This window comes from Melozone crissalis, unplaced genomic scaffold (genome assembly GCF_028551555.1).
Source record: "Melozone crissalis strain CALT ecotype California unplaced genomic scaffold, PUWL_Pcris_2 ptg000034l_1, whole genome shotgun sequence".
Taxonomy (NCBI): domain Eukaryota; kingdom Metazoa; phylum Chordata; class Aves; order Passeriformes; family Passerellidae; genus Melozone; species Melozone crissalis.
In genome coordinates, this window is record NW_026535812.1 from 24,599,982 (window position 1) to 24,886,980 (window position 286,999).

Sequence of the window (286,999 nt, forward strand, 5' to 3'; positions counted from 1 at the left end):
GACCCCTTGTTTGGTGTTTTAGGGGAACCCAAGACCCCAATCCCTGATCCCTCACCCTCTGCTCAGGGGAACACAGGACCCCAATCCCTGACTCCAATCCCTGTGCTCAGTGCTTTAGGGAACACCTGGGATCCCAATCTCTGTGCTCAGTGTTTTAGGGGAAACCCAGGACCCCAATCCCTAATTCTTCCCTCCAGAGGGACCCTGACCCTCAGCTTGGGGCTTTAGGGGAGATCCAGGACCCCAATCCCTGACCCCAATCCCTGTGCTCAGTGCTTTAAGGGAAACCTGAGACCCCAGTCCATGACTTCTCTTTGGGACCACCCTCACCCTCTGCTTGGTGCTTTAGGGAGCACCCAGGACCCCAATCTCTAATCCCTCACCCTCTGCTTGGGGGGAACCCAGGACCCCAGTCCCTAATCCCTCTCTCCAGAGAGACCCTGACCCTCAGCTCAGTTCTTCAGGGCAAACCCAGGACCCCAATCCCTGACCCCAATCCCCGCAGCCACCCCTGCCATAGGACATCTCACAGGACAGGTGAGAGCCCAGGAAAACCCCAAAAATCCCTCTGTCCCTCTCTCCTCCACCTTCTCCTCCTGCAGGTGTTTCCTGCTGCTGCTGCTTTGGGGTTTTTGTTCCACTTTAACCCAAACCCCACAGCCCCCCAGACATCCCGCTGTTCCCACAGCTGCGCCCAATGGGGAATGGCCCAAAGGGGGGAAAAGGTTTTGGGATTGTTACTGGGATGGTTTTCCTTGGCTGCTGCTCATTTTCCTCATGATATGCACCCTAGTAAAGAGCTGCTATTCCTTGTCCCATATTTCTGCCTGAAAACCCCATAATTTCGAAGTTACTGCCGCAGAGCAGGGGATTTTCCTGGGATTTCCCATTCCTGCCCTCCTGGCAGAGTGCTGTGCTCCAAACCAGGACAAAGATTCACCCCAGAGGCTGGGGAGGAGGAGGAGGTTCCGTGAGGAACAAGGAAACCTGGCTGGTGCTGCCACTGTGAGTGCTGCATTTAAATAGGGCTGGAAAAATCCCAAACCCGTCCCCGTTTTTTCTCCCCCATTTTTTCCCACCCCCCCTTTTCCTCCCCTTCCTCCTGCTTTTTCTTTCTCCCCCCTTTTCCCCCCATTTTTGCCCTAAATTTCCCCCTATTTTTACCCCCCTTTTTGTCCCCTTTTCCCCCCCTTTCCTCCATTTTCCCCACAGTTTTTCCCCATTTCTGTCCATTTTCCCCCTTGTTTTTCCCCATTATTTTCCCCGTTATTTTTCCCATTATTTTTCCCCCGTTATTTTCCCCATTATTTTTTCCCATTATTTCCTCCCATTATTTTTTCCCCATTATTTTTTCCCCATTATTTTCCCCCATTATTTTTCCCGGTTTTTTTTCCCCTGTTATTTTCCCCATTATTTTTCCCCATTATTTCCTCCCATTATTATTTCCTCCCATTATTATTTCCCCATTATTTTTTCCCCATTATTTTTCCCCATTAATTTTCCCATTATTTTTTCCCCTGTTATTTTCCCCATTATTTTTTCCCCCATTATTTTCCCCCCTTATTTTCCTTCCTTATTTTCTCCCCTCATTTTCCCCCTTTATTATTCCCCCCCCTTATTTTCCCCCATTATTTCCCCCCCATTATTTTTCCCCATTATTTTCCCCTCATTATTTTCCCCTCATTATTTTCCCCCATTATTTTTCCCCGTTATTTTCCCCCCATTATTCTTCCCCTATTATTTTTTCCCCATTATTTTTCCCCATTATTCCCCCCCTTATTTTCCTCCCTTATTATTTTCCTCCCTTATTATTTTCCCCCCATTATTTTCTCCCCATTATTTTTCCCCATTATTTTCTCCCCATTATTTTCTCCCCATTATTTTTCCCCATTAGACTTTCCCCATTATATTTCCCCCATTATTTTTCCCCCTTTATTTTTCCCCATTATTTTTCCCCATTATTTTTCCCCCCATTATTTCCCCCCCTTATTTTCCTTCCTTATTTTCTCCCCCCATTATTTTCCCCTGTTATTTCCCCCCCGTTATTTTCCCCCTGTTATTTTTCCCATTATTTTTTCCCTATTATTTTTTCCCCATTATATTTCCCCCAGTATTTTCCCCCATTATTTCCCCCCTTATTTCCCCCCCATTATTTTTCCCCAATATTTTCCCCATTTATTTTCCCCATTAATTTTTCCCCATTAATTTTTCCCATTATTTCCCCCCATTATTTCCCTGTTATTTCCCCCCCCTTATTTTCCCCCCGTTATTTTTTCCCATTAATTTTTCCCATTAATTTTTCCCTGTTATTTTTTCCCTGTTATTTTTTCCCCGTTATTTCCCCCCCATTATTTTTTCCCCATTATTTTCCCCTCATTATATTTCCCATTTTTTTCCCACTTTATTTTCCCCCCATTATTTTCCCCATTATTTTCCCCCTTATTTCCCCCCTGTTTATTTTCCCTGTGCATCCCCTGGGCTGTGAAGGTTTCCAGGCAGCCCCACCCCAATTCCTGCACCCGCACTGCTGGCAGAATAAAAACTGAAAATCAACACCAAAGTCAAACTCTGAGCCCTGCATCAATTATTAGGGACGAGAATGACATCGAGTGACCCCAAAATGACCACAAAATGACCCCAAATGTCCTTGAATGACCCCAATGACCTGAAGTAACCCCAGTCAGGAACTCAAAAATCTCAAAATCTAAAAATGACCTCAAATTACCCCAATGACCTCAAGTAACCCCAGAATGACCTTGAATGACCTTCAAATGACCCCAATGACCTCGAGTAACCCCAGAATGACCCCAAAATTACCCCAAAATGACCTAAAGTAACCCCAGCCAGGAACTCAAAAATCTCAAAAACCAAAATTGACCTCAAATAACCCCAATGACCTATAGTAACCCCAAAATGACCTTGAATGACCTTCAAATGACCCCAATGACCTGAAGTAACCCCAGAATGACCCCAAAAATGACCTAAAGTAACCCCAGTCAGGAACTCAAAAATCTCAAAAACCAAAATTGACCTCAAATAACCCCAATGACCTATAGTAACCCCAAAATGACCTTGAATGACCTTCAAATGACCCCAATGACCTGAAGTAACCCCAGAATGACCCCAAAAATGACCTAAAGTAACCCCAGTCAGGAACTCAAAAATCTCAAAAACCAAAATTGACCTCAAATAACCCCAATGACCTATAGTAACCCCAAAATGACCTTGAATGACCTTCAAATGACCCCAATGACCTGAAGTAACCCCAGAATGACCCCAAAAATGACCTAAAGTAACCCCAGTCAGGAACTCAAAAATCTCAAAAACCAAAATTGACCTCAAATAACCCCAATGACCTATAGTAACCCCAAAATGACCTTGAATGACCTTCAAATGACCCCAATGACCTGAAGTAACCCCAGAATGACCCCAAAAATGACCTAAAGTAACCCCAGTCAGGAACTCAAAAATCTCAAAAACCAAAATTGACCTCAAATAACCCCAATGACCTATAGTAACCCCAAAATGACCTTGAATGACCTTCAAATGACCCCAATGACCTGAAGTAACCCCAGAATGACCCCAAAAATGACCTAAAGTAACCCCAGTCAGGAACTCAAAAATCTCAAAAACCAAAATTGACCTCAAATAACCCCAATGACCTATAGTAACCCCAAAATGACCTTGAATGACCTTCAAATGACCCCAATGACCTGAAGTAACCCCAGAATGACCCCCAAAATGACCTAAAGTAACCCCAGTCAGGAACTCAAAAATCTCAAAAACCAAAATTGACCTCAAGTGACCCCAATGACCTAGAGTAACCCCAAAATGACCTTGAATGACCTTGAGTGACCTTGATATGACCCCCAATGACGTCGAGTAACCCCAGAATGCTCCTGAGAGTTATCGGTAAAATTGGCAATTCTTGATCAGTTATTGATTATGGAATGCAGAGCCATGGGTTAGTCATGGACTCAAACACAGATCACCAATTCCTTATCCCTATTAATAATCATAAATAAAAAATTCCAAGAATTATAGTCTAGAATTGGGAGGGAGATAAATTACAGAATTCTAAAATTGTGTGGGTTTATTTATATATATGTACATATATACATACATACATACATATATATATATATACACACACACATATATATATGTATATATATATATGTATGTATATATATATGTATATATGTGTATATATATGTATATATATGTATATGCGTATGTATATATATGTGTGTATACATATATAATTTAAATATATACATAGATATTATATTTATATCATATATATTATAATTTATATCATATATATTATATATAATTATATATAAATATATTTATAATTATAATATATAATTATATATATCTATAATCATATTAATATATTAATATATAAATTATATCATAAGATATAATAATATGTTATATATTATGTTATATGTAAATATATAATACATATATATGTTTATTTTATATTTCTATTATATATTTTTATATAAATATATAAATATTTTTAATTTTTTTTCCCCTAGAATTGCTATGCAAGAACTCTCAAATCCTGCAGAATATTCCCATGGACTCCCTTGGATTCCCTTCCTGGGTGGCACCTCCGTGTCCTTCTCATTCCTGCTGGGTCAGAGCCTTTATTCCGTGATTCTCTCAGAATATTTTTCATTACTTTCAACCTTTCCCTGACAGCACCCACACTGTGAACTGGAATTTAACAGAAAATTGCCAAAACATTTCTAAACCAGCCCCAAAATCAGTCTGCAAAGGATGCAGGAGCCTGAAATCCTGAAATATTTTTTTCCCAGGAGTCACAGAAGCACCACAGCACACGGAGCCTGAGTGATCCAACAAAGGAAATTTTATTTCAGCAATAAAACTTTGGTTTGGTTCCTTTCTTACTGACACGGGGATGGAGCTCCAAACAGAGAAACTCCTGGTGGGCAGCACACGAGACTGGAAACAAATAATAAATAATAATAATTGTATTAATATCAGCATTTTAAATTTCATTAAATTCATTAATTGAAGTTATATGTTTTATAATTATATTAATTATTAATTTTATTAATGTTAATAATATTATTAATAGAACCTCTGAACATTATTGATGCATCTGCAAACAAAACGAGCACTTGAACCTTAGAGGTCAGCTGCTCCCTGGGAGAACATTTCTCTCCTGGTTTTCCTTCTTCTTTAAAATCTGGAAAGATCAAACACAGCTGTTACAACTGTACATTAATGTCACTGCTATATTTTTGTTTAAAAAAAATAAGTTTGTTGAAAATCTCCACATTTCACCAGTGATATTTTCCAAACTGGGGTATGAAGGAGCAGGAGAAGCTTAGCTTCAAACCCTGTTGCATAAACTGCTACATGGAAATAAAAATACAATTAAAAACTTTGTAAAACACAGTTCAAGCCTTGCTATTAAAGTTAACCTGTTCCGTTCCCATTAAAAAATTTATAAGGATAAGAATCAGTTTACACAACAATCTGTTCTTGTGAAAAACCAGCTCAGACCTACAAAGAAAATCCCACCTGTGTAAAACCCTCACTCCCCAAGAGACAAAAAATGTAAATGATCTAAAAGAGAAAAATGTGATAAACACATGCATTGGTCATTACCAGGCAATTAGCTGAGTTTCACTAATTTACTGATTAATTAAAGTCACACGCAATACCTTCTAATACTGTATAAAAATCAACTCTATAAATAAAAATTCATCCATTCTACACCAAAAAATCACATCTTTGTCTAATATGACACCCAACCAGGCTAATTAACTAATTAATTACCGAGATTAATCAGGAGGGTGACACAGGAGAGCAGAGACCTGCAGGGTGCAACCCCAGCCCAGCCCAGGGTCCCATCCCAGACTGGTTTGGACTGGGAGGGACCTTGGGGGGACCTCGGGGGGACCCTGGGGCTCCTCCAGCCCTGCAGGGACAATTCCAGCCTGGCCTTGGGCACTGCTGGGACCAGGGACAGCTTTGGGAACCCCATCCCAGCCAGGAATGCCCTCCCCAAATCCCCAAACCCCATCCCAGCCAGGAATCCCCTCCCCAAATCCCCAAACCCCATCCCAGCCAGGAATCCCCTCCCAAATCCCACAGAACCCCATCCCAGCCAGGAATCCCCTCCCCAAATCCCCAAACCCCATCCCAGCCAGGAATGCCCTCCCCAAATCCCCAAACCCCATCCCAGCCAGGAATCCCCTCCCCAAATCCCCAAACCCCATCCCAGCCAGGAATCCCCTCCCCAAATCCCCAAACCCCATCCCAGCCAGGAATCCCCTCCCAAATCCCACAGAACCCCATCCCAGCCAGGAATCCCCTCCCAAATCCCCAAACCCCATCCCAGCCAGGAATGCCCTCCCCAAATCCCCAAACCCCATCCCAGCCAGGAATGCCCTCCCCAAATCCCCAAACCCCATCCCAGCCAGGAATCCCCTCCCCAAATCCCCAAACCCCATCCCAGCCAGGAATCCCCTCCCCAAATCCCCAAACCCCATCCCAGCCAGGAATCCCCTCCCAAATCCCACAGAACCCCATCCCAGCCAGGAATGCCCTCCCCAAATCCCCAAACCCCATCCCAGCCAGGAATCCCCTCCCCAAATCCCCAAACCCCATCCCAGCCAGGAATCCCCTCCCCAAATCCCCAAACCCCATCCCAGCCAGGAATGCCCTCCCCAAATCCCCAAACCCCATCCCAGCCAGGAATCCCCTCCCCAAATCCCCAAACCCCATCCCATGGACCAGAGCTGCCCCACAGCCCCAGCCCTGCTGGGGGAATGGGAACGGTGATGGGAACAGGGATGGGCATGGGAAAGAGAAAGAGAAAAAAGGAAAAGAAGGGAAAGAAGGGAAGGAAAGAAGGGAAAGAAAGAAGGGAAAGAAGGGAAAGAAGGGAAAGAAGGGAAAGAAGGGAAAGAAGGGAAAGAAGGGAAAGAAGGGAAGAAAAGGGAAAGAAGGGAAAAGGAATGGGGATGGAAATGGGGATCGGGAATGGGGATAGGGAAAGGAAGGAAAAGGGAAAGGGAATGAAATGGGAAAGGGAATAGCAAAGGAAGGGAATGGCTGCCAGCCCTGCTCTGCCCTTGGAGTGCCTGGCACAGAGTGGGTGAGAGCCAAGCCCAGGGATCAGGGCACTGGAAAAGCACAAATCCAGCCCTGGGGCTGCCTCCCCCCGTTCCCCAGCTCAGGAATGTTTCCCCTGGGATTTCTGGGCAGCAGCAGAGCCCTGGGTCTCAGCCCCACGGATGAGGAGCTGCCCAGCCCCAGCTGTGCTCCATCCTTTATCCATGGGGAATCCCAGCTCAGGGAATGAGGACAGAGCCCACCCTGAGCCCCACCCAGGGATGGAGCAGCACATTCCCATTGCTCAGGGGTGCTGGGAACGTTCCCCTGGCTCTGCCCCATCCCTGGGCTGAATTCCCCCTTCCTCCTCCTGCTCCCAGATTGATTTCTGCAGCAGTTTATGAGCAGTAATTAATATCCAGGCAGGATGGAGGAGAGCAGGGTTCCCACTGCTTGGAGATGTTTATTATTTATTCCTCTTTAAGCCTTGTTAGATTAATCCATTTTAAATTACCACATGCTGCCAGGCACAATTATTGTAATTTATTGGGATCATCCTGGTGTTTTATTTCCCTCGGATGTGAGCTGGGGGCTGCAGGAGCAGCATTCCCTTCCCACAGGGAGCATTCCCAGCCCAGGCTCCAGGCCACAATAATTCCCTTTTTGTGTTTTTGCAGCAGAGAGGAATCATGGAATGGTTTGGGATCTCAGAGCCCATCCCACGCCCTGAGCAGGGACACCTTCCCCATCCAGCCTTGGGCACTTCCAGGGGTTTGGCAGCCACAGCTGCTCTGGGCAAGGGCAGAATTCCTGCCCTGACCCTCTCCTGCCTCATTCCCCAGGTGGGAATGGCTCCTCCTCACACATTCCTCAGATTTTCCAGGGAATAAAAATCCTCCAGCTCTGCCCTGTGTCAAACACTTCACCTCATTTCTTCAGGAAAACCCCACATTTCTGTTAAAAGCTGCAGCTGCCATTTTCCATTTAACACCACAAGGGGCTGGGAGTCCATCAACAGCTACTGTAAATGACAGCACCTTAAATAATATCATTAAATAACAGTACCTTAAATAATATCACTAAATAAAATCACCTTAAATAATATCATTAAATAATATCACCTTAAATAATATCACTAAATAACAGCACCTTAAATGATATCACTAAATAACCTTAATGATATCACTAAAATGATATCACAAATGATATCACTAAATCACCTTAAATAATATCACTAAATAACAGCACCTTAAATAATATCACTTTAAATAACACCACTTTAAGTAACTGCCCTTTAAATAACACCACTTTAAATAAAATCACTTTAAATAACGCCACTTTAAAGAAAAACACTTTAAATAATGCCACTTTAAATATTAACACCTCAAAAAATATCACCTTAAATATTACCACCTCAATTGATATCACTTTCAATAATATCCCCTTAAATAACATCACTCCAAAAAAATGTCACTCCAAAAAGTCACTCCAAAAAAAAATGTCACTCCAAAAAAACCCCACCTTAAATAATATCATCCTAAATATCACTTCAAAAAGCATCACCCTAAGTAACAGCACCTTAAATGACATCCCTTTCAATAATATCATTTTTAAATACCACTTTCAATAACGCTGCTCTGACCCCAAAGCCTCCCTCCCAGACCCCTGCACTGAAGGGTTTCACCAGAACTCCCAGGGAAATGCAGTCATGAGGACAAAAAGAGGAATTTTTTAATGGAGGAGGGCAAAGGGGCTGTTTGGGGTGAAACAAATGATCCTGGAACAGAGGGTGGGACAGGGACACAGGGGAGCTCCTGATGCCACAGCCCTGAATTGAGCACTGAGCTGAATTCAGAGCTCAGCTCCAACCCCAATTACAAATCTCCCTCAGCAAGGCAGGAAATGGAATTTATTCTCCTCTAAGAGCAGCCCCAATTCCAGCCTTTCTCTGTGAGCTCCCAGCTCTGGAGCTTGGGAGCAATCCAACGGAATCACCTCAGGGATCAGATCTGTTGTGTGAATTTTGTGCTTTTGAATTCCAGGCCGTGCCCTGCCAGCTGTGAGCAAACAACACCAGAATATTCCCTTTTCTTTGCCATTTAGAACTCTCCATATCACCAGGATATTCCATTTTTCTGCCATTTACAGAACTCTCCATATCACCAGGATATTCCCTTTTCTCTGTCATGTACAGAACTCTCCATATCACCAGGATATTCCCTTTTCCTGCATTTACAGAACTCTCCATTTCACCAGGATATTCCCTTTTCCTGCATTTACAGAACTCTCCATATCACCAGGATACTCCTTTTTCTGCCATTTAGAACTCTCCACATCACCAGGATATTTTCTTTTCTCTGCCATGTACAGAACTCTCCATATCACCAGGATATTCCCTTTTCCTCCATGTACAGAACTCTCCATATCACCAGGATTTCCCTTTTTCTGCCATTTAGAACTCTCCATATCACCAGGATATTCCCTTTTCCTCCACTTACAGAACTCTCCATTCCCTCTCCTTTCATGAGCAGAGGGGTAACTCTGGAGTCACCAGGGCAGTTTCCCAACAGGGAATAAACAACTTTTAAATGTTATTTAAGCTGTCCCAATGAGCTCCTCCAAGCTCTGGTTGTGCTGCTGAGGTCCCTCCAGGACCCCTGGGAATGGGAACATTTCATTTCCATGGATTGGAGACATTTCATTTCCATGGATTGGAGACATTTCATTTCCATGGATAACCAGGCCAGCCAGCACAGCCCAGCATTCAGGCACACCCCACAACATCTACACTTTGGTGAAATACCCAAAAACCAGGAGAAACCAGAACTGCAGCAGGGCAGAGCCACAGGATGGATCCCTGACACTCCCCAAGCCCTCAGACTGCCCTGGAAATCCAAATTTCTGCTCTCAGCTCCTGCTTTTCCCCCCTAGAACATCTCACCACAACCCACACCCAGTATTTCTGACACTGAACACTGCTGAGGCCTCATGAAATGACCAAAAACCAGAAGGAACCAAAATCCAGCAGTGTAGAACCACAGGATAATTCCCTCGCGCTCCCCAAGCCCTCAGACTTCCCTGGAAATCCAAATTCCTGCTTTCAGCTCCTGCTTTTCCCCCCTGAAATGTTTCACCACAACCCACACCCAATATTTCTGACACTGGAAACACTGAGGCCTCGTGCTTGCACTGAAATGACCAAAAACCAGAAAGAAACAAAATCCAGCAGTGTAGAACCACAGGATGGATCCCTCACACTCCCCAAGCCCTCACAGACTTCCCTGGAAATCCAAATTTCTATTTTCAGCTCCTGCTTTTTCCCTCTGGGACATCTGACCCAGCAAATACAAACCCTACCCAGCATTTCTGACACCCAGCATGTCGAGGCCTTGTAATGACCAAAAACCAGAAGGAACCAAAATCCAGCAGGGCAGAACCACAGGATGGATCCCTCACGCTCCCCAAGCCCTCAGACTGCCCTGGAAATCCAAATTTCTGCTCTCAGCTCCTGCTTTTCCCCCTGGGCTGTTTGACCCAGCCCTCCTGGCACTGTGGTTATTTTAAACACACTTTCAATAAACTGCCCAAGCTGATGCAGTTGGAGCCTGCAAATAAACGAGCTCATTAAACACCCCTGGCACTTAGCAGCATCTCTGGTGGCCAATCCCAGCTCGGGCAGGGCTGTAATTTATAACTTTGATGCCCATTTAATCTGCCCATAACCATCAATCTCTGATTTTTATGGCCCCGTTCTGCAGCCTGAGCAGAAAAGCTGCTCCAATTAGGCCCCCCCAAAGCGACTCTGACAAATAAATACCGGCTTTAATGTCCCACAGCACAACTCCCTGGGATCCATTTCTTATTCAGGAATAAAAGAGCTGGGGAAGAGGTTGGTGATGGCAAAAGCAGCCCCAAAAGGGCAGCCCAGAGGGCACCAGGAGGTTTTGGGGTGTGAGATCCCATAACTGACCCTTCAGAGGGATGGGAGATCCCACAGAGCTGCAGCTGGGCCCAGGTTCAGCCCCAGCAGGGAAATGGGAATGTTGGGAATGATGCTGGGAGCAGGGGAGGCTGCCAGGAAAATAAACCAGAGGGAGCCCATTTATACCCAAGGCTGCCATTGATTCATCCCAGCCCAAAGAACTGGAATTGTGATTTCCCTCTGGATACCAGCCTGGCTCAGAGTAATCTGCACCCTCGGGAGCAGCAGATCCCTCCTGCAAGGCTCTCCTGGGGAAGAGCATTTCCCACTGAGGGTGGAAATCCAGCTTTGGTCCCAGCCAGGAAAACAAATGGAAGCACCTGAACCGCTGCCCCTGATTCCTGCAGAGCTCCTGATTCATTCCTGCAGCCCTGAAAATGCCCCTGAGCTCCTGATTCCTGGGAATGCCCCTGAGCTCCTGATTCCTGGGAATGCTCTGAGCTCCTGATTCATTCCTGCAGCCCCTCAAGGGGAGCCGCACTGGGCAATCTCTGCTGTGTCCATAAAAACCTCGGGCAGGGATCACAGCAGCAGCTCTGGAGGTGCTGCATGGAATCCAAGCTGGGTTTTCTACCTCAAAAGCACAGACCGATCCCCCAGAAAAGCTCCAGTTTGGGGATGTGAACCTTGCTGGCAGCGCTGGGCAGGGGGGATGTGCTCCTGAATCCCTTTGGTTCACCGGGAGGCCAATTGCTAACTGTGTCAGGCAGTGCTCCAGTGATGGATTCCAAAAGGATGTGCAGGGCAATCAGGCTCTGCTCCTGAGGGCACTAATTGGGTTAAGCTCATCAACAAACCCTGGAGAGCAGCAGCCTGGCAAAGGGAGAGCAGGAAGGGCAGGAAAGGGGAAGGGAAAAAAATTATTCCGTGCAAAGGGGAGAATGTGAGTCTGTGGATGGTGCCCTTCATGTGACACCCTTAAAGTGATCAGTGGGAACAGAAATGGCACAAAAAGGGATGGGTGGGGCACTATGGGAGTGCCAGAATGCTGGAATGGTTTGGAGGGACCTCAAAGCCCATCCAGGGCCATGGCAGGGACCCTCCACTGTCCCAGTGTCCAACCTGGCCTGGGCACTGCCAGGGGACAGGGGAATCCTTGGGGAATCCCATCCCAGCCCTGCCAGGGAGGATTCCTGCCCAGCATCCACCCAGCCCAGCCCCTGGCACTGCTCCAAGCCAATTCCAGGACACTCCGGGCCAGGAGGGGCTCCCTGCACCCAAATATCCCAAACAATTCCAGGCCAGGAGGAGCTCCCTGTGCCCAAATATCCCAAACAATTCCAGGCCAGGAGGAGCTCCCTGTGCCCAAATATCCCAAACAATTCCAGGCCAGGAGGGGCTCCCTGTGCCCAAATATCCCAAACAATTCCAGGACAGGAGGAGCTCCCTGTGCCCCAAATATCCCAAACAATTCCCAAACAATTCCAGGCCAGGAGGAGTTCCCTGTGCCCAAATATCCCAAACAATTCCAGGACATAAGGAGTTCCCTCTGCAGCCTCCCTGTGCCCCGAATATCCCAAACAATTCCATGGCCTGCCCCAGCAGCCACCTCTGCTCTCACTCCCCATTTAGAGCCATTCCAAAAGGAAAGGGCTGGATTGGCTTCCCCTGCAGCAGAACAAAGCCCAGAATTCCAAACTCCAGCAGCACCAGTGAGAGATTTTCCCTGGGTTCAGCTCTGAAATAACACTGGCATTACAGCCAGCCCATCATCTGTCACTGAATTCGTGTCAGAGTCCCAGGCAGGGAAATCCATGCATGGAAATGAGGAGCTGCTGCATTTCCATGGAGCCTGGAGTGCCACCTGTCCCCTCCAGCTCTCCCTGTGTCCATCCCTCATTCCTGACACCTGTCCTGAGCTGGGATGGTGGACAAAAGTCTCACCTCCACTCTCACTGCAAACGGCTTGCAGGGATTTCTTTAATCTAAATCCTGGGAAATTTGCTTTAGGCAGCTCTTCTAAGCAATGCATTTTCTGGTAGATGGGAAGTCAAGGTTTGCTCTGGATTTCATCTTCATGGGGGTCTGGAACGCAGGGTGGGCAATGAGGGACACCCAAAAACCTCCTCTGGCCCAACAAATCCAAGCTGATTTGTTGCTACTGCTACACTGTAAAATAAACCCCAAAATCCATACACAAAAATATCAAGTAATATTATAAATCCATGTGATGCTTACCTGCAGACATTCTGGAATAAAGTTGGGTTTTTAACGAAATCCTGGAGTCTGGAGTTGAAGGAAATTCCCATCAGGATTGAGGGGACAGCTGAGATGTCCCTCTGGGTTTGCCCCAGCCCCAAATGAGCATTTCCCCCCAGCTGCCAGGAGGCTGCTCCATCCCTGACCTTTATTTGACAGATTATATCAAATATAGATGATTATCATATATTCCATCCCATTCCAGCTGCCAGCAGGGGCGTGGGGTGTGCCAGCTCCACCAGGGCTCAATCCCTGCCCTTCCCAGCTGCGCCCACACACACAGAGCTTTATAAACTCGTTAACAACTCCATTAATTAAGGGCTAACATTGATTGGGATCACTTGAGGAGCAGCCCCGTGTTCACAGAGCCACAGCTGCAAAATCCAGACCCCAGGAGGAGCAGCTTGGGCTGGGGGGACAGAGCAGGAATTTTTTCCCTGCTGTTCCCTGCAGGCCCCACCTTTGGCTTGGAGAACAGAGAAGTTCCAGCCCCAAATCCCAAAGAAATGAGGAAGTTTCCTTCCAAAGGTCAGGCCCAGCTGGATCAGGCAAAGCTCATCCACCAGAAGCTCCCCAAGCCCACTCAGGAACAGGAGGAGTAACCACAGAATCCCGGGAGCCCTGAGCTGGAAAAGCCCTCCCAGAGCATGGAGTGCAAGCTGTGCCTGATCCCCAGGAGCTCTGGGGACACCCCCAGGGATGGGTGTCCAACCCTCCCTGCCGAGCCCTGAGCTCCCTCTCCATGGGGAAATTCCTGCTGGTGTCCACCTGAACTTCCCTGGCAAAACCCAGCAGGGAACACCAAGATTCACCCACCTGGAGATAAACTCAGTCCAAGAGAGGTGAGGGATTGAGGGGCTTTTCCCAAAGGCTGGACTCTATCCCATGGAATCCCAGACTGGTTTGGGCTGGAAGGATCCTAAACCCACGCAGCCATGGGCAGGGACCCCTTGCACCACCTCAGGGAGCTCCAAGCCCTGTCCAGGGGCAGGACCGAGCCGTGCCAGGACCGGGCCGTGCCAATCAGGCACAGAACAAACCCAGCCCCAGCCCGGAAGGTTTGGATCCCAATTTCCCCATTCCCGACATCCCGAGGCAGCGCGGGCCGGTGCTGACCTCTAGTGAGGGATGCCTGGAAAAGGGAGAATTCCTGGGATAAACCTCCCGTCCCACCGTGCCCCATCCCTGCCCCTCCTGCCAAAGGCTCCTCGGGCACCGGCACAGAGCAGGTTCTGAGAAAATGGCACAAGAAATCCCCGGTTTTGAGATATTTTCAATAAATGTGTCCCCATGAGGATCAAAGCCCTTTCCACTGCAGCTCACAGGGGAATTTGTCCCCCAGGACAGGGACAGGACCCTGAAGGGTGCAGAGAATTCAGCAGTGAAACTCAAACAGGAACTGCAGGGTTGGAAATGCAGCCTGGAGGAACAGCAGAGCAGCTCCTCCTCCCACCAGAACGTGTCAGAGTTCAAGAGAAGCAGGAGAGCAAAATTCAATTTAATTCTCTGCCTCCCAGCAGTGGGGGCAGCTTTGCCTTTGGATCCTCCAAGAGAAACTTGCCACAAACTCTCCACCCTTCTCAGGGAATAAAATATCCCAACAACCCCCAAAGGCAGCAACAGAACCCCCAACAAGCAAAAACCACAGGGGCCAGTGTCCAGTGGAAGGTTTTATTTAAAAACACCCAAAATTCACAATTCTGCAGGGAAACCAGCCAGCCAAGCCTCAGGGCTGGCTCTGAGGAGCCAGCAAGCACCAGTAAAACCAGCACAGCTCAGGGCAGGGAGCCCCAAGCTGCTGCTCTGCTTTTGTCCTTCAGAATCCACAACTTTCACCCAAAAGGTCCTTCAGGAAAATGAGAGTTTTCCAGGGACATCAAAGAAATCTCCACTGAAAAGTCTGTTTTAAAACCAACTTTAAGACTGTGAGCTCTGCTTAAATTAAAAAGATTAAATTAAGAATATTCTACATCAAATGCAGCATTTTTATCCTAACAGACTCCTCCATCTGCAGCCAAACACAGGCAAAGGCTCCTGAGCTTTTTGTGGCACACAGAATTCCCTGGAGCCATCCCAGGAACATTCCCCATTCCTGGGGCTCCACAAACCTCCTGTACAGTAAGATCTGCTCTCTTCTCAGGGGTAATTGATCCAATTACCTCGAGGAGTAATTAAACCAAAGCAAAGTGCACTCTGCAGGAGCTCTGGGAACTGAATGAAATTAAATTCCCACTGAAACGATGGGAAAATGACAACTTCCAGCATGGAATTCAAGGCTTTTCCCTCTGGAAGCAAAACTCAGTTCTTGCTTTAACTCTTTTTATAGTTTTTAGTCATTAACTCTTAAAAAGAAATCAGTTTTCACATTATTCAGGCTTGGAGAGGTTATTGCTGTTCCTGCCCTGGGACAAGTTCCAAGGTGAACACTTTTTGTCCTTCTGGAATTGGGGATTCCTCTGCAATACTCACTTGGGAGCTCTTCCTCACCTTCTTCTCTCAGAAAAACAAATCAGAGCAATGAAGGGGTCCAAGAGAGGCTGGGAATCCCCACCTCCATCCAGGCTCACCCCAATTCAGTGATTGAATTTTCCCATTTCACAGCCAGAGATCAAATCCTGGCCCTGGCCCAGCTACTCACGGAGTACGTGGGACAGGAGGCTGGAGCAGCTACTCAGAGGTTCCAGCAGAGCCACAGTTCCCACCAGCATCTCTGCACTGCCCAGGCAGGAGGAGTTTGAGGCAATATTTCAAATCTAGGATCTAGGCTGGCAGCAAAGCTCGGAGCATCTGCTGGTGCTGGGCTCTGTGGCCCAGGAAATTCAGATATTCCTGCTTCTCCGAGGGCCAAGCTGCTATTTCAGCACACTTCTGTGGGCCAGGGTTGAGAAACAGGAGGAGTAATGAGCTGGGAGCTGCAAAAAAATAAAATTAAGACATTCCTCAGCTTCTGAGGTGGGCCAGCCTTTGATCCCTTTCCTTCATTCCATTTTTAATTATTGGGAGATTTCCTTCTGAGACCAAATCCCAGGAATTTCGCTCAGAGGTGCAGCTGCTGGCTGTTATAACCAGCCAAATTCTTTAAATAAATTTATCTTTAAATAAACCCTGATGATTCTGGTTTTGGATTGTCTGTGACCCCCTGTTAGTGATACCTGAGCTCCAAGCCTGGACAGGTATTTATTCCTTAAACTAAAGGCATCAGCTTTTGGCAGCAATTTTGCCAAATCATCTTCGTTCTGCCTTCTGAGCCTCTTGTGCTCTTCTGCTCTGCAAAAGAAAAGTGGCAGAAAGGTGTTTGCCCTGAGGGAAAACCTGCCCAGCAGGGAATTGTTGGAATATTATTTAATATTGTTATTTTAATAGCTAGGAAATGTTCTGGGGTATCAGGTGAATGAGCCTGAGATGTGCAGGGATCAATAATTCAGTGTAAATAAAGAGAGAGGCTGATTTCTGCAGGTTCCTTTTATTTCACTCCAAGATTTCAGTAGAAAGAGAAACCTTTTGGTTTTTCCCAGATTACAACGTGCTCAGGGAGTTCTGCAACATTTTTTCTATCTATTAAACAAACTTTCATCCTTAAAATAAACATTACAATACAAAGAGAATCCAGAAGGCAATAAAAGACTGCTCAGCAGTCTCAGAGTTCAGAAATCTACAAAAAAACAAAAGTCCCTTTGAGCATCTGTGGCTCTTTTTGCATTGTGTTGAAAGGACACAAGCCCAAAGCTGGAAATACATTTAAAAAGTGGATTTTGCATTTAGACAGTGACAGAAGCAGCAGCAGTGAGCTGTGGGAGCTCTGGGTGAGAACACAAAAATGCTTTTTGCTCAAAGCTCCACCTGTGAGCACAGGGGGTCTGAGCCTCCCTCCAGGTGCCTGTGGGCAGCAGAGCTCAGCCCAGCAGGAAAAGGAATTTTGGCATTGCTGAAACACAGCAGGGGCTGAGGCAGGGCTGGAACCCCAGGGCTGAGAGATCTTCCAGAGAGCTCCAGAGCAGCCCCAGCCCTGCTGCTGGAGCTCCCACCTGCCAGGGCTTTGCTACTCAACTTTCCTTTCTGAAAGAAACGGGGGACAACAATTACTGCAAACCCTGGCCTGGGGGACCAGAACCCACAGAATCCCTGAATTGTTACATAGGGGTGACAAACACTGAGATGGGGCAGCCCAGACCCCACAGAATCCCTGAATTGTTACACAAGGGTGACACACACTGAGATGGGGCAGCCCAAACCCCACAGAATCCTCGGATTGTTACACAAGGGTGAAAACACTGGGCTGGCACATCCCAAACCCCACAGAATCCCTGGGATTGTTACACAAGGGTGACAAACACTGAGATGGGGCAGCCCAAACCCCACAAAATCCCTGGAATTGTTACAAAAGGGTGACAAGCCCTGAGATGGGACATCCCAAACCCCACAGAACCCCTGGAATTGTTACACAGGAGTGACAAACACTGAGATGGGACAGCCCAGACCCCACAGAATCCCTGGAATCATTGAATTGTTACACAGGGGTGACAAACACTGAGATGGGACAGCCCAGACCCCATCAGTGCTGTGATTTAGGCTCAAACCACCACATTTTGTATCACATTTCAGTTGTGAGGCCACTGAAATAAAGGAAAGCAAAGAGGAACAGGGCCAGGAAAGGACACCTGGATAATGCTGCCTCAAATATTGACTCACAGGAGGCAGGATATGAAATCCTGAAACAGACTAAAGAAAATAAATCCACCAGAAATCAGACTGCAGAAATGATCTCCTTAATCCCTCCAGGACAAACCCTTCCCAAGGCCAGTGACATTTGCTGGCTCTGTACTTACTCAGAAGCAGCTGCCTTTTGCAGTTTCGCCCTTTTCTTTGCAGACCAGTTGAGATCCCCACCTGTAAGAGCAGCAATGGGCACTGAGACCTTTAAAACTGCCCCAGGAGCTCTCAGGGCACTGGGAAAGCAGAAGAATGGTTTCACAGAGGTACAAACTGAGTAAAGAACAGCTGCAGACTCACCTGTGAGGTGATTCACAAAGTACAGCATGACCACAGCTAGCAGTGACACTGCAAAGGCAAAGGGACAGCTTTAGCTGACAATAAATGAACAGGTTTAACCCAAGATCTTCATGGTGGCTCTGACTCTGAGGAGTTTCTGCTTTTGTAAATCTCCCTGTGCTCACAGCACATGGTAATTCAGAAAGGATTTTAATTTTAAACTTATAATTTACACTTTAAAAGGATTATTTGTCCACTTTCACTCCATTTTTTAAACACTGAAACTCTCCACGCTTCAAGGAAGCCCCAAGCGCTTCACTGGCTGTGAGCTCATCCCAACACTGCCCCAGCTGGCACCTCTAGAACAGGAATGGTTTCTGTTTTCCAGGGAAATGAACCAAAGAGCCCCTTGAAGCTCCCTGAGCCCCCTCCCAGCGCGTTCCACACTCACAGCAAACACAGGCACTGAAGAAGACCTCCAGGAACAGGTACCCCCTGGTGTCCAGGATCATGCCAGCTGCTATGGCAATCACTGCCAGGCCCAGGTTCTGGATGGACTGCATGCTGGGACAGAGCAGAACAGCAGGGATTGCTTTTCTCAGCAAAATGGATTTTCATTTGCTCAGTGGCACTGAGCCCATGGGAGCTGCACAGCCCCCATTTGCTGGGACATGGGGAAGCTCCTGTGCCTCCCCAGCCCCAGGCTCTGTCCCAAACCCCATCCCAGAGCAGCCAGGAACCCCTGGAACAGCCTGGAGGGGCTGGAACCAGGAGTGGGTTGGATCTGCTGAGATCCAGTGGTTCCAGAGTGCCAGGGACCAGGGGGTGGTGTGGGATGGAAGGACCTGAAAGCTCCCCCAGTGCCATGGGCAGGGACAGCTCCCACTGCCCCAGGGTCAGCCTGGCCTTGGGCACTGCCAGGGATCCAGGCTCTGGGAATCCCAGCCCAGCCCCTCCTCAGCCTCCCAGGGAGGAATTCCTTCCCAGTGTCCCATCTCAATCTCTCCTCCTTGAGGTTAAACCATTCCCCTTTGTCCTGGCACTGCAGCTCCTGGTCCAAGGTCCCTCCCCAGCTCTCCTGCAGGTTCCTTTCCCTGGAATTCCCAGTTCCCAAATCCCACCCATCCCTGCCCTCTGGCGGTGGGAGCCATTCCCTGGGTCCTGTCCCCAGTCCCTCCCCAGCTCTCCTGCAGGCTCCTTTCCCTGGAATTCCCAATTCCCAATCTCCCATCCATCCCTGCCCTGTCCCTTGTCCCTCCATCCCTTGTCCCCAGTCCCTCTCCTGCAGGCTTCCTTCACTGGAATCCCCAATTCCCAATCTCCCATCCATCCCTGCCCTGTGTCCTGTCCCTCCATCCCTTGTCCCCAGTCCCTCTCCTGCAGGCTCCTTTCCCTGGAATCCCCAATTCCCAATCTCCCATCCATCCCTGCCCTGTGTCCTGTCCCTCCATCCCTTGTCCCCAGTCCCTCCCCAGCTCTCCTGCAGGCTCCCTCCACTGGAATTCCCAATTCCCAATCTCCCATCCGTGTCCCTGTGTCCTGTCCCTCCATCCCTTGTCCCCAGTCCCTCCCCAGCTCTCCTGCAGGCTCCTTTCCCTGGAATTCCCAATTCCCAATCTCCCATCCATCCCTGCCCTGTCCCCTGTCCCTCCATCCCTTGTCCCCAGTCCCTCCCCAGCTCTCCTGCAGGCTCCTTTCCCTGGAATCCCCAATTCCCCATCTCCCACCATCCCTGTGCCCTGCCCCAGCCCCTCCCCAGGTGACCCCACAGCCTCTCCTGCCCTGCAGGGTGCTCAATCCCAGGCCATGCCATACTCACAATCCATAGGCAGTTCCCAGCTGGTGCTCGGGGACCACAAAGGCCACCATGGGCCACAGGGCACAGGCCAGCAGGGAATAGGCCACGCCCAGCAGGCACTGGGGACACAGGGACACGGGGACAGGTCACAGCAGGGCCCCCACAAACCCACACGTCCCCTCCCTTCCTCCCACAAGGAGCTCAAGAAACGCTCTGTGCAGTAAAATTGTAAATAAATATCCACACCTGGAGCTTCTTCCAGGAATGAGCCCTAAAATTAACTCTGTTAATTTAAATTAATGAATGAATGAGCACCCAGAGCTGCACCTCACTGGAAAAATGCTTGAAAAGCAAAGTTTTTAATCCCTGCCCCAGTGGTGAGCACCATCATCCTCAGCTCCAAACAAACATGTCAGGAAATCTGCCCTCAATAATGCAGATTCTTACTGAGGTTCCAACCAGCACATCACAGGCAGTTTGAGTAACAGTAATAAGCTTCAGAAATAAAATAAAAGAACAGTTTTTAGGAGAAAAGTGAGCAGTTTGGATAATAGTAATAAATTTCAGAAATAAATTAAAATAACAGTTTCTAGGAGAAAAGTGAGCAGTTTGAGTAATAGTAATAACCTTCAGAAATAAACTAAAAGAACAATTCTTAGGAGAAAAGTGTGCACCTGGCACAGGAATTTAGTAACACAGTGAGGAACCTTTTCCACCTCACAATATATACAATAATTCAGTGCCAACCCCATTGCTTATTTTATATTTATGAAAAAAATAGTTGATATTTTATTTCTATTTAGGTCTAAATCCCAGAAATAAATATTTGCTATTCTATATCAATTTAGGTTTAAATCCCAGAAATAAATATTTGATTTTTTTTTTCTATTTAAGGCTAAATCCCATTATAAATATTTGGTATTTTACTTCCATTTAGGGCTGAATTCCAGAAATAAATATTTGATATATTATTTCTATTTAGGGCTAAATCCCAGAATTCAATATTTAATATTTTATTTCCATTTAGGACTGAGTTACCATGGCTATGCAGGGGTTCCAGAAGGTGAAGGCCAGCATGATGTGTGAGAAATAAATATTTGCTATTCTATATCTATTTACGTGTAAAACCCAGAAATAAATATTTGATATTTTTTTTTCTATTTAAGGCTAAATCCCATTATAAATATTTGGTATTTTATTTCCATTTAGGGCTGAATCCCAGAAATAAATACTTGCTATTTTATTTCTATTTAGGTTTAAATCCCAGAAATTAATATTTGATATTTATATCTATTTAGGTCTAAATCCCAGAATAAATATTTGCTATTTTATTTCTATTTAGGGCTAAATCCCATGATAAATATTTGGTATTTTCTGTTTAGTTCTGAGTTACCATGGCTATCCAGGGGTTCCAGAAGGTGAAGGCCAGCATGATGTGTGAGGCCAGCGTGGTGACCACGGCACACAGCACCCAGATGATGTTCTTGCCAACTTTATCCACCAGCAGGCCAAACACTGGGGACATGGGGGCTGAGATGATGTACACGATGCTGCAGGAGAGGGAAACTCAGCACTTAACACCCCCAGGGCCCTTTGTTCATTCCAAAGCCAGGAGAAAAAAACACCCCCCAAAAAATCCCAGTAATTTCAAATTCCCAAAGGGTCTGAGAACATGAAGTTCTCAGCATCCAACAGTGACAGACTCAGGGCCCAGCCAGTGTTTCCTTGTGGGGTTTTACTGCTTTGGGCTTTGGCCATGTCACAAATTCACCCTCAAACTGCCCAAACTGAGTTCCTTTAGTGCTGTTATTAAACTGCTTTTATCACTCAGAAAAGAAGCACTCAATACTAAAATAAAACCCTCCAGAGCTTTTTCTTTCCAGTGTGAACATGTGTTTTTAATAAAAACCACATCCACATTTCCCACTTATTCCTTGGGTTGTGTGAAATTATTTCTCCACTTAAATGCAGCTCAGAGGAGATCCCAAATCTCTTCCCACCAGCCCAGAGTCCAAAAATCCACCCTAAACCCTGGCAGTGGTCCTTATTAAATCAAGCACAATGTACCTGTTGATTGCACTGGCTTCTTGAGGGGAAAATCGGAATTTTTCAATAAAGAAAACCCTGAGGGAAGGAAAAAATTATTTAGGAAAATGCAGACTTGAAGGATGTGAAATCAAAATTAAGTTAGATAAAGACAGGGGAATCTCATGTACAAAAATATTAAATTGAGCTTTGACATAAATATCCCAGATTTTAATCTATAATTAATTTAGGAGCTTGCTGTCAAACTCCACAGATTTTAATTTAAGGATCATTCAAATTATATTTTGGGGAACACATGAAAAGTCCATAACCAACATTTAACCCAAATAATGAAGTACTGGATTGTAAATATGGAAGGAATCCTACAGGACCCCAAATTCCACCCCATATTTTAAACCTGCATCCAGTTTTCATCAGGAAATCAAACATTCCTCATGCCCCTGAGTTCATAATTCCCAAAGAATGTGAAGTTTTTAAGCATTTTGGCTACAAGCCTGGCCAAATTCCCAGGGAATGGCTGGAAAGGTGAGTGGCACTTACTTCCCCAGGCCAATGAAAGGGAACACTGCAGCGTAGTAACAGACACAGATGACAAAGATGAGCCACAAGGACAGGGAGAAATCCTTCACATCTGTCAGCTTGATCACCTCTCCTGCAGGGGGGAGACACAGCATGGCAGCAGTCAGGATGGACACAGCTGGGAGAACACCCAGTGATCCCAAACCCCTCCTGCACCACAGCCCTGGCTGCAGGTTAAAGGTCCCTTCCCTCCAAACCAGTCTGGGATTCCACTGGAGCTCAAGTTTAGTTTATTTTTCATTTCCCTGAGTTGTCCCACATGGAAAACCCAACCCAGCACACACTGACAGGAAGGAGCTCCGTGGTTCTGCACCCCTGCTAAAGGAAATCAAGGAAACACAGAACCAGTGGCACAAATTGGTGCAAACTTTTGGTTTTACAAATAAAGCAGCTGGCAGAGCATCTGCCCGCTGAGCTGGTGTTCAAAACTAGAACTCCATGTAAAAATGAGCTAAATTAGGATTAGAAATGAGCCAGAGTAAAGCAGCAGGCACTGAATGACCTGGAATGCAAACCTGGTGCAGGCTGGGAGGGTCAGCCCCAGCACTCACCTGTTTTCCCCTGCTCCTTACAAAGCAGCCTCTCTGCCCTCCTGTCCAGGTAAGCCAGGATCAGAGCACAGCTCAGTGAGAACACACAGGTGACCCCACCTGGGGAAGGCAACACCACATGGTCAGCTCACAACTCCAGCAGTGATTTGGGTTTGCAGCCCAATCAGAGCAGTTTTTGTTTGGTATTTATAAAATTGGACACGTCAGGTGCACCAAGTTTAGCACCAGCTCCAAGGCTCAAGAGTTCCACAGCTCAGAGGTTCAGGTGTAAAACAGAACCCTGACATGTGGCACAGACATGCACATGGATTTATTTTATTTCAATCATCACCATCACTCCCCCTCAGCTCCTCATCTGCCCCTGGCAGGAACAGAAACAAACCTGGCCTCATTCCCAACACCAAATCTCCATGCCCATGGCTCTGAGGGAAGGGAACACAGCCCAAAATTGTTCAAATTCCCTTTTACAATCAGATAACCACAGGCAAGCTTTGACACTCCTCAGAAAAGTTTCCAAGCCTGTCCTTTGCTCAGAGGATGTGAAATATTTCATCTGCACAAGACACAAACTTGAATTTGGCAACCCCAAAAATGCCACAGCATTTCAGAAGCTGCAATAACCTGAGAGAAAATGAGAATATGATACAAAAGGTGCTGGAATTGCTCCTCCTAAGCTCAAACAGAGTTGAGCTGCTTTTAAGGGGTCAATAATTGCTTTTAAGTGATTAATAAATGCTTTTCAGAGATTAATAAATCAGTAACACCCACAGAACATCACTGACCTATGAGCAGAGCCAGGCCGAGGGTGCTGGGACCAGCATAGCCCAGGAGATCCTGCACTCTGGAGTAGATCCATCCCATAATGTTCATGTTCACCGTGCTCCCCTAGGCACAACAGAGCCCCGTGAAGAGCCCAGCACCTCCCAGCCCCAGGGATTCACCAGGAGTGTTTATTATCAAAATGCCACCCAGGGGACAGCAGGGAAAAGCATCCAAGGGATTCCCTGCTGGGCTGGTAACAAATCCATCGTTGCAACAAGGATAAAACATCACCAACTGGAGTTTGTACAGGTCTGGAGGAGTTTTCACTGATGAGAAGTGCATAAATCCACGAGCTCATAAACTGAGCAGAATTTAACAGATTTGATCAAACAGGATTCCCAGCTGCCAGGAGCAGGGAAAATCCCCTTTTGTCCCCAGGGAGGATCCATGGCTGCCATCACTGGTGAACACCCCCAGCCCCAGCAGGGTTAACCTGCAGTGGTCAAACCCCCCAAAAGGAGCCCCAAAGGAGGACCCAGCCCTTGTGGCCATGCCCACTCACAATCCTGGCCATGCTGAGCTGCAATCCAAACACCAGGTTGAGCTCCTTGCCCTTGAACCAGCTGACAGCATAGGTGTTCTGAGCCACAGCCAGGGACTCGCCCCCAATCCTGCAAAAGCAAACACAGCACTGCAAAAAGGGCCTGGGGAGGGCAGGATCCAGGGAAACCCTGTGCACAGGCTGATGGTGCTGATCTGTGTACACAGAAACAAAATGGAAGTGCAGGGATTGCAGAACAATCCCAGAGGTTTTGATTCAGCAACTCCTGGGTTTGGTTTTCTAAGTTACACAATGGAAAGAACTGGAGATCCTGCACTCCCCAGCTCCAGAGGGCTCAGAATGCTCCAGGTTTGGCTCCAAGTGGCAGCACTTTTCCAGGAGAGCTTTCCAGGGTTGGTTTTTGTATTTTCCCAGATGGCCTTACCTCAAAGAGCACAAATGTGCCCTTCCAGACTCACCCAAATATGAACCTGCCCACTTCCATCAGCCAGAAGGTGTTGAACAGTGCTCCCAGAGCAAACACCACCTGCACAGCAGCAAAGGAAAATGGTGAGTGTGCATTCCAGGCATGGGACAAGGCAGAACTGGCTGAAAACAGGAACAAAAATGATTTTCCCCTCCCACATCCATTTCCTGCTCATTTTGGTTTTTGCTCCCTCTGCTGTTCAACATCTTCAGCCTGACCCACCTGGGACTGGGTCATCCCCAGCCAATTTCACATCCAACACACAAAAACCTGGATCCTTCCCACAATTTCAGCCACATCCCAAGGTGAAATGTGGATCCTTCCCACAATTCCAGCCACATCCCAAGGTGAAATGTGGATCCTTCCCACAATTCCAGCCACATCCCAAGGTGAAATGTGGATCCTTCCCACAATTCCAGCCACATTCCAAGGTGAAATGTGGATCCTTCCCACAATTCCAGCCACATCCCAAGGTGAAATGGGGATCCTTCCCACAATTCCAGCCACATCCCAAGGTGAAATGTGGATCCTTCCCACAATTTCAGCCACATCCCAAGGCTCCCCTTCCCACCAGAGCCCAGGTTTCTCCCATTCCAGCTCTCTAAAATGAAACCCAACCTGCAGGCCCAGCCCACGCTCTGCTCCCTCCCCTGCACTCACCTGCCCAGCACACACAAAGATGCTGAATATTACAGTGCCCAGCCTGCAAAGAGAATAAAATCACCTCATGCACAACCACAATCCTTTCTTTTCCTTACAAAACTCTATTTTAGACCTGCAGCAGGGAAACAAGGGGAGGTGGATGGGCAGTTAAAGGGTCTGTGTCATAAATTGTGCAGCTCAATGATTCCCATAAAGAACAGGTAGTACAAAGTGCTGGGTTTGAAACAAATTAATTTAAGTTATAAAGGAAAGGAGGCTTATCCATATTGTTAAAAAATCTTAAGTTGAGTGGGAAAAAATATTGAAGAGGTTGATTATAACCTTGAAAAGCTTTAGAATATAAAGTCCAAACCTCCCCTGCAGTTTTAGCCCAGGGTTCCCTGCACAGGAGAGGCACCAAGGCTGCACTCACCGGATCCCAAACACTCTGTCTATGAGGAAGCCCCCAAAGAAGCACAGCACCACGTTGGGCCACGAGTACCAGGCATAGAGTGCCATGAACTGGGCTGTGTTCACCTTCATGTCCTGCACAGCACAGGGGTAGGGGGAAAAAACGTTATTGCAGAGTAAGCATGCAGGAGGAGCCAAGCAGGAACAGCATTTCCTGTGATCCACACAATTCCTGATGGGCTGGGTGGAAAGGAATGATTTATAAAACCCAGGGACACCTTCCACAATCACGGGGTGCTCCAAATAGCCTTGGGCATTGCCAGGGATGTGGGGCAGCCACAGCTGCTCTGGGCACTGCCATGGATCCGGGGCAGCCACAGCTGCTCTGGGCACCCCGTGCCAGGGCCTGCCCACTCTCCCAGGGAACAATTCCTTCCCCAATCCCAAATCCCAGCTCCCATCTCCCTCTGCCCCAGAATCCCTTCCCCGCTGCCCCGTTAGCCCATGCCCACACAGAATCTCACTCTCCGTGTTTCTCAAAGCGCCCTGAGAGGGACTCACCCGCTGAACCTGGGTCTGCAGAGCGGCGGGGTTATCGTAGCAGAAGTAGCTGCCTGCGGGGAGAAGGGGACACCTCAGGGCTCGGTCCCGACCCTCACACCCCAACCCCCCTCCCACACCCACACGCAGCCCCCGGGCCCGTCCCGCACCGAATCCCAGGAAGCACATGAGGGCCAGGACGAGCAGGCGGTGCGGGAGGCGACGGGGGTCACAGGCGGCGGGCAGGGCGCGGGGCGGGCCGGGGGAGCCGCCGCCGCCATCGCCGCCCTCAGCGCCCAGCAGCGCCCGCTGCTCCTCCGCCATCGCGCCCGCTCACGTGAGCGCCCGCCACGTGACACCGCCCGCCACGTGACACTCACACCCCACGTGACCCCGTTGCCATGGCAGCGCCGGGCCGGGGCCTGCGAGGGAGGCCCAGGGAAAAGGGAACGTGAAACGTGAAATAAATATAAAAAATGGAAATGGAAACTGTGAAAAACGAAGTTCCGTTTTTTACGTTTAGTACACTTTTTAAACTTTTACGAGGCAAAATTTTAAAAGTTTACTAAATGTAATAAACGAGGTTCCGTTTTTTACATTTAGTAAGCTTCTTAAATTTTTAAGAGGTAAAATTTTAAAAGTTTACTAAAAAGCCAGTAGGAGACAGCAGTAAAGCAAAGGGTTAAAAACAGCCGGGTGCCTGGCCCTCAGCCAAGAGCACACCTGCTATTCTGCACACACCCTTTAGTTACCATTTCTGTTACATCAGCCTGCTACACAGCCACAGACCCCCCTGTCACCGTGAGATTTTATGAAAAATCCCTTCACCAGAATTTATTCTCCTGGGAAGCTGGGAAGCTTCAGCTTCTCCATGTTTTGCTCCTCTGGAATGTGATTTGGAGAACTGTTCATCCAGCATGTGAATTATTTTTAATTAATGGCAAATCACAGCCAGCTGTGTCTGATCTGTCACAGGTTTTTATTCTTCATTCTTGTTCTAGACTTCTGGCTCCTTTCTCTTTTTTAGTATATTCTTAATATAATATCATAAAATAATCGACCTTCTGCAAACCTGGAGTCAATTCTCATCTCTCACCTCATCCTGGGGATCCTCACAACATCCTCCTCATGCATAGTAAACTTTTCCCCAAACTCCTTTACATGTTCTTAATGAGGCACAACCACTTGTGATTTAAGCCAAAGGATTTATTTACCTTTCCAAGGTAATAATAATTTATTTACCTTTTTGAGGTGTAGAAAGCAAAGGGCTGAGTTTTACCTGAGATGCTGAAGAACACATTCACCTCCCAGCCACCCTGTCATGAATTTGGTAAGCAACCATGGAAGAAAGTCAAAACAACCTCTCCAAACATGCAGGTATCATGTTGTGAATCAGTGCAGACTCCTCTGGGACATAAATCACTTTATTTCACTTGGTACATGCCTGTTCAGAGACCTGCCAAAAGAGAAATGTGCTATTAAATGAATCATGTTCAACTGCTCCAAACTCCTTCAGATTCCTTGAAATCTGAGCATCTCAGTTTACCACAGTGGCTATGAAAAACATGGTCTGAAATTACAAGGCTTCCTTGGAAAAGCAGTTGTGCAACAAATTGGAGAGTTTCAGTGACAAACTCGAGGATTTCAGTGACAAACTCAAGGGGTTTTGTAAAAAATTAGAGAGTTTTAGTGACAAACTTAAGGAGTTTTGTAAAAAATTAGAGCGTTTTAGTGACAAACTCAAGGGTTTTTGTAAAAAACTCAAGGGTTTCTGTGACAAACTCGAGGATTCCAGTGACAAACTCGAGGGTTTTTGTAAAACCTTGAGGGTTCCAGTGACAGACCCCAAAGTTTCACTGCCACTTGAGGGAGCTCAAAGATAATTGTCCCTGCAGAGCCCCCTGGAGTTTCCTGATTCCAGGGAGACTATTTCTATCCACAGAACAAACAGATAACTTTGGGGAGCAAAGCTAAATCGAGCCTGGGGTTGTGTTTATCTCGTTGTGTGTAACATCAGGCTCTTTGTCAGAGAGTGAGAAATTACAGCCATGCATCCAGAATATTTAACAGGAGCAAAAGACAGTTTTCTATTTGTAAATTCCCAGTATTTGCCTTTCCCCCATCACCTCCACCTTGCCCTTGGCTGGCTGTGATGTTCCTGTGAGCTCAGCCCTGATTCTCACATGCGTTGCAGTGAGTGTTTACATCCCAAATAAATACAGTGGCCTGCTCTTAAACTCAGGCTTTAGAATGTTGGTTACAGATGCAGTTGCTGCCTCCCCATAAATCAGAGCACTTAAAGTGCCATATGATGCCAAATGCTGTGGTTAGCAGCAGCAGATGGAGGAAATGCTGTGCACAGAACTTTATGGGGGCCATAAAACCCTCATGACCTCCCCTCCTTGCACAGATCAGGTGCAGGGAGCACTCAGGACAGCAAACACTCCCAGGAAACAAGGAAGAATTTCAGGGTTCAGCTGCTCAGAGACATTGCTGCCTTTGGGGAGATGTTTCAAACTGCAGTGAAGCAGGAGCTGTGTTCCACATGATTAAATTGACTCCACCATCATTGCCCCATTATCCATTTCCTGAAGGAAAACTCTCATACTTCCCCCCAAAGGATGAGGGATCTGTCATACACAGGCATGCAAACAGTTTTTAACCCCTCCATGTGAGGAATGGGTTGTTACAAACCTCTGTGTCTCACTCAGACATTACTGGGTGTTTGTGCACCATCCCAAGACAAGTCTTGGGATTGTTCAGAGTGCTGGGAAGAGGCTGAGGAAGCTTTTCTGCCCTCTCTGAGAGCAAAGATCCTGGCCTGAGGCAGCTCCTGTGCCTGGGAGGGATCCAGTGCCACACAAACAGCTCCTGCCTCTGCTGAGTGCCACGAGCACGGGTGGGGTGGGTTTGTGGCTCCTGGTGTTAATAGTGTTCAATATTGTTCTGATCCTCCCTGAAATTCACAGCTCCTCCCGAGGGCAGGTGCTGCCAGGCTCCTTCTCCAAAGCCAGCTCAGGTAATGGAGTGAAAAGCCCCCCAGGAGCACCATTAATGATGTGCAGCTGGCAAGGCAGGACTTCCAGGAGATTGTTCTGATGTTCCAGGCCAGGCTGGACAGGGCTTGGAGCAGCCTGGTCCAGTGGCAGGTGTGGGATGAGATGATTTTAAGGTCCCTTCCCACCCAAACCAGTCTGGGATTCTGTGATTCTGGGAATTCAGAGGGCTGTGGGGACTGTACCTGAATTTCTGGGTAACACTTGAACTTGGCTCTGTGCACAACTTTCCTCTGTGCCTGTTTCCCTCAGGATGCACAAATTCCTGGTGGACCTTAACAGTGCTAAGTTCTAAAAATCCCCAGGTTATTTGGTGGAAATACTGAACAACAACAGTTCCTGAGAGCCACTGAGCATTTCCTGGATAGTTCATCTCTGAAATGATGCCTTCTCAAAACATCTACACTTCTTAAAACTCTCCTGCTTCTTCCAGCAGGATGGACATGAAGGATTCCAGGACGTGAAAGGTTCCAGGACGTGAAAGGTTCCAGGACGTGAAGGGTTCCAGGACGTGAAGGGTTCCAGGACATGAAGGGTTTCAGGACATGAAGGGTTTCAGGACATGAAGGGTTCCAGGACATGAAGGATTCCAGGACATGAAGGGTTTCAGGACATGAAGGGTTCCAGGACATGAAGGATTCCAGGACATGAAGGGTTTCAGGACATGAAGGGTTCCAGGACATGAAGGGTTCCAGGACATGAAGGGTTCCAGGACATGAAGGGTTTCAGGACATGAAGGGTTCCAGGAGGTGAAGGATTCCAGGACATGAAGGATTCCAGGACATGAAGGGTTCCAGGACATGAAGGGTTCCAGGACATGAAGGATTCCAGGACATGAAGGGTTCCATAGCTCAGCCCTGGAATTTCAGGAGGAAGCTCTGATCCTGACTCAGATGCTGCAGGGTGGTGCCACCCAGGCTCAGTGTCCTGGGAATGAAGGAAGTTCCCACCCTGGCCAAGGGCTCAGCTCCCCTGCCCTGGCTGAAGGCCAAGGAGAGCTCACTGTCCCAGGGCTCCTCATCCTCTGCAGAAGGCAGTGCTGGAAATGGGTACCAGAGGGAGCTGCTCCCTGGCAGTGCCCCCTGGCATCCCTGTAAGCACAGGAACCCTCCTGTTCCCACAGCCAAGGATCCAGCTCCTCTCCCCAGGCTCCTGCAGGCCCCTCTCAGCTCTGTTCTCCCCCTCAGTTCCTTCATTCCCAGGCACATCTCCTGCCAGGCTCCTGCCCTTGTCCTGCCCAAGGCTGAGCATTTCTGCACATCCAGCAGCTCCTCCTCAGGCATTTCCTCTGCCCTGAACTCTGCTGGAGCCTTTCCAAGACCTGCCTGAGGTGGGCTGGAATTCTTCCCTTCTCTCTGCTGCAGCCTGGAGAACTTTCCAAGCAAACAACTTTGATTCTGGTCCTGTTGTTCCCTGAGCTTGAATTCCTTTGCTGATACACCTGATCCCTCACTTTCAATTCATTCCTCCCCTCAGTGGAATTCCTTCTCAGCAGCTCTCCCAGGCCTTGGAGCTGAGGAAATTTAAGTCAATTCCATCCCTGTAGTTGACATGGCTATGTTAAATATTCTCATTGGGTTGAGATGGTTTAAAATAAAACCAAAAATGAAAAATCACAATTATTCCAATAATCCTGAGTCATCTCCATATATCCAGCTTTATCTCTGAGTATGAGGCTTTGCTTCATAACCCAAGAAAGTGATACCACAGGGAAAAAAATACAGAAAGCTCTAATTTTGAGGAAAAGAGAAAAGGTGGGAAAGGGGGAGCATAATCATTTCCTTATAGGCAAAGAATTGGAAACAAGCTGGAGAGGGGAGGAAAAAACCATTTCACAAACTGATAATTCAAATGAGAGGACAAGAAATTCTGCCTAAGTATTTGTTAAAGTAAGGGGCTGGAGAGGGAGGTGAAATGCAATTTTCTTTTTAATTTCCTTCAAAGAGTGAATGAGAAATTATTCTGCACAGCAAGAAAAAAAATCCCTCGTGATCTAATTCTGAAAATATATTGTTTCCTTTAGAAGCATCTTGCTCAACACTTGATTTCACAGTTTCACTGACAGATTACAATTCTTTGCATTTTTATATCCCTGACCTCCCCACCTTGTGGTTTCCAAGTGCAAACAATTTCCTCAATATTATTCATGGCCTGGCAGAAGGAAACGAGAGTTGTTCCCCATAACTGACAAGTGAATAAATCCAAGTGCTCCAGGTGAGTAACTGGAATATTCCCCTCACCTTTCCTGGCACCACAGCCAGCTCATCCCACTCAGGAAATGTGAAGGGAGTTATTCCTAGCCCAGAGTGTCAAGGAAAGGCCATTCCAGCTTCCCTGGCTTGGAAAATTTGTCATTTCTTAGGGAGCTCCAGGACTCACCTTCCTCCCTCAAGGCAGGGAAAGGGTGCTGTGCTTTCACCACCTGGGTCTGAGCTGCTCCTGGGCTCCACATGTCCTTGAAAAGGAGGAGAAGAACAGAATTCCTTGAAAATAACCTGGTTTGAGCAGAAGGAAATGGGTAAAGCAAGTTCTAGATGGTTTTAGTGGAGATTGTGCTGTGCTTGGAGCACCTTTCCCTCACAGCTTGATTTATTTCTGTATTTACCTTTTCCATTTAGGCAAATCCTGAATTCCACCCACCCCTTACCAGCAGCACAAGGAACTGATCCCAGAGATGTGGGGGCCACATGGGATTTCACCTCTCCCTGCTTCCAGTGGGAACAACATTCCCATTGATATTAATATTTAAATGACTGAATTGCACATATAAACCAAATTCTCCTTGCATGGGGGAGGAAATCCCACTATGCTGACCTGGCCATGGACAGCTCCTGTGGAATCTGCTTTGGTTACACTCAGAGGAGCTGGAACCCTTTTGAACCACAAGTTCTTTGTCCTTTTAGAATCATCCCAGAATCCCTAAGGTTGGAAAAGGCCTCCAGGACCATCAGTCCAGCTGTTAACCCAGCACTAAACCACATCCTCAGGATTTTTAAACACTTCAGGCAGGGGTGGGGACTCCACCACTCCCTGCATGGCAACCAGGAGATGAAGTCAGATTAGAAGAAATTGGAGAGAAAAGAAATGAAGTTTTCTTTTTCTCTCTTATCTGGAAGGCAAATACAGCTTTTGGGTTGGTTTTTTCTCCCCCTGGAAATGTGAGATCCACAACCACAAAGCATTCATAGAAAATCAGCTCCAAGTTCAAATATCTGACATCTGACAACAAGTGCCAAGGGCAAGGCTCTGGAAAGCGATAGGGAATGGAAAATGGGGAGGGGAAACTGAACTCAGGAAAGGGAACAGATAAAAATCCTGCTTTAGAGAGCCAGGCCAAGTAAGGACATCCCATCCTGCAGCTGGAGTGTTTGCTTCCTTGTGTGAGCTTGCTGGCAAAGCCTGAACTCACACTTCTTATGTTGCACCCCAACAATGAGAGCTTTGGGGCAGCCTTGGCTCCAGCACCCCCAGCTGAACTCCCTGGGTGCAGCTGACACGGAGCCCTCTGGGAAAGGAGCTCATTCCCTGGGGATGGATTGCACCCCTGGGCTCTGCCCAAGCCTGGTAACCACTGGGGGTTTTCCTTGGCTCCCCTGAGTTTACATCCCCACCAAACGAGGAGAAACAACTGCTGAGGGCTTTTATAGCTGCTTAAAATCTGATTACTGCAGGGAATGAGAGCCAGCAGATGCACTGGAGATAAGGGCTGGGAGGAGCACGTCTGAGCCCTGCTCTGGTGCTGCTGGGGAGGGGGGATGGCACCACCCCAAAACTCAGCTCTGACAGCCAGGGGTCCAAATCTGCACCCCCATGAATCCAAACCCCTCTTTTCCAAAGTCACTTCACCAAAGTCACTCTGCAAATTGCTCATCATTCATCAGCTTTGTATAATTTTTTTGTCTAGAATTCACATGTTAAGTTTTCCTTTTAAGGCTGCCTGTTCCTTCCCTGCTGAGCATTCCTGCCTCCAGCCCGAGCTGTCCCAACATCATTTCAGCTTCTACTCCTCAAATTCCCAGCCCATTTTGCTGCACTTTCTGCTCACCAAGCACAACTGGAGCTTTTCATAAGCCTCTTACACTGACACCTGAAAGAGCAGTGCTGCTGTCAGCACATTCCCAGCCTTTCCTCCCTGGGAATATTTCCCAGAGCCAGCCTCACACCCTGTGTGCCCCAGAGGAAAAGTGATTTCCCCACCAGGCTGGAGGACTGGGATTCTCAGGGAGTTCCACCCTGCAGAAAATGCCTGAGAGTGGCTGTGGATGGTGTCCAGCAGCTCCTCCTGTGGATGGTGTCCAACAGCTCCTCCCTTGTGGCCCAGCAACCTTCCCCAAACACCGAGTGCTTCCAGGAAATGGGAAACAAACACAAATCCCTCGGGATTGGGAAGAGGGCTGGATGAGTCACTGCTCTCCACAGACTTCTTCAAGGAAATGAGGAAAAAAAAATGAGTTCCAAACAGCACAACGGGCTCCCTGCGGCCTTGGCTGGGGTCTGTCCTACACCCACAGCATCCCAATCCCCATGGATGCAGTGCCTGGCCCAGTCCCACTTTGGGGCTGGAAGAAAAGCACCAGCAAACAGCTCTGCTGACACAGCAGCTTGCGGTGGATCTGCAAGGAAACCTTTGTGCTGCTGCAATGCCCTCCTGGTTGCTTTGTGCACTCTGCAAACAGATTTGGCAAGCAGGCATCGTTACCCTGGGATCCTCCTGCAGGGTTTATTCGGGGTGTTTAATACCTGCCACAGCCATCCTGCATTTCTCTGAGCTGGCTCTAAATGCTGGCCCTGAAGTGACAATTTATTGTTGGTTCTGTTGGCTCAGGATAAGCCTCAAAGCCAATAATGGGTATTAAAGTGCCACTCCCAAAGTGTCCCATTCCCAAAGTGTCCCATTCCCTAAGTGTCCCATTCCCTAAGTGTCCCATTCCCTAAGTTTCCCACTCCCAAAGTGTCCCATTCCCAAAGTGTCCCATTCCCAAAGTGTCCCACTCCCAAAGTGTCACCACTCCCAAAGTGTCCCACTCCCAAAGCGTCCCCACTCCCAAAGTGTCCCATTCCCAAAGTGCCCCACTCCCAAAGTGTCCCATTCCCAAAGTGTCCCACTCCCAAAGTGTCCCACTCCCAAAGTGTCCCATTCCCTAAGTGTCCCACTCCCAAAGTGTCCCACTCCCAAAGTGTCCCCACTCCCAAAGTGTCCCACTCCCAAAGTGTCCCATTCCCAAAGTGTCCCATTCCCAAAGTGCCCCACTCCCAAAGTGTCCCACTCCCAAAGTGTCCCACTCCCAAAGTGTCACCACTCCCAAAGTGTCCCACTCCCAAAGTGTCCCACTCCCAAAGTGCCCCACTCCCAAAGTGCCCCACTCCCAAAGTGTCACCACTCCCAAAGTGCCCCATTCCCAAAGTGTCCCATTCCCAAAGTGTCACCACTCCCAAAGTGTCCCATTCCCAAAGTGTCCCACTCCCAAAGTGTCCCATTCCCAAAGTGTCCCATTCCCAAAGTGTCCCACTCCCAAAGTGTCCCACTCCCAAAGTGTCCCATTCCCAAAGTGTCCCATTCCCAAAGTGCCCCACTCCCAAAGTGTCCCACTCCCAAAGTGTCCCACTCCCAAAGTGTCACCACTCCCAAAGTGTCCCACTCCCAAAGTGTCCCACTCCCAAAGTGCCCCACTCCCAAAGTGCCCCACTCCCAAAGTGTCACCACTCCCAAAGTGCCCCATTCCCAAAGTGTCCCATTCCCAAAGTGTCACCACTCCCAAAGTGTCCCATTCCCAAAGTGTCCCACTCCCAAAGTGTCCCATTCCCAAAGTGTCCCATTCCCAAAGTGTCCCACTCCCAAAGTGTCCCATTCCCAAAGTGTCCCATTCCCAAAGTGTCCCACTCCCAAAGTGTCCCACTCCCAAAGTGTCCCATTCCCAAAGTGTCACCACTCCCAAAGTGTCCTATTCCCAAAGTGTCCCATTCCCAAAGTGTCCCATTCCCAAAGTGCCCCACTCCCAAAGTGTCCCACTCCCAAAGTGTCACCACTCCCAAAGTGTCCCACTCCCAAAGTGTCCCATTCCCAAAGTGTCCCATTCCCAAAGTGTCCCACTCCCAAAGTGTCCCACTCCCAAAGTGTCCCCCCCCAGGGCTTGGGGATGCTCCTGTGGTTGTTCCCATCACCTCTCAGCTAAGGGATAAGGCAGCAAAAACAGATAAAATGTCTGCAATTCCTGTTCTGATCAACAGCTGGGAAGGTGCCTTAGCCCCCAGACACTGCTGGCTCCATAACCAGGCTCTCTTTGGGTGGGAATCATGGAATGGTTTGGGATGGAAGGGCCTTAAAGCTCCTCCAGCCCCACCCTGCCATGGGTGTCCCACTGTCCCAGTGTCCAGCCTGGCCTTGGGCACTGCCAGGGATCCAGGGGCAGCCACAGCTGCTCTGGGTATCCCAGCCCAGCCCCTGGCACCCTCAGAGGGAGGAATCCCTTCCCAAGATCCCATCTAATTCTCTCCTCCTTTGTTTAAAGCCATTCCCCCTTGTCCTGGCACTCCAGGTCCCTGTCCAAGGTCCCTCTCCAGCTCTTTCAGGCTCCCTTTAGGTCCTGGAGCCCCCAATTAAATCCCCAATTAAATCTCCCCAGATCTTTCTCTTCTCCAGGCTGGACACCCCCAACCTTCAGGCAATAGTCTGAGAAAAGTCTCCTGCAGCCAACTGCAGAAAAATGCACAACTATCCAACAGCTTCTCAAATTCTGCATTTTTAGTTAATTATATAAATTGATCAGGGAAACCCAAACTGCTTTATGAGCAAGACTGACCTGAACCAGACTCTCCTAAACTCCTGCCCCTACTTTGCTTTAGAAAGGAAACACAGCTAATGGAAAGATGGAAACACAGCAAAAATAAAATAAGGAAAAATTCCTTCTTTTTGGTTTGATTTTGGTATTGATCTTCTACCCCCTGACATTTCTTTTAACACACAGCCTATTTCTGTTACCTCCTCCAGCTCACTGAAACCTTCTCAGACTGCAGTGATGGCACCTCCTGAGCCAGGTGTCTCTTGCTCTGTGTCAGAATTGTTTTCTGTTCCACTCACAATGAGCAATTAGATCATTCCTGCCAAAACTCTGGGTGAGTTCAGCACAGGTGCTGTGACTCTTCCCCTGGGACTGCCAGGCATTTCCTCTCCAGCCATGTGAAATATTAACATCACTCCCCTCCCTTTGAAGAGTCTGGCTAAGAAATGGCAAATCAAACCTGAATCAAATTGAGGTATAAATGAGGTACCTCTGAAACCCTGCCATCACTACAAATATGGAAAGCTGATCATTAGAGTTAAGAAGGCTGGAAAAACAATTCATTAACAATAAATCTCTGACCTTTGGAGCTGTTAGAGTCAGTGTAAGTCCCCCAGCAGCACCTTGTGAATGCAGCAGGAAAGGATCCTGAGGTTCCCTGTGCCTCCCAACGGTGCCACTGCAATCCAGGAGTTTTCCATGGTCACCAATCCCCTGGGACAGAGGCTCTGGAGCCAGAGGATCCACCAGGGCAGGGAGAAGGGCTCTGTGCTGATGGAGCATTTCCCATCATTGTGCTGGAAATACCCTCAGCACTCACTCCCCTCCATTGTTCTCCTCTGGAACCGAGGGCAGCCAGGATGAGGGAAAAAAGGAAACCAAAATGTCAACTCAGGTTGGAGCTTTCTGCAGGGAAACTCTGCAAAGGCTTGCACAGAAAAAAGGGAAAGTTCTCCCTTTTTCCTTTATGTAAGAATTTCCCTTAAACTTTCTCTATTTGTTTGGACAATTAAACACTCCATTAAAAATCCTTTCAGGGGGAAAGGTGGATGATATCAGGGATTCAGGCACAATATCACATCAATCATGGGTTACACCTCTCTCATTAAATACATATATATATTGATTTATAATTTATATAGATGTGGTGTTTGTCAACACATCACCAATTTGAAGAGATCTATATTTAATAAAAAATTATAGCACCAGGCTCTTAACTGGCAGCAAATTATTTAATCTGGGATAATTTCATCAATTTCATCCATACAAATAGTTCAGCACACTCTGTAACACCAATACCTGGGAGAATAAAATTCCACAACTCTGAAGGCATTTTTCTTTGAAAAAAAAAATTAGCTAACTCATCCTGGACATGGTTTTATAACCCAAATCCCTCCCTGGGAGGGTGGGGAGGGGCTGGGCTGGGATTCCCAGAGCAGCTGTGGCTGCCCTGGACCCCTGGCAGTGCCAAGGCCAGGCTGGAGCATCTGGGACAGAAGGAGGTGTCCCTGCCATGGCAGGGGCTGGGAATGAGAGATTTAAGGCCCCTTCCAACCCACCCAGTCTGGAATTCCATGATTCTGTGAACATTTGATGGTACCAAAGACCCATTTTCCAAGCCAGAACCACCTTTTAGACATTAAATAGACATTGAGACATGAACTGTTCCAAATTTCATTTGCTGTCTCTCCTGCAAACTCTCACTCTGTAGCAAAACCAGCAAACCTGAGTGCCCCTGGCAGCATTTCTGGTGCATCCCTCAGTGGAGCAGAGGGCATGGTGAGCACAGGGCATGGTGAGCACAGGGCATGGTGAGCTCAGCCCTGTCACTCCTCTCTGGGATGGGGCTGTTGCTGGGCTGGGGGAGCTCTGCCAGACCACCCCAACTCCCTCGTTTTCTTTCCCAGGGATCAAAGGGGAAGAGCTTTCTCCTTGGAGTGCCTCCAAGGGCAATGGAGCTGCTGGGAATGGCTGTGCCCCTCTGCTGCTCTCCACAAGCTGCTCCTGGAGCCTGGCATGTCTGGAAGTCCCTTGGGCAGCTGCTGGATGGATCAAACCACGCTGAGCTCACAGCTCTCAGCCTTCCCTTGGAGCTTGTACAGGATCAACACTGGCCAGGCTCTCCACACTCATGAAAAGCACCACACTGCCCACACTGAGCTTTGGAAAAGCTGAGATTTCACCAGATTTTTACATCCAAATGTTCAGCTGGGCTCCCCCATCCTCCTGCTGGTTAAGGCTGTGGAGAAATAAACACAGTGGTGCTGATACATTTCTTGAGGAAACAAGGCCATGTTTGTCCAAACACCGTGACTAATCCAGGGAAAAAGATCCTTTTCTCAGAAGTTCTGGGAACACACAGTGATGCAGAACAGAACAAAGGAGGAGTTATTGCTAATCACAACCAAGAAAACGAGATTATTGTGAGGTAATTCACTGACCAACGTGAGATGAGAGAAACCAAACCACGCATTGGTATGGAAATGAGATTTTGTATACATTAATTACTTAAAGAACTGGACACTGCTGCTCTGTTTAATTCCACGTTCATCTAATACGCAGACTAAAATGCAATCCTGGTTGATTTTTAAGTCCCAGGAGTGGTGCCTACAATAACCAAATATGAACTCTGCAATACAGACAAGTCACAATGTGGATTTTGATTTGTTCTGTGAAATAATTGTAGGGGTTCCTGAAGACTAACCTGCCTTTCCTGCTGTCAGGGTGCTCAATCTGCTTCAATCACCTGGTTACTGGAAATCCTGCAGAAGAGTAAAATTAAAAACCTGCAAACTGTCACCACACACTTTATAGGGTGAGCTGAAAATTGGGTAATAGAATCCTAGAATCATTAAGGCTGGAAAAGATCTCCAACATCATCAAGTTCAATGAATAATTCCATGAGTAATGTAGCTACTGACTTAAATACAGGCTTAAGTGTTTAACTTTGAGCAAACCTTTAAAAAACCTAAGTACAAAATTTGTATGTGAAGACAAAACACCTCATTTAAGTTAATTAATCTCCCTGCAACATAAATTCTTCTTAAAACACAATTAACAATAAATTCTACCTGTTTTCCACTCTAAATAACATCCCCAGCTCCTCAAGGAAGGTCTCAATGAGGAAATTTTTGTGCTTTATTTTGTCTAAGAGATGTTAACAATTATGAAATCAATAATGTTGGGATCACCTTTGGGGTGTGCCCAGAGCAGTGGCAGTGCAGGGCTGTCCCCACAGGGGTTTCTGTCCCTTCTGGGTTTTGATGAAAGGAACCTCAGAGCTCAGCATCCCCAGCTCCTGGAAAGGGGCACAGGGAGGGGACCATGAGCAGGACATGGAAAATTCCTTCCTCTCTGAGGGGCCACTGCCACCTTGCAGAGAGGGGTGGCTGCTGAGACAGTGCTGGGGAATTTTGGTGAGAATCCCTCTGCTGTCCTCACCTTGTTCCAAACATCCCTGAGGCATCACCCCCTTGTTGTGCAAATATTGAATGCCTTCTCCAAACATTGTGCAACCAAACACCTCCCAAGTTATTGTGCTGTTGCAACCCTTTCACAGGGACGTGCACTGAATCTTTACAGAATCAGTGTCACAAAGTCAGCATTACAAGGGGATTTTTGTTGCTATCAGGTAAGTAAATGTTAGCCTCAAACAAATTAAAGTTTTGTGGGGTGAGGGGTTGTGCCTCCACATCCATCATCTGTCAGGAATTCCACCTGGGCAGTGCTGTAGAGGCTGCATTGCACATTCCCATCTTTTAGGGATCTGCCCAAACATCTCTGGAGAGGCAGAAGTGCTGCAAGAGCTGTCCAACAACCAAACATCCCAGCTGAGCTCCCCTGTGACAGCCAGCAAGCACTCCAACAAGCAAATATTCCCCTCAGCAGCTCAGCTCCAAAGGGCTGCTTTAATTATGTTTGTTTTTAAAAAGGCCTGAGCATGATCCCACACGCTTTTGTTACAGTTTCACAAGGCAACGCGGTGATTTCAGGTTATTAACAGGGATTATTTACTGCCCATGTTTATTCCTGGCTCTGGGTGATGGCAGCTCACTGGGCATGGAAGGGATTTGTTTGTCTGGAAAGGTTTCTCTGTTCCAGAACAGCTCCAGGATTCAAAGGCAATTATCCCAGAGAGGTTTGCCAATGTTGTGTGTCTCTCCAACGTCAGTATCACGGTGATCATCTGCAATGATTGACTCCCTGTCTATAATCCACGTCCTCTCACTTTCCTGGGTAAGGTCATGGCAGATTCATTCCAACTTCCTTGCAAAACAACTTTTGGGGAAGTGCAGTAAAAGGGGATCCTGTAAATGCTGACGTGCTTGGAGTTTCTGTGCTTCTCTGTTTCACTGGGTTCACCAGGGGATTTTTCTGTGTGGGAATGTCTGACACTGCAGAAGCATTGGTCTGAGACAGTAAAAACACCAAACTGAATGAAATGGGGCACTAAAGGTGACTTCACACCATGAACCTTCAGGCTGGAGGGGCCTCCAAGCAACAGCAGCAGAAGTGCTGATGGATAATTCACTGGGAAAGTGGGAACAGCAGCTAAGAGAGCTCAGAAACTTCCTGGTGCCATTTCAGATATGCAGGACCTTGGCACACCTTTTAAACCCAACATAAAAATACACAAAATAATGCAAACAGCATCAATGAGCTTGGTTTTGACCAGAAGGTGTTACCAGACCTTCCTGGCTGACTTAAATATTGTCCCTTAAAAGTCAAGAGCTGGGGTCACCTAATTGTGGCCTTCCAGTACCTGAAAAGAGCTACAGGAAAGATAATCAGAGACAGTTTGCAAGGGCCTGGAGTGACAGAACTGCTGCTGACACAAAATACAAATATTTCTTTAACAAAAAATCCTATTTGTGATTTAAAAATAATCAGAAGCCTTCAAACCCAAATTTTCCTGGAAAAATGAGCTTCAGTAAATCAATACACATATTTTATTCCTATAGGTAAGGTCAGTCCAGCAATGCATTAAAAGGTGACCAATTCATGGTTTAGCCAGCAAAATATTTGGAGAGTCATTAAAAACAAATTCTTGGGATTAATTATTGACACTAAATCCCAAATCAGTTAAAATCAAGTAACAGAACTTGTTCATAACTACAACAAGATGGTGAAGTTAAAACTGGAAAAGTTGCACAACCAAATAAAGTGAGTTTTGTCCAAATTCACTGTATTAAATTACAGACAGCTGGTAATGATTGTGAGCCAGTGAGGTCTGGTGTATACAGGGGATATAGAAATCGCCTCCAAATATGAAACTAATTAGGAATAATTGGCACTAAACAAGCACTTGATGTATGAAAAAGGAAAATGCAAACCTCAGAATGCTTTTCAGAGCCACTGCCTGCACCAAGCCTCGCTTCCAGCTCCAGAGGGTCCAAGTCAGCTGTGGCAGAAGTGTGATGCAAACCTTGGGAGCTTCCCAGAATGTCCTGGGTCCTGCAGGGGGTGGAGAAGGGGACAGGGAGAGACATCTGTGAGATGGAGCTGGCACCAGCTCTGCCCTCCTTGGACTGCAGCAAAGGATGCGGGATGAGAGGGGAAAATACTGCCAAGGACAAACCCCCCTGCACCACAGTCTAATTAACCAGAATACACACAATCATGGAATCATGGAATGGTGTGGGTTGGAAGGACCTTAAAGCCCATCCAGCCCCACCCCTGCCATGGCAGGGACACCTCACAGGTGCTCCAAGCTCCAGTGTCCAGTCTGGCCCTGGGCACTGCCAGAGATCCAGGGGCAGCTGGACCTGGGCACCCTGTGCCAGGGCCTGCCCACCCTGCCAGCCAGGAATTCCCAATTCCCAGTCTCCCACCCACCCCTGCCCTCTGGCAGTGGGAGCCATTCCCTGTGTCCTGTCCCTCCATCCCTTGGAAATAATCCCACTCCATCCCTCTTGTAGCCCCTTCAGAGGAGGCCTCAGTGAGGTCACCCCAAAGCTCCTCCAGGCTGAGCAATCCCAACGCTCCAGCCTTTCCTCCCAGCAGAGCTGCTCCATCCCTCTGATCATCCTCAGGACTCACTCCAGCAGTGGATGCATCCCCCCAGGGCAGGCAGTTCACCTCAGCTCCTCTGGTTCAGCTCTGACACACGGCACAGCTTCATTTCACCAAAGAGCCTGAAGCAACCTTGGCTCTTGGAGGATGCACTTCCAGCTTGTAAGGGTCCAAAACCCTCAGAACTTAAAGGAAACACATTTCCTAAATGTTGTGGAGGCACAAAACCTTGTGCTTGTACACATTTACAAACATGCCCCAGCCTTGACCTGGACCTGTTCAGCACATGAACTTTTGTTTTTCCCAAGTCAAACTGTTTTGTAAATTCAGATGAAGAGCAGGTTACGGCAGCACGATCTCTGCGGCACGGTAGGAAACTGCGCTGGGATTGTCCCTGCTGTGTCACAGGGCTCAGTGTCCTTGTCACTCTGGGTTACTCACAGTCCCCGGGCTGCCCTCGGGAGGAAGGGAACTGCCCTGTCACTGGGACAGCAGGAAAAGGAGGAGAGGGCGAGGGGGAAGGAAGCGCAGCCAGAGTCAGCGATGGGGGCCCAGGGCTCGGCTCTGAGCCTGGCAGGCTCCTTGTGACAAACCTTAGAGGCTTTTACCCCTGTTTATCCAACTCCCCCCCATGGAAGGCACCGAGGCTGTGAGTGTGAAACCCCCGCGCTGGGTGGGTTTATCTCCTTCCCTGGGCAGCGGGAGCAGGAGCAGCCGCTCCCACCGCACCCCACCCCACCCTGCCGACATCCTGCACCAAAGGTTCCTCACGGGCCATCCCCGCTCGCCGTTCCCTGATCGGCGCTTCCTGCGCTCCCACGGGAGCCTCGGCGCCCGCCCCACGCCCAGCGCGCTGCAGGAAGGGCAGGACGGGGACAGCGGGACGCGAATGGCACTGCCCCACCCCTCCCAGTGCCAGGAGGGCAGGCAGCCTCGGGATTCCAGCCTGAACGGGGCATCAGCGCTGCCACCTCTGCGGGGATAAACGAGAAAATGTTGGTTGGTCCAGAAAAATACTTTCCCAGTAAGGAAAAAATCATCCTTCAGCTGGCCTTGGCACCAGCAGGGACACCTTCCACTAGTCCAGGTTGTTCCAAGCCCCCTCCGGCCTGGCACGAAAAGATACAAACTGTTAATTACAGAATCTGTTTCAGCAGGGAAAATAATAATCAACAAATTCAGGAAAGTTAGCTGGATGCTATAAAAAACTGTAATAAGGAATGATATTATACCTTTACTGTAATCTCTTGCCCTCACTTAGGAAAGCCTCAGAAACACTAAACTTCCAGTTCTGTGAAAAGGCATTCCAGTAATAAAAAGAGACTTTAAGCTCCACAGGAGACAGTTTGAGTACTTAAGCAGAGTTTTGATTTAGTTTTGATTTACTTCTCTGAGGTCCCAACCCTGAAACCTGCCTCAATACTCATGCAGAGCACAAAAATAGATTCCCAGCTGCACATACAAACCCCTGTCTGCTGGGATGGTAATAGAGCAGGTCATTAAAAAGCAGCTTTTTTAACACAGGAAGTGCTGCAGCCTTTTACATTTGACCACATTCACTCTCTCCAAAGGAGATGCTTCCAGGAGGAGCAAGGCAACAAGCCCACTTGTATCCCAAACATCATTTTAAGGGAATCTGGCTGCTCTCTCTGTTGATTTTCTTCACGTTACCAAGACATGACTGTACTGGTTCCAAAAACTTCACTAAGTGAGATTTATCCCAGAGATGAATGCTTCTTGTGCATTGTATTTGGAATATTTCAGCTGTGTCCCAGGCAAAGCGTGCCATGGTCTGAGTAAGGCTCTGGACTTTTGGGAGGTGTTGAGTTGTGGTAACACTGAGAAGGAGCTAAGTGTGTTTTTGCAACCATTACCTGTGTGTGCTCTGATCTGTGTCAGGATTGCACATCTGACTCCAGCTGCAGGCTCCCTTCAGACAAATCCTGTGACTGTCAGTGCCCCTGGCTCCCCTCAGAACCCCTGGTCCTGCTCCAGTTCCAGCATCTTTCAGGTCCCCCTGGCTCCCAGCCCTCCTCGAGTGCCCCCTGTCCCCCCTCACCTCCTCTCAGATCCCCTGAGTCCTCTTGGCTTCCATTAGGGCCCCTCAAATCCCTCCAACCTCCCAGAACCCCTGATCCCCCTCAAGCTTCTCTGGCTCCCCTCAATACCCTTTGGCTCCCCTTAAAACCCCTGGTCCCCCTGGCTGCCCTCCAAGTCCTCAGTCCCCCTCAAATCCTCCTGGTTCCTCTCAGAACCCCTGGTCCCCATCAAGTGCCCCAGGCTCCCCTCAGTACTGACACCCCTTAAATTCCTCCAACTCCCTTCAGAAGTCTCAGACCCCCTCAAACCCCCCTGGCTCCCCTCAATACTCCGGTCCCTCTCAAGTCCCCCCAGCATCTTCAACCCTCCTGGTCCCCAGAACGTCCCAGTTCCCCTCAGCCCCCGGTTCCCCCCAGCCCGCGGGGCTCCGGGGTGGGAGGGCTGAGGGAAGGGGAGTCGCCGCCGGGCCGGGCCCTCCGGCGGGCGCTGGCAGCGGGCGGAGGGCGGGCGGGAGCAGCGGGCCGGGCCCCGCTATTTGTACGGGAGCGGGGCCGAGCCCGCCCCAGTGCCCGCCGCTGCCCGCACCATGCCGGGGCTCCGCGCCCTGCCGGGGCTCCGTGCCTCCCCGCCCGCCTTGCTGCTGCTCCTGGCGCTCGCCTTGCCCCGGGGCAGCCTCGCCGTGCAGCAGCTGGAGCCCGGCAGCCGCTCGGCCGCGGCGGCGGCGCGGGTGGCCCTGCAGTACCGCAACTTCCAGGCGGGATCCCTCGGCGGGCTCCGGGCGCTCGGGCAGGTCCGCAAGGCTACGCTAAAGGTAAGCGGGGAGCCGGCGGGGTGCAAAGGGGCGCTGGGGAAGTGTAATTAACATTGTGTAATTAATTATTACATTAGTACTGGTATATGTAACTGAGATTAGCGCGTTCCCACGCAGGGCACCGGGCGCCTTCCCGCGTCCCTCAGGAGCCGCTGCCTCATCCTCGGACACAGCCGGGTCCCCGCAGGGACCGCTGTCCATCTCCCCTTCCTCAGGGATCCCTGGCTCTCCTCAGGGACCGCTGTCCATCTCCCCTTCCTCAGGGATCCCTGGCTCTCCTCAGGGATCGCTGTCCCCTCTCCCTTTCCTCAGGGACCGCTGTCCCACAGCCTCGTCCCTCAGGGACCCCTGGCTCTCCTCAGGAGCTGCTGTCCCGCAGTCCCTCCCTCATACCACGAGCTTCATCTAAAGGCGGTGCAGTTCCCACCATAAAATAAACCTTAATCTTCCAGAAATCTCATGGAATTGAGGTGGCAGAACGGGACAGGAGTCCCAGAGAAGAGTAGCTACGGGGACAGAGCCTTCCCGTCATGGGGAGCTTACCGGGGATGCTCGAGGTGGTACTGGGATGCAGCCCTTCTCCTCCAGGTCTGGGGCTTTTTTACAGCTTATTCACTTTCTGAAAGTACAGGATCAGGCAAAAACTTCTGGGGAATGTTCGTCCCGGGCTGTAGATCCTGGAAGGAATGCATCCCCTTCCTGGAGAGCCGAGGGATGGGATTTAAATCCAGCCCTGTGCTCCTGCTGCTGGGCAGCTCCTGAGAGCAAAGGCTGCTTGTTCTGGGTTCCCAAATCAACAAATTTGGGATCCTGGATTCTGCTGGGCAGCTCCTGAGAGCAAGGGCTGCTTGTTCTGGGTTCCCAGAACAACAAATTCTGCATCCTAGGGCAGCTCCTGAGAGCAAGGGCTGCTTGTTCTGGGTTCCCAGTGTCAGGTGCCAAAGGCAGCACTGGATTCCACTGGATCCTTTCCAGGATCTGGAGATCTTCCACCACTTGTCCTGTGCAGCTCCTAAAACCGAGTAAGAGGGTGTAGTGTTAACTCTCCCCTTTCCAAAAAGATTTTCCAAACCAACCAGGAATATCTGGGATGCATTAATTAATGCAGCCCTTGTGTTATTAGAGATTATTGGGTGCTGAGCATGGAGGTGCTCCTGGGATATTGAAGTTCTTCTGTGAAATTGCTACAAACACCTATGACAGGAATTCTCTGTTATTTTATACTCTCCAGAAGTATCCATGCTCCTTCTGTATTTCCTGGGCACTTTGCATATGTCTACGTGTAAATATTTCCTTATATAAACACCTGTGCCTGGCTGAAGAATAAGTGAATATTTGTGGGGAGGGAAAGGGGTTTTTCCCCCTCTATCAGCCACCTGTCTCCTCATACAGGAAGGAAAATAACTGCCTCATTATAGAGAAGTGAAATTGCTCCTTATTTCCTCAGTGCTGGCTGCTGTAGGAGCTCCCTGGAACCACTCTCTGCAGTTTATTTCCTCCCCTCCCTTTTTTTTGCATACTCTGTGAAAACAAGAGGAGAAATGCACGAAAAGTGGGCACTTCCTTCTTTCCTGTCCTCCCCTGGAAAAAAATGAAAAGCATTTCCTGCAAGGAATTGGCTGTATTACATGAAGGCAAGGGGCAAAAATATTGGGATTTGGGTATTTTTTAGGTTTGTCTGGTATTTAATTATTTTTGGAAGTGGGCTAATTTCCTATTGGTTACTCTATTACTGGATCTCATAAAATCAGGATAATTTTAATGGAATTTAATAACGAGCACAGTAATTTAATACTAACCTTATTAGCCCCCGAGCTGGTGAAACTGGTAATTGGAAACAGGACTGGGAACTCTCTTAGATGGGAAAGATCTTTCAAGTTCAGGTAAAATGAGACTTTGTTTCCTGGCAACAAAATGCAAAACCTGGAATAATCCTTACCTTGCTGTTGGATGCAGATGGTTTTTGTTGTCCCTTCTTTTCTCTTAAGTGAGGATCTTCTGGAAAACAGCAGCTCCTGGAGTTGTCCTGCACTTTAAAATGGACTTTTGATAATGAAGCATTAGTTTGTGCCAGATAAAGATCTCAGAATTTAAAGGGAAGCTTCTGGGAGCAGTGCCCTGTCCCAGTCTGCCCTGGAAATCCTAATTCAGGAGTAGGGAGGTGAAGAGGAAAGGGAAAAGCCAGGTGACCTCGTGCAACATTTGCTTAAATTGGGCTAGAAAATCCGGTTTTCAAATACCCAGGTGGACATTTCACAGCCTCAGCTGGACACAACAGCAGCACCACAGCTCTGCTCCCCGATACCAGCAATCAGTTAGAAATGTTCTATCACCACAGCTCTGCTCCCCGATACCAGCAATCCATTAGAAATGTTCTATCACCACAGCTCTGCTCCCCGATACCAGCAATCCATTAGAAATGTTCTATCACCACAGCTCTGCTCCCCGATACCAGCAATCAGTTAGAAATGTTCTATCACCACAGCTCTGCTCCCCGATACCAGCAATCAGTTAGAAATGTTCTATCACCACAGCTCTGCTCCCCAATACCAGCAATCCATTAGAAATGTTCTATCACCACAGCTCTGCTCCCCGATACCAGCAATCCATTAGAAATGTTCTATCACCACAGCTCTGCTCCCCGATACCAGCAATCCATTAGAAATGTTCTATCACCACAGCTCTGCTCCCTGATACCAGCAATCAGTTAGAAATGTTCTATCACCACAGCTCTGCTCCCCGATACCAGCAATCCATTAGAAATGTTCTATCACCACAGCTCTGCTCCCCGATACCAGCAATCCATTAGAAATGTTCTATCACCACAGCTCTGCTCCCCGATACCAGCAATCCATTAGAAATGTTCTATCACCACAGCTCTGCTCCCTGATACTAGCAATCCATTAGAAATGTTCTATCACCACAGCTCTGCTCCCTGATACCAGCAATCCATTAGAAATGTTCTATCACCACAGCTCTGCTCCCCGATACCAGCAATCCATTAGAAATGTTCTATCACCACAGCTCTGCTCCCCGATATCAGCAATCAGTTAGAAATGTTCTATCACCACAGCTCTGCTCCCCGATACCAGCAATCCATTAGAAATGTTCTATCACCACAGCTCTGCTCCCCGATACCAGCAATCCATTAGAAATGTTCTATCACCACAGCTCTGCTCCCCGATACCAGCAATCCATTAGAAATGTTCTATCACCACAGCTCTGCTCCCCGATATCAGCAATCAGTTAGAAATGTTCTATCACCACAGCTCTGCTCCCCGATACCAGCAATCCATTAGAAATGTTCTATCACCACAGCTCTGCTCCCCGATACCAGCAATCCATTAGAAATGTTCTATCACCACAGCTCTGCTCCCCGATACCAGCAATCCATTAGAAATGTTCTATCAATGTGCAGCAGCCAGAGCCCCAGGGTGAGTGGGAAAGGCAGAATCCAAGCAGGGGCAGCTCTGACTCCTTCTCCCTGCTCAGTGATCCAGGCAAAAACTGATCCCAGGGGAAAATCCTGCTGGGGAAACAGAGCGGGACAGATAGAAGTGCAAACTGATGGAAACTGATTGAAACTGATTGGAAACCGATTGCAAACTGATTGGAAACTGATTGGAAATTGATTGGAAACCGATTGGAAACCGATTCCTCAGGGACCTGCCGTGAAGCTGCTCTGAAATTGCTGTTTTGGCCTTCCCAGGACTAAAAATCTGTCAGTTTTGAAAGTCGCAGTAATTTGGAGGCCAGAAGTAAAAGAATCCCGTGACCCAGATATTGAGTGGAAAAATGAATTACTCACTTGTTTTCTTCTCTTTTTGGACACTTTTATCTTTGGCTGCTTCCCTGGGGGTTGCCAGACATCCCCGAGCTCTGCTCAGCCCACACTCTGGGATTGGGTAACAGCATTTGGGATGAGAGTGGGGAAAATAGTGGAAATAAAAGTTTTCCTTCTGGACTACAAACACTTTTGTACAATTATTTTGTACCAAATGGAGCTTCTCTCTTCTCCCCGGTGAGCTCAGGAAGCCTCAGGTGTTCACACCAGATTAAATATTTGTTTTAGCTGTGTGGCATCATTTGCAAGCTGTCCAGGCAGCAGTAGTAGGGTGGTAGTAGCCACTAGCAGTACTGGGGGGAAGCTGTTGCAAATCAGGAGGGAATCTCTGCTTCAAAACCCCCAGAAACACAGAATTCTGCGCTCTTTTAAAAGTCCTGCTGAGTATTGCAGCTTCTCTCTCCTGCAGGACTGATGATACACAGGAGCAATCCTGGGTCACTGTAAAAATCCCCAAGGTTTAATCAGGTTAGGGGTGTTGTAAACCATAGCAATAATAGCTCTTGGGTGGCTTTACAGCAGTTGGAATCTTAGACTTAAACGTGGTTATTGCATGAGGTGAGACCCTTCCAAACCTAATTCCACTGCAGTCACTCCTTTGGTGATCCTGCATTGCAGAAAGTCACTGTCACTACCCTGCCCATGTCCCACTGTCACTTGGAGGACAATGTTTGAGGCAATACACAAAAAGGGCAAAGGGGAGAAGGAGGATGCAGAGAAGAAAGAAATTATCAGAAAGTCTGAGCTCATCCTCTCTGTTTCCTGCACCTCCTTCATGGTGAGATTTGGCTCCACACTGGACTTGCCTCATCCTAAAGCTGCAGGAGGGGATTTTTAATAAAAACACAGTGACTGAAGCAATTGTTTACCTGCATTTCCCAGCTCTCTGCAGGTGCCACAGGCAGGTGTGAGCTGAGGATCTGCTGTGGGTGTGAAACCCCACTCACCTTGTACCATTAAACATTTCCTGGGAAAAGTGTGCTGGGAACAGGAAGGCTCAGGGTTAGATAAATAACACACAAAGGTTTGCTTTGGGTCCTGCAAACAGCCAGAATTGTACTTAAACACCAAGAAGGACTAAAACTCAGTGATGCTGCACTCAAAACCAGGGAATCCAGAAGGACCCTCCCTCCTCAGAGCTCCTTGCAGCACACAAGGCTTTAATCCCACTGCTGGCTCCATCTTCTCTCTTCCAGAACATCCCAGAGTCTGGCCACAAGTATTACCTGCAGTTCAGCACTGAGGACTACAGGACTGGGGTGAGTTCCTGCTCCTCCTCCTCACCCCGGCCATCAAATCCACTGCAGCAGCTCCCAAACAGGGACATGTGTGTCCCAAATGGATCTGCCACCATGGAAGGACCTTGCTGCTCCTCCCTGCCTGGCTTTGCTCCAGGGCTCACCTGAGGGATCCCCAGGCCTCAATCCCAAAGGGAATTCTTGCTCAAGTCATGGAGGCCACCAAAGGCCTGAGTGGAACTGTGCAGTGGCCCAGGCTGGGTGACAGTGTGGGCCCTGTTCCCTTTCTGTGCTCCCCATTCCCCCTCAGGTCCCCGTTTTCCTGCTGTCCACACCCCAGAATGGGAATCAGGAGCTGGCAGCTCCATGGTGTTTCCAATTCCACCCCTCCATTCACTCTGCCCCAGCTGTCAGCAGCGTTTTACTGCCCTCTTCCTTCACACACACTTTGTGGAATTCAAATGATTTTCAGAACTTACTGTGAAGCCTTAGATTATTTTTGTTTCAAGGCTGGCACAATGAAAGTCCCTGTTATCAATTAATGTTGTTTTTTGAGCTCTCACAAACATATTTCCAAGATGACTTAGAGCATTGTCATGCCCTGAAAGCAGGACAAGCATTAATTAAAACCTTCTGTTAAATCCCTTTAGCCTTGTGGTTTTAACCTCGTTCCTGGAAAAAAGACAAATAAAATCCTCCTTGACACTTTCCTAATCCCTGAACAGCTCCATACAAAGAGTGAGTTGCTGGTAGATAAAATCTTGATTAAAAGAACAGTTTTAAACTCTCCCTTGACAGGAAGATGCTGGGAACTGCCTGGCCACAGTGCTCTTTCCAAAGAAAAAGTCTCGTCCTGTTGTCAGCATCAAGTGCTCCCCCACCAAAGACCAGAAGGAAATCCAGGAGGAGGACAACAAATTTTACCAAAGGATCAGGCACCAAAGCAAGCCAATAACTGCAAACAACATTCCAGGTATATTCCTCCAAATATTCACCTGTATTTCACTTTATCTCAAAGGGCATGAAGGACACCAGCGTTTGAAAAGGAGACACGTTACTGACAGCAGCACTGTCAGAGCAGTCCCACCTCCCCAGGGATCCTGGGGAGAACAGAGCCCCTCTGGATTTACCACTGGCACTCAGCCCCCTCCTGTGAGGGTGCTTTGGGTTTAAAAGCAGCTCCACACCATTTCTGAGTCCAATCAATGCAGATTGTCCTCCAGGAATAACAAGTGCCCAAACCCACACACCTCCCCAGCCGTGGTTGGAAACTCACTGAGGATGACCAATCCTGGAAAAATCCCATCTTTTCTCCCAGCTGGGTAAGGACTCCCATTACTATGGGTTTTTGGGTTTCTCACCTCTTCATGGGGATCCCTCTCTTGGCAGTGTCAGCTGTGCCACTCTTTATACTCCCCTGGGTCTGCAGGTTCAGCATCATCCCCCTCCCTGTGACACGGCAGAGGGAGGAGCCCATGCAGGAACGGTGCTGTGCCAGGCAAAGCTGCTCTGAGGTTCATCATTCTGCTGCTGCCCAGCCAGAATTAATATTATTTTCTCTTTCTCCTTGCCTTGCAGACAGCTATGGCAACATCGAGCCTGCCCTGGAGCCAGTGTGGGCTCTGGCTGTGGCTGGCAGCAGCTCCATCATGTGGGAAAAGTCCACGGAGACCTTGGGATACTTCCTGGCCCAAGTGAAGTCCGTGAGGCAGTGGGTGAGTGGGGCAGGAGGGACAGGGGCAGCACAGAGCCCCCTCTGAGGGGATTCCCCAGATCCAGGGGCTGCTCCTCGCCAGCAGCTCCAGCTCTGCACGAGCACTTTGCCAGGTTTTGCTGGGAAGATTGTCCTGACCTGGATCTGCAGTTCCTGAGCCCCTGGGCAGAGCCCCCTGCTCACACCTGACACCAGCCCAGCTGGGCAGCAGCTCCAAGGCTGCAGCACATCCAGCAGCACTCCCAGAGCCCTCAGCCAGCTGGGATCCACGGGCAGCATCCAGCTTTGGCTCCTCAGCTATTCAGCATCTCTCTGAAGGAGAGGTTCATGCAAGTCTCAGATGTAATTCAGGGTTAAATTCAATTAATTAGCACCTGGTTTCAGTGCAGACAGGCTGCAGGGCCACACAGCTCTTGGTGTCCTCAAACATTCCATGCAGGAAGGGCTCCTAATTCCATCTTTCCACAATCAAAACCCATCTCACTGCAGCCAGCAACCACAGCCACAAGGCCCTGCTCATCTCCTTCCCCGAGCTCCAATAAATCACAGCAGACATTCAATTGTAACAATATAAACCTGTGTTCTGATCATTCTCCCCTTTGTTTACACCTGCCCAGATGAGGAAAGACGATTTTGTTGAGTTTGACTACACGGTGCTCCTGCATGAAATGCCAACCCAGGTAAGGAAGTGCCATGAACAAGCCCTCGTGCAGCAGGGGCTGGGCTGCAGCAGGGTGATAGAGCTGTGTTTAATTCAGCAGGGCTGGGCTGCAGCAGGGTGATAGAGCTGTGTTTAATTCAGCAGGGTGATCAGAGCTGTGTTGAATTCAGCAGGGTGATCAGAGCTGTGTTTAATTCAGCAGGGTGATCAGAGCTGTGTTGAATTCAGCAGGGCTGGGCTGCAGCAGGGTGATAGAGCTGTGTTGAATTCAGCAGGGTGATCAGAGCTGTGTTGAATTCAGCAGGGTGATCAGAGCTGTGTTGAATTCAGCAGGGTGATAGAGCTGTGTTTAATTCAGCAGGGTGATCAGAGCTGTGTTGAATTCAGCAGGGTGATCAGAGCTGTGTTTAATTCAGCAGGGTGATCAGAGCTGTGTTGAATTCAGCAGGGCTGGGCTGCAGCAGGGTGATAGAGCTGTGTTTAATTCAGCAGGGTGATCAGAGCTGTGTTGAATTCAGCAGGGTGATAGAGCTGTGTTTAATTCAGCAGGGTGATCAGAGCTGTGTTGAATTCAGCAGGGTGATCAGAGCTGTGTTTAATTCCCTTCTCCAGGAAATCATCTCCTGCCACATGCGCCTGGCGTGGCTGCCCAGGCAGCCCCTGAAGGTGAAACATTTCTGTGCTCCCGAGGGCCACGGGGCAGAGCAGGGATCCGGGGCAGAGTCAGGATCAGCTGCTGGGCCTTCAGCTGAGAAGGGAGGCAGCTTTTGAGTGAAATCCTCACCTTTGTGGAGATGGATCCTCAGCAAATCCTTGTGCTACAGACCTGGAGCTGGGATCGTCCTTCCATGCAAGTCAGTGCTTGGGAGTGGTTTCACTGATTGTTGTGTGCCAAAATCAATTCCTGTCACTTCTTCAACAGCGAGATTCAAGTTCTGCAGCTCTGCCTGAACCCTCTGCTACTCCATATATACACAGATGAACATACAGCAGTTGATTTGATGTCACTCATTAACTGTTACTTAAGAGTTTGTAAACAAAATTAATATATTTGGATAAAAATCATGAGCAAAGCATTAATCTGTCACTAAGAGAGATTTGCCTGCTAATTTTTTGCCATGTTTTGGGCTAGAATCATGCTGATTTTTAACTCACAGCTCCAATAAACCAAATGCCATCACTCAGGGTTGAGGCTGGGGGTTTTCTTTCTGCTGCTGTTGGAGCCCAAATTTCCAGCTCGAATCAAACCAGACCTGCAGAGCCAGGGAGGCTCCTTGGGGATGAATCCCCATGGTTGGGAACAGCTCCTGTGTCATTCCTGTCCCACCACAAAGTCATGGCTTTGTCCTGTGCCACCAAATTCTCCAGCTGGGTTCCCAGCAGATCCATCCCTGTCCCACCTCTGCTCAGTGCAATGTGCCAGACTGTCCCAAAGTCACCTTCCTCCCCATCAGCCAGGTTTGTGGCAGGATAAATGAAATCCTTCCCAGGAACAGCACGTTCCTGAGGAACAGAGGCTCTGGGGTGGCTGTTCTGTTTAACCTGGGGTGATTTTCACAGTCCTGGAGCTGTAATTGGGAACAACAATTCAAGGATTTCACACAACAGCTTTCCCTGGATGTTTTCAGGCTGGGTGATGTCAGCTTCACAAATTCCAGCATTTTACACAAATAAATCTGATTTCCTGACTGAAGCTTTTCCCCTCAGCACCCAATAAATTCGGGGAAGCAGCATTCCACACCCTCCTGGAGTTTTCTTTCCTGCTGGGAGAGAACATTTCTCATCATCATATGTGTGAAATCAGGGAGTGAAATTCCAAAATTCCTTAAAGAAGCTGGTGGTTAAATTTTTTTTTTTTTTTTGTAATTAAGTCAAGAAAATAGGATGGATTTGGGACTTTGGGGCTCTGCTTTTGTCTCCTTACCTTGTTTGTGCCTCAGCTCTGCAGGGCTGGAATAGAGCACCAGGCACTTCCCAGGCACCAGGCTGGAGGAACTGGCTGCTCACAAACTCACAGCAGTTCAGCAGCTCCCCAGGAGCTTCTGGATAAGCAGCAAAGCTGTGGAATTCTAAGGCAAAATCTCCCCAGCTGCTTTTAGGCCAAGGTTTCAGCCTAAAACCTCAAATCATACAGCAAAGTTCTTGGGGTTTGTTTCTTTCCTGGGTCTGTGGAGAACCAGCACATCTGGCAGAACTCATCAGCCAGGAATTCACATCACAACTGGTCTAAACAAAATATAAACCCCATAAATAGAAATATAAATCACATCAATAGAAATAAACCTCACAAACACAAATATAAACCCCAGAGACACAAATAACATCATACCCACCCTGTTTCCTGTCCTGTGTTGACACTGCTTTTATCAGACATCTCCAAATTTTGAGGAAAGCGCTACATTTGCTTGTTTTAGAAAACTTCCAAATGTCCGAGAACCTGCAGGGCTTTTCTGGGAATGAATTCCAGCTGAGCATTCCCAAAACCAAAGCCACGGATGTGCAGGAATTGGGGATTTGTCCCAAGGCAGCACCACGTGGACACCCCACATCTTGCCTGGGGCCCATCAGCAGCTCCAGGCCCTGGCAAATCCTTTCCCAAGGTTTCCATAAATCATTTTCCAGCCCTTCCAGAGGAGAAGCAGCCTGGCTGCTCCACTTGTTTCTGTCTGGGAAACAGCAACGCCAGCGCTGTGCCAGGAATGTCGCTGGGTTTGAACTGGAACTTCACTCCCTGTTTACTGGAGTCTGCAAAAACACTTTTCAGCTGAGCAGGGCAGGAAGGATAAAGAAAACTCAACGTGGACATTCTGGGAATAATTACAAATACAGAATGATGGGAATATCTTCTCACCTAACACCCTGGAGTCAGCAAAGTCAAATGATTCCTGAGCTGAACATCAGCTGCAACTCAGCCTCTGGATTGTGAGGTTCTGGGAAAAGGGATCTTGGATTTGGATTTCTAATTCCCTCTGGATTGTGAGATTCTGGGAAAAGGGATCTTTGGTTTGGATTTCTAATTCCCTCTGGATTGTGAGGTTCTGGGAAAAGGGATCTTGGGTCTGGATTTCTAACCAGCAGCCAAAAGCCAAGCCCATACATGACTCCACACCCCAATCCCATTAAATCCACATCTCCAAGCCACGCAGTAATTCCATCTTGTTCCCAGCTCTGGGAAGAGGCAGCTCCTCCCAACATCCTTGGCAACTCAGCTCCATCCTGTGCACCAGTGAAAGTGGATTTGGTGACAAGCACTGACTGATGGCTTTGCCCAGTGGCTTGAGACTTTGGAGGCTCCTGTGCCATTTCCAAAGGATTGGGAGGGGAAAATTCCATCTGTTCCCTGGAGGGAAGCTGGAGCACCATGTTCTAAGTGATGTCCCACTCCCTGTACCTGTCCAGCAGCTCTTACCTCAGTTTAACATTTCCAAATAAAGATGTATCAAGTAAAAAATAAAATTATTTTAATAGATCTTGATTAAGACAAATCATCAGCCGTGTTTTAACATCTATTTGTTCCAAGAGCATTTACACAGAGCAATCCCGTGGTGATTCCCCTGGTGCTGCTGACACCAGCCCAGAGGAAAGGTTCCATGATAAAATTCCAAGTCCAAATCCCACTGGAGCCCACCTCACCCAGCCAGCCTGGGCTGCTCCATGGCTTGGAAAAGCGAGTTGGAGAAGGCTGGGACAGACTGTCAGTGGGCTCCAGAGGAACCCCATCAGCTCTTGGCTTTGCCCTTTTTGGCAGGAAGTCTCCCCGTTGCTTCCAGGTATTTGTTGATGATTTCCTCCTGGGTGCTGGCTGAGCAGGGGTGGTATTTGGAGTATTCCATGGTGTATTCTCCTTTTCCCTGCAGAGTTGGGGAAAGAAAGAGAGGATGGGCCATGTGCAACCCTGCTGGGCACACAGCTCCTGTCTGTGAAGGGATCCCAGGGATCCTCCACAATCCCACCCAAACAAACTCCTCAGTACAGGAGAATTGTTTGGCCAGGAATTCCACAGCTCTGATCTGATCTGATCTCATTCCCTGCTGCAGCTGCCAGGGACAGGATGATCCAATGAGCCCAAATTTACAGATCAAACATGTTTTAGGAAAAAAGGACCAGGAGGACTCACCTCTGTGCAAGACCTCAGCTCTGTGGCATATCCAAACATATCATTCAGTGGCACCTAAAATCCAAACACATTTGCTCAAAATGAGGATTTTTCCCTCACTTTAGGGCTATCAGCTAATTAATCCCAATTATGACATAAAGAGTCAGTGCTGCCTGTAAACAGCTCTGATTTAATGGTCTGCTGTTGTAAAGTATCTGTTATTTTAATTAATTTATATTTGCAGTGTGTTTTCAGCAGAAAAATCTGAGCGTTTGAGTGCACCAGGAACTGGAATATCCTAAATTCAGTGATGAGTCAACCAGCAAGGTTTGAGGTATCTGCAGACATTCCTCCAAGGACAATTTGGGAAGCAGAAGGGCCACAGGGCGTGGCTGTCCTGAGCCCCTCACCCAGCAGGAAAAACACCCAGTGATCCTCCCCACTCATTTTTAAGAGGGAAATAAAAGGAGGAACATTAAAATCAAGTCACCCTACTGTCGCAGACATTTTTTCACAGAAATCCTTTCTTTCAGATTTCTGTGTCTTCTGGGAGGCAGAGGCCCCAGAAGAGAATGTAAACAATTGTTATCAGCTGCTGTGGAATGCAATAGGATGCACCTGTGATTGGTTCATGTTCCCATGTTTATAATTAAGGGCCAATCACAGGAGCAAGCTGGGGACAGAGTCCCTGGACACAACTTTGATATAGATTCTTTCTTTCTATTCTTAGCTTAGCTAGCATCTGCAACTTCTCTCTTTATTCTATTTAGTATAGTAATAATGTATTATATATCATATATCAATAAATCCAGCCTTCTGATCAAGAAACAAGATTCTCGTCTTTCTCTCACCCCAGCGACCACCTCAGGACGCTGTAATACCCTACAACTGTATCCATTTAAACTGAGAACAACAATGGAATCCAACACGGGGAAGGGGAGGTGAGGAGCAGTGAGCACTGACCTCAGCATAGAGGGTGAAGTAGCCCTCGGAGCCGTCCTGGCCCGTGATGACGCCGTGGCGCCGGTTGATCCCGGCTATCACTGCCCCCTGGAACTCCACCGGAGCCACCACCTCCACGGCCATGATGGGCTCCAGGAGGCGCACGGCAGCGTTCTCCATGGCTGGGGAGGGATGGGAACAGGAGCGCAGCGTCAGAGGGGAGCCTGGTGCAAGGCACGCTGCTCCCGTGCACAGCAGCAGGTGGTTCGTGGGTAATGTCGGGGAAAAACCACGAGCGACACATGGAATTCCAGCTCCTGGCCTTTCATTCCTGGAGCCACAATCACAGAATCATCAAGGCTGGAAAAGACCCCCAGGATCATCGAGACCAACCTTTGGCTGAGAGCACTGTGATCCCTAAACCCTACAGAGAAATGCCACATCCACACATTGTCCAAGCACCTCCAGGGACTGTCACCCCAGCACTCCCAAGGCAGCCCCTCCCAGTGTCCAACCTCTCCTTCAGTGAAGGAATGTTCCCTAAAAAAGGCCACTTTGGCAAAATGTTCTCTTCCTACCCCGTAAGGATGAAACCAGTGGCGTTGCTATACTGAATTCTAGAAAAACAGGATTTCCTTTGGACAGCCACAGGAATTATTGTGCCCCTCTCAGGAATTGTATAAACTCTTGTGCATGTTCTGCTCCATAAAACTGGGCAAGCTTTGGGGGGAGGGAGGGAGGGAGGGAGGGATCAGGGGATGGGATGGATGGATAGATGGAAGGAAAGGAGGAGGGATGTACAGAATAGGCAAATGGATGGATGGATGGATGGATGGATGGATGGATGGATGGATGGATGGAAGTGATAGGTGGGTGGGTAGGTAGGTGGATGGATGGATGGATGGATGGATGGATGGATGGATGGATGGATGGATGGAAGTGATAGGTGGGTGGGTAGGTAGGTGGATGGATGGATGGATGGATGGATGGATGGATGGATGGATGGATCCCAGCCAGCAGGAGGCTGTACCTTGTTTGAGGGCTCCCTCTCCTGCCCTGATGAAGGAGATCTCGTTGGAATCCACCATGTGGTGGGCGCCGTCCTCCAGCACGAAGCGCACGCCGGAGATGCGGTGTCCCGAGAGCAGACCCTTCTCACAGGCATCTCTGAACCCCTGGGAATGAACAACACCTCCTGTCACCAGCAGGGACTGCAGCCTCTGCACCGCCAGCCTCTGCCACCTCAGCTGGATTGTACAAACAAAACCCACACAACCAGGGGAAACGGCCTCAGGGTTTGCCTTTGTAACAGAACCCAGGGCCAAACCCCAAAGGAATGCTCAGTGTGGAAAGAGCTTTTGCCCGGAGAACAAGATTCCTTTAAGACTATCATTTTTTCAGGATCTGGCAAAAATCTTAAAGTGTTACAGCATGGAAAAATGAAGGAATAATTGTAGGTTATTACAGGAATTCCAAGATGTTGGTAGGTTAATTAAAGCTCTGTGTAATAAATTATATAGTGAGGCAGTCACAGAGGAGATAAAGAAAGAGAATTTGGGAACTGAGGCAGGAAATGCAGCTTAATTACAGTTTCCTCTATAACTGGCCTCAGAGAAGTCACAGAAGAATTGGGGTTGGGAGGAGAATTGTGAAGCCACAACCAGAAGCAGAACAGGCCAGGAAAAAGCAGCTTGAGCAGGAGGCTCTCACAAGAGCCAGCACACATCACCAAAAACAACAGCAGCTCCTGAATTAGCTGGAAACCCCAGGAATGCAAGACATGGAGTAAAACCACACAGCTGTGATCCTGCTGCCACTGGAGCAACGGGAAAAGCCTCCTTTCCTGGTAAGGCAGGCACAGCAAACGTGGGTGGTACTGCAGGAACACAAGAGCAATCAGGATTTTCTGTGTCACAGAGAGAGCTCTGTACCTTTTCCACAGCGGGCACAAACTGCTTGGGAATATTTGTGCCAATGGTTCTGTCCTCAAACTCCAGTTTGGTGAAGTCCTCTGGCTCCAGGGGCTCCAGCACTCCGATCACTTTGCCGTACTGGCCAGCTCCTCCCGACTGCTTCTTGTGGGTGAACTCAAACCTAAAGCCAACAACACCCCAAACACCAGGTCACTCGTGAAACCACCCACAGCTTTCTGTGGAAAACATTCCCATTCTGCATTTCAGACAATCACAGACTGGTTTGGGCTGGAAAGGAATTTAAATTCAAAATTCCATGGGCAGGGACACTTTATGCTGTCCAAGGTTGTTCCAAGCCCCGTCCAACCCGGACACTTTCAGGGAGCAGCCACAAACTCCCTGGAACACCTGTGCTAGGGCCTGCCCGCCCTCCCGGGAAGGATTCCCTGCCGATATCCCATGTCAGGCTGTGTGACTCGCCATCTATCCCAGCGCAGGGATGCTCTGCCCCGCAGCGCCCGGCCCGGAGCCCGCCCCGCCCGCCGCGGCCCCGCCCGGCGCTTCCTGCGGGAGGAGGAAGCGGCTCCGGGCCCTCCATGGAGCTCCATCCCGGCCGCTTCCCGGCCGCCCGCGCCGCCGCCGTGGCCGTGGGGTACCTGCGGTACCTGCGGGGCGGCCCCGGCACCGGGCTGCGGCTGCGGGAGCTGCGCCGGGCACGGCGCCAGGTGAGCGGCAGGGACCGGGAACGGGAACCGGGAACGGGAACCGGGAACGGCAGCTGGCACCAGGAACCGGGAGCCAGCACGGGAACCGGCACCGGGAACGGGAACCGGCACCGGGAACGGGGAACGGCAGCTGGCACCAGGAACCGGGAGCCAGAAGCCAACACGGGAGCCGGCACTGGCACCGGGAACCGGGACCGGCACGGGCTTTCCCCACGGAGCGGGCACAGCACGGGCACAGCCGCAGGGAGGTGTGCAGGTCCCGCTCCGGGGACATCCCAAACCCGCCGGGCGCGCCCCGGTGGCACCGCTCAGGTGACCCTGCCCTGTGCCATGTCCTTCCCGGCCGCAGCTCCGGGCTGGTGGCACTGTCACCGCGGGGTGACACCGCCTGGGTCTGTCTGGGCTCCCGGCAGGAGCTCGGTGTCACCGCGGGCGGGGCAGCGCTGGGCACACAGCCCGTGTGTGTCACCTGTGGGGACAGCGCCGCCCAGAGAGCCCGGCCCTGGGCACGGCACCGGCACCGGGCCAGCAGCAACCTCCGGGGAGGAGGAGGAGGGTGCTGGGTGCTCCTGTGCGTGCTGGGACACGGAACAGCCCTGCCCTGGCTCTGCAGGGACAGCTGGCACAGCAAAGCTGGCACTGCAGGGACACCTGACACAGCAAACCCCTCCCAAAGCAAGGGCACAGCAAACCCCACCTGCTCCCTTCTTTATAGCCAGAAAAATACAGGGCATGATCCAACTCATAGTAACCTGCAAAATGGAATTAATAGAGGGAAGCACTGAAGGCTTTTAGGGGAGTATTTAACTAAGCAGCAAATTCTTGGGTAGCATCACACAGGAGCCCAAAATTGGTAATTCAGGGTGTTCAAGGATAGAAGTGAGGGTGGAGAGGCCCTGGCACAGAGTGCCCATCCCTGGCAGTGCCCAAGGCCAGGCTGGATGGGACCTGGAGCAACCTGGGACAGTGGAAGGTGTGCCATGGTAGGGGTGGCACTGGATGGGATTTAAGGTCCCTTCCAACCCAGATCATCCTGGGATGCTCTGATTTTGTCCAGGATGCAGCCACTCAGCATTTGCCAAAATAAATGTTATTAATATTTTCCCTTTTTTAGGACATTGATGATGTGGGGCACAAGTACTACCTGGACCTGGAGCTGGAGGATGTCCTGGACAAAGTGAGTCACGCTGGTTTCATTACACAGCAATTAATACTTTGAATCATGCTCCTGATTTTTCTGTGCTGCCAATCAGGCCCCAAAAAGGCTGAATTTTAACCAAAAGGAACCCACTGACCACATGGTACCTTCCACTACACCACCAGGCAATGCTGCAGGGAGGACAAGGACATTTCAGTGTCACCCAGCTCCACCTGAACAGCACAAGGGACATTCTGCACCCCAACACTGCCCTTCCATCACTGCAGAAAGCAAATCCCACCCAAGGGACATTCTGCACCCCAACACTGCCCTTCCATCACTGCAGAAAGCAAATCCCCCCCTCAAACATTCACAGAAATGCCAGGAATTTAACCTTGTCTTAAATAATCACAAACCTCTGGGGACCAGACTCAGAGAAAGCAGCAACTACATACAAATGACATTTTCAGAAGTGCAAATGACCCTGGTTATACACACTCTACCAGCTAATAATGCACATCATTAACTCTGCCACAGGACAGGACTGTGAACTGCACTGCTGAGGTTCTGTATCACCTGGGCAGCAAAACCTGTGCTCCAGATGTGCAGCTGACAGTGCAGGGAGAGCTCAGGAGCACAGAGGAGGCAGACAAGGAGTTCTACCATCGGATCAGGAGCCTGGAGAAGGAGCTTGTGGCTGAGAACATCCCAGGTACAGCCCAGGGCTGGGATGGGGCTCAGGCCTTCACCTTTCTCTTTTTGGGGGGTCTGCAGTCACAGCCAGTGCATTTATTCCTGATCCTGAGAGTTCTGGAAAAGCAGCTGGCACTGGCACTGTCACCCGCCCCTGCTCCCTCTGAGGGTGTCCTGGCACAAGTGCACAACGAGGGGCTGCTCTCACCCCAGAGCCAGCCCTGCCCTCGAGCCCTGGGATTTCTGTTCAGAGCAAAAAGTGGAGCAGAACACCCTGGAGGTGCCCCAGGCCAGGCTGGATGGGGCTGGAGCAGCCTGGGACAGTGGGAGGTGTCCCTGCCGTGGCAGGGGTGGCACTGGGTGGGATTGAAGGGCCCTTCCCACCCAAACCATTCAGGGTTGTGTGAAGTGGGAGGAGAACCCTGAGGTGATGGAGCAGCTGTTCCCAAGCTGGGGAAGGCAGGGTGACAGGATTGGAGCAGCCAGCCCTGTGTGAGGTGACAATGCTCTCTGAAGGGCTCTCTTTCACACCCAGCGTTTGTTTTGCTTGCAGACAGCCACGGGAACGTTCCCCCAGAGCTGGAGCCCATCCACCTGCTGGCCTGGGCGGCCTCTGGCTACGTGATCTGGCAGAATTCCACTGAAAACACCAACTTCAACCTTGCCCAAGTGAAACACGTGAAGCAAGTGGTGAGTTACCAGCAGGGACAGAATCCCACACTGGGCTGGGATGGAGGGACCCTAAAGCTCATCCCATTCCCCCCAGCATGGGCAGGGACACCTTGCACAGCCCCAACCCATCCAGCCTGGCCTTGGCTTTCCCTGGAAAGTACTCATGAGCTAAGCAGTTGTGGCAAAGACAATAAATTAAATTAACAGAATTCCACAGATCCTCCCAGTTCTGCTGTGTTCTGTTAGAGAAAATCGATTCTGAGTTAAGAATAACCCTAAAGTGATGATCAGCTTTAAATTCAAGGCAATTTTCCACAGGAGCCAGGAAAAAGCAGCAGGATTTGGTGTTTAGAAAACCAAAAGCTCCAGAAGTTTTGTCCCTCTGAACAGACAGTGAATTCCCAGGAAGTTCTGGGTCTGAAGCAAAGACAGGAATTCCTTGTGGGAGGAGGATCTGTGAATGTTTTGCTCCCTCTGATGGAATTTTAGAGAATTCACAGCTGCTGCAGGGCTGTGCACCAGCAAGAGTTTAAAGATTCTCTCTAACAAACTTAAGGATAAAGGAGAGAAATAACTATTAACTAACCCAGATTAACTGTCATCTCTCTAGCTTTGTCCTTTTTTGCCTGAAAACACAGGAAAAGAATCTATTCCAAAGGCCAGGGATTATTTTGTCACTCAGAACCCCTGGCTGTCACTCACTGTAAGGCCTCTGGAGTGTCCTTATCCTCCTGACAATTTAATTTGGGATTGTTTGGGTTAAACTGACACCTGCTACAATGAGGTGTTCCCATCCCAAAGAATTCCTGACAGGTCTGGTCTCTGCAAGGCAGGAATTAGCAGTTTAAAGTTTTACATTCACTGTCTCCAGTGCAGCTTTGGAGTGCACAGAAATTCAAACCAGGAGCTTTTAGTTTTTTTACAATGCCTGGGCTCCAGCTGCTTCGTTTGTGATCAGGAGCTGCCAATTTTACCTGAAATCCATCAGGGAATTTTTGTGATAACCACAGAGAACTGAAACACTTTTTCTGAGGTGGGAGAATCCCCAAATTCAGCCCTTTTCATCCTGTCTTTCCAGAAAAGAAATGATGATGATCTTCAGTTTGACTTTGTGGTTCTACTCCACGAAATGGTGTCCCAGGTAAATAATTTTACTCCTAAAAAGCGTTTTTTGGGTGTTTTAGGACTGCAGCTGTGTGAGCTCCAGCTCAGACACAGATCTGATGCTGCAGGGTGAGCTCAGGTCCCCATCCCTGCCTGTCTCAGCATTCCAGGAACAACAGCAGCAATTCCCAGCTGCTCTGGGGCTTTGCTGGGAATGGCTGAGGCTCAAATCTGGTCCCTCACAGCTCTCCTTGGGAGATCCCAGTGCCACAGTGGGCAGGGATAAAGGGGAGGGGCAGCTGGAGCATCCTGGATGCTGAATTCCAGCTGGGCTGTGGATCCTCCATGGCCTGGGACAATCCCAGTAACCCCCAGCAGAAACCCTCCCAGAACAGCATTTACATCTGTGCTATCTCCAGCAAAACTCTGGCATCTGAGCAGGTGTTTTGTAGGAAAACCACAGAAAATTGGGAAGGGAAGCTCCTGACTGTAACAACCCAGGGATCTCCCTCCCAGCTCCAGCTCTGCTGCTCCTGACCCCCTGCGCTCCCATTCCCTTGGGTTTCATTCCCAAGTTTCCCATCAGGAAGCTCCTGGCTGGATGGGGGGCAGCAGGGGCTGCTGACAGAGCTGTGTGTGCCCACAGGAGGTGCTGCCCTGGGAGGTGACCCTGCTGTGGCACCCCCAGCGCGGGGCCCGAGTGCCCCAGAGCCGCGCCGCGGGGGCACCGAGATCCTGAGGGCGACTGGGAGCGACTGGGAATACCCCTGGGAACAACTGGGAACAACTGGGAGCGACTGGGAGCGACTGGGAACGACTGGGAGCGACTGCGAGCGACTGGGAACACCCCTGGGAACAACTGGGAGCAACTGGGAGCGACTGCGAGCGACTGGGAACACCCCTGGGAACAACTGGGAGCTCCTGAGAACAACTGGGAGCAACTGGGAGCTCCTGAGAGCAACTGGGAAAAACTGGGAGCAACTGGGAAAAACTGGGAACAACTGGGAATACCCCTGGAAGCAACTAGGAGCTCCTGAGCACCTCTGGGAGCAACTGGGAGCAACTGGGAATACCCCTGGGAACAACTGGGAGCTCCTGAGAGCAACTGGGAGCAACTGGGAACACCACTGGGAACGACTGAGCACCCCTGTGAGGAACTGGGAACAACTGGGAACTCCTGAGAACACCTGGGAACACCCCTGGGAACAACTGGGAGCTCCTGAGCACCCCTGAGAACAACTGGGAACAACTGGGAGCTCCTGAGCACCTCTGGGAACACCACTGGGAGCTCCTGGGAACACCTGGGAACCCCTGAGAACTCCTGAGCACCTCTGGGAACACCCCTGGGAGCTCCTGGGAACAACTGGGAGCTCCTGAGCACCTCTGGAAACTCCTGAGCACCCCTGGGAAGAACTGGCAACTCCTGAGAACACCGGAGCACCACTCCTGGGAGCTCCTGAGCACCCCTGGGAACACTCCTGGGAGCTCCCACAGCTGGAAGGAGCAGGTGATGGAGTGGGGACCAAGCACAGCACCAGACATGAAATGAAACCTTCCTGGGCGTTTCTGATCCCAGAATTCCAGAGGGGCTTCCCCTCCCTCCCAGGGATGAAGGCAGCAATTCCCAGCAGGAGTACTCACGGCACAGGGGCACAGATGTTCTCCCTGAAGGACACTTTGGGCTTCCCCATGGTGCAAGGACAGCCATATTCCCTCTCCATCCTCTGCAGGAGGAAACCCACAGGGATTAGGGTTAGTCTTTGGGAATTATTTAGTAACTTCATCAGGACTAATCACTTTTTTGGTTGGGGGTTGGGTTGATTTTTGGGGCTTTTTGTTTTTTTTTTAATTAACAAATTATTCCCCATCAACTTCTTTAAGACATGCATCTTCAGATGCAGGAAAAGGAAACAAAATTAATTATGTTATTAAAATTCAAGTTTTTCAAGGCAAAAATCGCTTTTTCTTCATTCTGTCAATATTTAAGGTACATCTTTATGTGTTAAGATTAAAATATAGACATCAGCTGGAATGACACAAATCCCTCTAACTACTCCTTTCTCCCTGCACCAGCTTTTATTAGGGAATGATACACTTAAAACCACAGAAAAAGAGGATTTTTCTGTAGAAATTAATTATAATTAAGTAGTATTAATTATTATAAGCAAAGGCTACTAGAGCAAAGTGTAGTGTTTAATACATTTTTTTATGGATTGTACCAAATCCTAAAAATATTCCAGGCAAATTTTCCTTTTAGAAACCTTCAGAACAGAACCACTGGAAAGAAAGAACCTTCAGAAGTTGAGTTAAAAGTTCAACTTTTCCCTGAGCAGTTGGAAGGAACAGAGAGGAGGAGGAGGAGATGGGAAAAGAGGCAGAGGCAGAGTCCATGGGATGTGCTCCCCCAGTTACCTGGGCGTAGATCTCCAGGTGCAGCTCCCCCATGCCAGACACAATGGTCTCCTTGCTCTCCTCATCAAAGTGCACCCTGAAGGTGGGATCTTCCCTGGTGAAGCGGCCCAGGCCTTTGGAGAATTTATCCAGGTCATTCTGAAACACGAGCCAAGATTTACTCAACACCCATCAGTCGTTCCAAGGAAAAAGCCCCAAGTTTTCCCATCCATGCTGAGCATTTCTGCTCTTTGGGTTATTTTATGGGAGATTTCTAACTCTTGATTAAAGTGTTAATTATTTACTTCAAGGTCATGTTTCTGGCTGAGTGACAGCATCCAGCTCTGGGTTATCCAATGGATAAAATCATGGATATTTGGGATAAAACACTTTCCAACAGTGCTTAGACTGTTCCATGGAATCACAAAGCAGCAAAGGGAGGGAATTCAGGGAGAAGAGGTTGGTCCAGAGGCTCCTACCTTGTTGGAAGGCTTCATAGCCACGGAAATGACAGGATCAGGGACGTGGATGGATTCCTGTGTGGCCAAGGAAAAGGGGATTATAAATTCCAGCAAAATCCTGGTAACTGGCAGTGCCTGAGGCAGGCAGGGCCAGGGGGGCTCACCATGGAGATGTCAGTGCTGGTTTTATCCGTGAACGTGTCCCCGCTGGCACAGTCGATCCCAAACAGGGCACAGATGTCCCCAGCATAAACTTCATTGACATCCTGAGGGAAGGAAAACTCCTCTGCAGACAGCACTGGGATCAGAGCAGCTGGGGCTGCCCCTGGATCCTGCAGGTGTCCAGGGCCAGGCTGGACAGGGCTGGGATCACCCTGGGATCATGGAAGGTGTCCCTGCCCTTGTGGCTGGAGGATCCTTAAGGTCCCTTCCATCCCACACCACCAATTACAGGATTGATTCTGTCTTTCCTTCACACCCAAACTCCACCTGGATTACAGAAGATCCATAAACACTGTGTTGTAAGGCTTGACCCTGAGCTCCTTAAAAACTCCCAGCTTGGATAAAAAGCCCTGTAAATCTCCCTCTTTATTCAAAGGCCAAAAGGGAGGGCTCAGCTTGGATTAATTCAGGATCAAACGAAACAAAGACCATCCTGTGCTTCAGGATCATCACCCAGGGTGGCCCAGGGGCTCAGCAGTGCTGACCCACCCAGGGTGGCCCAGGGGCTGGCAGCCCATCCCTGGGCAGGGACCCACTCACCTCCATGGTGTCCGAGTGCATCCGGACCAGTCTCTGCACCCTGACCTTCTTGCCCGTGCGGGTGTTGTAGATGTAATCTGACTTCTTCAGCATCCCCTGGTACACCCTGACGTAGGTTAACTGCCCAAACTTGCCAGCCTGCAAGCACAACCCACCAAATCTGGTCATTCTGGGAACCACTGATGCCTCAGGTTTTAGTTTTTCTATGTTTCACATTCTGTGCTGCTTTAGTGTGTGGGTCTGAGCTCCATATTATGGGATGGTGAGCTGTGTGCACAGAGCAGGGAGACAAAACAATTCCTGCTCCAGCTGGGCACCAAGGACAAATGATCCCAATCTCAGCCCAGGAGCACAAACCCCGTGGGCTGGAGAGAGAAAAACAAGCAGGGTGGGACTGCCTGGGCTAAAGCTGGAATGGGACAATGAACTGCAAGGTGCAAATGGAGCAGAACTGATCCCAGGGAGAGACCCCGGGAGCACTCGTGCATTTTGGGGCCATTTTGGTTCATCTTGGGTGCAGCCCTGGCTGGGCTCTGGTGCTGCCCAAGGTGGGTCCATGGAGGAGATGCTTTGGATAAATCCCTGCTTGATTCTTTAATCCCATCTAGTCTCTGTTCTAGGGCAGCCTGCATCAATTCCAAGCACCAGCTGCACTGACTGAATGTGGTGTGAGTTTCCACACTACTAATGGAAATGAAAGATTCTCTGCAATGGAATTTGGCAATTTTCTGGACCAATTTTTCACTCCCAAACCTTCCCAAGACACACATGTTACCATGGAAAGTGGCCAGCCATTTTCCATATTCCATAGGAATCCTGAAGTGCTGCTCTCTAAGTAGCAAACAACTTATTTGCCTTTATTACTGCACTTTTTCCTCTCTGACTCTCTCATGTCCCATTGTTTCCAAGGGCAGGGTTTTCCCCTGAAAATATTTCAGTTAAGCCAACAACCCCCAAGATGTTCAAGTTTTAACTAAGAAAACCAGGAAATACTTGAGGTCCAGAGCCCACCCTGAAGTTCCAAACTGGCAGAGTTTATGGATTTCATGGCTGAAGCCTTTTCTTTAAAAAGAAGTTAAATTTCAATTGAAGTCAAATATAAACTGCTTTTCAGTATAAAGTGGTTTAAAAGTCTGCTGTAGGTGAGTTTTGGTAGCACCACCTGGGCTCTCCATGACTGTGGAAGGAGCAGAGTGGGACTCACCTCCAGCTTGAAGGCAAGGCCGATAAAAGGCTGGGAATCGTCACGAGCAGAGTTCAACAGGAACTTGGTTTGGTCCTGAGAATCCCTGAGAAACAGGGAGGAGAGGGAGGAGAGGTTAGGAACCAACACAGGAGTTTTCCCTAAACATTTACAGGCTCTGCTGTTGGGGTTCACAGGTCTGGGTGGGCTCTGCTCCAGGGAACAGGGACAGGAGGAGAGGGAACGGCCTCAGGCTGGGCCAGGGCAGCTCAGGGTGGAATCAGCAGGAATCTCCCCATGGAAGGGGTGGTGAGGCCTTGGCAGGGGCTGCCCAGGGAGCTTTGGAATGTCCATCCCTGGAGGTGTCCCAGGAATTCCTGGAGGTGACACTCAGTGCTCTGGGTTGGGTGACAAAGGGAGGACTGGGCACAGCTTGGACTCCATAATCCTGAAGCTTTTTTCCAGTCTCAGGGATTCTGGGATTCATGTCCATAAGAATAAAACACTATTTACAATTTGGGATGTGCTCCCTCCCCTAGGCAGGCCATGCTTGAAGGGCTGCCATCAATTCTAAAGAATTATCTGAAGAATTATTAATTCTAAAGAATTACCTTTCCATTGTCCAAATGCAAAACTGAATGTGGTAAAACCCCAGCACAGAGTAACCCTTGAATGAGAGAGGAGCTTTGGGACTTTGTGCCCAATGCTGGTGGCACTGTTTGACACCAATGGTAAAGGATTGTGGATCCTGTTAGGAATGTTTCCTGCTTTGAAACTATTCCATGGAATCCCAGACTGGTCTGGGTGGGAAGGGTCCCTAAAGGCCATCCAGTGCCATGGGCAGGGACACTCCAGAGCCCTGCCCCTGGACACCCCTGCTGCTGCTGGATGCACTCACCCCTGGTTGAGGAGAGCGTAGTTCTCCACCTCAGCAGGGTTGGGAAGGTATTCCAGGACAGCATCCAGCAGGGGCTGCACCCCTTTGTTCTTCAGAGCACTTCCCACGAGGACAGGGGTGAAGGATTTCTGCAGCGTTGCCCTCCGGATTGCCAGCTGAAAAACATCCCTGTGAACTCCTCCTGCAGCACAGCCCAACTCCCTGGCTTTCCTGGGCCTCTCCTGGAGCAAAGAGCTGCTCCCACAGTCCCCTGGACACCCCCAACACAAGGGCTCCCCATAACACCTGCTCTCCAGAATTCTCCAACAGACTGGGAACGGGCCCTACCTGGGGGGGAACGGAGTTCAGCTGCGGTGACACAACTCCAGCGAACAGAATTCCTGACACATTGACTGAGGGATGAGGGAACAGGCAGCCCAAGGAAGGTACCTTTAACTGTGCAGCTGTGGGAATCTTCTCCTCCAGGAACAGCTCCCCCAGGAGCTCGTCAGCATCGGCCACGCACTCGATGAGCTCCCGGCGCCGCTCGGCCGCCTCTGCCCGCAGCTCCGCCGGGATCTCCTCCACCCTCACGGTCTGCCTGCACACACAGGGCACAGGGACCCCCAGGATGGCACAGGGACCCCCAGGAATGCCACAGGGGGCACAGGGACTGCCAGGATTGCACAGGGACCCCCAGGATTGCACAGGGAGCACAGGGACCCCCAGGAAACACACAGGGAGCACAGGGACCCCCAGGAAACACACAGGGACCCTCAGGAATGCCACAGGGAGCACAGGGACCCCCAGGAAACACACAGGGAGCACAGGGACCACCAGGAAACACACAGGAACCCTCAGGAATGCCACAGGGAGCACAGGGATCCCCAGGATTGCACAGGGACCCCCAGGAATGCCACAGGGAGCACAGGGACCCCCAGGAAACACACAGGGACCCTCAGGAATGCCACAGGGAGCACAGGGACCCCCAGGATTGCACAGGGACCCCCAGGATTGCACAGGGAGCACAGGGACCACCAGGAAACACACAGGGAGCACAGGGACCGCCAGGAAACACACAGGGACCCTCAGGAATGCCACAGGGGGCACAGGGACCCCCAGGATTGCACAGGGACCCCCAGGAATGCCACAGGGAGCACAGGGACCCCCAGGATTGCACAGGGACCCCCAGGAATCTCCAGCAATTCCATAGGAATCAATCAGCCCGCCCATCCCTGGCGTGACCAGCCTGCCTGAGAACGATCCACCCTGGGAAGAAATCCCCTGTGAAGATCAGCGTGTTATCTCTGGTGTGGGAGGGTCCTTCCCACTGCTGGCAGGGATCGGGGAAACCTCCCAGCAGCTCAGCCACAGCTGATCTCCATCCCAGGGAGCCACACACGCTGCAGGATCCCTGCACAGAGCACTCTCCTGCTTCTCCAGGTGGCAAGTGTGGCCACCACCCCTTCACAGCAGCCAGGTCCTGCTGCAGCCACCCCCACCCAGAGCTCCCTGCAGGCCCCAGGCACAAGCCCTTCCCAAATTTCCAGAGATGGGTTTCATCTCTGAAGAGAAACTGCAGGAATTCCTCCCAGCTCCAGCTAGAAAAGAAGCGATTTCCAGGACTTACCCAAGTGCCCCATCAAAATAGATTGCTTTTTCTTCAATGAGATCTATGATTCCTTTAAAGTTTCCTTCCAGCCCAATTGGAATCTGAACAAAAGCTGCGTTGTGTTTCAACTTGGATCTGAAAAAGGGGAAAACAGGAATTATTGAATAAAAAAGTCATTTCTATGTGTGTGCTCCAGGTGGTCTTTGAGCAACATCCCCCTCCCACAAAATCCGTGTTTTGTCCTTTGGACAGTGCCCAATTCTGCCAATATGGATAAAAGCCACCCAGTTGTGGTTTAGAGCTTTGTGTCCCCCCTTCTGTATCCCAACAGGCCCAGGGAGAATTCCCATGGGAAAGGCAGCAGGGGAAACCAGTTTGAGATTGATTGCTTGATTAAAGGAGTTGCCTGCCCCTTAATGAGTATTGATGAGATTATCTCATGGATCAAATTAGGCAGGGAAAGGTTGGGAGTAAGCAGGACTTCCAGGAATCCAAAGCACCCTGTGTCACCTCCCTGCTGGAATTTCAGCAGCATCCAGGGAAAACTAAGAGGCTGCTCTCAAAGTGGGTCCTGATACAGTTCCACCAACAAAATAAACATCAAACCCCAGCCCTTGGGCACTGCAGGTCCTGGCTGGCACCAATATTTGGGGGGTTTTGGAACAATGGAGATTTGTCCTGGCTCAGATCAGGATTTAACCCCGAGTCAGGAATTCTCCAAACTGCAGCTCCCAAGAGAAGCCTTTCCAATATTGATCCTAATGAGCTGCCATGGGGATGGAATTTCAGGAATCACTGTAAATGCCAAAACCTGAGCTGCTGCACTGCTCTGGCCGGGTTGGAGCCCATCCTGTCCAGTTTGTTGATGAAGGTAAGGAAGGGGACGTTGTAACGCTTCATCTGCCTGTTGACAGTGATGGTCTGGCACTGCACACCTCCCACGGCACAGAGAACCAGGATGGCTCCATCCAGCACCCTCAGAGACCTCTCCACTTCAATGGTGAAGTCCACATGGCCTGGATAACAAACACACATAAAATGATAAATGCACTGAAGTGATGGAGCACAGAGCCATGGAATGGTTTGGGTGGGAAGGGACTTTAAACCCCATTCCAGCCCTGCCATGGCAGAGACACCTCTCACTGTCCCAGGCTGCTCCAAGCCCCATCCAGCCTGGCCCTGGGCACTGCCAGGGATCCACGGGCAGCCCCAGCTGCTCTGGGCACCCTGTGCCAGGGCCTGCCCACCCTGCCCGGGAACAATTCCTGCCCAATACCCCATCCATCCCTGTGTCAGTTTGAACCCACCACTCCATGTTCTATCACAACCAGGGACACAAAGATGCAGCACATGCCCTGTATCCATGAGGAACTGCAATCCCCAGGTGCTGCCAGCTGCCCGTACCTGGCGTGTCGATGATGTTGATGTTGGTGTCCTTCCACATGGTGTAAGTGGCTGCAGACTGGATGGTGATGCCCCGCTGCCGCTCCAGCTCCATGGAGTCCATGACAGCTCCAACTCCATCCTTACCTTTCACCTTAGGAGAAATTAAAAAATTAGCTCAAGGAGTTTGCTAAGAATTCATATCCTATCCCTGCAAGTGTCCAAGGCCAGGCTGGCCAGGCTGGTTGCTTGGAGCAACCTGATCTGTGGAAGGTGTCCCTGCCCAGGGCAGGGGGTGGGATGGATGAGCTTTAAGCTCTCTTCCCACCCAAACCATTCCATGACACTGTGAATCCATGTGCAGGAGTGATGCTGCATGGACTGAGCATCCTCCCTCATGCACAAAAACACAGCGTGGAGGTGAGTCCCAGGAAGATCCCAATGGGAGCTCAGCCCGACCTCGTGCATCTGCGCGATCCTGCCCGTGTAGAACAGGATCCGCTCCGTCAGCGTGGTCTTGCCGGAGTCGATGTGAGCGGAGATGCCGATGTTCCTGATCCTCTCGTTGGGAAGGACCCCCGAGGAGCAGGGCCGGCACGAGGTCAGCAGGAGCTGCAAGGCAACACGAGGGCACCGGCTCAGCCAGGGGTGATCCAACACAGCTCACAGGACACCAGCAATGGGACCAGGGGAAACGGCCTCAGGCTGGGCCAGGGGAGGCTCAGGGTGTACACCAAGAGGAATTTCTCTATGGAAAGTGTGGTCAGGCTTTGGCAGGGGCTGCCCAGGGAGGTTTGGAGTGCCCATCCCTGGAGGTGTCCCAGGAATACCTGGAGGTGGCACTTGGTGCTCTGGGCTGGGGACAAGGTGAGCATCGGGCACAGCTGGGACTCGATGGTCTTGGAGGGTTGTTCCAAGGTAATTTATCCTGGGATTCACTGTGCCCATGGGTAAACTGCCAAACCCTTCCCCACGGTTTCCTGCCAATCTATGGCGAACCGGTCACCTCAAACCGAGTGGCCTTTCCAGGGTCACCTCGGAGCTGTCACCGCACCGCGCACCCCGCCCCGCTGCCCATTCCCGGTTCCCCGGTCCCCATCCATGTGACCGGGGGCTGCTCGTTCCCCGCAGCTGCTGCGGCCCGTCCGGGCTCTCCCTCCGCCCTCCATCCCTTCTGCTCCCGGCCCCCTCCCTTCCCAGGGGCAAGGGGCGGTCCCGCCGCCGGTACCTGGATGTGCTGCGGGCGGCCGGGGGCCAGCCCGGCCCGTAACACCCTGAGCATGGCCCCGGCTGTGGCTGCGGCCCCGCTCCCGGCTCCAATCCCGGCTCCAATCCCGGCTGCAGCCCCGGGTCGCTCCCGCCTCTTCCGGGGCCTCGCGCAGGCGCCGCGGTCCCGTCCCGTCCCTCACGGGCTCCTCCGGTGGCGGCGGGAGGCCCAGGGGCGGCATGGACAGGGGGGTCTCAGCGCCTCTCCGGCCCCTTAGGGAGCGGCACCATGAGGAAGCCCCAGGGGCGGCATGGAGAGGGGAGGCTCTCACTGCCCGGCCCCTCACGGGCTCCTCTGGCTGCGGCGGGAGCCCCGAGGGGGGAATGGAGAGGGAAGGTTCTCATCTCGCCCCAGCCCCTCAGGGAGCGGTGGCACCGGGAGGGGAGGCTCTCACTGCCCGGCCCATCACGCGCCCCTCAGGGAGCGGCACCGGGCGGGAGCCCCGAGGTGGGGAATGGAGAAGGGAGGCTCGCACCGAGCCCATCCCGGAGCGCCCTCGGGCTGGTCCCCTCCCGGCAGCGATCTGAACCAGCCGGGGAGTCCCGGTGTGCGGAATTCTCCGAGTACGGCCTGAAAGGGGCGGATTTCAGCCGAACCATGGAGCGGGACGGAGCCGCCATCGGCGGCGGGGTCACAGCCCGGGAGTTTGGGAATTAGCAGGAATTAAAAACACCGGGAGAGCGGCGCTCCCTGGCCCCGGGGGCTGAAGTGCCGGGAATGGGGAACACAAGGCTGGGATGGGGCACAGGGACCCGTTTGGAACACGCTGTTAAAATTTACTCTTGATACAAGATTATTCCCCGGGAGCTGCTTTTCATACCTGCAAAGGCTCCAGGAGCGGCTCTGAAACAGAGAAAGAGGCCCTCTCCGTACTCTGGTTCCATCAAGCTTTTATTTTTGTGGAAAACGCATGATCACCTCTGGAAACAGGGATTTCCAGAGAATCCGGGACTGGTTCTGCTAAATCCCATCCCATTCCACCCCTCCATGGGCAGGGACACCGCCCAGAGACCAGCTTTCCTTCACTGAACTGTTTCAAAGCAGCCCAAACTAAATAATGCACAAATCCCTCTGCAGTGTGGAATAAACCAACAAACCTCATAAATAATAAATAACTTTATTAAAGAGTTGCATTTTCAGATGATTTTACAGAGCACAACTTGTGCCTTACATTGGAGAACAGTTTTGGTGTAGCAAAGGGATCTGGAGGGAACATTCACCTCTTCCCGCTGTCACTTCAAACCCAGGATGTGCTTGTTTTATTTCACACAAAAATCCGAGTTATCAGGTGAATTTTCAATTTAACAGCAGCAGCTCTCCAAGACTGTTGCTGTTAATTACTGAGATTATCTCATAAATTAATTGCAGAATCCACATTGTCTCCAGTGGATGGAAAACGAGTCCCTGGGTTGAGCTCTGACTTTAAGGGGTGTCCAACCCCCCCCCAATCCCCACTGCTCATTAAAGGGTTCAATTATTGCCATTAATATTGATCAACTTATTGCCACTGATACTTCTCTAATTCACGAAGAGACCACAAGCAAATAATTGTCCTTCCCTTCTCAGAGTTCAACAGAAGTGCTGCTGATTGGGTTTGCACATTAATAAACATTAATTAATTAAAATTAAATAACATTAAGCAGGAAGATGAAATATGATTTAGAGGCTTTTTGGCCAAAAAAATATTACTCTTAACTTACTAAACTCTAGTTTATCATACAAACAGTACTTTTAAAGGCTACATTATAATGGAGCCTTGAATTTATATAAAGCTTTAGTGTTATTAATTTATATTATTTAATTTACAGAAATTCTTTCTGCTACGCCACAGGGATAATTCTGCATGGTAGAACAGTACAGGGACTGGACACCTGGAAACCCAGGATTTTCCTGCTCTCAGGCACTGCTGGCTCTTCTAAACTCCTATCAAATGTAGATTTAGGGTCATTCTACCCTCAGTAAAAGACAAAGAACACAGAAAGGAGAGGGGTTCCTGTATCCAGGGCTCTTCACAACACAAGAAATGGTGAAATCATTCTAGTTAAACTCATTTCTCCCACGTATTTTTCCCATGAGTAATTCCTAGTTGCAGCTGATGTCAGGACACTGATATTACTACAGTATAATTAAAGTAATTAAATACTACAGACAATCCTCAAAATGGAAAATGATGGGCTAACTCCACAGAAACAAAGGATCAGGAATATAAAGTTGACAGTTCAGGCACAGGAAATTAGGTGCAAGCACAGCTTATTAACATAAAAACTCTGATAAATGTAAAGTATTGTCATATGTCAGTATTTCCTCTCATTTTATGTTACACCACAGTGAGTGTGGGGGTTCTGTAACAATTTATCACATGATTTTAAAGTAGTGCTTTACAGTGTATTCAAGTTCTATTAATTAACCTAGGAAATCGGCAATTATTTCAGCCACCTAAAAGAAAGGAAATTTGCTTTCTGTGCAACTCAGAGTGGGAAGGAGGAGCTGCAGTTCCAGGCTTAGTAAAGCCTGAGATTGGTGCAGCTGGAGCAGAAGAGCTCTGCAAATCCAAGCTGGTTTTACCAGGCTTAGAGATGTTCCATAAAGTGCTTTTAGGCAGAAAGTTGCTGGGCTGGAATTCACTGCGGTCTGAGGACACTGAGAAGCAGGAGGAGCAAAGGCACAACACAGAGCAGAGATTGGTCACAAATCCAGGTGTATTTTTATGGATGCGAGCACTGAGCACCATTCATCTGCGCCAGGGACCCTCTGTCCCCAGGGAATGGGGACAGTTAATTCCTGGAGCCCTTCAGGGGGGCAGGAGTTCCTTTCACACTGAGAGCCTCCAGGGAATCCCTGGGCACCCTGGATCCCGGAGCTCCCAGGGGCTTCTCTCTGCAAAAAGAACAACAATGGTCACAATCTCCATGAGAACAGGAGGAATAACACCTGCAGTTCCCCTTGGAACACTGCTCCAGAACTGCATTTTCCTGCTGCTGCTGGAACCCCCTGATCCTGCAGGACAGCAGGGAACAGTTTTTACCTTCTGGAGCCCCCTTCCCTGGGGCTGTAATGGGCACTCCTGGATCTCGAGCCTTGCACAGCTGCTCTGCTTCGGCAAGGCCTGAACTTCATGATCTCCCTCTGCCACTCCTCATCAAAGGTGCCAGCCTCGGCTGCAAAACAGACACATTCATTTGAAATGTTAATAGAGGGGAAAAAACATTTAGTGAGTACCAGGGGTTTGGGTAGCGATTTTAAACTTTGTAGCCCACAATTCTCCACATGGCCTGCAACTATTTTTGGGGATATGCAAAAGAGAATTTGGATTTAAAGGTGCCTTTTAGGATATCTCAAGCTGGAACTTCCAAATCAGAGTGTGAAACACTGTAAAGCTCATTAACTGCCTAAAAAGACCTACATTCATCCAGGTTGATGAATTCTTGGTTCATCTCCTCATCCCCAGTCCTGGTGTTCTTGGATCTTCTGATGACATGAGCCCGGTCGTGGATGTGGTGACCAACAGAGATTTTCTCCAGGCCACTTTCAGAATCCTTCAGTGCTTTTCTTGTTTCTTTAACCTGTTAAAAAAAAAAAAAAAAAAAAAGGGGGAACTGAGTGTCCTTCCAACTAAAAATTAGGTAAAAGAGCTTACAGAATCCCAGGATGGTTTGGGTTGGAAGGGACCTTAAAGCCCACCCAGTGCCACCCCTGCCATGGCAGGGACACCTCCCACTGTCCCCAGTGTCCAGCCTGGCCTTGGACACTGCCAGGGATGCAGGGGCAGCCACAGCTTCCCTGGAAGAATTCCCTTCCAATACCCCATCCAACCCTGCTCTCTGCAGCGGGAAGTCATTCCCACTTGTCCTGCCACTCCAGGCCCAGGCAAAGGGTTAAATCCTTTAAATCCTCCCCCAATAATTTGTTATCTTTCCTTTACAAAAGTCAAGTTTTCCAGGCTTTTCCAGTTCTCTCATTTCCCGTGTTGGCTGTGAACACACCAACAAAACAAATCAAGCCTCTTTTCCTTCAGCCACCAGAGAGGAAGATGAAACAACACCTCAAGTTTTTTAACTGGGTATTAATTATTGGGGAAAACCCCTGAGTTTAAAAATGCTACAGAGCCAAGGTTCCAACGTTCTCCTTGGCAACACAAGAGCAACACCTGATGCCAAAATTACCAGCATGAGGAACAAGCAGTTACTGGGCTGTGGTGCTGGCTGGCCTGGAGGGCAGGCTGGCCCTTATCAGTGTGCTGGGCTATTATTAGCAGCCTTGTGATAAGGGCTGTGCTGGAGCTGGGACATTCCCAGCCAATCCTGCCCACGGCCTTTAGGGATCCTGTCTAGGCTTTCACAGCCCGGGCCAGGTTCACATTCCCACCCCCAGTTCCCAGCAGGATGAGACACAACAGCTGCAAGGGAGCTGCAGCCCAGGGTTATGTAAGTGTCTGCCCAAATGGGTGCTTGCAAGGCAGGGCTTGCATAAATCAATGCCTCTCTTGGAGTTTAGGTGGACAGGAAAAGGATTCATTACAGCAAAGAGAGGGGCATTGGAAAATTGCTGCTCTGTGCTCTGTTTTCCCAGCCTTGGATGGGTCTGTAATTTATTTTGGGGTGTACTTAAAGCACAAAATTACAGGAAAGAAAACAGGCCTTTAATACAGAGCAGGGTTGGAGAGCCCTGTGTTTTCCTCAATCCCTAAATCTTCTTTGTGCAGTCAAGGGGGGTCAGGCTCTGTTCAGGGAACAGGGACAGGAGGGGAGGGAACAGCCCCAGGCTGGGCCAGGGCAGGCTCAGGGTGGACACCAGCAGGAATTTCCCCATGGAAAGGATGAATAAACACTGCAAGGGGCTCCCAGGGAGGTTTGGGGTGCCCATCCCTGCAGGTGGCACTCAGTGACCAGGTGGGGAGCGGGCACAGGCTGGGCCCAAGCCAAGCTCAGTGATGGCAGGGTTGTGTAAAGCCCAGCAGTAACTGTGTGCAGGGAGCTCAGTGATGGCAGGGTTGTGTAAAGCCCAGCAGTAACTGTGTGCAGGGAGCTCAGTGATGGCAGGGTTGTGTAAAGCCCAGCAGTAACTGTGTGCAGGGAGCTCAGTGACGGCAGGGTTGTGTAAACCCCAGCAGTAACTGTGTGCAGGGAGCTCAGTGATGGCAGGGTGGGGTAAAGCCCAGCAGTAACTGTGTGCAGGGAGCTCAGTGATGGCAGGGTGGGGTAAAGCCCAGCAGTGACTGTGTGCAGGGAGCTCAGTGATGGCAGGGTTGTGTAAAGCCCAGCAGTAACTGTGTGCAGGGAGCTCAGTGACGGCAGGGTTGTGTAAAGCCCAGCAGTAACTGTGTGCAGGGAGCTCAGTGACGGCAGGGTTGTGTAAAGCCCAGCAGTGACTGTGTGCAGGGAGCTCAGTGATGGCAGGGTTGTGTAAAGCCCAGCAGTGACTGTGTGCAGGGAGCTCAGTGATGGCAGGGTTGTGTAAAGCCCAGCAGTGACTGTGTGCAGGGAGCTCAGTGATGGCAGGGTTGTGTAAAGCCCAGCAGTGACTGTGTGCAGGGAGCTCAGTGATGGCAGGGTGGGGTAAAGCCCAGCAGTGACTGTGTGCAGGGAGCTCAGTGATGGCAGGGTGGGGTAAAGCCCAGCAGTAACTGTGTGCAGGGAGCTCAGTGATGGCAGGGTTGTGTAAAGCCCAGCAGTAACTGTGTGCAGGGAGCTCAGTGATGGCAGGGTGGGGTAAAGCCCAGCAGTAACTGTGTGCAGGGAGCTCAGTGATGGCAGGGTTGTGTAAAGCCCAGCAGTAACTGTGTGCAGGGAGCTCAGTGATGGCAGGGTTGTGTAAAGCCCAGCAGTGACTGTGTGCAGGGAGCTCAGTGATGGCAGGGTTGTGTAAAGCCCAGCAGTAACTGTGTGCAGGGAGCTCAGTGATGGCAGGGTTGTGTAAAGCCCAGCAGTAACTGTGTGCAGGGAGCTCAGTGATGGCAGGGTGGGGTAAAGCCCAGCAGTAACTGTGTGCAGGGAGCTCAGTGATGGCAGGGTTGTGTAAAGCCCAGCAGTAACTGTGTGCAGGGAGCTCAGTGATGGCAGGGTTGTGTAAAGCCCAGCAGTGACTGTGTGCAGGGAGCTCAGTGATGGCAGGGTTGTGTAAAGCCCAGCAGTGACTGTGTGCAGGGAGCTCAGTGATGGCAGGGTTGTGTAAAGCCCAGCAGTGACTGTGTGCAGGGAGCTCAGTGATGGCAGGGTTGTGTAAAGCCCAGCAGTAACTGTGTGCAGGGAGCTCAGTGATGGCAGGGTGGGGTAAAGCCCAGCAGTAACTGTGTGCAGGGCAAGCAGCTGCAGGCCCTGCTGTGCTTGGTGCACTGAGCCTGGGCAGTGCCCAGCTCTGCAGCACTCACCCCTCCCGGAGCCGTGCGGGTCTGGCTCGTGGCCTGGAACACCTTGGGAGGTTCATCCCCCACTCTGGAATAGGTCATCATGGAGGAGGAGCTGAAGCTGTGTCCCTCGGGCTGGATGGACAGGTCATCCTACAAAGCAAGGCAGGCTCACTGCTAGAGCTTAAACTTGTGGGTAAGAGTTATTCCTTATTATTTTATTATGGAAAATATCCCTGCACAAAATTAACCCTCCTAACACCACATTAAACTTCAGTTTTATCTGCAAAGAATAAAGAAAAACTATAAACACAATATAATCTGGGCAAAAACCCCTTCAATTCTTACTATCTCCTTGAGAGTAACCCCATTTTCCTCGGCATTATTTTCTGAGGAATATTTGCAGTAACTGACACTTTCCAGTGCAATAAATTCCAGAATGATTTTCAAAAGAACTCACGAATTTCCTGTGCATTTCCAGCATGTTGTTCCTCATGTTTGACATCATCCTGTCCATTGCAGAAAATGGATCCATAAAATCTGCATCCCACTAAAAAAAGGGGGAAAAAAAAGACTCCAGTTAACACAGTCTCAACTCTCCCAGTCCTGGAGCTGCTTTTCACATGCATTTGAACTCAAAAAGCTTTTCAGACTGCACTTCACACACAGACAAGCCAAAATGCACCTTTTCAAAAGGAAATTGAGGGATTTGGATTAAGATGGGAATATTGGGAAGATGAAAGTGGAAGATTTGTTACTCAGATGTCAGACTGGCCCCAAAATGAGTTTATTTAACAAAAATGTTCATTGGATATTCAAGTATCCAATTATTTCACAAATGTGTTCATAAACCTCACCAGCTTCTGCTCTGAAAGTCCTGCATGACTCTTCAGGGTTTAAATTTCAATAAATTCATTTCCAGAGTTATGTACTTCAATGTTGCAAAATGAAAGCTGCATTTAAGCCCAAAATGAAGTAAAATTAAAGGACAGAAAATCCTTAACTCATTTTTTGAGCACAAGAAATTGGAATAATCCTCTGGGCAGGTGATGGATATTGAACAGGACACTCCAGACCCCAAAGCACAGCTGGAAAACCCCAAGCCCACCTGCAGGGGCTGTCCTGCCCTGCTGGGAGCAGTGGTTTGTGCCACCCCACAAAGGCTGCTCCGGCAGCACTCAGGTTTGCAGCTTCCCCAGGGGTTATCCCATCCAAATCCACAGCTCAGTGCCCCAGCAAGGATTTATTGCCCTGGATTTTCTTATTCCCAAACTGCAAACAGCACCAAAAGCAGGATGCAAGCACAGAGCTCAGCCTCTGCCATGCTTTGGTTACACACAGCTTACACAGGAGCTACTCCAGGGATACTAACCCCTCTCCCAAAACCTGCAAAGGGCATGAGGGAGAAGCTGGTGGCCTGGAAAAAAAGGAGCAACATCTGGAATTATTATCAGGAACAGCAGAAATGACTTTTATATGCAGCAGATTACATGAAACATTTCACATCTAATCAAAATCACTCAGGAGGGCCTTGGTAATTAATTAATCCCTGGGTATGTGGAAATAAGATATTTATACTGATGATATTATAAAATGATAACTGCAACCACAACTAATAAATATTGAAAAGCACTCAGAGGTTGGCAAATATCTGAACCCCACAAGAACTTCTGTGCTGATTCCACACTTCAGGCCCCACCCTGCAACGCTCCATTCCAGTCAGGCAGCACTGAAAGCTGATTCAAATCAGCAAATCAACAAATTATCCCACAGATATTGAGGACTCCTGCATGGCAGGGCAGTGAGATCCTGGGAAGCTCAGGGGTGTTTGCAGGAACAGACTGGAGAGTCAGACAAGGGCTGCAGACACTCGGGGGGCCAGAAGGACCCAACCCCTGGCAGGAACTTTAATGGAAAAGAAGGAATTCTCCAGCTCTGGAATAGCTTTAGGAACTCTTCAGGTTTCTGTCAGATTAGGCAGAGCTGTAAATAATATTTTTTTTCTCTCTATATCAAGTCCTCACCAGTAAAAGTTATTAGGCGTACAAAGCTTATAAACTCTGTTTTATAACAGAGCCACTAAAAGCTGTTAAACATTTGCCTTATATACAGGATAACCAGACCTCCCAAAAACCCAATTAACAGCATCTCTTAATATGTTTTAGCTCATTCCTCCTTCCCTAAAAACTGAGCCTGCCGGAGAAAGGAAAAGCAGTTTTAAATTAGAATCCTACAGTGGCACTCCTTGAGTTGTCCCAGCTGAATTGGTTCTTTTTGAAGCAGTTTTAGGCCTGCTGCAATTTAATTAAACACAGAATTACAACTCTACTAATTAGTGTCAGTAATTTGAATGAAGTGTATTTTGACATGGCAGCAAAGCTGCACCTTTTCCTACATAAAAATGCAATTTTAAAAGTCTCAGTCCTTGGTGGAGCAGCAGTTTGAGATCTCAAGGCAAAGCAATCCGTGCAGAGTGTGGTGTGACATCAGACAGCTCTTCAGTGAACAGCAGGAACATCAGAGGGGCTGGGAAGGGTTGGGCAGCTCAGGAATTCTTTCACCACAGAGCTCCTGGAGCTGTCACCGTGCTGCAGGCACAGACAAAGGGTTTGGGGCTCACCTGTGCCCCTCACTGCACAACAGGGACACAACCCTGAGCTCTGACAGGTTCTGTCTCCAAAGGAAAAGCTCTGATCTGGCTTTGGGCACCCCTGATCCAAGGCTCAGGATCAGCAGAGGGAGGAGGATGATGCCCTAATGAGATGCAGTTTCTATATTTGCCAGGAACTGGATGAGCAGGGGAAGGAATGTGCCAGCCCCTCTGGGGCTGCAGGTGACAGGCTCAGCTCCAGCTCTGGCCTGGCCTCCAGCCCCTGTCACCTGCCTTTCCTCAACAGCCTCTGCAAATCCAGGGGGAAGCAGGAAAGGAACAGGGAGGCAGCTGCTGAGAATCTGCAGGGACAGGAACCAGCTCCCAACGCCCATCCTCTATAAATACAGCTCTAGATAAGGGCTAGATATGGTGGTCCTGCATGGCCAGAGCTGAAAAAACACTTCAATTAAACACACACCATCAGTTTCACTTGGTAACACACAGAAATACTGAATTCCACACCAATTTCCCCGAGCTTTAATTCTTACAAGTTTATGAGAGAATATTAACAACTAGCCCAAATTCAGAGCGTGAAGTGTTTATTCCCAGTTGCAAAGCTGAAACAGGGTTTAAAATGCATGGGTGGATATTCCTGAGGTGGTGAAACCCAGGCTTGTGGAAATCAAACCGAACCAGCTGCACACAAGGGACTGAAATGCACAAATGTATCATGGAATTATGGAATGGGCTGGGCTGGACCTGGGAACAACCTGGCCTTGAACACTTCCAGGGATAGGGCAGCCACAACCAGGCACCTTTTTAAGTTAACATGGAAAGGAAATACATGCAGAGAACATGTGGGACACTTTCAGTGCCTCTCTCTAACAGAAACATTTAATGTATTGTGTTTATGAAAGCAAGCACTGGGTAAGTGATCAGTTTGTCCATTAAATGTCTGTTCAGTGATCAGTCAGCCCAGACAGATGTTCAGCACAGATAAGGGATGTGCCATGAGGGAAGCACCAGAGGAACCCTTCCATTTCCTGAGGAAGAGCTGAAGGAGGCACCAGGGGCAGTGCCAGGGCTGTTTCCCAGGCAATGCCCGTTCAGGAACAGTGCCAGGGCTGTTCCCCAGGCAATGCCTGTTCCAGGGGCAGTGCCAGGGCTGTTTCCAGGCAATGCCCGTTCCAGCGCACAGCCAGGGTTGTTTCCAGGCAATGCCCGTTCCAGGGCACAGCCAGGGCTGTTTCCCAGGCAATGCCCGTTCCAGGGCACAGCCAGGGCTGTTTCCCAGGCAGTGCCCGTTCCAGGGCAGTGCCAGGGCTGTTTCCCAGGCAGTGCCCGTCCCGGAGCAGCCCACCAGCCCAGGACAGCACTTACCCTGCGGGGGCCCCTGGTGGCCACCTGCGAGTCCTGCTGGGCTCTGCCGCCCGCTCTCCTCCCCGCCGGTCTCTCCACTCCCTCCGGGAGGCTCAGGGGCGGATCCCGCCCAAAAGGCTCGGAGAAGTTCCTCATCGCCCGCCTCATGTGCTCGTGGTGGGCAGCAAAGGGATCCCTGCACGCCAGAGAGCGCCGCGTTATTCCAGCTCATGGACAATGGCTCGGGATAGTTCAAACTCTGCTTTTTAATATTCCATAAGATTCTTTATCCAATTTTTTTTTTTACTTTAATAGGACTCAACTGGGCAATCTCCCATTCCTGATAAACTTTGGTTTCATCTTCCATTCCCATCTCTCAGGTCAGGTGTTTGAGATCTATTTCCTCTCAGCTGCCCTCACTGCCCTCCTGGCTGTCCCTATTCCTCTTCCTCATCTTCTCCAGAAATATCCATCCTTGCACCTTTCACTCCAGCCCGTGTTTAATACCTGCCAGAACCATAAACTGGCAGGTATTATTATATAAATAAACCATATTTCCAGTTCCCAACTTTTCCTTCTCCCCGTCCCACATGCTTAAAAATACTCATTTATCCCCTAAATTCAGGCCAGTTCCATGCCTACAGTCACCCACTGCTGCACCTGTGCCTTCCCTCTCCACAAATCCTGCTCCCACATCCCTTTCCTGTGCCTAGGAAGATTCTCACTGGCTTTTTGTTTTCCTCTTATTTTCCCCTCCTTCACCGGTGCAGAACTCCACCAGTATTCCCAAGGCTTGGCTTGCAAGCAAAACCTTGCTCAACTTCCTCAACTTTCCAGGCTGGACAAGCCCTGCTATTCCTAATTAAGGCCAAAAGAGGAGCAAAGGAGGAATTTTTCAGAAGTGCAGGGTATGGGCAGTGCTGCTGCCTGAGGGCCAGGCTGCAAATGAACAATTCCCACACAAATGGACACAATTCCCACACAAATGGACACAATTCCCACACACAAATGGACACAATTCCCACAAAAATGGACACAATTCCCACACACAAATGGACACAATTCCCACACACAAATGGACACTTGCCCCACACACGACCCTGCTTCCCTTCCTCCTTCCATCTCACCTTCCTCCTTGCTACCCCACTGGAAACCCTTTATTACCATGAACAGCCATTCCCAGGTGTGGTTATTCAGGTTTAACACAGCTCACCCTCCCTCCCCTCAATTCCTGCACTCCCCACACCCCCAGGACAGCAGAGCAGAGGGAAAGGCTCCAGGCTGCTCCTGACTTATCTCCTGCCCAGCCTTGCTGCTCCCACCCTTATCTCCAGCCCCACATCACGTGGCTGCTTTGATCCTGTGCCAAAGTCACACGTTATGTTTATTCTTTTCCCTTTCAAGTGAAAAAGACAAGTGTGAGGTTGGATTAATTTTGAAATAAGATTTTTTTTAGCACAAAAATATCCCTTTAAGCTATACCACTCAGCCCAGAAAGTTTTAGTGATGCCATGGAGCAGCCCCTGCTCTGCTCTCAGCCCTGGCTGATAAGGAGCTCACCCAGCCCAGGATGAAGAACAGATGGAAAAAGCTCTGGCATGAGCCAAGGGCAGGAACCACACCAGCAGCACCTCGGGATGTGCACCATTCCAGCAGATCCCAAAGCCCAGAGAGGCTGGGTTATCACACACAGAGAGCTCCTTGGTACCAGGGACAGGGAAATCAGACACAAAATCAGGAATGGCAGGCTCAGGAACACGAGGAAAGGCCCCCAGTTCCCAATTTTAATTTCCCCAGTCATTAATAAAAAGAATTAATGCTGTCGAGTCTCAAAAGAAACACCACAATTTTGGAATGATCTGGACTAGGGTAAAAGCAATGGAAAGGGAACAGAAAATCCATGTGGAAGACAAAGTTTCCAAGGAATTAAACCTTGGTGGTTCCAATGCTGGTTCCAAAGTTTCCAAGGAATTAAACCCTGGTGGTTCCCATGACTGAAACTCAAGCCAGAATTGCAAGAGGAGCAGCTCACCCTGACAGACACAGATGCACTGAACAAGGCACAGTCTCTGCAGGGACCTGCAGGAATTGAAGATCCTTGCTCCAAACACAGATTACATGGGATGGCAGCAGGTGTAGGACACTCTAATTTAACAATTATTCACTTAAATATGACCCTTTTTTAGGAGGGAAGATACCTTTGATGAGAAGGCCGAGATTTTTGTTATAGCATAGAAGTGATGAGGAGAAACTGAGGGGCTCACAGGGCTTTGCAGAGCACATCTGTGCCTTTCACATGTTGAACACTAAATTACTTTTAAAATTAAATTCTGCACAGAGACAAACAATTTACACATTTATTGCTCCAGCACTCTGCAGTAACAGAATTTTGTCTAATATGTATTAACCTGACCCTCACCTGACATTAAACATGAAGGGTAACGTTAATGCTTACTTCAGTGCATGCAAAATCACTCCTAGAACAATAAACCCCACTTAGTACTTTTGTAAACTGTACTTGGTATTAGATGTGTTTCTTTTTATTAGCTATTAGATGGAAATATTAGATTTTTCCCCCAAGTTATGTAAGGCTGCAGCTGCAGATTCCCTCTGCACAGAACACCCGGCACAACAAACTAAAGAGAATGAAATGCAGAGTGTGCAGCTGGCAGGGCAAACACAAACCCTGCACGTGGGCAGGGAGTCAGGGATGAGCCCAGCCTGGCCCTGCACCTGTGGGTGGGTGAGTGAGTGACTGCTGCTTCCCCGGGACAGCTGCTGCACAGGGGCTCCAGCCCAGGCACTATTTCCAGTCCAGCACCAAATCTCTCCTTATGAGGCAGCTGGAGCCCATTATGACTCTATTTTGGAGCTAATCTTATCTGAGGTAATCAGCTCATTTCCTCCACTCTATGCAAAGCAGACTGACAGAACAGTGCTGAGAAAATGAAGTCTCAATTTCCAGCTCGTCTTTCACACACACTCCCTGCCTCCACCTCCTGCAACCCTTGTGGCTACAACAACAAGGAATAAATTCATAAATAAGCGATTGTTATTTCAAACAGGACATAATTTCTATTATAACTTTAATTTCATGCAAAGGATTGCATAGGGAAGTTTCCTGCACAGAGCTCACGAGTTGTTATAACAGCAGGAATATTCCTAGAAACCAAGAGTGCCAATGTGTGTGGCACAGCTTTGGGAATTCTCCTGGAATGTGCTGCAGCTCAGCAGGAGATTCTCCTTTAAGCAGCCCCAGCCAGAGCTGCCAGTAACCAGGAGATGCAGACAACAAACCACATCACAGGGCCTGCTGCTCCTTCCTCACCCACCCCTTATCCTGGCTGCTAATTGAATTCCTGAGAGTTTTTTCAAAGATTTAAAATAATTATTGAGGCTCCTCAGCGTGCTCTGATCCAATTTCCATCCACTACAAATCACAGTTTCTGACCAAAGACATGAAACGGGGCCAGGTAATTCAGCAGCTCTGGCTGAGGGGAGAAGCACCTGCATCACTCACTATTTATATTTAGATTCCAGTGGCAAAAGAAGATTCCCACAGGGAATAAACCGGGCTCAGACTTGAGTTCACAGACAGGAGCCACCACTGTGCTCACGGTATGGAACCAGAACCACAGAAAGGTTTGGGTTGGAAAGGACCTCAAAGATGGTCCTGTCCCACCTCCTGCATGGGCAGGGACCCCTTGCAGCACCCCAGGCTGCTCCAAAGCCACCCAACCTTGGACAACTCCAGGGATGTGGCACCACGGCACCTCCGAACTGCCTGTGCCTCACAGGGGATAAGAACAAAACCGAAATCTGCTGGGGTAAAGCAGCACCGTGCCCTCGGGAAACGAGCACAAGAAGACAATTTCCATCAGTGCTCTCACACACGCGTCGGCAAAGTTTTAATTGAAGGACAGCCGGTGCTCTAAGCAGGGCTGGCACTGAGAGGAGTTCAGAGGCCGCCTGTGGCTGAGCCATTAATTAAACACGCACATAAAGCCGGATGAGCTGCACCGCTCGCAACCTGTACTTGGGAACCTGAAGAGCAAACAAACTCCAGGATCTCCAGCAAGGAGGTGAAGATCTCCTCTGTGAGAAATGTGGATTAAACCCTTCCCTGATGAGAGGGGAGGCAAACCCAACTCTCCTCTATGGAAGCTCGCTGAGAACGTTTAACCCCCGCTTGGCTCTGGGGGGCACGGGCGGTACCGGCCGGGACACACGGGCGGTCAAACGGCCCCGACAGCGGCATTAACCCCTTTAACCCGCCCTGGTCGCGATACCTGCCCCGGACCCTTTAACCCATCCCGATCCCGGTCCTTCCACCAGCACTGACCCCTTTAATCCGCCCCGCTCCTGACACCTGCACCGATCTCTCTAATGTGCCCCGGTCCCGGTCCTTCCACCTGCCCCGACCCCTTTAATCAGCACCGACCCCCGGAGCTGCCTCAGCCCACGATCAGTCCCACACACCGACCCCGACAGCCCCGGACCGGCCCGCCGGAGCCCACCGCCGCCTCAGCCCGCTCTCCTCCCGCCTCACCGCCGTGCCCGCAGCCGCCCGCCCCTCACCTGAAGAAGGGATCATCCTCGAAGCACCTCCCGAGCCCCCCGAACATGGCGGCGGCCGCTGTGCTCTGCGCGCCCCCGGCCCCGCGCGGCCCCTCCTCACCGCGCCGCGCGCCGCTCCGCCCCGCCCCTTCCGTGCGCGTGACCTCCCCCGACCACTTCCATTGGCCAGCGGGCCGCGAGGGGCGGGGCTCCGCCGCGCGCCCCCGTTGCCATGGCGACCGCGAGGCCGCCGCTCCAGAGGGGGCCCGGGAATGGGGAAAGTTCCGGAATTCCCAAAATTCGGGAAATGCGGGAATCGCGGAAATTGCGGGAAATGCGGGAATCGCGGGAAATGCGGGAATCGCGGGGATCACAGCCCCTCCCGCAGCCCCGCTCTGACACCGGCTGCCCCGCTCCCGGGGAGTGCCAAGCGGGGACAGGCCCGGCCCCAGCGCGGCTGCGGCGCGCCCCGCTCCTCGGCGATTTGAGAAAAAATTCCTTTTTTTCCAGTAGATGGCAGTAAAATAAAGCTGCGAGTTCCTCCTGACGGCTGGAAACTGCGGGACGTGGGACCGAGCGAGAGGCTGCGGTGAGGGACCAGGAGCAGCTACTCCAGGATCCAGCGTGAGGAGGGTGGGATGCCCTGATAATCAGAATATTGACAAGTAATTAATAAATGACCACTGTAAATGATTTAATCACTATGTTAAAGACGCTGCTTGTGGCATTTTTAGTGTGAATAAACTTCACCTTCAGAGCAGTTTTAAATAATCTTTGAGTAACTGCAGTGCAGAGGTGGAGGTTACTAAAATATTTGTAATATTCTGTGTTGGCTTCAAACAAACTTTGTTTCAAGAGTTCTGTGTGTAAGAATAAAACCCATCCCAGCTGGCAGGAGATGCGGTCCTGAGAAGCCCAGCAGAGGCAGAGCTGCTCCCTGGGCTGGTTTATTTGCTGCTGAGCTGGGTTATTTGCTGCTGAGCTGGTTTATTTGCTGCTGAGCTGGGTTATTTGCTGCTCTCTCATCCCCAGAGCTCACCGGGGCTTGATGCCCTCAGAGGCCACCGGGAACTGAGGCTGGAAACGATAAAGGAATAAAGCTGGGATTTATTGAAAGGCCTTTACAGGACACACCCTGGGCAGTGCAAGAGCCTGGGCAGGGCTACACACAAGATGGACCCCAAGTCACAAGTTCTCACACTTTTATAAGTTTTGTTCCATTTCCACGTTGGGTTCATTGTCCAATTCCATCTCCAGGGTGTGCAGTCCCACCCTCCCAGTTTCCCCCCTCCATCCCGTGCTGTTTGCACTGTTTGGGCTGAAGCTGCAGCCTCGGTGTCCTTGGTTCTGGGCAGGACAGGGATTGTTCTGTGTGCCTGAGCTGTGAGGGGAGCTGCTGGCACTGTGTGTGCGGTTCAGAGTTATGCACTGTGAGAATGCAGGGCAGAAAATGGGAAATATAAAAGCTGAAGGCATCAGGGTGACCCTGTCCCTGCAGCATTCCCTGCCACCAGTCACTCCCCAGCCTGGAGTGAATCCCAGACCCCGGGATCTGAGGGAATTCCAGCAGGATCACCTGGTTGCTGTGATCTGCAGCAGGGCTGCAGCCTCAGTTCGTTCCCCTCTGATGTCCCTGCATGGATGGATCCCGATGGAACGAGGATCTGCTCTCCTGACAGCACGGAAACACTCCAGGCCCTCCTAATCCCAATGGTCATCCCAGACACGTTTCCTGTAGGGAATCTGAGGAGGGACAGGACACAGGGAATGAATTCCCACTGCCAGGGGCAGGCTTGGGTGGGATTTTGGGCAGGAATTGTTCCCTGGAGGGTGGGCAGGGCTGGGATGGGATTCCAGAGCAGCTGTGGCTGCCCCTGGATCCAAGGCCAGGCTGGACACTGGGGCTGGAGCACCTGGGACAGGGGAAGGTGTCCCTGCCCAACCCAACCCAACCCAACCCAACCCATTCCACGACTCCCTCAACTCAGCCATGAAAAAAGAAGTGATTTCTACCCCTGGGACAGGGATGTGGAACTTTCCCACAGCTGTCCCAGCCCTCCACATCCCCCACACTCCCCAGGTTCATCTTGTGCCCACTCTGACTCCCAGGGATGGAATTTCCCAGCCAGAGCAGCTCCAGCCCTGGATCCTGTGCAGGAGCCCAGAGATGAAACTGCAGAGGTTGATACTTTCCCATTTTCCAGGATCCTGTGCAGGAATCCCAGGATGAGGCTGCAGAGGTTATTAATTCCTCATTTTCCAGGATCCTATGCAGGATTTGGGGGATGAGGATGCAGGGGTTGTTAACTCCTCATTTCCCAGGATCCTATGCAGGATTTGGGGGATGAGGATGCCGGGGTTGTTAACTCCTCATTTTCCAGGATCCTGTGCAGGATTTGGGGGATGAGGATGCAGGGGTTGTTAACTCCTCATTTTCCAGGATCCTGTGCAGGATTTGGGGGATGAGGATGCAGGGGTTGTTAACTCCTCATTTCCCAGGATCCTGTGCAGGATTTGGGGGATGAGGATGCAGGGGTTGTTAACTCCTCATTTCCCAGGATCCTGTGCAGGATTTGGGGGATGAGGATGCAGGGGTTGTTAACTCCTCATTTTCCAGGATCCTGTGCAGGATTTGGGGGATGAGGCTGCAGAGTTGATCCCTTTGCAGCTGTAGGAAGGAGCTCATTACGGGGTGCTGTGTTTGCACAGGGATCTCTTTAATTGCCCAGCCCTTCTCCAGCTCTGGGGCCGCTGCAGCTGCAGCTCCTTTGTGCAGATTAAAAGAGTTCTGTGAGGAGCTGCTCGTGCTGCAGCTCTGCCAGGCTGGAGGGCATCTCCAATGAGATTAATGATGTCTGCCCTAATAGAAGAAAACTTTGCATAAATGAGATTATGGTTTCTGCTGAAACCTGCCAACTCTTATTCATTTGCAGTAAATATTATCTTTAATTAAAAGTTTTAAGGTATCTTGTTCCTGAGCTAATGAGATCTACAGTGATTTCCCTTAGGAATTAATTTACCTTCTTAATTCTTATTCATTTTGGCGATAGGACTATTTAAATCTGCTCCAGACTTCAGAGCTTCCTTGAGCACTTTCAGCCAGAACAAAAGGTCATTTTGCCATATTGATGTTTGTTGGTATTTGTAATTCCCTTGTTCTCTCTCCATTCCAAAGATCCCTGTTTAGCTCCTGCCCCAAACATTTCCTTCCAAGCCCTGAGTTCCCCTTCACTCCTCATGCTGAGAGGTTTCCCTCCCACCAGTTTGGGTTTGTGTTTTCTGTTCCCTCCAGAGTAAAAATCAGTTCTGGTGATGCCCAAAAAGACTCTGATTGTGATCAACTTTTTATATAAAACACACTAAAATCTGTGGGAAACACTTGGTGCAACTGCTGAAAACTGGGAATATTTCTGCCTTTCTGGGAAATCATCCACTCTAACTCCTCTAATAATCCAAAGGATTATTTTGAAGCAGGTTTGACACTTGGAGGTGAAAATTGCATTCCTGCAGATGTGTTTGAGTGGGAAAAGTGCCAGACTGGGAGAGCTGGAGCCAGAGCCCTCCCTGAGGCTGCACACACACTGCTGGCCACACTGGAATTCATTCTGTATTAGAACTAATAGACAAGGTTCCCTTCTTTAAAACAGAAATATAGATGCAAATTACCCAGCAAATTTCAAAGGAAATACCTGGTTTGTACACATGAAGAAGAAACCAAGAGGAAAGAAAGAATTAATTCTCCTTAGCTCATTATCAGCTGATTTTTCTGCTGAAATCCAATATGAATCCTGTGAATCTCCTCCAAAGATGCTGGGTCTGACAAGGTTTAAAAGCTGGGTAATTAATTACCCTAATGAGGGAAATGGAGCAATCAGAGCCAAGTGTTGACCAGGGGCGGTTTTGTTCTGATGAAATTTAAAATACCTGTTCAGGACAATGCTGTCAGCCTTACCTGGATAAGTTGAACCCTATTTTATAGAAGATGCAAGCCAGGGAAAGACAATTCCTCCTTTCTACAGAAAAATAATTCAATTTCTTTTACTATTATTCCAATCTTTTCCATTCCCCACCCAACAACTTGTGACAGAAAACCTCCCCATGTCCTCTCTTTGTGCATAATTAGGAAATATCCCTAAAAAACTGCCCTTGTGTGTCTGCAGCTGATAAAAGGAGTCACTCCTGCCTGCAGGAACTCCTAACCCTGAACTTGCAGCACCAAAAAAGGGGAAGAAACACATTTTGGGGCCCGGGTTGGGTTATAAATAGAGCTGTCAGCAGCTCGTGCAGGCTGCTGGTGATGTCCCTTTTATAGCCCAGCTCCCTCACCCACGCTGATGGGAGATTGGCAATTAGGGATGGGCTAATGAACAGTGCTGGGGGGCAGAGATCCCTCTGGGAGCGCCAGGGCCATTCCAGCCTGCCCTGCCCATAAAGTGGGAAATGGGATTTGGGGTGTGTTCCTTTGAGGAAGCTGAGAATTGGTACAGAACCCAAAGTAAGACACAAATCTGGGTACAAAACACCTGCAGGGATTGCCAGGCTGGGATGGATCCTTGGTGTCCCCTTTGGGATTTCCCAGGTTGGAACATCCAGAGTGTCCCCAGGAGCTGGATGTGACACAGCCAGCAGGGCCTGGCACCTCACTGCCATCCCAGCCCATTCCCAGGACAGCCAGGAGAAGCTTTTGGGGCTTTTGAGAAGTTCTGGATGTTCCTTTTCAAATCATCTCTACAGTGGAGAGTCCCTAAGGTTTGGGTTTAGTGAATCCCTGGCCCTCATTTCCCATTGTGAGCCAGCATTTCTTTAATCAGCCCTAATTGTGTGACTTTATTTTCTCTTGGTTTTGTTTAGCAGAGTGACAACTGAGGCACAGAAATATTCTCCCCAAACACCAGGAGCAGTGGGAGCTCCATCCCTGACCCCAGGATTTGATCCCAACAAGGATTTGTTCAGCTGGGCTCTGGTGCCATCCATCAGTCGCTGGGGATGGAAAAAGCCTTTGGAAGCACAGGGAATTCTCTCTCAGTTTGCATTCCCAAGTCACCAAAAATACCCACTGAAGGTGCTTGAACACTTCTGTGGGATGTCAGAGTTATTCCTTAAATCCTGGCAAGGTCTCTGTGCCCCTGCAAGGGAGGGACAAATTCCTGCTCAGCCTCAGCCCCAGCAGAGGGGCAGGAGAGGGAAAAGCACTCACTGGGTTTTGGGGCTTCCCTCAGCAGCACCTCTGGGGTGCCCTGATTCCTCTGAAAGCTGGAGAGGCACCAGGAGCAGAGCTCTGGGATTTGGGCTGGATTTCGGAGGTTTGTCACAGGAAAATTTGCCTCAGGTTAATGGTGAACATCATCAAAACTGAGCCCACGGCCTCAAGCTGGAAAATCAGAGAAAAATACAGAACAAATAATCTCACCTGGGCAGCAGGAGCTGCTTGATTTATTTGGGGCTTCCAGGAGCCCTTTTCCAGAGGGATCCCAATCCAGGTTTTCCTGGGGCTGGCACCAGTGAAGGCACCTCCAGACCCTGTTTAAAGCCCGTGCCCAGTTCAGGCCATGCTGTATTTGTTCCAAAGGGCTCTCCTGCCTCAGGCTGCTCGTGGCTGCAGCTAAAAATGCCTCCTGCTACTTCAGCAGATCCCATTAATCCCATGTTCCAATTAGCCCTGGACAAACTGAGGGTACAAGCTATCACAACATCGAGTTCCCAGCTCAGGTTCTGGCTGGGATAAATTGTCAGTTCCACCAGCCAGGAGAGGTTTCACTGCTCACTGGAGAAACACCCAGCTTCCATTACACAATTACTTCTTAATTGCATTTCTTGCAGCCCCAAACTTCCAAACATTCAGCTCTGCTTACCCAGCTAGTGAGAAACAGCAGAATTAGTAAAAATAAGGATTTCCCAACTGTTTTGGGAGAAATGGGAGCACCTGGGGGCCCTGCTCCATTCGGTGCCCAGCAATGTCAGGAGCAAGGTTGAAGGAAACCTGAGACCAGCAGGGCTCCATCCCCAGCAGCTCCTGTTTCCATTTCCCACGGATTGGCAGAAATGAGGTGTCCTCACCCCTGCAGCTGCTCCTTCCAGGTGGGCTCAGAGCTGCTCTGCACTTTCCAGTGTTTTAAATGGATTTTTAGTGGGATTGTGCTGTTCCACAGCTGATTTCAGTCCATAGGTGACATCAGCTTCTGCCAAGGCAGCTGGTGATGAACTGCTGGTAAAGGTCACATAAAAGCAAGGACTGGAGGGAGATGTGTAAGAACATGGAAATGAATATTTGATTTAAATATCTCTTCAGCTCCCAGTTGCCCAGTTCAGGAATTTGTGCAACAGTACAAGGCCTGAAATAAGACAACAAGAATTTATAACAAAATACTGTTAAATTCACTGGTACAGAATCAGAGAACTGTGGAATGCTTTGGGTGGGAAGGAACATAAAGATCATTTAATTCTCATCCCATCCATGGCAGGGACACCTCCCAATGTCCCAGGTGCTCCAAGCTCATCCTTGGGCACTGCCAGGGATGCAGGGGCAGCCCCAGCTGCTCTGGGAATCCCATCCCAGCCAGGAATTCCCAATGTCCCACCCATCCCTGCCCTCTGGCACTGGGAGCCATTCCCTGTGTCCTGTCCCTCCATCCCTGTCCCCAGTCCCTCCCCAGCTCTCCTGGAGCCCCTGCAGGCCCTGCCAGGGCTCTGAGCTCTCCTGGAGCTGCTCCTGTCCAGGTGAGCCCCCCCAGGTGTCCCAGCCTGGCTCCAGAGGGGCTCCAGCCCTGCAGCAGCTCCCTGCTCCCCTCTCCAGCAGCTCCAGAGCTTTTGTGGGAGCAGAGCCCCTGGAATGTGGGAGCTGGGCTGGGAGCTCAGCTCACCCTGCTGGGAGCACCCTCCTCCTCCTCCTCCTCTCCTCTGTGTCCTTTCAGGAACAGGAGCCACCTGGAATCCCCTGTGTGGCCATTCCAGAGGGACCCAGGGCACTGAGCCATTCCCAGCCAGGGCTGCTCTGTGTCCAACCTGGGCAAAACCAACCAGGCAACGCTGCCCTGGGCCCAGACTACAACAGGGGAGTATTTTCAACCCTGGTTCATTGTGGGTTTAGGGTTTGCGTCCCTTTGAAGCCGAGGAGTCCCCCCAGCCCCGGGTCCAGCCCCAGGTTCCAGCTGATCCCCACTCACAGAGGGTTCTGGAGTTCAAGGACCCCCACTAAAAATAACTCCCTGCTTGTGAGCTGACAGATGGGACACTGCCACCGTGCAGGGGGCTGGTGTAGGGTTACAGCTGGCACAGAGGCCCTGGCATCGCCCAGGCTGGAGTGACTGCAGCAGCAGGAGCAACATCTGATCCTGGCCAGGAGGGGTTTCTTTGACAGCATCATCTGAGCAGCAAAATCCTCCTAAAATAATGTACCAAAACCAAAGATTATTGTTAAAAACCACCCCCAGGGATGTGCTGGGAGGGACTGGGAGGGTGGCAGGGTGAGAAACCAGAAACATCCCACTCCAGTGACCCCCCTGAGGCAACACCCAAGTTGTTATTCCATGAAAAGTGCACAATCCTGAGGAATTCATGGATGGTCCGATCACTGGGCTGCTTCTGGAACGATAAAAATCAACTTTATCCTGATTTGCTCCGTGTTTCCAGTGGCGTCTGGAATATTTCAGTACATTTTCCATTCAGCTAAATTTTCTAAATGTTATTTAAATTAGCTAAATGTTATCTAAACATTAAAAAAATTATTAATTTATTTCAATTACCTAGATGTTATCTAAACATTTAAAAATTTTCAGTACATTTTCCATTCAGCTAAATTTTCCAAATGTTATTTAAATTACCTAAATGTTATCTAAACATTTAAAAATTCTTCATTTAACTTATTTAAATTAATTTGATTTATTAATTTAATGTATTGATTTAAATTTATTTAAATTACCTAAATGTTATCTAAACATTTAAAAATTCTTCATTTAACTTATTTAAATTAATTTGATTTATTAATTTAATGTATTGATTTTAATTTATTTAAATTACCTAAATGTTATCTAAACATGTAAAATTTTATTTATTCAAATTAATTTTTTTTAATTTATTTAATTTATTAATTTAATTTATTTACATTTTCTAAATTATCTAAATATTATTTCCATTTTCTTTCCAGCTCTTGCTCCCAACTCTCCTCCAGCAAATTTAGATGTTAATTAATAAACAATAAATAAACAAACAAACTCTACTTTAAATCTATTTACAGCCTATTGTAATGTTTTCTAATATTCTACAGGGCTGCAAATAAAAAGAATAATTTTACATCCAATAAAAGCACCAAAATTATGCAACACAATGTGTGAAAACAGGAATTTACACCTGGACCTTCCATGGACATTAAACAGTTTTTATTTTCTATGAAAGGTGATGAGAAAAGGCAGCAATGACAAATATTACCATTTAAAAATGCTGAAATGAAACAAGGGAAACAAATTTTTTCCCACTTTTTCCTGCAGACAAGGTCTTGGACTATTCTGATGCAGGATGGAGTCAAACTAACACTTCATAAAGGAAGTAAAAATGTCAGAATGCAAATTCAATACATTTTCCTTTTACATCCAGGATCTCAAATAAAAAAATAAAACAACCAAAGTCCATTTGCAGAGTCAGCCTCCATTTTTGTCACCACAGATGTGAGAACCAGGAGGAATAACCCCAAAAATCGCAGGGGAATGGTGGTGCAGGGCAGCTCCAGGGAGCACACCCAGAGCTGGGGCTCAGCTTTCTCCTCTCCTGATGTGACCATTTCCTCCCAGCCTTGCTGGAGAAACACTTTTGTGTTTTATTGATTTGATTTGGTTGATTTCCTGCACTCAGATGGATGATGGGCAGATTTTTGTGGAGGTTTGTCCAGGCTAAATTCAGATGTTCAGACGAAACTTTGATTATCTGAAATCCCCCCTGGCCCCAGGGAACTCCACAGGCTGGGAACAGCCCCTGCCCAGAAGCAGGTGCGTGGTAATTCCATCATCTGGTAATTACAGAAATGATGAGCTGATAAAATTCCCCATCTGGAGCTGCAGGAGTGGCAGATGCTCAAGGAAACGTGGAGCATTTCCCCCAGAGTGAGAAGTGGGAGCAGAGGGATGAACACATCCAGGGAGAGGATTCCCTTGGAGGAGCCTGCCCAGGACTGCACAGGAGGGAGGGATGGCAGGGATGGAGCCTGGATCCTCTGCAGGGGAGGGCAGGGATGGCCTGGGATGCCTCACACATCCCTCAGTCCCCACCTGGCTCTGGGAAACTTTCTGCATTGGGAGGGATAAATGATATTCCATTGGGAAGGATAAAATGATATTCCACTGGGAGGGATAAAATGATATTTCAATGGGAGGGATTAAATGATATTTCATTGGGAGGGTTAAAATGATATTTCATGGGCTGCCAGGTGCTCCTCACCTGAGGAATTCCCTCCAAAAAAAGGAAATGCCCCTGGCTGTGCTGCCCTGCCCATCTCCAGCACTGAGCTTGGAGAGAACCAGGGCAGGACACCCCTGGTTATTGAGGGGAACCAGGAGAGGACATTCCTGGTTATCCAGGGGAAAAAGGAAGAATATTCCTGGTTATCCAAGGGAACCAAGAGAGAAGATTTCTGCTTAGTCAGGGGAACCAGGACAGAACATACCCAGTTACCCAGGTGGAGCAGGGCACGACATTCCCAGTTATTCAGGGGAACCAGGAGAGAACATTCCTGGTTATCCAGGGGAACCAGGACAGAATATTCCCAGTCACCCAGGTGGAGCAGGCAAGGACATTCTTGATTCTCCAGGTGGAGCAGGACAGAAGATTCCTGGTCATTCAGGGGAACCAGGAGAGAACATTCCCAGTTACCCAGGTGGAGCAGGGCAGGACATTCTTGATTCCCCAGGTGGAGCAGGGCAGGACACTCCTGGTTTTCCAGGTGAAGCCCTCCCTGTCTGCCCAGCTCACTGCAATCTCCTCTAGGAGACAAGAAGAGGAGCAGAGTGTGGAGTTGCCAAGGTGGGGAAGGGCCTGGGGTGTCCTGGGGGCTGTCAGGCCACGGGGCTCCCCATCAGCCTCTCCTGGCGCAGAGCCACCAGCCTCTGGAACCACTTCTCCTCAGCCTCTGCCTTCTCCATGAACAGCTGCCAGGGCAGAGAAGGGCAGAGTCAGCAACTCTGGGTCTGTGATCATCTCCTGGAGCACCCAGCACTGCCTCAGGGCCCACAGGAAAAGCTCAGGGGGTCAGAGACAAAGGGGAGCCCAAAACATCCACAACGGCAGAGACTGTCCAGGGAATCCTAAAATGGTTGGGCTTGGGAGGGGTCTTGAGGATCATAATCACTGGAGAGGCAAAGCTCCAGTGCAATTCATCACTGACATGTCCTGATCTCTGTTCTGTGTCCATTCTACAGAACCCACACTCATTTCTTCACTGCAAGTCATTTTTAACTTGCTAATTTCTTAAAAAACCTTTTCTTTCCCTCTAAAGCTCTTCCAAAGGGATTTGCTCAAGCTTAGCTACAATGATTTAAAATTAGCTGAAGTCTGTCTCGTGTTTAAAACTTTGCAAGTTGGCAAAATGGGCAAGTTCTGAGTTTTTCACCAGGCTTCCAACTACAGAAACCAATTTGCCTTGAATTTTTATTTATCTTAAATTCCCCAATGTTACATTAGTTATTATAAAATTCTCTAAAACTGCTGCTGACCCTCCTGTGGGACTGCTCTGCGGGGTGGTGGCAGGAGTGGGATCTCTTCATCCCAGAGCAGGGATTTTGTGAGGAGCTGTGGGGTCCCACAACCCTGCTCTCATCCCAGGGGCTGCTCTAAAGCCAAGGGTGGGATAAATCCTGGCTGAAAAGATGGGATAAACACTCACATTTGGGTGTGCCAAGGAATTGTCATCCTGGTACTTGATGGCAGTGGGGATGTTGGCAGCTGGAGGCTCCTTCTCAGCAGCAGCTGCCTCGGGGGCTCCTGCTCCCACATTCACAGGCTCCTGGTGGGGCTCAGCAGGTTCTGCTGACTGGAAAAGAAACAAACACACAAAACTGGAGTGGTTTATCCCAATATTCCCAACTGGGGCAGGATTTTAACCCAAATCTTGGCTGCGTTCCCTGAAAGGATCCTCATGGATCCTCAGCGGGACACACTGGACAAAGGACACGGAGTGACAAAACCAAGGTGTAGGAGGGAGCTGGAAAAACTGCACCACTGGGATTTTGGATCACTTCCTGAAGAAGCTGCACCAGATTCTTGGAGATTTCTAGAAAGGCAAATTGCACCTTCCTGGGGAAACAGCCAGGATAATTCCAAACACTCACTGCCAGTGGGAAAAGGAACACATCCCACACCAGCTCCCTGCAACACCTGCTGGCCAAAATTCAGGTCAATTCTGGGATCTGCATGTCTCCTGTTGGGTTTCTGGAAAGCTGATTGGAAACCAAGCTGCTTCTTTTCAGGAATAAATACAGACTTAAAGTCTGGCTTTAGTTAAGCACCATTAAATCATCTCCACTTTAATGAAAAAGTAAATGTGATTAACTTTGGGATTTGCATTCTTCTGCTTCTCCTAACAAAAGTCTTCAAACCAGGTGATTTCCTTAAATTCTGCCACATTTAAACTCCCTGAACCCACCCTGAGACCACCAGGGATCCTTGGTGGGATTTCAGGTGGATTTAAGGTTCTCAACATTGATGCTCCTACATCGATGGAAAATCTTAATGGTGCAGCTTCCTCCTGGCTCTGAGAGGATAATGCAGCAAGAAAGGGACTGAAAATGCCCCTTTTGGAAGGAAAATGCCCCTTTTGGAAGGAAAATGTCCCTTTTGGAAGGAAAATGCCCCTTTTGGAAGGAAAATGCCCCTTTTGGAAGGAAAATGTCCCTTTTGGAAGGAAAATGCCCCTTTTGGAAGGAAAATGCCCCTTTTGGAAGGAAAATGTCCCTTTTGGAAGGAAAATGCCCCTTTTGGAAGGAAAATGTCCCTTTTGGAAGGAAAATGCCCCTTTTGGAAGGAAAATGCCCCTTTTGGAAGGAAAATGCCCCTTTTGGAAGGAAAATGCCCCTTTTGGAAGGAAAATGTACCTTTTTGACCTCTTTGCTGGACCTGAAGGTCTGAGGGACGAAGGCGTCGCTCTCGATGGCTTCGATCTCCTTCACTCGCTTCACCTGGTCCAGGAGTGTGGCTTGCTCTGCACAGAAAGTGGCATTTGTGGGATTTATGGCATTTATGGGATTGGTGACATCCTGGGAACCAGGCCCTGTCCCTGGAGGAGATTTTGGGACACACCAGGAGAAACTGCTGGTGCAAGGCAGCCCAAAATCTTCTGTTACAAGGGAAAGCTCTGAGTGAAAATAACAGCAGTGAGGTTGGGAACATCCCAAATGCTGACCTGAGGGTTTGTGGGATAAATGGGGAGGAGAAGGATCCAGGGAGAGCTCAGAGCCCTGGCAGGGCCTGCAGGGGCTCCAGGAGAGCTGGGGAGGGACTGGGGACAGGGATGGAGGGACAGGACACAGGGAGTGGCTCCCAGTGCCAGAGGGCAGGGATGGGTGGGACATTGGGAATTGGGAATTCCTGGCTGGGATGGGATTCCCAGAGCAGCTGGGGCTGCCCCTGCATCCCTGGCAGTGCCCAAGGCCAGGCTGGATGAGCTTGGAGCACCCTGGGACAGTGGGAGGTGTCCCTGCCCCTTCCCTGGATGGGATTTAAGGTCCTTCCAACCCAAACCATCCCATAATTCTAAGTTGACAGGAGCTGCACTACAGCAAAATCCATAAATACAACTTCAAGCATGATTTTTTTGTGGATTTGGAAGGAAAAAAAGAATTTCCTACATTTAAACTTTTGCTTGCAAGTCCTGCTGCCTTGGTGCTGAAACCTTCTCCTTTAAAACTAAAAAAAGATTCCCAAGGATTTTTGGGATAAACCAAAGGAGGGGGAATGAGAATTCACTGAGGTTTTGGATACGCCTGGTCTGAGGGTAAATAAAGGATTCTGATTAAAGCCAGGCAGAAAAAGGAGATTTCAAATCCACAGCTCATCTCCAGCTTCACCAAATCCCAGGCAGCTCCAGGATCCCACCCAGATCCCGCACAAAGTGATGGGAATGACAAATTAGGGAAGGGGCAAAAATCACTAAAAGCTGCCAATGACATCAGTGACATTAACGGGGGAAAATGGACTGGAGGAAGCAGAGCCCATTAGTGCAGGGGAGTTTTGACAAACACATTATGGGGAGATAAAACGACTTCCAGCTGTTGTTTGTCAGCTGTCAGGGGCAAGGATATGTATTTCATAGGAAAATCAAAAATAATGGAGTCAGAAAGCTCCCAGGCTTCAGACAAAAAAAAATCAATACTAACTCAGTGCACCGTGAGTCTTTTCACCCTGTTAGGGGGGAAATAAAGAAACTAAATCTTGGATTAGGGCTGGTTTTTAATAAAAAGGTGATTCCAGCAGCAGGCACAATTTCCAGCCCTGTCACCTTGGCAGGGGGAGCCTTCCCAGTTTAGCTGGGAACATCATCATCCTTCAGGGATAATTCAGTATTTTACAATTCTCTAGTTCCACCTATTGCTCTCCTCCCATGTATAAATACACACACCCAGCTTCACAGCTGTAAATTCCTATGGAATTGGGCTGGAATGTCATTGAGAACTAAAATGGGTTGGAATTCTCTCAATGCCACCCCAAAACACTACAGACACAATAATTAGAAACAGCAGAGAATCAGATAAAAGTAAAAGAAACAGGGAATTCTATGATTCTACAAATCAGGTGAAAGGAAAACTTCCCTGTGAGCTCTGCCTAAAATATTCCCATTTTTTCCTTAGAGACAGAATTTATTCCACTAAGAGTTTTAAAAGCACTGAAATAGAAGCATTAAATGACCAATAATATCTTGTGAAAGACCCATTAAACAAAAACATGTTTTAAACATTTTTTGGATAATCTGTGAGTGTAAATTTTTATGGATTCATTGCTTATCCATAATCCTGACCATGAACATGAACTTAAAGAGATTTTTTCAAGCAGGTCTAACTCCAGAATCAAAGCAAAGACAAAAAACCTCAAACATTCCTCAGAATCTGTTTCTTCCTATTTTACTAATTAGATTTAAGGGGTTAATTTAATTTAAAAAATAACACATTTTACATAAAAAGCTTTGAAATACAGAAAAGAGCTGCTATTTTTTCTTGCTCTTTTGAGTTGAGGATTAAAAGAAGGAAACACCCCCAGATCCCAGACTAAACAAACAACTACAGCAGAAAACATTTCCCCTTTGATCCCATTTCATTTGGGGTTATTGGAAGTGATATTTTTATCCAGCTGCCTTACAGAGCTGTGTGTTTTCCACCAGAACTGGGTTTTCACACATCCCATGGTTTTTAATTGATCCCAGTTTTACTCAAGCTGCACAAGATGACAAATTAAAGAAAAATGAAGTTTTGCCTGGGTAATTTGCAGTGGGTGACACAAAACCCTCCCTGGCTGGGGAGATCCTGGAGTCTGCTCTAAGCACTGGGAAAAGGAGGAAAATCCAGCAGGACAGGGGGGACTGACGGTGGCTGTGTCACCTCTGGACCTCACCAGCTCCGGGGCTCTGTTCTCAGGAATTGTCCTGCCTCGAATCCTCTCTGTTTGCATCGGGAGAGGAGCGGCTGTCCTGACCCTGATCCTGTGGGATCCCAGAGCCCCGACACCCTGCCCTGCCCGAGTGCTGAACTCCAGACGCAGGCTGCCTGGAGAGATCCCTGGAGATCCTCCTTGGAAAACTTCCCTGGAGAACCCCCTTGAAAATCCCCCTGGAGATCCTCATTGGAGCCCCTCCCTGGAGCCCCTCTCTAGAGGCGAGATCTCCCAAAGCCGGACACAATCCCGAGGGGACGAGCCCAGCCCTGTCCCGTTCCACAAACCCCTCCCGCCCCCGCCAGGCCGGAGCGGGGCAATCCCGGGATATTTCCTGGGATATTTCCCGGGACATTCCCCGGGATCTCCAGCCGCTGCTGATCCCGTTTCCCGGCCGGGCTCCGCTGCCGTTAGAGGGAGGCACCGCCTCACTCAACAGCGCCGGAGCCGCGGACGCCGAGCCCGAGGATGCTCCGAGCGGAGCAACCCTGCGGGATCCATCCCTAACCCATCCATCCATTCATCCCTGCGGGATCTGATCCATCCATCCATCCCTGCGGGATCCATCCCTAACCCATCCATCCATCCATCCCTGCGGGATCTGATCCATCCATCCATCCCTGCGGGATCTGATCCATCCATCCATCCCTGCAGGATCCATCCCTATGGGATCTGATCCATCCATCCCTGTGGGATCTGATCCATCCATCCATCCCTGCGGGATCCATCCCTAACCCATCCATCCCTGCGGGATCCGATCCATCCATCCATCCCTGCGGGATCCGATCCATCCATCCCTGCGGGATCCATCCATCCATCCATCCATCCATCCATCCATCCATCCATCCATCCCTGCAGGATCTGATCCATCCATCCATCCCTACGGGATCCATCCCTAACCCATCCATCCCTGCGGGATCTGATCCATCCATCCCTGTGGGATCCATCCCTAACCCATCCATCCATCCATCCATCCATCCATCCATCCATCCATTCATCCATCCCTATGGGATCTGATCCATCCATCCATCCCTGCGGGATCCATTCATCCATCCATCCCTGCGGGATCCATCCATCCATCCATCCATCCATCCATCCATCCATCCATCCATCCATCCATCCCTGCAGGACCTGATCCATTCATCCCAGCAGGATCCATCCATCTCTGCGGGACCAATCCCAGATTTTGGGATCAGCTTCCATCCCCCCCATCCCTCCCACAACTCATCCCAGTTAATTCCCATTCCCACTTCCTGATCCCTGAGACCCCCCCTCCAACACTCTGTCCCAGCTGTTGGGATTTCCAGGGAAGGATTTCCCAGCCACGGTCACAGGAACAATAAATACACCCCAAAAATAGAAACTGGGCAAAGAAACCTTTCCCTGTTCATTTCTCTGCTCCCAGTTTCACTGCAAGCACTTGAAAAATACAATTAAATTTCTTAAAGTACCAAGCTAGAAGTACTCCAGTATCTATTTACTACGGGAAGCACATAAGATTTATAAATTAAGCTGGAAAAATGCAAATTAATGAGAAAAATTTTGTCTAGGCTTGTTTTAACATCCTGTGAAAATGAGGTTATCATTAAAATATATTAAAAATAGCATTTTGTGAGCACTGTGGTACTTACTACAGAACGTACTTCAGAGAGTACCAGACTACCCTAAGTTTGCTATTTTGATACATTATAGTGATAAAATCCTCATTTTTGTCAGATTTTAAACCAAGTCTGGACACTATCAGATTTTCTTTTAAAGACCTAGAAACATTAGGTATAAAATGCAGCAGAAAACAGGAGGGGAAAGTTCAGCAAGTGAGCTTCGAATTTAACAACCTTAAATTTAAGAAAACATCTATGAATTTAGGAACTCTGAATTTAAGAAGGTGAACTTTCTGCTGGAGCCCTGCACATCCTGTGGGCCTTCCCCACTGCCCTCCTCCCACCCCTGCACTCCCATTTTGGAGCTTTTTGGAGTATTTTTGAGACCATCCTGGGTGAGAGACCTGCAGAGGCAGCAGAGGGGTGGGCACAGGCCTGGCACAAGGAATTGTGCAGGATCTGTGGGACAGGGAATCCTGCAGGATCTGTGGGGCACAGGGAATTGTGCAGGATCTGTGGGACAGGGAATCCTGCAGGATCTGTGGGGCACAGGGAATTGTGCAGGATCTGTGGGACAGGGAATCCTGCAGGATCTGTGGGACAGGGAATCCTGCAGGATCTGTGGGGCACAGGGAATTGTGCAGGAGCTGTGGGACAGGGAATTGTGCAGGATCTGTGGGGCACAGGGAATTGTGCAGGATCTGTGGGACAGGGAATTGTGCAGGATCTGTGGGGCACAGGGAATTGTGCAGGATCTGTGGCACAGGGAATCCTGCAGGATCTGTGGGACAGGGAATTGTGCAGGATCTGTGGGGCACAGGGAATTGTGCAGGATCTGTGGCACAGGGAATCCTGCAGGATCTGTGGGACAGGGAATTGTGCAGGATCTGTGGGGCACAGGGAATTGTGCAGGATCTGTGGGGCACAGGGAATTGTGCAGGATCTGTGGGACAGGGAATTGTGCAGGATCTGTGGGACAGGGAATCCTGCAGGATCTGTGGGGCACAGGGAATTGTGCAGGATCTGTGCACAGGGAATTGTGCAGGATCTGTGGCACAGGGAATTGTCCTGGATCTGTGGGGCACAGGGAATTGTGCAGGATCTGTGGCCCAGGGAATTGTGCAGGATCTGTGGGGCACAGGGAATTGTGCAGGAGCTGTGGCACAGGGAATTGTGCAGGATCTGTGGCACAGGGAATTGTGGAGGATCTGTGGCACAGGGAATCCTGCAGGATCTGTGGCACAGGGAATTGTCCTGGATCTGTGGGGCACAGGGAATTGTGCAGGATCTGTGGCCCAGGGAATTGTGCAGGATCTGTGGGGCACAGGGAATTGTCCTGGATCTGTGGGGCACAGGGAATTGTCCTGGATCTGTGGCCACCCCGTGTTTGTCACCGCACCCGCCGTGCTCCTGCCTGGGCACACAAAGCCAGGCCTGTAATTCAATGCTCAATTTACCCTTGTCTCAGTGGAGATTTCTCTCCGCTAATTGATAGAAATTAAGCCATTAATCAAGGCACCAGCCATCATTCAACCCGGGGAAGATGAATCCAAACTTTCATCATAACCACCTTCCCCATTTTAGTGTTCATTAGCATTAATTTTTAATGCAATTATGCTCTTCTTTTACGCTGAGCTCATAAATTACTGCTCTTTTGTTGCTCGCTGGCCTTGTAAAATCCAAGGTAATGCTTTGTGCTCTGATCTTAAAGGCAATTACTGCCTGCTTCTATCTCTCCCATACCTCCATCCCAAATAACCTCTGTGCTGGAGGTACAGCTCACCAGTGGGGATCCCACACGGACGTTTCCTACAGAGAGATCTGTCCATGTTCAAACCCACACTGACACAGGCAGAGTGAGAATCCCTGCTCGTGCTGCTGGAGCCCAGGGTCCAACAGCAGAGAAACTACAGGAAAATGGGATTCTGCAACGGGTACAGGGAGGAAATTGGTGCAGTGTGGTGGGAATAAGCTGTGGGAGGGCGTGCAGGGCAGCAGGGCTGCAGCTTGGAGGCTGTCCAGCTTTTCCAGGGATCACTTTGTGTTGTCACTTCAAAAAGCGCTGCTGGCACGTGCCCAGGGCTCCTTCCTTTCCCCCTGGCCTGTGCCAGTGTGTGGAGACCCCACAGAGCCCTCCCAAGGGATCCTGTGTCCCGTGGGATCCGTGCTGGCACACGGGGCCCCAGTCAGGAGCTCCCAGCCCTTTATTCCCACCCTGATCCTGGCAACCCCACCAGGGGAAAGGCACAGCAGCTCCAGCCACTCTGCTGCCCCCAGACACCTGGGCTGGCTGCAGGGAAAAGGAAATGCACAATAGGAAATGCACATCAGGAAATGCACATCAGGAAATGCTGCTTGGTTCAAATTATTTTGCTGTTTCTTTCCCAACCTTTAGCTGGGACATGGAATAAAGTCACTCACTCCAGCTCAAAGTCTGCCCAGCACCAATAAAATATCATCCACCTCTAAATTCCCAACTTACCTAGGCCTTAGCCAGCCTGAATAGGACAATTCCCAGTGAATTGCCTCACCCCATAGATTCCCAGAAAAAGACCCCTCTGGAAGTACCTGTGAGATGGGCCCAAATCCACAAAACTCTAATTTTTATCAAAATAAAATTCCCCACACTAGGGATTGTGGGCTGAGCAAATGGATCTGGAATTTTGTTCCATACATCCCTATTTATTTTCCCCATACACCCCTATTTGTTTTCCCTTACACTCCTGCCTATTTTCCCCAAAACCCCGTTTATTTCCCCCATAACTCCCTATTTATTTTCCCCATACAACCCTGTCTATTTCCCCCATAACCCCTGTTTATTTCCCATACACCCCAATTTATTTCCCCCATAACCCCTGTTTATTTCCCCACACACCCCTATTTATTTCCCTATACACCCCTATTTATTTACCCATACACCCCTATTTTCCCCATACAGCCCTGTTTATTTGCCCTTTAGAAACAGCTTTTCAATATGTAGCCATAAATTTGTGTTCCCACTGACTGAAGTCCAATAAGCAATTCCATGATGGTTTTTACAACCCCATTCCCTTAAGTGACTTCTCCTTCAGCACAAATAAATGCCATGGGGATGACAGGGAAACACACAACAGTAATGAGGTACAGAAATCAGATTTGTTTCTCATCTTGAAATTTGAAGACTATTTCAAGACTTTTAATTTGTAAAAATAAACCATAAATTTCCCTGTTAGGGAGATCATAAATTTGTTTCACTTGAAGAACAGTGAAACTTTAATGACACCAGCTGTGATTGCTAAAATAAAATCACTCAAATATCAGCTTCAAATATACTTTGATATTTTTAAAGATTCATGGAATGCTTTGGGTGGGAAGGAACCTAAAGATCATTTAATTCTCATCCCTGCCATGGCAGGGAGACATCCCAATGTCCCAGGTGCTCCAAGCTCATCCAGCCTGGCCTTGGGCACTGCCAGGGATCCAGGGGCAGCCACAGCTGCTCTGGGAATCCCATCCCAGCCAGGAATTCCCAATGTCCCACCCATCCCTGCCCTGTGGCAGTGGGAGCCATTCCCTGGGTCCTGTCCCTCCATCCCTGTCCCCAGTCCCTCCCCAGCTCTCCTGGAGCCCCTGCAGGCCCTGCCAGGGCTCTGAGCTCTCCCTGGAGCTGCTCCTGTCCAGGTGAGCCCCCCCAGGTGTCCCAGCCTGGCTCCAGCCCATCGGGATCCCATTGGGATCCTCTCCAGGGAAAGCAGGGAAGCCAAAGAGGGAATTCTGGAACACAAAGGGCCAGGAGAGGATGGGCAGGCACAAAGCAGGGCAAAATTTAAGGAACTCATAGTTAGAAGTGATTATTAATTAGAGCAGCTTTAATAAAAAGCCAGGAATTGATTCCTCCAGCAGCCATTATCCTTGGGGGGGCATTGATCCCCTTTCCAATTCCCTTTCCTCAGCTCTGGACACACAGAGTGGCCAAGACCCCAAACTCCCCTCTTCTTTCCCATCTCTCATTTCCTCACGTGGCTGCTCTTCCTAACAAGCCACATTCTGCCACTGCACCAAAACTTGGCATTTTTTGTTTTCCCCTTGATTTGTTCCTGCCCCCTTTCAATTCCAACCCAGCAATCTGAAGATTAAACAGAGATAAAAGGAGATCACAGTGAGTGCCAGATGCTGGAACAGCCCCCTGGGAGCAGCAGCACAACACCAGGTGTTGGTGTCAGCCTAATGAAGTGACACTGGCACACCAGGGACACCCAGGGAGGGGCTCCAAACCTGCCATTATCGAGGCAAAAACGAGGAATATTGGAAATTCCAGCTTTGAGGAGGCAGGGAAAAATAATCCATGTCTTCATCTAAATGTATTATCTGTATGAAATAATTTGGGGGTTAAACAGATTGAGTTTGGTCTTTGCCACCACAATGAACTTCAGGAAAATTTACTGAAGATAAATGAGGAGCTCAGGCAGTAACTGATGAACTTCAGGGCATCCCAATCCAGGGCTGAGTAAAGCACTTTAACTTATTACAGACTGACCTCACCCCAGCAAATCTTCTCCTGGCACGTCCAACCTGTGGTTTAATATCCATTACACCCAGGGAAAGGCTTTTAACTCTCTCTGAAGGAAGTGGGAAGGGAAATCAGTGGGTTGGGGCGTCCTGGGCAGGGCTGGGGTTGGACACACCGTCCCTGTGGGTCTCTTCCAGCTCAGGATATTCTGTGGTGGCCATGGATGAGATTCTTCATGTGAGAACTCCTGGCCAGCAGGTTAAAGATTAATATTAAAAAAAATTAGAACTTTTAATTTGAGTTTATAGAGTTTGTAATTTAGGGATTTTCTAAAAGTCAAGTCCTCCAGGCTTTTTGTACATTCTGACTTTGCTTCCATGACCCCTCCATCACTCAAAATCACAGAATTACAGAACCATGGACTGGTTTGGCTTGGAGGGACCTGAACACTTGAAGAATTTCCCTTTTGCTGAAGGGAAGTCATGCCAGCAGCACAGAGGGCTCAGCAAAAGGCAGGAATGCCCCTCAGGGATGGGGTTTATTCCCTGTGGAAGGGCCAGCTGTCTCCCAGGCACATTCCCACTCTCGTTTGCATCCCGCCCTCCCTCCCTGCCCACGTGGGCCTCATTTCCAAGCCTATTCAAAATGATATTTTCCAAGCATGTGCCACACGACTTGTTCATATAAATGGAACAAATTAAACTGTCTCCACAGATATCCCCTCACATTTGTAGCCCTGATTCCTCTCCCTCACACGCGGCCAAGACACCGAATTATCTCCCTGCAGAGGTTGACCTCAGGATATTGGATTCTGCCACGGAGCTCCCCGGGACTGAACCAACGGGAAGCACTTAATCACCCCTGCCTTTGCAGGGAAAAAAATCAACTTCCAATTTGCCCTGATGAAAAATCAATAAAGCAGTAATTGCTTGGCTTATCACGGCGCGGAGGGACAAATTGGGCAGCGGATCCCGGGGAACGGCGCGCGGACTTTCGGGATCACTAAGCCAGAAAAGGGAAAGGTCTCCGAGCCGTAATTAAATCTACTCCTGCTGATTTGCTGCCAAATTTATTTCCCTGGAGTTTATCAAAATGTTGCAGAGCTTACCAGGGGTGGGGGGGGGCAGAAGGAATCACTTCAGCAATGGGATGGCACGTGCTGGGCACGGGAAGGCAAAGCCTGGGATAGAGGGACTGGGACATGGAAATCCTGGGATAAAGGGACTGGGACATGGAAATCCTGGGATAAAGGGACAGGGAAATGGAAATTCTGGGATAAAGGGACAGGGAAATGGAAATCCTGGGATAAAGGGACCAGGAAATGTGAATCTTGGGGGTAAAGGGAGAAAGAAATGCAAATTCTGGGATAAAGGGAGCAGGAAATGCAAATTCTGGGATGAAGGGAGCAGGAAATGCAAATTCTGGGATAAAAGGACTGGGAAATGCACTCTGGGATAAAGGGACTGGGAAATGGACATCCTGGGATAAAGGGAGCAGGAAATGCAAATCTTGGGGTAAAGCGACCAGGAAATGCAAATTCTGGGATAAAGGCACCAGAAAATACAAATCCTGGGATAAAGAGACTGGGAAATGGAAATCCTGGGATAAAAGTACCGGGACATTCAAATCTCAGGATAAAGGCACCAAGAAATGCAAATTCTGGGGTAAAGGCACCAGGAAATGCAAATCACAGGATAAAGGCACCAGGAAATGCAAATTCTAGGATAAAGGCATCGGGATAAAGGCACTGGGAAACGTGAATTCTGGGGTAAAGGCACCAGGAAATGCAAATCCTGAGCTAAAGGCACTAGGAAATGCAAATACCAGGATAAGGGCACCAGGAAATGCAAATTCCAGGATAAAGGCACCAAGAAATGCAAATTCTAGGATAAAGGCACCAGGAATTGCAAATTCCAGGATAAGGGACAAGGAAATGCAAATCACAGGATAAAGGCACCAGGAAATGCAAATCCTGAGTTTAAAGCACTGGGAAATGCAAATTCCAGGATAAGGACGCCAGGAAATGCAAATCACAGAATAAAAAGGGACTGGGAAATGCAAATCACAGAATGAAGGCACTGGGATAAAGGCACCAGGAAATGCAAATTGCGGGATAAAGGGACAAGGAAATGCAAATTCCAGGATAAAGGCACTAGGAAATGCAAATTCCAGGATAAAGGGACAAGGAAATGCAAATCACAGAATAAAGGCGCCAGGAAATGCAAATTCTGGGATAAAGGCACTGGGATAGCACCTGCCCCATCCAGCACCACCCTCCCATCCATCCACCTATGGAATGACTGACTGCCAAAAATGCTTCTTTTCTATTCTGCTGTGATCCAGAACAACTTCTTTTCCTGGTTTTCTGATGCACCCTCAGCTCCTCCTCCCCACATGTGGCCCTGCCGTGGTGCTTTTTAAACTCAATATTTAAAAATATTATTATTAGTGGTAGATTAAGAGAAACGAGCCCAAAACCTCTCCCTAACATCATCCAACATGTTCCAATTTTTCCTTTGCATTTTTTGTTTTCAATTTTCCTCTCGTCCACGTCACCTATTTGGAATCTGTCGGGAGTAAAACCCAGCTGGGTGGCAAAATCCCCCTTGGATTTTGTCACTTTTCAGGCAGCCCCAAAGCCAGTAAACAAAAACCAAAGGAGGAAAACCCAAGCACTGAAAATTCTCCTGGAAAAGTGGTGGGTTTTGCTAATAGACCTAATTTCATGCAGCAAATTAGCATAGCTCCAATGGAAGTGCAAATGTAATCAAACTGAAAAATTCAAATGAGGCGGGGGGAGCCTTTTGCTTTTTCTCTTTGCTTTTTAGTCACTTAAAAAAAAAAAAAATCAGCATTTTGCTGTGTGTCCTTCACCAGGCTGGAGGGACTGTGGTAATTAAAACATTTAAACCAGCACAAGCCCCCAGTCTCTAATCTGGAGCTGGGGTCAGCTGTCTGTAGATTCTAATTTGTCCTCAATTTTTTATTCATGCTGGGGAAATGCTGCATATTGAACAGGAAACCAGCGGGAAGGGGCAGAGCTGGGCTTGGAGGTCAAATAATTTGATTTCCGAGCAGATTACACGGAACATCCAACGTCTAATCTCACACCTGATTTGGCAATAAAATGACAATAATAGGAATGTTAAGACACCCTCGCTGTGGGGTGGGCAATAACCAGGTTTTATGAGTGGGGAGAGGATTGGTTTGTTTGTAGAATTATTTTTATTGCAGCTCCTGAGTAAAGGAGTCACAGGCTGTCTACACAGGCTGGAATTTCCTTTTGGAGGGCTCTAGTTTGAGAAATAAAATATGGAATACTAGAGAAATAAAAATTATTTTTAAATAGTAATTTAGAATTTTTTAAAAATATTTAATTTAATATAATTTTGCTTTATCTCATTTAATTTCAATGACTGCATGCAGCACTCAATGCTCTGGTGGGGATCAGTCACAGTTTGGAATCAATGGTCTGCAAAGTTTTCCCAACCTCAGGGACCCCATGAGGGATCAAAGAGGGTTAAAAACCACCCAGAGATGTTGTGAGGAAGGAAGAACGAAGAAAAAATGCAAAATGCTCTTTTTTCCAAGGAAAAGTTGCCACTGGAGCCTGGGTCAGGGAAGGGAACACACTCCAAGCACCAGATAAATGTCCTGTTTGCAAATCCATATGGGACATAAACCTACCCAAAACTGGAATTCTGAATCCATATGGGACATAAACTTAACAAAAACTGAGTTTCCCAGTGTGCAATTCCCATGGATGTCTTTGGAATGCTTCAATGCTTCATACACAGTTTGAAGCATTCAAAAAACTTTGTATTTTCCAGGCAGAATCTTCCATTCCTAACTGGGAGCCAATTCAGCAAATGGATGGATTTGAGTTATTCAGAGAAAACCTTCTCTTCATTTTCCAACACTATGACATCCTCACAACCCTTCACAGCCTCCCCAGGACAGTTTTCATGGCTTATGAATAAATTGTAGAGAAGTTTTCCTCCCCATTTCCCTGGAAATTCCATTGTTCCCAAGTCATGAATTCCCCTTTTTTCCTCCCTCTGCCTTTCCCCCCCTCGCCCTTCCCAATCCCTGCTGGCACAGCCACTGCCAGCACATCTGCCATCACAATGGGATGGAAGCACAAACAAAAATAAATCCTGCATGGTTCCAAACCTTCCCTGCAAACTGGTGCTGGTGGGACCCAAGCAGCTCATCCCAAAATCCCTGTGCCCGTGGGACTCCTCCAGGTGGAAAGGCTCCCCTTGGGCCACTGGTTCCAAAATCCAGGAATCACAACAGGGAGGGGGCACAGTCCCTTGGTTTGGTCCCTTTTCCAGCCAGATTTGGGTTTTTCCCCTCCTGCCATGTCTGAGCTATCCCACTTTTCCACCTGAATTTCCTCCTTTGGAACCTTCTCCAAGCAGGATTAACTGGGAGCACCAATGAATTCCTCCCAGCATCCCACAGTCCCCAGGTAAAACAAACTAAAGATCAGAACATTTTGATTTGGAGTGAAATCCTCAGCAGCTGCTGTTTCAAAAATGGGGAATTTTCCTGAGTTCCCTCTTGGAAGTAAATGATGGAATCCCAGAGTGGTTTGGGTTGGAAGGGACCTTGAAGCCCACCCAGTTCCACAGGGCTCCAGTGAGGATTTGAGGCTCCTGGATTGTTTAGATTGGCTCCCTCATGATGTTGGATTTGTCTCTTCCCATCACTCCCTGACATTTCCATCCCTGTGGTTTCATTATTCCACCTGCAAAGCAGCAGCTCAGGGCACCAAATTCCATCATCAGCCCAGGCAGGAAAATCCCACAGCCCCACTGGAGTGTGGGCACTTAAAAATAATCATTTCTGACTTCCTGGGCTTTAGTTTGTCATGAAATAAAAGAACATTCCTCACCTTCTTCCTTTCTCCTCTTGGCTTCTTCTTCACTTCTCTCCTTGGCCTTCAACGCTTCGTCCGCTTTGGCTAAAAAGAAGAAATTGAGCGGGAATTAATTAAATTTATCCTATCAAATCATGGAATCATGGAATGGTTTGGGTTGGAAGGACCTTAAATCCCATCCAGTGCCACCCCAGCCATGGCAGGGACACCTCCCACTGTCCCAGGTGCTCCAAACCCAATGTCCAGCCTGGCCTGGGACACTGCCAGGGATGGGCTCTCAACAACTTCTTGCCAAACAGTATTTCCTGGGCTTTAAACCCAATTTCATGTTCCTTCCTGCAGGCCCCACAATGAAATCCACGTGCCTGACAGACCAGAGCTTGGTTCTTCACTAATTTTATTTGAAGTCATTCTCCCAGTTAAGGAATGGCATAAATGGGATTGTGGAGGGTGATATCAGGTCAATATTAGAGGCAATATTAATTCAATACAAATCCCCACATTCATTTTGGGGCAAGCAAAGCCCTTAAGAGACTTTTAGGAGGTTTTCTTTCTTTAAAGCCCAATGTGCCCAGCCAAAACTGCACCAAACATGGTGCACCCACGAAGGGGCAGATTTGCTGCCATAGTGAGTAACCCAGCACACCTATTTTGAGGCTAAAACAGAAACAATCAATATTTCCAGGGCTGCAGACTCTGTTCAGAGTGGGAGTCAGCTCTTCCTCAGGACTTTATTAGGTAGTACACAATTTCCTCTTCACTCCAAATCACAGCAGCAGTACTTAATCCATGTTACAACAATCTTCTTTTAAAAGAATTTTTTCCCTCTAGAAACCCCTTCCCTTATTACTTAATTATCTACCAGTTGCTCAACTGCAGGGGTTTTCAAACACTTTCCTACAGATGTTAAAGAAGATTAAAAATATACAGCACAGTAACAAGGGACTATCAATATACTCTGTAAATTAATTAAATTTCTGTTCTAGCACATCATTTATTCTAAAGCATTAATGTCTCAAAGGAGCCATTCTCTTTTATTGCCATCTCACTGCCTGATGAGTGAACTAAGTGAGAATAAGTCTCTAATAGCATTATACTTGATGAAATATTAAGTTTTCAAAAGTATCACCAGGCCAGAAAGAGAAGAACCAACAAGGACCAGGACTCCAGCATTTACACCAGGCCCTCTCAGGGAGGGAAATCACTATAAACTGTGCTCTGGATGGTAAGAGCCGAGTCAGATTTGCAAATATTTAATCCCAGCACCTCCTGAATTAAGCAAGAATTTATGAAAACCAAATTCAGCTCAGGGCTCATTCCTTTTTGGAGCCACCAGCTCCACCTTAAAATGCACAACCTGGCCAGGGTGTCACAAAGGGATCCCATCACTGCACTGACAGCTGCTCCCATCTCCACAGTTTTATACAGATTTAGACAACATTTAAAGCCGTGAAATATTAAAACTTTTTCTGCCACTGAAGATCATTACAAGAATCTATTAAATCCCATAATAAAACCAAACCACGAGTAACTCTAAAGACTTTTACTTCATTTACACTTTATTCTCCTTGGTAAAAGGACAGGGATAATAGAAATTCCATTTAAATTCAATTTTGGTGATATGTGTAATTGTAGATATACCCCTTGAGTCATGTAAAATGCTCAGCTTATGTTTCTTTCAAATTATCCCGCTCCCATTCCCATTCTGCTCCTTACAACTGTCTTCAATATGTATTAGCAGAGCTCATTAGGCTGGAATTTAATAATGCAAACATCAGGTGGATTTCAAGACCCTCCATTATCAGCACAAGATGGATTGCTCATATCGCTCGTGGGCCAACTGGGCACAATTTAGATTCAATAAACTACCAGGCCTAAATTTGATTTATCTATTCCACTGAGCTACTTTGTTCTTCCTGCCCGATTTGTTGCTGCACAGGAACAATTCATTGGGTATCTCAGTGGCAAAAAGATATTAAAACACACAGGAAAGATGCTGCTGGTCAATGAATACATTTTTAGCTTGTCTTTGTTAACTTTAAATCGCTGATTTCCAGCCCTTGTAAGCCAAGTTAAAACTGCTGCCCAGGCAGAGCTTGGCCTTTCAAGTCCTGGTTAATTAGAGGGACAACGGTATCACGAGGACAATTCTCCACACAAAATTGCTCATTAACAACAATTTAACTTAGCCCGTAAATCTCCAGAGCAGTCCTAGAGCTCACAGGGCTCTGCCCACCACGACCAACGCAGGCACTGAAACTCTGAGTTACTTCCAGGATTTAACATCAAACATTTCCCATTTTCTGTCATTTTTGCACAGAGTCCCAGAATGGGCCAGGCTGAGAGGACCATCCTGGAGAACATGGCACAGGATTGTATCCACTCTTCTTCTTCCTCTCCTTCTCCTCTTCTTTGTCTTCCTCCTCTTCCTCTTCTCCTCTTCCTTTTCTTCTCCTTCTTCTCCTTCCTCTTCTCCTCTTTCTCCTTTCTCTTCTTCTCCTTTTCTTCTCCTCCTCCTTCTCTTCTTGCTCTCCTTTTCTTCTCCTTCCTCTTCTTTTCTCCTTCTCCTTTCTCTTCTTCTTTTCTTCTCCTCCTCCTCCTCAATGCTGTTGTTATTATTATTATTATTATTATTATTTAGTGAATATATTGTTGTTCACCGTCCAAAAGCAGATGGTACTCTTCACTGCCATCAAAAACACTAAAAGAAATTCACTTTTCTCAAACCAAGCTGCAATCAAACAACAGATTTAAAGATCTTTACAACTTGAGGGTTGGATTTGATGGTCTGGGAGGGCTTTTCCAGCCTAAACAATTCCACGGAACCCCTGGAAATGCTCGAGGTTTGGGAAGCAGAGTCACTCCCTGATGGATGGGTGATGCTTTAATCCCCACCAGCCTCACACTGTGCCAAGGTGAAATTATACCAAGCAAAGCTGCTAATTAAGGGAAACCTGGAAATCTGTGAATTACACCAAGGTAGAAACAGGGCAGGGGATGTTTTGGGGCTGGAAAGGGCATTTTGGAGAGCGTGGCCATGGAGGAGCCCTCTCCCAGGGCATGGGAGCAGCAGGGAAGGTGCATGGAAAACACTCAGCCCCTCACTAAGGAGATTTCATTTTCCTGTCAAAATTAAAAAGAGAGGAGTGTCAGAACACCCACAACTGCAAACCACCAGAGGTCTGGAAAAATAAATTAATTCAACATAATTGTGGACTTTCCAACTGCTCAGAGTTGAAAATACAAGATGTGTCTGAGGAAAAGAAAGCCAAGAAACTGTAAAAACAAATGGACATCTCATTTAAAATGCAGCCAACCATCCACGGTGCTCATCAGAAAGACTTCACCTTTTTTTTTTAAACACAAACATTTTTGCACTTATAAAATATTCAGTCAGCTCACATATAAAAATACAAGTGGAATCCATTATTAATTTAAAAGGCCCTGTTTAATTTACATGCTATTTTTCTCTGGTATATTAAATTTATCAAGGCTTGTGGAAATCCTCTCCGCTGAATATTCATGGGCTGACGTGTAAAATTATCTGTTATCCATCTGACAGATTCCAGCACAAACTCCAAACAACCACTTGCCCAGAGCATTCCTCTGACAGCAGCACAGGAGCAGCACCCAGGAATTCTGAGTTCCAGAGGAAAAGTGACACCACCGCACACACTCTTACCACCCCAGATTTGAGCTGGTTTTCTGTATTTTTGCCTTTAGTAACATTTCACCCAACATTTAAACACCACTAACATACTTGGATGCCTTAGAAGGCTTTTCCAGCCTAAATGAGAGTATGATTCTATTAATCCATGACCCCCATAGCTCCACGGGGCTCTGTGATTCCATAAATCCATGTTTTGGGGGCTCACTTGCCCAGTCCATCGTCTCCCTGTCCTCCCTGATTACACCTGGAACACCCAATCCCCAAACATGGGAGTTCTGCCCTTGCTGCCCTGTAATTTAATTACACCAGACCCTAATTATGGATATTGGAGCCCTGAGGGTGAGGGAGGAGCTCACTGCCCTTCCCCTGCTCTGCCAGTCACACTTAGAAACTCCCCAGAAACCCAAATCTGGTTATTGTAAACTTCTCTGAGCTCCCAGGGGAACACTGCCAGTGTTTGGAAGGGAGATGTTATCCCACTGAAGGAATGCTATTCCTCACCTCTTCAGCACCAGTTCCCTGCCCTGTGTCATTTCAGAAAATATTCCTTATTTTGGGATAAATGTCCCGTTATGGCACAGTTAGTGAGCACCTGGCTCACGGCCACGAAAGTTTTCCCAAATATGAAATGGATTTTTGGTAGAAGATAAATTCAGTCATGTGCAACCCAACTGAGAAAACACAGGCAAAACCCAAACGTTGTCTTGTTCCAAAGGATAACTGAGAGAGTTGTGGTTATTTGGTATAACCAAGATATTTGTTTATATTGAGTATAACCAAGATAATAACCAAGATAAACCCTTTGCCACCAAGCAGGCAATTTCCCCTGTTTCATTCATTGTTACTGTTTTCAGGAATCAGTTTGTGGCTCACCTGCTGGCTGGGAACAGCACAGGGCTGGGAGAGAGCCCAGCAGCAAAGAGAGAATATCCAAAAACCCTCCTGAACAGTGCAGAGGGGTGAGACATGGAACCAATTTTGTGCAGGGATGGAGGCAGGCTCATCCCTGGAATATCAAGGTGCAGGGCAGGGATCTGGTGCTGGGCAGGGAAGGAAGAACTGAGAGCTGAAATCCTGCTCTGCTCCCCAAAGGCCTCCCCGATCCCGGTGACTGCCTCCTGTATTAAGACTGCCTTTCTCATCACTTAATGCTTATTTTCATCACTTTGCTTAAAATATTGATAATCAATTAGGGCTACGTCTGTTTTGCCACAGAATCTGTGTCACAGTCTATCAGGCTGTCAGGGCCAATTCAATCCTCATTCAAAGTTAATTTTTTCTCCATAAATCCGCCTTTGGAGGAGTCATTAGGCGCAGAACATAGCCCGAGGTGCAATCACCTATTCTCTTTCATTAGAGGCAGGCAGGGAAGGTGAGGGAGATTATTAGAACTTTGGAATGATCACAAAGCAGCGTGCTGCCTGTCAGATCCCCCCAACATTTCATTCATCTCGCCCGCTCGCTGCCAACGCATCTAAATGGACATTATTCATGAACATCTGTGACACGCTGAATATTCCAGGCTGGCAGGGATGAAAAAGCCATGCCCCCCCTTTGGCTGGGAAATTAATTCTGTGGTCAGAACAATTAGCAATATAACAAACTTGCTCCGTGGTGTTATTTTTAGGCTGAGATAGCCCCCTTAGAAAGGTGGGTTTTTTGGTTTTTAGGCATAAATGTGGTCACTCCAAATGGTCAAACACTGGATTGTATGGTATTGGAATGATGAAAAAGCCGTGCCCCTCTCTGACTGAGAAATTAATTCTATGGTCAGAACAATTAGGAATACAGAAAACTTGTTTTGTGTTGTTATTTTTAGTCCTTCCAAGATATTCCACTTTTTAAAGTGTTACTTCAGAACTGGATTTTTTTTTGAGTCCACTCTAGAGGGTCAAACACTGTATTTTAAGGTGTTGCTGAACAATGCGCATTTCCTTTGCTATGGAAATAGATTGCTGGTTGGGCTTTTTTACAAGCAATTACCAAACCAGCAGCTTTGCAATCTGATTTGTTGATACCTTTCTAAAATGAAGCAAAATGAGATCCCCACGTTGGATTTGAAATCGCTGCCATCTGAAATTCCAGCCCACCTCACTCCTGGTGGGAAAGCAGAGTGGGAAACTGATTTCCACAATCAACTCTGTTTATTCCTATTTCCTTCCAAGGAACACGTGAGGGCCATCCAGGCATTTTTGAGGTAGGAACGGCAGCAATGCTGGTGCAAGAGACAATCAGCCACAAAATTAAATAAACCACCACATTTTCCATGCATATTCCCTTCCTACATGCAGGGGGTTAAGATGCAGCTACTTGGGGAAAAAGCCATTTCCATCTAATGAAATCACATCAGGTAGTTCCTTGAACCTCATTACAAAATTCAAAAGAATAGTCATTTACATTTTTGTCCCTGATATTACCAGGAAAACAGTGTTCTCATCACCAAACTTCCCACAGCCCCCATCATCCTCCTCCCCAAATATCCTTCTTTTCCAGAATTAAGGGCCAGATCCTCAGTGAGTTCAAGCTGGCACAATTCCACTGGCTTGAGCTGAGCCAAGCCCATTTACTCCAGCTGAGGATCTGGCACTCCCTATTTATAATAATAATCCTAAAGAAGACTTAATCAGCAGCTCTTGGCTAGGTACATCCATCCATTATTTAGTGCATCCCTAATTTCTTTCTTTCTCCCACAGTTTCCCCCCCAAACACACGTTGGAGGAAAAATCCAACCTTAAATAGGGCTTAACACTCAGGATTAATTGGCCTCTGACTGATTGCAGGGGCTGCTGTTAAATATTGCAAGGGTTTGTGTCCATCCCAGAAAAGGCTGTACATTGTCCACCTGGACATCTCCTAACCAAGCAACGGTTCAGGGGGGATCTGCTGCCCAGCTCAGGGAAACAGCAGAACTGGATGTGGAACTGTCACCTCCTGCTCAGCCCTGGGGAGGACACCAGTGCTCAGAACAGCTCAGGGATCCCAAGGGAAGTGCTCAAATGCACCTTCCAGGGCAGTTTATTTGAGGGGAGATGGGGAACCATGGAATCAGGAGATGGTTAAGGCTGGAAAAGCGCTCTAAGATCATCAAGTCCAGCTGTTGATCCAGCACTAACCCTGTCCCCAGGTGCCACATCCACACATTTCCTGAACACTTCCAGGGATGGAGACTCCACCACTTCCCTGGGCAGCTCATTCCACTGCCAGATCACCTTTTCCAGGAAGAAATTGTTCCTCAAACCTAATCCAGACTTCCCCCAGTGCAACTTGAGGTCATTTTGTCCAGGTGATGAGAAAGGAAGAGCTTCCTCTTCCTCAAGGAACAAAGAGCTGGAGAATGTAAAAGGATGGCCTGGAGTTAAACCTGCCCCTAAACTACTGAGACAAAAGAAGCAGCAACATTTAGGAGGAAAAAAATAAAAGCCATCTATAGAAGTTGACGGAGTAAAGAACGCTGTTATTGCTATATCCTTCAGGAATAATCCCCAGCTTAACCAGAAAACCAAGAAGAGATCCCTATGAAAAACTCCAATTCAATTCAATTTATTTAAATTGTTCTTCAGGCAGTATTTGCTCCAGAGCTGTTTGTTTCCCCCTGGCACACCCTGGGTGGAGAAGGGAGAGGACAATGGACAGGGCTGCCATAGGTCTGGTGAGCAGGTGAGAGGAGGAAGCCAGGCTGGAAGGGCTTGGAGGCACCTGGGCTGGTGGGAGGTGTCCCTGCCCAGGCCCTGCAGCCCCCATGGAAATGCTGTCAGAGCCATCACACAAATTCTGAAGGACAAATCCAGGCTGGTTTTCTCCTTCTCAGTGGCTTCAGTGCTCCCTTTCCTGAGAGGATCTCAGCCCAAACCTGTTGTAAGCAGAGCTCAGCCAAGCCCTGCAGCTCCACGGACTGTGTTCCACTCCACATCCCACACCCCAAAAAACACACATTTCTCATGGGATCTGCCAGCCACCAGCTCCACCACCCATGAGAAATCACCCTGATCTTGTACTACCCACCTACCTTCACATGAAAACCTACCAGCTCCTCCATTTAATTCCACAAAGAAATCATTTTAATTCAAAAAAACACTTCCTTGCTTAAAATATAACCACAAAGACAAATTACTTAAATGACTTCTGGGGGAAAAAAATGGCACCGTGCCTCAAATACAATTGTCATTACAGGCTGTAGATTGGCAATGACAGACAGCTTTTCTTTCTGGGGTAAGGGCAGAATTCAGCCTGACAGCTTGTCAGCAAACTTGAAAAATTCACTCCCAAAACTTCGATTCCAAAGGAGCCCTTCTTTCATCTGCCAATTTCGCAACGTCAGGAATGGCCACGGTAAGTGAAAATCAAGCAGATGACAACTCCTGTGGCTGTGGGGAGGAAGCAATAAAGCTCAGAGCACACACAGCTGAGCGCAGAGCAGCTCTGAGAGGAGCCAAAGCGGCCCCAGCACCTCGGAGGGCTCCGGGAATTTCCAGCTCCTGCTTTCCAACCCGATAAAATCATCAGGAGTGGAAACATAAGGAATAAAGCTGTGTCAGTGGAGCATACTTAATCAAGAATGGAGCACAATTAATATTCAAATTGTGCTGCAAGAAAGCATTTTTGAGGATTTTTTGAACAAAGAAGGAAATTTGTGCACCCTATGTATGATCATTTCCCACTTTGACCACGATGTTAATAAAAAACCTTCAAGAAGCAACAAAACAAAAAATATCAAAAAGCACTTTTTGAAGTTTTTTTTAAAACCCTATAAGTGCATAAACACCGAGACAGTGTTAAAGAAAAACAATACTAGCAGCAAGGAGCGTTAACTCACACAGATACTGAACAGGGCACTGGAAAATCAGGAAAGGACAAGGTGGAAAACTCAGAGCCGGAAAACTACGGGACGGAGGCGCAGCAAAGTGCCAGGATTCACCGAGCTGGAGCTGTGGAATCAGGAGCCAGGCAGGGACAGGAACCTGACATCTGGCACCAAAAGGGGGAGCGTGTGTCAAGGGAAGATCGGTGGGGAGGACTCGCAGCGATGCCAGCGCACGCTCGATTGCAGCCTTGGGAACGGCCAAGAGAAGGGATGGGAAACTCCACGTTCCCAGCCTGCACCCTCAGCTCCTATAACCATTCACGGTACTCGGCCTCATTAAACACTCCCCCAGGATAAAAGAGGTAAATATATTGCTTAAATATTCAGCGGCTGGCTGTAAAGTTTCATTGCAGATTAAGTGATGAAGATGAAGAAATGCTGCTGAAAACAAACAATTTATCTTCACTCGGCGTAGCAGAGCGCTCCTGGATCCCCGCCAGAGGCTCTGTGGGTTGGAATTCAATAACTGCATTAAAAGAAAACTACACCCCTACTACACACCAGGCTGAACATCCCTGAGTAAACAGTTTGCTGCAGCGGCGCTTAAATAATTCAGGAAGGAATTTGGGGTAGCAAACATTTTTTCTGAAGTACTGTGTGGCTTAATGTATTTCAAATAAACGCTTGCTTTTAAAAGTTCGAGTAGAGACCATTAGAGCAAGTGGGAAAACAGACAAATCCAAGAGAGAAAACCACCAAAGCAGTGATTTCCAGGAGAGCAGGGAAGGAAGATTTGTCATCCGGGAGGAAGTCACCGCCAAGGGCACGGAGCTGATAATATACACATGCATTCCCACTGCTCATCTGCAGCCTTGAGAGATTCCAACTGGCTCTCATAAGTCTGGGCAGCATCATTTTCCCTCAGACACATGTGCATCCATATATTTGTATAAAGCTGTAGCAAAGTAATAAATAAGCAGCCTTATTCAACACCAGAACTTCCATAAACTTCCTCCAATTAAGTTTCATTTCCAGCCAGCTTTAACTTTGGATGGGAGAGCTCTGCCAGGTACTTCTGGAGGGCATTTCTCTCATTCTTAGAGAACAGAAATAATCTGAAATATTAAAATGTCATTGGGTGTTTAAGGGTTTTACCCATGAGGAAAGGGAATGCACACCCCTGCGTGGGGCTGGCAGCACTGAGGCCCCCATCCTTCATCCATCAGCAGGAACCCGGCTCTGAACTTGCACGTGCACCCACAGGATGTCTGGGTACTCTTTATATGGAATTTGTGCTTTTTAATGAAGATTATTGTGTTAATCACACTTTTAATTGCACTGGTCAGTCACCTATAGATCATGGAATGGTTTGGGTTGGGAGGGACCTTAAATCCCACCCAGTGCCACCCCTGCCATGGCAAGGACACCTCCCACTGTCCCAGGGTGCTCCAACCCCAATGTCCAACCTGGCCTGAGACACTTCCAGAGATGGGGGGTCCATCAGAAGGTGGCAGAGGGTTAAACTGGGTGGTCACTAAGGTCCCATCCAACCCAAACCATTCAGGGATTCTATAAAAAAATTCTTAAAGAAAAATCACCCCTTTTTTCAGATAACTTCCATCATACATTTTTGGAAAATGTTATAATATTATGTATAACATTATAATATTATAATAAAATGTAATAATATTAAAATATTATTTTTACAATTTTTATTTTTACAATTTGTACAAATATTGCAAGCGGGTTAATAACTATCTCCAAAAACCCACTGAACTGCTTTAATCTCTATATTCTGCCAATGCTGGATTTCCACTCCTCTGAAGAGCCCCCAAACAAAGCAAGGCCCTTTGCAATAAACCACAAATTCAATGACCTGGCTTCAGAGATCTCTCATCTCCGTCCATCCCAACTGTCCTATCCCCTGTCACTTCTACAGATTAGGATTAGGATTAGGATATTCCTTACACCACCGACTGGAATTTTTTAAGTATTTAATAGTTATTATTTCATATTTTTGTATTTTCCTTTGTTACAGTCACATTCACTACTTTGTTACCAGCCAAATCAATTAAAAAAATATCACAAACACACACATCCATTATTTTCACTGAGACTAACCAAAACATTAAGTTTAAAAGAATAATGAAGCTGAGCTTTGATTTTAAACTTAATTTACTAAAAATAAACTAATAGAATCATTAAGGTTGGAAAAGATCTTCAAGGCCATCCAGTCCAACTTTCAAGAATTATTTATATTGTTCAAAGTTTACTTTGCATAGCAGGTGACTGAATCATTTAAATATGAATAATTGCAAATAGAATTTGCTGTCAAACAACATTTCATGTCCACGACAAAGAAAAATGAGATGCTATTCCCGAAATTACAATACAAATGACAAGTATTTGAAATTTTGGAATTTTTTCCCTTAGTTTACAGTGCAACAGGGCTGTTCCTTATTACCAGGCCCAATTGCACATGGATCAAACCATAAAGGACTTTCTAATCCCCCAGCTTTGTCCTTTAAAACTCATTTAGCCCTGTCCCAGGCTGTGGCAGGAGTGGGCAGCACTAATGGGCCCCAGCTCCCCCCATTCATCCCCAATTCCCCCAGGTGCTCTCCCTGCTCGTGCCCAAATGGCACCAACCTGTTGTGCAGCACATCCCTGAAAAGCCCAGCCTGGAGCATCCCCAGGGATGGAAACCCTGCACCCACTCCAAGCTGTTCCTCTGGCTCTGTGCAAAAGCCCTGCCCGGCCAGGCCGAAGGGGAAACCAAATAAAGCTGATTTTAAGGCAGAAAAAGTCAAAGTGGGGCCCTTCAAAGCAACCCCTCACATGGCAAATACATCAGGTGCTGCTGCACACGTTTGCTGCCTAAAATCTGGGGAAAAAAATTAGGAAATAGCGAGCACCGTGAGGTTCTAAGGGAATTTGTGCTGAAACACACTGATATTGGTAACAAAACCTGACACTTTCAATAAAAACCACCTCACACTGAAAGTTCTGCACAGCTCTGGCTCTAGCCCCTCGACATTTGTTCAGTATTTGGTGTTTCTGAGTGAACTCCTTGGTTTCATCCCCACGCTCACACGGGGAAGGAGCGCGGCTGCTCTGCTATTCCTGCAGCCACAGCCCTGATCCCGAGGGATGGGATGACCCAAACCCCACCCAGCACACCCAGGGATGCTCAGAGCAACCAAATTCATGGCATTTGTCCCCCTGGGCAGCAGCAGAGCCCAGGGAGGGAAGGGCACATCCAATATCTGCTCCCGAGGAAACACCCGAGCTCGGGATCCAGCCCACACAACTCCAAGGCTTTTCCATTTCCTTCCTCCACGCTCCCAAGTTTAATAAACAACAAACCCATCATTTTTTAACACTTTAACCAGCGAGAGCAGTGATTCATAACTCTGTCATAATTAAAATTTTATGGCAAATACACACAGCCATCAGTCATCCAGGCAGCGACGTCCAAAAAAAGTGGGATTTCAATTTATAAGCCCGTGCAGGATTGTATGAGTTACACTGTATAAAAGCACATTTCTAGGGAGTTATTGAACTGGGGAAAGCAAAAGTTGGTTGGGTTTATTTTTTTAAAATCAAATACAGAGGAGGTTATGAATTTGTTGGCGCAGTGGCTCCGTACAGTGACTGATGGTTAAAAAAGGGAAGGAAATATTATCCTGTGTCTTCTTCCAGAGCTGCACTAACCACATTTGGTGCTGTCCCTGGTGCTCCCTAATGCCACAAACATAGATTTCCTGAAATTATTAAAAACTCCCAAAAAAAGAGAGAAAAATCCACATTGATGCCGGGGGATAAAAGGGGTAAATCAGTGAAATTGGCAAATTGTGATATATGCACGTACAGAAACATTTTAACGTTCTGTAAACATTTTAATTCATTCAATTTCAACTAATTTTATCCCAGCAACAGCATGGAATTCTCCAAATAAATGAAAATAATGAATTGGTCGTCTGGTACAGACAGACATTCAGGGATTTCCAAAATTTTATATTTGGCTCTCCAAGATCCATCCTGGAACCAGTCATAGAATGGAGTATTCTTTAAAGCATGGATCAGGATGATTTTAATTATTTAATATACAGCTGGTTTTAGGATATAGTAGAGAATAAAGAAATGTTTGCAGATCAGTTTCACAAGCTGCTTTTTTGCTTAGAAATACCAGAAATCCAAAAACTTTCAGTAGCTGTTTCTCATCCCTGTCCTTAAAAGGACTTTTTCCTAAATCTCATAAATATTCCACATCACCTGGGGAATCCCTTCTGCTGGCACACACCCAGCTGTTAAAGCAGTTGTGCTCCATGGCTTTACAAGAAATTTCTATTTTTAAGACACAATGACATCCCCATTCCACCCCAAGGCCAGATGATAGGAATTCTCTGTAAAAATATTTAGGGATTCCCAACACTCTTTGCTGCTACAACATTGTCAGTATTTGAGATTTTTATCCACTTTTAAGATGAGAAAAATATCGTAGGATGGGCAGGGAAAAGTTGGATTAAGTTTACTAGTGAAAATGGTGAATGTGGCAATGCTGGGTATTTTCCAACCTTAATGATTCCATGATATAATTTCTACTTGGAAAAAGAATCAGTTTGTATTTTCACACATTCAAAAAATAAAATAAAATAACTAAAAAGGGAAGAAAAAAAGCTAAGCATGAGACTTGGAGCTTCCACAAACTGTTATCTCAGGTCTCCCCAGTCCATTAAAGGAAGTAATTGAATCAGTTTGCGTTTTCTCCGTAAAATCTCATTCAGAGAAATTTTATTGCCAGCCATCTAAATAGTAAATACTTATTATCCTCTCCAAATGAGGTTTTGCTTGCCAAGGGCAAAGCCATGGCAGTGACTGTGGCTCTGTCAGAGGCAGCAGAAGTGAAAAAGGTTATAAAGACACCATTAATGTCACGGGAGGGCCTCGCCAGCGCTCCGTAATTGGAGCCTTTATTCCCAGGCCCAGGCCCTGCTAATAGGATGCTTTAGGGTTTCTCTGGTGGCAGCCCCACATAATCACCTCCCCCAGCTGAATGTGGACATTTATGTGCTGAGCCTGGGAATAAAATGTCAATAACGGCCAGCTGAAAGGGCAGAGAGGCACGGCCAGGCAGGGCCTGAGCCAACGGGGGACGGCCACACTGAGGAGGGCACAAAAATATTGGGAATAAGGCTGGAAAATGAACTTTTAGAACTCAGTCTCTACTGTAGGGAAACCTGGGAAAACAGGCCAAATGGTAATGCTGAGATTGAGTTAAAATAATGTATTTCTAATTCAACCGGCACACAGTGCCCCAGGCCTGGAGGAGGCCAAGGCGCAGCCTGGCCCAGGGAAGGGGAGCCTGGCCCAGGAAAGGGGAGCCTGGCCCAGGAAAGGGGAGCCTGGCCCAGGAAAGGGGAGCCTGGCCCAGGGAAGGGGAGCCTGGCCCAGGAAAGGGGAGCCTGGCCCAGGAAAGGGGAGCCTGGCCCAGGAAAGGGGAGCCTGGCCCAGGAAAGGGGAGCCTGGCCCAGGAAAGGGGAGCCTGGCCCAGGGAAGGGGAGCCTGGCCCAGGGAAGGGAACCCTGGCCCAGGGACATGGCAGGGCTGGAATGAGATGGGCTTTGAGGCCCCTTCCAACCCAACCCAGTCTGGAATGCCATGTACTCTTCCACAACTTATTTCCTTCGCCCTTTAGCTTTGCCCACACTTGCACCAGAAAATGGAAACACAAATCCAGAGCTGCTGCAAGTTAGGAGGCAAAGGCAGAGCTGCAGAGAGTGAGAACCCCAGGATGGTGTGGGTTGGAAGGGACCTCACAGCCCTTCCAGTTCCATCCCCTTCCAGGGGCAGGGACACCTCCCACTGCCCCAGGCTGCTCCAAGCCCTGTCCAATGCAACCACAATTTCCTCTTGCTCAAAGAGACTCATCACTATAAAATCATTGACATTTCTCAGAGAAAACTCTCCAAGGGCTTCAGATCAGCAGCACAAAATGCTCAAAACCTTTAAGAAATTACTGATTAAATAGTTTTAGTGGGTATTTTAAGAACATAAAGGCATACACTATGGCTTAAACAAAGCAGCTCAGAAATCTTCAATAATAAATCACAGTGCAGCCACAGAGAAGAGAAACAGAACTGGAATTAAAGGGAGGATCTGCAATAAAGGCACCTAATTTGATTTTTCACATAAGCTGTGTTTTGAAACACTTCTTTTTTCCTTGCTGGGGTGATCAATATGAGAGATTGGTAAAGGACACAAGTTTCCATTACTGCTGCCTTTTACTGATGATGCTGTTCAGCCCTTTCCAATGGATTCTTTCATGGGCTTGTGGCAACAGGGCTCAAATCACCTGATGCAGGTTTAACTCAGTGTGAACTTGCCTTTCTTCACATTTGGAGGAGTGGTAAAACCTACTATTACAGCAGTTTGACACCTGCCTTTCAAGAGCAGAAAACACCGCTAAAAAAGTTATTTCAGGAGAAAACACTGCATAAAATCCTTTCCAAGTCACTAAAGTTACCAAACACTCCTAAGAGTGTTTGAAAGAAAACACAGATATAAATATTCATGGAATAAAGGTGTGTAAACAACAAAAAGAAAATAAAATTTTCTTATCAGCCTCTTAGGTATGAGGAGAAATGTTTCACATATAAAAATATGTTGGGGGTCTTGTTTCTACCAACTTTCACAACCCCCCACATTTGCAAAAGCCAAAGTATGAGAACTGCCCTCAAACCACCCCAAAATCCCTGCCAATGACAGGCAGCAGCCCTGCAAAAAGCCCACCAGGACTGAAGAGTCCTTGCCAAGCACCCTCTGCTCCACGCTAAGATTTATTCGGCCGACACCTCATAATCATCTCTAAATCTAATGGGACACAAATGCATTTCATCACAGATGAAAATCTTCAGCGCTGCTCAAAAGGAATTATTACAATGCCGTGGTCTGGCTTGCAGCAGGCATTAATCAGAAATCATAATAAATCCACACAGCACACTCAGGCAGCACATTAGTCAGGCGCTTTTGCATGATAACGACGTTGACTAATGGGCTCCGAGTTGGAAGGGTCAATCATAAACTCATCAAATGCTTCATTTAATTTCTTAATTTGGACAAACACGATTTGTTTATGGGAAAGATATCAGGTGTTCTTGAATGAATAATGGCTGTGAAACCAAAGTCCATTAATCAGTGCTTGATTACAAATGACTCGGAGATTGTTTGTTCTAATTTCATTCATTTGGGGCAACAAAGAGAACACGAGCGAGCAAAAGCACTTGGCCAAAATGGCACACTTAGTTCTCCATGTTTAATAAAGTTGTGATAAATGGGCTTTCAATAACTAAAACAAGGGGGTTATTACCCATATTAAATACTGTCCCTGAGAAAATTAATATCCAGGAGTTACAAGGAGATGGTGCAGGCACACAACAAGGTGCTGGATGAGGGCTGAACTCCTGTGCTGGCATTCCAGCTTTCCCTGAAAGGATGGATGGGAAAAGCACAAAATCAGCAGGGATTTATTTCTACTTCCTGTGAAATACTTTAATAAAATGATGAAGTTATTTGGGTTGGAAGGGACTCTAAAGCTCAGCCAGTGCCACTCCTGCCATGGCAGGGACACCTCCCACTGTCCCAGGTGGCTCCAAATCCCAATGTCCATCCTGGCCCTGGACACTTCCAGGGATCCAGAGGCAGACACAGCTCTTCTGGGCAGCCTGGGCCTGCCCACCCACACTGGGATTTGTAATTAATTTAATTTAATCTAATCCATAGGTTCCTTTCAGCAAGATGATTCCAGCACACTTCCCACGTGGAAATTAGGGAGGCTCCCAACACCAGAACAGCACCAGCCACAGCAGATGGGGCAGCTGAAAACCTTTTCCTGGGCATGCAGGCTGTAAAATCCAGCACTGGAATTTATATCCATGGATAAAAACACTCTGCACTTTCACTTGCAGAAAATCTAAACATCCAAAGATGTTACAAGGGAAGCTGTCAGCACAAAGCTCAGGACACCCATTCCTGGGAATGCCTGGATGGCCAGAGCCCACACAGGGCAGCTGCACAGAGGAGCCTGTGACAGACCATGTGAAACACCAGAACTAAATATTTGCCCATCAATATTAAGAAATAACATCTCCCAAAAGACTTGCTAAAAACAAACGAGTCCCACGACCACATATGGTTTGCACAGCCAAACCAGTGGATAATTAAATTACAGCAAAGTTGCTAAATATGAATTGATATAAAACTTCAGCTAACTGAAAAATTGTCTTTGACTGCAGATCAATAGCAGGCCTGCAAGATTCATCTGCACATAATTAGTACAGAGATTTGCATCAAAATCCTGGATCCCATATGCTGCAATATTACAGAAACCCATTAGGCACCATGTAAGCCTGAGATACTTTTGGTGCCACAAAAAAAAAAACCTTGGATAAAAATCTAACAAAAAAATTAGAAATTCTAAAAGCTTTAGAATGATTTCTGAAGGCAATAAATGTTCATTAACTAATAAAGTTCCTCTAAATTCTACGTATAGGCTCTGGTTTATATTATGGCATCCCGACAATTCCTCATTGGTTTCTGACTCTAAAAACAAATTGATATTCTACAAAAATGGTTCAAAGCAAATTTTTTTAACTTCCTGTAAGAACCTAAAAGAGGTCCCTGAAGTGAACAGCTTTTAGACACCAACAGAATGATATTATACATTGCAAAGTGAATTATTTCATTTCAAACACATTTATTCTCTACCTACACTCAATTAAAATCCTGTATTTTTTCAGCAATCCTGCAAATTAATTTAAATTATTTAATTAATTACTATTATCCAAGTGTTTACTTTGTTTACCACTGCACTTCAGAAATCACAAATTCTGTGAGCACAACACTGTTAATATGTTAAAAAAGCAATTAATTGGGGAAAGACACTTTCTTTCTACAGTTGTCACTTTGTGTGCAGAAATTCTCACTTTTTTTTAAAACTCTAATGAGATTATGAAGCTCTGCCAAGAGCTCAGGGGCAAGGAATGGCTGAGGAAATGTGTCTCTGTGCAGCTTGGCTGTGAAGTTCACTGGTGTGGAGCACCCAGGTGAGCTCAAAAACTTCCTGAATTTTCTGAAATTCAGTCTTAAGACACCTGAAATCCCCATCAAACTCATAATATAAAAATTAGCTACTTCTTCTAATGCACACCTTCTTGATTTTAAAACTAATTGTTTAATTATTCTATTGCTCTGAGCTTTTTCAAGTGTTCTTTCTCCTTATGCTGTCACTGAAATGGGTTTTGACACCAAAGACTGCTGAGTAGGAATCAGCAGCTGACCTAAAATCTGGGTTCATTAACTCCATAATTAGATGGATTTCCTAAATTAGCTGGGGTGCAAGAGCAGGATAAACCTCCCCTCTGGAGCCAGGAGAGGAGAAGGATCCAGAGAGAGCTCAGGGCCTGCAGGGGCTCCAGGAGAGCTGGGGAGGGACTGGGGACAGGGATGGAGGGACAGGACACAGGGAATGGCTCCCACTGCCACAGGGCAGGGATGGGTGGGACATTGGGAATTGGGAATTCCTGGCTGGGATGGGATTCCCAGAGCAGCTGGGGCTGCCCTGGATCCCTGGCAGTGCCCAAGGCCAGGCTGGACCCTGGGGCTGGAGCACCTGGGACACTGGGAGGTGTCCCTGCCATGGCTGGGGTGGCACTGGGGGGGATTTATGGCCCTTCCAACCCAAAGCATTCCCTAATTCTGGAATCTCAGGTGCCCCTAGAGCAGGACATGAAGGGAAGGTGTTTGAGCCACCACTGCTGAGACTCTTCCCAAGATAATTCCAGTTTATTTTCCTTTGACACAGGGAACAGAACAACCTTCCCAGACTGGTGAAGACTCACGAGGGATGAAAATTCCTCTCCTTGCTGGAGGTTCAGGAAATGCTCCACAAAACACCCTCAAAACCCTTTGTAGCACCTCCATCCACATTTGTCACAAAGAGAAAGCATGACTCAAGGAAGAATTTGATGATTCAAACATGATTCAAATAAGAAAACATGATTCAAGAATGATTCCTTTGCTCTCCAAATAGAGATTTTTATATAAACAGAGGTAAAATTCAGTTATTTAAAGTGTCAACAGCCACTATTCAAGACCAATATTTGAAATTGATAAAAATTAGAATTTTATATTAAATCAATCCTACACAGCAACAGAATTAATCTTTTTTTCAATATTCAGAACTTTTAAGCTTGTTAATAGTTCAAATTCTTGCAGTTTCTGGGGCAAGAATTATTTTTAAAGCCTGCTTTAAATTTCCACAGAACAAGTAAAGTATTTTAAGTATTATTTCATCCTTTGTGTGTATATAACAGCACATGTTATCCACCCTCCTAAAATTCATTGCATAATTAGAAATTTAAATTAAAGCCAGAGAGTTCTCAGTGGAAAGAGCACAAATAAGAAAACTGAAAGAAAACCACCATCAAAACGAGAAATCCATAAACATTTGATAAATTTGGCAGTTGAAAAGAAGCCCCAATAAAAGGAAATTTTTCATACTTGTTGCCACCTGCCCACCCGACTGCTTTGCATAGCTAGAAAAGAGCAAAACAGAGGCCAACCTATTTAACTAAACAGTTTTTATTAAAGTAAAAGAAAAGCAAGAATCTATAAAGTAGCAAGTGATCCTATTAGTTCCACCAGACTAAAATCATACAGTCTACGTATGTGGTCCTTTCAGCCACATCTGTTATGAGCCATTTTGATACCTAAAAGCAGAGAATATTTGCCTATATTTATCAGGCACTGAGTGCAAATCAGGCTTTTTCTCCTCAATAATTCCTGGTAGAATGGGTAGATTAATAAAAAGAAGGCAGTAAGAATTATAAAATATTTGTATTTACCCCAGTTAAGGCTGAAGCACTCATCGTATTCCATGATTTTCCCTTTGAGGAATACGTAAAACACAATAAAGATGCAGGCTACAAAATTAAAGGCAACGATCTGATAGCATAATTCAAAGATGATGAGTTAAATATCCAATATCCAGAACTGGATCTGATAAATGGTAAATGTTTGGGATTTATATTCCCCCATTTTCTCACATTTAGAGCCTTGGTCCCAAAGTTTCCTTTAAATAAACTCCGGCAAATTCTTTGCACAAAACGCCCTATTCTTGACTGCTCTTTCAGCCACAGATTGAAATGCAGATCCCAAAAATACATCAGTCACTTATTTCAACTCTAGACCTTTGAAAATCCAGATCAATTGCCTTTTGTCATCGCCTTTATATGGAGAGTAAGAAATTTCTGCTTAGCACCATGGAAAAGCTCCCGGAGCCCTTTGGAAGAGGCGGCAGCATCGATAGTTCGAGACACCCGTGCGCTATTTCACGGGAATTTATTGACATTTTGGGAATATCCATCCATATCTGAATCTTTATGAGAAAGCACAGGTGCCCATATAATTTACAGCACGCACTAAGCAGCTTTCAGGTTCTGAGGTTTGCCCCGAGCTCGGGATTTCACATTTGCAACTTCTCCCTAAAAAGCGGCGCCGGGAGCCGCGCTCGGCACAAACCCCCAGCCCGGATCCTCCGCGTCCCTCGGTAATGAAGTCTGGGAAAGAAATCACAGACACCCAAGTGGTTTGGCAACTGTAAGTGACAGAAGCTGAGCTAAATCCTCTGTTTACACTGGGGATTATCCGGGTGGATTGTGCGGCGCTCCCGGAGCTGGCGCTGGTCAGGGGACGCTGCTCCCCGTCCGCCCGTGGGGCAGGGCACAAAGCCCCGGCCTGGTAGGAAGTGACCCAGAAGGAGATGGCGAGCAAGGATTTACACAAAGCCAGCCTGCCTCAGAAAAACTCCATATGACCATTAACTGGCCGGCAGGGCCTGCCAGGAGGCCTAATTACAGCCCTACAGAGCCCGCTAACAAAAGCTGGAGAGCTTTAGCCCAGGGATGATCTGCTTTATACTGACTTGAGAGAGTCCATATAGAGCGAGGAAAAGAAAGAGGTTTAGCTTGGAAATTCTCCCAAGAGACAAAGCATTGTGGCTCAGTCTGGAAGGCCCACATGGAACATACTTCAGATGGGCTTAAACATCCCACCCTCTCCAAATTAACATTCAACTACTGCCTGCTTAACATCTGCTCGGGCACGGCGACTTGTGGGAGGCTGTCAGAGGAGCCTCAAAAGGCTCCCTGGCACCTCAATATTAAGAAATCTAATTCAATAAATCATGGAAATATGAATTTATAGCTGGGACCGACAACTTCTGAGGAATGAAGGGTTTTATAAATCAAAACTCAGTTGTCTCGAGAATTAAAGTGTTTGGGTACCTCCCAATATTGCCTTGCTCAATGAGAACAAAACACTGGCATTAATCTACACTTAAAAATAAAAAAAAATTATTTAATGAAGTCAGCATGAATGCAGGACTTGGAGAAAAATCTCCTCAGCACTGTATAACCTAAATATAAAAATGGCCATCTCACCCTCCTCCCACACAGACACAGGTGAGTATTTTTTATTTTACCTGCTCTCCTAATGAGAGACCAGAGTCACAATTCCCATCTCCAAATACACCAGGGAAAAAAAAAAAATCTCAATAGTAAGAGCCTGATTTACTAGGTGCTGATTTCTGCCTTTCAGACACAGCAGCTGCTACTTCCTAAAATAATATCTAGGTTAAATTCGAAAAGCAGGTTTTCTCAAGATCCTAAATATCTCCACAAGGGCAATTCAGATAGGGAAATACAAAGAGGGAACTGGAGAGCAGCTGTGGCTGCCCTGGGTCCCTGGCAGTGTCCCAGGCCAGGCTGGACACTGGGGCAGTGGGAGGTGTCCCTGCCATGGCAGGGTGGGACGGATGGGATCTAAGGTCCTTCCAGCCCAAACCATTCCACGATTCCACAATCTCAGCAGGGATGAATCATGAAGGGACTGTCCCCAGTGTCCCTACAAGCCCTGCAGGTGATCTGGAGCCCCTGCTTTGTCTGTCCCAATGAGGGAGGAGCAGCATCAACACCAGATCCACGGCAACCCACTGTGAACACAGCACAGCTTCCCATTCCCGCTCAGTGGGCTTGGAGCAATCCCCATGACCTGCACAGATATTCCATGAGCTCATTCCCAAGCTTGGGATGGAGCCCTGTGCACACCAACAGCAGCTCCACTCACCGCCACTGAGGTACAGAATTAATTTCAGTTATATTCAAACAGAACGTCACCATAACAGCAATGAACCTGCTGAGCCTCAGCTCCTCAAAAGCTGCCGGGTAATGGCTCAGCAGAAATTCATTTTTAAGTTTGAAGACTAAAAGGCGCCAATTTTGCAAGGAGTAAACACACAAAAATATATTGAAACAACGTTAATCAATGTTTCCAACCCCTTCTCACAGGAATTAAATAAAAATTAAATTTAAATGACTGAATGCAGGACTTGGGGAAGAAGGTGGGTGATGATCCCATAAATGCCTGGGATGACCAAGACTTAAATAAAGCCAGGAAGGAACTTGATTCTGTATTTTGGATTGTAAGAGACACAAAGATATTAAATCTCTTCTGTTCCTTATGAACAACCTGCAGCTTCAATCTAAGATGCAGCCCTCGATGGTGGATATTTAAATTTAATAATGTCACAGACCTCTGATAAGCTTTGGAAAATTTTGGAGCCCAGGTCACGATGATATACAACCCCCAGTTATCTTTTGTACATCTCCCAGGTGTGAAATTAAAAAATGAGATGTGATCGATGGCAGCAGAATACACAAATTGTGCTTTTGAGGTCAGAGCTGTCACATCCATTTCATAATTACATGCTTCAAAGATTTATTAAAAGTTCTGGAGAACAAGGAATGTATTGGAAGAGAGACAAAGCAAAAGGCTGGATGGATTTTGGAAAATGAAGTACATCAGCAATGTGAGGAGATTCCTCTAAAGAGAGGGTTTTCAAAAGGGGAAAAATTATTTTTTATATATATATATATATGTATGTATGTGTATATATATGTATGTATGTATGTATATACATATATACACACACACACACATATATATATACTTGGACTGATTTAGAACAATGCTAAAAAATAAAGAAAATTGCAAAAAAATAAACAAAACCAAATTTTTGAGAACACAGAATCATGTCTCAGTAGCAGCAAGAGCCAGAGGATAAACATGAGGTTTTAGTGTAGGAAAAGCCTTATTTTTATTTCCTTAAAGGGCTTTACTAAGTGCCAGTGATGATGCAAACCAATTTAATCTCAACCTGCAATTCAAGTGAGCTCCAGAGAACAGGATCAACACAAAGGGATAAAATCCCACCTGACAGCACAAAAATGAAGCAAGGTTTTGAAGATTGTCATTTACTCACCAGCTGCCTCCAGAACCAGCTGCAGCCTGGCCTTGGCCTGTTCAGCAGGAGTCTGCAAGAGAGGAGGGATCAGTTCACACCTGCTGGGACACTGGGCACCCCATGGTGAACATTCCCACCCATGGGACACTGGGCACTCCATGGGACACCGGGCACCCCATGGGACATTCCCACCCATGGGACACTGGGCACTCCATGGGACACCGGGCACCCCATGGGACATTCCCACCCATGGGACACTGGGCACTCCATGGGACACCGGGCACTCCATGGGACATTCCCACCCATGGGACACTGGGCACTCCCACCCATGGGACATTGGACATTCCCACCCCATGGGACACTGGGCACTCCATGGGACATTCCCACCCCATGGGACAGCGGGCACTCCATGGGACATTCCCACCCCATGGGACACTGGGCACTCCATGGGACATTCCCACCCCATGGGACACTGGGCACTCCATGGGACCTGGGCACTCCATGGGACGTTCCTACGGGACACTGGGCACTCCATGGGACATTCCCACCCCATGGGACACTGGGCACTCCATGGGACACTGGGCACTCCATGGGACATTCCCACCCCATGGGACACTGGGCGCTCCATGGGACGTTCCCACCCCAGAGAGTTCCTGCCTCCTCCAGCCCCTCCATACCCAGAGCAGCCAGAGGAACTCCCAGACTGGAGTCACCGAGGGAGGAACCACCAAGGAGATCTCCAGAGCTGACCCAAAGCACCATCCCCACCATGACCATCCCACGCCCAGCTCCTCTCCCAGCCCCCCCACCGCAAACCCTGCCTGGCTCCTGGGTGACCCTGCTCCACACAAACACACAGCTCCACAAAACGCTCCAGAACTGGGTTTAACGTGATTAATGTGCTGAGTTTTTCACACTTTTCTCTTATCTGGGCTGATTTTTCCCTCTCCTGAAGGTATTGCTGCACATCTGTTGGCTTGAGGAGCACATTGTTGGCCGCGGCCCCACTATGCTAATCATCCCAGTGATGTTGCACTGTGTCCAATGTGTTTGCCATCCCTCCAAATGTGAAGCCACTCAAACGTTGCCACAGTTAAATTGATACACAAACCCTATTTGTCACGGGGTTCAGAAGTTGATTATTTCTGGAAGCGTCGGAGAAGTTTGGGAGGTTTCTGCTCTGCACTGAAAACAAAACCTGACGGGAATTTTTGGTGGCGTTTTGCAGCTTAGGAAATTCTTCTCAAGAGTTTCTCTAAATGGCTGCAAAAGGGAAAATTAAATAGGAAAATACAGACAAGAGAAGCTGTGGCTGCCCCTGGATCCCTGGCAGTGTCCAAGGCCAGGCTGGACATTGGGGCTTGGAGCAGCCTGGGACAGTGCAAGGTGTCCCTGCCCACAGCAGGGGATGGGATGGGATTTAAGATGTCTTCCAACCCAAACCATGCCATGATTCCATGATTTTAATGGAATGGCAGAGCTCTTTGCCATGAATGTCCCAACTGGTGATGCTCTGCATGGCCTCACCACCCTCATCCACACCCATGAGGAGAGGCTGACAGAACAATTCCATTTCTACTCCAAGAATTTACAGACTGCTCCTTCCAATAGGAGAGATGCTGCATTAAAATGAAATTTAAATTAAGATCCAGATTTTGGTTGTACAGAGTTCCATTGTTTTTAGTTCAGATTTTTGCTGTTTGCATAAACCCAGAATTACTGGGCAGAATTTATTATTACAGCTGCAATATTGATCCTGCTATCAGACCTGACCACTAACCCTGGTGGTAGCAAGAAACATCTTGAAATTTATCATAAATTATCTTCCCATTTCTTCTTCTTGCCATGAACTAATCATTGCAATCTGCTTTGGCATCTTTGGTACGTCATGGGAGGAGAGGCAGGAGAGGAAGGGAAAGATCTGCTTTTTATCCAGAACCAACTTGCCCAGCTTCAGTTTCAGAGAAGCTTTACTTGGGTTTGTGGTTTCTCCATTCCATGACAACTGTAAATTTCAAAATCCCACCTGGATTAGTCGAGTTTGGCAAAATTTTGCTGGACAGAGAAGGAAAAGCATTTGGTGTCAAACACCACCATGCTCATGTCTGCACGTGAACAGTCTAAGTCTTTGTGCATCTCATGCATCAGGTGGGCTCTGGCATCCCAAAATACAATTTCCTATTCCTACAGCATATCCAGTTCAAATATTTACCCAAAAAATCCCTGGATCTCTCACATTCTTGGATCCCTTCTTGCTGGCCACACAACCACCTTGATCTTGGCCTTTGATCCCTTGCGGCCACACAACCAGCACTGTTCAGCACCACTGACTGGAGAAAGAGGTTCCACCTGCAGCTTTAGGATATTTGTGTCCAGCACCACCACAAGAACTCCATGAAAGAGCAAACCCCAAGCAGGCTCCAGAGGAGGAGAAGGGAGCAGCAGCAGCTGCACAGATTCACTCCCAGCACTAAACACGGAGTTCCACAACTGATCCCGCTGCTCTGAGGAGCTCCAAACACCTTTCCCCACTCCTCCCACGGAGTTATGGATGTGCCTTGTTGGCGTAAGGGAGGGAAGACTCAAATCCTTCCTTTACCCAGCAGTTTCCCACTGGGAGCAGCCCAGGCAGCTGCTCTGAGGCATCTTCCCCTCTGCCCTGGCCCCGGGTGTTAATTACTCCAGGGGAGAACTCGGCACAGCCACCTCTTCATCAATCAATAAGCCCTAACCAAGGACTGAAAGCAGGATTCTGAATAAAGGTGACTGCCTTGGCCCCAGAAAACATCTCTCCAACTGGTGGATGGGGCCAGCACTCGGAGAAAAAAGGACAGAGGGGATTTCAGCTGAAAACCACAATTAGAGCCTCAAACAAGCCAGGAGCAATGTGTGAGAACAAGCAGCTACCCCAGGTCAGTATTGATTTGGGGACCATTAAGTGAAAAAATTCAGCAAGAGCCTCAGGAAACTTCAAAATGGTGAAATGATTGGTGGAGGAAGCATTACCAAGAGTGATGTCGAGCAAAATAAACCCTTGTACTTTTCTTATGGTTTTAAGCAGGAAAAGAATTCAAAGAGAGTTAAAGGAAAAATAAAAGTATTTCTAGTGGCAGCTGGTGAAGGAGCCCACTAACTGTAAAAGCAGGAGAGAAATTCCCTAAAATTCCTTAACAAGCACACTGTAAAATGACCTGAGGCCATCCCCAGCAATGAATTTTACACATGTCCAAAAGTGTCTGTGAGACAATGGAATCCCAGCTCAGAAAAGGATGGGATTCCATAGGACACCAGCAACACCCCTGTGATTAATAACAGCTTTTAATATTTCAAGCAAAAATTGGATTAGATCATTCACTTTTTAATGGCAGCTGATTTATAAAGGTGCAGCACAACCCTTAACTTGTATTTCTTTGCAGTTCATCCACTGCATTCCATCACTATTCCTTTCATAAATAGTTATTTTAATAAAACTACACTAAAACAGACTCACAACTTTAAATTTGGTGGGTTTTGTGTAAAAATCCCCACATAATTTGGTTGTCACTCACAGCTCCAGGAAACAAGTGCTGAGTGTGATGGGCAGGAGAGCCATGGTTGGCTTCCCAAATACTCCATTTCAAGGGAGATGTAGCTTCTCAATTAATTAATAGATTGGAACAAACACTTTAATTCAGCTTTAGAATGTATTTTTGAAATTATTCCTACTATTTGGGATGAATGGCAAATGTTCTTGATGGAGGAAACAATATTAAAGTGAAAACTTGAGAACACTGAGGAAAAAAATCAGAGAAACATGAAGTTCATAGAGTCCAAGTTTCTGCTGGAGCCACTGGGAATTTTGTGGAGCAGAGCTTGTGGCTCTTGGTAGCCTGGAAAACTTTTATCCAGGATTCCAGGAGGCCATGAGGCTGCAGCATTTTGAGTTGCAATGCTGCCTTTCTGAATTTTTACCATCATGGAATTTCATATGGAAAATGGCTGAGATGTGCTAAAACTGGGCAGGTTCCACTCCTCCTGCTCACCCCTGACACTGCTGGGGTAAAATTCACCTGCAGGACTTTTCTGTCTCAGATCATCAGGATAAAAGCCCAACAAACTCCTGGCGATGGTGATCAATTTTGGGGGTTTTTTTACACAAATCTTTTCTCTTTGAATTTGATAAAGACAAATCCAGCCCTCACCACTGCCAGGAAAACCTGCTACCTGAAACCAGAATTCCATGTTTGACTGCAGAGAAATCCCCAGTTTGGGGCTGTGGGCAGCAGAAAGAGACCCCAAGTGTCAGTGAGGGGAAGAGCCAAGGAGGAAATCAAACATAAGGGATGCACCTAAAATGATATTTGAATTTATTCTGTAAGTCAGGGCCTGCCTCCACCTGCAGTATTATCCATCCCACTCCCAGCAAATCCCAACAGGAGAGAGCAACAAAGGAGCCCAAGCCCAGCCAGCTTTTAAACAGATTTTGATCAAATTATGGAAAAGATTGTGGGACAGGTTTATATTGGAATGCTGGATTCCTTTCCTGCCATTTACTCCTCTTTGGGTGATTAAAAAATAATTACCAAAGAAACTGAAAATACTTATTTGTATAAGAAGACATAAGAGAATAAAATAATCTCTCTTCATGAGAGAATAAAATACTAAAATAAAAATAAAACCAAAGGAGATTGGGAATTTGCAATTGTCATCTTTTCCTTATATAAGTCTTTGAGGGTAGCAAATTCCAAATTGACAAAGGAATGGTTTTCACATTAAAAACATAAAAATAAAATCCCACAGAAGGATCCCTAATCTGAATTAATAGCACAGAAATATAATAAGCACATCTGGCACTATTTGAATTAAACCCCTGCATTTTCAGACATAAATCTGTTGAAAAGATTGGATGGTAAAATTATATTTATGCCTGAGTTTTTCCTCTGATACAATTAATCAACAACACTACTCAGGAATAGGCTATGGTAGGAGTGTCCTGACTGGATACAGATCCACCTGCTCCCAAAAAAAATAATCTTAAATTTAAAATCTTAAATTAACTATAAGTGGAGAAAAATCATGTAAAACATGGAATAATGGCAATTTTTGTCAATGGAATTCACAGATGCTCTTTGTATTTCAACAGAAATAAAGAATCCAGCATCAGGGATGGACTAATTAGGAAATTATTAACCAAAACAATGGGCAGAAAAGCTGAAATTTTAATTTATGTAAAGGCCACCAAAAATACGACCAGTGATGAAGGGAAGAGTCGAGTCCATCTTAAGTGGACACCAACACCACAGTGAAGGGAAAGCCTGGCTGTGGAATGTGGCTCCTCCAGCCAGAGCCAGGAGAAAACACTGGAACATTGACAGAAAGGACACAAAACTTTCCCAGAGTTCTCCTCCAAGACTGCCAATTTACCAAAACTGGGAAGGAGAGAGCCAACAATGACAATGCCCAATCCTGAAAGTCAGGGTCCAGTGGGGAACTAAATGAGGCAGGACTATAAAATCCCAGCTCTGAACGGAATGCCCAAATTTCCTGCTGAAACACCACAGGATATTCAGACTCCATCAGTTTTCCATCTGAGGGAATTTTCACTCAAATCTGGGATCAGAGGGACAAAACCTGAAACTGTCCCCAAACATCAGCAGCACTTTGACCTGAGAGCTGAGGATTCCCCAAATCCTCTCCCTCCTCTCACCCAGGACACACATGGCCACTAAAACATTTGGATTTGTTAACTTTAATTGTGGATTTGTTAACTTTGATTGTGGATTTTCCATTTCACTCCATTCAGCAGGAGCCACGTCCCAGAGCCAGGTGGGTTTAACCTGGGATCTCCAGAGAACCCTGCAACACCAGGTGGGTGGAAAATCCCATCTTGTTTCCTCTAAAACCAACCCAAAATGTGAGGAATAAGCAACAATGGATTGCTGGAAGCAAATCAAAGGCAGGAGGGAATGGCTGTGGCAAACAGCCCGGGTGGCTCGGGCACACGGATGGGATTTTTCGGGTTTAAAGCAGTTTTTGCAGCAAAGGCACCTTTAACAGGACCAGAAAACAACAATGCACTAATTTCAGTGAATATTCCTGAGAAAAAGCAAGGAAAAAGGCCTTCCTACTGGGAGTGGATACAGCAAAATGGATTAAACACTCAGCAGAAAGAGGGAGAGCTGTAAATAAGATTTTAGAAAATGAATCGGTAAATCCAGGTCTTTTTAAAAGGAAAAATTCCTGGAAGTGTTAAACTTACACAGCCATAAAACTCTGTGTGGGTTCTTCAATAAGAGAGGAAATATGGATAATATTGCACTAAAGGCTAAAAAATTACCTCCCCTTATTTATCTCCTCGCAGCCTGGAATATCATCCCTTAGATTTACATTTGCATGGAAATGCAGCCACAACCACCAAAAAATTCAACATTCTCATAAAGAGCTGACAGAACAGAGATTTCTGCATCAACATCATCCAGTCATTATTCTATAAATTAATCTATTTCCTAATTAAACCTTTAAAAATTAAAGGCAGAACGATCCCCACAGCTTACAGAAATTATAAAATTATTAATATTTAACTCTTAAATATGGATTTTTATCTTTTATCACCATTTCAAATTTTTGCTCCATTATGTTGCAACAAAAACATAAAAATAGCAGCATATAAATGCAGGTTCTGAAATGAAAATTTTTAATTAACACATCATAAACTGCTTAGGAAACAGCTCCAGCCAAGGCTGGACTGGCTGGAAAAGCAGGAGCACAACCAACAGGTAACAGGGATTAATTAACAAAAGGAGTAGTTAATACTTGAATTACTGCTTTACTTTTTCCACTAAGAGAGGAATTTTCTCTAAATAAATCAGAATTTCACAGAAAAAGGGAATCCCACCCCCTTTGGAACCTTTGCATAAAAATGCAGCAATTGAAAAATAATAGAAAAAAAACATTTTGAAAATGAAAAGCATTTCAAATACCACAAGGGTCCAGTGGGTACTAAATCAGCATTAAGTTTCAAAACAATCTGACAATCTACCCCAAATCTCACCTAATTACACAGGAATTAACCTGAACTTAATCAAGATTATACACTTTGAATAAAAGTGCATTTTCTCTTTGCTCTCGGATTCAATGATCAACTCAGCCCCACTGCACCATTTTTTGGGCTGGCACAGATCTGCAGGTTTAACTTTTCCAAAAATGACTTGTGTTCCATGCTTTTGGCTGCTTCTTCTGACAAATAAGTACAACATAAAATGTGCAAGGCAAAACATAATTATTCTGAGGAGCACCTGCATAAAACCAGGGTGCAGAGATTTGTATTTTAGGTGCAGATCACAGATAGTTGGGCAAATTTATGCTTCATCTCAGTATTGTGCCAAGATCCCTCTTCAGCATCTGCAATAAAATATATTCAGAGCAAAATGTAAAATCCCCCAAAAGAAGAGGAGCAAGAACCCCCTAACAAGATGAATTCGCTGGTGGCCTCAATAATTAAATTAAAAATCAATTACATTTCTGCCAAAGCGTTTGTTTGCTGGAGAAAACCCTCCCAGGAAAGGCACTTAAACTTGGGGACAGAGAAGCAGCCACTGCCCTCCATAAAGTTCCTTTATGTATTTTTCCACAATATGCACAAAACCAGAATATGAAATCAGAAACATTTTACACATTCTCATACTTCAGAGAGCACTAACAGCATTTTACTCGTCGAAAGCACTTTATCTTCATGTCTCTATAAGGCAGAGTTGGTGCATAATAATGTAATTTATATTGCCTAAATGTTATTTTGGGAGCATTGCATCATTTCTCAAACTTCATGACCTTTACAATTTTCTAAACTTTTATTTCCCTCATTATTCTGAACAGATTTCATTACATATTTTGAATGTAAACAACCCTGAATAATGATGGGCCCCATTACGTATGTACAGCTCTGACAATCGCGCGCGGGGCCGAGATGGAAACCCAGTGCATTAATTTACCTCTCATCCGCCGTAACTGCACTCCCATAAAAAGTTTTATACTCAACTCACATAAATCACGGGGAAGAAAAATGAGAAAATCTGGTGGCTAACTCATCTTCCACCATTCTGCGAAAATGAAATTCACTGAAATACCTATCAAAACTGCAATCATCAAGAGATAATGTCTTCTTAGGTCTATCTGCACTTTCCGATTTAATTTCCTCCATGCCCTTGACATCCACAGATACCATTAAGATTAAGAGCAGCGAGTAACTGAGCAGTTCTCAGATTTTGATATATGGGGCCCAGGCACTAAATGTAATATCATCATTTGAAAATTAATGCAATATTTCTTTTGTTAGTTTTTCCACTCGGAAAGCGGGATGAATACTCGGGGTTCTCGCCGGTAATTTCCCCATCAGAATGCCGTGCAATTATGAGGAGATGTGCACCTGGGCAGAGGTCACCCAAATTACTCCATCATTTAATGAGCACCGAGATCAAACCCCAGCACACTGTTGCTGCCGAGAGACGCCTCGCAGCCTGCTACATCAAATCTGATGGAATCATTAGAGTAATAAGCAGGAAAATCTGTTTGCAGATTAACCTCTGGTTTCATGCTGCTTTCATCTAATGGGGCGCTGTGGAAATCTTGTCAGCTTTTCATCAGCCGCGATCAAATTACGGGAATTGCGAACAAACCGCCGGCGCGATTGGAAACAACACCCGCACGTGCCGGGGGTTTTATGCAGATGCCAGGGAAAATCACACTCTTGATATTTTACAGCCTTATTTACTTCAGCTGATCACTGCTCTCCTCAGCCTGCAGAGCGGGAATCGGGGACGCTCCCGTCGGCCTTTCCGAATTTACGGCCCAGAACGGCGGCCAAACGAATTTATGGGGGAAATATGAGCGGGGTGACAAAGGGAAAGCAAAATGAAGGCACAAAGGTCACAGGGATGGAGGGTCACGGGGTCCCCACCACAGCCAAGGGCGGGGGAGGCACCTCAGCCTCAGTGGTAAGTGAGAGTGATCAAAGTTTACTTTTTAATAAAGACACAGAGACATTAAAGTGTTGTTTTATGTGGAGCGGCTCTGGTTTCAGAGCCCGCTGGTAATGGGAAGTGACAGGGTAAAACTCGCCTCTCTTACAAAGTTTCCACAAAATTTGTCACTGTTGGAACAACAAACAGCTGCAAGCCTTTGAATATTCTGCCATGAAATGCTCTGCCTCTGATGGTTTGATCGCGCTGCTGTTTGATTCACATCTGCAGCTACCAGCACCAAAACCTCAGAACAAATAAAGCGGTGTGTGCACACAATTTAACGGCACTCACTGCACAGAGCTCTCCCCAAATTCTGGGATCCACGGAGCCCCTCTGCAGGAGCAGCCCGGGTTTCATCCCTGCAGGCGGGCAGAGCCAACCAAGCTGCTTTCCCGTGGATATTCATAAGCCATCGATCTCTGCAGTGCGATCACCTGGTATGAACCTGGTCCAGAGCTCCTCAAGGAGCTGCAACGATTCCCAAGGGCCAGGCTGCTGCTGAGCCAGGGAATGTTTGGGATGCCCACCCTGGCACAGCCAAGGGTCCATCAGCCACTGACACCTGATGGGTTGGGACACCAGGGTCCCCTCTCAGTGTGGGACACAGCCAGAGCCAGCACTGCTCCCCAAACACCACCTTCCAAGCTGGTGCATCCAGCTGGACACTCAGTGGCTCTCCAGCCTATCCAAAGGGAAATCTGGAATGTCCCCGGGCACAAATGTCACTTTGGCCACAGGAGGAAAACCTCTCCATCCCCACCTTCACTCCCTTCCTCTCAGAATGGAACAGACAGACACAATTCAAGAGAGACAGAAGAGACAATTCAAGCCTGCAGAGCATAATTGACCAGCATGGAATTTTGCCAGGACAGCAAGATAAACATAATTACTCCTATTAAGAGCGTTAATTAATTGTTTGTGAACACAAATAATTGGCTGCTTGGTTTACAGCTCATTAGGAAGCCCAGGACTCTGCCAGACGTGGCTGTCTGGTGGCCACCCGAGGGCCACCGAGCTGTGACACCACAGGTGACAAACCCAGAGAGCCACGAGCAGTGAGGGGCCAGCACTGCAACCAGGCTCCATGGAAAACCGAGGCACAGCCAGGAAATAAATACTGACATTTAATTAAAATAAATGCTTGATCAAGTATTAACACCAAATAAAGGAGAAGGGTTCTTGGCTGGGGTTTGGGGTTTTTTTTGGTTGAACAGATTAAAGAAAGACATGGACCTTAAATCCCATCCAGTGCCACCCCTGCCATGGCAGGGACACCTCCCACTGTCCCAGGTGCTCCAGCCCCAATGTCCAGCCTGGCCTTGGGCACTGCCAGGGATCCAGGGGCAGCCACAGCTGCTCTGAGCACCTGTGCCAGGGCCTGCCCACCCTGCCAGGGAACAATTCCTGCCCAGTATTCCATCTAACCCTACTCCTTCCAGTTTGAAGCCATTCCCTGTGTCCTGTCAGTCCAGACTCTTGTAAATCCCAAATTGTAAACCACCCTTTTATTACAGAAGGGATCCAATAACAGATTATCAAATCAAGATAAAGACCTTTAAGGGACTCAACCTGCAGGTGAGACAGCCCTGGAAGCAGCAAACAAGGTGGATTTTCCAACTGCTCCGAGAATTCTGCTCTTTATTGCATTTGGTGATTCCCAACACATTTCACAGGGCATCTTTAGAAAGGAGGAGCTTCAGGATCTCAATCCCAGCAGGAGCTCCATCATTTCCATCCCAACCAGGATCTCCATCCTCTCCACTCCACCATGACCTCCATCCTTTCCATCCCACCAGGATCTCCATCATTTCCCTCCCACCACAATCTCCATCTCACCAGGATCTCCATCCTTTCCATCCCACCATGACCTCCATCCTACCAGGATCTCCCTTCTTTCCATCCTACCAGGATTTCCCTCCTTTCCACCCCACCAGGACCTCCATCCCTTCCATCCCACCACAATCTCCATCCCACCAGGATCTCCATTCTTTCCACCCCATCAAGATCTTCATCCTACCAGGATCTCCATCCCACCAGGATCTCCACCCTCTCCACCCCTCTGGCACTCCAAGGAGATCCTGGTGCCCAAGCTCCTCCAAATCCTTCCCAGGTGATTCCCAGGATGGGAAGCAACCAGAGGAAAGCAGCTCTGTCCAAAGAGACACATCATGTTTTTCACAGCACTGTGGAACAGCAGGGATTATTTAGATATTCCATGAAACCCTTCTCAGGATGGATGTGCCATTAATAGTGAATATTTTCATTTAATGGGATTTAATAATCACTTTACATCAACTATTTAATGTTCCACTGACTGCTGGTACCAACATGTGAGGCTCAACCAGCTTCTGACTTGTGACAAGATTTTATTTTTCCCAGTTTTGATCAACTGATGAGTTTTTAATGCTAAGCCTGGCTTGCCATCACTTGTGGGTTTAATATGTTTACTTAAACCAGAAATATTTTGCACCTCAATTATTATTTCCTACTGCATCCCTGAATGGAATTTAAGTCGATCCATTATTCATAAAGCAAAGACAAGAGAAAACACAAAGCTGTGCACTTCTTTCAAAGCCTCCAAATGACTCAAACACACCATATTTATGCATGCAATATTTGATTGTGTCCCTGGCTCTTTTTTTTTTTTTAACTTTTTTTTAATCACAAGTTTGTTGTTTTCAGATCAGGATATGCCAAAAATCCAACACCAAACAATTTTTGTTTATAATTAAGGCAATCATCAATCCAAGGATTGTAGTCCAGTTTATTTCATCTCGACATCAAAAAAAGTAATTTAAAAAAATTAAAATTCCCTTGAAATGGGGAGATAAATGAAAATGTGAGTGCCTTCACATAATAACAGTAGCCTGACCCTCTGGGAAATGGTTGACTTTCTCAATTCAAGGTATTCAAAGCTCATTCAAAAGTGTTCATTTGGAATGCAGATATCAAAGATGATGCAAATGTTCAAGAGAAAATTAAAACTTACCAGATGTTCTAATCCAGCTTTGATGTTTGCAGAGTCCCTGTAAGAGAAGAACAAAAGTTCTAAATAGTTGCTAAACCCTTGTCTGCAACGATTTCTGTTTAACTCTGAAATGGCAAAGCTGGGTAATTTCTCCAGTGTGTCCAATTTTTAATTTTAATACATATATTTACCTGTAACACCTTAAAAACATTGATTAGCCTAATGCTCAATGACAGAATTCAACCCTCAGACAGTACCTGCCCTGAAATTGTACAAACTGTGGCAATGTCACAGAATACACATTTAAAATTGACATTTTAATCTAATTATCCCACTATTTACACTGGAAAGAATCAGGGCATGGGGCTGTTTATCAAATCCCCTTTTGGTGCCTCCTGGTTCTGCCCTGCCACCACTGCCACAATGAAATTCCCTGCCCCTTTCCAAGGGATGGAGAGAAGGAATTGTCATTAATTCCATGGCTCGTGGCAGCCATGCTGGAGCTGGGCACCCAATCCCTGAAAGCTGCAAAAAGTACAAAGGTACAGAGAGAAAATGGGAAGAATTCTACATAAAGGCAGCTGCAAAAAAATGGACTGAAGTATCCAAGTAAAAACTCTGAAAAACAAAAATTCAGAGGGAAAATCTATCTTTAACATATCATGCTATGGAAAAAAAAAAGATTAAATCCAATGGAAAACAAATTAAAATTTCCCCAAATGCCAACCCACCAGACAAGGAGATGGTTCCTGCTTCCATCAGCCCCAGGTTCTACCTAACTCCAACATTCCCTCTTGGAAGGTGGGTCATTCCCACAGCAAACAGAGAAACCAGCCCGTGAGGGCTGCAGGGAACCAGTTAACACTACACTATTACTAATTACTAGTACTAAAATTGCTAATTGTTTATCATTTCCTAAAGCTTTTTCAAAAATCTGCTATGCAGGTTTTTTTTTTTCTGTTTAAATGTCATTAATGACGTGAGAGGGGAAAAAAAAAAAAAAAGTACTTTAGCGATTTGACTTTGAAAGAAGAACTTAATTTCTCAGCCCTACAGGATTTATCCCAATTTTGGAGACGGAAGGAAGATCCAGGGAGAGCTCAGAGCCTTTCCAGAGGCTAAAGGGGCTCCAGGAGAGCTGCAGAGGGACTGGGGACAAGGGATGGAGGGACAGGACCCAGGGAGTGGCTGGAAGTGAAAGAAGATAGATTGAGATGAGATATTTGGAAGGAATTCTGGCTAGGATGGAATTCCCAGATTTGCTGTGGCTGCCCCTGCATCCCTGGCAGTGCCCAAGGCCAAGTTGAACATTGGGGCTGGAGCACCTGGGACAGTGGGAGGTGTCCCTGCCATGGCAGGGGTGGGATGGATGGAATGGATGAGATTGATCTCCCATGGGTTGGATGGGATGGATCTCCCATGGGTTGGATGGGATTGGTCTCCCATGGGATGGATGGGATTGGTCTCCCATGGGATGGATGGGATGGATCTCCCATGGGATGGATCTCCCATGGGATGGATGGGATGGATCTCCCATGGGATCAATCTCCCATGGGATGGATGGGATGGATATCCCATGGGTTGGATCTCCCATGGGATGGATGGGATGGATCTCCCATGGGATGGAATGGGATGGATCTCCCATGGGAGGGATGGGATGGATCTCCCATGGGATCAATCTCCCATGGGATGGATGGGATGGATCTCCCAGGGGATGGCCATGGCAGGGGTGGGATGGGTGGCATTGATCTCCATTCCCACCCAGAGCATTCCATGATTCCCTGATCCCTTCTGGAGGCCCCAGCTGGCCCTTGGAGGTGGAGCTGCTTTGGGAGAGGACGCAGGGCAGGGCTGGAGGAGCTCCAGGACAGCCCCATCCCTGCCATCAATACCCGTGCACCTCCCTCAGCCTGTGCTGAAAGCAGCCCTAATTCAATTCCAGGCCTCAAAACTGATAAAAAAGGTCCTCAAGTGGAAAATGTGAGGAGATTATTGGCAAATGAATAAAGATTTGTATCGAACCAACACACGGGAGCAGAGCGGGGCTTGGTGGGGCTGTTTTTTAATCATGCCCTGTCTCAAACCTTCTGGGAACAGCGAGTTTCCCTTCCCCTCCTGCAGCACATCGATTCCTGAATTAGGCTGCAATATTAAATAATTAATATACTTGCCATGATTGATGTTTTGCATTAGTTGAATATTAGGTTATCAATCAAAATCCACTTGGTTTAATGCAATAATATTGAAAAAGCGTCACGGGCTGTTCAGCCAATTTGTAGTTGAGGCAGCCCAGACAGGAATATTGGTGTAGCACAAGGCCCTAACGCAGGAAATGCACTGCTGGAACATCCATAAGGAAAACATTATCAAACTAACCAGGACAAGGCTGAGCTTGTCCTAAATAAACCTTGGGGCACCTGTCACTTCCAATGAAAACCTCTTCCCAGCCTGAGGCTGCAGGGCATCAATCAGCCAGGCTATGGCAGGGTTTATCTTTTAGTTAGCCCACAGATTATATTAGAGATCTTCTACAATTATATTCTGCATCCCATTCTATGTTACATTATACACACTATAAATTATATTACGTAATTACCCTTATATTTATATAAATACATATAATAATTATATATTTAAAATACATACTGTAAATGATAATATAACTTTTGTTGCATTTTTATAATTATGTGAAATAATAACATATTTAAATTATATTATTTGTACAATAATTTATACAAATAAGGTTCCATTAATACTATATTTCATTTGTTGTTTTAGGCAAAATTAGACCTATGGCCACAGCTCAGTCTCTCCCACACAGCCTTTGAGTGCCTGCAGAATTTTAAACCATTAAACACCACAAATAAAAGCCAGGAGCAGCTTTATGCACATCCAACATTCCAATGCTCACAACACAAAAGAAGCCATTAATTTGGTATCATTACCAGGTAATTATGTTTTACTCCATTTTATAGCCCAGACTTCCCCATATATTTGCTTTTCATACTATCTCCAGTGCAGCATCTTCCTTTCTTTGGTTCATTAGGCAAGTTTGATTTTATTCCTGAGTTTTCCTTTTTTCTACCAGAGAAGGTTTGGAATTTTTCCCCACTTTGGCCAGGGATTTGCAGTAAAACACCACTTGACATGCATATATATTTAAAGTCATCCATTAAACGCAGGAAATATCATACTCCGGTTCATCCAAACGTTTCAGCAATGCCAGGGGAAAAAATTCCAGCTCCATCTGAATCCTGGTCATCAGGGACCTGTAGCAAGAAGCTGGAATTCAATTAAGGAAGTTCCATCCCTGCCTATGGCAGGGGGTGGAACTGGAGGAATTTTAAGGTCCCTTCCAACCCAAACCATTCTGGAATTCTCCAGGTTTTGCCAGGTTTGGGATTACTTAAACCCACAGTAACTAACTGAGGTGGTGTGAACTTCCTTTGCTAGTAAATTAAATTAAAAATATTCCCTAGAACTTGTTGAAATCATGATTTTAACCTGGAACATATTCATGTTCCTAAAAATACTCCCTGTATCAAGCTAATCATTAATCAAGAGGGCTGAAAAATGTGCACTACCCTCAAAATACCCCATTTAGGTATTATAAAACAGCCTAAGATTTCACATATAATCTACTTTCCAGTGAATTTACAGCAGTTCCAGCCAAGAACTGAAGAACTAATACAGTTAATTAATAGCTAATAATTGTTTTTGCCATAGATTCTGGGTGAGAAGCCATGGGCTGCAGGACAATCCTATGGGTTATTTACACCCACATGGACATTACAGGAAAATTCAGGCCAAAGGGGCTTTTGGAAGGTGCAGAGTTCCTGAGAAGAGAATTAGATGTCCATGTGATCACACAACTTTATTTCTACCTCAGGATATCCCAAGATGAGACATTGCTGAACTGGTCATTTTTTGCTGCTCTTTCCAATTTTTCCTGCACAACAAACTCATCAAGAAGAGCAAATGGTTTGGGAATCTCACACCCTGATAGGAAAAGCATCCATTTTATTTGTTTTTGAAGGGTGCAATGTTGTTTTGTTCTTACCAAGCACCAACTTCAAATGATCTGGAGCTGATTCTGGAGTGTGAAGACTCCAAACCTTGGTGGTCTTGGCCCCAGTGGATCCCTCCCATCATCCAAATAATTTATCTCAGGAAAATCCAGTAAGAACTTTGGCCAATTACTAAGAAATCTAAATGCAATAAAGACCCCAAGATGATCCTGTGAAGGTCACTTAGCTAAAGCAGGAAGAAAAGTCAAATCAGCCCCCACACAAACACTCTGGAATAACTTGGAACTGCCAAGGAACTCCATGGAATATAATGCAAACCAAATTGAATCATGCTAAAACCAGGACTTTAAACAGGACACAAGGTGAAACAATTTCCATAATATGTTATCCTAGAAAGAAGGAAAATCAGTACCCAAGAGACCTTATCAAATATTCAGCAGGGGAAATATATAATAACCCTGGCTCAGAGAGTAAAATCTGAGATTTTATGCAATATCAACACTGAAACTAAACAGAGAGGGAGAACTCCAAAATACAGTGCTGATAAAAGCAGTAATTTCAAACAGACCCTACAAAAATATTGCACTTCTTTGCATGTATTTCTCAGATAAACAAGAGACAAAATAACCACCCAGAATCTCCTGGTTTAGCTTTACATAGCCTTCAAGTCAGGTATAAAAATCCCATAAATCACAAGAGATAAAACAACCACCCAAAATCTCCTGGTTTTGTTTCATGGAGGCTTCAGGCTGGGTATGGAAACCCCATAAATGACCAAAGCTGATTCCTCTGTTCTGGCTGCCTTAAAGCCATTCCTCAACTCAACCTGGTGATTCCAAGGACATCACAAGGTGCAAATCATTGGAGTTTTCCTACTTGGAGTGGGGTTTGGTTGGTTTTCCCTGGTTTTGGATGGTTTTGGTTTGCTCGGTTCTTCCCTGGTTTTGGTTGGATTTGGTTTGTTTGGTTCTTCCCTGGTTTTGGATGCTTTTGGTTTGGTTCGTTCTTCCCTGGTTTTGCTTTGGTTGGTTCTTCCCTGATTTTGGCTGGATTTTCCCCTGGTTCAGGCTGGCTGGGTGGCATTTCTCCTCCTGTTCCCTTCACCAGGAATGAAATCTTGTTCCTCCCAGCCTGCATTCCCAGCAAACACAGGCAATTAAACATCAGGCTCTGCAGTGTCACCGTCTCTGTTAACCAGCCTTAAATAAATTAGACAACTTTGGCCTGGTTTACCTTCTCTGTAATATTATTTAGTAGATATTCAATTAAAACACATCCTGTAGGTGAAAGTGTAGGGAAACATTTCCATAATGGACATCAGTGGCAGTCGGAAGCGCTGCTAATTAGCCCCCAAGAACAAACCAGATTACAGAAGGAGCAGCGAGCCCGGCACTGGAAATGCCCACAAGGCTGGGCTGAATATTAAACAAAGCCCAGCAAGTTCCAGTCCTGGGAAGCACAACTCTGGGAAAAACTCTCTGGACTGGTAGAGAGTGTTACAGGTTAATGAGGAACATAGAGGCAGGGCACAATAATTATCATACCCAACACCTCCCCATCTGGGCTGGGATGGCTGCAGAATATAAACACAGCGCTGAGGCTGCCACTAATTACACGTGTGCTGCCATTAGCAGAAATACTGAAACTCTGTGAGCTTCTCCTCTGCTCCTGGTACTGAGGAGTATTAAATGCAAGTGTAAGTCAGGGAGGAAATTTAAATGTTCTAAGCACTAAAACAATTTGACTACAATCAATTTTCCATTTGCTGAAAGCTTCTAAATCCCCCTCATTCACCCAATTACTACTGTACTTAACCTAATGAAATTTTATTCTGCGGGAACAATACAATTCTTAAACAAATTCTTGAAAAAAATATAAGATTAAAAACTTCAAGACAAAGAATAAACTCCTAGAGAAAAGATGCAAATAAAATTACTATCATAATCTTTTGTTTTTTATTTGCAAGTAGAAGAGTGAAGAGAAACAAAAGCATGGAACATAGCATCTGTCATATCAGAATATAAAAAGATGATCCTGGCACCAAATGAAAAAGCTCTAATTCATTTGCAAATCAAGCCTGCCAGTTCTATTTCAAGCTGGCGGTAACTGTCAAGAGTTAACAAGATAATCACTTTCAATCCTGCCTTCAATGGTACATTACACTGTTATTCCATTCAATAAGGCCCTTCTTTGGGGCACTGGATGAATGGTTTTCATTTCCAACTCACACAAAAAGTTGCAGAAAAAAAAAAATCCATGGGGCTTAAGAAAGAAATCCCTTTACGGGCATTTATCTGCCGGCACTTGCTTTTAGGCAAAATGAGATATTTGGATACATTGGTGCCCATTCACTTCCTCTATTCCTTCAGGCCCTCAGTCTGGTGATAAAAAAAAAAATCCCACAAGGAAACCTCAAGCCTGTTTAGTTTGGGGTTGTTTTTTTAAAAACTCTCTATGCACATTAAACAAGTTCTGCAATAATCTTTGGTAAATGCTTCACACCACACTGAAACTACATCGGGTTTGAATGGTTCCATCTTTGTCTAAATTCATTAGAAACTGCTCAAAAAATACTAAATGCTCATGAAAATTGTGCTTGGGGAAACATTTGCCAGTTGCTCATTAAATATTCAGCAAAATAAAGTTACCAATTAAAGGATCTCTGCCTAGGAAACAAGGCAACCTCCAATTTATCCGAGTTAATTATTTGTATTTCTTTTCTAAGACTCTGTGCCATGAATTCTTCCCAAGAGGAGAAAATCTTGTAGAAGTTTATTAAGTATTTTAAACTTATTGCCAGCGCACAACTCTCCACTAAGACCTGTGAATAAAACTCTTCAAGCTTTTGCTCACTGCTCAAAATTCACATTACAAGACACGGCCTTGGTTCCCTTGCACAGATCTCATTCTATTACTGCATATTCATATTTAAAGGTTGGGATTTATGATCTTAGAGATTTTTTTTCCAACCTCAAGGATTCCACAAAGCAATTTGACTTTAGAAACAAATTACTCTTTTTTTCACAATTTTTTCCTTCTTTCTTTAATCCCCACAGATCTCAGTTCAGAGAACGAAGCTAAATTTATATTTACTATCTGAACTGAGCTCAGCTTATCCAACTCATAACCAATACAGAGCTGTACATACTTTTTATTTATTCTATTAATTTAAAAATCCCTTTCCTCAAACCCAGGGACCCACCTCACCCATCACTTCTTATTCTATCTGCAGAACTCAGATTTTTGATTGTTTTTCTAACCCATCACTAGAAGTCAGACAACTTCTTCCCCACCCTTCTCATGCAAATGTTCCTCTCTATTCAGGCTTTCTTTCATGGAAAATCCAAACACCACAAGTTACAGTTTCATTTTTGTTCTTTGCACTTCACATGTTCTTCAAAGCTTCTAAACACAAAGATGTTCTTATAATTAAAAAAATACTTCAACAAACCCAAAGCCTAAATGCCTCTATCTATGAAGGAATAGGATACAGCTGTTTTGATGCCCTGCTGCCCCATAGTTTAAAATAAAATTAATTGAAATAAAATTAATTTAAAATTCACACAATTTTGAAGGACTTTGAAAGAGCACAAGATGTTGCACTTAGAATAGGAATTAAGATGAAGCATCAGATTTCAAACAGCAGGTCAGAAAGAAGGAAGATGAATAAAGTAAAAAAAAGGAAGGAAGATTAATAAAGTAAAAAAAACAAAAAACCAGGAGAAGTTTGGGATGTGCTCTCTAGCCAGCAGCAGGATGGCACCAACACTGCTGAAAAACAAACAACTGATTAAAAAACAACAAGGAACCAACAACCAACTCCTCTCCACAGCTCAGGGAAGCACCAGGGCCACCCAGCAACCCTTGGATGCACAGCTTTTACAACCAAAGACTCAAAAAAACATTTCCAAAATCCCCGAAGAAGAGTGCAGCCGTTTGGGAGTCATGGCCAAGTTCAGCTGAGCCCCACAAATTCCCACCTGGCTGGAATTCCAGCTCTGGTCCCATTTTAGCAGCCTGAAAACTCGTGGGGTTTCAGACATTCTTGTGGGGAGGGATAAAAACCCACTCTGGAAATGCTGCTGGGTTGAGTTGGTGATTTTGGTTTAATTCCTCTCCCTCCTTCCACCCAGCCCAGGCTGATCTCAGAATATTCTCAGAATATCTCAGGTATGTCTCACAGGCCCAGCTTTTCATTCCTACACAAGACAAGAATTTCCCCATTCCCAAACAGAGCAAATCCACTTATCTGAGAATATTTCCTCTCCTCACCTACCTCAGATTTTTTGGTCAGATGAGGTTTGAGTTTCAGGCTTTCCCCCATAATTAATTTTTTTTTTTTTCTCAACTCAATGTAGCTTTAAGGTAAACCTTTGGAAGTCTCTTGGTCTCTCCAAGATGCTCATTCCACACAGCCCAGTCTAACTCCCAGTAAGGAAGGAAATTCTATCTTCCAACAACTTCCATGCTGGGCTGTGTTGCAAGACAAATTCATCAAATTTTAAAAGGGAGAGCTGAAGTTGTTCAAGCTTGAGGGGGAATTCCTCAAGTTCCTTGGCCACAAATGAAGAGGAAGAAATAATATTTAATCAAAATGGAATTAAAACAGAAACTGATTGCACGACTCAAACACATCTGACCAAACCCAAGCCTAACACACAGTGATAAAAATAACCTGGAAATGCTTTGAAATTAATAAAGGCACGAGGGGAAAAATCAAATCAAATTAGAACCAGCTACTTGGAGCTCATGAAGGAGAGGAGATGGACAGGGATCACTAAAGTTCTCACCTTGGCTTTCACAGGATTCAGCCCAAAACAAGGCTGGGCACCTTTGGGACAGGGCTGAAATCAGATACAGGCTGGAGTCTGATGTGCAGCACAGCAGGGTGAGAACAAGGAAAGATCTCCAAGTTCTTCTAAATCACAATTTGTGTTTTTGGTAGAAAATCTGACAGCCGAAAAAAACCCCAACAGCACCAAGCAAAGCTGCCTGAGCTCTTCATGCTCCTTGAGCAGCACCAGAAGCTCCTTCAGGCTTCTCATTCCACCAATTATTAAATCTAAAATTCTTACACACCACACTGGCCTCACCCATTTCGCTCTCTTGCTCTCAGTAATTTGCTTTTAACCTTTTGCTGCCATGAAAAACCAACACCATCAGTTTGCTTTGGCATTCCTCATTCCCAGCACTTCCAGACAAAGTGTCCAGTGGAAACAGAGCAGGAGTGGCTTTGCAGGGTGGAACAAACTCCCAGGAAAGCGCCAGCCAAGCAAGTAAACCAGGAATCCCAAAATCCCAGAAAGGTTGGGGTTGGAAGGCACCTTCAACCCATCCCATTCCAGCTCCCCAGGGACACCTTCCCTCAGAATCTCCCAAAACCATTTTGTGTTCTGGCATTTCTTCAATGAAATCAAAATAATTAGTGCTGCACATTATTGACTTACCACCAAATGGGACCAAAAAAAGAAAAATATAAGACACGTCTCATTCTACAGCAAAGATTTCCTTCAAAGGTTGTTTCTTAGTATAGAGAAGAGACTACTGAAGGAATTGAGCGCCATAAACAAGGCAGGAGACCTGGATCCGAAGGAATTTAGAGGTTGATGGTTAAAACCAGCATCTCCTGTTGTACCTGCAAATGTTGGAGGTGAAGTGAAATATTCTATTTGAAATAAAAATACCAAATAAGTGGCCAGATCCTCGCAGGGCAGCCCTTCCCAGAGGATTCCCAGCCCGTACAAAAGGGAATGTGGATGATCCAGCTGACACTGGTGGGAAGAACCCCAAATGTGCAAAGAACCAGGGGAATACCCCCAAACACCTCGAGTTCCAAACCCACCCAGTGACCTGTACCAATGTTTTTGTGTCATGTGTCCCCTCCAGCACCCCCCCAGCTCTGCTCAGGAGGGACCTCCTGGCATCACTGAGGCTGGAAAAGACCTCCAAGACCATCAAAGTCCAGCCTTTGGCCAAATCCTGCAATGAAATCAGGTTATGAAACGGAGATCCAATTTTGTGACCATTCCAGGGCTGCCCTGTCAGGAAATTCCAACCAAAGTCCAACCTGAACCTCCCCTGGCTCTCACAAAGACTGGAAAACATCCCCAAAAATCACTGAGCCAACCATTCCTGAGCCACTGCAGCCTGGTGCTGCAAGACAAGCCCAAAGTGGTGCTGCTTTACTTTAAAATTCTTATTTTCACCTCAAATTTCAAGGTGGTGGCCTCAGCCAGCCCAGAGTCAGCTGAGCTCGTGGGTGAACTGAGCTTTTATAATTTCTGAAAGGAGGAACAGCCAAAAACCCCTTTGCCAACTGCAAGTTCTGCCTCTTTGTGATGCTCCCAGGATCAAGGATTTTCCCTATTGCAACACTCCTCAGATTTGTCTTATTTCCCTCTGTTTAAGAAATGCATCCAGACAGTCTCACCTATCTCAATCAAAACAAACTGCATTTTTGCTAACTGCTGGTGGAAGAAGAATGTGGTAGAGAATATGGCAATACTTGTGGCTGAAAGAGATTAGGAGAAAATTAAAAATTAATAAATAAATTGATAATTTTTTAAATTTTTATTTAGAATGAATGTGCAAAATGAGGGACTGATCTCCACAAACAGCACCTTGATACTGCTGAAAAAAAAAAAGCTTCATATATTGGCTTTTCCCCCGTTTTCAGTTTGGGCTGAAAGCTGCAATTTCAATAGACAAAATTATTGTGCCTTGCAAAGAAGTGCCACAAAGGGGAGTCCCCAGAAGGTGGAACTGGAACTGTTCCAAGCAGTCAGACACATCCATGGGAGCAGCACAAAGCTCAGGACTTTCACACAAAGGCAGCACAGGATCAGCCACTGCTTAACTTCCTGTCCAAGCAAGATGCTGCAAAGTTACATCAACCTTTTTTGACAATTTTCAGACCTTTCAAACAGGCCAGGATGGTCCAGCAACATAAATAAATAATATATAGAAATATAGATATTTAAAAAATCCCATTCCTCTGGTCATCGTGGCTTCAATCAACCAGTTCAGCATTTGGGTGAATAACTTTTACAGTTAATTTTTTTACTGTAAAAGTAAATCTCACAATTTACTTTTTACAAAAAATTTACAAAAGTAAATTTTATGGTGAGTAAAATTTTACAAATTTTACTCATCCAGTACCAAAAGCAGAGAATGGAAGAAACTGGAAGAATCAAGTAAAGAAATTTTAAAACTTTAGTTTAAAATAATAATTATTAATTATTAAACAATATTAACAAATTATTATTCTTAAATAGTAATAATAAATAATAATTTTGAAAACTCTGTACTATGTACAAGAGGATAAACCAGTTTAGTTGTCTCTAGATGTATTTTTTTGGCCCAGCACAGAAATCCAGCACAGCCAACAGCTGTCAACAATGTTCAAACTGCAGGTGAAATGAGGGAAATAATTTCAGCTATGGGGTAAAATTTGCAAATTCTGCTTCATGTCTGGGATTCAAGGTGGACTCTTCCTTGTAAATCTGTAATGATTTACAGAATTACAGAAGCTGCACAAACCAATGGCAGAACACTAGAAAAATGTCCACTCTTTGTAAATAAAACACAGCCTAGCAGGTGGTACTTGGTATACTACAGAAGGACCAAAAATATTTTTTTAAATTAATAAATTGGTCTTTTAAAACACTTTTTTCCATCCTGCATCTGGTATTTACATCACCAGGTAACAGGGAAGGCTGAAATCAGCACATCCTGAAGCATCTCCTGCATTTGCAGGATGCCACAGACCTGACTGGGAGTGACAAAAAGCCAAGTGCTGAGAAATATTTGAGAAGCTGTAATAGACCAGCAGCAGATAAACATTTTTTTTAAAAATTAAAAGGCAGCCCCTAAAGTAAGAGCCAGGGGAATTCACTATCTCTTGGACGTGGAATTGATCTGAATGCAATTACTTTATTCTTTTCAGCTCTGTTTGACTTTGAACTAAACATCAATTAATGCACAAACAAGATCTGTTAACTCCAATACTGATTTCTCCATAAAGGATGGGAAGCAAATTCATTGGCCCCCATTGAATGGCTTTGAGCAATCGCAGCCATCACCCAGGCAAGCTCAACTTCATTTTCCAGTGGTCACTTAAACCCTTAATTGTCACGACAAAACTCCCTCAGCCTCAGGTTTAAAGCCCTGAAATGAGCAAACAAGACATCACATAATGTATGCTCCAGAGCTGGGACCTTCCAGAGCTTCAGCTGCACAGCAGCCATTGAGCCATGGCCAATGGAAGCTCATTTGAATAATCAATATGACAACCTTATTTTTCTAATGCAAACAGGATTGCTACAGTAAGGTGTCTCACTGCCACATCACAGTCATGGCCTCTTTTAACCCCTAATTAGATTTAGGCGATTATCCCTGCTCTTCCTTACAAGTGTACAGCCCGGATAAGGGATGACAAAAGCTATCTGCCACTTCCTCAGCCTCTGCAGGCTGCAGGTTATGCAGGGAGATACAGGGGAAGATCAGCAAACAATTGTTATTCATATCATCTCCAGTTTGGAGATAGTCACAGTTTGCCATCCGTGCTGAGGGAAAATAGCCCAGAGCATTAGGTAAATGCAAAACCCCCTAAGAACATCGGGGTTACACAGATGGAAATTCAAGGTGATGTTGGGGAATTATGTTTAATTCAAATTGGTTATCACAAAGAGAACTATGGAGCCCTGGTTTTGTGCCTCACACAGGAAGCCCTGCCTTTTCAAGAGATTTCTGCGCATTGTCTGCTGGTGTGTAACATTTTACATGGCTGGTTCTATCAAAATTAAAGGGAAAAAAAAAAAGAAATCAAACTTAGAAACAGCAATCCCAAAAGAATTACATTGCTCAACAAAGTCCGAGCAGACAGAGAAGATCTATTACAGAAATGTAATCACATTTCATTTACAAGAACTCTTATCTCAAGCACTTAAACATAACATTTAAACAGTTTTCCATTTTATTGTGCTCAGTATTGAAGCTAATAAGATAGAAAAGTATAATCACGTTAGCAACATTTCTATTGCATTACATAAACACAGCACAGATTAAAGGCAGAGCAGGGGAAGGCAGTGCCTGCAAACTGAGCCCTGCCTTCCTGCTGGCACACAGGGACAGCACTGGGACCGTGGGTGACAAGTGCCACGCCGAAATGGGATCCTGGCCTCCCAAAATGGCCCTTCCCAGGCTGCCCAAAAAAGGGATTTCACCACACATTCTCCACATGGGAAGGTGTTTTGGAGCAGAAGAGAAGTCCTGGCTCTTACTGGAAGGATCATTCATCCAAGACAAGTAAAATTTTCAGCATTGCTACAAAACCCATTTGGACAGAGCTTTGAAAAGCACTGAAGGGGAATATATTTTAAAAAGATGTTGAGGTGTGATTTCAAGGTTTACCCCAGAACCTGGGTCCCTCCCCTGACCATTCCCTCTCAGGTGTGTCAATCATCCCTCCTTTCCTTGCCCTGCAAGGGCCAGACAAGCTAAATCGCATCCCATCTGGCTATATTGGCAAATATTCCAATAAAAATATTGCATAAGTGGTGATTACCCCTTACCAGCAATGCTTGAAGCAGCTCCAGCGCAACCCCTGCACCGGGGCTGCATTTCCACGGGGGAATCTCTGCAGCCCTTCCCAGATTGCTGCGCCACGCCCAGCCCGGGGAGGGACCACAGGGCTCACCTGGTGCCACCGCAGGGCACAGCACTGGAATTGTCCCTGGGAGGCTCCAGAGCCCCCCTGGTCTGGGGGAATCCCCTGGGATCAGTCCCTGCCCCTTCCTCTGGTGCCATCCCCGGGCTCTGCTCCAAAAGTGACTCCAAAACTTGCAGGACAGAGAAGAGAACCAACCATGGACAGGAGCAGCTCCAGGGAGGGCTCAGAGCCCTGGCAGGGCCTGCAGGGGCTCCAGGAGAGCTGGGGAGGGACTGGGGACAGGGATGGAGGGACAGGACACAGGGAATGGCTCCCACTGCCAGAGGGCAGGGATGGGTGGGACATTGGGAATTGGGAATTCCTGGCTGGGGTGGGATTCCCAGAGCAGCTGGAGCTGCCCCTGCATCCGTGGCAGTGCCCCAGGCCAGGCTGGACATCGGAGGAAATAAATTTTTCAAATGCCAGGAAACTTTGTCAGGAAAAAATTCCTCTCCCATAACAATGTGAGAAGTACAACCTAAAAATAAGGCACGAGTCAGAACATATTACAGGGCAGAGTAGAATTTTCAAAAATTATATCTAAAACCTACAGCATATAAAATTTTGAGCCTGTAACATCAAGACCTAATTATCCACTATCCATTTACTGAGTTATTGTAGCATGAATGTTTAAAAAAGGAAAAAAGTAGCAGAACCATTAAAATTATCTTTGAAGCTCATGGAAAGAGTTTCCAACAAGCTCTGGGGGCTAAAGCTTGCTTTGTTTTTTAAAATAAATTAATTGATGGACTTTAATCTTTTGTCCTCCTCAATAAAAAGCACATTGTGACCCTTTAAATCAGATTTAGTGGCTCTCACTCCATATAAACCCCTTCCTTCTCTTCCCTCTTCATGCTCCTGACTCACAGGGGACCTGTAAATTAACTCCCAGCAGAAACTCCCACTGCAACATCATCCAAAACTTCACCCAGGGGTTTTTTCCACACTGTTTAATGTGGCCAGGAAATAAAGGCAGAGCAAAGGAGGAAATAAAAAGGAAAAAGGGAGATGGCAAAGGCAGGCACACGAAGCCTTCTTACCCCTGGCTCTGCATTCCCCATTCCTCTGGTGAACACTCTCCATTGTCTGGATTCCCCTAATATTTTTCAATGCCCACCTGACAATAATCAATGGAAAATTCCCTTTTCCCTCTTGGACACAGCATGATCCCATTAAGCAGCCTCAAAAGATTCTGCTCCGAGCAGCCAAGGCAGACCTTCCTGATCAATTCCTTAATCCATGTGGAGAGAATGGACTGGTCCTGCTGCTTCAGTTTCAGCCCAGGAAAAATCATTCCCAACATAATTCACCATTACATGGGCCTTGTAGTACAAGAGCTTCAGCTGCTGGAGCAGCTGAGGAGTGAGGCAGGATCCAGGAGAATCCAAGATGTTCCCTCTGGGTCTCCCCATTCCCACCCTGGAAGGCACCCAAAGCATTTCCCAGCCCTGTTTTCATGGATATTTGAAGGTGTTGGTTTTTACACTAAATAATGTAAAAATTGATGGCTGGAGTGGAAGCCATTCCCAGAGTTCTGCCCCAGAAAAAGTGCAATGCATCAGGCTGCCATAACCTAAAAACAAAATGTAAAAAAGGGAATAAACCCAACACAATGCTGAATTACTGTCACAAGGACCACTCTGCTCCACGGGGAACATCATCCCATCCTGCTGGGGAACCAGAGGGGATCATTCCAAGAAGGGATCAAGGGATTCTCAATGAAAGACAGGGACTTCAAGGTCAAGAGCAGCCTCTGCATCAGGAAATCTCCTTTGGGAACCAGACCCACAAGTTCCAGAATGGAAAATTTGGGTTGGCCAGTCTCTCCTCCATGGGAAGATCCAAGAGCCTTCCCTCCTCAGTGGAAAATCACTGCAATGAAAGGGTGTGGAAGCAGGAAAATGGGAGCACAGGTTATAAACTCTGTAGGGTTTCACTCCCACTGGGTAGGAACAACCTGCCCTGCACAGAACCAGGGGTGCCAAGGATGAAAGCAGAGCCTGGAAGTGAATTTTGGAATCACAAAGAGATTTGGGTTGGAAGGGACCTTAAATCCCACCCAGTGCCACCCCTGCCATGGCAGGGACACCTCCCACTGTCCCAGGTGCTACAATTCCCAATGTCCAGCCTGGCCTTGGGCACTGCCAGGGATCCAGGGGCAGCCACAGCTGTGCCAGGGCCTGCCCACCCTCCCAGCCAGGAATTCCTTCCCAATATCCAACCTACATCCCTCTACTCTTCATTTAAAACTATTCCCTTGTGTCCTATCACTGATAACAATTTAAATTATTTCATTTAAGTTTGTCACATTATTTTATAATTCCAAACAACAGAAAGGTCCAAAATCAGACCAGGATTAGAAATGGTTCCTCTAAACAAAGATTCTCCTTCCCTTGCTAATCACAGCCATGGATGGTTTATAATCTCCACAGCAGGTAAGCTCATTCCAAAAAAGCATTCCCAATCCAAAATACGAGGTGCAACAGCGAGTTTAATATTTTTAATGTGAATTTCAATTTCCCTTTACCACAGCATTGTCTTTCAGATGGGCTGTGTGTGACCTGCCCCTCCTGTGCCTGCTCTGAGGAGCAGTTTTCTGTTTGGGGCTGGGTTTTCCCTAAATCCTTGCTGGGACCGTGGGTTTAGTGGCAGGATGCGGGAGCAGGGCGCAGGGTGAGGTGATTACTGTATCTCTGCTGTTCAGTATCTGCAGGGCGTCTCAGTGCCACTCCAACTCCTTAAACCCAGTAAAGAGATTACAGCTCACACTAACTGGATTTGCACAGCTCTGGATCATTCAGTTTGGATTCCTCCTGCCCAGATTAAGGGAGGCCATTAAAACAATAGTCAGCTGCTCTCCCAGCACAAGGTGTCCCAGGGAAAAAAAACCCCAAAACTCCACGTTCACATTCAGAGCGTGTGTGTGCTTGGACATGTGGGCAAACAAAACCCTCCTTCAGCAGGAACACCCCACGTTCAAGGGATGATTCCCCCCAAACCCCAGGATAATGCAAATTATATAGTTATAAAAGGACAATCAGGGTGGCTGGCAGTTTTAAGGAGCGGATAGTTTGGAAAATTTTAAACAGCTTAAAAGAATGTGTGTCTTTGAAGATACTGCCTTCAAATGCTTTCCAAAACCTATTTCTGGAAATAGGGAGAAATATAATTCCCTCAGCATAGTCCATGAATTTAGCAGGAAAGCTCATTTGACAGCCATCACTAACTGACAGTCTGAACTACAGAATCTGAACACAAAACTTAGATTTCTGTACTTAGCACAAAAAGTACTTAATGAATGAAAATGAAATGTTTACTCTGAACTAAAATCTATTTATTTTCCAGAGCCAGTGGTTCCCCAGCATCTCCTGCACAGTTTTGCTCCACAGCTCACACACGTGTCCCATCCACGCTGGCTTTTCCAGCTGTCTGGGAGTGAAAGGGAAAGAAATCATCCCATATGCTGCTGCCCATTAAATAAATGGCCAGTCTTTTGAGTCCTAAAAGAGGATTTTTAGCAAACAAAAAGAAAAACAAGGCCAACACAGCTTAGACAACAATAGCAACAAATCTCGGTCAAAGGCAAGTGACCCTCGAGCTGCTCTGGGCATATGGAGGTCTCAGCCCTTTTCAGAGAAAACCCTTCCTCTGCTTCCCATTAGCCTTTGGCTGACTTACTGGCAGGAAACTGTCCTGGTCTGGCCTCTCAGCTGCTTCCTCTGCCTCCCAGCAGAGCTCAGATCTCACCCATCACCCCAAACACGCCCAGGGGTTCCCTGGGTGCTCCCTGGATCCCTCCCATGGACACTGCAGGGACCAGCCCAAACTGCTCAGCTCCTGTTCCATCAGCAAGCACAGATCCTGACAGGGCAAGGGATTCCATCTTTCTGCTCTGAGTCACCCAGAGACACTCTTCTGGTGACTTCTTCATTACCTGCTCCGGTCACCTCGTGCTTGGGCTTTGCCTGCAGGCTGGAGGTAGAGAGAAAGGCAAAAGGAGTAAGAATAAATTATTAATTAATCAATAGAAGAGGCATTTTGGTTTTACTGTGGATAAGTGACTCCCTTGCCATCATAAAGATCCTGGAAAATCCACTTTGAGTCCAAGGAAGCGCCCGGCAGCCACTGGAGTATCCCAGGCTGGACAAAGGGGCTCAAGCTCATTCAATTTTAGAAGCTGTTCTTCAAGAAGCTACCAAAGGAAATCACTGGAGCCAAGGAGTCCTACCAAGCATCTTAAAACTTTACTGGAAGCACTTCTCAAAGTCCTCATAATTTAGCCCAGACACTGAAAATAAACCTGCCTGGATTAAGGAAATGGTTTTCCCCTCTGCCAAAAGATATTTCTCCTATAAGCATTCAAACTACTTTCCACCACAGGATGGAGTAGTTTGGTTTCAGCATTCAAAATGCAGTTGCTAATTTTAAACAGATTTATAGAAGTTCTCCAGTTTTTCTAGGAACGTCCATGTTTAAGAGGGATTTTTGGCCAGACTCTACAATTCCCAGCAGCCCATTTCTGCTGCCCATTTCCATTTTCCTGGAAGCACCTCCTCTAGGATGTTTACAACTCAACAACAAGAATTTGATCAAGGTTGAACCATGGCATGCAAGGTTCCAGCCCAGCAGCAATCCTTATTTATTCTATTTGGGATCAAAACTTCCAAAATGAATGCATTTTCCTTCTGGACTCCTGAGCTACAAACCAAACACAAAGTACTTTATATTTTCTTCATAAACCTCTTTGAAATAAACTCCAAAGAGAATTGAAACAACCAACAAGAAGTCCTGAATCTGAGACCTGAGCAGTGCAAATTAACCAAGCCTTGTAGCACCCTGAACATCAATTTGTGTTTGCACGTTTCTGCTCCTTGAGAAATGGATTTTGGCAGGTCAGATTTTGAGGAAAAGGTCTTGGAGAGACAATCAGCCTTCCCAACCCCTCAGCTCTGGTGTAACACAGGCCCCAAACGTGCCAGAGGAATCCTCCCTCCCAGTCAAGCATTCCCCCTCTGCTGCTGGTGCAAGGCAGCCAGATCTCTCTTTACAACCCTCGTCTTGCCCAATAAATTTTGCATGAAAACATGTCAGCCCAGCCCAGAATTCCTGCTGGCAGGCTGGGAGGGTGATGAATGTTTAATGCCAACAACACCCCCAGCCCGGTGTCAGGCAACAGCTCCTGCACAGCCCCTTTGATCCCAGCACAGCTTCCCAGCACTTCTGGGGTGCTCTGCCCCACACAACTCCATCACCTATATGCAAATCAGGGCCAATTACCATAAATGACTTCCTACTGCACTGGCTGGGAAGAAGGAAGGGGGAAATAATCCTGTGCCAAGCTCCAGGAGAGTCTGACTCGGGAAAGTCCAATGTTGCCACTTTACTCCTGATGTTTCTCCAAACAGCAAAAATCTCATCAGCAGCCATCAATGACCCACGTGCCATCCATGGGCACTGGGCATGGATCCACTCCAGGGCATTGCAGGAAATGCCACTGGAAAATGGCCCCCAGACTGGGGGACCTCAGTGAAACCTCAGAGCCCTGAAGTGTGGAACTGACAGGAAAAATGGAGATTGTGTTGGAACAAGGAGCTCCTCAGCTCTGGAATACTGACAGGACCCAGGGAGTGGCTCCCACTGCCAGGGGAAGGGATGGATGGGATTTGGGGAAGGAATTGTTCCCTGGGACAGAGGGAAGGGGCTGGCACAGGTGCCCAGAGCAGCTGTGGCTGCCCCTGGATCCCTGGCAGTGCCCAGGGCCACCTGGAGCAGCCTGGTCCATGGAAGGTGGCCCTGCCATGGCAGGAGCTGGAATGAGATGGGATTTAAGGATGGTCCAGCCCAAACCATTCCAGGATTCTGAGATCTGTCAAAGTATTTAGGAAGCTGTGAAACCATTAGTGCCCAAATGTATCAACAACCTTAATTAAGGATCAGCAATTAAACCAGTGGTCAGGTTTGATTAATGGTTCACCACTTCTTTTCTCTTAACAACTGAGCTGCTCTTAATTTATTCCATTAAAAATTGTCAAAATCACTCGGAGAAGTAATCCCAAATTCCACCAGTACACAAGAAACTACAAGACCCATAAATCTAGAAAAAACTTATATAAAACTAATAAGCTTTTAGTAGCTTTGCCCCCCAATTTAACAATGAGCAAGGAGCCTTATGAAAAACACATCTCAGAACAACAGAATTTGCATGTTTTGAAGCTGATCAAGACTCAAAACATCAAAATTCAACAGCACACCCAACCAGGTCAATGAAGACATGCATGCAGGTTGTTTTAAAACAAGAGAATTTCAAAAAGCATAAATAAAAGATGAATGTAATGCTTTGATTAGTACAAGAAATAGTGGGAAAACATTGTAGTGCTGTAAAACCCCTCACTTGTGCAGACTTGGACAGCTGAGGGCTTCCTGCATGTAGATGCTGCTGGTCTAAATGTGGGATTTGGGGCTGGAGGGAACTCCCTGGAGCTCCCCACATTCCCAGGATTTCCCTCCATCATGGCTGGACAAGTGGAACATCCCTTAAAACATTTCAGGGTGTAAAGGAGAAGAGCTGAGCTGTCTCACAGCCCAGCTCATGAACATCTGGTACTTCTCCAGCACTCCAGAAGTTCAGTGCTCAACGTTAGATAATCATCACTGAAATGGGGAATGCCAAAGGACAATGTCCAGAACACTGTTTTTAAACTAATTTTAGTTTTTTTTCCTCTTGAAGTTTCTCTTGAGATGTTTACTGTGACAAGATCTCCCTTGAAAGAACCTAAAGTTGCCCCCAAAAAGCCCCAAGCACAGACCTTTCCCCCTCACATCTACAAACACAGCCAAGCCAAGGACAGAAAATCATCATTAGGGCTCACAGGAGCCACAAACAAATTTGCTGCTTAATTAGTGAAAAAAGAGCATTTTGATTCTGTGCTTTAGAGGAGCAGTAAAGCCCCAAATATACAACATCTCTCAGATAAGCTGCAGTGCTGCCAAGCTGAAATACCTCCTTTTATGCAAAGTTAAACTATAAAGTCAAGCAGCACCTGAGAATTTATGTCCCTTCTTCCCACAATCTGGCTTCAGGCTGATCTTCATTACAGCTCCAAAGCAGCTATTTTGAATAAATACATTGCAAACAACCATGAATTTAAACTGGGAACCAGACCTGGTCCTTGAGGTGCCTTTGAGGAAGGATCTGCTCAAATACTGAGGCCACAGGATGGTTTCCACCAGGGATTCCCTGATGCTGGAGGTTCTGGAAGGGCTCTGTAGAATAATGAGACTTTCCAGACTCTGGGTCTAGAAATTAAATCTGCTTGGAGAGTCCAAACCGGATCCAACTTAACCAGGAATTTTCCTGCTGCCGCAGGGAACAAAGGGAGAATTCCAGAAGCCAACGGAAGCCCACATGTGGGTGGAAGATGTTGCTCCAGAAATTCCCCAGGAGCATTTTCAGTGGGAAACCATCCAAGGGAAGGTCATGAAGTGACACCTCAGTGTTTTGGGTTTTTTTGGAAGGGATCTGACAAAGAGGGAAAAGCAAACAGCCCAGGAAAGGCTGCATCAGATCATGATGCATAAAGCAGAGGAATTACGTAAATTACATAAAATATAAAAAAATTACATTGTCTTTCCTGCAATCTGTCATCAACAACCCAAGTTATTCCAAGCAGAAATTCAACTACAGCAGGTTCTCAAGGGTTCCCATCATTCACCCAGAGCAAGGCTTGTGCTGGAACTGCATTTCTGAGCCTCAACCACAGCCCAGAGGAACTCCTGCCTCTGGGAGGAGGTGTAGGTGTGTGTGAACAGTGAAGCCCACCTTCTCCGAGGAAGAAGCCCTCATGCTTTCCAATATTCCTCATTTTCCCCTATATCATGGCTATTACATATGGGAAGAATGTTTATATTAACAAATCGCAGCTCTTTAATCCACCTGAAACCAAGCTGGGAGGGAAAGTGTAGAAAACGAAACCATCGCTTAGTGTGAAACATTACCACACTGCAGAACTGTAAAACCCAACAAACCCCACCCTCCAAACTGTCTGAATAACTCCCCACCTTTCAAATATTCTACATTTACATAAACTTAGCTGATATAAAATACAATTTAAAGGAAGATTATCACAAGAGTAAAAGGACATGGTCTTGCTGCCCGGTTTTGCTCCAGCTCTATCACTTGCCGTTTCACTCACCCAGCCTTGGTGCCGTGGATCTCCTTCTCCTTCCCTTTGCCCTTGTCCTTGGCTTTGTCCTTGTCCTTGTCCCTGCCCTTGCGGCGCTCCCGGGACCCGCTGGGCGTTCTCCTGTGGCCGGACCTCTCGCTGCTGCGGCTGTAGGAGCGCTGCCGTGCCCGCGACCGCGACCTGCGGGGACACACACACACCAGCTGGAAAAGAATTCCTGACAGAACAAGGGCACGCTGTACTCCTACAGGAATTGGACAATCCTGGCCTGCAGGTGACAGAGTTACTTTGAAGGAACACAGAGAGCCGCTGTGGGTTCTCCTGTGGCCGGACCTCTCGCTGCTGCGGCCGTAGGAGCGCTGCCGTGCCCGCGACCTGCACAACCACAGAGACATCAGCTGGAAAAGAATTCCTGACAGAACAAGGGCATGCTGTACTTCTACAAGAGCTGGAAAACCCTGGCCTGCAGGTGACACATTTACTTTGAAGGAACACAGGGACCTGGCCCTGTGGCAGAACCTCTCGCTGCTGCAGCTGTAGAAGCGCTGCTGCGACCACGACCGCGACCTGCAGGGACAAACACACACCGTGTGGAGAAGGATCTTGGCAGAACAAGGACATGCCCTACTCTTACAGGAATTGGACAGCCCTGGTCTGTAGATTGCAGAGTTACTTTGAAGGAACACCGGGACCCAGCCCTGTGGCAGAACCTCTCACTGCTGCGGCTGTAGGAGCGCTGCCGTGCCCGCGACCTACAGGGACACACAGACACCAGGTGGGGAAGGGTTCCTGACAGAACAAGGACATGCCCTACTCCTACAAGGACTGGACAACCCTGGCCTGCAGGTGACACGGTTACTTTGAAGGAACACCGGGACCCAGCCATGTGGCAGAACCTCTCACTGCTGCGGCTGTAGGAGCGCTGCTGTGACCGTGACCTGCAGGGACACACAGACACCAGGTGGGGAAGAGTTCTGGGCAGAACAAGGACATGCCCTACTCTTACAGGAACAGGACAACCCTGGCCTGCAGATGAGAATTAATTTGAAGTAACACAGGGACCCAGCCCTGTGGCCAGACCTCTCGCTGCTGCGGCTGTAGGAGCGCTGCCGTGCCCGCAACCTGCACAGCCACAGAGACATCAGGTGGAGAAGAATTCCTGGCAGAACAAGGGCATGCTGTACTTCTACAAGAACTGGACAACCCTGGCCTGCAGAGGACACAGTTACTTTGAAGTAACACAGGGACCCACTGGGGGTTCTCCCATTAACATGCCACAAAAGAGCTAACTATCTTTCTACACAAGGTATTTCAAGGCTAAACTATCCAATTAAGAAATTACACCTAAATTATTTACTTTGAACCCAGTAACTGATCACTCAAAGTCTGCAATGCTGACTTTTCTGTCCAATTACAAAATACCACCCAAACTCCTAAAGAAGAAGGAGGACCAGTCTCCACCCTAAAACCTCCATCTTGCTTTATATCTATTACTGTATTCTAAAACCCCAAACTCTGAGTTTCCCACCCTGTGATATCACACACTTCATTCAAACTCCCCACCCACAATCCCAGTTCCATCATTTCATTTTGGAAGCTTCTCCATGGCCTCAGGTCAGTGCAGTGCTCTCTTGGGGGTCAGTGCCGGGCAGCACAGAAATCCAAAATTCTCAGCAATCAGGGCTCCAACACTCCGAGATCATTGAGTCCAACCCAGCCCTAACACCCCAACTAAACCTGGCAGTGAGGGCCACATCCAGTCTGCTTTTAAACACATCCAGGGATGGAGACTGATGCCTATAGAGACTGCCTGGAACAGAGGCTGGGCAGAGTTAAAGGAATCAAACAGGGATTTATTAAAATGCCTTCAAAGGATACACCTTGGGCAGCACAAGAGCCTGACCAAGGCTACACCCAAAATAGACCCAAGATGGACCCCAAGTCACAAGTTCTCACATTTTTATAAGTTTTTGTCCTTTTCCACATTGGGTTCACTGTCCGATTCCATCTCCAGGGTGTGCAGTCCCACCCTCCCAGTTTCCCCCCTCCATCCTGTGCTGTTTGCACTGTTTGGGCTGAAGCTGCAGCCTCGGTGTCCTTGGTTCTGGGCAGGACAGGGATTGTTCTGTGTGCCTGAGCTGTGAGGGGAGCTGCTGGCACTGTGCGTGCGGTTCAGAGTTATGCACCGTTTTATTTCAGTAAAGAATCTGGAAAATATAAAGCTAAAACTGAAGGAATTAGATAGACTGACAGGAAAAAATTACCCCAAAGCAACTGGGGAAGAGATTCTGATTAAAACAGGTTAAATCTTTTGCAGCATCTATTGGATTATCTAAACAAGCAGAAGAGGAGCCACCAAAACTCTTGTGGGAAGCACCCAGGTAGTGAAGGAACGTTCTCCTTCACCAGAGAAAGAAGAAGCTGCTTCTAGGCAGACAAAAAGGATCTCCATAGTGTAAAATACCAAATTAGCCTAACAAAACACCACCAATTCCTCTGCCTTCCTCCACAGAGATATCTAGATAACTATTTTTCTCCAAAAACCACAGTGAGTGAAGTCAGACATCTGACATCAGCAGGCTTGGTTTGCTACCAAGGGTTTCATCTCCAGGTTTTGGAAGCTTTTGGCTACTGAGCCCTGAACACAAACACTTTAAATGCCTTAAAGGTCTAGAGTGAAAATCTCAGAGACCTTACTGCCCTACCTCACAATTAGAAATTAGCCATTTCTCACCAGGACTCCACCCCAGCCTTGTTATAGTTATATTGCCTAATTTCAATACATTTAATAAATACATTTAATAATCTAGCACAGGTCACAATTTAATGCCTTTAAACTGACAATTTAGCAAAATAAGTGAAACAGAAAACATTGCTCCTGCTCTGAAAAGAGATGCAAAATAACTTAAAACAAACAATGGATTCATCCATTAACAAAATGGAAAAAAAGATCCAGAAGTATTAGGGCTGGTTCTTTGTGTGTCCAAAATTATTTCATTATTCCTGAATTTCTTGTAGAAGATTTTTAAAGTTTTATTTAATAATTTGTCACAGATCAATGCTACCTGAGTGGACAAGGGATATTTGGGAAAAATCAGGTCAAGTTTTCCTTGGTTTCTCTTACCTGAGCACCCTGGCCTTTGGAATGTGTCCCTCCCAGGGCAGGGATGGAATGAAATGGGCTTTAAGGTCCTTCCCAACCCAACCCATCCCATGATTCAATTCTGATGGCACCTCATGGAAAAGTTTCATCAAGTACTGAAGGAAATAGGAGAATTTTAAAAACAGCATTAAAAGTTCCTTTAGCACCTCTTGGAGTGCAAAACTCCCAAAGCCTTTAAAAGCCAAATCACACAGGCAAAATCCTTCCTTTTATGAAACAACAACTGCTTAATAAAACTCAACAATAGACTAAGCAAAAGAAAATCCTCCATCCAGATGAGGCTATAAATTACATTTCTGGAATTTGTCCAGCACATGGGAGTTCAGGTCCCTGTTCCTGCCAGGAGCAGCTCCAGAGGTCAGGGCTGGGTTCCTGTTTCAGCAGCTGGTACCTTCCAGCAGCAGCTCTCCCATCCTGGTCACTCTATTAACACTCAGAAATAGATCAAATTACCACTGCCCTGCTGGATTCTTAAGTGGAGAGCATTTGCTGGCACAAATTGGATTTTTAGTGTGTCATCACAAATGTAAGAGTGTCCGTCCATCCATTCATCCTTACTCCTCAGGCAGAAGAAGTTTTGACTCGAAAGAGAGTTCTGGATATTACATCTAATTTTTGTTTGGCACAGAGACACTGTTTGTACAAACATCATGATGAGGCAGCACAGATTAACACAGCACTGCCCTACATCCACTATTCCCAGGTAACCCTGGTTTCTCAGAACTGCAGGTAAGTCCAAAACAGAAAATAAACCCCTAACAAACAAAGCCCTGTAGCAACACAAATCACCCTTAATTGATGCAGGGCCTCTCCTCACTTAATGGCAAGTCCTCCACCAGGAATAACAGGAATCTAAAATATTTATTGCTAAAGAATTCCAGTTTCTCAGCTCAAATCTGAACTGGAGTTCAGCTCTACCTTTTGCAGGTGCAAATAACAAGTTCAGCTCAGGAAGGCTGGATGCTCAATAACTGGATTTCTGCTCATTCCCATGTCTGTGCAGGTGACATTTACATCCAGGAAACAGCTTTTAAAAATAAAAAGAATTATTGCATCAAATTTCCCCATCCCTGGCAGTGTCCAAGGCAGGGATTGGAGCTCCTTGGGACAGTGGAGGGTGTCCCTGTGCCTCCCTGTGTCCCACCACCCTCACAGGGATGAATTCCTCCCCAAAATCCCATCTAAACCTCCCCTCCACCAGCTCCAGGCCATTCCCACATATCCCATCACTCCATGGCCTTGGGAAGAGTCTCTCTGTACTGATCCTTAATTCCTATTAAAGTATCTTGCAAGATCTACAGGACAGGAAATCAAGATAAAACTTCCTGAAATGGAGCTCCCAAAAGTCATCTGCGTCCCCAGCTCACCACCAAACCACAACAAAAGGCCACAGATCTGGCAGAGCAGACAGATTTTCTATTTTATCTGCTGTTGAAAAATAACAAGAATCACAATTAGTCCTATTAAAGCAAGACCCCAAATGTTCAAATTATGGAACTACCAGAGGGGGGGGGAAAAAAACCCACCACCAAAAAATGAAGCTGCAGAGGAGATTTGCAGCATGGATCCCCTTCCCCCCAACAACACCCAGAACACCCACCCACCATGCCAAAGGTTAAGTCATTTAGTCAAGTTCAAAGATCTTCAAAGGGTTCTTAGATCCAGATAAGCCCATATGTTCCCAAAATTCTGTGAAAAGCCATTACTTTCCAATCTGCTTTTCATGTCTAAGTTGCAGAACACACAGATGCTTGGCATCACTCGGGATCCCTAAATTCTCACACCAGATAATCAAGGCTCACCAATAAGTTCCCCATCTCCAGCCCTAAGAAATGGCTTTATTCCATCAGCACCCGGGCCGCTTGTAAAAATTGAAAGTCTCCATAAAAGCCCATTCAGTTACTGCACAATAAGTGTTAATTTGCTAATTTCTTCACAGGTAATCAATTAAAATGTAAAATATTGGATAAAATTAGTTGCACTAAATTTAACAGCTGCTCCATAAGCATAATTAGTTTCACAAGGGCCATATGTATTCTGAGCAGAGACAGAGTTGAAACAAATAAGCGGATTTTAAAACAAGTTTGAGGAAATCTGCATTTAATTAGCAGGTGGGCACTACAACTGCATAATGTTTTTATACATTTATATTTATGAAGTGACAGAAGATCTAAAGGCTTTTTAAAATGGCGTTTATTGTTTGAATGGGAACTGTTTTGCTGCATGCTAAAGTGATTTAAATCCTTATAGCCCCGCTTTGAAAAAATCATAAATGGTGAAAGAAAACATGTGGAAAACTGTAAAACTAGAAAGAATTTGCGACAAAAAGCAGAGCCACATACCATAACCAAAAGGAAACTACACTTAATTAAATGTACACTACATCTGGAATATCAGCCTAATAAAACGTGCAACTATTAATTCTCATTGTTCTAAAGGAAATGAGGTCAGTGGCGTTTAGTATTTCCCCAATTATATTGCACTAAAGCACTGAACTCTATCTTAGAGGTCCAATCTAATCTCTTCAAAAGGTTACAACTGCAAAAGAGAGACTTTTTTAAATGGAAAGAGGAATTAGAGCCCAAAACCAAGACAGGGTTTGTTTTCTTCTCTTTGAGCTCTTCCAGGAAAGATCAATTTTTGCACAAATAATCTGTTTTCTTGGCAAACAGCACCCCCCACTCCAAAGAAGGGTGCTGAGATGTCAACTTCTCCCCTGGAATTCTTCTCAGCATCTCTCACCTGACACAAGCCTTATTAGATTATGTTTAGCTCAACGGCCACAAACAAAAGCCAACAAATTGAGGTCTCTTTAATACTCCAGCCATAAATCCAAGGGTGGAACAATGGAACAACTGCGCTGCATCAAGCCTGGGTGCTCAGACTGCTAATAAAGCCAGAGTGCAAACACACAAGTAATTGCAGCAAAATGCCATGTTCTCTTTCAAAGCATATTAAGAGAAAGTTCCTTGTTTAACTCAACTGCACCACCAGGAAAAAAAAAAAAAAAATCATGGTACGAGTTGTTGGAAAGGTAAAATAATTTCAGGTATCAATTGCAGTCATTCAGACTGCAGAAATTATTAAAGTTGTATATATAATACAAATGTAGCTGCCTCTATAAAACATGGCAGGTCATTATTAGCTTGCAATTTTGAAATGCATGCCTTTGAGGAAGTTAAATATAGATAATATGTATGATAATAGTATTTTAATAATTTACTGTTCAATATAAGGTGAGTGATAAAAGTAGGCAGCAGCAGAGTTTCAACCTGAAGTGAGACTGATGCTAAGAGGGAAAAATTGTTTCAAACCAGCAGCTGGGAGAGTTGGGAAGTGACAAAACATATCACAGAATAAGGGAATATTTAAGATTTTAAAAATTATCAGCCACAGTGCCAGAGAAAAGCAGGATGAAATAAAAACAAGAACTTGGACAACCATGAACATTTTTGGAGATGATGTAAAATGTCTTTCCTCTAGGATTGCAACATTTAAACTTTGATTCAGCCCATTTCTTCCTGGTTGCTTTTCCCTCAGCGTAAGCAGGGAGAGTTCTGGGGTTTGGCTGGGAGAGGAAGAATTTCCTTGCTGGTGTCTCTGTGCGGCAAATTATGCCAAATGCAGAGCTGAGGAAAAGCATTCACCAAACGCCAGCACCAACTCAGCCCAGCAATTCTGCACTTTTAAATCATGGTGACTACACGAGGAAACATTTGAGGAGGTAAAATTCCCGTAACTGTCATTTTGAAAAGATGGAAAAGCAGCATGGAGAGGACAGGGATGCAGCTGGAGAGAAGAAGCCCGGGATGGGACACTGCTGGCATTCTAAAGCAGCTGGTTTGGCACACCTCGAGCTCTCCAGGCTCTTGGTCTGCTCTGGATTCCAAGGGGGATGAAGGTGCCTCCTCTGCCACAAAGCCTTGGTTATGCTAAGGAGCCCCTGCACATCCCCTGGGATCCAGGCACAGCTCCCTGGATAGAAGGGAGATAAACCATTTATTGCTCTTGTCAATCTGCTTAAAGACTCCTTCCTAAAATTCAACTTCAGATTAAGATCGCCAGATAAGAACCCATCTGGTTTTACCTGACATGAATTTCCCTCACCTCTTCTCAGAGTGTGTCCCAAAGCAGGACTTTTTTCTAACCCTGTATTCCTGCAGCCATGTCATGACTGAGCAGAAAAATATGGACTCTGATTATAATAATCTTTAGGGAATAAAATAATAAAGAAAGCAAAGTTAATACAGAAACTGGTACATTGTGCTATTAAATAAACAGCCAAAAATCGCTCACATGCCTTGTCCTTTCTCATTCAAAGCAGTCTTGGAATTCAAAAGCAAAAACTCCACATACATCTAAAAAAAAAAAAAAAAAAGGGTGCAATACCCAGCTGCAGGTACATTAGATAAAAACTCCCACATAAAACCAAAGTTAATGTTGATAAGGAAAGTAAATATTATTCCAATAATCTGAAAACAGAACAAAAAAAGGCTCAGTTAAGTTAAGAATACCCAACTTGTTTTCAATACAAAAAATACAAAATACAAACAAGTTTTAAGCACGAGGTGAGGCAAAATCACAACAGTTGCTCATCTGTCACACAACACCAGCAAGGAAATTCCTTCCTCTCCCAAGCAAACCCCAGAACTGTCCCTGCTTAGGCTGAGGAAAAGCAACCAGGAAGAAATGGGCTGAATGAAAGTTTAAATGCTGCAATCCTGGAGGAAAGACATTTTTTATTTTCTCCAAAAAAAATGGGAGAACTTGAATTCTACAGGAACAAACGAGCCCCACGTTCTATTAGCAAGCAGATCCATCAGCCCCTGTAATTAATTCCTACAAGCACGTGGAGTTGCTCCCTTCTCCAGGCAGCTGGAATCCATTTGAAAACACAAAGGTGCAGCTTTCTGCAGGACCCTGGACAAGCAGGCCAGATTATCCCTCTCTGCCTGTGCAGGCATTAGTGCCCCTGCATCTGCCCTGGATGGATCCCAGAGCAAGGAAAAGGCTCCAATTCATTCTCCAGATGGAACCACGAGCCAGGCAATTATTTGTTGTAAATTTGACAACACCTCTGATATTATGGTAAAACGTTAAGGGACAGACAGGAGAGATTTTCAGGTTGGGGTTTTCCACTTCCCCTGTGCCTCAGCTCAGATTAATTACAGGTAAACACTGCTCCCCTGTCTGCCTGGGACAAACCCAATAGTTCAGGGTTTGGGATCATAAAACCTCCAAGACTGAGGCCCCCGTGATGGGCTGAGCTTAAGGACTCTGTAATATTTGCGTGTCCTTACATCCCCAAATTGGTATCAGACAGCTGAAGGGAATTACCTAAACAGGCATGTGAAATCAGCTTGTACACCAGGACACCACCTGCTCTCAGAAACTGCAAAAAAAACCCCAAAAAATCCCAATTTAGGTCCTGCAGCACCAGCACTGGCAACTGAGATCTCAAAGTGCCACCAGCACGGAGCCAGAACTGAAACAACAGGGGGAAAAAACTGAATATTCCCCATTCTTCAACACTGCAACACCTTTTAAAAGGCAAAGAAAAAATCTGCTTCAAGACAGCATTAAGGCATTTCCTAGAAATAAATACCTAATTTGGGAGACGGGGAATATTGAGACTGACTGGATTCATAATGACCACAAGCAACACAAATAATAACACCTGGATGAAAAGCTGTGTCTCTGCCTTTTCCTGAGTAAAACAAATGAACCCATTCTCTGTGCTCACAGCTTCTAAAAAAGGCAATTTTTTTCTTTAATTCAGTGATAACCAGACAGGTTGACGTTTAAATTTTATGAGATGTAAAAAAATTTAAGGTATTCTACCTGTACTTTTTACCACCATATGTTTATGAAGAATACAGAAAGGCTTTTAGAATATCTTGTTTTCCCAAAATAAAAACAAAATAAACTTGACATTTTAAATGAGAATTGCTATAACTGGACTCCAAAAATTAAGTCATGAAAAGGCTTTAGAAAAACACAAGAAAAAAATATATCACACCATCCACTCAAAATCTTGGGGAGGGACAATATAACAACATAAAGAGTTCGGATATTTTGTGTCTATAAACACAGGGATAATTCCTGATTTCCATGCAAGTTGGATGCATCTCCATTTAGATATTTTGCATGTAACAAACTCAGAGCAGACAGAGGAAGGCAGGGGTTGTTCTCAATATTCCCCTGGATGAAAACTGAACAGCTCCATTCCTGCAGACTGCTGAGGAGCACGGAGCTGCCACCTTTATCAGCCCCAAAATCTCATTTGCTGGGAGCTGTCACTAACTCTAACTCTGTCCTGTCCTTCCCAAAGCCCAATTCTTATGGCTAATTAAAAATACCAGGGAAGAAACTCTCAAAATTTCATTTACTATTCTAAAAATTAGTGTTTTCCTCATGGAACATGCAACAGCTACAAAAATATTGTCAAATAAATCACACCGGAAAAACAACAAAATCTGGATTGTTTTTAAAAAATACAAAAAGCAACAGAAGTACTTAATAATTCTATTTCAAAATGTGTTCTGACCAGCTGATGATGCTGAGCACAAACTGGTTGGTGTCAGTGCTAATTTAAATGGGGAATAAAGGTGAATTATGATGTGAGTCCTACATAGCTAGGTTTTGTTAAAAAAAAAGGGTCTCATGGAACTTTCTCCTAAGCTCTGCTTTTTGTTTAAAACACAAAAGAAGCTCACAAAGCCTCACTAACCCAGGAGAGTGTGACCGGTTCCTGACTCTGCAGCAGCTCTTATGGACCACACTCACCTGCATTTCCAGACCTCAAGGCACGAATTAAAATGAAAACTGAATTATTTCCATTACTGAGAATATTACCCAAACCAGGCAGCTGAGGAATTCCAAAGATAAATTCCAAAAACAAGCCAGTACCTGTTGTGTCACTCAAAACCCTCCACAATTCTGTCCCCACAACTCTGGGAAGATTCACACCACCAAGGTGTTAATTAACACCATTAGCACCATCCTGGGGATGTTGGAAGGGATGGAATAGGAATATAATGGGATTTTAGAAACTGAAATGTGTAACTTTTGTTTACCAATGTACTACCCAAGGGAAATGTGTCTGACACCCCTCTGGGAGTCACTGGTGTCCCCAGCTGTTACTGCTGTGCATTTTGGGGTTTTTACTGATGTATTTTTCATGTTTCTCCAGCTTTTTCTCCCTCTCTTACTGGTTCCTGCTGCTGACCAAGCTTCAAGCCTCTGGCATTTCTGTTCTGGACACTCCTGGATGCTGCAGAGGGCAAAGAGCTCCATCCCACCCAGCCCTTCCCTGTCCCCATCACCTGAGGGTCACTGGGGGTGCCACCCTTCCCTGGGTGAGCTGAAACCACCAACAATCCTTCAGCCCAGAGCTGGGACTCACCCCAACCTCCAGCTCCCCTCACCAGGAGTGATGCTCTGAGCAAGGCCAAGGCTTCAGTGGATTATTCAGAGAATTCCATCTTTTCACGTGGCTGAAGTGAGGGAACTCCCCAGAATTCAGGTATTTTAGAGCCACCAGAATGCTCCAGCTCTGGCTTTGTCCTGCTGCCTGACCCACAACATTCACATTTCCAATGCTCCTTTCAGCCAAGGGCTGAGGGATCACCCATCCTCCCACCATCACCCTCTGAGGAAATGGGTACCATTTTCACTGAAAGTTTAATTTAATTCCCCATTTTCCATATTATATGGATGTAATTAAAGCTGTAGTTTCTAAAATGCATTTCCTAGTTCTCATCATCTACTGAGCAATTTCCATGACCACATATTTGATGGGACTCCATAAAATAAAACTCCTCATGGATAAGAAAGGCTTGTTTGTATTTTTGTAAAATATTTGTATTTTACATCATTTTTCTGTATTGAATATTTGCTCACAGAGCAATCAAAATATTACCCTTAGAGAAGTCTCACAATTAAACCAGTTTTTAAAAAACTGAAGCAATTCTGCAGTTTTCCTTCAGGATTTGGTTTTATTTTCATTTACACTGCCACGATTCATTTGCTTTAATCTTTTATCTGTTATTTGAACCAATATCTCATGAATAAATGACATTTTGGCTGTTTTCTAATTCATAACCCCTTTTAACCAACCTTACACTTTGCCCACAATAACTGTTTGGGTTCTGCATTAATACCAGATTCCCCCAAGGCCATGTTTTGTGGCCCAATGGCACTGCTGACCTCTCCTTTCTCAGGCTGCAGTTTGCTGCCAGTGCTCCCCTGCGTGGCTCCTGTAGCTGACAGTGCCCTGCAGATGGTTGTGATTACACCCAGGACCCTCCCAGGCACTCTCCTAAGGGGATCTCACCTTCAGCCCCACAGAGAAGGGCAGATAAACCCCTCCAGACTGATTCCACCTCTCCAAACAGGAGAGGGTTTCCACATTTCCCATGGAATTACTGCTGGCTGCACTGACCCACCATAGATCTGGGATGACTCCTGCTGCTGGGAGATGTCCTTGGGTATCAGAGCTGTCAGCAGCTGGGGAATGGATGCCCCAGACTCCCAAACCCTGGGGACCAGCAGGGTTTGCCTGCTCCTGGCTCCCTCTCCCAACACAGTCCCGGTTCCTCAGAGATTCCCTGCGCTGTCCCAGGGCACAAACTCCCACTGGGAACCAGGAGCTGCTGCTGGGAAACGCCGGGAGCTGGTCCAGGAACAAATGGCTGAAGAAAGGTGCTGGAACTGAACACAGGGCACAGCACTGAGGCTGCTGAAGGGGCTCTGGGAGAAGGTTTGGATTCCTGGGAAGCCGATGTGCCGTGAGAAGGGCCGGCGATGAAAGCGCACCCGGCCCCACAGAAATCCAAACACAGCCACAGACACAATTATTTTACTAATTGCTAATGAATACAGTCAAGTGGCTTCAAAAAGCCAAACTTTGCTTGGACTACTTCAGGTTTTGACCTCTGCAGGAGCAAATGCATTTCAAACTGGAGCCCACCAAAACTGATTAGCGGCGCCAGCCAAGGCCAGCGCGGAGCAGGAGCTTTTTTCCATCTATCACATGGCCCCAAGGATAGTTAAATGAACCTTAAAATGGCTACAAACAGCTCAATGACTACACAGAGTCCTGCCAATTAGAAATAATTAGGCAGTCATTTTGGTGGTAAGTCTTTTTAAGTGCATACATAATGATGCAATGATGCTTATTAGCGAGCTCATAGGAGCTCTGCTCAAACAGCCTGGAATAATTATGCAACTATCACAAAGCCTTGCACATCTCTGTACTTCACCTTAATGCATTTAAAAATCCACTTCATTACCTCCAGTAATTAATCCTCCATTAATTGCAGGAAAAGCCCAGTTTACCGTGCTTCGTTTATAATTATCTTATAAATAGTTATGGTTCTAATTAATGTGTTCATTAAGCTGAATATCTTTCTCAAAGCCATGCTCAGAGCAAAGGTTCTGCTTTTGAGAGAAAAAGCCTAACTAGCCATAAGGTGAGGCCATTTTGGTTGTATTTGCTTTTATTTTAGTATATTCAACCTCCTAATTGGCATTTAAAATCTAATTTGGAAGAACTTCAAGAAGACTATATAGGAGAAAAATAGGAAAAGGCTTTGCTTTTTTTTTCCCACCCATTCTCCAATCAAGAAGCTCAGAGCTTTAACAGGAAAACTTTTAGCATCTCTTTTTGATATCGACTGGGAACAGATTTTCAGTGCTGTGCCACAGATTAATTTAAATTCTGTCACAATTCAGTTTATCCCTCCATGTTTCCATAGAGGAGAAACAAAAACCATGGAAGAAAAATAGATACCTAAGAGTTTATACAGAATTACAAATAATAAACCCATACTTCTGGCTTTACCTTCATTTCTAGGATATAAATCCATGGCACAGAATTACAAGCACAATTTACATCACTTATTTGAGCTGAGCATGACCTGACCCTTTAAATTCATTGAGAGGTTGCCTTCCTAAGAGATATGGATATGATCCAATAAAAAACACAACTGGAGAATCTCTTACAATACCACCTATGGATAAAGTATTAAATTCCCCATTGAAACGCATTTTAGGATTTTGGGGCTTTGCACGTAAGAATTTTGCAGAAAACTTGAACTCAAAATAAAATTCTACAAGAGTACAATCAAAGTATTTTAGTTACAGCTACAATTATGGCATAGATACTAAATTCCCATATCTTTCTAGATTTCAGTTTTTTAAATATACCTTATATATCTAATACACCTGTCATCAGCTACACTATGCAAAAACAAATCCAATTCTCCTATATTTTTATTACCCTCACCACACATTTAACATTAAATATTTTGTTCATAGAATTGTTCATACTCTATTTTAATACAGCAAAAGGACAAAAGCTTTCCACATGCCTGCAATTATCCCATTTCTTTTGGGAACTTTTTCTTCCTAGAACACCCCAGCTTGGGAAAATCTGCAATCACTGAAGTCAGGTGCAGCTTTGCCATGGCTCTGCCAGGGCTGGGGTTTGATGCCACTAAAGCTGCACCAGGAGCAGATGAATTATCAGCTCTACACTTGCTCTGGAATTTTTGGGAGCCTCAGTGTTGGGAACTGGGAAAATGTAAAATCTCAGGAGCTCAGATGTGGGAGGAGAGGCAGCAGCACAAAGGATGAAAGGGCAGCCAGGGAGTGGCAGGATAGCAGAGTTTTAATCAAATTAATCATGGACTCACTCCCAGAGCACACTTTGGGAATGGCACAGCCTGGATCCCACAGGAAAATGGATTTTTAGGGGATAAGGTTTGTCACAAAGGCCCTGCCTGCAGCAGTGACTGCCCTGCCCACACACAGCCCTGTCCTGCTAAGGAGCAATGCCTGGAATCCCAGAAATACTGACAGCAAAGGATTCCAGGGCAGGGATGCTGATTTATAGACAATCATGGGACGCTCTGGGTTGGGAGGGACCCTTAAGCTCATCCACATCCAAGGCAGGGACACCTCCCACTGTCCCCAGTGTCCAGCCTGGCCTTGGCACTGCCAGGGATGCAGGGGCAGCCACAGCTGCTCTGGGAATCCCATCCCAGCCCTTCCCACCCTGCCAGGGAACAATTCCCTCCCAAAATCCCATCCCAGCCCTTCCCACCCTCCCAGGGAACAATTCCCTCCCAAAATCCCATCCCAGCCCTTCCCACCCTCCCAGGGAACAATTCCTTCCCAAAATCCCATCCAGTCCTTCCCACCCTGCCAGGGAACAATTCCCTCCCAAAATCCCATCCCAGCCCTTCCCACCCTGCCAGGGAACAATTCCCTCCCAAAATCCCATCTCAGCCCTTCCCACCCTGCCAGGGAACAATTCCCTCCCAAAATCCCATCCAGCCCTTCCCACCCTGCCAGGGAACAATTCCCTCCCAAAATCCCATCCCAGCCCTTCCCACCCTGCCAGGGAACAATTCCCTCCCAAAATCCCATCCAGTCCTTCCCACCCTGCCAGGGAACAATTCCCTCCCAAAATCCCATCCAGTCCTTCCCACCCTGCCAGGGAACAATTCCCTCCCAAAATCCCATCCCAGCCCTTCCCACCCTGCCAGGGAACAATTCCCTCCCAAAATCCCATCCCAGCCCTTCCCACCCTGCCAGGGAACAATTCCCTCCCAAAATCCCATCCAGCCCTGCCCCCTGGCAGTGGGAATTCATCCCCCCTTGCTCTATCACCCCACACCCAATATAACATCTCCATATCACTTTTTTGGCAGAAATCCACTTTTTTTGTCTTCATCATTTTAACCTGATTCTGTTCCTGCCATGCATTATCAGAATTAGAAAGAGTGAAAGATAAAGAATAAAGAATAAATTTTTACTCAAAATAGAAAATTCCACTATTTTGTGTTTCACAGTGGGAAAAAATCACTCCTAGAAATGAACCCTGGAAAGAGCAACAATTTACAGAGCAAAGAGGGTTTTGGATTACCAGGGCATCCTCAAGACATCTGCTTTTGCAGGGCTGCCTCGAGAAACTCGAGCTCTGCAGCAAAGAAAAAACAGATTCTGTTTCATGGCCAGAGCTTTGGTAGCAGATGAAAAAGAGAATTTAAAAAAAAACCAAAATATATGTAGTGGTTTAGAATGTAGACACGCTGAAATCAAAAAGGCAGTTCCTCACTGAGGGGAGTTCCTTTTCCAAACAGAAAACTGAAGCACTAAAAACCCCAACAACCTGCAAAGACCCCTTTTTGCAAAGGGAGGAATGAGAGGTTCTGGAGCAGTAAGCAGCTCTGCTTTAAACACATTTTGAGTACCCAACACCTGGGCTGCACAAAAACCAACTTTCCCTGCAATCAGACTCCAGCCTGAGCTCCAATGAGCAGCACTTCTGCATTCAGAGCCTTTTTAAAGCTCTTTTTTTGGTTTTATACCAATGAAAAGCATCAAAGCAGCTGCCACTCGCAGCTCTGTGCCTTTATTGATAACTGGAGGGCCCTTGGCGTTGCCTTGTGAAGTTTAATTTCCCAAAGTGGTCAATTAAGGGTGGGCAATGAGCTCAGCAGTGTCTGCTGCTCCAGGATATCCTCACTGCTCCTGCTCCACCCCTGGGCCTTTCCTGGACAGCCACGGACACAAACTGATCAATCCTCTTGAAAAAGTCACTCATTGCAACAAAAGAAAAGGATATTTTTAGAGGCTGGTGCTGATACAACCTGGAATGCAACAAGATCCTAAATAAAAACTGCAGGGTTGGATTTACTGGGGGAAAAACAAACAAGAGCTGACATTACCATCAGCAGGATCACACTCAGTAATGTCAATTCCACCCTCCTGCCCCAAGCTTTTATTTGAAGTTTCATGAAAGAAATGCTGCAATATCTTAATTAAATTTATTTGCTAATGGACCAAAGGCTTAAAACTTTCCCAGCAGTAAAAAGAGAGAACATGTAATATTTACACTGATTCCTCACATAATTGCACCTGAGTGGGTTAACTTGAGGATCAAGGACGGGGAAAAAAATATCCTAAGCTGCAGATCAATACTTGAAAGGAATGGTAACTCCAGTGGCCACAACCAGGCAAAAAATTAAGCAATTCTAAGAATTAATCACAAGAATAAAATCACAGAAGCATGGAATGGCTTAGAATTTCAAAAGCAATGTTCAAATTAAACAGCACTGCTCGATTTCTGCCAGGACTCCTGTCTGCTTCTCTTTGGGAAACTCCTCCTTTGGCATTTCCAAAGGGATTTCCCAGCTGCAGAGGGCACAGCTGTGTCCCTGCGTGCCCTGGTGTCCTGCAGCAGGAGCAGGGCCCTGCCTGTCCCTGTCCCACCCCTCAGAGCCAGTCCTGCTGCTCCCAGCCCAGTGCCACCCTCCCAGCACACACAGCTGCTGCATGGGCAGCCCAGAACCTCCCCTCTGTGCCCAGCTTGTCCTTTTCCTGAACTGCCACCATCAGCTGTGCCAGCGCTCAGCGCCACGGCCAGACCTCTGCTCTCACCTGGAACATCACCAGCTTTAATCCCACAGCTGCAGCACCCTCAAATTCACACCCCAACACCCCTAAAAACCAATCTTCTAACTCCACACCACTACAGTGGATCTTTGCCCACCACTGGACACATTCCATTCTTTTTTTTTCCTTTTTTTTTTTTAACCAATCTCTCCTCTATATCCTCCTGTTCCTCCATAAACTCTCCATCACAATTTTACTCTTTATTTATCTGCTGTCCACTCAAAACATCCATCCCTTTTAATTTCCTCTCTCCTACAAAGCTTTCTTTTCCTGTTAGGCCAATGCTGTTTGAGGAAATCCCTCCTGAAGTTTTCATAATGAAGCCCCTGCTCTGTAATCCATGAAAAGCTCTCCACCAGCATGTGCTGACCAGGACAGACAGACACAAAATTACTACAAATTGTGTCTTGATCCACTAGTTCTTATCAGCTCTGAGGTCTGATGGGCCAGGTTTTAATGCAGAAAGACTCCAGCACTTCAATCCCACACTAAGATAATTGCATGGAAAAAAGGAGATTAACTGAGACAGGTACCAGTAACACAAATACAAAAGCATTCAGTGATGCCATCTTTAAAAAGTCTTACAAACTGTGCAGTACCAACCCTTCAATAAAATATATAACAGCAATTTTTTTAAGAAGGGATTATAAGGGAAACTCTCAAAGAGCCCAAAAACCATAATCAGTGGGGTTTTACTATCAGGTATTTAATGACTTTTCACACTGCATTGAGGACTCTGGGTTTAAATAGCACAAATTAACTGCTAACCACAAAGAACTGTGCCAGGCTGAGGCCAGGTTAATTCCAGCTCACACTGCTGGCATGGTGGCAGCTGCTTTTGCATCCCCAACCCCAAAGCTGTGCCAAAGGTTTGGGGTTTGCCCTAAGCAGCAGCTCCCCTGCCCTGGCTGCAGTAACCTGCACACGAAATAACCAGACTGGAGGAATGGGAAAGAAACAAGATGTAAAACCTGATCCAACACCTCCTTCAGCCACACTGCCAAGGATCAGCTCTCCAGGCAGGATTACTTCCCATATAATCTTTTTTTCTTCTTCAACATGTACAGATGCATTCGCTGGTTTTGTGTGGATTTTTAAGTTGAAGTGCATTAAAGGTATTTCAAGGCAGCAGTTTGCAGTTTAACATAATGGGAGAAGCCAAAGCCATTTGGCAGACAATAAAGCAAACTTGCATATTCACAGGCAGTCCCAGGATTGGCTGAAATCAGGGAATAAAGGTCAACATTTTTTGGTTAATTCTATTTAAAGCCCCGTGAATTAGAAGATTTGTGCAGCAAGTTCTGCTGCAGAGTATTTTCTATGTGATTAACTGGCAGAACAATCACAGTGGAAACTCTCCCAGTATTCCCAGGGCTCCATCCAGCCCAGAATCCTGCAGGAGCCACAGCAGCAGAATATTCTAATAAGAACTCCCCTAATCTTCACCCAGCAATAATTTCAAGATGATATTATTATTCTCATTTCCTTGAATAATATCCATACTCCAGGGCCATTTTCCTTCTCATATTCAATATGGGGCATGCTCCTATCAAGATTCCTTTCCTCATATCCTGTCACGGTATCAATCACTGCCTGCTGTCCACTCAATCCACTTTTGATTTATCAGCCCCGTCTGCCTGGACTCCATAACTCGACCCAAACCATTTTAGCAAGACAGTGACAAATAACACCCAGGATCACATCAACCTGTTCCACTTAGTAAACTAAGGAACAGGAACTGTGACATCCCTCCATAAGTATTCCCTGCTATTCCCCAGCCTGATGTATATTAATGAGGAGCTGCTATTTGAAATGCTCCTTCCACATCAGCATCTAATATGATCAAATTAGGAAATGGGATGATTTATTAAATTCTGTGGAGCTGAAATATTCCTTCCCAGCTCTGGATGCCTGGCTGCAGAGAGGGAGCTGTTGCTTCCAATTTTTCCACAGGAGGATGCGCCCGCGCTTCGCAGACGAATTATTGGCTTTAAAAAGATTGTGAGGAGGCGAAATGTTATTAAGCAAATGCTCAGTAAAACAAACTAAATCGGTTTTAAAATTCCTAATTTAATGTAAATCTTGGTTGTTTCTGCTGAAATTCAGTTTGTGATCTTATTAAGTCGTATTTGCATTGTACTCCCTCACTGTAGGACAGCTTGGAATTTATAGCATTACTGGGAAGCTCCACTTTTCTGACTTTAAAAATGCATCTAAAACAGGATAATTATAATATGCACAAGTTTTCTTATCTTCTCAAATAAAACACAACCACTACCGGGAAGCTCCACTTTTTTCACCCTAAAAACTGCATCCAAAAATAAAACAGCCAACACACACAAATTTTCTTATTTTCTCAAATAAAACACAACTATTATTAGGAAGCTCCACTTTTTTTACTCTAAAAATGCATCTAAAATAGGATAATTGTAATATGCACAAGTTTTCTTATCTTCTCAAAAGAAGTACAAGCAATACTGGGAAGCCTCACTTTTTTTCACCGGAAAAATGCAGCCAAAATAAAATAATCACAATACAAACAAGTTTTCTTCTCCAGTAAAGAAATTAGTTTAGGTTGCAAGCAACACCTATTTAAAATATCTTACACATATCATTATAAAAATCCAACTTTTCAAAGTAAAACTTGATCTATCTCAGTGCTTTGCACTTCTGGAGATCTGTAAATCACCTGCTCAAATAAAACACCTATGTTAGAGAAGTTATTAAATAACACATTACTTTTAACACCACCTTCAGTACCTTGAAAAACAAATTAAAATTGCAGAGAAAAGATGTTACAGGATAGAGAATCTGTGCCACCTGCATGATTTATACCAAAAACAATTCCAGGCATTTAAAGAGACCACATAAAAGACCTTAACTTCCAACAGGAAGGTCATTTTCCAGAGGCAGACTCCCAATAAATAAAATAAAATTTACAAATTTAGTTTTTCTGGGTTCCTAAAGGGGATAATCCTCTGGGGGTGCAGCAGGAGGTACAAACCAGGGCTGATCTCCCCTTTCCAGGTGGGGAACAGCTTTTCCTCGCTCCCTGGCAATGCAGGAGATCCCCAGGAATATTCCCCTGGATAACCCATTCCTCACCACAGGAACACAGGGGCTGCCTGAGCTCCTCTGGAGCCTTTTATTAACTATTTATTAATTATTTACAAGTGGTTTCTTCAGGATTTGCCTTGAAAAGCCATAGGAAAAGAAGTTGTGCCACCCTGAACAAATAAAAATTGGGAACTACAGCTGGAATTCATGAGAATTCCATGGCAGCACTAGAAACACACACATTTTCCACGACAAACATTGTCCCACCTGCCCCAGGCGGGGCAGAGATGGGGAACCCTCAATCCTGAACCACCTTTTCCCACCATTTGTATTTTTAGGTTTATTTTTTTACCCCTCCATCACATTCCCTCTCTCCCCCACAATCTCTTTTCCAGCCTGAGGAATCCTGAACTCCTTGGAAAGCTGGAGAGCCCCTGGGTGGAGTGATTTTGAGGCAGAAAAGGGATTATTTGGCATCACTGACAAGCAGGGCAGGCACAGGCCTAGGCCTGGAGTAGCAGCTTTGTGCTAAACCAAGATTTAACTCCCCAAAATCAGATTAATGCAGAGCTGCTCAGTGCCACACTACAGCAGAAAAAATTACAATAAAGGATGGGATGGGTCCTGTTGGGTTTAACTTTAAGCTTTTGGACTCCTGTGGGATCATTCGGGATGTTATTTAGCAATATTCTCCCTCTGTGAGTGTGAACAGAACCAGCATTTAAAGGAATGTGCAGCTCTACCCCCCTGGTGCTGCACACTCTATATGTGAAATGTTTGATAAACCAAATATTTAATACATAAAATACCTGATACATCAAATATTTGATATATTAAATATCTGATACATCAACTATTTAACACCAAATATTTCCTAGCAGTAGCCAGGTTTTTCAAGTTCAGGTGCCTAATTTCTATATATTGTAACCATGATTAAAATCAAATCCCTTGGAAAAGATGACCACTAAACCACAGCTACTGAGAGCTGCAATTTATATTTATTATATATTATTGTATGACCATTAAGCCATAGCTAATGAGGTCTGCAATTTATTATATACTGATATTGTTTTATTATAATAAAAGTATTTTAAATCAGTTTATCACACTTCCTAACACTGAGTATGTGAAAACTCTTCCCTTTCTCCTCATTCTTCTGACATTTCTGTGGGCTCAAACTGATTTTCTTAGCAAAAAAAGTGGAAATCCAGGAAAAAAGCTGAACAGCTCTGATGGGGAGGATACTCTAAGAAAGGTCAGGCAGTTTAATTTCTAAATTTATTTCTAACTCTAAATAATCAAATTTCTACTACAAAGGCACTGCAGCAATAAAGGGTCCAAGCAACTCTTCCAGTGAACAGCTGGGAATAAGTCATGGCACAGCACAAAGAGGAGAAAGGGGAATATTCACATCTTTCAACAACAATTTTTCAACATTTACAGGCAACAGCTCTCCTGGTTTGGACACAGAAACCAAAGGTTTAACAAATTCTTAGTGCAGGCATGCAAAATCACCTGGCTGAAGATCTTAAATAGGGACCCAAACAGATTTGATCTGCCTGATCCACTCAATAATTAATTTCAAATCAATAGAAAATGCTAATTGGAAACCTGGTAGCCAGGATAAACTTCAGTTAAACCTCTTCATTGGAAAATACACACAAGCACAACCTGAGCATCTTTTAATTAAAGTAGAAAAGTAGATTTTATAATACCTTTTCCAACTTCTGGTTAAGATTTAAATATTTAAATTGTGAAATATTTGTTTGTCACAAACCAATGCATGCAAATTTTCACTGCAGACATCCTTAAATATTAATAAAAGATTGCATAACTAAAGACTCATCCTTTTCTGAGAGGAACACAGGTGAGAAAATCAGTTTATTCTGAACTTCAGGGAGCCAGTGTTATGGGTGGGAATTATGGAAAGCAGGAACCAAAGGGAAAAAAAAAAAAACATGGGATATTTCCAAATGGTTGTTTGACACTGAGAGACCCTATTTATGGGGTATTTTTGCTTGAATCAAATGCAAAATAAATATTTTAACTTCAAAACTGTTCCACCAGGGTGACTGAAAGATTTAGTGTGTGGGAAGCACTGCAGAGCCCCCAAATGAGGAATTCCAGGGATGTGTGCTGTGAACCATCACCTGCAGCCGTTATTCCCACTTATCCCAAGCCCAGCAATTCTGGCAGGATTTTCCAGGAATGTTTTTGCAGTAAAATACCACTGCTGTTTTTTCCTAGGGTTACTCTTACCTCCTGGTCCTGCTCTTTGACCGGGACCTTTGGGATCTGTAGGATTTGCCTCTGCCCCGGGAGCGGCTGCGCTTCCTCCTGGAGCCGTAGGAGGAGCTGCTGCTGGATCTGTGCCTGCGCCTGCAACAGAGCTGGGGTGAGCCTGGCGCTGCCAAAATACCAAAAACAGCAAAAAAACCCCAAGGAGTCCTGAGGAAACAGAGCTGGGGTGAGCCTGGCGCTGCCAAAATACCAAAAACAGCAAAAAAAACCCCAAGGAGTCCTCAGGAAACAGAACTGGGGTGAGCCTGGCGCTGCCAAAATACCCAAAACCAGCAAAACAACCCAAGGGGTCCTGAGGAAACAGAGCCAGGGGAAGCACGGCACTGCCAAACACCCCAAAAACCAGCAAAACAACCCAAGGAGTCCTGAGAAAACAGAGCTGGGGTGAGTCTGGCCCTGCCAAAATACCCAAAAACAGCAAAAAAAACCCCAAGGAGTCCCGAGAAAACACAGCCAGGGGGAGCACAGCACTGCCAAAACACCCCAAAAACAGGGACAAACCCTCAAGGATTCCTCAGAAAACACAACAGGGGAAGCATGGCACTGCCAAAAACCCCAAAATACAGGGACAAACCCCAAGGACTCCTCAGAAAACACAGCCAGGGGTGAGCCTGGCCCTGCCAAAAACCCCAAAAACAGCAAAAAAACCCCAAGGAGTCCTGAGGAAACACAGCAGGGGAAGCATGGCACTGCCAAACACCCCAAAAACAGGGACAGATCCCCAGAAGTCCTCAGAAAACACAACACTGCTCCCCAAGCAATTCCTGAAAAACACAGCCAGGGGTGACGCGGGCGCTGCCAAAACACCCCAAAAACTGCAACAATGCCCAAGGACTCCTCAGAAAACAGAGCCAGGGCTAAGCGTAGCACTGCCCCAAAAAAACCCAAAAACAGGGACAAAGCCCCAAACAACTCCTGAGAAAACACAAACAGGGCTGAGTATGGCACTGCCCAAAAAACCCAAAGAATAGGGACAAATCCCCAAGGATTCCTGAGAAAACATGCACAGACCTGGGGGGTTCACAGGGAGCTCCAGAAGCCTCAAATCCCACTATTCCCCCAAAACAAGCAACTCACACACACACACAGGGACACTATTGCCCTAAAGAGCTGATCCTCCAAAATCCACACCCCAGGCAAAAAAGGAAGGTTGGGTGGGGCCCTTAACTACTATTAGTAGTACTCAGTTAATCAGTGTTGATTTACTTCATTTGAGTTCATTTAAGGGCAGTTCCCTCCTGAGTCCAATCAGGATTCAAAAGGCTCTCTTCCTTTTCCCATCCCTCCCAGTTTTGTCTATTTAAAGAATAAATTCTCCTACACCAAGGAGAAAGGTGAAAGAAAAAACATTAACCCCAAAATCCAAATATTAACACTTCCTCCTCATCTCCCAGTAGCTAATTGATTAACAATTACAATATTCTCTGGTTTTGACCTTTATGTGTGATTAATATTAAAATACAAAAGTATTATATTATATTGTATTGTATTATATTGTATTGTATTATATTGTATTGTATTATATTGTATTATATTATATTATATTATATTATATTATATTATATTATATTATATTATATTATATTATATTTATTATGGAATTCAGGATGTGCTCAGGGATGGTCCAGCAAGGGCAAAGGGGCAGCAGGAGCTGCAATGCTGGACAGGATACAGAGGTTAATGCTGAAAAGAACAGGGCTGCTCCTGGAAAGGGAATGGGATGCTCCTGCTGGATGAGGGACAGGAATTCCAGACACTGCTGCCTTTGATTCTTGGGGGTCAGGGATAAACCCACATGGAGCAGGGCCTGACCTGCCAGGAGCATTTGCCCTGCCCCAGGGGCAAAGGCAGGATCCCAAAAGCAGAGCCCTGGATCATTCCTGGATGCAGCTGGGATGCCCTGGGGTCCCTGGAGCTGGAATAACGGGATCCAAGGTGCCCTGGCCTGGCCCTGGGGAGGATGGAGATCCCAGCAGCAGCAGGAGAAAGGGAATGCATCCCTGAGGTTCATTCCCAGCCTGCAGCCACTCCAGACAGGAGCATTTCCTCCTGGACACCAGGAGAGTTCTCCAGCTCCTGCTCCCAGTGAATTCACCAGCACAAGCCAGACTGAGACAGCTGGGATGGAGCAGGGAGCTGCTGCAGGGCTGGAGCCCCTCTGGAGCCAGGCTGGGACACCTGGGGGGGCTCACCTGGACAGGAGCAGCTCCAGGAGAGCTCAGAGCCCTGGCAGGGCCTGCAGGGGCTCCAGGAGAGCTGGAGAGGGACTGGGGACAGGGATGGAGGGACAGGACACAGGGAATGGCTCCCACTGCCAGAGGGCAGGGATGGGTGGGACATTGGGAATTGGGAATTCCTGGCTGGGATGGGATTCCCAGAGCAGCTGGGGCTGCCCCTGGATCCCTGGCAGTGCCCAAGGATGAGCTGGGAGCACCCTGGGGCAGAGGGACATGTCCCTGCTGGCAGAAGGAAGAGTTATTTTGCCTCCGGGGGTTTCCCTGGTTAAAGCAGAATTTCCCTTTGGATCTGCACATTCCCTGCTCTGTTCTCATGGGGAGAAGGAGGTGTGGGCATTTCTGGTCATGGTGGTGGGTCTGGGGTTTTATTTTGATAAAACGAAACCAGTTTCACATCTCTTAAGGTTCAGAACAATCTGTGCCTTAAAATCCCAACCCGTGGCATCCAAACCCTTCCTGCTGTAACACGAAAGAGTTTCTAAAACTCCTACAAATGCACCTTTTCTCATAGGAGTGGGACCAGGACGGGAGATCCCGGGAGCGCGACCTGGACCTGGATTTGCGGCCCGACTTTTTGCGGCTGTAGGCGCGGCTGTCCGAGGAGCTGCTGGAGGAGGAGCGCCGCCGGTGCTTCTTCTTCCTGCGGCTCCTGCCCTCCTCCTCCGTGTCCGAGGAGCGCCGGCCCATCCCGACCTGCAGGGAACGCACACAAACCCAGCTGGGACAGGGCTGCTGCCTGCCCTGGCCTGGTTTGTATTTATAATATTTCAAAAATTAAATCAAAACACACCATTCCATCTCCTCCTGTCCCTGTTCCCTGGAGAACAGCCCGACCCTCCCCGGCTGTCCCCTCCTGTCAGGAGCTGTGCAGAGCCACAAGGTCCCCCCTGATCCCCCTTTTCTCCAGGCTGAGCCCCTTCCCAGCCCTGATCTGATCCCCTGATCCCCCTTTGCTCCAGGCTGATTCCCTTCCCAGCCCTGATCTGATCCCCTGATCCCCCTTTGCTCCAGGCTGATTCCCTTCCCAGCCCTGATCTGATCCCCTGATCCCCCTTTGCTCCAGGCTGATTCCCTTCCCAGCCCTGATCTGATCCCCTGATCCCCCTTTGCTCCAGGCTGAGCCCCTTCCCAGCTCCCTCAGCCCCTCCTGGGGCTCCATTCCCTTCCCAGCTCCGCTCCGTTCTCTGCTCCTCCTCTTCCCAGCACAGGCGGCTCCAACCCGCTCAGTTCCTCCATCCAAACCCTGGCCCATCCTCACACCTCCGGTCACCGGGGCAGCGCCTCCTGATCCACCGGGGAGCGAGCGCCTGCAGCGGAGAAAGGCAAATCCACCGTAAGGACACGGAGAGCCCTCGGAGCACTGCCGGGAGCCGCGGGGCTCCAGGGAACAACCCCCTCCGGGAGAGCGGCCCGTTCCGGAGAGCGGCCCGCTCTGGGCACGGCACCCGCACCGGGGCAGCTCCCGAGCGGTCCCGGCCAGGCCCGGGAGCACCGCGATGCCCCCGGAGCCGCTCCCCGTCACCAGCAGCTCCAGGGGCTCCTTCCCAAGGCACAAGCCCTGCGCACGCCGGCGATCCCCAGCACAGCCGGGACCCCGAGAGGGCTCCGCCGGGACCGTGCCCCGCACCGCCCGCACCGGAGGCCGCTGCGCACAGCCGGCCCTGCAGCGGCCGCCCTGCCGTGCCCTCAGGGGCCGGTGCGGCTGTGTCCTGTGTCCCTGTGTCCCCCCAATGCCCCCCGTGTCCCCCAATGTCCCCCGTACCTGGCGGAGCCGCCGCGGCCCCGGTTCGAGCCCAGCGCCTTCCGGGGCGGTGGGCAGGCAGCGCCAATCCACCGCCGAGCGCGGCTAGGCGGCCGCAGCGAGCGCCGAGCCATCGATGCGGCGCGCCGGCGGGCGCCCACGCGGGACGGGCGGGGGTCGGGCCGGGGTCGGGCTCGGGTCCCGCTGCCCACCGGCGTGCAGAGCCCACGGAGCACTGTCTGCACCGTGCCCCACACGGTGGGCAACGCAGTGACCCACGGGCCCACGGCGTGACACGCCGCGGGTGACGCGCAGGAGGGGAGAGTGGGTGGTCCTGGGGTCGGGTTCCCGCTGCCCACAGGAGGTGCAGAGCCCACGGAGCTCTGTCCGCACCGTGCCAAACACAGCGACCCACAGCGTATCCCCCCCGCCCCCTGTTCCGCCCGCCCCGTGTCACAGCGGCACGGAGCGATTTTCGTTCTCTCCCGGAGAGTTAAGGGAGGTTCGGGGGTTTTTGGCACCGAGAGCCGCCCCGCGGGCGGAGGGCAGCGCTCCACGCGCGGCGTGGGCACCGAGAGCCGCCCAGCGGGACGGAGCGCGCCGGGCGCGGCTGGGCACGGACCGAGCCGGACCCACCGGGCCGGGCAGAGCCTCCGCCGGGCACCGAGCAGAAATGCGACAGAACGATCGCATCGCTCCGCTTAATTCGATTTTCCTACCGAATTTGGTTCGTTTAACGCGAGCTCCCGAGCGCGCGCTCCCCTGCCACGGGAGCGGCGGGACGCGCGTGGGGACAAACGAAATGTCAGGGCTGGGGGGCCGGAGAGGGTCACCGGGCCGGTCGGCAGCCGCGGCGGGCCCGTCACACCGAATGCCCCGGTGCCCGGAGCCCCGGGGATCGAAACCGCCCCGCGGGAGCGGCTCCCGGGCGGGCACCGGGACTCGCCGCCTGTCGCGACACGGTCGCGTGTGACCGGCTCGGAATGAACCCTGCTGCCGCCCCCGGTGCCGACCCTGCCCCGGTAAATGAACGCTCCGTTATGTGCAGTCATCGCCCCAAAGGTCAATGAAAAATCGATACGCAGGCAAGAGTTAAACAATTCTGAATAATTTATTAGAATTTAGCGAAGGTGGGAAAGAGGCGAGCTCCGCCGACAAAAGTGCTCCGCGGTGGGATTTAAAAAAACAAAGGGACACCAATATCAGCGATACCGGCGCGTTCGGCTCTATTCCGGCGCTCGCTGCGCGGCCGCGCAAGGAGCGCGATGTCCCTCGCTGTCGTTTGTCCCCTCGGGTTCTCGGGGCGCCCACGGCGGAACTTTCGCGGCTCCCGCGGGGCCGCGGCCGCCCCGCTTGGCCGTGCCCGGGGCTGACCCGAGCGGCGCGGGGCGGTGCGCGGAGCCTGCGCGTCCCCGCCGCCCCCCCGCGCGTCCCGTGGCCACTCCCCCGCCGCCCCGGCCCCGCTCCGCGCCGCGCTCAGCCGGGACCTCGCGCACGGTCCCGCGCCTAATTAAATTAATTAGGGCGCAGCGCGCGGCGGGCGGGCGGTGCCGTGGCCGCAGTGCCCCGCGGCGGGCGGGCGAGCGGCGAGCACGGGAGGAAGGAAGGGAGGAAGGAAGGGGTCCATTCAGAGCTCCGAGGGGAGGTAATTCGCCGGGAACAAGGGGCCGGCTTTGCAAAGTATAAATAGTGCCACTTCAATCGCGGCGTCGCTATCAGACCCCGGGAGCCCTGCACGTCGGGCGGCACGGCCCGGCCCGGCTCGGCACGGCCCGGGGCGCCGCCGCCGCCGCCTCCCCGCCCCGTGGATGCCCGCCCGGGGAGCCGGGGCAGCGCGCCCCTGAGCCATGGAGGAGCTGACGGCGTTCGTCTCCAAGTCGTTTGATCCCAAAGCCAAGGAGAAGAAGGAGCTGATCACCTACCGCGAGGTGCTGGAGAGCGGGCCCCTGCGCGGCGGCGGCGGCCCGCGGGAGCCCGGCGGGGCGGCGGCACCGGAGCCGGGCCGGGAGGACACGGGCAGCCCCGCGGCGCGGCCGGCCGGGCGCTCCCCGCCGCGGGAGCCCGACGCCGCCGCCGAGAGAGCGGCCGAGGCGGCCACCCCCAAGCTCAGCGACGGTAACGGCGGCACCGCGGGCTCCCCCTTCTCCCGTTCCCGTCCCCCCTTCCCCCGTCGGGGTCGGTACGCGCGGGGCGGCCGCGGTCGCGGGGGGCGGCGGGGAGGCAGCGCCCGGCGGTGATGGGCGGCTGCCCGGGCGCTCCCAGCCGCGGGAGATGGGCGGCCGGCCTCGAAGTTTTTAGATTAAAATATTTAAACCCGGATTTAACTTGCCCCGAACGCGATCTCGTTCCCGTTCGGCATCCCACGGGAAGCCGCGCCGCCAACGAAAGCCCGGCCCCGCGGGCCCGTTCGTTCCCCCGCGGCTCCGCGGACTCGCGTGGGGCCGGGCCGCGCTGCCCGCGCTCGCCCCGCGCCTTCGGCAGATCCGCCCGCGGCTGTTCCGCGCGGCACCGGGGCCGGCACCGGGGCCGCCCGCCCGCCGCTCCCGGGCGCCGCGGGAAGCGGCCGGGCCCGTGCCCGTGGCCGCGGGGACCCGCGGGTCGCTGCCGCCCTTTTGTTCGGGCCGGCGGAGCGCCCGGAGCATCCCCGGTCGGATGCCCGCAATGAGGCGATCGGTGCGGCGGGACCGGGCCGTGCCGGCCGGGCGGCCCCGGGGGTCGGGGCGCGGGCCCCGCTCTCCGGCCCGGGGCGCGTCTCCGGCCGGGAATTGACCGAGAGCAGCGGAGCCCGGGGCGCGGAGAGGCCGCGGCGGCCGGCGGAGGCTCCGGGGACCTGTTGCTGCGCATCCCCCGGGGCCGCGGCGGGGCCGGAGGGGAGGGCTCGGTGCGGACCCCGTTCCCCCGGCAGCGGTACCGGAGCCGGCGGCGGAGCCCGGCACGGCAGCGGCCTAGCGCGGCCCGGGCGCACAGGCCCCGCTCCCGGCTGCCCCGGCCCCGGGGCGCTCCCGCCCGCGTCCCCCCGGCCGCCGAGAGCGGCGGGAACGGGAGCGGGGCCGGCCCCGGTGCCCCCGGCCCCGCCGCTCTGACTGCTGTGTCGTGCCCAGTGTCCCCAGAGCTGAAGGAGCGCAAGGAGGATGCGAAAGCGATGGAAGACGAAGGGCAGACGAAAATCAAGCAGAGGAGGAGCCGGACGAATTTCACCCTGGAGCAGCTGAACGAGCTGGAAAGGCTTTTCGACGAGACGCACTACCCGGACGCGTTCATGCGGGAGGAGCTGAGCCAGCGGCTGGGGCTCTCCGAGGCCAGGGTGCAGGTAGCCGGGGCCGTGCGGGTGCGTGTGCTCGGGGAGAGCCGGGGGGACGCTGGGGACGAGCCCCATCCTTCTGTCAGGGCCCGGAGGCAGCTCCGCAGCTCCCCGGCTCCCGACTTCCCCCGCAAATCTGCCCGCGGCCTCGCAGGGCTTTGCGTGCCCGGGATTTGTGTCCCCGTCCCCCGGTTCTGCCGCGGTTTAGCCCAGCCCCGCCGCCGCTCCATCCCCGCCTCGGCAGCCGCTCCCGGGGCCGCTGCCCGGCTCATCCACGGACAGCGATTCCCGTCATGGATGTGGCGAGCATGAACTGAATTAGACACCGCCGAGCGAAACAATGATAGAGGCGTTTTCAGCCCGTTTCGCCCCGTAGTTCCTAAATGTTGAAACGGCACGAAAACTGAGCGAGGTGCTTTGTTGGCGTTTATGGAATACAGAAAGTCTGGGATTAACCCGAGATATTTTGAGCTTTCTGTCCTCCCGGGAAGCCGCGGCTTCTCTGGGTTTAACCTGCGCTTTGCACCCTCCCAAAGTTTTTCCGAACGGGTCCCTGGGCTGCTCCCTGCGAGTTCTGTCGGGATGAGCCGAGGAGAGGAGAGGAAGGGGAGATCCCTCAAATGAGAACAAATGTAGCTGCTCCGGTGTATTTCCGTTCTGAAAATAAAAGAAGAGAAAATGATGGTCATTATTTGCTGGAACACATGGAGAAGTTTTAGGCCCCGAACATCTGCAGCTGGTGGAAAGTATCGCTGTAACAGATACTCCCCCTCGATCTTTGTGCTCGCAGGCACCATCTGCACCCGAGTACGCGCTCAGTCCTTGGGGGCTTTCCCTGCATCGTGTAAGGTTGTGAGGACAGAGGCAGACCCGGCACGGGGAACCGAAAAACTCAAAACGAGCAGCTTTAGTCAGAGCCTGAACGGCAAAAAAAAAAAAAAAAAAAAAAAAAAAAAAAAAAAGAGAGAGAAAAGAAAAAGAAATAAAAAACTAAAACTCTTCATTTCCCCTCTCTTCTCCCCCTCCTTTTATTTTTTGGTTGCTTTTTTTCTTTTTCTTTTTTTTTCCTCTCTGCTCGGTTTTTGGTTGCTTGGTTTTTAATTGTGTTTGTTCGCGGTTTTTAAATTTGTTTTTTATTTCTGTTCACCAAACCCTAACAAAACCAAGGCAAAAAGTTGTTGGCTGTGGAAAATGGAGCAGGGAGGTGCTCGACAAAGGAGGCGGCGGCGGCGCATAATCCGCGCTCCCATGATGCCAAATCGCAGGGTGCATAATAACTTTTGGAGATTTACATAGATTAAACCCATTCCCTAGAAATCCGCCCGGAAAAAAAAACCGCTTTTCAATAATATTTTGCCTCGTATCTGCTCTAATTTGTAAATGACGGAAGGCGCGTTTGTTTCCACGGGAGGCTGAGGGCGAGCGCAGCTCTTGGGCAGATTTTCCCTGGCTGGAGAAAATGACAGGGCGGGAGGAATTCCCGTTTATATTTGTCTCTTAAAGTAAGACCTCAAAAAATGCAATTTTTATCTATTTTTTTTTCTTTTTTTCTGGCCGCGGGGAAAGGATTCCTTGGCCGATGCGGCTGCCGGGATGGGCTGCAGAGCCCTGGGTTAAAACGGGGATGTTTTAGGACCGGCTCTCCCCCTTTCCCTCCCTCCTTTCCCAAAGCCAGCAGAACTTCGGGCTGGGGATTTATTTTAACGATTCCATTTCCGATATTAAAAGTACGTTCTTGTCTAACGGGGCAGCCTCTTCGGTGCAAGCAAATTAGATTATTATGATAATGAGATAATTATTCCGCTTCTGCGCTACACTCCAGTGAACAGAGAAATTCGAAACTTCTTTGTAGCGAAGCTTTTAGGACCGCGATTCTCCTCCACCCCCCCCCCCCCCAAAAAAAAAGACGATAAAAAGTCATAAAACCCTGTTGTCGTTGAGTTTTGCTGTAAGACAGAGCTAATTAATTTATTTATTTATGAGCACAGCTTCTCAGGCCATTACCGCCCGTCAGCAGCGAGGGTGATTTCAGCCTTTTGGGAGTTGGTGCGGGAAGAGGAGCCCGGGGCTCGGGCGATCATTTCCCTGGGGGTGCGCGCTGCGTTTGCCATTTCGGGGGCTTTGGGCTCCTTCCCTTCTGCTCTCGGAGCTGGGGCGCGGGGGCTGCCCGGGCGGGGGGCGCACCCGCGCTCTTTGTCTGAGGGTTCGGGGCATTTTTAATCATTTTTAATCATTGCTAAGGTTGTTATCGTTGTTGCTGTTGCGGGGCTTTCCGGGGCCGCCCTGACGCCGTGTCCCGCTCCTCTCCCGCAGGTTTGGTTCCAGAACCGCCGGGCCAAGTGCCGCAAGCAGGAGAACCAGCTGCACAAAGGTAGCGGGCCGGGGGCGCGCCGCGGGCACGCGCGGGGGGCCGGGGCCGCGCCGCCCGGGCCTGACCGCGCCGTGCCCCCTGCCAGGGGTGCTGATCGGCGCCGCCACGCAGTTCGAGGCCTGCCGGGTGGCTCCCTACGTGAACGTGGGCGCGCTCAGGATGCCCTTCCAGCAGGCAAGTGCGCTCGGGAGCGCGGCGCGGGCGCGGCGCGGCCCCGCGGGTGACACGGGCCGCCCTCTCCGCTTGTCCCCGCAGGTGCAGGCGCAGCTGCAGCTGGACAGCGCCGTGGCCCACGCGCACCATCACCTGCACCCGCACCTGGCCCACGCCCCCTACATGATGTTCCCCGCGCCGCCCTTCGGGCTCCCGCTCGCCACCCTGGCCGAGTCCGCCTCCGCCGCCTCCGTGGTGGCCGCCGCCGCCGCCGCCAAGACCACCAGCAAGAACTCCAGCATCGCCGACCTGCGCCTCAAGGCCAAGAAACACGCCGCCGCCCTCGGGCTGTGACCGCGACGCCGCTGCTGCTGCATTATTATTATTTTTTCCACAAAAAAAAAGCGAAAAAAAATAAAAAGGAAAAAGAAACGAGGGAGAGGAGAAACGGACGGGAGATATATACTTATTTAAGGAATTAGAGGACGCGCAGCTGGGAAGTTCACAGGTTTTGAAACTGACCTTTTTCTGCGAAGTTCACTTTAATACAAGAAATTTGATAAGAGAGGCGGGCCTCCTTTCACGTTGCATCAGGTACTTGAGTTTAACAACCACGTCTGGAATAGCGACAAAAAAAAAAAAAAGAAAAAAAAAGGAAAATAAGGAAAATAAAAAAAGAAAGAAAGACTACGACGAACAGAAACAAAAAGGAAAAAAAAAAAAAAAAGACAATGATTTCTCTGCGAATTTCTAATGGGAAACTGTCCGGGATACTTCCTCCAGCAGCATTCCGGGTTGCATGCATTTGTATTTCATTGATGGAGTCCTTTGATTCACTTGCACTTCACCCTCATCTTTAGTAGAAAAAAAAAACCCGAGAGAACCACAAAAGCAAACAAACAAACGTGGCTGGGTTCTTTCTCCTTTAATCTTGGAGGGAAGCAGGCAGAGAGAGGCAGATGAAGCTCTGCCTTTCCCACTCTCAAATCTTTGTTGGTCGTTTGCTGTCCCACCTCTGAAATAAAAGGGAGCGGAAAGCGCCGGGAGAGCGGAGTTTGCCTCCCTTTGCCGGGTCTCTCCTGTCCTGAGGGCAAAAGTAAATGGGGGAAAAACAAAAGAAAAGGAAAAAAAAGAGAGAGTATTTAATTCCCAACCACCACTTGACACCACGGCAATTTCCAATAAGAGGTACTGGGTACATGTAAAATATGTTGATACACACGAACAAAGTTTATTTTGGCTATAACTTGTGAATTGATAGTTGACTGTCAAACATTTACATTTTATCTCATAAAGGTGTATCTATTCACGTAACCTTGTGATTTTTTTTGGTTATTATTATTATTATTTGAGAGACGTATAGCTATTTAACCTGGGGTACCCTGCAGTCAGTGATTGTTATCCCAGATTTCGCCATCTGACCCTCATGCTTATTGCCAAGACAGAGGGAAAGCTCTTCTACGCGAACTTTGGTATGGACGGGCTTTGTATCTATTTGTTCTCCATGAAAACAAAATTATTTATATTGACCATATTTTTTCTAGTGTATTTTAAGTTATTTAAAAAAGAAAAAAGAGAAAAAAAAAAAAAAGAAAGCAAGATGCTGTTATCTCATTGCATTTGTTGTCAGTACAATATATTTTGTTTCACTCAGGTTTGCTTCACCTTTTTTAATCCATTCTCGACGTCACGAATTTCAATAAGTGCCAAGTAATGAATTTAAGACACTTTGCCTATGGATGCCGGGGCCGGTGCCAGCTCCCTGCCGGCACTGCCGGTGCCCGGCCAGCGGTGATGTTCTTGCTTTCCCGTGCTCTCACCTCCTCTGCATCTCGCACGTTCCTTCCCGCTCCGTAGATGTCGCGACACGCCGATAGCGCTCAGCACGACGAGGAAGCGCCGCTCGCCTCCGCGCAGCTTTTTTTTAAAACATTTTTTATTTCCCCCTCCACTTTCCGTGAGTTTTCCCCGAGTTTCGGCTGCGCAAACCGGGACGTTCGCGCTGGGCTTTGCTGCGGCAGCCGAGCCGGACGCTCCATCGCAACTGTGTCTGTGCGAGTTCTGTCAGGTTCCCTCAGGTAATAAAAGCGAGCAAAGCGGAACGGCTCGGCATCTTTTCCAGGGCGGGATCCCACAGGGGGCACCGGGACCCCCGTGCTCGGGCATTGCCCGCACAGAGCCCGGGCATTGCCCGCACCGAGCAGAGCCCGCACCGAGCAGAGCCCGCACCCAGCAGAGCCCGCCCCGTGCCCGCTCCCGGCCGGCCGCTCTCCCCTCCCCGGGATTCCAGGATTCCTCCCGCTCCTCCTTCCCGGGGCGCCGGGAAGCTCCGGGAATCCCCGGCGGGAGGAGCCGCTCCGGGGCCGGCGATGGACGGGGCTGGCCGGGGATGCGCAGCCCTGAGACCCCGCCGAGGAAAGGCTGGGAAGGGTCGGGAAAGGTTGGGGAGGGTCGAGAAGGGTCCCCAGGGCCGGCCCGAGCACCCCTGGCAGCGACGGGAGAGCCCGAGGTGTCCCCGCGGGATGGACAAGGGATCAAGACCGGGATAACAACACAGACAAGGACAGGGATGAGGACAGGGACAGTCAGGACACTCCCGGCGAGGCCCCAAGCAGCTCGGCTATTCCTGTGCTAATAACGGGCTGGAAATGATAGATTTTACATTAGGTAAAACGGCTTTATTCCGGCAAAAGCAAGATGCTGCTAATTATAAAGTCAATAAAAGTAGTGGTGCTGTCGATTGATCCCGAATAGAGCAGTTCATTAATATGTGCATGAGAGCACGGCAGGCTCAGCCCCGGCCTCTGCCACCCTCTCCCTCCTCCAAATAAACCTGCCGGGCCCTACCTGCTCTGCTTAGAGCACAATTGTTGAGGTGGAGCTGCCCAACAGCCTTGTGCAGGTTTTTGGGGTGTAACACAAACGTGGTGGGAACCTCAAACCTGCCCCCAGCTCTTGGCATGTCTGTCTTCAAGATGGTTGTAATAAAAAGTCAGGGAAAATGGGCTTTCATCCTATCAGGGAAGGTGATTGGATGGTGTGAGAGAACCGTGTGGTTTTTAGCACAGCTGTGATTAAAATAAAATAGCCTTAACGGGATGTGTTGGACAGGAATACTCACATTCCTGGTTTCCTTGGACTGGAATCCCTAATAAGTCTACAGGCCAACAGAAGTTGGCCAGGACTCTTCTGTTTCTATTTTATTTCTTAGAGTGTCTGAACTTCTACAAAACCCCGTAGATTTCCCCAAATTTAATTACGGCTATTTCAGGAACCAGCCAGCTCTCACAGCCCGTGCTTCCTGCAGATCAAACTTTGGTGTGGGATTGACGGGGAGACGTGCTGGCCCGAGCAGGGGGTGGAGAAGGGATCCAGGAATGCTGCAGGAAGGACAAACACCTGTTCCTGTGCTCCTGCAGGCCCTGACGTGGGGTCTGTGGGGCTGAAGGAGCGGTTCCCACATTTTGGTGTCTCCCAGAGCAGCCAGAGCTCAGACAGGAGCTGCAGCCCCACAGATCCTGCCTGGCTCTCAGCTCTGCACACAGCAAGGCTGGCCAGGAGCAAACAGCGTGCCTGGAAAGGGGCAGAGCCCTGGGCACAAACCTGCTGTGTCCCCTGGGGCTCTCCCACAGCTCAGCTCCTCCAGAGCTGCCTTGTGGAGCAGCAGCATTGGAAAAGCACCCGAGCCTCTGTGGGATGCCTGGAGGGAGCTGTGGCTGGGCAGCCAGGGAATTCACGATGTGTTGTGCCAGCAGAACAGCCCGTGCTCCTTCCTGCCCAGCAAATATTGATACTTGCTGCATTTTGTGGCTGTTCCCGTTCTGTTTGCCCTTGAGCCCTCAGTCCCTGGCTATTCCTGAGCCCGATCCCCTCACTGTGAGGTGCCAGCAGGTGAGAGGGCACCTTGAAGGTCACCTCCTGCGCAGGTTTGAGGAATAAAAGCAGGAGATCTGCGTCCCTTTGGGGGTTCAGCAAAGCTCTGCAGGGACCTGGAAAAGTTGCGTTCATTTTTAAATTTCACTTTGCTGCATTCAAGCAGCGACTGGCCCTGGTTTTCCTGGAGGATCCAGTGAGTGTTCCCAGCCACGGGAGCTGTCACTACTCACGCTTTACACCAGCACTCAGCCTTCCCTCCAGGTGTTCTTTAGGCAATTAACTTGGTGTGAGTGAAGGAAATCCTCAGAATTTTCGACACTCCGAGCCTCCCTGCTCTGCGGGCAGGCTCTGGGCTTTGGGATGTGTTTGTGCTGCCCTGCCAGCTCCTCCTGCCACAATTCCCAAGGGCAGAACCAGCAGAGCCACCAATGCCCAGCACCTCCCTCAGCCCTGAGCTATCACCGGGGATGCTTTGGCAGGGGGAAGAGCCACACAGACCCTTCCCTTCCCTGTGTGAGGGTGACTGCTGGGGCTGTGAGTGCCAGTTTTGGTGCAGTGAGTGCCAGTTTTGGTGCTGTTTTGTGCAGTGAGTGCCAGCACTGCTGCCCACCCTCCCAGGGAACACTTCCTTCCCAAATCCCACCCATCCCTGCCCTCCATCACTTTGAAGCCATCCCCCCCCTTGCCCTGTCTCTACACGCTCTTAGAAGAAACATCTGACTTTTGGAAGCAGCCAGAAGAAGCCACAAGGATTGTCCTGAAGGTGATTTTAGTTCAGTGACTGAATTGTGCTGAGGGCTGGCCCAGGTGCCCTCCCCTGCTGGTGTCCAGAGCATCCAGGATGGGGTTTGGCACCCAGCTCAGACAGCAGTGTGCAAACTGTTATTATTAACAACAACACACTTCCCACCCTCTCATTGTCCTTTGAGTAAATATTTAAGCAGTGGAAACTTGGCTTGCACTCCCCCAGACTGGCAATCTGCTGGAAACTGAGATCCTGCCCGGATCCCCTTACAAAATCCCTGTGAACACTCAGAACATCTTTTTCACCACTCCTCCGCTCTATGTACACGCTTTAATTATTATGCAGATTCCCCTTTAGGAAATATTTGGATTTGGAAGTGTTTGGCCATGTGGTAATCTTTAGGAAGAAGGTAAACATATTCTTTGTTAAGGAAAATGTAAATAAAGAATTGCCCCAAAATATCTCCGAGAGGTTAAATGCAGGACAATGGGAAGCACATGTCCCTGCTGTCCCTGGCAGGGAACCCAGGGATGTTCCAGTGACTTTGGCGGCTGCAGCAGGAATTCTGCTGGGGTCCTGACCCTGGAAGAACAGGGAAACAATGGGGTGAGGAATTAACTGGGTTTGATGGATTTGAAACCACAGAATCCCAGACTGGTTTGGGAAGGATTTAATGTTCATCCCACCCCTGCCATGGCAGGGACACCTCCCACTGTCCCAGGTGCTCCAGCCTGGCCTTGGGCACTGCCAGGGATCCAGGGGCAGCCCCAGCTGCTCCGGGCACCTGTGCCAGGGATTTCCCACCCTCCCAGCCAGGAATTCCCTCCCAATATCCCATCCATCCCTTTGTCATCCCATACCTGCTTTAGATTATCCCAATTACTCAGAGCCATTCACTTACAGAGGTACCACAGCTCCAACATCCATCCTCCCTCTGCACAGGGATGGGAGCTCATCCCAGGGCTCTGCTCGTGTTTTAGCTGCTTTTCCTGCTTGTGCAATCCCTGCAGTGGGATCTGGGTTATTCCCACATGGCTCGAACTGCAGGACAGCATCTCCTGATGGATCTGATGGAACTGCAGGAGAGCATCTCCTGATGGATCTGATGGAACTGCAGGACAGCATCTCCTGATGGATCTGGTGGAACTGAAGAAGAGCACTTCCTGATGGATCTGATGGAACTGCAGGAGAACATTTCCTGGTGAACCTGGTGGTTTCAGGCCGTTCCTGACCTGGTGGAAGCAGTGGCAGCTCTGTCCTCCTCCCCCAGACAGAGCCTGGTGGGTTTTGTCCCTGTTCCATGCAGCTGACAAAGAGCTGTGCAACCCCAAGCAGATGACAATTAGTACATGTGTAATCACTTTAATTACACAAGCTGTTTACAATACTTTCCTACCCAGGTAAAGGATTCTGTATGAATTTCAAAACTAATTTGGCCACATCAACACTGCTAAAGGAAACAGGAACATTTGCAATTCATGCATTATTTTACCTTCAGATGTAATTAATTTGGATTATTTTCTAATGAACTCGTTTTGCTGGAAATCCAGAACTTCTTTTCCTGGGCTGGGGAGGTGCCTGTGGATTTTCCCTCCGAGCTCTCTGGCAGGAATGTGCCCTGAGCTGTGTCTGGAACAATGGAGAGGCAGATTTACAGGGTGCCAGCTCTGCTCTGGGCCTGCAGGAAGATGAATTCAGATGAATTAAGCCTTCTCTCAGGAATGGAACATATACACTTCAATTGTTATTAGCCAAGATATGGCCTGGGCCAGGCTGAGCTCTGGGTGAAGAACTCCTGTGGGTAATTTATCTCCAGGGCTATCAAATGTAAGAATTTATTTAAATTTTGTTTCAAGTTGTGCATGAGTTCTTTAAGTGTCCTGCTTAGTTTCCAGGAAAATAAAAACAAACACAGAGCAGGATTTGGGTTTGTTTGTAACTATTTCCTGTGTGCTTGCACAATCATGGGTCATTCATGTGGGGAATCTCTGGGGGTTCAGGTGTTGTCAAGGAGGAAAAGGGAGTTTGGTCTTGTCCAAGTGCAGAGAACTTGGAGCAGAGGTGTGGATTCATGCTGGAGGCTCCAGCAGCCAAGAGAACAACTGGAGCAGAAAGAGGAACTTTTGTTCTGCCATTTGCAATTAAAATTGAGAGAATCACAGAATGCTTTGGGTTGGGAGGGACCTTAAAGCCCATCCTATTCCACTCCCTGCTGGGGACAGGGACTCCTTCCACCACCCCAGGGTGCTCCAAGCCCAGCCTAACCTGGCCCTGAAAAATGCTCAGACTTTCGTATTTTAACACCTATAAAATGGGGATAGTCACGATTTCAACATGGAATTGAAATTGCAAAAATTTTAAGAAAACCATAAGAATTCTGCAAATTGTTCTTGGGGCTGCACTGGGTCCCTCTGTGGGCAGCACCCCCTGTTCCTGTGGTCTGAGGAGGGATGGCCTCCAGCCAAGAATGTAAATGAAAACAAAACAAAACAGAACACAGACAAAAAAAAAAAAAAACAACAAAAAACAAAAAAACAACAACAACAAAAAAACAAAACAAACAAAAAAAAACAAACAAAAAAAATCAGGTTTGGGCACAGAAGAAATGCATTGGCCACAAATTGCATTTTCCCCTGATTTCTGTACTGCTCTCCAATTGGCACAACCTTGTTTAGCTTCAAAGATGTAAGAAAATTACAGCCCAAGGCTCTTGGATGGTGGCTGAGTGTTGCTCTTATCGCTGAGGTCCTGGGGAACAATTTAAGGCCAAATGTCCATCCCAGCTCTCCTGCTCTGACATTCCCAATGTTTGCCCTGGGACACCCAGGAAGGCACAAAATGTGGGCAGTCTTTGGGACAGTCTCACATGAAAAAGGTGTAAAATTGCCAAAAGCAGCTGCAGCTCCTGCAGAGAAGCGCCCTGGAGCATCCCAGGCGGTGGGAGGGGTCCCTGCCATGGCAGGGGTGGAAGGAGATGATTTTTAAGGCCTCTCCCTACCCAAACTGCTCTGGGATTCTGAGTTCCCTGGAAATAATTAGCCTGAGAACACCTCTTGGGAGCAAACTGCTGCTGGTCCTTGAATGGCAGGGTTGAGGAAAGAGCCAAAGGAGTGAATTCCAGCAAAGCCCCGAAATTTGGGGGGCTGTGGGTGCTGAGCATGGCTCCAACCCAACCCAGGCAGGGGTGCTGGGAGCCACATCCCAGCTCTGCTGCAGGGGGAGAGGGAACAGGGGAGGTTCTGAGTGTGACAGAGGGGCCAAAGCAGCAGAACCCGTCCCTGCAGGAACCCGTCCCTGCAGGCAGGGAAAAGCCAGGATGGGCCATGGGGACAGGGAATGTGGGGATGGGGAGGGACACAGGGAGTCTGGTGGGAGCCATGGACAAAACCAGGAGCATTTCCAGGTCCCCTGGATGCCCTCCCAGGTGGGCACAATGCTCTAATTGTAATGAACAGTCTCAGGCTGTGCCAAGGGAAATTTAGGTGGGATATCAGGAACAAGTTTTTACAGAAAAGTGATGAAGTTCTGGAATGGCTGCCCAGGGAGGTGGTGGAGTCCCCATCCCTGGGTGTGTTTAACAAAGCCTGGATGTGGCACTGGGTGCCAGGGCTTTGGTTGAGGTGTTGGGGCTGGGCTGGACTGGATGATCTTGAAGGTCTCTTCCAACCCAGTGATTCTGAGAATTCTGTGATTCTGTGAATTCTGTGAATTCTGTGAACCCCGATGGATTCATGGGATGCTTTGTTCACTCACCAATTTATTTTCCTGGGTGAAACCGCCCAAGGGAGCCTGGTCAGTCTGTGCCACACGGGCTGGCAGTACTGGCCCTCCCAGAGCTTGGGAATTCTGCAGGAAAAGGTGGGAAGGGAAATCCCCAGTTTGGCCCTCGGAATGTCGTTGTCTCGCGCACTTTTGTGTCCCACAGAAGGAGCAGAACCACGGAGTGCAAGCAGGAAATTCAATTTTCCCGCTATCCATTAATCCATCATCCACGAATGGCCACTGTCTCCATCATTCCCAGGGACAGGGAAAACAAAACTCCTTCAGGGGAGCTGGGGGGTTCCTGAAGGGATCACAGCTGGATGAAGGGCGTGGAGATCGTCCTCCTCCTCACCAAATGTCCTCCTGGCCTTGCACCTGCTACCAGCAAGGCAATTCCACAGTGAGGGTGATGGAAACCTTGCTGGAAAGGGCATGTGCAGTGATGGAAAGGAAGACAGAAGACTTCAAGCTGTAAATAATATTTTTCCCTCCTCTAGGATTTGTTCAGAGAGGCACAGGAACTGCCAACCTCAGCCTGGCTACCAGCAAGCTGTGAGCATTTAAACACAATTAATGCAAAGTAGCATTTAATTCTAACTGGATTCCCTCATTTGCAGCACATGGATAATAAATATTCCAGTGGGGTGTGACTCCATGGGAAGTCTCGTGAGCAGCACTCACGGAGCTGGAGCTCTGTCTGTGTAAGCGCAACTTCACAAAGGATAATTTTTATTTTTGACACCCATTTTAAAGGAAATTCAAACCTAAGTAACAACTTCTGTTCCAAGCTCTCAGCAGAGCCGTTGGGCCCCCAAAATAAACTGTTGGTTTAGCATTTATTTGTGCCCAAACCCACACGCATTTGTTTGCAGAGATCAAAGTGTGTTTCCAGCTCGCAGCCGAAGCTGCGGCCGTGGCAGAGCTGTGGAAACCCTGCCCGGGTGTTTGAGCAGAGTGCGTTTAAACACAGCTCTGCAGCCAGAGAATCACACGGAGCCCCGGGCTCCGGGGGCACCCTCGAGCCCTTTGTAGGCTCCGTTTGGGATTTCAGAGGGGAAAACATCCCCGGATCAGTCATTTCCCAGCGCCTTCATTTCCCCCTCAAAGCGCAGGGCAGCGAGCAGCTCTGCCAAAGCGATGTGAAAGGGTTTCCAGCTGGGAGGACGTGTTGGGATCTGAAGGCCCACGCTGGAGCAGCTCCTTGCTGCTGGAGATGAATCCCAGCATCTTCCCCTCCTGCTCCTGGAGGGAGCAGAGCTCCAGCTGTCCTTCCACAGGGACCTTCCACAGCGTTTCCCCTGGGCACCACGGGGAGGTAAAAGTTAATGATGATTGTGCATCCAAACCCTGGCAGGGCTGGGATTCAGGGGATCAAGGGCTGCAAGAGCCCCTGAACAGAGTCAGAGTTACCTCGTGTTCAGGCACTCCCCACTGGACAGACACTTGGAGCGGCAGATGTAAAGTTAATGGCATTTAATAAAGTATCTGCAAAGGGAAAAATACCAGCTCAGTATCAGAGAGAACAGGCTGAGTGCTCTGGCTACATTTCCATATCCAATCTGGTTCCATTTCTACCATCCCTTTATCAATATTTTAGGCTTGATTATTTGAATTTAAAAAAAAAATGGGCTCCAGGAAGAGCCCAACCTTGTCAAGGACATGGTGGATTTTAGCTGATGTTGGTTTCTGCTCAGTGAAGCTATTGGCAGTTGCTGTGTGCGAGGGGGTTGATCTTTATAGCATCAATTCACGGGGTGTTTGTCTTTGCCTGTGCCTGCTGTCTGCAAATCCTTTAGCAGGCAGAGATCTGGGGCAGTTCTGACCACAGCAGCATATTTTATTTGTTGAAAATCAGTTTTGTATTGTAATAAAGAATATTTGCTGTGGCAGCCCGGGTTTTTTTTCTGGAGACTGATTTATACCTGTCCAGACAGCTAAAGAAAAATGCCTTAAGACTTAACTGCACAATTCTATTACCCTAAGTATCAACTCTCAAATTCCTGTAGTGAACTGACTGTGAATTTCTGATTAAAAATGAATTCTAATTAATTTAAGGATCAGAAAGAAACAAAAGGAAAGCCATGAGCTGCTACCTGACATCAAGGATGGGAATGGTCTGGAGGGGATGGAGGGCTGAAAATGTGAGAACAGACCCTGGAATCCCAGAGTGGGTTGGATGGACCTTAAAGTTCATCTGCCATGGGATGCCATCCACCACCCCAGGCTGCTCCAATCCCCTCCAGCGTGGCCTGGGACACTTCCAGGGATGGGGTGGAATCAGCTCTGGTCCGTGGTGGGGCTGGGCAGGATCCCCTGGCAGGGCCTGACAAGGCAGGGAGGGAAACCTGCAGTGAGAGCATCGTGGAGAGCTCCCTCCTGGAGTGTCCTCCTGGAAGTGTTCCTGCTGTCAGAGGGCCCACAAGTCTGAAATGGGGGTTCAGCAGCTCAGCTCTGTGATGGGAGGCAGAAATGCCAAATTTACCATCACCAGGAGGAGGTGGAGGGAGGGATGGGCACTCCTGATGGACTCGGGGCTGGGAGAGGGGAGAGGGAGCTGAAGGGGCAGTGAAAAGGCAGAAATGCCAAATTTAACATCACCAGGAGGAGGTGGAGGGAGGGATGGGTACTCCTGATGGACTCGGGGCTGGGAGGGGGGAGAGGGAGCTGAAGTTGTGGATGAAAAGGCAGAAATGCCAAACTTATCATCACCAGGAGGAGGTGGAGGGAGGGATGGGCACTCCTGATGGACTCGGGGCTGGGAGGGGGGAGAGGGAGCTGAAGTTGCGGATGAAAAGGCAGGAATGAGTCAGTTTGGAAACGTTCTGTGTTTATGGTCTTTGGCAGGGGGTCACTTTCTGCTGCTGCTCTCTCCTCTCTCCTGCCCAGGCCCCCGTTCCTGGCTGGTCCTGTTTGTTCCCACTGGGATATTTCTATTTTCTGCCCTTTGGGGTGGGTGCGCAGGGGCAGCTCAGCAGCCTGGCTGGGCCAGCCCAACCCCTGGGACACAGCTCAGCTGGACAAGCTCAGCTTCCCCCAGATCAGCTGCCCGAGGAGGGGCCTCCTGCTCTGGGAGCCTCCTCTCCAGAGGGGAAACGTGCCCAGGAATTGGTTCTGTGTCCCCCTGTCCCCTCAGCCTGACTCCCATGGGCTCCTTCCACCACCCCAGCTTGCTCCAAGCCCTGTCCTGGAGCACCTCCAGGATGGGAATGCAGGTGACATGGGAAAAACAAGCAATGGAGATGGAAAATGGTCACTCACACAGGCAGCATTCATCAAAAAAAACAGCCCTCAACCCCCGTTTATTTAACTTTTTGTTTGCTTGTTTTTAATTCTTTAATATAAACTAGTCAGTTTTAATTATTTTAGATGCAAGCAGAGCCCCTTTTTTTCTGATTTAAACCAGTTATAAATATAATTTTCTCATTGCAAACCCAAGGAGTCCCTAAAGCAGTTCCAGATGCCAGACATGGACATTTGTAACATTCCTACTGGAGGGGAGAATTTTGGGTATTGAATCCAAAGCAACAAGTTTAGCAAACAAGACATTGACACATAAAGAGATAAAATGGTGAGAAGAGAAAAGTTCAGTCTATAAAATTTTGATGAAACTTCTCCAATTCATACAAAGAGTTTTACAAACATTAGTTTAAGCAAAGGCATGGCTCAAAAATGAAACCTGAAAAAGAGTGAAAGAACTGGACTGGGGAGAAGTGGAATAAAATGGAAGGAAGAGGCAAAGGAAGAGAATAAACAGTAAACAAACGGGGACTTGAAAAAGAAGTGCAAAATGTCAAAGGAGAAAAGCAGAAAATCAAAAGAAATGCCAAGGAATAATAATTTCAACAAGGCAGGGATAAAAAATTGAGCTGGATGAGGAAAAGTGCAAGAAATACCAGAAGTTACAATGTTCTAAAGACAACAAAACTGTGAAAACACTCAGGAGGAAAGAGAAAATATGAAAAACCTCATTTTGTATTAATTGTGTTCCCTTTCAGACGCCACATTCCAACACTGGAAAAAACTGCTGTAATGGGATTATTGTTTACAGCAGGTTATTTATTCCTCAGCTGCTTCCTGTTCAGCCTGCCTGCGTTTGATCTCATTCTGTCAAACCTTGCAGTGCAGCCCCTGAGTCGCTACCTGAAAATAAAGACTTAATCACGCCAATGGATTTGGAACAAAAATCCTCATTATGGCCCCGTTTTTCCTAAAGGCTTTGTGTGATTACCCAAAGCTCAGGCTGCAGCTTTGCAGCTTCTGGCAATCCCCAGCCATTGATGGTTGGGGGCTTGGCTCGTTCCTTGACCTTGAGCAGCTCAGGTTTGGGGTGGCAATCACCCAGGATCTCCCCTTCTGTGCAATGCCAAAAAACACAAATTCAATTAAATATTACAGCCCAAATATTTAGACAGAATAATTACATCTAATCCCTTAATGGTTGTTGAAATTGCTGCCCTCACAGCATGGCAAATCTTTGTATTTTTGGGGAAAAGAACGTTGGGAAACAGGCATGAAACCCCCCAAAGAAGCAATTAGCTAAATAATCTCAGGAATACACTGAGGAAGCAAGTAGGAAACGTTGTATAGAGATGTGGTTACGAAGGGAAAATGATTTTATTATCATGTGTTTTAAACAAGCAGGTGCCCACATTTTTCATGCAACGGCACAATTGCGTTAGGCACTAAAATCAGATTTTAACGTACTTTTAAATGTTCTCCCTTCCCCTCCACTCCAGGGTTTGAAAGTGTGGCTTTTCTCACCATTCCCGTGCCTTCCAAAGGTTCCTTTAAGCACCCCACAATTACCAGAGCTGGCTAATAAACCATCTCCTTGATAAAGTTCCTCGTTAAGGGGAGCCCAGGACAAAAAGCGAGCCTGGTTCTTTAAAAGTTTATCCCTGTGGCACCATCGTGTAAGCATCCATATGGGACAGTAAAAATGGAAGACGACACATTAAATGACATTATTATAAAATGCAATACTCTTGGAATGATCCCTTATTAAATTAGGCTCTATGATCTGAGATGAATTTCCCCGATCCCTAATCCATCACCAGAGAAATATTAAAAGATAGGTCTCAACTGGCATTAGAATCGCACTCAGTCTCTACTTTCATTATTTTGAATTAGGGTGCTACTGGGGGGAAGCCTCTTAATGAGAATTAGAGTGATTCACTGGCCTCCTTTTGGATTTTGACAAGTAAAATATTAACTCTTCAGTCACAGCTGTCGGAATTAAAATACTTGGCAGCCACAGATGCACAAATTAAATTGGCCTTTATGTTTCCATATTGCTGACCTCCTTAGAGGCAAAAACATCAAACCCAACAATAACAGCAAACCCACAGCATGTCATTCCTTGGAAGAAAATATATTTATTGAAGTTTTTATATTTGTTTCAGTTTTGAACACATAATTGAACAAATACGGGACGTTTCTACAAAAGGCTCTTATTTTAATTTTGCGTTCTGTAAAACTTCAGCTACAAATCAGTTCCTCTGAACCATTAATCAGGCAATAAAATAATAAATGAAGTTATTTCGGGGATTTCTTAACTGTTTAAACCAACATAAATCAGATTTACATGCAGTGCATCAGTGAAAACATCTTAATGGCTTTGACTGGCATTTCTTTGGGATTGTTTCTCTGGTTTTAATAGATTCTTTTTCTTAGAAACAATATTTGAAAATGCACAATTACTGCAAAAAGAACAAGGCTTTTTATTAGCAGCGCTCCAGTTTGGAACAGCAAAACAAGCTGGAGTTTAGCAATGTCAAGAAAAGATCCTTTCTGATCTTTCCCCCTCTTTTTTGATTTACTGCTGTGGCTGTGGAATTTCAATTAATCTCAGTTAAACGTGTCTCAATTAAGTGTATTTCAATAATAATAAGAGTTTCCAAAGTGGAATTGCAGCATGGAAAAGAAAGAAAGGGCGCAGAAGTGATGCAGAGGTGGCTTTATTTTTAATTTTTTAAGTTCTCTTTAAAGTCTCTGATGCATCACACCCAGGGCAGCCCTGGGTTTGTTATCCTTGCCCGTGTCTCTGGTCACCTCCAGCGCTGTCCCTCCTCCCTAACGATCCCGCATTGATCCAGCTGGGAGTGCTGGGAGCAGCTCCAGGGGATGGGGATGGGGATGGATGCCCAGAGCCCCTCACCCTTCCCGGGCTGAGCTCCCTGGCCCTGCCCTGCGCAGGGAAAATCGGGGGCTGAGGCCGAGGCAGGCACAGAGGGGTGAATTTTGGCTCCTTGGGAGAGCTCACAGATGGAATTCCTCCATGGAATTCCTGGGATGTGCTGCAGAGTGGAGAGGCTGTGACAGGATGGAGCACCTCGTGTTTGATGGGAGGAAATGGAGTTTGGATCCCTCTTGCTGCTTCCCCAGTTTTCACTCATCCATAACCAGCCCAGGGGAAGGTGGTGCCTCTTCTGCTCCTGACAGGGGAGTTCCAGAGCTGATAACACAGTGTTGTTGGTATCTAAAATGATCCAGCTCTGAAACCTGAATATTAGGAAGTGTCTTGTCATTCCCTGGCAGGGATCTGCTGGATGCATTTGCACTGTGCACATTTGTTGTTCTCCCTCTCCCTGGCACCCTCCCCAGTGACATGGGACACACTTGCTGTGCCCAGGACAAAGGAACCAGCCTCAAGCTCTGGCAGGAGAGCTTCAGGTTGGATATTTGGGAAATTTCTTCAGCAGAGGGGTTGTCCAGTGCCAGGGCAGTGGTGGAACCCCATCCCTGGAGGTTTGACAGGCCTGGAGATGTGGCACTTGGGGACGTGGCTCAGCAGTGGCCTTGGCAGTGCTGGGGATGGCTGGACTCGATGGTCTGAGAGGGCTTTTCCAACCTTGATTATTCTTGAGGATGCTGAGGTGCCCTGGGACAGTTTAGGGCTGTGACATCCAGCCCTGCCTGGTCAGAGGTCCAACCACACTGAGTTGTCCCAGAGTGGGCTCCTCGTGCTGCTCCCAGTCACACATGGGGACAACATTCCATCAGCAACCCTAAGGCTCTCCTGGAACCACTTCTCCATTGTTTTCATCCCTTTTATTGCATTATCTCAGCCATGCAAACAGCTCCTTCATGGAACTCAGGCTTCCCTAGGAGCACTTACCCCATCTGTCCTCCTTGCCACATCCCCAGGTGGTGCTGAAGCCCTCCTCCCTCGGAGCATCGCTCCAGCCCCGTCTCCATCCGGAATTCCCAGTCTGGATTGGGGCTGGGAACCCACACAGAGCTTCCCAGGCTCTGTGGTTCCTTCCCGGGTGCCTCGTCCGGAGCACCATGGAGCCACCTCTGTGTGAATTAGTCCTGGGAACTACTTAATCCATCTTCCCTGGAATTAAATGTGCACAGAGAGCTGCCGGGGGCCGCGCCGCGGGCGGCTTTAATTTCTTTTTTAGAAGGCATTAGCAGAACTCGATAAAGGGTCAAGTAATTTCATCCAACTTGCCACCAGTTAGTTAAGGGGAAGCGACAGGGCTGGAGCCTGACGTTGTTACAAGCCCGCAGAATCATTTTATACAACAGGAGGTTTAAAATCCCATTTTTTTTGGGGCGGCAGAGGGAGCGCGCCGGGCTGTAACGGCTTGCCCCAAACGGGCACCACCACCACGACGGATGTTTGAGTTTTGGGGGAGGGCTGAGGGCTGAAATGAGATGGTTACTTGTGGCACGGGAGCGGGGCCGGGGAGCCTGGCCGGGGAGTAATTCCCGGGAATTGTGAGCGGACAGTGGGTCCGCGGGGAGCGCTGGCAATCATGGCGGAAACAATGTTTGCATCGATCAGCTGTCACGGTGATTTATGGCTTCATTTTGCTGTAATGGAGAATTAGTGGAAAGATTATCAGGGACTCAACACTTTGGCTTGTTACCCATGTCCAGACGAGCAATTTGTCTCCCTGAAGCAGTGAAATACTTGTGACAGCTCCAACACTTGCCCTAATTCAATCAAGAGAAAATGTTGGAATTAATTTGTTACAAGAAAATTTAAATATGTTCAGCAAACAGTAACCGCAGAGCAGCAGCTGATTTATTGTGCTCGGCAAGATATCGATCCGCTTCGATCTGCTCCATGTTGAGGTTTTAATGTGTAATAATTTCCAATTTAAAGCTCCTTTTCAAGATCACGGGTTTAAAGAGAGGGCAGGCTGGGTCTCAAGACCTGATTAGGAGCCTGTTGCAATGGCTTTGTCAAAAGCCTGTTTGAATGTAAATTCATAGTTATCTTTTGCACTATCTTTAATATTCTTGACATGGATTTTATTGTGTGTCAAACCTCAGGCCAGCTGCCTGCCACAACCATTAATGAAACATCTTAGGAAATAAATCTCAGTCTTTATACAATATTTTTAAAAACCTGAAACATTAGATGTCAGCGAAAAAGGTGGAACAGCATCCCTTTTTTTTTCCCCTGCACAGTAAAGCATCAGAGATGGAGCAGTTTTACAGCTCCCCTACACAATTAGATTGAATTATTGTGCAAATGCTATTATGCCATAAGCCTAAATTCCAAAGTCTGCAGGAATATTTTAGGTGCTCGTACAGATCTGTTATCTTCATTGAAGGTGTGACAGCTTATTCGACCCTTACAGATCTATAATTTTTAAGCTTTTCATTATTAAAATTCTCTCCCCTAACGCCTGTAGGGTGACACCACTCAGGGAGGTGGCTGGAGCGTTGCAAATTTAGCTCCTTATAATTCATGGAGCAGCCGTGGTGGTCTGCAGGCTGTGCCAGCTCCTCTGCCACCCAACTCCTGCAAAATGGGGGAAAACCAAATGTGCTCAATGAAGCCTTTCAACCACATTGTTATGACTGATTAAAGGGAAACCCAGGGCTAAAACCTTGTGTAATAACCTGCTCCAGCTTTGAGTTTTCGCCAAGGTTTTTAGGACATCAGTGGGTCACATAATTAGAGAGCAATCCTGTTCAACCTAATCAATAAGGAGTCGTCACCACCATTGGACACATCCATAGCCAAGGATTTTTTTGCTCATTAGGAGAGTTTATTTTAGTTATTCTTAGTTTTACTGCCTCAGACTGAGCACTGAAAAATCAGCTCTCTTCATTTTAACCGGTTTTGAAAGTATTTCTAGCAATGTCTAGGCTGCCAAAAGCAGGGTTTGGCCATCACCACTGGGTCAGCAATGCTGGGAGGTGCAGCCCCCAGGTTCTCCCAGGAAAGCCCACACTAGGCAGCAGGATTTCTCCCAAATGGGTGATGGGAGAGGTGTGTGAACGCCTCAAGCCCACCTGGGTGATCCCAGGAGAGGGTTTGCAGCTTCCCAGTGCAGGGGAAAGGACCAAACTGCTGGGGAAGCAGAGCTCCTGAGCTCCCTTGGTCACCAGAGCACCTGCACTAAATATCTCCATCCCTAAGTGTGTGCAAAATGCTGTTTGAAGGATGAATGTTACCCCACCAAACAGGAGCTTCCTGCCTGCCCCTTCCTGGGCTCTGGACTTTGCTGGCTTTGGAGAAGCCTTTGCAGAAGCACATTTGGCTCTGTTGGAGCTTTTGGAGACAAAATGTGAAAAATTCCTGGTCCTACATTCAATTTTGAGGGAAGGTAATCCACAGGATGTCCAATGGGGATCACATTTGGCCAGTAACTGAAAATGAGGTGAATTTGGACAAAACAGCCACACGTTGCTCCCTGGAGACACTCTGGCTCGGTGACCTCTTTGAGGTGTTTTGGTGGCCTGGCAGCACAGTGTCCCCTGGCACACCCTGCGGAGGGGACACAGCAGGATCATGGTCACTGTGCTGGGACACATCCCTTGGATGCACCTTGGTGCCATTCAGAGCAGCTTGGGCAGAGCTCTCACTGTGTCCTCAGCCTCCCTCCCAACAAACCCTTCCCCGACTCCTCAGCAGGACAAGATTTCATCTGCCAAGGGCTCCAAAGGCTCCCTTGACCTCAGATGGTGTCTCTGGTGCAAGGATTTAACGCTGCAGCCTTTGCTGGGCAGCCACATTCCCACCTCACTCGTTTCCATGATGGAGATGAACGTCTTCCCCCTTCCTGAGACATTCTCTCTTTATCCTTCCACATGTGTGCACTCAGTGCCTTTGGTAAAGCAAATACAATTTTATTAAATTCTGTGCATGAGTTGGATCATAAAAGAAAAGGGATTATGGACATGCTGTAGCAGCTTTATGAAGGGAGGTGTCCCTGTATTTCCGAGATTCACTCTGACTGGGGGCTTCAGGATTGGGAATGAGTATTTCTTTTATAAATGCTGTGCTGATATTGTGCTCCCACCTCTGCAAATCCATAATTACAACTCAGTTTTTCATTACAAACTAGAAACATAAATATTTCTGTGGTCTTTGATGGAATTTAACTTCTGCAGCAAATAATATCTGCACATGTGTTTCCTATCTTGTTCTTTCCCGTGTAATACCAGGCATGCTACAGCCAGTAAAATATTATTATAAAAGTCCCTTTGCTGCAAGTCTTGACCAAAAAATCCACAGCTTTCTATCAAAAGTATTCCTGAGGGTTCCTGGGAGCCAACAGAGTCCTCATGGTCGGGAAGGCCATGGCAGGAGCAGCTTTGTTCTTCGTGGTCACAGCTTCAGGGGGTGTCCCATGCACAAGATCCTTTACTCCGCTCAGAGACCCTCACATCTCCTTTTGCTCCCAGTTTTTGGGAAGCCAGGCTGCTGCTGGGTGGTTTTGGGAGGCTCTGAGCCCCCAGCCCCCTTGGAGAGCCATCCCTGGGCTCTGGAGCCCAGCAGGGAGGGAGGGCCCACACCAGGCCTGTGTGACCTGGAGGAGAATCAGGCCTTGACATTTAAAATTGAATTAGACTGATATTTAAAACAGAGATAAACTGACATTTAGAACAGTCCAATGTTCTGTTGTTTCAATTAGCTTCTTTCTTTTTTTTCCTTTCTTTCTTTCCTCATTTTTCATGGCTCAAGGCTCCACCACATTGGAAGTGGCTCACTGGGGGTCTGCTGCAGGATCATGACCTGCAGGGACCCCAGGGCTGAGGTCTCACTCTTGTTCCTCCAGCCCTACAAGTAACAAGAAACCTCCTGGCTGACTCCAGTGGGATGCAGTGTTGTCCTCACCCGTTAATGTGTCAAAATGCAACACCAAAATCAACTCTTGATCGCTCCCGAGCTGTCGGGAGCAGCGCCAGCTTTAATTGTATGAAAATGTTGGTCAACAGTGCTAAAAGGCAGCATTGTAGATTAATAATATCGAGAGAAATCTAAAAACCTCATCTCATTTTCAGAGCCTGCATTTGGCTTTCTTCTCTCTCTCTCTGCTGGAACAGCCAAGAACTGGTTTGGTTCCCTGTGTGCCTCAGTGAGCCCCAGAAATGAGCTTTTCCAGCTCCCACTCATCAGCATGGCCCTGCAGCCACGGGCTGCAAATCCCACTGGGGGATGTTTATTTGTTTTTAAAAAGTCGTATCAGAATCTGGATCTGCTTCTGCAATTGTCTCTAGTGCTGAAATACAAGTTTAGGGGCTGCTCATGGCTGCAAACACCAGTGTTGGGAGAGAGCTGAGAGAATGGCATCCCTTTCAAGTCACATTTGCACAAAGCACAAAAAATCCGGGCAAAAATAATCTTTAAAAAAGTTACCAATTGCGAACTTTATAACGGTGCCAGCCATTAACAATAGACCCTCTTGGGGTGGGTTTTTCTCCCTTGCCATAACAATTTTTTCTTTCTGCAAGGTCATTTTAGGTCCTCAGCCTCAATAATTATTTGCTCCACGAGCCGTTGTAGACAGGGCTGTCTTCAGCCTCTCAGCTCGGAGGGAGAAACTCGATCACGCCTCGGGATCCTTCCCAAATCTCTGCCAACAGAAATGGCTTTATTTTGCCCAGAACAAGGATGACAAGGGATTCTCCACGAGGCTCTGGCACCTCTTGGGCTCTGCCCGTGGCCCTGGAGGTGGAGGGAAGGACGGGGCTCTTCCGTGGGGGTGAAGCCCTGGCTGGGCTTTTCCAGCGTTCCCATTGTTGTACAGCTGAATCCAATCACTGCTATTTGTTTTTCAAAACAGGGCCCAGCTCCCTGTTGCTGGATGATGTTTTCATCTGCTGACATTTAAAAGAGCTATTTCAAAACAAGCTGAGAAGGTTTCTAGAATGCCTCTATTTTTAAGGTTTTTATCGAAATCGGCTTTTAATTATCTGTTTGGAAATAATTGTTAGTAAACAGCTCCGTGCCTGCTCTGAAGGAGCTCACCAGACCTGTAAAAACCAGCTAAAAATGGCACATTTTGGGAGAGGAGACGATTTTTCCAAGCCCACAAAGTGATCAGACAATGCTCAAGCCCACATGCTGCATCCCAGACAACGTGCCTGTGATTAACCATTTCCTTCAGCTCCTGAATTGTTGTTCCACTCAAGAATAAAGGTAGTGCAAAGTTATTTAAAAAAGAAACAGCCTCTTCCTTGGAAAACCCACAGCTGGGCTCTCCTGCCTGGGGGGAGCTCCCAGCAGGAGCAGATTTCAGGAATTTCTGAGCATCCTGTTGTGATGGAGGGTCATTCTGGGGGATGCATTTCATGAAGGTTGGGAAATTGGTTTTGCTTGATTATGGTTAGGACTCCCTTCAAATGATCTGCCAGGACTTCAGGATGTCGAGGAAGAAAAGGGAGAAGAAATTAAGGCCTTCAGAAGACAATTTTGACCTGCTGAGCTGTTGTGTCTCCTGATCCTGCCACAAAGAGCTACCAGATGTCCCTGTCTCCTTTCCGGGAGGGTTTCAATAATTTACATTCCCAGGAAAATGAGAGGCCCAAAACCCAAGGCTGAGTCACGTTTGCTGTGGCCATGGGCTCTGCCCACTTGGCCATCACCACATGCAGCCCCACAACAACCAATTATGAGTAATTAATTATCAGCAAATTGTCAGAGCAGAGTTTAGGCCTCATGTCCCTAACGCCAGCTCACAAATAATTTAATTCACCCCCAGCCTAACCCAGGTTTGACTCTGCAGCTTCACTCGCTCAAAGACATCAATCCCTGTGCCTGGATCAGAAGGAAAGGCTGCCAAAACCTTCTGAGGAGCGAGAGAACCTGCAGGGATGCCTTCCTGTGAAGCATCCACATGGGGACATTGGGACACTTGTTCTCCCATGAATAAGGAGGTTTTGGAATGGCTGTGACCGCTGAGGAGGTGAGGTGTCACAGAATCACATGGAATGGTTTGGGTTGGGAAGGAGGGACCACCTCACTCCAGGGACACCACGGAGCCTCCCTTGCTGCAGCACATCCTGCCTGCAAAGCTTTTGGCATTTTTTAATGATCTGCCAGAATCTGGCTCTCTTGGCACAAAGGACACATTCCAAACTGAGATGCCTGTTTAAATCCCACCTGGCAGAGCCAAGCTAATCAATTTACCTTATCAAGCTGCAACGTCTAATTAGAGCTCTCCTGACACCGCTCCCAAGCTGGGTTCAGCTCGTCCTGGAGGCAGTGTAGCCCTTTTATTACTTTCTACAACTTAATCACTGTGCTTTAAAGATGTTTTCTCAGAATTGCTCAAAGGTTAGCCCCTCTGTCAATTTAAGTCAATATCCTCTTCTTTTCAAAATTAATTGCTATTAATTAATCACCATCTGAAGGAGTTTATTGGTATTGATTGGGTCCCTTTTGTGTGTTTCTGCGAGATCTCTCATTGGTCCTCCTGCCTGGATTTATTTTTTCCCCCACAGAGCCCCTTTGGGTGAGCATGGGTTGGCAGTGGCTCCAGATGAACATCCCAATGTCCAGGATAATCTTTCTGCTGAAGGACATCCATGGTGCAGGTGCCTCTGGATTTTATGGGATTCTCTGTTCTTCTTGAGTCACTTAAAATATCAGAGCCCTTCTTTCAAAGCTATTTTGAAAATGTTTTGAAAATGTGTCTTGGTTTTGGGTTCCTGGCACTCTTTTTCCTGTGTCCATGCAATTGAGGAGCTGTCCCAGCTTCCACACCTCAGTGCTGTGACCCTTGGGCACAGATTGTGGCCATTTAATCAGGACCAGACCACACATCTCCCCCTGCTTCACCTGCAGTGGGAAGGAGAAGTCCTCACCGTAAAACCTCTGTGCAAGGCTCTGCTCCCGCTGCTCTGTGGTGCTAGGGGGAGGCAGGAGGGTGCCGATGGAAAAGCATTAATTTGCTTTCAAGTTTTGCACTGTTATTGGCATTTTCTCTCCGACCTTTTTCCCAGTGTAATCAAATAGCAGCGATCAATACATTAAAAGTCAGTTTTCCTTGGAAGCCTCTCCTGGCAACGTGGAGTGACCAGTTGCACCATCTTCCCAGTCAATCATTGAACTGGATTTGGGGGGGTTAAAAAGACCCCAGGACGTGCTGGGACCTTGCAGGGCTGAGCAGAGCAGGGAAATGCAGCAGGAGTGAGGATGGTGGTGGGAAGAGGTTTCAAACTGAAGGAGAGCCTGCACAATAAAGTGTTTTTCACAGAATGAGGAGCCATCTAAATGCAGCTTAATCCTGAGATCAGTTTTATTCCAACAAACCTGTTCAGCAGCAGGGACTGGGACCCTTCAGACCTCCCCTCCTGGCCTTGAGACACCCTGAGGATGATTCACAGCTGAGAGGAGAAGCAGCCACACTTCCCAGGCTGCCAGCAGGACCCACCTCAGCTCCTTCACTGAGGATGAGCAGGGAGTGATTCCTAAAGCAGAGTTTCCCAGCAGCTCCCCTGAAAAACCCGAAGGCTTTTCCAGCTGCTGGCCAGGGTTCTCGTGGCCCCTCTGGTCACCACGGGCCCAGGGCACTGTCACTGTCACTCTGTGTCTGATCCAGGACTCCAGGAGACACGTTCCAGGCTGCTGAGCCTGTCATTTGTCAGCCTCTGAAAAGACAGAATTCCTCCTCTCCAAAGCTTCCCCAGCTCCCCAGGGATGTCGTCAGCGGCTTTCACCGCCTTGAAAAAAATGTCATTTTTCTTTTTAAAGAGCACTACAATTATTATCACCAGGCCTCGGGGCACTTCACCCCAAATCACACAATGCTATTTCGGGTCTCTCTTTTACCACAAATGTTCAAAACCAGCTGCTTAAATCCGGTTTTCAAAAGTGAATTGGGCATTTAGCAGCCCGAGAGTCTCTTGGTGCCTCTGAGATGCTGTGGCAGCTTCCAGTCAGCCAGGAGCACCCAGAGGCTCTGTCCTGAAGCCAGGGACCATGTCAGGAGTGCCTTTCTGGGATCCTTCAGGGTCAGATGGGACTTTTCTCCTTGCCTCACTCTTCAGGATGCCCAGATGAGAGGATCCAGCTGTGCAGTGCTGACTCAGGCAGGTCACTCGTCCCACAGAAAATACAGATTATATTTTGTATATATGGTGTTTTGGATTAATCCTTGCTCAATTTTAGGGGCTAATTACTCCTGGGACAGGGCCCACAGGATTTGCCTGTGCAGCCTCTCCTGACCATGTTTATGGCTGAGTGTCCCTGAGCACCTCCAAGACTGAAAGCTTTTTTTTTACGAGACAGATGGAGCTGTTCTTTCCAAGAGTGAGCAATATTTAACCTTAAGCACTTTCAAATCCGGCCTCAGGAATATTGAGATGAAAGGCTCGTGGCACTAAGCTCCTTTCAAATGGATATTGCAGCAGAGCTGCCTGGACATTTGTCTCGCTGAACCTGAGCAGTGTTTAACATGCTGCCGGTGTGCCCACGTTCCTCGAGGAGCCCCGACAAGAATAAATACTCGTCTTTCAGATTTAATTTCCAGCGGCGGCTCCGCTCTCGCTATTGTGTTTCTTCTGAGCATCCTTTATTGGACTTGAAGTTGCTGAGAGTGGCAGGGAGGGTGTGGTGAGACGGCTTCACCCTCTCCCTGCCAGTGATGAGGACAGTGGCTGTGGCTGGGGGTGGCACAGGGGACAACGGCCCTGGTGGCTCAGCACCACCGTGACACTGCTCACCAGCACCGTGGTGCAGTGCCCGTGGTTTGGGTGGGAAGGGACCTTAAAAATCATCTCATTCCACTCCTGCCAGGCAGGGACACCTCCCACTGTCCCAGGGTGCTCTAACCCCAGTGTCCAGCCTGGCCTTGGGCACTGCCAGGGATCCAGGGGCAGCCACAGCTCCTCTGGGCACCTGTGCCAGGGCCTGCCCACCCTCACAGCCAGGAATTCCTTCCTAATATCCAATTTAAATCTACACTCTTTCAGTTTAAATCCATGAGTTGTAATCATTGAAATGACAATATTCAGTCAATGGAATTATAGAGTGATTTGAGCTGGAGAATAACTGCTGAAGAGAATGAAATGGGAAGTAGAAATACATTTGCAAGAGCTTTTAGGTTTTCCCTTGGCCTGGTGATCGGATTCTTTACACTCAAATCCTCATCTCAAAGTTGTGCGCTGTGGGGGAAGGGAGTGACTTTCTCCTCACTGCACAAAACACGGGCACTCCTCAGGTTTTCTCAGGCTCTTGTGTATCCTCTGAGTTTTCCAGGGAGCCTTTTGGCTTTGTCCTCTGCAGTGGCCCCATGGCCCGGCCACGATCTGTATTTGTCTTGATCAGGATATTAAACCCCAGTCGTGCACAAAGCGCCGAGGTCCCAGTGCACCACTGTTGAACTAAGAAATCATTATCATCAGCCAGAGGAGAAGGATGGATGATGGATAATGGGTCTCTCCCTGCCCAGCGATCATTACGCTCCTGCCGATGAGGCAGCAACTGTCTTAAGTCCCATTAGTGGATGATGGGCTGTCTGGAAGAGGATCCTCATTGCTGGGCAGGCAGCTCCCTGCCTTAACCCCGCCGTGGAGGGACTGTCCCCTCCAGCCCAGCCCCCAGCGTGTGGGAAAGGTGAAACGGCATCTCCCCGCCAGGCAGGAAAATGCAGGAACTCGAGGAAGGCAAAATGCACCTTCCTGAAGGGTCTGCTGGGCAAAAAACACACTTAGGGACGTGTTAATGCAAGTCTGAGGGAGTTTGAGAGTTTTCAACTGAAAGGTGTCTTTTGTCTGTGCAGCTCAGCGAGGGTTAAACTCTCTGGGCTGGGGGTCACCCCGAGGGATGCTCAGAGCTGTGCATACCCGTGTCACAGCCAGTTTGGGGGTGGGCAGCGAAATGGGAATGAGCTGGACAGCAAAAATTCTTCAGCTGTGAAGGGGAGGTGGAGTGGGAGCCACCCCCAATGTGATGTGGGAGCCACCCCGAGGTGATGTGAGAACCAGCCCCAAAGTGATGTGGGAACCAGCCCCAAAGTGATGTGGGAACCGCTTCCAAAGTGATGTGGGAGCCACCCCCAAACTGATGTGGGAACCAGCTCCAAAGTGATGTGGGAGCCAGCCCTAAAGTGATGTGGGAACCAGCCCCAAAGTGATGTGGGAGCCACCCCCTCGATGGAGCAGGAGGAGGCGAGGATGCTGCCAGGGCTGGGGAACAGCTCTGGGTTGCCCCTGTGGGCTCCTGGCATCCATTGCCAAAGTTGGCTGGGAAATGCTGTGGGAAGGGCCAGGTCTCTCCTGACCCTGCAGACTCAGAGAGGGCCTCCTGTCACAGCCAGTTTCATTTCATTCTCCTGTTGCTGTGTGATCCCTGAGTCCTGCAGATCTGCAGGGAGTGGGGGTGATCTGTTAATCCCAGAATGGTTTGGGTTGGAAGGGGCCTTAAAATCCATCCCATTCCAACTCCCTGACTTGGGCAGGGACACCTCCCAATACCCCAGGTTGCTCCAACCTGGGCTTGGGCACTGCCAGGGATCCAGGGGCAACCACAGCTGCTCTGGGCACCTGTGCCAGGGCCTGCCCACCCTCCCAGCCAGGAATTCCTTCCTATTCACAGAATCAGAGAATCACAGAGTAACCAGAGTTGGAAGGGACCCACAAAGATCATTGGGTCCAGCTCCTGATGCCCAAGCTCCAGCTGGGACCTCCTACCACAAAGGATATCTAACCCAACATCTTATCTAAACCTCTCTCAGTTTAATGCCCCACCCCTCTAGAAAAGCGTTTGCAGAACTCAGTAATTTTAAGTAAACTTTGAGAAATTGAATTTTAAGTCGTATCTAAATCAGATCTGTCCCTGGCCTGTGACCTGGGCACAGGGTAATGAACAGAGGTATCTGCTGGCTGTCCCCAGGGAGCAGCTCTTCCCTTGGCAGCTTTGCTCTCAATTACACAGCCCTGACTGCTGTGATTCATCCTGACGTGATCCCCTGGTGATGAGAGCCCAGGACAGGATCCTGTGTTTAGCTGGAAATATATTTAAAAATGCATTCTGGAGGGTTTTCTTTAAATTATTAAAGAACAGTAATTCACCTTTTAAACTCACCAAGACGTAAAGCACTTTATGGACTATCTTTCAAATCATTTTTAAAATCTTCAGATCCCTCTCTTGGTGCTCTCATAACTATTTAGTAAAACAATAATAAAACCAAAACCGATACAAATGTTGCCTGTTGTTTAGAGAAGTAAATATCCTTGGTAAGTCTTAGCAAAGCACTTACAACAGAGTGGTTTGGATGCAGTCCAGACTGTTCAATAGTTAATATATTATTCATATTAATAAAATAATGTTTGGAAAGGCACCAAGAGTCATAATCTGTGCAGCCAGACCTGGGGTTTAGCAGTTAGTTGACAATTAGTTACCAGCTGAGGGTTTCCCATGTTTCTCTGAGTTTTACTGGGGTGTGAAGAGGATTTCAAGCCATGTCACTGTCACAGCTGTGATTTATTCAGCATTGCCAGAGTCCCAACCAAGCTTCTCCTGGACCCCGGGGCTGGGCTTTTACTCAGGGGGCTCCATCATTCACTGTAAAATCAAATCCCAGCGGGACAAAAGTTTGCAAAGTTCCTGGGTGCCCTGGCTGGGGACCCCTCTGTGTCCCCAGCCCTGGCCAGAGCCCTCCCAGCAGCTTGGAGGGGCTCGGAAAAACAAACGAGCCATTTGTAACCCTTAATTTAAACAGCTCCCGAAGTAATAGTATAAATAGTATAATGCAATTGTAATGGCTGATGAATTATGCATGCAGCCTCTTCCCTCTTTGAATATGCATTAGGCAGGAAATCGCCAAGTGGCACAATATTGCTGCTTTAGTGCTTACTTAGAGCCCTGCCCGGGCCCTGGGGACAGCCAGCCCAGGGCTGCAGCTCCCCTGGCTCCTGCTCAGCTCAGGGATGCTCCAAACCTGCTGAGAAAGAGCTTCTGCTTGGGACCAGCCCAGCAGCCAAACCTGCACTTCCAGCCTTGGGTCAGAGGGTGTAACCATCAGAGCCAGCCCCAGCTTTGTACAGCCCAGCTTAAAAATCAGGGTAATATCAAACTAGTTATAGGAGCTGAAGCAAATAAATTAATTTCAGTGACAGGAATAAAGTGGATCTAATTAGAAGTCCCTCTGCAGTGCCTCATTAGTGTGGTTGGTAAGTAAATGAAATTTCAGCAATAGTGAGTTAGACTATTTGTCTTGGGGTATTTTTAGGATTCACAAAATGCCAACAAACCGGGTTTTCCTCACAGAAAATTTCCTTCATCAGATGTCTGGGGGCCTTTTTCACAGAGCATGGCACAGCCACTTCATTTACATTCCTTGGGCTCTTGCCTTGCTCTCTGTAGCTCATTCATAAATTGAAACAAATCAAAGGGATTTTTGGAGACAAATGGATTTTAGCTGTCTCACTGCCTGCCTGTAACTCCACAGAGCAACATGCTGCTGCTGAATCTGAGCACTTCAGAAACTTCCTCCTTTCCCCCCTGTGAATGAACGACTCTTTCTTCCTTCTGTGGGTGCCACCACCCTCCTGCACAGACACCCCCACGTCGCAGGGTGGTTTTATTACAGGCCTGTGCAAGGAGCACTCATTTGTCAGCCTTATTCAACTTGAGGCAGCTGTTGGTAACCTGCAATCCTGGATTGTCAGTCAGCAATGATTTCCCTTGACTTCCAGTGCCTAGAAAGTCATAGCCCGTGGTAATTTAATGAGCGGGACATAAAAATTCTGCTCATACCCACCCAGCAGTGGTCCTGACAGATCATTTGTGAGGAGCCCTCCTTTCAGGACAGAGCCCTGCCATGGAAAGCGCAAAGTTATCCCATTAATTATGTCCTCAACACATCAGAATCCCCCAAACCCCAGCAATTCACAAGGCTGAGATTTTGGGATGCGCTGCCACCTCCGATCCCGTTGTTATTACAACACCACAATGTCTGGACATTGGGAATTTAATCAAATTAATGGAGTTGCTGTTCTGGAGAGGTGGCCGAGGGACAGGTGCCCTGAGCAGGGAGTGACCTGGAGCCTGGCTGAAGAGCTCTGCTCCTTGATGAGGGGAAGCTGAGAGATCCCAGGAGCTCTGCACGCTGTTTGCAGCTTTCCAGGATTTGTTTCTTACAGAAAAAGAGGGTTTTTGCATAAAAGGTGAGATTGCTGCCTGGGAAAGGCACAGGTTGCACCTGTGTGAGGGCATTTGGGTGCTTTCTCCCTCATCCTTCCATCAATAGGTGCACACAGCCTCCCCTGACACCTGGAATGACAAGAACTGGGAATAGCAAGGGAAAGCTTCCCCAAAACTTCCTTTTGTAGGACTGGGATAAAAACCTGCATGAGCTTTTGCCCCATTTGCAACCTGAATTTCTCTACTTAACAACAACCCCTGCGATGCTGACAAAACATTTGGATTGGGATTTTGGTGTTCAGCTTCCACCTCCAGAAATGCTGGAATTAAATACAATTTTTATGGCAGATTGAAGTGTTCACGGCCAGGTTGGAATAACCTGGGATAGTGGAAGGTGTCCCTGCTCATGGTACAGGGGGTGGAATGAAAAGAGTTTTAAGTCCCTCCCAAACCCAACCATTCTGTGATTTTAAGCCTGATTTTAACACAAGAGCAGGCTTAGAGAGGTGGCTCAAAACTGAGGCCTACCCATTGCAATTAATTCTAACAAGAACATTAATTTGAACTGGGCTTTTAAAGCTTTATTAGACTGCAGAGGTTTGGACATCTAAATTAGTATAAAGTCCTTAACAGATTTCCAGCCAATGGCTATGATTAATGTCTTTATTAAAAAGTTTTACATCTATTAAATTCAGACACTTCCATTCTGTTGCACAGTGTAACTGCTTAGAAATTGGGCCACACAGGATGATTCATAAAGTTTAGATACCAGAATAACATCCTCAGGCAAGAATAATTTGATTTCCCCCCTCCCCTCAAACATGTTGCCATAGATTTTCCTAAATGTTTTACAAACAGTTATTAAAAGCACATTGAGAATCCGAATTCCCTGCGGGCAAAATGTTTTTGTACTTAACTTTCATTTAATTCAAGAAAAAAATCCCATCTGGTTGGAGTTGCAGCAAAACATGGGAAAATCCTTACCCAGCTATCACAACAACATGGATGTGAACCCAAAGATTGCTGGTGGCCACCTTCCCTCAGCCCATTCCCTCCGGGGCTGGGCAGAGCCAGGTCTGGGATCAGGACAAGGCAAAGCTTTGGGGATGAGATATTTCTCCCTTCCCAAGTTGAGTTTTGCTGGATTCCCAGAGCCTGCTGAGCCTGTCACCCCCTGGATCATTGGGTGTTTGTGCCCTGACTGGACAACTTGAATCATGGAATCGTTATGGAATGGTTTGGAAAGCTCAGCCTGGCATTCCTGCCATGGGCAGGGACGCCCTCCCCACACCAGGCTGCTCAGGGTGGTAGGAAACAACAAGTAGGTGCTGTGGGGCTAAATATTCAAAATGTTCTTCCTTACAGCCACTGTCAGAGACATCAAAACCACTCCAGCATTTAGTGAGATTCAAAATACGCATTTGTCAGCTTGTGCTTTTAAATAGCTCCTAACTGAGGGAATAGATGGGAATTTTAAAAAATAATTAAAAAACAGCACCCACCACCCCCTTTCAAATCTCCTTTGCCTTAACAGTCCTGTAAATTTTCAATGTCATATTCCTGTGCATGGCTGCCCTTAATCTGACAGTGTCACAGGGATCTATCTTCATTTTCTCACTCTTTTCATAATCTAATCCTCAGCTCTAACATGCAATTAGTGCCCTCCTCGCCCCTCGCATACCAAGCAGGCTGATTGCTACAGCTTTCCCTGTGCAATCCATTTAGCCCCGCGCGTCATAATGAATATGTACATTTGGAGGACCTCGCCGAGGAGGGTCACAGGCAATCAACCTTGAATTCAATTATGCGAGTCAAGGTTAATGACTCGGCGCAGTGGTCGGAGGCAGCGAGGCTCCCGCAGATTAAATCAGGCTGTCACAGCTGCCAGTGCCGCGTGCCGGCAGCGCGACAGCGCCGGGACCCGGGGCTGGCACTGCCACACCCACTGTCCCCTGATGGCACCGGGCCGGGCTGGCACTGCCACACCCACTGCCCGCCTGTCCCTGCCCCTGATGGCACCGGGCCGGGCTGGCACTGCCACACCCCACTGCCCACTTGTCCCCAGCCCCTGATGGCACCAGGCAGGGCTGGCACTGCCACACCGCACTGCCCGCCTGTCCCCTGATGGCATCGGGCAGGGCTGGCACTGCCACACCCCACTGCCTGCCTGTCCCTGATGGCACCGGGCAGGTCTGGGGGGGCACGGGGTGTCTGTGCCCAGCTGATGCTCCGTGGGGACAGCGCTGCCTCCTGGGCAAGCTGAGGGCCTCTCACAGCACAAGGCTGGTACTGTGCAGGGGAACCCCCAAACTGCAGCTCTGTCCCATGCCGTGCTCCCGGTCACACCCTGGGTCAGGCTGGACACCCCACAGGGGCTCGTTCCCACTGCCCTGCTCATCCCGGAGCCAGCACGGCCCGGGTCCCCACGGTGGCTCTGTGCCTTCTGCAGCCCTGGCAGGGCCAGCAGCAGCTGGAGGTGCCACCAGCCCATGTGGGACCTGCCAGGAGGGGCTGCTCCCAGCCTGATCCTTGCCCTTATCACCCCACAGACAGACAATGCTGTTTCAGGACAACTTCCCAGCTTTTATTTAAATGGCACCCACTTTGATTTTGCCTCTCAGGGACACAATTATTTTGGTTTGCTCCAGGACTAACAAGGGTGTAGAAGAGCTTAGAACAGGCTGGAGCTGGGGCTTTGGTGGGGAACTGCAAAGACTTTATGACAAATTTCCATACCCACGAGGGGTCAGCTGCACCCCAGCTCAGGGCAGAGGTGCTCTGTGCAATGTGCTCACCCCAAAGAGAACCAGCACCCACAGCCAGCCCTGCCTCCCCCTGCCCTGCCCTGCCCATCCCAGGCTCCCCACAGGGCTGCACACCGAGCAGGGAGTTATTTAGTAGTGCAGACAAATTAAAAACATAAATAACCTTCGACTGTCGGAATCTTTTCAATAAAAACAAATTATGGGGTTTATGTATGTAAAGCAGTTTCGCTTGGTGTGAAGAATCTTTTACAGGTGATTTATGCTGTTATTAAATATGGGGCAATTTTTAGAACCAAATCACTGCTGTCATTTGGGGACCATTACATTGTATTTAACACAAATTCCTAATGAATGTGTGTCTCGAAATGTTCTTCCAATGCTTAGATTTTAAATGAGAAACCCATTTCTTTAAAAAAGATTGTTTTGTTTATTTCTGTTTCTCCCAAGTGCCTAAAAAGTCTTGCAGGGGCAGTCAGGGAAAAGGGAGGTTGTTTTCCTCCATCTAATTATGATATAAATTGTTGTCAGGGAAAGGGCTTAGAGGAGAAGTTTGGAAAACAATTCGGTGTACAGGTGATACACTGGTGTGGACTGGTACCAGTATCCTCAAATTTCCAAAATAAATTGTTGTAGCAAAAAGTTGTACCAAAATATATTCAGTTATAGCTGTGAGATCAGACATTTCAAACCAGTGTCATTATACACATTTATATTAAATTAAACTTTTGCATTAAGCAAAGGCACCTCAAACCCAGACTTAGAGACACTTTCCTGGGAGCCTCCAAAGCTTTCTCAATGAGAACTGAGAGTTAAATAAAGCTTTCCAAAGGATTTATCAGGTAAATGTTATGGATTGGTGTGATTTAATTTATGGAATTAGTTTGACTTTCAATTACCAGGCTTCACACTGAATCACTTTATATTTTGAGCTCTGTAAGTAGCACTCCTTACACTCGATCTTTCATTTGGGGAAGGATTATCAATAATTAGACATCATGGCCTTATTGATCAACTAATCGATAACCACATTAATCATCAGCAGTCTGAAAACAATTCACTCTTTGCATGAAAAGGAGTCGGTGCAATCAAATTAACATCCTGTGCCTCAACCCCTGCAGGTGGTACCTTTCTGAGAGAAAGGATCTCTGAACCTGCTGCTGCACACCCAGAGAGGCTTTGCCCTTTTTTTGAACTTCTTAATTAAGTTTGGGTCATTGTTTCTTAATTTTCTGCTGTTGATTTGTCACTAACAATAACTTTTGGCCCAAAAATATGTTGGATAGAAAGAGAGAGTCTTCAAAGGTGCGAGTTTATCCCCACAGGGACAGTACAGAAGGATTGCATGGTGAACCCCGAGGCTGAGCTCTCATCCAAGATCCCCATCACCCCAAAGCTCAGCAGAGGTGAGCTGGGGCTGCCCCCCAAACCAGCTGCTTCACATAAATGCCTCTCTCTGAGTTTTTTCCCCTTTAATCACTCAAAATTTTCACAGGCATTCCAAAGAATTATACCTGCACATTATCCAAGTTACACAGGCTTTCCTCAGTGCAAAGTGGAACACCTGATTAAGTTTGTGTTTGCCATTCTCGGTCATAAAAAATCATTTATAGCCAAGCCTCTCCATCAATCAGGTGAGACTATTAGGAAAACAACAAACTGCCCAATAAATTATCCTAATCTGCTGTAAAACTGATCTTAGTAATTAATTTAGTCAATTATATTTAACCAGTTGGCAAGAGGCCTAAATAATGTAATCGCATTGGGTTTTTCAGAGAATAAAACCTGAGAGAGCTGTAAAAATCATTCAGGGTAACATGGAACTGTAATTTTGATTTGGGATGTGACACAGAGCTGTGGCTCAGGTGGGCACACGGCCTCAGACACAGCCATAAATGGTTTTTGTGGTGGTCATTGCTGAGGAGAGATGGGTGTGAGGCCTCCTGGCTCTGCTGCACCACATCCCCTTCCAGCTGTGGGATGGAGGTGGCTTTAGGGGGTCCCTGTCCATAGGGGAGGGGACTCTGTGTGCCCTGACATCCCTGGCAGGGCCTCAAAACTTTGTCCCCTGGGGTCACTGCTCAGCCCCCTCAGCTGAGGGAGAGCAGATGCAGATCCGCCATTTTCATGGGAGTTGGGCCTGCAGGCCTCAGCAGTTTTGTTTGTGCAGAGTCAAACAGAAATTCCTGACCTGGTTCAGAGCAGGACTTGTGTGTGTGTTTTGTGTGTTTTATGCTCATTAATGCTCTGGATTTCCAGAGAAATCAGCACATCCTGGTGGGAAGGGCCTGTTTGTTTCCTTCCTCCGAGCAGGCCCTTGCTCCGGTATAAGGGCCTGCTTCTACACCTGCAGATCCCAGCAGCCATTCCAAAGGGGTTATAATGGACACTTGATGGATAATTGAAGTGAAATCCCTGTGCTGCAATTTACAGAGTTAAACAAAGGCCATGATTATGGTCAGGGAGGGAGAGTTTGCTACAGCACACCCTAAAAAGGATCTATTGGTGGGGCGGCCATTGAGGAGGGCCCTGTGCAGGCTCCACCGCTGGAACCACATTCCCAGTGCTCCCCTCAACGCCACCTGGCATGTTCCTGCTCCTTGCCAGGCACATCATCCTTGCTTTCCAACAATAAAAACATTTCTCAATCTCATCATTCTCTGCATTTATGAAGGGACACATTCCACACTCACCTCTCCACAGAAAGCAATCCAAAATCTGGCAAAGAAGCAGCATTTGCTCCCCCAAGGTCGCCTGAGCCTTCACTGGGAGCAACTGCAGCCTTTGTGTTTAACCCGTGTGGATCCAGCCTCAGGAGCAGGTGGGACATGGGGACAATGTGGGCTGCGTGATATAGCGCAGGATGTGCCACCATCATGAGGGGCTCAAACTGCGGGCATGGAGTATTTTAACTTTGCAGAGGAAGAAGTTTTGTGCTGTGAAATGGCAACAGGGCTTCTCCTCACCCAGGGTGGCCTGGGAATGCCACCAGGGACACAGATCCTGTCCCCACATGGGACACAGCAGGGAACAGCCACTCCCCTCCCAATGCAATTAGTATTAGTTGCCTCAGCTGTTCATTAGTAGTAGTTGCAGTAGTATAATACCCTCCAATGTGTACATCAATACTTATATCCATATTCAGATCCACACATCCCTGATTTCTTTGCTGGTGACTGTGAACCTACCTGCTGTACCCTGCAATTCCTCCTGCACAGTGCATGACATGGAATCATGGAATCATAGAATCATGGAGTTTTTAATTTGGAAACACCCTCTAAGATTAGGGAGTCGTACTATCCCTCAGTATTGCCAAGGCCACCAGTGACCATGTCCCCAAGTGCCACATCCACATGGCTTTTGAATCCTTCCAGGGATGGAAATTCCACCACTGCTCTGGGAAGCTGTGCCAGGGCTGGACAACCTTTTCCATGAAGTAATTTTCCCAATATCCAACCTAAACCTTCTCTGGTGTAACTCGAGGCTGTTTTCACTTGTTCTTTGGTAACAGAGACCAGCCCTCACCCGGCTGCTCCCTCCTGTCAGGGAGTTGTGCAGAGCCAGAAGGTCCCTCCTGATCCTCCTTTCCTCCAGGCTGAGCTCCCCCAGCTCCAGACCCTTCTCCAGCTCCATTCCCTTCTCTGGACACTCCTGCAACATCCCACATCTCAAGCAGGCTCCAAGCCTCCATCCCACCCTTGGCAGGTCGGACTCTCAGCACGTGCCGGGGCTCACAGAGGAGCAAGAGCCCCTCGACTCCGTGCCCAGGGTGACTCCAGCTTGCCAACAGCACCGTGCAATAAAGCCTGGCTTAAAAGCCCCATAAAGCCAGCAATTATAAGACACGGAATGATCTGAGGCAGGGCTGGAGCAGAGGCCTCCTGCCTTTGATGTTTATTGCCACAGCGGAGCAAATCGGAACAATGCCGGGCTTCGTGAGCCCTCCTTAGCGCTCGGAATTTCACATTTGTTTCCAATTTTACCAGTTGCCATTGTGGGCTTTCCTTCTGCCATTGTCTAAGGGGTGGCGGTTGTAATTTCTCTTTTGTGCTCCGTAATTCGGAGCAGTCCAGGCCAGGCAGGAACATCTGCATGGAGGGCCCTGGCCTCCTGCACCAGGCCGTGTTGGAAGGTCACTCTCCTCATAAACTTCGTTATCGCTGTTGGTTTTATTCATTATATTTGACATATTAAGCTTCTGTATCTTGGCATAAAGGACACAATATTGCAGCATATTGGCAAGCTCATTTGCTTTTCACAGCCAGTGTTGTGTCCAAATAGCAGTCCCTGGGGAGCAACACGTGGATATAGACTGCAGGAAAATGAGCCTCAGCAGCAGGTGGCCTTTTGCAGCCTAATGAACACGGCAATCTGTTACCAGCACGGCGAGGCTTTTCACCAGACAATTAGGCAACTAAGCATGTAATTATTCAGGCCAACAAGAAGAGCCTCTTCTCTAATTTCATCTTTTCATTGCTGTTTACTCACCCACACTCCCCTCATTAATGAGAGATTTTCCAGTCTATGCTAATTGGTTTCAATAACATTCATTTCAGTTGAAAGGGAGCGATTCTGTTAATTGGGAATCGAAGGCGTCTTTTCATTTCGAGTGCGTCCTGCCATGGAAATCTGAACACTCTCAACAGGTTTGAGCTAATGAAATTAAGTTACACAGCCACTGGTGGTGTAATAGAAATAAAGTAATTTATTTTCACTGAAGCATGTGCTATAGGTCCTGAACAATTAATCCAGCTCGTTGGGGAGAGCCATCGGAGGAGGTGATTTGGAACAAACAAGGCTGCGGCTCCAGAGCTGCTGCTGCAATTCTCAGGGTGGTTTCACTGCTGAGCTCTCCAGCACCACCCAAAATGTTTAACGGGAACGAGGAGCATTTATGGAAACACTAATTCCTTAAGAGCTGTTTGGGAAATAAAGAAACAGAGCGCAGAGCTTGCCAGCCTGTTAAGTGTGAGGGTGGGTTAAAGCACTATAAAATAAATAAATGGGTGGTTCCCAGCTCTGAAATCTGAGCCCTCCACAGGGCACGTGGTGCTGAGAGGACTGGGAAGCTGTAATCTGATTTCTCCAGTGTTCAGGACCTGGAAAGCAAGAGGGAACTGGAGCCCATGAGTCAAATATGTTTGGGTTTTTTCATTGACCACAAGTATGAGGAATTATTTTGAAGGAAATGTGAGATTCTCAATTATCAACATAACTTCTTGTGCTCAGGCTGTAAGGAAAACTTCAGCTACATCGTTCCAGCTTTAGGCTTGGAACTGGTTGATTTTTAAAGTCCCTTCCAACCCAACCCACTGTAGGATTCTGTGATTCTGCCACAGATAAACATTAGAACATCTGCAGGGAACACCAAGGTGGAGGAGGCAGCTTGGAGGTGTCTGAGCACCCTGGCCATGCCCTGTCTTCTCCTTGTGATGGAATCCCAGAACAGTTTGGGTTGGAAGGGACCCTCAGGATCACCCAACCTTCCACTGGACCAGGTTGCTCAGAGGTTGTTTGTCCTGGAGTGAGTGATCCCAGCTGCTGCAGGTCACTGCAGTGGCCATTAATTAATTAAAAATAAATGTTCAGGCTGAGAACTACAGTCTCCAAGCAATGCCAGGGATAAAGGATGGCTTTCCACGTGGGAAAAAATCAGGGAACTTCTAAAACTTCAGTGCTTCAGTGTGGACGAGACCACAGCTGGCACATGCCTGAGTGCTCTCTGGAGCTGAACATGAGCCAAGGACAGAGGGATATGGAATTCTCTGCAAATTCAGATGTAATTATGAATTTTTAAATGAAGATAGAGTATGTATTTAAACTATTTCTTGGACATCCAAAATAAATATTCAAACCAGCATAACAAGTACCCCAAACCATACATTTTCTTGACTTAATCAACTTTTAAGGGACACTTTCAGCTTTTCTCACCTTTTTTTTTTCCTGGCATTAAAGCAGCCTGATGAATTCAACACAAGTGACAGTGTACAACTTTTGTTTCTATCCAAACTGATCATGGGAGGTGCTGTTCCAAACCTTTGTGGATAACCCATCCTCTGTGCTGTTCCCCCAGCAGGAATATTTGCTTGGTGGGAGATGCCCTTTCCCCCAGCAGGAAGAGGAGCCCTGGTTTGCTGCAGTTGCTGGTTGTGTTTCATCTTGGGTTTATTTATAAGCATTTATGCCAGCATGGGGGATGTAAATGCTAATGTTGGTTCTTTTAAAACCTGGCTTCCAAAATGCATAATAGGCAGAGCCTGATAAAATAATACTCTGCAGCCTGTTATGAATATTTCAAAGAATTATTTCTTTATTTTGCACAGAGCTCATCGGGCTGACGTTTGATTCATAGCTGCACAAGCGTACCTGGGGTTGCTAAGGTTACCCAATTTCATTCACCCATGGATAGTTGAGATCTACATAATCCCATCAGATCTTCCACTGCATTTCCAAGTGCTATTGATGAATGGGGCCTTGCTCAGATGATGTGTCCATTTACATGTGATATATCTCACGAGTCCTGTCTTCGGGAATATTGCAGCTGATGAAATTTCCCATTATGTGCACACACAGAGGTGCGTGGGTTTATTCTCAGCTTGAACAGGCCTCAGAATTAGGGGCCAAGGAGGGTATTTTGTACTTGAGTTTTGCTGTTTCTGCCCAAATTGAGAGTATTGTGACTGTGCTTTGGTCACAGTTCTCTGTAGCGGTACCATCTCCTGATTGCCACCAGAAAGGCTCAGCCCCTCACTTCACTGAGCTTACCAGTGACACCCTCAGCACCTCTGAACAGGAAATAGCGCATGAAAAGTGAGCAGCTTTTCCAGCAGAAGTTGCAGGCCCTGGGGGATGGCCCAGGTTGGGCACTGTGGTTCTCAGGGTGATGGGAACCAGGGCACAGCTGGGGCAGGAGGGGAAGATGCACCACAGAGGCCAAAAGTCCCGAGCAGTGGCCTCCCCACCTCCTGAGGACACATATCACATACAACAGATTAATTTCTGTGTTAGGAACCACAGCCAAGCCACAGGTGCCCTTTAATTTGAATTTACAAGGGCTGAACAGCAAACATCAGCCCAGAGTGTTGGGAGACAAAGACTTTAACTCCACCAACCAGCCAAATCCAGATCCCTCTCCCTGTGCCCCTTCTCCTCAGAAGCCCAGCCCAAACCACATCACACGGGCTGGAAGCACTGGAACTGTGGTCTTGGTGGGACTGGGGTGGGCTGGGAAGTGCTGGGGGCCCATGGAACCCCCAGGAGCCAAACTGAAGTGTGGGTGCAGCCGGGGAGGTTACCCCAGGGGAGCATCCCTCACTGCCCCCGTGCCCTGCTGGGACACAGTGGGACAGATCCTGTTTGCATAAAAGGAGTAAAATCAAACAAATTCGGTATGAGTGGGGTGAGGACTGACTGCCCCAAGTCATTTATTCTCAGAGCAGACCTAGTCAGCAGCTGGTCTCAAAAGCCAGAGATATTAATCCCAAATCTTCTCAGAGATGTGTTTGTAAGTGGAAGGAGGAAACTGTTATTGAGGCAATCTGAGGCTGGAGCCTCTGCAGCCCTGCAAAGCCGCGCTGTATTTCATCCTTTAAAAGCTATCACTTTACTTAGCAAGCTGCTTACTACAATTATACAATGTTTTTCTTGGCCCCCAGCTACATTAAACATGCATTTTACAGCGTTTGCTGTGCTCCCCTGAAAGCCTGACTCCGGAGGAGGGGTTGTAAAGGGCGATACTGTAAAAAAGGACACGGGTTCCTCATTAACTTTATAGTTTTACTGCCTTGTTTTGGGGCACCTTCCCTTCCGCCCCTCCCGTGGCCGGTGCACAGCTACTTTACCCTAGCGGATTTGGTTTTCCAGCAGCATCCTCTGCTCCTGGCTGCAAAACCCCTCCTATCAAAGCCCCCAGGCTGAGCGCACAATCACAGAATCTCGGAATCACAGTCATCGAGCGGTTTGCGTGGGAAGGGACCCTGAAGCCCATCCAGTCCCACCCCTGTGATGGGCAGGGGCACCTTCCACTGCTCCGAGCCCCGTCCAAATCCTCTCGCAGGGTTTCTCCCACGGCCGCTCCCCCGCTATCAGCAATAAGGCACCTCCGCAGCGGCGAGGGCAGAGCTCCCTCCAGAGCCGCCCGCCGCAGGATTTATGTTTCCCACACGTTCCCAGGCCAGCTGGACTCTTTTACACCCCTGCGCATTATCGAGACAGGCAGAGCAGCCGATTAAATCATGTTTGAACGTGCATAAAACCTGTCCTCGTTCCTGCGCAGCCCGGCCAGGCACAGGCTCTGCCTGCTGCTAATTATAGCCGATAAAAACTGCCCGGCGCGGCGGAGCCCTCCCGGAGCAGACAACGTCTCGAGCTGTTGATTATTTAGCCCTATTATATATTGATAGCTTAGGATTTATTCCTGAGAGCACAGCCCAATAGCTGGGGCTCGGCTGGCGCTGGGGAGCGGGCTCCGGGGCCGTTAGCCCGGGGTAATCTATCAGCGAGAGGAGGAGGAGGAGGAGGAGGAGGAGGAGGAGGAGGAGGGTGCTCCAGCAATTAGGGAGCAGCAATCCCGGCGATGGGCTATCGGCAGCATAATAGAGATAATGGCTTTTACTGGCCAGGCCGGGCACGGGGCTGCTGGGGAAGCAGTGACATGAGATAAATAGAGAAATGCTCATTAAAAGCTGCTGCGAGCGCGGGCGCGAGGCACCACGGTGTCTGGATGGAGCAGATCCTCCCGATACGGGCGGATGTTGCAGGGAAACCTAGATGGCTGCAAATTTAAGGGCATACATTAAGCTGGTGTTTGTGACAGAATTAAGTTATTTCCAGCCCAACGTGTTTCTTATTACAGCCCCCTCCCCTCCCCACGATGCTATTTTTATAGCCTGCGCTGTGAGATGCCCTTTTCACGTCAAGTTTTCTGCCCCAAAACACCAGATCCCCCGCAAAACACCCCTCTGCACCAGCCCTGGCTGCCAAGGTGGCCAAGGCCAGCTCAGAGCTGTGGAAAGCTTCACCTGCAAGGGAACATCTTCTCACTGGGGTCAAATGTCCATCACCCACCAGCAGTGCTGGTCGGCCAACATCAGGCAGTGCTCTCTGCCCTCTATGGCAGGGAGAGGACCCAGGGGATGGCAGGAGCTGGGCCAGGGGAGGGTTAGTTTGTATAGCAGGGAAAGGTGCTGGGCACTGCCCAGGCTCCCCAGGGAATGGGCACAGCCCCGAGGCTGCCACAGCTCCAGGAGAGTTTGGACCCCGCTCCCAGGGATGCCCAGGGTGGGATTGTTGGGGTGTCTGGGCAAGGCCAGGGAGGGATTGAACTGGACAATCCTTGGGAGTCCCTTCCAGCTCAGGAATTTTGTGATTCTGTTTTATGGACAGCCTACAGGAATGGTGACCACCCCCTATACCCACTTTTCCATTACAGTCTGCCTAAATGGTTCTGACCCATTAAGGAATGGGAATAGGCTACAAGTGCTGGACTCCATATAAATGCATGACCTGTTCACACAAAGAGGGCTGAGCCAGGGATGGGGAAGCAGATTTTGAGGGAAGCAGCTCTCCAGAATGAGAATGTGCTTTACCATCATTAGTGTTTAACCCTTAAACAAAGGGTTTAAGGGGTACAAAATTAACAGGTGAATTATGAAGGTACCAGCTCACACTCAGGAATAAATGAATACGTTTACTACCAACCCCTGAAGATGAGCAGGCAGCAAAGTTAATCAAATGTTCAATAATAAATAAATTAATATACTGGTAATAAATTACCTCATTTTGTCATCACCCAATCTGGGAACCACAAGGTATCAGAGAAGAAATTCATCTTGGAGTTGTGCTGCCTGAATTAATGGGAGCTGGGCACTGGAAGAGGCACAGGGCGAGCATCATTCCCTGGCAAACACCACACACATCCCTCCCTTCTGAAAGGAGGCAGTGAAAGGGTCCGGCTTGAAGATTTTCTCCTTCTGAATATTTCAGTTTAGCTGAATATAAATAAATCAGGCCCTTCCAGACTCAGCAGGATCCTACCTCCTGCGATATTGCTCTGTCATCCTATTCCTGCCCAGCCTTCCTTCGGCATCAGCCCGGCTGCATCCTTTATTAGTTCTGTGCTCGCTACTGGCCCGGGCAGATCCGGTTACCGGAACTCACAATGGCAACTGGGAGCTTCCCACTCACCAGTTTGGCCTCCCAGTGCCCAGGGAGGGCTGGGAGAGGGCCCATCCCAGCAGTGACATCCCTGTTCCCAGCACCAGCCCTGCTTCCACTCCTCCACATGCAATGGGATCAGATCCAAAGGGAGCCCTGGCACAGGGGGATGCACATGGCCAGGGAGCAGGGACCGTGTCCCTGGGGAAGGGATTCCACCCCTGGCATGTGCAAAATCCCTCTCCATCCAAGCAGCTGAGGGGTTTTTGGCTTTTATCTCCTCTCCTCTGACTTGGAGTCAGTGAGCTCAGGCCTTTCCCGAACATCCCTAAAGAGACAATGAGCTGGGGTGAGCTGGGAACACTGGGAGTTACTGGGATGTGCTGGGATCTGCTGGGACATCCTGGCACATGCTGGGATGAGCTGGGATGTACTGGGATCTGCTGGGACATGCTGGGGATGACTTGGGATGTTCACCACCACGCTCATCTCCCTGATCCACACCAAAGCTGACTGCGAAGGGCACGGGCATGGCTCTGTCCAGGCATCCCCTTTTCCCAGCATCTCTTTATTCCCAGTCACTCTTCCCACAGGCACACGAAGGCACCAGGGTGTGAGTGCTGCTCACACGTTTCAGGGAAAGGGAGGGAAGCAGGAATCTGGCAGAGCACCTTTATTTGGTGACCCCTACATCAGTGTCAATCACGGCACACGAAACATCGCAATTTTACAGCAACAACAACTTTGGAATTGTTTCCAAAGACACGCCTGAAGGTTTTTCCTGTATTTCTCTGAAGATTCATGAGCTCAGGCTGTATTTCCCAAGCAGGCTGAGCTTTACTGGCGTGTTCTGCTCAGCAAAGGAGCGAACCCGATAGCGCTGGGCCGGAGGATGTATTGATCTCAGCGCTGAGAGTGCCTTGGCTCCGGGTGGATGAGGCCATGCAAAACGCAGATTGATTTTAGAAAGAGCTGCCAGGAAGAGCTGGGATAGCTCAGGGATGGCAGAGGCACCTGGTCATTCCTCAAATATTTGTCCACAGCCACGGACATGGCCAGAGGACACTGCTCCAAGGGAGGGATGAAGCTGGGAGATGCTGAGATGCGGGACCTGAGCATCCCTGGTGGTGGTGGGACCAGGGAGGGGGTGAATCCACATGTCCTGTGGGTCTTGGTGGGGTTGGAGCATCCCCCTATCCCTCCTTGGGGTCTCCCACACCCCTCTCACTCCAGGCCCAGAAGCAGGACTTGACCCTTGTGGGTCCAGATGGGATATTCTGTGATTCAGGGATTCAGGGACTCAGGGATTCTGGGATTCTGTGATTCAGGGATTCTGTGATTCAGGGATTCGGGGACTCAGGGAGTCTGGGATTCAAGGATTCTGTGATTCAGGGATTCAGAGACTCAGAGATTCTGGGATTCTGTGATTCAGGGATTCTGTGATTCGGGGATTCGGGGACTCAGGGAGTCTGGGATTCAAGGATTCTGTGATTCAGGGATTCAGAGACTCAGAGATTCTGGGATTCTGTGATTCAGGGATTCTTTTTCTGACCCTCTCAGGTTCCATCAAGACCCTCACAATTCCCAATTCCTGCCCTTCTCCAGGCCCTATTTGCTTTCTCTTCCTTACATGGATACTGAAGACATCTCAGGGAGATGACGTGGAGCAGGGACAATAAAATCCCCCAGATTTTGGGAACTGAAGCAGCACCGACCATATTCCTTCAGCCACACACTCATTACACCTAATTTGCATGTCCTAATTTCCAATGCACACAGAGAACGTGGTGAGCAGGGCACCCTCAAAGCTCAGGTCTCCATCCAGTCCTCCCAGACTGCTGGGAATTCTCCTCTGGCTAAAGGGAGTGCAGAACCACGATGGGCATCAAAACCCAAGGGAAACAACAACAAAAAAAGCCATGGCAGCTGTTAAAATGTCTTGTGTTTCTTTCCTGCATGAGAGAAACTATTTAAACTGGCACAAAATAAATTTAGGGAGCATATTCTTGGAATTACATAGAAAAATACCCCATACATTTTGGCAGCAGCTAAACATATCCTTAATGGAATTCATATGGGGCCTGGAGTGATCACAATGTTTGGAGAGGAGCCAGATAGTAAGTAATTTAAACATCACAGGAAATTAAATTTTAGAATTCAATTTTGCATAAAGTTTTCTGTAATGAAAATGTCACACATAAATTATGAAGTCTGATTATATTCTTTTTTGACTTTTTAATAAAATAATAGAGGCACTTGACAGTCAAGAACAAATGCATATTTTATGTGAGGAGCATTACGTTAAAGCAACGTCCTGTGGAAATAATGGAACAGATGTTAACACTGCTCTATCAGTTATCAGGTGCTCTGTTCAACAGCTTCAAACACAAGTATTTATTAAAAATGCTAACGGGATTGTCTCCCAGGGTTATCTAATTGTGGGCTTAAAATGGAGGTCTTTAATGTAATTAATTATAGCTGTGGAATTATAGAGTTAGGCCATAATTTATTGAATATGTGGATGTGTCCACATATAAATTATATGCTGCTGTTAATATGGAATTAATTCCAGGCAGGGGGAGAAGGACTTTGGTGAAAACACCAACTTGGTCATAACAGAGCCATAAATCACAACTAATCCAAATTGTCCCTTCGTTTCCATGGAGGGACTCAACCCTGGCATGTCTCAAACTTCACCCACCCTGGGGGCCATCGAGCCCCTGAGCTGGGCTGAGACCCTGGGGGGACACAGGGACAGCCCTGAGATCCTGCTCCACTGCTGGTCCTGCAGGGTGCTGGATGTCCCAGTGGGAATCGTGGTGGGCATCATGGAGGACATCGTGGTGGACATTGCTGTGGTCATTGTGGTGGACACGGTGCTGGACACTGCAGTGGGCATCGCAGCAGGCCACGTGTCCAGCTGTAAAACCCAGCCCTGCAAGGGCCACCAGAGGCAGCCTTAGATCAGCAAAACTGTATTGATTACGACAACGCCGGTTTTTGGCCAAGGACATTGCTCTGCAGCTGTTCTATAATAACACCAGCTTGGCTTTGTGGGTTTCTCCATATCCTGACAAAGTCCTTGGTGCCTCTTTCTGCCCAGCAGCACCGGATGGGCATTTTGGCCGGGACTGGCACCCGGGGCTGGATGGGATCCTTGTCCTCCTCCTCACCTTGGGGTCAAAGGGATGCAGCATTGTCCCAGCTGACTGCATTGGGAGGTATCAGTGCTGGCTGTATCCCAAAAATTATCTTTGCAGGGAGCAGACAAGGGATATCTTCAGTGCTAGCACGGGGATGTCAAAAAGCTGCTCCCCTCTGACAGAGGACGTTAAAAACAGCCGGGCACAGCAGCCACGGAGCTGCCCCAGCCTCAAGGATGGCTGCAGACTCCAGAGGGAACATGCCAAGGGTTTTCCTTGGGCTCTCCACACTGCCCCACATGCATCCCTGCCCCTGAGAGATTATAAATGTGCCAAGGACAGGATGAAGAACGAAAAAGATCAATGGGTTTGCAGTTTGTGCTCATGCCCGGTTGCCAGTGCCTCACTCCATACTGGCTGGGAATGGGATGAGGGATGGGCAGGAGGGCTGGGGACACCTGCAGCAGCAGCAGCAGTTGGGTGAACAGGGGTTGTGCAGGTGGCTGTCCCGGGAGCTCAGGCATGGGCTGGAGCCTAGGGGGCTGGTGGGGGACAGGAATACCCTGGGGAGACACCTCTGCTCCTCTTGGAGATGTCCTGCAGATGCCTTGTCCCCTCTTTGGGTGTCCCAGGGGTTTCCAGCATGAACCAGCACTAAAGGCTGACAAATCCTCCATCCTGGGGCTGGTGACAGAGACATTTTGTCCCTGCAAGAGCAGCACAACCCCGTTCCTGCTCCCACAGCACAACCACACCGGGTGATCCCAGTTTTGGGACTGGGGTGTGCTGTGTGTGGACCATCCCCACATCGAATCCTCCTACCAGTTTGAGGAGAACCTGGTGGCACGTGTGGCATGTCCCTGGGGCATGTCCCCACTGCCATCCCCACCAGGGGACCTGGATTCCTGCAGGGAGGATCCACAGCTCCTGCACACCCACGGCTGCAACAGGCTGCAGCCTCTTCCAAACAGCTCGGAAAAATACAGTGGGATTTGTTTGCTTGGATTTAAATGGGGAAATTATTTGAATTTCTCCACCCCCAGGTGAATGATTTAGATGGCCTTGACCCCAGGCTGACTGCAGGGATTAATGTGGGATAATGATTGCTGAGGCTATCATTGCAGCAGGCATCATTAATTATCCTTATTGATTGGAGCTTTCAAAGATAAAGCATTATGCTGACTGGAAAATACCCTCTTCCTGCAAGGTCAAGGCTAAAATAGGGCAGCTAAATAATTGCATTAACAAACAAAGAAATAAAAATAACCTCTTGCAGAGTTGTGTAATTAAGATCCAATTACAGCGTTCGGCCCTGGCGGCAGAGCGGCCTTGCCTTGTGTGGGATGAGGGATAGAGGATGGGGGATCTCATGGGATCCTGCCAGCTTCACCTGCAGCCCCCAGGGGCTGGGGATCCCTTGGAAACACTCCGGGGATGGGAAATTAAAAGGGTCAGATGGAGAAAATGATAAATGGCCTCAAGTCCTGTTAGATCACTTTGGGGTCAGAGAGGAGGTTCAGAGCTGTCCCAGGGATGTTCCTGCTGATATCCCTCACTCCCTCCCTTCCCCTCCTGCAGCATTCTTGACCATACTGAACACCTGGCTGCAGTTTGCTCCCATGTCTGTCCTGTATCACTGGGCACCCACTGCCCCAAAGCTGTGTGTGCCCCACCCCTGGCAGTGTCCAAGGCCAGGCTGGACAGGACTTTGAGCACCCTGGGGTGGTAGAATGGTGGAATGGGTCCCTGCCCACAGTGGGGAGTTGAATAAGATGGGCTTTAAGGTCCCTCCCAGCCCAACCCATTTGATGATTCTATGTTCCCAGGCCACCACTCCAAAGGAGAAATCATCCAAATCCAACCCTCTGGTTCCATGTGTGCTGGGTGTGAATGAAGATTCCCACATCCTCCAGGAGAGCTGAAGCCCTACAAAGTGACATGATGTCAGAGTAATTAAAGCCCCAAAGTGCCTTTGGTTTGGTGCAGGTGACTCCTGGCCCTGCCACCCCTCTGGCTGCCAGCACACGGCACAGCCAGCTGGGAATTACTGCTGCTCTTTGAGGAATGTCTGCCTAGAGGTCTCAGTTTGTTTTGTGTTTTGTCATGTGCTCCGCTGCCTGATAGGATGTGATGTGAGGTTGTGAAGTGTGTTTCAAACTGAAACATTTTTTTGACATCCATTTAATTAGAATTATTTTAATTCAAACATTTGTCATTAGGAAAGCAGACGATCTGGCACGCGCCCCAGCAGCCCTCCTGCTCCTCGTCATTAGGAATTCTTAAACCAATAAAATAATTTATTTAAACATGAGTATCAATTTCCATTTAAGGAATTTTACAACGTGGATTTGAGCTGAGGGAGCCCAGTCTGTATCAGCAGGAAAGATCAGTCCCATCATGGAAAGCTGCCCTGAACGTGGGGTTATTCATCCCTTACAATGGGTTTCATGAAAGACAGATTCCTGAGGATGGGAGCGTGGGGTTGAGCACTGCCAGGGGGAGGTTCCCAGGAGCAGGACCAGTGTCTTGGGATGTTTTCCCACTGCTGGAACAGGGATGGGAACCTGACCAAAGGAAATGAGTGCTGTGTTGGTGCAGAGACCAGCCCATCCTCTGCCCTCCAGCACCCAGGCCAGGGATGCTGCTCCTGTCCCTGGCACAATATCAAATTCATTCCATTTGTCTTCTCCAGAGCCCTGCAGGAGCACACAGAGGATCTGCAGGGGCCTGAGGTCACACCCTGAAAGGATCAAAGCTCTGGTTCCTCCTGCTGCAGGTTCAACCTCCAGGATTAATAGATGAGACCGAATAGTTTTGATTTCCAGCTGGTTTTTTTTGCTGAGGCGACCCAGAAGCGCTGGAGGATGGACCTGGTGTGGTGATGATGGGAGCAGCCAGGCTGGATGCTGCTCCTGTGCTGCTGGGATTGCAGACTGGGGCAGGGAACAGCAGGAGCTGTGCTGGCCACGGGCCAGCACCCACGGCAGGGTGGCATCGGCGTGGAGCCTGCCCTGACAGCTTCATTAGCCAGAGATGATCTTTGCAGAGCTGGAGATGTCACGTTGGGTAATTTATACGTCCCCAAATATGCAGATTTTCCTGGGCTTCTTGGGCAGAGTAACCCAGCGAGCAGCACGGTGTGAGCTGGGGAGGGGGGAGTCTCTTGGAGAATTGTGCTGTTCTTTAGAGTTGTCACTCATTATAGGTTGCAAAAGGGGGGGAAACTGTGAAAAGGCAACTCCAGGAGCAAAAAGAGTTTGCATTATTGTTCACCCTGTGAAAAGCAAGGTGCAGGATGTAAAGCACCGGGGGAAAGCTGCCAACAATGGACCCCATAGCAACAACAACTTCTAAGGGGGAGCGGGTGGTGCACATCCCACTGCCCACGCCTTGATCTCGGTGTTCCAGCCCCGGGAGCCAGGCGGCCCCGAGGGGACAAAGGCCCCCTGCTGCCCGCCAGACAAAGGCAGCTCCTTCCCGGCACAATGCACGGCACGGCGGGGCTGGCACAGGCACAGCTGCGCCCGGCACGGCTGCACCCACACAGGGCACGGGGTGCCGGGGGGAACGGGGGCTGCAGGGTGGTGGGAGGCAAGGGAGCCCCTGGGGGTCCTGCCCCAGCTGGAATGGCCCATGGTGCTAATCAGGGTCCCATCCTGCTGGCACAGCCCATGGTGTCCGTTGGGATCTCATCCAGATGGCACAGCCCACGGTGCCCGTTGGGATCCCATCCTGCTGGCATAGCCCATGGTGTCCGTTGGGATCTCATCCAGATGGCACAGCCCATGGTGCCCGTTGGGATCCCATCCTGCTGGCACAGCCCATGGTGTCCGTTGGGATCTCATCCAGATGGCACAGCCCACGGTGCCCGTTGGGATCCCATCCCTGTTGGCACAGCCCATGGTGCCCATTGGGATCTCATCCCAGCTGGCACAGCCCATGGTGCCCATTGGGATCCCATCCCAGCTGGCACAGCCCATGGTGCCCATTGGAATCCCATCCAGCTGGCACAGGCCATGGTGCTAATCAGGGTCCCATCCAGTTGGCACAGCCCATGGTGCCCACTGGGATCCCATCCCTGTTGGCACAGCCCATGGTGCCCATTGGGATCCCACCCCTGTTGGCACAGCCCATGGTGCCCATTGGGATCCCATCCCAGCTGGCATAGCCCATGGTGCCCATTGGAATCCCATCCCAGCTGGCACAGCCCATGGTGCCCATTGGGATCCCATCCCTGTTGGCACAGCCCATGGTGCCCACTGGGATCCCATCCCTGTTGGCACAGCCCATGGTGCCCATTGGGATCCCATCCCAGCTGGCACAGCCCATGGTGCCCATTGGGATCCCATCCAGCTGGCACAGCCCATGGTGCCCATTGGAATCCCATCCAGCTGGCACAGGCCATGGTGCTAATCAGGGTCCCATCCAGTTGGCACAGCCCATGGTGCCCATTGGGATCCCATCCTGCTGGCACAGCCCATGGTGCCCATTGGGATCCCATCCCTGTTGGCACAGCCCATGGTGCCCACTGGGATCCCATCCCAGCTGGCACAGCCCATGGTGCCCATTGGGATCCCATCCCAGCTGGCACAGCCCATGATCAGCATCCTGGGGCCATCTCCCGCAGCATCCTGAGCGAAGGCACAGTCAATTCCTCACTCATTGCCCCCTTCCTCCCCTCCTCCCCTCCATGGGAGCTATTTTGAGCTTTTGGGGGCCTGCTGGTGCCTCCTCCCCTTTGTCACCGAGCACAAACCACGGGGTTCAAACCACATTTCCCTCGTTGCATTAGCGAGAAGCAGAGTAATTTTGACTCAATTTTTACATGCAAAGGTCACCATTAAAAAGTCATCATTCAGCTGCTCCCAGGGCTGGGTCCTGCCTGTGCTGTCATTAGAGCAGAACTTCAGGAGGTTCTGCCTGAAACGAGGGGGTATTTTTAGCTGACTTTATCAGAAAGGGAGCTGGGGGTGCATGGGGAGATAAGGGCATGGTTTAGATTTCTGCCTTTACGCTCACTGTCACATTCAAAAAAATAAATCATAATTTTGATTTTCCATGTCCCTGAGGGAGAGATTGACAAGAGCATCCAGTGCTCATAATTGGATCATTCCTCTGGGAAAGTTGGCTCCTCCACTGAAATTCTTACATGCTCTAAGGAAAATTGCTCTCAATGTTATTGAAAATATTTTAGGAGACTGAAGATTCTGGGGCCTTTCCAATTCGAGTGCTCTGGTCGGTCATGCCAAAGGAAGACAATAATGGGAACCAAATCTGGAGAGCATTGCACTTAATTGGAGCCCGATCCTGCAGGCTCGGAAGGCCCAGGACCCCCGGGGGCTCTGAACCCTCTTCTGGTGGGGACTTGCAGGAAGGAGCCGCTCGGACGCCTTCCAGAATAGATGCCTGAAATAAATTATTGAAAATCTTTGGGCTTTTTTTTCTTTTGATAATGAAAAATTCAAGTGTTTTGACATGGGTAAGTGCTGGAGAGCGGGGCTGCAAGAGGCTGGTGCAAAACCTCTCCTGCACAATGCTCTCCCCTGCCACTGCAGGATTTTGGAGACAAACCTTTGGGATGTGTGTGAGCAGTGGTTTGCAGCTCCTGTTTGCCTGCTCAGGATCATGAGGTTCCTTGTAGAGATGCTCTGTGATCCTCAACCTCCATCTGAAGGACACTGAAGCCAGGTGGGGATGGGGCTCTTCCCTGAGGGAACAAGTGACAGGACAGGAAACAACCTCAAGTTGCACTAGGGGAGGTTTAGGTTGGATATTAGGGAAAATTTCTTTGTGGGGAGGTTTGTCAAAGCCTGGAACAGGGCAGTGATGGAATCGCCATCCCTGGAGAGATTTAACAGCCCTGTGGATGTGGCACTCGGGGATGTGGGTTAGTGGTCCTGGCACTGCTGAATGATCAGACTCAATCTTGAAGAGCTTTTCCAGCCTAAGGGATTCTGGGATTCTCTTGGCTCCCAGCCATGATGGGCACCATGGGGGGACATGCTGGGGATCCTCCATCATTCCCTGTGGAAGTGATGGTGCCATGCACAGTTTTACCCAGCTCACTTTTGGAGGAAGAGGCTAAAAGGGAAGGTTTTGAGGAGATATAGCCTTCCCCGTCTTCCACATAAATTAATTGCACAGTTTAATAAACTAACAGGTGGTTCCACTTCAGAGTGAGCAGATGTTACCCTGAAATGAGCAGAGTCCCCCCTCGCCACTCCCTCATCCCCCAGCTTTCTATCCTTTCTATCTTCCCCTTTCTCCTCACCTCTTCCCTTTCCCCTTTCTTTCTCCCTCTGATTTATGAGCAGCTCCAATATGAAATATTTTGTCTGGGCTCTATGAATATTGATGATGGGGTCGTGCTGATTTGAGCTGTGTTCATAACTTGCTGTGCTTCCTGGGAGCATCCCTTCTGCTCTTCCATCCCGATTTATTCCACAGAGTTTTCGGGAGGCAGCCCCATTTGTTAAAGCTGCCTCTCGCCTGCACATTTGTCTTGGATTATCTCCCGAGGAGAAGACGATAAGTACTTACACAAACCTACGCCGAAATTAAACACACAAAACAAATGAGCCTGGCGTGTTCACATTCTTTCATTTCCAGGGATAATGCCCGGGAGGAAACACTTGTGTGACCGCAGATGGAGGATGGGTTGGGAGCCCCAGGAGGATTTGGGCTGCCCTCTTTAGAGGAAAGCTCTCCTCTGCTTCCCATATGGAGAGAAAAAATGATAGCACTGCTAATGGCTGGGGCATGGCTGGGCACCGAAGGGAAGGAGGAGGTAGCTGGGGATGGAGGGGAGACTGGAAAATAATAATGGGAAATGTTTTGATAAGAAGCGTTGTGGTCTTATACAAATATTCCAAAACTTCTGGAGCCCATTTATCCCCAGATTGAAGCCAGATGACAGCAAGCTGTTCGCATGGGCTGGAATGTGCCTCCAACAGACACCCAGTTCTCTGGGCTGGGGACCCAGGGGGGAATGTGGGGGCTGCTCTGGGTGGCTCCTTCTCCCCTCGCCTCCTCCAGAGCCCCAGACATCCCTGTCCAACCATGGCTGGGCACTCCTGCTCCCCTGGGACCTGCTCACAGTCACTGACATCCCTCCTGTGGTAAAAGGAGAGGCCTCAAATTGGGGCACAATCCTGGAAACTGTGAATGGTGCATGGAAGGCACCTCAAGCTTTTCAAAGATTGGAGAAGGCCCAGCCAACACCAGGAGCCCACAACAGCCTGGCACATCCCTGTGCCTGGAGAACATCTAAGCCAGAGCAATTTCCACCTCTCCCTTGACCACCCTCCCCTTTTGCCTTCTTGTCTAGCAGGCACCAACACTGAAATTTCCTTTCTGTCCCTCCTAAGCTGCTTGTGATTTTGAGGAACAAGTGGCAATAAAAAGTGTTAAACACTAATCACTAATTTCCTCCTGGAAGATCTAAGTGTGATCCTGGTGCTCATTTTCCCTGGAGCAGCTGCAGGGCTGGGAGCATCCAGCAAGGACCACAGCACCATTCCCTGCTGGGGTTTGGCTCTTTACCTCTGCATGGGCAATGTCTGGAACTTGTAGTTCTACTACAAAAGTCACCAAGAAAATCCAGTGGCATTGGATAGGATCCATTCTTTTGTCAGCAGTCAGCACTGACTTCTGCCATCAGCTCCTCAGAGCATTTGGGAAGGATGAACTCTAGATACTGTAGAAGTCTGGCCGTTCCTTTGCTCCATCCAGGGAAAATTTCAAGGAAAGGATTGTTCCTTTCCTTGGACAGGACAAAGCTTTCCTTTCCTGCCTGGCACAGCTGCCCAGGGCAGTGGTGGAGTCCCCATCCCTGTGGATGTGGCACCTCAGAACATGCGTTAGTGGTGGCCTTGGCAGCACTGGGGCAATGGTTGAAGTCGGTCTTAGATTTTCCCAACCTATACAATTCCATGATTTTATGGTTTTGGGGGCTGGTGTTGGCCCCAGAGGCTGGGCCTTCTTGCACAAACAGAGAAGCTCCTGGAGAGCATCGATAGTGATCGGCAACAGCAGGAATGAGCTGGGGATGTGTAATTCCCATCCAGCAAGAATAATCTTCAAAGTCCTGCTGGGGTGCTTTTGGACGACAGTGGAGTTTTCCCTGCTGGGGAAAATGGGATGCGAAAGAATTAACTGAAGTTGGAATGTTATTGTTTGTGTCAGACTCTGTTAACCACGTTAAAACTATATATAATACTTCAATTTCCTATGTCAAAACTCTCTAATGGGCAATATTCTGAAATCAAAGTCTTACGGAGCGGTTAATCTTCCGCACGGACAACGCCAAGTTTAAATCCAGTCCAAATGCCACTTCTCAGTCACAGCTTTAAAGGATTATAAATGATTATAATGGTATTTGTCTACTTGCCTGATACATAAGTTCACGTCAATGTTATCTCCAAAATTGACATTCGGTTTCATCTCGGAGGTGAGAGAATAAACTGTTGACTACCAGCTTCAGAGAGGAAAATGGATTAGCTCTAATGTAATTAGGGCTCCATTCACAGATGATTATTTTCGGCGGGCGCACAAACGGCGCTGATAAGGAGCGCGCTCGGCAGGGGCGACCGGGGGACGCTGGGCTGGATTTGCTCTTTATCCTGCACGGGGTGAGGGGTTCCTGTGAGCAGCTCCTGCTTCAGACCTGCACCATCTCTGTGCAGTGCCCAAAGGCAGCTGTAGTTCCAACGCTTGAATTTCCTTGATTTCCATGGAGGCATTGATGGGTATGAGGGTTTGCTGCCAGTCTTTCTCCAACAGGCCAATCCTTATGGGATAGAGTCTCTGTTTTAGTGCCTCCCTATTTCCTGGGTCCTGTCCTAATGTGCCAGCACCAACACCAATGCCAATGTCAACACCAACATTAGCATCAATTCCAATGCCAACATCAACACCAAAAAGCCATAATCAACACCAAAAACCCAGCACCAACACCAATGCCAAAATCAACACCAGCACCAATGCCAACACCAGTACCAATGCCAACATCAATGCCAAATCAATACCAATGTCAACACCAATGCCAGGGTCAGTGCCACCACCACAATGGCCTCCTCCAGCTCAAGGTTTTTAACTCCTTCCAGCACTCCAAACCCAAGAGACAACCAAAGGCACTGTGTCTTTTTAGTCTGTTATTTGTCTGTGTGACTCTTTAGTGCTTAAAAATACATGAAAGAATAAGGATTGTCCCTGAGGATAATGGAACAATGGGAGGCAGCGACGAATTAATGAAAATAAATAAATTAATCTGTATACACTGGTGCTAATACAAATGATTTGTGAACGGCATGAAAGATCTTGTATTATTTTCAAAAAAAGCACAAAACCCTTTTCTTTTGCTCTAAAAACTCAATTTAATTTTAAGTCACATGATAAATGGTGGCAAATTGAACTTTATTATGAATTCATGAGTGCAGTTTAATACAATTGTTCTTTCTGGCCTTTGTGCTTTGAAGACAGTCCCTTCTGCCAGGATGTTATTTTTTAATGTGCTGATTCAGCTGTGATGACCTGTGGTCTCCCTGGCCCGTGGGTGCCAGCGGGGTTTGGTGCCGGCAGAGCCGTGCTCCATGCCCAGCACGATTCACTTTGGGCTCACGGACTGTGCAAGAGCTTCTGCTGCCTTCCCATCCCCTGCCTGGGCAGGGAAGACCCTCATGTGGAGAATTACAGGGGAATTATGGAGTGGGGATTATTTTCTGAGGACAATGCAGACTCTGAGGCACAAACGTGACTGCGGGGACGCTGCGGCGCGGAGCCTTGGCCTCGGCAGCGCTGGCAGCGGGATGACGGCTCAGCCAGCCCAGCCTCCCAGCCAGGCTCCGGGGAGCCAGCCCAGAAAACGCCAAGATGTCTCATCCTGGGCCCTGAATTCTTCTGTTCCTGGCCAAGTCTTCCTCTTCCCCCTCCTGCCACCCCTCAACAAGGGGAGCTCAAGGACAGCACTGAGGAGTTTGTCCCTCCCGCCCCCTCACTGCTGCCCTGTGCTGTCACAATGTCCCCATCACCACCAAAGGAGGTGACATCTGCACATCCAAAATTCACCTGCTACGAAGAATATTAAAACTCCCACTCCTTTGGGTGATTAACGGGAGCCATCGTGCTGGCTTTTCAACAGAGTAAAAAATGGACAGATAAAAATTATTAAAATCGTGATGGGGATTAAATAGATCTGTGCAAAGAACAGAAATGCAATTTGTGGCTGAAAAATCTGTGTGTACACTCTGGGTGTTTCTGTGGGCAGAGCAGAGTCTGGGGTGCAGGAAAGGGAAGGCCAGTCCTGAACACAGCCCTAGCTCCAGCACTGGGCTGAGATTTCTTGCAGAGACTTTGGCAGTAAAATAACCACAGTTGCTTAGAAAAACTTTTCCTCTTCTTGCTGGATATCCCCTAAATTTAGAAGAATTTCAGAAGGACAAATTAAAAAGTACATTTGAGATAAAATACACAGTCAGAAGCAGATTTGAACTCCAGATCTAACTCCAAAACCACTTGCAGCTTGACATGGCACAATGATTTACTGTGCTCGTGATTATATCCTGTAGGTAGCAGCTCTGCAAGTGGGAAATAATTCAGGCAGGGATGTAGAAAGGGAATAACTTTTCTTCTGAGTACAGGACTTCAAGAGCAGCAGCACAAAGCTGAAGCCCTACAGTTTCCAGTACTTGAAGGGGGCTTATAAAAAAGAAGAGAAGCAACTTTTAACACAGGCAGATAGTAATAAGGGGGAATGGCCTTAAAATAAAGGAAGAAAGATTTGGATTAGATGTCAGGGAGAAATCCCTTCCTGGGAAGGCGGGCAGGCCCTGGCACAGGGTGCCCAGAGCAGCTGTGGCTGTCCCTGGATCCCTGTCAGCGCCCAAGGCCAGGCTGGACATTGGGGTTTGGAGCAGCCTGGGACAGTGGGAGGTGTCCCTGCCATGGCAGGGGTGGCACTGAGTGGGCTATAAGGTCCTTTCCAACTCAAATCATTCTGGGATTCAGTAATTCTGAGCTATTCCAGAAGCAATTCCATTGGGATGGAGGTGCAGGTTGCTATTGCACCCCTCTAGATCCTGGGATGAAACCACTGCTTTGTGACTGAGGAGTATTAAACAATTAACCAGCAGCAGTGCAGGGTGATGGTGGTGGTGATGATGATGATGATGATATGCATTTGGGATCCTGGCCCCTCAGAGAGATTTCTCCCCATTGTGCACTGAAAATGATACAACCATACATAAAATAAATTCTCCTACCCCCTTCCTCCACGCACTGGGAAACGTTCTGTGAAGGCCCTTCATAAATAGCCTGTCCCACCTTCTCAGATTTAATTATAAAAATACCTGGAACACAATAGTCCTTCACAGGCAGGGCTCATTTTCTAATTGAGTTTTGATATGGATACACCCCCAGGAGACCCTCGGCTGATGCACACAACAGATGGAGGGACCGAGCCCTCTCTCCCCTCTCCCTGAAGCAAAGTCACAGCAGGAGGATGTGTCAGATGTCCGGGCTCATCTCTCCAGCCCCCCCTGCCCAGCAGAGATGGAGCTTGTTCAGGACTGGCCCTGAAACACCCCTCAGAGGCCGAGGGGGAAGCGGGGGCAGACTGGGGGCTCCTGGGCCCTGCAGCACCTGTCCCTCCCCGGGAGCCACGTCCTTGGGCCTCCGTGAGTGGCCTGTCACTGACACTTCCCCAGCTGGGCAGGGTACCCTGCAAAATGAACCCTGAGAGAAGGATCAAACACTGAATTGGGAGCTGAGCCAAGCGGGGCGAGGAGTCCCCGGCTCACGCCGGCGCGGGGCTGGTGGGCAGCACATCAAGGGGGGATGACACCCCGGTGATGAATTGCTCACTCCTCTAACATTGCCCAGCTGGAGTGGCTGGAGCAAGCCTTAATTTACTATTTATAAACCTCTCCAGCTGTATTTTCCTAGCAGAGCAGCTGGCTCGTTGCGGGAGTGTGAAGGAGAGGATGTTAACAGGTTGGCTGGCCGGACTGCAGAGCGTTTGCAGCGGTGCAGGGAAGGGGTTCATGTGCAGGACAGCACTGAAAACCCTCCTCCAGCCAGGCCAGGGCTGCAAACACCCTGGGGCCAGCCTGGCCAGGGGATCTAGACAGTTCCTGGATAATGATGATATTCCTGTGACGATTATGGTGAGAAAGCAGCTCAGGAAGGCCAAGACCAGGGCTGGTGGTGCCAGCCTGGTGCCCTCCATGTGAATGGGAGGAAAACCACTCATTTTTTCATCCTCACTGTCCTGGGCAGCCTCTCCCCACCCTGCTCGTCCTCTCCCAGCTCACCCCCATAGCACCCAGCCCCAGGAGGGACTCAGGGAACTGGGAGCTTCCCGACACCTCGCCTGCCCCACTGGGAAACACCCACAGAGGAACAGCCAAACCCACTAGAAATAGAGGCAAACTCCACGCCCAGCCCTCCCCGGGTCAGAACCACCCCAGGGTGTGCAGTTGCTGAGCTTTGTGCTGGGTGACACATCCCCACACTCTGCATAGTCTTCTCCCACTGCTGCTAATGCAGACATTTAATTTTGATGATTTATAGCACAGCTATAAAAAAACTCTGGATTACGCTTTGGAGTCAAGGTCTCAGCTCCAGAGCACATTTTTATAGAGTCAGCATCTCTGTTTTTAAAAGTTATCTTCAATATTAAATATGACTTTTTTTTTCAGCAAGTCAATAAAATCCCTTTAGAGCAGATAATAAACTCATTTCTTCTGGGCTGGCTATTGTTTCAGGCCTGGGTCATATCCTGAAGCCTTTAAGGCTGTTCTTTGGCCCCTCTGATGAGGAATTTTGAGTTCAAGCCCTCCCAGGCACTGCCCGAGCAGAACAGCCCCCAAACCAAGCCTTCCCTCAGACAGGCTCTGTTCCTCAGTGCAATGTGGTTTGCAGAAGAAATCACCAAGCTCTGGCACAAGAAGTTCTCCAAGCTCTGATGCCTCTCCCTGGCTGCTCCTGGCTGCTCCATGTCCCTGGGCTGCAGGGAGATGTCCGTGCTGGGGGTTTGGTGGCACCAGTCCCTGCAGGAGACAATCCCACATCTGGGAGTGGATGGAATCACTGTGGAAGTGCTGCACAATAAAACACAACTTCTGCCTTTAAGGGCAGACGAGTGTTTTATGTTTTTACAGCTCGCAGAATTACCCTGTAATCTTATTTATTTTCTAATACAAGTTTCTGCGGAAAAGGGTATCACAAGATAAATAGAAATTAACTGATTATGAGGATTGTCATTCTTTAAGTACATATTTATCAGGCCATTTGCTCATTCTCTTCTAATATCTTGACATAAGAGTGTCAAATTAAACACTCCCCAGATTAGGATAATACCCAGCACTTTTGTAGCTTTCCTATCTGATTTGCAAAGCTTTCTTCTCCGCAAATGCACTTGAAGTTGGTGCTTTACAGGGCTTGATAGAATTCATTTCAGGATTAATAAGCGTTCTCTGAACCATTTAACAAAACCTCTGCAGCATCCTCGTCTTGAATGGGGAATAGATTCCAATGAGCGCTTTAATTAATTTGTCTAATTAATGGAGGGAAATGGAGGCTGGTTCTTCGCTGCAAATCGGTTCATGTTCACGGCAGCCAATGTCAGCTGGGTTCCAGGGGTGGCCCAGCCCCAGCTCCCAGCACACGGGGTTATCTGGGGGGGTTCAGCTCTACACGAAATTCGGCGTCTGGGCCCACGTGAGGCTCTAATTACTTCTGCCACGTTGCCTTTGTGCAGGCATTCATCCGCAGCCCGTCCTTATCTTGTCATCCCCCGGTGTCATTAGCGGTGTTTGAATGCATTAGTGACCCAAGGCAGGTTGGGCCGGCGGCGATTAGAGCGGCGGGGCCTGAGTGATGTTTGAAATACTGGAATTGTTCTGCTCCTTTCTATCCAAACAGGAGAGGTGCTGCTCCGAGGGGGACACGCTTCCCGCTTTCCCAATTAACCCCCCGCTAACGAGGCCGCGGTGCCGCGGTGTGCGGTGACACGGGACACACGGTGCTGGGATGAGGGGCTTCTCTGGAACAGGGGATGTGCAGGGAAAGCAGCATCTCAGCCCCCTCACGGCTCCCTGAAAGCTGTCTGCACACACAAGCACCCCAGATGCACCCCGAGCCTCACTGAGTGCATCTCTGGTCCCAGAATTGGGTGGGAGACCTTAAATCCCACCCAGTGCCACCCTTGCCATGGCAGGGACACCTCCCACTGTCCCAGGCTGCTCCAAATCCCAATGTCCAACCTGGCCTTGGGCACTGCCAGGGATCCAGGGGCAGCCCCAGCTGTGCCAGGGCCTGCCCACCCTCCCAGGGAAGAATTTCCTCCCAATGTCCCATCCAGTCCTGCTCTCCATCACTGTGAAACCGTTTGTGTGCAGCTGTGGCAAGCTCTGGTCAGCTGAGAATCCTCTTCAAGAGACCTCATGGTGGAGGACGAGGCATCTTGAGCTCAGGGGACCCCACTGGCTGTGTGATCCCACCAGGAAACAAACAGAGCTCTCCAGGCTGAAAGACATCCCTGACCCAAGAACTAATCTGTGGAGTGTCTATGGACAATTTGTGCTCAGGGGACCCTGCTGGCTGTGCAATCCCAGCAGGAAACAGAGCTCTGCAGGCCGAAGGACATCCCTAACCCAAGAACAAAGCTGTGGAGTGTCTATGGGCAGAGTTTGTGCTGTTCTGGTTCGTGGTGAAGTCCTGCAGCATCCCTACACCAGGGAGCATGGGGGAAGGAAGGGAAAACAGGCTTGGGGGCTTTGGGTTGGGCTCAAATTCATGGAAGGGATTCTATCCCATGGCTGTCTATGTACAGAGCATTTTCCTGCCCCAAACCCAGTGAAATCCCTGATGAAGGAGCTGTGTGCTCCTTCCTGGCTCCCACGGCAAATTAAATCAAATACTTGGACAATTAGTACAATCCTCATGTCAAGGGAACGGCCTCCAGACCCAGCAAACACACTGGATGTTTGATAGATCTGAAAAATCTTTATAGTCAAGATATTTTACACTGAGCCACATTGATTTCCCGTCCATTTTTTTTATATCAGTGTGTGCAACACCGGTCCAGCAAGGAATACAATAAATACCAGCAGTGATTTATCCGAATGGCATTCAGCAGGCACTTTGCAGTCACTCAGTTCATAGCCTCAGCATAAATAAATCAACACCGAAACAAAAGCCAGCACGTAAATCCCATGTACAACCTCAACCCTTCTTGGGATGGAAAATCCAAGGGGAAAACAGAACCATTCCTATTGGAGAAGCTGCACATCTGACTCCTCTTGCGCAGTTAAGAGTTTGTTTTTCTCCTTTCATTAAATTTTGCAAAGATATTACAGCATTTCTTCTGCCAGTCCTAACAGCAAAGGGCCCCATGAACTACCTGGGCCCAGTCTCCTGGAAACTCGGAAAAGATCAGGCAGGAACAGCTCCAAAAAGGCACAGAAATGTTCTGTGCTCAGAATCTGGGGGAGGGAAATGGACAGGAAGAGAGGGGAAGGAAGACTGGAAATTAAAAAAAACTGGTACGAAGAAGAGGGAAGAGAAAGAGAAGAACAACAACAAGAGGAAAAATATGAACAAAATTATATATATCCTATATAAAATATAGAATCACAGGATCATTAATATTGGGAAAGGCCTTTAAGACCATCAAGTCCAACAATTAACCTAACACTGACACATCCAAACAGATGCAGTTAATGAATGCCATGGTGGTGTATTTCAGCTGAGTTTAAAGTGTCCACATTCAGTGGTTCATTTACCCTTTAATATTTAAGATGTTCAGATGTCCCATTGCAGCAGATGTTGGTGCTCCCACAGTTTCCTGCAGCTGTGCATGGAAATTACTTTTTCCAATTGATTTTCTAGTTAATTTAAAATAACAAGACTAATGGCCTGTGTGCTAAATTCAGTATGAAAGTGCATACTTTAAAATGGACTTAAAGCAATTTTAACTGGAGATATTTCTTCAGTCTGCCTGTAGGAAAAAAAAAAAACAAAATAAAATCAATCCTAATTTAATTTGGAGGCCACAAACCAACTTCCCTGCTCACTGCTTGCTGGGAGGAACATGAAAGGCTGGGTTTACAAACAGGATTAGGGCCAGGGAGCCTGAGAAACCTGTTGCATATCAAGCAATTTTAATTTTTGCTCCTATAAAAGTCTGATGGCTCCGATGCTCCCACAAATCCAAGGGGAACACCAGAGCCAGTTGCTGTTTCAGGGCTCTGGGTAAGAAGAACTATCCTAGGAACCCTGGAGACTCCCTAGGAGCCCTGTGGAAGTGCAAAGGATTATTAGTATCAGATCAATGCTGGTATATCTGCTCCAAGCCGTGTTTATTGCGCAGTGGCCGTGGCGTGGCCACTGGGGATTGGGATCAGTGGGTCAATCCTGCCCACACAGTGCTGCCTTTGCATGAGAATTTTGGGATCCTCGGGCTCAGGGCGTTCTGAGCCAGGGTTTGCACAGCCATGAGCCAGGAGTGTGGGCTCAGACAAGCCCCCTTCAATGCTGGCTTCATGGCCAGGGCAGGACTGGGGAATGGTTTTCTCTCCCTCTTCAAGAAAACAAACATTTTCTTTCCCAGTTCTCCTGAATGTGGGAAGTTTCTCCCTGAGTTTCTCCACGCCTGCAAGGAGGGAGGTTCATCCTCTTTGCACCCTTCGGCAGAGCAGGGCTGCCGGGTGCTGGGGCAGATCCCTGATCCCGAGTTTATTTCCTTGCCAAAATAAACCCAAACAGGGATTGCAGGGATGGGGTGTGACAACCTCAGAGAGACAAAACTCTCCACCTCATTGTATCCACCCTCACAGAGGTTGTGTTCCAGTTTGTGGAGCACAAGGTGGGACAAGGACAAGGCTTCTTCCTTTCTCCAGGGCCTGCAGGCCTGGCTTTTCCCGGTAACAAGGAACCATCAAACCCTGCTGGAAATGGACTCACAATACAAGTGTGAAAGCCACCAGACTGGTGAGTGGGATAAAAAAAGGAGAATAAAAAATATTAGTGCAGGAAACTCAACTTTTTCCTTTTCCTCCTCTGGCAGAATTTAATAAAGCCTTGTCCGGGCCTAGTGCCGCTGAAAGCCGCACGAGCCCCAAGCAGCACCTCAGGGCAGCAAGGCTTTATTAAAGCCAGGCCTAGGGAAAAACTCAGCTCCTGCACAGCTGAGTCACCAATGGGGAGCACAGAGGCTCCAAACAGCTCCTCCTGAGCTGGGGGGCTTTTTTAGCAGGGCACATCAGCTGAAACTCTGAGGGGAAAACGGGAATGGCTCAGGCTGGGGCTGGCAGCAGCCACGTCTGGGGCTGGGTAAGGCAGCTCTGCTCTCATGGCGGCTTCAGGGTGGGACTGGCAAAAGTACAAAAGTACAAGTAATCCCCCTTCTTCTTAATCTTTTGGGGAATTTTGGTTTTCCTTTTTTTTTATTTTTTTAATTTAACTAGGAGAAGTTCTGAGGGTTTAATAGGAAGAGCATTCTCCTGCAACCACAGCAGCCCTGCCCTGATGTGCTGGGCTGAGAGGCTGCTGGGATTTGAGACTAGATTTGGGTTGGGTTAAAGTTCAAGTTTGGTTTGGAGTCTGGGTTTGTGGAGGAGTTTAATTATTTTTGGTTTGGATTTGGCTGGAGGTTGGCTTAGGGTCGGGTTTTAGTTTGGGTTGGGCTGAGATTTAGGTTTGGGTGTGGGATTTACTTGGGCTCAGGTTTGTGTTTTGGTTAGGCCCCACTTTAGTCTTGGTTTTGGGTTGGGATTTGGGTTTTGGTTGGGTTCACATCAGGGTTGGGTTGCATTTAGGTTCAGGTTTGGTTTGGTTTGGTTTTGGGTTTGGTTGTGGCCTTGGCTTTGAGTTCATGTTCCTGTTTTGGTTTGAGATCCTGTTGGGGTCCCAGTCCAAGTGGGAATTGAAGTTTGGGACAGGAGTCCAGGCCCCTTTCCAGAGCTGTCCCCAAGCTCCAGAGGGTCTGGAGCTCAGAGTGGGACAAGGACCAGGGCCAAAGATCCCAATCCTCCTGTACTGGAAGGGGTTTGCAATCGGAGCAGGACTTTCCCAGGGCACTTCTGAGGCCTGTCAGAAGATGAGTTTTCTAAATGACTTTCCTAACTTCTCTTTTGGCTCCCGTTGGTAATTGGTTCATTTCCAGGTACTTGCAAGAATGTAAATATGGAATGAATCAACTTTTTCCACATTTTCTTCAGCAGCCCTTTTATGAAGAACAGATTTTCCACAGAGGAAATTAAAAAGTACATAAAACTGAGAAATCGTGGTGTTGTTGAGAACAGCATCAGCTTTCAATGTCACTTTGTAACTGGCAGCACATACTGTATTCCAATGGCATTAATAGAAACTACAAAGTTTGTTTCAATTAGCTTCGTTTTTCTTTCAGAAAAGGAATTATCATAAATCCCTGAAATAACATTTGTCCAAAAGAAATGTGTAGCATTACTTTCGAAATCTTTTATGTCTGTTTTTATATTACACTTCCTTGTAAAAATGATTATACATTGATTTAATAAATGCACTTGATTTGTGTATATTGCTGAAATTTCAAAAAGCCACGACAGAGCTCTGATTTCCTGTACAAGGCTGTCAGACAGCTCTTCTGTGGTAAATTCTGAGAGAAGGCTCTTGGCAACTTGCTCTGTGCATGGGCACGTCGGGGAGAAGGAGATGGGGTTGCGTGAGAGTCTGGGCAGATTCTTTTGGGACAATTTCTAAAATATTCTTCCTTCCTGGTGCATCTGCCTATGTGGGAGGCCATGGACCTTTTGGTGGTGATGGATGTGGGCAGCTCAGAGGGTGGCACTGACCAACCCAACCCCACACCTGGGTGCTGGAGGATCCTCCTGCATCAGCTTTGCAGCTGAAGCACCATTTATCCCACATAGTCCCCAGGCTCTGGGTCAGTGTGCCCAGGCACTGCAGCACTGAAAATAATCTTCTTTTAAGAGTGTAAACAAACCTCTCCTTTGGACTCTGTGCCAGGGAGGAGTCAGCCAGTTAAAGGGGAGTTTTATATCTGACTATCTCCCTTGTGGTGACGATTTGCTGGCAGCTTTAATACATGGGTGTCACTTCTGGAAATACCCCCAGAAGTGACACCCATGTAAAATATGGCACTTCATGGTATTGTTTTGCACCAAATAAATACAGGCACTGATTTTTGGGGTGTATGAGGCAAACCCCAAATCTCTGTGGTGTGGGAAGGAGGTTGGATGGTGTGGAGAGAAGGTGGGATAGTTGGGGAGGAGGTTGGATGGTTGGGGAGGATCTCAGATGGCTAGGGAGGAGGTTGGATGGTTGGGAAGGAGGTTGGATGGTTCAGAAGGAGATTGGATGGTTGGGGAGGAGCTTGGATGGTTTGGGAGGATCTCAGATGGTTCAGAGGGAGGTTGGATGGTTCAGGAGGTGGTTGGATGTTTCAGAAGGAGATTGGATGGGGTGGTTGCCGTGTGGCTCCAGCCCCGCTCTGGGGAAGATGCACAATGTGCTGGGGGAGCCTGCTCCCAATTAAAATCTCCCAATGGTCTCTCCCTGCAGCTGACAACAGATATCTTGTCAGCTGTCCCCACATCAGAAATGTGCTCTTTGAGCAACAGTAATAATTACATTAATAAAAATCAGCCCTGCCTAATGTGGAGCAAGTTGTGGCTGCTCCCCTGCCTGAGCCTGCCCGGGTGGTGGAGCAGCTCCGGGCTCTGCTATTCCTCGCTATTTCCTGCTCGCTATTCCTGCTCCAGGAAAAAAGGATTTTCCCAGACGTTTTGTGCCTTTTCTCAGAAGACCATCCCATATTTCCTGAGCTCACGCTCCACCCCAAATGGCCCTGCCTGCACTGAGATGTTCTGGGGAAAAGAGCAATAATTGTACATTTGCTGGGAATTACACAGGATGAAGACAATTATAGGATGAAGACAATTAGGGCATGAAGCAGATCTGATCCTGTTTCCACTCCCCAAATCACATTTCCTAGTTTGCTTTGTGGTGCTCCGAGTCCATCTCGTGTGTGAAGTGCTGCCCACGGTGTGGCCCCCGTGTCCCTCTCTGGGAGCAGAATGAAAACCTCACCCAGGGCTCTCCAAACCCAACCCCTCGCTTTGAGCTTCTCTCCCTCTACAATGGGAGAACACAAACTCCTCCCTTCCTCAGGGCCTCCAGAAAGTTTTATCATTTAAATCACGGCTGAACTTCTGGATTTCACTTCCAGGGGAGCAGGAGGACGAACCCCACGGGCCCTTGGGCTGCGTTCCCCATGGGATTTTCCATAATCTCCCCAAAAACCCGAGGCCGCTGCAGCTCCAGCCCGGTCCCCCTTCCCCTGCCTCCATCGCCTCCTCTCCAGCGCCCACCGCAATTATCATGCAAACCAGCACCTCGCCTCTCGTTAATGCCTTTCAAACCCCAACTTCCTTGAAGTTCTGAGGGGTTTGAGCGCGGCGCTCCCCATTTGGCAGCGTTTTCCCCGCGCCGCAGCCGCGCAGGACGCGCTGGAAGGCGCCGGGACAGCGGCAGCGCCGCGTCGGGAGTGTTTACACGGCTGTTGTGGCAAACGCGGCCGCGCTAATTTATTCCTGTCCCTTAAATTCTGTTCGCAGTTGTAAGACAGTCGGATCCCACCCATGGGAGCGTGTGCCCTCGTGAAACACAATTACAATGAGAATATCTCATTATCTCATTGGCTTTAGCTTACTCTTCTGTTACCATGGTTTCAAATACACAGAGGAGCCCGAAACTAAGCGCGCCGCTAACAAAGAACATCTCCTTGTACAATGACATCAGATCGTGTCAGACAGAGCAGACTTAATTAAACACCCCCCGACGCAGGGCAAGAGCACAACTTGGGGACACTTTTAGCGCCGGCACCTCTGCGGCAGCGCGGCCGAGGAGCAGCCGGGCGGTTCGTGTGGGAGCGGCAAACGCGGGCGGTCCTGGCAATAAAATTGTTTGTAATTCGCTCTGTGCCCTCGCTGAGCCCTCCCTGTCCCAGCTCTGCACGGCTCTCCCCGCCGGAGCTCGGCGCTGTCCCGGTGCGGGGGACCGGGGGATTTGGGGTCCCCAGCCCGGCCCGGCCCAACCCTTTCCCCCGGGATTGCCCAGCCCAATCCAGCCCAGCCCAGCCCAGCCCTTTCCCCCGGGACTGCCCAGCCCAACCCAGCCCGGCCCGGCCCAGCCCTTTCCCCCGGGACTGCCCAGCTCTGTCCCCCAGGGAGGGCAGGGCAGCGCCGGGCAGTGCCCGCAGCCCCCGGTCCCACCACCCGGGTGGCTCAGCCGCGGCTTTCCGGCATTAAAAATTCCACAAATCATTTATTTACCCTGGAGTATATCCGGTGACATAATGTGACAATAATGACATCCCTAGTGGTGTTAATTGATTTTGTCCTGGTAGAGGAGGTAATTTGGCGTCCACGGCAGCTTCTAGATCACGGACCTACTGATTGTCTGCCGAGGTAATATTACTGTTAATGAAGAGAAAACACGCTTTCCTCTTTAAAAGACAATATGCTAATTAGGGCAGACAATAGAGAGTCAGGGGTCATTTATTATTTTTAAACAGAGAGTTAATGCCAAACGACTGGCATGGAAGTGCAAAACGACTGTAAATTAATAAGTGCGATTCCTGGCTCATAAAATCCATCGTCGCTGTTAAATAAAAAGAAGGGCATTCATGAAATATTCCGACCATCGGAATACTTGAAGGTGTGAATAATTAACAGCCACAAGTTAACATCCACCAGCTTGTAAAAGGTCTGATTAAAGGCAGTGTTCATCAGCCACCAAACTATCACAGCTCGTCGGGTCAACATCTCCTAATTAATGGTTTCTTATTAGAGAGATAAAACGTGTTTTCTGAGGAGAATTATTTTTAAAAAGGAGCGAGTGTTTTCAGTGCAATGTGCGGAATAATTAAAACTCGTTTAATGGGGCTGAGCCCGGCTGGGCTCCTCGGGGGGTGTTGCTGGGGGCACCGGTGGCTCTGGTGACACCGGGGGCTGCTGGAGACGTGCCTGGGCAGATGCTGCACCCGGAGCCTCCAGCCCAGAGCTGAACCTGCTCTAACCCAGCCCCAAAATCCACATTTTCCATTTTCCTGGGAAATACAGCCAGCACCCAGCTCTGGCTGATGGTGCGCCAAGACCTTGTTCTTGTTCTGTTTTAACCTCCCCAGCTGAATTTGTGTCTTTATTTATCTCCAGAAACTTTATTTATTTATTTATTTATTTATTTATTTATTAAAATAAATAAATATAGATAAATAACTAAATACAATTTATTTAGCTTCACATTCACCTGTTGCAAAATTCTCAACAGCAGAAAGAACTGGCATGATCCCAAACTCAGGATCAGCACTGAGGAGCTGCTTTCTTGACTCCTGCTCCTTTTGCTGCTACATTAATAGAAATAATCTTATTTTCAAAAAGAATTTGGTTAATGGCCCTGGGAATGGGTTTGGAGTTTGGGATTTGTGTTTAGGATAGTGGTTATAACATTATAACCCATTTTTTTTAAATTAAAAAAATTTCCCTGGAAGGGAGAAGGCAATACCCTATAAATTAGGAGTGTTGGTCACTGGGATGCTACAAACCACGGCAACCTGAATATTGCAGTTGAAGAAATACCATTTCAGTGAAACCTGAATATCATCATTGAGTAAACACCTCACAGGATGACCACGTCCTGCTGAACCCCTTTAATGGATTTTAGGGCGATTGTATTCCCATAATGAGCCAGCCTGGAGGGATCTGCTCGGGGTCACCACGGGGAGGAATAACCAGCCCCAGCCTGCCCAGCGAGGCACATCCATGGGGCTGGACAAGCCCAGGGTGGGCATGAGCTGCTGCAGCCATGGGGGCTTGACCTGGGGACGAGGGAAAGCAGGAGTGGACAGCAAGGACGATTCCAGAGTCCCCTCAAAGCCTCTGGTGTCACCCACGGCGCCAGCACAGGAGGAAAATGAGCTGTCCAGAGCTGGGAATCGGGCCCTGAGCCCCCTGGGGACAGGGTGCAGCTTTGTCACCACATAAACAACAACAAAGAGCTCTGGTGACAGCCTGGCCCCGAGCTTGGGGCTTTGGGCTTCAATTTACCTTTTAAACACGGATTTCTGAGCGGGGACCTGCATTAAAGCACTGCCTGCTGCTCATTTGCATTTAAAGAAGAGAAGTTCAAGCTCTTAAAGCTCCAAATTCTGCACGAAGCTGCGGCTGATGAACCAATATTTACTCTGGATTCATTTTGGGGCCTAAATGGCATTTTAGGAGCTGTTTTAATGAGGGAGCACTGCGCATGCCCCCGTGATGTTTTGGACTCGCTCTAATGATCTGGAGGCGTGGCTATGCTTTAATGATCCGCTTTAATAATTTATCAATAGAGTTTGTAAGTGCTAATTTGCACTTTTAGGTGCATATTCTCCTTTTGAAGCCGCCACACAACCCCCTATTAATGTTAATGGGAGTTGTGCTCACATTAAAAGGAGATTATACCCCTAAGGTGTTTAACATCTGACTTAGCCAGGTCTGCAATCGCATCGCTGAATGTCACTGCTTTCATTTCGGGAGATGGCTTTTGGTGGGGCTGTCACCACACCGGGCAAAGGCAGCTTCAAACAAGGAGAAAACCTGGGCAAGTCAGCGCACCAGCCTTGACTTCTTAGGCTTGGGCTTAAATCCAACTGCAAGGTGAGGGAGCAGCTCCAAAGGGTGACGGTGTCACCCAGCGCTGCCACCAGAGCCACCGAGGGGTGTGCAGGGGTTAATTTATGCCCAGGAAAAAGTGGAAGGGCCAATAGTCTGTAAAAACAGATTTCCTCCACCAGTTTAAGGGAGGCTCTAATCATTTCTGGGGGCAATTTTCGCCGTGGCATCACATTCCTGCGTTTATGAACTGACATCTAATTAACGGGAAGGAGGTGAGGGCCTGTATTTATCTCCTGACTTAACAAATCACTTCAGCAGAAATTTAAATCCTATTTACTGCGCCGGAATTAATTGGGTTAAATGACATGGCCAAGGATCGATGCAGGAGGGTTTCAGCTGTTAACCCTTTCCTCGGCACACACCTACCAAAAATTGGGATTTGGGGAGATGGATGGAGCAGCGTGGAGTGATTTGGGTGCCGTGGGGATTGCACAGGGATGTGTGGGCTGACACAGAGAGGAGAGTGTGGACACAGGAGAGAGGGATCATTAATGACTGAGAGAGGGATAATTAATGACTAAACCCGGTCTTCTCCCCCAGAAATGATGTCAGAGCTGTCCCCAGCTCAACCACCTGCATCACCTCACTGAGGTTTTCAGTCACTCTTGGAGGGATTTGGGGAGGGATCAAACGAAACCCCTGGGTTCAGCTGGGGTCAGCTGTCCGGGCTGGGTCCCCAGCTCCTTGTGCACGCCCAGCTGCGCAGCAAAGCCCTCTCTGCTGTGTGAGCCTGCCCAGAGAGAGCAGAACCAGCCCTGGGTTATCGGTGCTGCTCCCAGCACCAACCCCAGCCCGGCTTCTGGGAGGAGAATTAACTCTGCCGCAGCCAGGGCTGCCGCGCCTTCATCAGAGCGAGCCTGCCGATGAATTATGCATTTGCCCCACCTGGGAGTTAATATTTACCATATCTTGCTGAAATCCATTAGGAAGAACAAACATTGTATTTATCCAACACGCTCCAGAGCCGATCATTTGCATCGCTGCCGTGAGCAGCAGCAGCCGGGCCGGCCCCGGGCTCCGGAGGGTCCTGGCCAGGCTGGGAGGGCCAGACCCGGCCCCCGAGAGCCCTCGGCCGGGTGGGACAGCCGGGAGGTGACACGGGCGGAGGGTGAGCAGGGACCAGGCTGGCAGGGCTGAGGGAGCGGTGCGGCCCGAGCTGTGCGCACCAGCACCCCAGAACCCCCAAAACCACCAGATCCTCCAGAACCCTCAGAATCCCCAAACCCATCAGATCCCCCAGCACCCCCAGAATCCCCAAACCCATCAGATCCCCCAGAACCTCCAGATCCCCCAGCACCTCCAGATCCCCCAGAAACCTCAGAAGCCCCAGATCCCCTAAAACCCTCAAATCCCTCAGATCCCCTAAAACCCTCAGAGCCCTTAGATCCCCCAGAACTCTCAGAATGCCCAACAACCTCAGCACTCCCAGATCCCCCCAGAACCTTCAGAATCCCCAGAACCCTCAGAACCCCAGTGCCCCCAGTACCTCCAGCACCCCCAGAACCCTCAGCACCCCAGCACCCTCCAGTGCCCTCAGCACCTCAGTGCTCCCAGTGCTCTCAGCAACTCCAGAATCCCAGTACTCCCAGTATCTCCAGCACCCCCAGAACCCTCAGCACCCCCAGCACCCTCCAGTGCCCTCAGCACCGCAGTGCTCCCAGTGTCCTCAGCACCTCCACAATCCTGGTAGTTCCAGTATCTCCAGCACCCCCAGCATCCTCAGAATCCCAGTGCCCCCAGTGCCCTCAGCATCCTAATACCCCCAGCACCCCCATAACCCCAGTGCTCCCAGTGGCCCCAGCTCCCCAGCACCGGCAGCACCCCAACACCCGGGTGGCCGATGCCCATCTGGGTGTGTGAGGGGGCCCGGGGAGCCCCCCCAGCCCCTGCAGAGGCCCAGGCCGGGTTTGGGGGGCCGGGAAGCCGAGGAATCGTGCTCGGGAAGGTTCGATGGGGCTGGGGAAGACTCGGCCCGGGCTCGGAGGAGGGGAGCGCATCTCCCGCATTCCATCTCCCCGCAGGAGCGCGCCTCCCGCACGGCCGCTTTCAACCGCGCTGCCAGCGCCGCCTTTGAAGATGTCAGGGGACAGCGGGGCTCTGTGTGAAGCGAGCTGCAAGAAAAGAGACGGATCCCTGTCCCCGCTCTGAGACGAGCTGTTTAAAGCCTGCAGGAACGCCCAGACCGGCGCCGCTGCCCTTCCCGGAGCGCTCCATCCCCGCTCTCACCTGCCCGGCTGCTCCGGCAGGGGAAGGAGCGGTGCTGGGCCGGCTCGGGACGCCACAGGGGCACTCAAATAACCATTTCCCTTCTTTCTTCCCACTCAGTAAGGAAAGGAATAAAAAGAGAACTTCTTCCCTTTTTCCCGACGCCGTCTCGAAAGCTGTGGCAGTGTTTTCTGCACGGCAGGAGCTCCAGCAGCCCCCAGGGTCTCCTCTGCCCACCCGGGCAAATCCTGGGCAGGAGCTGCTGGGCTGAGATGATCCCCGTCCTCAGCAGCCCGGGGGCCTCCGCAGGGATGGAATACAGGGAGAAAACGGGAAAATTCCTTCCCGAACGCCAGGGATGAGCCGTGGCTGAGGTGGAGTCTCTGTAGGGCACATCCATGAGAAATGGGAATGGCTGCACATGGACAGAGGGCAGGGATGGATGGGATGTTGGGAGGGAATTCCTGGCTGGGAGGGTGGGCAGGCCCTGGCACAGGTGCCCAGAGCAGCTGTGGCTGCCCCTGGATCCCTGGCAGTGCCCAAGGCCAGGCTGGATGGGGCTGGGAGCACCTGGGACAGCGGGAGCTGTCCCTGCCCATGGGACATTGGATGAGCTTTAATGTCCCTCCCAACCCAAACCCTTCTGTGATTCTCTGATCGATGCTGCTGAAAGAATAAGCCAAATATTGATATAAATATTTAAACTTCACTCAGGCCCTTCAGCGTCTATTTACTCCAAAGCATCCCCCTGGAAAGTTTTGCCGACATGATCTGCAAGTTAAACAACTTTTCAAAGGACACTCCAGGGGCCGCACAAAGGACCCGCACTCTCGGTATTGTCACGGGCGTGTGCTTTAAGCCCGGTTTAACGGGGCGGGGCCGAGGGGCGAGGCTCGGTGCCCGGTGTCGGTGCCCGGTGTCGGTGCCCGGTGTCCGTGCCCGGTGTCCGTGCCCGCTGTCCGTGCCCACGCTGCCACCAGCCCCGCGCTGGCTCCGGCAGGGCCGGGCGCTCGCCACAGCCCGGGGAGAGAGGAGCACATGAAAGCCGGGCTGGATTTGCCTTGCAATGACAGCTGCATATTAATCTAAAGAATTTCTGAAAAATCAAAAAGACATTTTTCAGCAAAATACACCCCTAGAGCCTCGATCCTAAAGCAAGGGAATAAACTTGAAACGGGATTGATTTCATCTTAAAGGGAATGGCTCTTTGAAATGCTACCAGCTGCAGTTGTCTTATTTGGTTTTCAATACTATAACAAAATTGTGCCATATTGTGTCAAATAAGGAGATAATATAACAGCTTTAAACAAATTTTGTAATTATGGGATCAATCAGAAATGAATTAAATCCGTGTGCATTAGGTAAGTGGTGCCACTGAATACTGAGTAGCTGCAAACAGCAGCTCCAGAGGCAGCCCCGGAGCCGAGGGCTGGGTGTGACACCAGCCGGGGGACACGGGGGACGTGGCAGCCCCGGTGGCCAGGGCACCACGCTGGTAAAAGGTGAATTCCCCCAGAGCAGTGCCCCGCTCCAGCTGCCCCTGTGCAGGGCCCGGGGAGCGCTGGGCAGCTCCGGTGGGCTTTGCTCCTGGAATGGGAATGCTGCTCCAGCACCGTGCTGGTGCCACTCAGGGTGCCCTCACTGCCCCTGTCCAGCTGGGTCAGGGATGGAATTGTGTTCTGCAGCCAGCTGGGGTGGAAAGGCACTCTCCAGTAAAGCTGGGTGCCCCACACAGCCACACACTCCTGGGGATTTACCTTTGGGTGTGGGGAATCACACCAGAACAGAAACCAAACTCCTGGGGATTACCTCTGGAATCACACCAGAACAGAAACCAAACTCCTGGGGATTTGCCTCTGGAATCACACCAGAACAGAAATCAAATTCCTGGGGATTTACCTCTGGAATCACACCAGAACAGAAACCAAACTCCTGGGGATTTATCTCTGGAATCACACTAGAACAGAAACCAAACTCCTGGGGATTTATCTCTGGAATCACACCAGAACTGAAATCAAATTCCTGGGGATTTGCCTCTGGAATCACAGCAGAACAGAAACCAGACTCCTGGGGATTTGCCTCTGGAATCACACCAGAACTGAAATCAAATTCCTGGGGATTTACCTCTGGAATCACAGCAGAACAGAAACCAAACTCCTGGGGATTTGCCTCTGGAATCACAGCAGAACAGAAACCAAACTCTTGGGGATTTCTCTCTGGGTGTGGGGAATCACACCAGAACAGGAATCATCCCAAGGCCGTGTCCAGAGCTCCCCCCTGCCCCACCTTGGTTTGTGCTGTCCAAACCCTGGGCACTGATAACAGCACTGATAAGAACCACAAACCCTGGCTCTGGTGCGTCCAGAGATGGTTTTACAAAAACACCAAACAGGGCCAGGGTTACCAGGAGAAGCTCCTTGGCTCCTCCACCAAACCCTGCCCATCCAGGGGCCCTCACTCCTGCCATTTAATTACTTGTTAATGAATTTCTTATGCAAATGAAGCACCGAGTGGCCCTTCCAGGTGTGATGTCACCCTATGGGTAGAGGTGCCCCGGGTGCTGCACAGAGCAGGACTGGATCCCTGTGTGATCCCAGCAGGACTAATAAAACTATTATTTGGAAAAGCTTTGGCATGTTTAATATTCTTATATAAACTGGAGCATTCCAAATCAGGCCTTTCTGCTCTTTCAATGAGCAAGGAGTGCTGTTAGGGAATAATACATTAATAGCTGAGATGCTGCACACACTCTTTTCTGAGGCTGTTTCTGCACCACTTGAATAATTCTGTTGATTCCTCCACTTGAACATCAAATTTGTATTTGAGCCGCTCTCCTAGAAGCTGCTGCCACAGCTGGAGCTGCAGGATGAGTCAAAACAAGAATCTGTGAACACAGGCAGCACAGGAGGGGGGGATTGTGTGCAGGAGTGCTCCTCATCCCTCCCCAAATTGGGCTCTTCATTTCTTTGTACTCTGTTTGATTCCCATTCCCCACACTTCCTTCAGATTCCCGTTTTCCCTCAGGGCAGCAGCAGAGAGCTCAGCTGGGACAGGATTTGTGTGGAGCATCAGGAGCCCAGGTTTGGCGTGGCTGGGAAATGCAAACCCCATTTTCTCTCTTGGAAAGCAAATACAGTGGGAGGGATCAGGAGCTGAGGAATTTTGCAAACCCCAAAATTATCAATATAATTATCCAAATAATCCCTATTCCAAAATATATTGCTCCTTTCACCCTGACCAGAATCCAGGGACCCCAAACTCCTGGAGGTGTGAGGACTGAGGGAGCACCACCAGCACGGAGAGAAGCAACCATTCTCCTAGAAATTAGAAATTTAATGTATTAAAGACCCAAAATTTATTTTTTTTTTTGGTGCTTTCTAGAGGATTGAACAGTTTTTCCTTCCATCATGCACAGTCTGGGCTCCTGGGCACACCATTGGGCACAGCCTCCCCCACACTCCCAGAGCTGCTCCCCAGTGCTCCAAACATCCTGCAGGAGAATTCTGAGAGCAGCTGGATCTTTTCCAAAGGAATTTCCAATTCTCCTCCTCTTCCATGTACTATTGACTGTGACCTTATTATCTGAAAGGATTTATCAGGAGTTTGGGCTGGTGCTCCTCTCTCAGCAACATCTGATGATTTAGTGATGGTTCTGAAGACAAAGCTCAGTTCCGACAGCTCTGTCACCTTTGTTCTCCTGCTGGTGGCTCCATATCCCCATTTTCAGTTAAAAAACCAGAAATTTATTCTGGGTTTTATTCTATTCTGGGTTTTGTTTTTTTATTCTGGGTTTTATTTTATTTAATTCAGGAAATGCATACTTGCACTGCTCCTGAGTGGGCTGTCAGTAATGTAATTTCTTCTGGAATACTTGGAGGTCTGGAGTTGTACCTCCAAGGGGTTGGAAGGAGACAGGTAGGAGTGCAATGAAGGGAATGCAGCACAGGGAAAGTAGTGCAGGCAGGGAAAGCTGTGCAGGGAATGCAGTGCAGGGAATGCAATGGAGGGAATGCAGTGCAGGGAATGCAGCACAGTGAATGCAATGCAGGGAAAGCAGTTCAGGGAATGCAGTGCAGGGAATGCTGCAGATCCACACATGTTTTGGATAAAGGCTGGTCACGTGCAGCTGGTGCTTACAGCGTTTTACATGGGTGTGGATTATCCGTCTGTCATGTTGGGTATTAAGTCACCCTGCGTTACTCTGCACTCCCCCTTAGCTCAGGGATGTATGGAAAAGCAGGGGAGCACCCTCCCCAGCCAGCAAGGGACCCTGTTTTCCCATATTTGCCCTGGAAGAGCACACATTGTAATCACTCCACCACATAAAATGATTCCCATTTATTCCACACAACAGATCCGGTGTGGTTTAATTAATTTGGGCTGCAGAGGAGTGATCAAGCATTCACCAACAACTTCACCTTTGGGGCAGTCAGTGAGAAACTCTCGTGCTGTGCAGCAGCCAGGGCCAGGACAGCACTGCTGAGGGAAGTTCTGCATGGAGAGGAAATGTCCCTGTGCCCCTTGCTGCCACCAGGTCCCCTTAGGGACAGCAGGGAGTTCAGACAAGCGATGCTGGGCTGGCAGGAAAAGTCCTTCTGTGTGAGGGCAGCGAGGGACAGGCAGGGAGGGGACACAGGCTGGTCCCAAGTGAAAAACCTGAGGGAAGCACAAAGCAAGGCAGGACAAACCGTGCCAGGAAGCTGGGGAGGTTTTCCATCGCTGTCCCTGCATTCCATGAGGGTCCAGGGCATTCCCAGCACTGGCAGCCAGAGCTGGTCCTGTGTCCTAAACATCTCCTTTGCAGAAAACCCCAGTAACTACAGCACAACAAAAATCCCCCCCTTTTTAAAGGTCTCATCACACAGAAAACTTGCTGGGGTTTGTGACAGCACTTTTACATAAGAAAACAAGAATTCATATTTTCTACATGATGCAGCACCAAAAATCACATTAGCAGAGAGCTGGAGCGAGAAGATCAACATTTATTACGTCCCCATCATACACCTGCTTTTAAGTAGGAGCTGGAATATTGGATAAAGAGGTTTAAAATCAAACCTGTCTCAGCTTTGTGCTCGGGGCAAGTTCTTGCAGCGCCGGCACCGCCGGGGTCGTGTTGAATTTGCTGTGGGGATCCAAAACACAACTCAAATCATTTGTCTGTTGTGGTTTGGGAGATGGAACTGATGGGTGCGGGCCTGGGGGAGACAGGGAGCAAGGACATGCTCCAGGGCTGATCCATCTGGGTTAGAGAGCAGGATCTGTTCAGGGGGCTCTGTGTGAGCAGCAGGGCTGGCACCCACAGCCACCTGTAGATTCTGGTGCAATGCAGAGCCCTCCCAAGCCCTTTCACCTCACACCATTTCTAAATCCTAAATCCCTTTCTCTCAGCAGGATGTGGATTTTACCTGGGGTGTGGATGGGCTCAGCTCGCTGTGGGATGCTCTGTGGGACAGAAGAGTCCCAGAACCACAGAACATCCTGAGCAGGGAGGGACCCACAGGGATCATCCAGTCCAGCTCCTGGCCCTGCTCAGGACATTCCCAAAGCCCCACCATGCCCTGAGAGTGTTTTCCAAACGCTCCCTGAGCTCTGGAAGGCTGCTGGGCAGGGAAAGTGCTCGTGCTGCAGGTGTTTGTGGCACTGAGCAGCAAGGATTGCACTTGGGCAGCGCCTGGATCAGGATTGTCATGCCCATGCCTGGGGGTGACTGTGCCTGCCCTGCCTGGAAAAGGCAGCACAGTTACCTGCACAAGCTGTGGTGGGGTCTGGTGTCACCAAACATTTTTTGGGGCATTTTTTGCAGCAGTATCAGCTTGATATTCAAGCATTTCACCTCTCAGGACAAGCCACGGCCCCTGAACTCACTGTTTGCAGAAGTTCCTGCAGTTTTGTAGGCACCAACAGGCAAAAGATCTTGGTTTTCTTTGGAAAAACTTGAACCCATCCCGTCCCTCCAGCCCCTGGCTCCCCACCCATCCCACAGCACCTCCCACAGCCCAGCAGGAAAACCACGGGGATTATGCACCAGGAGAGAGGGAGAAACATCCACATCTGTGCAGGGAGAGAAAGCAATAAATAACAAATGAGATCTGATTATGTAACACAATCTTATTTTCAATGTGCAGACGAATGAGGCAATAATAAATCACACCTTGGTGTTTCACCAGCTCCGAGCCAGCTCCAAACTGCAACATCTGGAGCTCTGGCTGAGCCTTCCAAATTCTGGGGGTACCTGGACCCCAGGGTTCACCTCCAGCTGAGACAGAAAAATCTCAACTTTTACCTCTCATGGTTGTCACAGAAGTTCAGGCACACAGGGTTTAACATCACCCTCCATGGCCACGTGCAGCAAGGGCAGGATGGCTTAGGAACAATTTGTTTTTAAAGCAGCAGGAGAGTCAAGGAACAGGCTCAGAGAATTGTTCAGTTTGGAACAGCCCTCTGAGGTCATCGAGTCCAGCACTGCCAAGGCCACACTGACCATGTCCCCAAGTGCCACATGCCCAGGGCTGATAAACCCCTCCAGGTTTGGGCACTCCACCAATGCCCTGTGCCAGGCTGGGCAGCATTTTCTGAGAAGAATTCTCCCAATATCCAACTTTTCCCTCCCCTGGCCCATCCCGAGGCCGCTCCCTCTCCTGCTGTCCCTGCCAGGGATCTGTGCAGAGCCACAGGGTCCAGCCCCAGATCTGTACCAAGGGATGGGGTGCCAGTGTGGGCATCCTCTGCTCCCCCGGGAGAGACACCCCAGTCCCACCTGGAGCACGGGTCGCTGTTTCAGGCTGTCTGATCTTTGATCACCTCTTCGCCCTTTTGGCCAAACCGGGTGAAAGGAGTTTGCTGAAACAGCAGCGGCCAAAACCGGGCACAGCCAGGAAAACCCGGGCAGAGCTGGGACGTGCTCGGGAAGCAGGGGCTGCTGAAACAAGCGGAGCAAAGCAGGGCCGGGTTTGGTTCTCGTGGCTCCGGGAGCCCCGCGGCAGATCCACACCCGGGAGCAGCCGCAGCATCAGCGGGTCCGGGCTGGAGCCGCAGAGTTTGGGATTCACGGCTCGGCAGCGCTGGAACAGCAACTGCTCCATCTGCTGGGAGCGGCTCCGGCCGCGATGGGACCCGGGATGCGGGAGGGGATGAGCGATGAGGGATGGGATGAGGGATGAGGGATGGGATGAGGGATCTGGGATGCGGGATGTGGGATGGGATGGAGATGCAGGATGGGGTGATGGATGTGGGACGAGGGATGCAGGATGGGATGCAGGATATGATGGGGAATGCGGGATGCGATGGGGAATGCAGGACATGATGGGGGATGCGGGATGGGATGAAGGATGCGGGATGTGATGAGGGATGAGGGATGGGATGCAGGACATGATGGGGGATGTGGGATGTGATGGGAGATGCGGGATGGGATGAGGGATGGGGGCTCGCAGCTCCTCCGGCAGAGCAGCAGGGATGTCCCAGCCAGTCCTGGCCAGTCCCAGCATCCCGGGTCTCCCAATATCCCGGGGAATCCCAGGTGGAGTCACCAGTCCCAAAGAAACTGAGCTTAGCCGGGCCGGCTGCTCTCGGGTTGTAAACAAATCACTGAAAAGAACGGGAATTTGGATCAGATCCTTCCTGGGAGGGTGGGGAGCGCCCCAATTGCCTGGCTGTGGGTGTTAGATGTGTGATGGGACAGGTAGCCCAAGCCTGGCCCGGTGGCCAGAGGCTCACAGGGGTTTCTGTGCTGTCCAAAGTGCCTGATGGATATGGAGACACCCAGGCATGATGTTGGAAGAAGAAGGAAAGAAATACTTCCTTGCTTTCTAAGCGTGGCATTTTTGTACCTCAGCAAATTGGCGTCGCTACCACTGGCAGTCCTTACTTTAAAATATGGGCATTTCTCTGCTGGAAATGCTTTCCTGCACTATTTCCTTGACCTGAAAGCTGGGAGTGTCAATACATCAGCGCTGAAGTCTGCTGAGTGCCTAGAAATAAGGGGATATCATCTCCAAAATGAGTGCCCACCAGGCTCTGTCAGCCCTGCCAGCACGGAGCAGCTCTTTGCAACTTTGATTTACTGGCAATTGTTGGAAAAGGAGCAAGCAAGGAATGAAAACCCAATATTTCCATTACCGTTTACTTAATAAAAAAATATTGTAGGGAAGTCAGACATCATAAAACGCCCATCCTCGCTCTGTATTTACAGGGTCATCCAATAACTTGAGCCAGACCAGTAATCAATTTTAAAAAGCCCTTTGCAATTGAAGGCACAGACAAGTGAGTGCTCCATATCAATATTCCCCGAGCAGAGCAGCAGCCACGCTGCCCTGGATCACCCCAAACACGCCAGGCTCGGTCAGAGCCCTCAGAGGGATGAGCCCTCACAGGGAGCACTGCAGGGGAGGCTCCATTGCCAAGGAGCCTTTTGGAACACTGAGAAATTCCTTTACCAGCATGCCCAAGGGCTCTTCTGCATCATCCACTCACAGAACACCTTCTCTCTTCATGTGGAGGGGGTTTTTATCATCAAGCTCTGGGATTGTGGCCAATCCACCGGGCAGAGGTGCTGCAAGACAAGAGCAGCTCTGACAAGGCGGTTCCTCCTCTCCCCCTGCCTTGGCTGCTTCTGGTCCTTCCCGTTGTCACAGGATCACAGGATGGTTTGGGTTGGGAAGGACCTTAAAGACCACCTGGTTCTGGCCCCGTGGGCTGGTGGCTTTAGGGCTGCTGGCTTTAGGGCTGGCTCGTGTCCAGCCGTGTCCTGCTCAGAGCTGAGGCTCTGCTTGGGACAGCTCTGCACATTCAGCTTCCTCAGAGTCACTTTGGGCCACATCCACAAGAGCTTCCTGCGAGAGGAGAAACCTCAGGAGAATTCCTTCCTGATGCTGAAGGAATCAAAGCTCAGTTCCCAGTGAGGGCCGTTCCCTCTGGATGTGTTCCCACCCTGGAAAACGGGAGAACAAGGGTTGGGCTCCAGGCAGAGCAGGTGGACCAAGGCAAGAGCACACAATCCTTTCCTTCCTGTCATCTGCATCCCCCCTCCCAAGACATTTTGAGATAAAATGCACTGCTTCAAGAGTTGCTCATTCTGAGGCTGGTGGAGAACAGTCCCTGAACCCCCAGGGAGCAGCAGAAGCTCCAGGGAGCAGGAGGGGCCCTGCTGGAAAGTCAAAGCGGCGTTTCTGCCCGAGTCACCCTGCATCTCTCATTTCCCAGGCCGTGGTTTAATCTATTTTAATGATTATCAATACTGATGGTGAGTGTAATCACCTTGTCTGATACAATTGCTAGAATCTAAAAGTCAACTTGATTTTAATGGTTTATCATTAGGAGTATTATTTAGTCGGATTAAACTGGTCTTAATTCCTCCACAGTCATTATTTAAAAGCTGTTTGGAGCACATTAGGGCGACCCCCTCATCCTGGAATGAATCAATGCCCTTTCTCTGGCCCATATATTTCCAGCAGCCTCCAGAGCAGCCACACGATGGACACCGAGGCACTGGAGGCTGTTAATATTCATGAACGCTCCCTGTGCCATTGGGATTCCTTTAACACCCCCGAGCAGGGGCTGGGATGGGGCTCCCTAAGGGCAGGAGGGCTGGGAAACTCCGGGACTGGGCCTGGAAAAGCCGGGGCAGCTCCCAGGGGACAGCTCCAGAGCCTTTGGGGCGAGGCTGTGCTGCCACGGAGAGTCTGGGAGCATCCCTGTCCCCTCCCGGGGCAGGGGACACGGCCCACCAGCAATCCCGGCTCATCCCAGTTCATCCCAGTACAGAGCAGGGAGCTGGGCTGTTCCAGCAGCAATCCCAGTACAGAGCAGGGAGCTGGGGTGTTCACCAGCAATCCCAGTTCATCCCAGTACAGAGCAGGGAGCTGGGCTGATCCAGCAGCAATCCCAGTACAGAGCAGGGAGCTGGGCTGATCCAGCAGCAATCCCAGTTCATCCCAGTATAGAACAGGGAACTGGGTTGCTCCAGCACCAATCCCAGTTTATCCCAGTTCATCCCAGTATGGAGCAGGGAACTGGGCTGTTCCAGCAGCAATCCCAGTACAGAGCAGGGAGCTGGGCTGTTCCAGCAGCAATCCCAGTTCATCCCAGTATAGAACAGGGAACTGGGTTGCTCCAGCACCAATCCCAGTTTATCCCAGTATGGAGCAGGGAACTGGGCTGCTCCAGCAGCAATCCCAGCTCATCCCAGTTCATCCCAGTACAGAGCAGGGAGCTGGGCTGCTCCAGCAGCAATCCCGGCTCATCCCAGTTCATCCCAGTACAGAGCAGGGTGCTGGGCTGTTCCAGCAGCAATCCCAGTACAGAGCAGGGAGCTGGGCTGCTCCAGCAGCAATCCCAGCTCATCCCAGTACAGAGCACACACCTGTGCTGAACAAACTTCCCTTCCCAGGAGCACCAGTTTGGGGAGTGGGAACACCAGGATGGACTTGGGAAAACCTCACATTCCAGGAGAAAGGCAGAAGGTGCAAATGAAGCAGAGTTTTCTTATTTTAGACGCAGTTTTCTTATTGAACAGGGATCAAACCTGGGATGTAACAACCAGGAGTAGCTCCAGCCTTGGAGGAGTTTGCTGACAACAACAGGGAACTGTGGTGGGGTGAATTTGTTTAAAATGGGATTAATTTGTTTGGAAATAAAGCCCTGGAGACATTTTAGATGTTTCCTTTAGTTAATGAGATTTCCATGATAGTTAAAACAAAGAAATTAGCAAACAATGCTGTTAATCTGGGATTACAAGCAGCACCAGGGAAGAATTAGTAAAATAAATCAAGAAGATTTAAGGCACTTTGCTCTCCAATAAAGTAGCTGGGATGGGAGCTCCATGCTGTGTTTTCCTGGGATTAAGGAAGAGGTGATCAGGACCTGCCTTTCAGCCTTTGACCTGGAATGTTTGAGCATGGAAATAACATTTTCTCAAGCTGAAGCCTTGATTTAACCCATACACAGTAATTACTTATGTATGACCTACCAATAAATAACTACCACAGCTTCACATGCAAAAATTCAAATTCTTTTCAGTCAAAAGCCTCAAATTAAATCACAGCAACTTTGTACACCCCACATTTGGCTGTTCTAACCAGCAGTATGAAACGGGGATAAAAAGACATCCCAAAACAGGATTACACAGAGCAGCAATACAAGGAGAAATAATCTTTGAAGAAATGATGGAAGAACAAATTCTAAGGGCATTAAGAAGGAACAAGTCATGGTTTCAATCGCAGCCAGGCAGGAGATTGCTAATCTCATGTGTACAGCAGATAAATCTGGGAGGACAACAAATTGCATTTTAATTTATGGACTGAAAAGGTTAATTTTTAATTCCTTCTACTCACTCCAGAAATCAGGGAAATACAGACTGAAACTAATAAAGTAATGGAGTTCTCCAAGGTGGATCCTCAAAAACACAGGGAAAACATTTCATTTTCAGGGGGTGCTTTTGGCAGGAATTTAAATACAATCAGTTGAATCCATTCGTTTATTATTTAAAAACAAATTTATTTTTGATTAGTTTTTATTATTTAAAACCAAAATTTATATTGTGTCCCTTTAAGTTACCTGAAATCAAAGGAGCTTCTTGATCAGCCTGCAAATGTATAAAAGGAGAGGAGAGGCTGGTAAAGAGAAAAAGTTGTTAAAAATTATTAAAAAACTCTTCTTAGCAATAGCTCAGCAGGGCCTGGTCACAAAACACAATTCTCATCCCCTGCAAAACTTCCAGGCAGTCAAAATTCCAGGCACTGACACTCAGACAACAAATGACTCAACATTTAGAGCGGTTTTCAGCACGAGTTGTGCAATTAGACATAATTATTTGTCCCCATTGTAAAGCAGGCCATTGAAACACTGCTCATCTAAACAGAATTAACAAATGTGTCCTTGTCCTTTCTCCTGGTGGTGTCAGCTCTGCAGTAAAGTCACTGGCTTGGAGCACAGGCAGCCCTGAAACACCAAATAATCACAATTATCCCCAAGTTCTGCTGGATAATCGAGGAATTTTGTACCTGAGGTCTGAGTTTGGTACAAACCACTCTGGTTTCTAACAGAGGCTTCCCTGGGAACTGGGAAAATCTGTTGGAAGCCCCACCATGGATTAGAGAATTCCAGAACCTTGGAGGTTTTAAGGCTGGAAAAGCCATTCCCAGGTCCCTGAGCCACCATGCTGGGAACAGCCCCAGAGCTCTGCAGGTGAATAAATGATAAACACTCATTATCTCAGCTTATCAAAGAGCATTTCCAGAATGTTTGTGCAGCAAATACATCAGCAGCTTCTATACTAATAATAATAATAATAATAATAATAATAATAATAATAATAATAATAATAATAATAATAATAGCAGCTAAACTCCATAATAATATTATTAATACTACTACTACTACTACTAATAATAATAATAATAAACTGCCAAAATACTGAATCCAGGAACTTTCAGACCCCAAGAGAGAGCCCAGGGTGGAGGAGGCACCCAAAGTGGGTTCCAGGGTAAACTTTCCAACAGCCACTGAGCTACTGCAGCAGATTTGCTCCATGAAATTAAACAATGCACTGGCAATTTTAAAATCTGAGATGAATTTAAAAACTGAGTTTGAAAACTGGAGGCAACCCCAAGCATTTCCAGGAGTGCAGAGAAGTTCAGTGTCGGGCTGGGAAACTCTCCTGGCTCAGTTGTCAAGCCAGGCCTCTATTTTCAGTCCAGTAATTAAATTGCAGGGCCTGATGTTTTGTGGAGGGCTAGAAAGGATTCCAAAGGTGCAGGAGAAGTCTGTGTACAGCAGCTTGGCTCCTGCTGAATAAACTCTGGCTATCCAGCCGCAGCCTGGCCATGGTTAATGAAAAGGAAAACATGTGGAAGAGCTGGACACAATTCCCAGACAATAGGGTGATGTCAAAGCTAAAAAATAAGGGAAAAGTCTCGGTGAAGGGTTTTTTCTGAACTAAACACAAAGCAGAGTTGTCTGGGTTTGGAGGGAGCAGGGGAGGAAGGACACAGGGGAGGAAATAAGAGGAAAGGATGAAGTTTTCCAGAAAAACTTGCACTAGATTCAGGCTCTCAGCAGCTTCAGGAAGGTGCTGCTCCACGACCAAGGGCTGGACTGATTTGGGATTTTCAAACAATTAGCACTGCAGCCCTGTGTACAAGGGAAACATTAAATAGTCATGCACACAACATAAAGCTCTGCTAAAATCCAAACCTGGGTTTAGCATCTCTGACAAGCCCCGGAATACCTGGAGGAATCCCAACCACCTCCTGCTGCAGAGTGGGAGGAAACACTGACCGGAAAAGGAAATTCTGTCCAATTTATAATTGAAATGTGCAGTGATGAAACTCCTCTCAAAGTGAACA

The 286,999-nt window shown here is 48.2% G+C and overlaps 6 protein-coding genes across 10 annotated transcripts; 2 read left to right on the plus strand and 4 right to left on the minus strand.

The window, feature by feature from the left end:
* Positions 1–14,946: 14,946 nt before the first annotated feature.
* On the minus strand, positions 14,947–26,904 carry MFSD1 (major facilitator superfamily domain containing 1). 3 transcript variants are annotated; one of them, XM_054282924.1, is made up of 17 exons: positions 26,799–26,904; positions 26,650–26,702; positions 26,111–26,223; positions 25,696–25,738; positions 25,028–25,095; positions 24,570–24,678; positions 24,028–24,130; positions 23,246–23,344; positions 22,656–22,767; positions 22,137–22,193; positions 21,463–21,619; positions 20,091–20,188; positions 18,723–18,835; positions 18,293–18,340; positions 18,109–18,169; positions 16,435–16,549; positions 14,947–16,194 (listed from the first exon to the last, which is right to left on the minus strand). In XM_054282924.1, the coding sequence occupies exons 1-17, from the start codon at positions 26,815–26,817 to the stop codon at positions 16,135–16,137; spliced, it is 1,428 nt and encodes a 475-aa protein (XP_054138899.1). In that variant the 5' UTR covers positions 26,818–26,904; the 3' UTR covers positions 14,947–16,134. The 3 variants fall into 3 exon arrangements, with proteins under 3 accessions (XP_054138899.1, XP_054138900.1, XP_054138902.1); XM_054282925.1 differs by lacking the exons at positions 14,947–16,194; positions 16,435–16,549 and adding an exon at positions 16,638–17,338 and having other exon boundaries at positions 26,799–26,903; XM_054282927.1 differs by lacking the exons at positions 14,947–16,194; positions 16,435–16,549 and having other exon boundaries at positions 18,105–18,169; positions 26,799–26,903.
* Positions 26,905–45,101: 18,197 nt separating this feature from the next.
* On the plus strand, positions 45,102–53,963 carry LOC128940697 (ovocalyxin-32-like). The gene is made up of 6 exons (XM_054282305.1): positions 45,102–45,326; positions 50,367–50,429; positions 51,207–51,381; positions 51,987–52,123; positions 52,740–52,802; positions 53,396–53,963. Exons 1-6 carry the CDS (start codon positions 45,102–45,104, stop codon positions 53,552–53,554), a joined length of 822 nt encoding a protein of 273 aa, XP_054138280.1. The 3' UTR covers positions 53,555–53,963.
* Positions 53,964–56,222: 2,259 nt separating this feature from the next.
* On the minus strand, positions 56,223–74,080 carry GFM1 (G elongation factor mitochondrial 1). Its single transcript, XM_054282916.1, has 18 exons — positions 73,964–74,080; positions 73,195–73,347; positions 72,757–72,889; positions 72,164–72,368; positions 71,371–71,487; positions 70,191–70,341; positions 69,762–69,916; positions 68,885–68,969; positions 67,681–67,818; positions 67,083–67,184; positions 66,937–66,993; positions 66,479–66,616; positions 65,708–65,790; positions 59,753–59,915; positions 58,852–58,996; positions 57,843–58,003; positions 56,901–56,954; positions 56,223–56,634 (listed from the first exon to the last, which is right to left on the minus strand). The coding sequence occupies exons 1-18, from the start codon at positions 74,015–74,017 to the stop codon at positions 56,503–56,505; spliced, it is 2,226 nt and encodes a 741-aa protein (XP_054138891.1). The 5' UTR covers positions 74,018–74,080; the 3' UTR covers positions 56,223–56,502.
* Positions 74,081–75,424: 1,344 nt separating this feature from the next.
* MLF1 (myeloid leukemia factor 1) lies at positions 75,425–88,966 on the minus strand. Of its 3 annotated transcripts, none has more exons than XM_054282932.1 (8): positions 88,876–88,966; positions 84,319–84,493; positions 81,718–81,762; positions 80,806–80,895; positions 80,370–80,498; positions 77,406–77,565; positions 77,028–77,160; positions 75,425–76,879 (listed from the first exon to the last, which is right to left on the minus strand). In XM_054282932.1, exons 1-8 carry the CDS (start codon positions 88,920–88,922, stop codon positions 76,777–76,779), a joined length of 882 nt encoding a protein of 293 aa, XP_054138907.1. In that variant the 5' UTR covers positions 88,923–88,966; the 3' UTR covers positions 75,425–76,776. The 3 variants fall into 3 exon arrangements, with proteins under 3 accessions (XP_054138907.1, XP_054138910.1, XP_054138908.1); XM_054282935.1 differs by lacking the exon at positions 88,876–88,966 and adding an exon at positions 85,462–85,484; XM_054282933.1 differs by lacking the exon at positions 81,718–81,762.
* A 9,744-nt stretch (positions 88,967–98,710) lies between these two features.
* Positions 98,711–197,205, minus strand: RSRC1 (arginine and serine rich coiled-coil 1). Its single transcript, XM_054282931.1, has 11 exons — positions 197,153–197,205; positions 196,651–196,697; positions 195,890–196,083; positions 193,112–193,231; positions 171,178–171,348; positions 149,270–149,306; positions 137,303–137,354; positions 114,467–114,535; positions 100,929–101,035; positions 99,722–99,868; positions 98,711–98,987 (listed from the first exon to the last, which is right to left on the minus strand). Exons 3-11 carry the CDS (start codon positions 196,075–196,077, stop codon positions 98,895–98,897), a joined length of 984 nt encoding a protein of 327 aa, XP_054138906.1. The 5' UTR covers positions 196,078–196,083; positions 196,651–196,697; positions 197,153–197,205; the 3' UTR covers positions 98,711–98,894.
* A 1,773-nt stretch (positions 197,206–198,978) lies between these two features.
* On the plus strand, positions 198,979–203,310 carry SHOX2 (short stature homeobox 2). Its single transcript, XM_054282936.1, has 5 exons — positions 198,979–199,246; positions 200,233–200,441; positions 202,746–202,803; positions 202,889–202,977; positions 203,059–203,310. Exons 1-5 carry the CDS (start codon positions 198,979–198,981, stop codon positions 203,308–203,310), a joined length of 876 nt encoding a protein of 291 aa, XP_054138911.1.
* The last annotated feature ends 83,689 nt before the right edge of the window (positions 203,311–286,999 follow it).

Bases quoted from the DNA above. Each gene is read 5' to 3' on its own strand.
- LOC128940697 (XM_054282305.1), top strand. From the start codon at position 45,102: ATGCCGGGGCTCCGCGCCCTGCCGGGGCTCCGTGCCTCCCCGCCCGCC. The intron at 50,430-51,206 runs GTGAGTTCCTGC...CTCCCTTGACAG, and splicing joins CTGAGGACTACAGGACTGGG to GAAGATGCTGGGAACTGCCT. The intron at 51,382-51,986 runs GTATATTCCTCC...CTTGCCTTGCAG, and splicing joins AACTGCAAACAACATTCCAG to ACAGCTATGGCAACATCGAG.
- SHOX2 (XM_054282936.1), top strand. From the start codon at position 198,979: ATGGAGGAGCTGACGGCGTTCGTCTCCAAGTCGTTTGATCCCAAAGCC. The intron at 200,442-202,745 runs GTAGCCGGGGCC...CCTCTCCCGCAG, and splicing joins TCTCCGAGGCCAGGGTGCAG to GTTTGGTTCCAGAACCGCCG. The intron at 202,978-203,058 runs GCAAGTGCGCTC...TTGTCCCCGCAG, and splicing joins TCAGGATGCCCTTCCAGCAG to GTGCAGGCGCAGCTGCAGCT.
- MFSD1 (XM_054282924.1), bottom strand. The intron at 18,836-20,090 runs GTGAGTATGGCA...GCTCTGTCCCAG, and splicing joins CTGGGAACTGCCTATGGATT to CATGCAGTCCATCCAGAACC. The intron at 18,341-18,722 runs GTGAGTGTGGAA...TTGCCTTTGCAG, and splicing joins CTTCAGTGCCTGTGTTTGCT to TGTCACTGCTAGCTGTGGTC.
- MLF1 (XM_054282932.1), bottom strand. From the start codon at position 88,922: ATGTTCGGGGGGCTCGGGAGGTGCTTCGAGGATGATCCCTTCTTCAG. The intron at 84,494-88,875 runs GTGAGGGGCGGG...TCTGGCGTGCAG, and splicing joins GAGGATGATCCCTTCTTCAG to GGATCCCTTTGCTGCCCACC. The intron at 80,499-80,805 runs GTGAGTTCTTTT...CTTGCTTTGTAG, and splicing joins TGGAAATGCACAGGAAATTC to GATGACCTGTCCATCCAGCC.
- RSRC1 (XM_054282931.1), bottom strand. From the start codon at position 196,077: ATGGGCCGGCGCTCCTCGGACACGGAGGAGGAGGGCAGGAGCCGCAGG. The intron at 137,355-149,269 runs GTAAGTTTTAAT...CCTCTCTTGCAG, and splicing joins AAGCTGGATTAGAACATCTG to ACTCCTGCTGAACAGGCCAA. The intron at 101,036-114,466 runs GTGAGGAATGTT...CTTTCTGTGCAG, and splicing joins CAAGAGGAGAAAGGAAGAAG to AGCAAGCCACACTCCTGGAC.
- GFM1 (XM_054282916.1), bottom strand. From the start codon at position 74,017: ATGCTCAGGGTGTTACGGGCCGGGCTGGCCCCCGGCCGCCCGCAGCAC. The intron at 67,819-68,884 runs GTGAGTCCCACT...TTGTGCTTGCAG, and splicing joins GCCTTGCCTTCAAGCTGGAG to GCTGGCAAGTTTGGGCAGTT. The intron at 58,004-58,851 runs GTACAGCCTCCT...ATCCCTCCCCAG, and splicing joins AGAGGGAGCCCTCAAACAAG to CCATGGAGAACGCTGCCGTG.